The following is a 284,043-nucleotide window of genomic DNA, read 5'->3' on the forward strand; positions in this document are numbered from 1 at the left end:
ATGAGGTAATATGAACAGCACCTACAGATGTTTTTCATCTAAAAGCTGGTGCATTCACAAATTAGAAGTATAAATCTTATAACTTGGTAAGGACACCGTCTGAAAGATGTTTTCAAAAGTTAAAAAAAACCATCTTGAACGCATTTATAAATGTAAGATTTCTTAACAGAGTAATTGACAGAAGAATTGAAGTACACAGCTCTATATTAGTTTTTTACTCTAGCTGTCACAAATACTGTTTCTTCATTCCTCATAATTCCCAGTTTTTAAGGATAAATTTACATACATAATAATATAAATAAATTATTAGATTTATATCAGACCAGCTTTGATTGGAGTTTGTCCGCTGTTATGTAATCCATCAGATTAGGTTTCCGTGTCATGATGAATGAGATCTGAAGGTAAAAGTGATCCAACCCTATACCTGATAAAGTGGCCATTGACTGTACATTCACAGAGTGAATTTCTTTAGTTTTACTCTGAACCTGTTTGGTTTGATTGCATAATTCCCAGAACTTGTGTATTTGTAGTTAGCTGGCAATTGTTCTGTAAAGGCAAAACATCAAAAAACAAAAAGGACAGCATTTTAAATGTGTTCCCAAAAAATTTGTAATGTCTTTAAACAAAAGTAAAAACAAGAAGTCATTGAGAATTTTTCTTCTCAAGTATGAAACCGGTTGAGTCTGATTCTCTTTAAGAACATGAGGCATGTGTTCCTAGTAGCTAGGTGACTTTCTGTCCTTCAGGATATCAGTAAACAGCCAGTTGTCTTCCTGAGGCGGTGTTGGTATGGGGCGGAGCTCAGCGTTGTTAAGTGGGACAGTGAAGGACTGAGCAACTCCTTCAAATGGTGTAAACTGTAGGTTATTTTCACAGTTAACTTGCATACAGGTGCTCTCCTCCTGAGAACACTGGTACGCCTGAAGCTGTGTGGCATTGTAGTGGTAGCTGACTGAGGAGGGGATCTGCTTCTGGTTGATGTCTGTACTTTGACAGAGTTTAAAGGTGTTAAATTGTTCCTCTTCTGTGTATGCACTTTGTCTCAGGGTCACTGAGCTCCTGTGATTACCCTGGAAGTGGTCTGAGGTCACTCCCTGGTCTGCATATGCATATTCATACCTATACTCACCTTCACAGTGGAGATCATCCACCTCGCTAAAGTTATGTGACTGGTCTCCAAATATATCATCATTATCATCACCATGGCATGCACAAATGCTTTCAAAATATGCCTCTATGTCAGTGCAGTCCTCTAAGTCCTTATTGTCAATGGAAAATGGCTCCATTATGTCAGTCAGCTGACCCTCAGAGAAGTCGAAGTAGCTCTTCTGAGCCTGCGCGCAGCCCGCGAGGTCTGTTAACACTTGAATGGAGAAATCACAAGAGTCAAGAGACAATGGAGATAACTCTGGGGAGAAGGAGGGGGAGATGTCCACATTTTGGCCAAGCTGAATGAAGTCATTTGTAGTCGACTCTGTGTCTTCTTGGTGGTTGTCGGCTGGCTTCGACTGACTCTCGTTGTTAAAATAAAACAGCTCAGCCCCGTGGTACAAATCAGAACTTCTTGGGGAGCTAATAGGTTTAATTTCCACCGGTTTATGACCTCTGCTTCCCTTTTCCTGCCTCCTCTTGCTCTGTTTGTTCACTGTAGCTCTGCAGGTGGAGGAATTCGATTTGGAGTGATGTTTCCAAAGATGCCCTGATTCAGTCTGCTTCCTTTTTGTATTTACTTGACTTGAGGAAACACTGATAGACTTTGAGGCACCATCTACACCTGTTTGAAGGCTGTTTTTATCGGCATCCTGTGGACCACCACTTTGAGATGGATTACCTGACTGGTCAGGTGGATCTGGCGTGTGTGATGACAGAGAGGACACGCCTTTGTCCTCATCCTTAAAATAAAGAGCATATGCCAACCGTTGGTTTGCTGCTTCAATATCTGCAAATTTTCTGTTGATAAGAAGAAAAGTGAATGAAACAATGAATTTTTTAAATTCTTCTTTAAAGGGTTAAAATCCAAAATGCTGTCATTAATATTTCATATTTATAATTCAGGCTGAAGTAATTTTAAAAGACTGTGTCATGTAAAGTAGAAAGAAAATATTACTATATAATAGTTTTTGGGAAGGTGGCATTTTTTGTTGTTAGGACCTCAAGTATCGGCTTTTGTAAAAAAAAAAAAAATCTGACACTGTAGAAAAAATAGAAATGCATGAAAATGAATGTCGCTGCTAATCATTGGCCCATCTCAGGGCCTAATAAAAACAATGATCAAAGATACTAACCCCATGTTTGCCTACTGGTGGTGGTCAGAGGGCCCGGTGGCGCCAGTGTCCGGCAGCCTCGCCTCTGTCAGTGCAGCTGTGGCTACAATGTAGCTTGCCATCACCAGTGTGTGAATGTGTGTGTGAATGGGTGAATGACTGAATGTAGTGTAAAGCGCTTTGGGGTCCTTAGGGACTAAGTAAAGCGCTATACAAATACAGGCCATTTGCCATTTTACTAAAAATCAATGGAGTTATGTAAACATACTGGCCTTCAAAGGCTTAAAATCCCCAAACTATAATTAATATTCAATATTTACAGCTCAGGCTGAAGTATTTTTGAAAGAATAAGTGATTTAAAGTGGAAAAAAATATTATTACATAGTATTTTTACAGCAGTTTTTGGGAAGCTGCCATTTTTTGTTCTTAGGTTAAAAAGACTTTAAGGATCCTCTAAGGCACAGGTGTCAAACTTTAAGGCCGGTGTCTTGAAACTTTTCTATGTATCCCTGCTGCAACACACCTGGACAAAATTGTAGATCATTATCAAAACTCTATGGAACTTAACTGCATGCTCAGGTGGCAATTCAGCCATTTTATTCATGTTACAGCTGTAAATGACCTCATTAATATTTTGTCAATATGGAGAGCAGACTTTATCACAGTAGATAATAATGTGTATGTGTTAGTCCCCGTAGGGAAATTACTCCTCTGCATTTAACCCATTCACCCAGTGAAACAGTGGGCAGCCACCAGCGCCCGGGGAGCAGGGTGTAGGGATGGTACCTTGCTCAGGGGTACCTCAGGGTAGCTGTTCAGTGGAGTCGAACCCCCGACCTTCCGATCATGGGGCAACCACTCTACCTACTGAGCTATCCCTGCCCTTTTTTTCCCCCCTTTTTTTCCTTTTTAATAATAATGTAATTAATTAATTAATAATGTAATGTAATGTAATAATGTAAATGTCTTTCTGAAAGCGCTGTAACTAAGTTTAAGAATATAATCCACCCACTGTTATCATCTTCAATGCCCTGTGCCAACATAGAGCAGAGCAGCTACCTGAACGCTACTCCAACAGAGGTCGATTATCTTGTTAATAATTTTACCTCCTCACTACGTACGACTCTGGATACTGTAGCTCCTGTGAAAACTAAGGCCTCAAATCAGAAGTACCTGACTCCGTGGTATAATTCTCAAACACGTAGCCTAAAGCAGATGACTCGTAAGCTGGAGAGGAAATGGCGTGTCACAAATTTAGAAGATCATCATTTAGCCTGGAGAAATAGTTTGCTGCTTTATAAGAAAGCCCTCTGCAAAGCCAGAACATCTTACTATTCATCACTGATTGAAGAAAATAAGAACAACCCCAGGTTTCTCTTCAGCACTGTAGCCAGGCTGACAAAAAGTCAGAGCACTGTTGGGCCAGCATTAATTAGTAATGACTTCATGAACTTTATGTTCATTCATTAATTTTAATCATTAGAGAAAAATTTCCCATAATCATCTCACAGATGTAACATTATCTACAGCTGCTTTTAGTACCATTGATATTCATTTAGACTCTTTTTCCCCAATTGATTTTTTTGAGTTAACTTCAATAATTACTTCCTCCAAACCATCAACGTGTCTTTTAGACCCCATTCCTACAAAACTGCTCAAGGTCAGGTTTCAGAGCTCATCACAGCACAGAAACAGCTTTAGTGAAGGTTACAAATGATCTTCTTATGGCCTCTGACAGTGGACTCATCTCTGTGCTTGTCCTGCTAGACCTTAGTGCAGCGTTCGATACTGTCGACCATAATATTCTATTAGCGTGATTAGAGCACGCTGTAGGTATTACAGGTACTGCGCTGCAGTGGTTTGTATCATATCTATCTAATAGACTCCAATTTGTTCATGTAAATGGAGAGTCCTCTTCACACACTAAGGTCAACTATGGTGTTCCACAGGGTTCAGTGCTAGGACCAATTCTGTTTACGTCATACATGCTTCCCTTAGGCAGTATCATCAGAAGGCATAGCATACATTTTCACTGCTATGCAGATAACACCCAGCTCTATTTGTCCATGAAGCCAGATAACACGCAACAATTAGTTAAACTGCAGGAATGTCTTAAAGACATAAAGACCTGGATGGCCGCTAACTTTCTGCTTCTTAATTCAGATAAAACTGAGGTTATTTTACTCGGCTCTGAAAATCTTAGAAATATGGTATCTAACCAGATTCTTACTCTGGATGGCATTACCTTGGCCTCCAGTAACACTGTGAGAAACCTTGTAGTCATTTTTGTCCTTCAATGCACATATTAAACAAATATGTGACACTGCTTTCTTCCATTTGCGTAACATCTCTAAAATTAGAAATATCCTGTCTCAGAGTGACGCTGAAAAACTAGTTCATGCATTTATTACTTCCAGACTGGACTACGGTAATTCATTATTATCAGGAAGTCCTAAAAACTCCCTGAAAAGCCTTCAATTAGTCTGGACTAGAAAGGACTAGAAAGAGAGAGCATATTTCTCCTGTATTGGCTTCCCTTCATTGGCTTCCTGTTAAATCCAGAATTGAATTCAAAATCCTGCTCCTCACATACAAGGTCTTAAATAATCAGGCCCCATCTTATCTTAATGACCTTGTAGTACCATATCACCCCATTAGAGCACTTCGCACTCGCACTACAGGCTTACTTGTTGTTCCTAGAGTATTTAAAAGTAGAATGGGAGGGAAGCCTTCAGTTTTCAGGCCCTTCTTCTGTGGAACCAGCTTCCAGTTTGGATTTGGGAGACAGACACTATCTCTACTTTTAAGATTAGGCTTAAAACTTTCCTTATTGCTAAAGGATATAGTCTGGGCTGGACCAGGTGACCCTTAATCCTCCCTTAGTTATGCTGCAATAGACGTAGGCTGCCAGGGGATTCCCATGATGCATTGAGTTTTTCCCTTTCCAGTCACCTTTCTCACTCACTATGTGTTAATAGACCTCTCTGCATTTAATCATACCTGTTACTAATCTCTGTCTCTCTTCCACAGCATGTCTTTATCCTGTTTTCCTTCTCTCACCCCAACCGGTCGCAGCAGATGGCCGCCCCTCCCTGAGCCTGGTTCTGCCGGAGGTTTCTTCCTGTTAAAAGGGAGTTTTTCCTTCCCACGGTCGCCAAAGTGCTTGCTCATAGGGGGTCATATGATTGTTGGGTTTTTCTCTGTATCTATTATTGTAGGATCTACTGTACAATATAAAGCGCCTTGAGGCGACTGTTGTTGTAATTTGGCGCTATATAAATAAAACTGAATTGAATTGAACAATTGAATTGGTTGGTAACAAAGTTTGTCCTGTAAATATGCACTTTGTTATTTTACGGAGCATATAGCTGCTGACCGCTACTAAGGGTAAAGGCTAAGTTTTCACCCACTAGAGGGTGCTAACGTACCTCGTCATGTTTACGCAGCAATGCAACGATTTACAAGTTTCACTGTTGTATGGTATGTAAGGTAAAGATAATTAATTTGTGATTAATGAATAAGGCACAAGGTTAAAGGTAACACACTGTTTGATTTACGAATGGTCCTTTATTCTGTATGTTGTAGCTCATACACGGCTGTTTAATGAAAGGATTGTGAACCATCAGTTTGAGAGACCATCTTTTCAACCAGGGATGCTACAATAGCAGCTGATGAACGAATGAATATTGTGCAATAAAACTACTTTTAGAAGTACATTTTTCCAAAAAATTAAATTTATTTAAAATTAACTTGAGCAAGGTTAGGGCTTGCTACTCAGCATGCAGTCAAGTCTTGGTAATGACCTAATTTTATTCAGGTGTGTTGCATCTAACTGTTCAAATCAATCACACAATGAGCCAACTTAGAATTATCAGTTAACCCAGCCTGCTTGGACAACATGCAAGCTCCGCCCAGGAAGATTTGAATAAAATTTTGCTCAGTAATATACAAAGTATTATTCCTACAGTCACTTAAGTTGACATTTTGGACTGATGGCATTAAGTGGGGGGGGCACCAAAACTGACAGGATTCATTAACTGAGAGCCTTGTATGTGTCACCACATTTCATGGCCATCTGCCCAGTATAACCTTAGGCTACGTCCACAAATTTGAAAACTGTGTCTGAAAACGCTCTGCGTCCACACTATCGTTTTCAGTCGTTATCACAGAGTTGCGCGTCCACATTGAAACGGCCTAAAACACTTACGTTCCAGTACTGCGCATGTGTGAAACGCAAGACAATTCGACCTGCCTCATTTCTGTCTGCTGTTTATTTACTTTCCGGCTCTTTGAAACATAGCTGCAAAATGTTGAGGAAAAGCACGAGATTTTTAAATGGACTAACAATGAGGTGGAGTTGTTGCTGCAGTAACACAAAAGTACAAAGTTGCAAAAGCGATTGAGAATTAAAGAATTTGAAGAAAAGCTATCTGGAGCATATACAGACTGATATTAATCTTTAATAAGGCTGTCAAAATTGAGAGCAAACAAAACAACTGCTGTATAATGCCCTCCGCTATCTTACTTTAATTGGTCACATGACTAAAATGTGTCATCGTTTTTGAAAAGGCTCCGGGTTTGCTGTCACACTGCAACGCGAAAACTGCGTTTTCAAATGTATCTGCTTTGGAGAGCGTTTTCAAAACGCTGCGTTTTCCTAGACTGAAAACACCGTTTCAGTGTGGACGGAAGGCCAAAACGGAGAGAAAAAGATGTGTTTTCAAACAAAAACATATTAGTATGGACATGGCCTTACATGGGCAGCATGTTGGTCCAGCAGTCAGGATTGTTGCCTACTAATTCAAACCCGGGTTCAAAGGGTGGGGCCTTTCTATGTTCCCCCTGTCCATGTGCGGGTTTTCACCAAATTCCTCCCACAGTCCAAAGAAATGCAAGTTAGGTTAATTTGTGATCCTAAATTGAGTGTGAAGTGTTAGCTTCATGATAGACTGGCGACCTGTCCAGTTGTTCTTGCGCTGCGACAGCTGGAATAGGCTCTAGTCTCCCCAGGATGCCTGAACTAAGGGTGAAGCTGGATGGAGGGATGGATGGATGATACTCTTGAGTAACGTCATCAACAGCTCAGAATCGTGCAGGCCAACCTTTCTACCGTTTTAAACAAAATATTCTCTAATCTCAGGCCTCAATAAAATCCAGAAATATTTCCAGGATATTAAACTGAGAATGGTTTTTCACTGTTAGCATGTATGTGTAAGTTAAACTATGAATGTTATCCAGTTTGAAATGATAAAAATCCTTCAAATGTTTTCTTAAAAACATTTTTAGAAAGATGAAGTCAGCTTTTGCCGGTGATGTGAGAACCTTCCCTGTGAGCTTGTTTTTTGAAGTCACATATGTTAGATTTTTATCAAATTACTCTCCAAACTTTCAGTGTGTATTTTCAAAAAAACTACTCCTTTAAAAATGAAATGTTATCTACCCTCCATCTTTATTTTTATTTTTTATCATTTTAGGGGATTTAAGGAGTAATAAGTACACATTCATGTGAAAACCACACAACACACTGAATGCTACATAACAATGTTTTTTGTATTTTCCCCCCTCTCATCATCTGGGAGCTCACATTTTCTTACGCTCAGTTTCACTGGCAGGAAAAAGCTGTTCTACATTTTACTGCAAGTGTTTCACTGATGGTCAAACACACCTCTGAATCATGTTGTGCAGGAAGCGACGGTGGTTGACCTGCCGCTTGGATGGTCGATTCTTCTTGGGTTTCTGCAGGGTCCTCATCATGTGACCTGCTGCCGAAGTTACAAAGGTGTACAGGTCACGACCCCAGGGGACCCCTCGCTCCAACCCAGGCTCGAGACTCGCGGAGATGGCCGGTTGCATGCCTGAGAAACATACATTTATTTACTGCATAGGATGCCATTCAGTGGAGATTTAGGAGAGTCAGGAGTCACTGACTTAAAATGAATAAACGTCCATTTATATAACATAAATGCTCCAGCAGAGTCTTCTTGAGTTTAAAGGATAGAGAGCAGAACAGATCCTGATCAGAGGAGCTCAGACAGGTGCTGGTCATAAAGGTGTTGTATACCCGTAAGGCAGGCAGAGCTCTGAAAGTAATCAGAGTAATCTTGAACTGAATCCTGCATTTCCTGACAGACTAGAAATGATGATGGAAGGAGTAAATTTCTCTTGTACTTAAATAAAATATCATCTGCCTTCACAATATCTAAAAGTATTTATTCTGCACAGGAAAAAAAAATGCTCTTATTATTTCTCAAAATTAATATTACTGTTCTGAGGAACTGTGACATGATAAGGAGTAAATGGTCTGGTACTTGCACCTTTCTACTCAATTTTAGGATTTTTTTATTAATATTATATGACTTATCCATTATAGTCTTATTTACCCAACTAACACATACACAGACATTCATACAGCACTTTTAGCTCTGCCTTTGTGTTTTCTAACATTTACACTCAGCGTCTTGCGCATGGATACTTTGACATGTACACTGGAATAGCTGGGGATCGTTAAACCGACTTTCTGATTGGTAGACAACACACCCTACTGCCTGAGCCATGCCTTAAAAAGACAAAAGTCTAAAAGCCTGGCTGCCACAAATTTTATCCCCAACTATAACACAAAAAAAACAGACTAACTGCAATATATCTGTAAAGCAATAGCAGGGGAGTTAAAAGCTCAACACTTCGCTGTGAATTTATGTTTAGTACTAGTAAAGTACCCAAAAGTGTACGTAGTCAATTTCCACCAACTAGGAAATCACTATAAAGAAATGAAGCCCCAATTCTCTTAAAATGAACATATAGGAAGTGATCAGGATGAATGATTATTAAAAAAATAAAATGATTAAATTATGAGAAAAGACAAACTGCAGGTAAAAATCACCGATTAAGTAATAAGTGTTTATATAAACCTGTTTGTAAAGGCTGTAACTCATATTTATTATAACAACAAAATGTCAATAAAAACGCTGTTACAGCTAATGTGTTGTACTATGGAAACAGCAGATCTACATAACTTATAATTATATAAAAATAATATAAAAATAACTGCAAAAGCCTGCTTACCGTTTTGTCTCCAGGTTTCTGTGTATCTCTCTACAAACTGCACTGAAGGCTGAGGAGGCGTGCTGCAGTAATTCAGCTGTTAATGCATGTGTGTGCATGTATTGTGGACTGATCTGTGTGCACAAATTAAGCTGAGTGACATCAGCGGTCAATGCAAATGCACAGATTTCTTTTTTCTTCTTTTTTTCCCAGGCAGTCTGAAAGGAATCTGCTTTGACAAATTGATAACAGGAGAGGAAGTGAGACATGATGAGAGGGTCTGAAAAGAAAAGGGCAATTATCTGAGAAGTCAACCACTTGTAGAAGTGTGGGCACACGCCTCCATTGTGTGGCTCTCTGAAAGCAGCTTGTTAAATACTGCGAGACACTAACGCTTGAGTTCAGGGTTAACAAGCACTTAATTGACCAGTTTAAACTCTGGCCCTAATTATCACATTCTCAGTGGGAAGATCTAAGATGGTTGCTAGCTGCTTTTAATTGACCTTTACAATTCAAAAGGACACCTTCCAAGTTCAAAATTTTGCATATCTATGGCAGCAGGTGTGTGGCTAGGCTTTATTTTATTTTTTTTTTACACAGATGTGAAAATGCTTTTTAACTTTACAAAGTGATTTTAAGGTTAAGATTATTAACTTTTCTCTTCTTTGCAGCTCACCATTATTGTTGATTTTCTAGATGTGAGAGCAACATGCAAATCCAACACAACAAAAATTCAAATAAGGAGTAGGAATTTGACTGTCTACATTTGACCATATGTAGACAGTCAAGTTACTTTTTGGTATCTTTTACCTAAAGGTAACTTGGTAAAAAGTTTTCAACTTATTTCCCTTCCAGCCCAAAAAAAAACCTGCCACATTCATTCTCAGAAATGAATTTCTTTTTTAGAGTCAGAATTGGTGTAAAGAACATGAAAGCATGGCTCCATCAAGCCTTTTATCAACAGTTTAGGATGGTTGTGGTTGGTTTAAGGTGTGATGGACTTCTTCAGCACACTATAGGCCTGTTAGTACCAATTAAGCATCATTTAAGCACCACATCTTACTTGAGCATTGTTGCTGGCATGTCCATCTCTTTATAACCACAATGCGCCAATCTTCTGATAGACAACACACCATGTCACAAATTTCAAATCATCTCAAGCTGGGGTTTTTTTTTCATAAATAGTTCACTGTACTCCAATGGCCTCCACAGTCACCAGAATTCAATCCAGTTGCAGTTCCTCACCTTTGGAGTGAGGCAGAATGAGAGACCCACACTGGGAAATCAGATAAAATCTGCAGCAGCTGTGTGATGCTGTTGTGTCAATATGGACCAAAAGCTTTGAGTGTGAGGTTTGTTCCCAGCACCTTGTTGAATCTCTGACATAAAAAAAATGAAGCAGTTCTGATAGTAAAAGGGGTCCAACCTGCTTTTCCTGAGGTGTACCTAACAAATTGTCCAGTACTTTTACTTTATATTACTCAAGTGAAATATCCACCCAGCTTCTTAATCTGTACTGACAAGTTTGCAGATCTTTTGGCTTTTCACTAAATAAACCAAGAAAATGTGTTTAAGCATGTTAAACAAAACACATTTTAACTAATGACCTGCAGAGCTAAACGAGCAAAAACATTCAATATATACTAATACAGCACAAGTAAAAGCAAAAATCACCCAATGCTGGTGAGGTCCTGATATGCAGAGGCACAATTCAGGAGCAGTTAATGCAATGGCATCGTCTCCTTTATGCTTTCATTTGGCTGTTGGGACACGGAGTAACTACTCGGAAGATGTCAGTAATTTTGTGAGAATGTTCACAGTAAAAACAAAACACATAAGTGAGAGGTGTAAATTCATTCACTTACTTCAAAACAAGCCATAAAATCTTGAAAATTGCTTCTGATTTCAGCGCCTTTTCAAAGCCAAGCAGTTCACTCAGAGAAGGGAATCGCTGCTGCAGGAGTGGCATCTATTTATAGTGACACTACATGTGCTTCAGGCCCAAGGGTGCACAGCTCTGGTGTGGTTACAAGGAATAACGTGGTAAGTCATAGTGTGTTAGAGATTAGAGATTTTCTTACCAGGATTTGCTTACATAGTGACATTATAGGAAGAGTGCAATGAGTACATTCAACCGTCGTTATCAAATCTGCATGCACATAAATTCAGCTGTTTAAGCTTTACAGCATGAGTTTGTTAATGCGTGTTCAGTCAGTCTCACTCTTCACATGTGGTGTTTTCTCACAGTCCTCTCCAGGGGGATGATAAGGCTTTATCACACATGCCCTGCAACAGTAGCAGAACTTTGACCCTGTGAGATCTCGTCACATGTAGATTTGCCTCTGCTGATGATCGTCTTTGTCCAGAGAAATGTAGTTTGTGTCTTTTTGGCTTTGGGGAGACTCAGAAGAGTGTGAGAGGAGCAACGCTGAAAGGTAAGTCTGGATATTTTAGGGCATCACTAATCATAGCCTAGCCCTTATGCTGCTGAATTTCCTCACCCACTGTTTTTCAACCTTCAGTGAACGGCTTTCCTAACTTAGGAAAATGTTGAATGACTTCAGCTTTAATGCTCTCTCTTATCAGATTCCTCACTATGAAGTGGGTCTGGGCTGTGTTCAAAGCTCGCCCGTACATCAGTAACATCCTGGGATACACAGCCCTGTTCGCCTCTGCTGACCTCGTACAGCAGAGTGTGCTGGGTGAGAAACCAGCGGCAGGATCCACATCAGAGGATTTAGTAGGAGTCGACTGGCATCAGACGGCTCGAGTGGCGACCGTCGGTTTATGTTTCCACGCCAACTTCAACTATCACTGGCTTAGAGGGCTGGAGAAGATGCTGCCAGGAGGCGGAGTAAAGGCAGTAGCTGGGAAGGTGGTGGTGGATCAGCTGATTGCGGCTCCTCTCACCATCAGTGCCTTTTACATTGGTATGTGTGTCTAAAAGCTTATTTAGATTTTTCTGATATGGCCTAATATTCTAAATCTGAAGTGATGGACTGAGCCCCATATATGGTCCATTTTTAGATTCTAGTTTTGACTTTTAGAGCTATTTGTGAACCTCCAGCAGGAGCCTAAGGTCATGTGATCAACACCTGATGGCTGTGCATCATACAAGTTTGACATCTAAAGATGGCAGAGCTTTTGGAAGACTGGTCCCTAGACTCTGAGTTTGAGATCTGTAGATTTGCTGGTAGTTTTTAAAAAGCAGCTAAAAACTTATATTTTCTTTATGTCTTTATGTTTTTACCCCATTGGTTGTGACACAATTTGTAATATTTATCTTGAAAGGTACTATATAAAATTTTTTTTTTTTAAATAAGTTTTTTGTGTAAAGAAAATCCCCATAATCTAAGACAGAGTTCAACCAGTCAGGCTTCAGATAGACATCTACATTGTTTTACTGTTGTATTGGATGTTTTTCACAGTCAGTATGAATCTGCTGACCATGCAACTGCACCATACCACTCGGAATTAATGGCAGCTATATTCACTAGTCAACTTATTGCGTACAGGTCAGTAGTGAGTTGGGGTATCTATTGTCATAGTGTCAATTCAACAAGGTGCTGGAAACATTTCTCAGACATTTTGGTCCATATTGATACGATAACATCACACATGCTGCAAATTTTTTAGCTGCTCATCCATAATCAATCTCCCATTCCACTACATCCCAAAGGTGTTTTATTGGAAGTCTGAGATCTGGTGACTGAGGGCCATTTGAGTACAGTTAATTCACTGTCATGGCCAAGAAATCAGTTTGAGATGATATGAGATTTGTGATATGTGTTATCCAGGAAGCAGCCATCAGAAGATGAGTACACTGTGGTTATAAAAGAATGGACAACACTGAGGCAGGCTGTGGTGTTTAAATTATGCTCAGTTGGTACTAACAGGCCCAAAATGTGCCAAGAAAGAATCCTATTGTTACATCACCACTACCCTGAACCGTTTACACAATCCTTTCCAAGATTTCATGTTGCTTATGCCAAATTCTGACCCAACTAACCAAATGTCTTAGCAGAACTCGAGACTCATTAGACCCGGCACTGATTTTCTAATCTTGTATTGTCTAATTTTAGTGGCCCATGTGAACTGTAGCCTCAGCTTTCTGTTGTTAGCTGGCAGGAATGACACCTAGTGTGCTCTTCTACTGCTGCTGCTTCAGAGATACTTTAAGTCACAATGGCCTTCCTGGAGTTTGTCCATGCTTCCCAGACCACTGACATCAACAAGGCATTTTCACTCTGTGAACTGGATATTTTCCCTTTTCAAGACCATTTTCATCTTTTTTTTAAATTTAAGGCACATAGTCAGCAGGTGTTACTGTTAGCATGCTAACTGGACTCTTTGGTCTACTCTGGTTTTTCGTAACAGCCTTCATCTATGAAAAAACACCTATTAGATCACTGTATGTTAAATATAAACTTAATTCATCTAAAAAACCCTCCTAATTCTAAGAACACTAATATAACCGTACTGATGGCAGCACTGTTTTATTACTAAACATGACTACTTCTGCTCATTACTGTTGTATTATTACAAGCTTTGTCCTCAGTTATGGATTACATGTGGACAAATCTCAAATGTTCGCATACTCAGCTGATCTGCACAAACATTTTAGATTACATCAATAAATCTGAATTAATCAAACGGTTTACCTTATAGTTATTACCAAGTAACACAAATCTACCCATGAATAATTGGGTAAAAAAAGTGAGTTTTAAATGACCGATTGAAAAAAAAAAATCTGTCTACATTGTAGGTTTGAGTTTACTTGAACACAAAGATGACCCACTTGAAGACTGGAGGCAGAAATTTTGGACATCTTACAAGGTACGTATAAAGTCATCGTCTGTCTTTATTAAACTTCATGATGACGATATGTTCCCAGATCTCCTGTAATAATCTCTCTCTCTCTCCCGCTCTGTAGACTGGGGTAGTATTTTGGTCAACAATGCAGGTTTGCTCAACTCTTCTCTGCACACACAGACTGAGAGAACTACACTGATGACAGGCTTTCACAATCATGATATCCATTTTTCTTCTTTCCCTTCACCTCAGGCAGTGAACTTTGCATTCGTCCCCCCTGTGGCTCGGATGGTGTTTCTGGGTGGTGTCGGCCTGGTTTTCACAATCTTCCTGTGTCACCTCAGACAGCAGCGACACCATGAACAGGAAAGAACCTGAGACTCTCCCCGTCACATCAAAGGCTTTAGTAAACTAACTAAAAACACAATTCCAAAAAAGCTGGGACACTGTGAGTAAAATCTGAATGCAGTGATTTATATACATCAGAAACCCATAAACCCCAGCAGCTGGTCTGTTCCCGGATGTTTACAGGCTGCTGTTAAACAAAGACGGGATGCTACGTTGTAGTAAATGTGCACTTATCCCAACTTTTTTGAGATGTGTTTCTGCCATCAGATTCAAAATGAGCTAATATTTTTCTTTAAATGTCAAATGATACATTTTCTCAGTTTTTGACATGTTTCTATGTTCTATTGTGAATAAAATATAGGGTTAGGAGGATCTGGTGAAATCATTTGATTTAAACAGAATAAGAAAATACTGTAACCAAATGTGAGGAACAAAAATGGTATTAAATTCTTATTTTAACCTCCTAAGACCCGAACTCTTTCACGGCATGCATTTTTAATTTCTCTTTGATATTTGGGCTGATTGGCACCTGATGACTGTAAAAACAAAGAATTACCAGATTTTTTTTAAACCAAATTTTTGTTTCTGAGAAAAATGAGATCCACATATGAGCATATTTGTTTAAAATTTCAATAGAACAGTGGCAGTGTAATGTCCTCATAAGTAGATATCAGGCCCTTGTAGAGCAAAATGTAGTATTTTGGTCTAGACAACCCAAAATGTGATGTCCACAATTGTGGACGCCAGGTCCAAGGAGGTTAAAGCTGCTTTTTCAGAATTCATAACCTGTGAAAGTTTTTTTGAGCTAATTTTAAAGCAAATAAAGTTTCAAATAAATATTTTGATATTCTTTTATTAATGGTCCTCGGTCACAGTACCCCGCAGCTTAATTCTAGTGATGCATTTTACCTATAAGTAAATATATAAGCATAGGAACCAATTTTAAACAGTATCTTCAGGCTCTTTGCTACCAGTAGCCTGTCACAAAACACACTATTTGTCCTCATTTCTTTAGTTGAATCTGAAAAATACCAAAAATAACATAGTCTGACGGGCATAAAAAACAAAAATAGTATTTTTGCAGCAACAAGGTGATTTCCAAAGAGCTGTGACTCGAAAACTCTTGGAATGGTGTGCACCCTGTCCGTTGCTGAAGCCTCATCAGAAATGGTGTCAGCGGAGAGGTGGCTGTCAAGAAGTCATTCTTAAAGAAGGGAAAACACTTAAACCTATTTTACGTACCATTATGTTTTCTAAGGAAACAAAGACATTTTTTGTTTTGGTACAAATGATACAAACAAGTCCCCCCAAAATACATACAGAAATAAATATAGAAATAAATAAATACAGAAAACAAATAAAAGAACTTGAGTTTCTGTAAAGGAGTGATTTCACACATCACTTGCCCACCTGTAGAGCCGCCCTTGTATTATGTATACATTTCATTTTGTTTGTTTGTTTATAAATATTGAAACAGGTTTAAATCAGGTTGGTACAGTTGTAGTTGGGTTAGTTCTTAGTTGCGCTGCAGCATGTGACAATAATCAAAAGCTACACTTTAGCTATTAGCAATGGCTCAGGGTCACTGTAGCCATTAATCTTACCTGAATCCTTTGCAAAACATCTTTATAGATTTTGCATCATGGTGCTGATCCAGAGTACTTCCCTTATTATTTATTCCTTGTGCTATAACAATAAATCATTTTGCTGCTGTAAAATCAGCACTTTGTCATATTTGAAATATAAATCCATATTTTTTAAAGTGTTTTTTCATAATATCATAATTATAATAATTCATAATTATGTGGATATGCATATATTTCACAAAAAATATCTAATAAGTCCTCCAGAAAGGCAGGAAAAGCCCTTGAACTTACTTTAAAACTAAATATGCTCCCTAAACGGTGGACAGACTAAGATCCCTGACACCCTTACCCAGCCAGCTAGCAGCTATGACCAGCATTACTTGTGCAGTTAATAAAAGGACAGCTAATATTAGTCGCGCTGGTGCACACACAGCACGCCCATTTCAATTCGTCAGCTAAGCACCGCTCAGACGGCAATAAAATACGCGCGCTCTTCGTTCCTGGCTCGTAACCAGCGCGCTCTGCAGTCAAGGGCGATCATTGGTTAATGGTAGTCATGTGACTGATGCAAGCCAGATCCTTTTATTTAGCAAAACTGTGATTAATAGTTAAATATTATTGTTGAGGGGTGCAGGTAAGACCCCACACGCACACACACATAAAATAAATAAATAAAGATTTAAAAATTGCCTCAAGAAAAGGGCAGTTAGGGCACCAATCAGGAAAGGGGCAGGTGCTTTAAACTTCCTCCGTTTCATCCTCACTTCTCTGGTGCCTTTAGTTAGAAAAACCCGAGCAAACGCTCAGTCTTTAAAGAACTAGTTGTTGCAAAGCCGACAAGATGAGAAACAGGCACATTTCAGTCAATCACATATTTTCCTTTCTCTCCCTCTCTGTCCTCCTCTCTCAGTCTCTTATACAAACCTTAAATGTTGTAGTGAATAAAAAATAAATAAACCAATTGAATACAAGCTGCTGTTGTGATTTGCTGTCACCGGGATCTGGAGCTTTACTGTTACAAACACTGAAGACAAATTCAAGCAGAATATGAATAGAATTTTTAACAAACTAAAATAATTAAGTAGATTAGCTCCTTGGCCGGCAACTCCCGATATACCAGCAGAGTGGTTCAGAAAGCTTAAATCTCTAACGATTTAAGCTACAATAACTAACTTTTTTGTTTAAGATCATTAGAGAACACATAAAAAATAAGCAGAATCTTTGTAATTAACGCCAACGCATTATCAGAACAGTCTGAGCTTTCGCTGTATTTCTGTTAAAGGGTGATTTAAGTCTGCATCACTGATTTTTGTCATAAAATTGCCTCTTCGTTTTTTTTTCTACCTAGGAAAATATAAGAAAATACTAAAATACGATATTATTACTACTATTAATATAGCAGTAAAAGTATTTTTAGAGGTGCTCTCGTAACGCAACGTTATTTAAGGGCTATAGTTTTATTGCAGTGGGTGAGTTTAACTGACTGACACGCAGAAGAAAAAGTTATTTGGAGCCCAGATGGTGTGAAGGATGAGACCAAAAACAGAGAATTTGTTAAGGAAAACCAAAAATGTATTGAATATATTTTGGGAAAAGGGAAAGTGGAACGAAATTATAAATACAAAACTGTCGTTATTTATTTGTTTTTGAAGAGCAAAATAACTTGAGCCCTGTCAAAGGTCGTTGCCATGGACACGCGGTGGCAAACAGCTGAAAGCGTCGTTTAAACCTTCTTTGCTTGTCTCGTCAGTGTGTTTTCTTCCGTCAAAACCTAACAAGCTCTTCAACCGCAAACAGCAAAAGTATTCAACGTTAAATTTCGTGTCTAGAAAGGATTTCTTTTGTTTAAGGTAAAGAAAAAAGTTAGTTTTTTACAATGACCCAAAGGTTCAACTACCAAAGAAATCCGCTAAACATTGGCGCTCCTCGCTGGGGTGGTCCGCCTTACAATGAGATCAACGCCCTCCGAAGAGCAAACCAAGACCTCAGCGAGAGCGCATACATGCTGAGGAGACGTCTAAATGGTCTCTTGGAAGAAAGGCAACGCTACATCCACCGGGATTTTTTTGTAAAATATAAAAGCGAAGCAGAGCAGAAATACAAGGAACTTGAAGAACGTTACAAACAACTGAAAGCAGAAAAGAAAACAGCGGAGGAGCAGAAGCAAGAAATGGAAAATCCAAAAGATGCAAGTGTAAAAGTGAAGCCAGACAAAGAGGCCGAGAGTCAGAAAAGTGTGGAGGAAATGTTGGAAGACCAGCAGGAGTGTAAACACATGAAAGAGGAGCCTACAGATGAGGAGGAACAATTGGAGCAACTTAAGAAGAACTACGAAGTACTTCTGCAGAATTATACAAACTTGATGGAGTTGCATGGGCAGAGAAAATGTAGTGAGCAAGAGACAGACGCCACAAAAGACCAGAAAAATCAAGAGAAGCAAGAAGAAATGGAAGTCGAAGAGAAAGAGAAGCCAGAAAAGAAGGAAAGAGGTAAATGGAGATTGTTTAGGAAGTTTTTTGCTGAAAGGGGCATTGAAGAGGCTGCTGAACTTTAAGATAGACACGAGACCCTCTGACCTCCTTTCTCCTCCTTCCTCTGATAAGAATCTCACCTGCAGACCCCATACATCCTTCTCCGCACCCTCAACCTTCCTGCTTTCATCTCTTCACCTCCACTCCCCCAGCCCCTCTCCTCCACCTGCAGGGAGGTGTCCCGTGTTAATGTAATTAAAAGCATCAAATAGAATTCTGCTCAGCGTGTCTGTTTCTCTGTGTAAGTTACTTTGGTTGATTAACGTGAGTTTTTAGTTTGTCACATTAAAGAACAAAGTGGGAAAATACATTGTACAGATGGTTTAACTGTGTTTCTGTGTATAAAATGATCTCATCATATTAATAGCTGTTAATTTAATAAAAGTATATGTTCTACTTCACTTCCAACTTTACCAAAATATGAAATGCTAAAGTTTATTTTCCGCTATTGAATCAAAACAAAAGAAATTTTCACCGTCAACAAACTTGGCTTATCTCAAATTTGCAGCTTACTAACTCAAACATCTGGGAATGTGTTTGAGATCATAACCTGTTGACTTCTGGGTGTTGTTGTTTTTTTTTCTTTTTAAACATAGTATTTGAATGAATACTTAGTGTACACCACCACTTCCTTCAGGTGCTCCCTGGGCATACACTGTGCGATTTTTGGCCCATTTTGAGCCGATTTTTCAGTCGTGCGACCGTTTTGGGAAACGGCCGAGTTTCGCCTTAATCGTGTGTAGTGCATTGTGTTGTATACATGGGGTAAAGAGAAGCTATTAGCACCTCACAACCAGCTCACGATCATCAATCGTATGGTCGCAAGAAAATCAAACCTGTTTGAAATCCTGTCGGCCCTTGTGAGGGTGTCAACGCAGCCTCTCACACTGCGCACGCGCAAACAGAAAGCCGGAGTAGCACGGCAGTGCAGCGTGTGATCTTTGGCAAAACTTTGGCAAGCTCATCCGAGCCTTTTCGATGTGGCCTCACAAATTTGTCACGACCGCACCAACCGTAAAAAGAGTTGGATGGACATTGCTGCTCAATTGCAGCTGCCTGGTCAATGTTTTTTATTAGCAATTTAGCAAAGTTGATGGTGTGTGTGTCTGTGTGAGTGAAAGACAGAGAGGGAGAGCAAGACACAGATGTTATGGACGCATAGTGTGAGCACTCAGGTCGCATCAGAGCATCGAGCATAGTGTAAGACCATGCATCACGACCGACGAACTTCTAACCCCTACAATTCAATCGTACAGTTTGAGCAGGAGCTGAATAACGCGACTGAAAAAATTGCACAGTGTATGCCCAGCTTTATACAGCTCCCACTCCACCCTGCCTACCCTCTGTTCTTCACCTCTCTTGCGTGGTGTGCATTGCTCTGGGTGACTGACCTCAAGTAACTCCAATATTTTTACGACCTCTGCTCCTTGCATCGGGCCACATACAGCCCACTTTGATCTTAAGAGGGCCGAAACAGCAAAAAGCCCCTTTCTGTCTGTGCAAAGATGTTTAACTACACATTCAATCCCATTTAATATTAAAAAAAGTATAATGTTGACACTATTACTCAGTTTTTCTACACGATAATGAAATACAACTATTGTAAAGGCAAGAAATCTATGAGCACAATTAAATAAATGTGTAAAATTACAGAAGAAATTCTAGTAGCTCACACTGGATTGCTTTCTTTTTTCCCCATTGTAAATTAAAAAAAAATTGTAGTAGATAATGAAGAAAGGTTTTTTTTCTGTTATTATCAGTCATTGGGAAACTGTAAAACCAATGAAAATACCCCCCTTCACATAGACACTGTGGCTCCCTTAAAGATTAAACGCCTTAAACCGTCCCGTCAACCATGGCTGAATGACTGCACCCGTACTCTCAGACGTGAATGTCGCCAAGCTGAGAGGAGATGGAAGAAAGACAAACTTCAGATCTCCTTGGACATTCTTCATAATTGCCTGAAGAAATATCAGAAGGCTGTCAAAACCGCAAAAGCCTCTTTCCTATCGGAGATCATTGCGATTAATAGTCATAAGCCACAGGTTCTATTTAGCATTTTTAACTCGTTGATAAGTCCACTCTCCGTCATTCACACTGAGACCTCTCAAGCCCTATGTGAAAAATTCCTTAACTATTTTTTAGATAAAATCACAGCACTAAGATCCTCATATTTACCCATTGTAGACAAATCTTCAACTTCTGAACCCTCAACGGTCTTAGAACAGTTTGAACCTGTATCTTTTCTGACCCTTAAGGAAATAATAGGCCAATTGAAAAACTCTAACTCCCATCACGATGTGCTTCTCTCTCGCATTATCAAAAATGCCCTGAACACTATAGGACCCTGCATCTCACTTCTAATGAATTCATCACTCTTATCAGGCTGCGTCCCTGCTGTGTTCAAAAATGCAGTCATTCAACCTGTTATCAAGAAAAGTAATCTTGATCCTAATGTCCTCTCAAACTATAGGCCGGTTTCTAAACTTCCTTTTATGGCTAAAATCTTAGAGAAAATTGTTCTTAAGCAATTGCAATCCTTCTTAGAGGCAAATGGAATCAATGAAAAATTCCAGTCTGGTTTTAAACCTCACCACAATACCGAGACAGCCCTACTGATGGTGGTCAGAGGGCCCGGTGGCACCAGTGTCCGGCAGCCTCGCCTCTGTCAGTGCGCCCCAGGGCAGCTGTGGCTACAATGTAGCTTGCCATCACCAGTGTGTGAATGTGTGTGTGAATGGGTGAATGACTGAATGTAGTGTAAAGCGCTTTGGGGTCCTTAGGGACTAATTAAAGCGCTATACAAATACAGGCCATTTACTGAGAGTTTTTAATGACCTCCTCGTAACTGTTGATGCAGGGCGCCCTGTGGTTTTAGTTCTTTTAGACTTGTCCTCTGCCTTCGATACACTGTAAAATATAACTTGTTGTTTCAACTTAAAAATATGAGGTAAAGGGCTGCCTTAAAATTTTAAGTTAAGTCAAGAAATAGAGTTTGTTCTTATAACACAACCAATTGTTATCTTAATGAAAAATCACATGTTGTCTAAACTTTCATCTTAGTTTAGTTGACTGAGATTTATTAGTCAGTTCAACTCCTTTAATTGTCATCTTTACTTGGGAAAACCCTTTCAGCTAAATTAAAATAATCTATTGTTTAAACTCTTGTCCTAGTTCAGTTGACTTGGGTTTTTTAGTTAATTCAAATACTTTAGTAGTTCTTTTAACTTAGGAATCTATTTTAGCTTAACTAACATAATCTGTTAGCTAAGTTGATTTAAGTTTATTAATTAACTGAGCTCCTTAAGGTAGCTGAGTGAACTTGTAAATCAGTTTCATTTTAATTATCAGAGTTGATTGACTGGATGTAAAGAAAAATGTGTATTAAACATCTTAAGTTTTGTTTTGTTTTTTTTTGGCTTTCTAACATCCATTTCAGCAAAACTACCTGTTAGGTTTATCTTAGATCTCAGGTTTAAATATCTACATTCCTTTAAATTAATTTTCTGTTGTTTACAGAAAAAAAATAAAACCCCACAGATTCCATTAAAGTCTATCTGATCATTTCATACAGAAAGTTTGTTTTAAGAACATGACAAGACAATTACTCATGAGCACCCAACATTCACCATTTATTGTGCCATCTTAGTCATCTGAGAAACAGAAAAATCAGTGACGTAGCTCATCAGGCTCACAATCCATCAAAACTCAAAGGCTGCTCCCTGTGAAACAATAAATTTGAACTTGGTCTTGAGCCCAGTTTGGGTGAAGATGAAATTCTGACCAATACTCTAGGAGCAGTAGTGATTCTTGTGAAGTAACAACATAAAGTCTGCATTAATGTAATGTATCAACGGGACACTTGCTATTTTAGAAAAGTTATTCTTTACATTTACAAAATTTTTAAACTTCATTGTGCTCAGTCACACCTGTTAGCATAAAACTTGAAATATTAAAATAGTACAAAACCTTTGATAAGTGACAGTAAAGATCAGTTTATAACAACTAAGACATCAAACTCTTGTATTTGTCTTCGTTTACAATTGCAACAAATTCCACAGAACCAATATCTCTGAAAATGACTGCATGCTTCTGAAACATTTGATAATATGGATATTTCAGAAACATTAGTTTGAGTCTGCTCAATTGCAAAACAAAGGAAAAACTGACTTGCATGAGATAAGCATCTGCAAAGTCCAGCATTATATTGTTGTTCACATAAGTTTCTTAAACCATGAACAAATGAGTAATTGTCTAATCTGGAATGTAAAGTGTAGTCATTTAGTGACATACAAAAGTGAGAATGAGAACTTGCAAGAATAAAAAAACAAACAGTAAAATAAAAACTGTCCTTAACACTAAGGATCATACAATTACAGTTCTGCATGGCTTTCTGCAAGAGTCTGTTTCTTAGACCATGCACTAGTGAGATGCACTGCCTTCCACCAATGTTCATTAGGATGTTCTGAATGACTTCAAAGATGTCCTTAAGTTCCTTTGGATAGTGTATGTTGAGGGCAAAAAGAAGGCCCATCAGCATGGAAATGGCACTTGAGACATCCCTCAGATTAGACAGGATTACTGCTGCCTCAAGGACAACCAACACATCGATGATGTCTTCTTTCACCATCGCAATGCCAACTTTCATCCTCTTAGAAAACGTGTCTTCAATACCTGTCGGCTATAAAAGGGTTCAAAGACAAAAAAAAAAAAAAAATTACACAATTACAATTACACAATATCCCTTGTGCTTAACAATTCATGTCTTTCCAAAGAAGAGCCATACTGATGCTTTGGATGATGGTGATTGGCTTTGGGTAACACTTATTAGTTGTTAAAGTTTTTTCAGAATGAGATATGCACCCCCATGTTACAAATCCATTTCTTGCTTTAAACAAAGACCATGTTCATAAATAACTGAGCATGTCTTCAATTGCAGAATTCAAACAAAATTTTCAATTTAAATGGTAAATGGCCTGTATTTGTATAGTGCTTTACTAGTCCCCTAAGGACTCCAAAGTGCTTTACACATTCAGTCATTCACACACATGGGTGGATGACTGAATCGTGACTCAAGAGTTGACAGTTCGTCTTATAATTGGAAGGTTGCCGGTTCGAGCCCTGGCTCCGACAGTTTCAGTCGTTGTGTCCTTGGGCAAGACACTTCACCTGTTGCCTACTGGTGGTGGTCAGAAGGCCCGGTGGTGCCAGTGTCCGGCAGCCTCGCCTCTGTCAGTGCGCCCCAGGGTGGCTGTGGCTACAATGTAGCTTGCCATCACCAGTGTGTGAATTTAAATCTACTTATGCTAAATATTGGCTGTGCTCTAAACCAAATCTGGCTGAGAATACATGAAATGTGCAAACTGCAGCTACACTACAGGATCAGATTATGGCTCCATAGACAATGCTTCTTTAATCAGTTTATTGATTAAAGTTTATTTTTTCCCCCTATATTAACAGCATGAAAAAAGAGCATATAGACATGGCTGAACAGGTTGCATAATTGGCACTGAATATCAACATCCACCTTTACCCAGCTGCCCAATGACTCTCGGCCAGTAACCTTTAATTGCTTACCCAGTCTACACAGTCTCTTTTCCAGGGTCCAGGACATTTCACCAAAGTATTGCCCCCCACAGCTGTAGCAGCCACTGCAGCCCCTTAAATATCCTAATATCTCTGCCATTACAATATACAATGTGAGAAATCAAACGTAAAGCTGAAGTGAACAGTACAGCAGCGAAATGTCAAAGACCCTGGTGAAGACATGAATAAACACAAGACACTAATAATATCAATGCTAGCTTGCCAGTTAGTTTCTCTGAAACCCAGACCAAATCCAGTGTCAAAGATCTTGTAATAATACATTTGGTGAGGAAAAAGTACACATGTACTTTTTAATTTAAAATCCACTGTGGTGCTGTCATTATTAAATTTACTAAAAGAAACAATGCTAACCTTCACAGTCTTGAAAGTGTGTGAGGGATCTTCCTTTAGAAAATGAGGTCCTCTGTCCTCTTCCTTTGTGTAGGGCTCTGGTCAAAGAAGTCAAAAAGAAAACAAAAACACTTTTTAAACAGTGTTTATGAAGCATGTAGACAGCTCCAAATTCACAGCTTTTTGATGCATAATTCCATCAATATATGATTATCATTGGAGATTTTGAATCAGGCTTATCAGGACATTCAAGTAGAATATGATATCCAACCTACCACCAATATACATAGATTCTGTAAAAGTTACCACACTAAATGTCCAGTTGTGAAATATGATGACAGACTTTACTTATCAGCTTTCTTTCAATGAGTTCATCAGTTGAACTGGATAACCTAAAACTTAAACAAAGGATTAGATTTCGCAGTTGAACACTTACATCATCTCCGAAGCATCTTATGAGCCTAGTTAGCCTTTCTATGCCGCTCTTGATTTTGTACAGCTCCACGAACCTCTCCATAATGGTCAAGCACAGCAAAAAGGAACCCTTTCAGGTCAACAGATGTAAGACGGGCAAATTCTGCTTCAACCTGAGCAATAGAAGAAGAGGGGTGGAGAGTACAGGCAGAATTAAAAAAAGATTCTTTGAGACCCAAATTTAAGCAAACAGTCATCTGAGGCCCATTAGAGAAAACACAAACACACAAAAGCAAACAAACAAAAAGATGCACTTTACCTGCCGTTCAGCAAACAAGGAAGTTCAGAGAACAATAAGCTCTGTCTTGAAATCTTTTAAAGTAGAATGATTGTGAAAATGACTTATGTGATGTAAAACTTTAGTAAACGTGCGATTAAAAGAACACTGAGTAAAAGGACAAGTAACAGTTTCCTTATTCCTCAGATGTTTACCTTGATGAGCAATACTGTTTTAGTCCAACTGCCTCATTAAAGTTACACAACAGGCTTTTTACATTAAAGCCAGCAAGTCCATTACATACTCCCTTTTTAGATCTGAAATACTGTGCAGATTCTGTGTATATGTAGTGGACAGCAATTTACCCCAAAGAGCGCAAAGTTTGCAAGTCCACCTCATTTAAATGACAAAGTCAAATGTGATCATCTAGACCTGTGAAAATAAATTAATGACAAACTTGCAGTTATGGATGTTATTACAACCACAAGAACCTAAACAGTCTGCTCCATTGCTTTTGTTAATGAATCATTTGTTGGTAACACGTCTGAATATTTAGTTTATGCCACCTGCATGTGATCATCAATAGTGCCATATTACTTCTTAAGAAGTACCCTGACACTACAATCTTTATATCATTTGTTCTACAGAGCTATTAAATTACAATATAATCTGAGGTGTTTCCAGTATGACAAAATGCACAAATTGTAACTTACCATTTGACTCCACTGACAAAAATAAATCCCCAGCATCAAGTTTGGCTTCACAGACCTAAAATAAGTAAAATAAAAATATATGTTATAATTATATTGTTTTCGCCATTTATTCATGTTTGCTAATTTTCTGACATATAAACAATGTTAGTTTTGTTACAATACAGAGAATGCAGTTTAATTAAAAGGTAAATTATGCAAAAAAAAAAAAACTTCTGCAGTATACCATGCCAAAAATCAGTGTCTCTGATGCCAATTATTTTATCACTACAGCTCGTTTAGTATGGAAACTCACACAATCTAGTCATACTGATCACAAGAGTTCAAAAATAAGTCAAAATAGTGAACTGTTGTTAAGCATAAAGCATTTCAGGGTAACAAATAACTGCACAATATAATTAAAGCAAAAAATAAGCACACTGGAGGACTATCTGATAAAAACTAATATAATGCTGGTTTGTAGACCATATTTTGTCTCTGTCCTCAGTGCACTCTTGCAGCTTAGCATGCAGCAGTTAATAACACCTTAAGTGATTACATAGGGATAAACAGATGACAACAAGCATCCGAGTCCTGCCAAAAAGGTCTTTTTGAACCCAGCCAGTTATTGGAAATATTGCCAAAATGAATTAATTATTAATAAAGCTTATTTCATATTGTCTCTGTACTTGAAAGGAATTTACAAGTACAGAGACAATATGAAATAAGCTTTATTAATTAGCTGAGTTAGCTTGCTAATATCGCAACAGTGGTTGAGTGCACAACCTTAAAGCTAGCGGCACAATACTTGTGATTTGCTCAGCGCCACATTAAACCCATAAAAAAGGCCATATGTCAGTTTATTAGGTCAAGTTTGGTCATGACACACAAGCAGGACCTTGTCGGCTAAAGTTACATTAGCTAAAGCAAACATTTCGGTAAAAGAGAAAAACACACGTCATGCCATAAATTCAAAACATGTTCCAACTTTTGTAGCTCTCTTTCCTTATAGTTATAACCAATGTTACTCACCTTGAAAGCATATTCCAAAGAAGACGATTAGAAAACGTCCAAGTAAAGTGAGCATGTCGTTAACCGCCAATTCCCCATGATGCACCTCGGTAGCAGTCACGTGAGGCAGTTTTGAATCCTGCTGTGCTCAACTTACCCGCATTGTCAAGTTCACATAAGTTTCTGATTTAGCTGGACATGAGTTTTCAAGTTAGCTTTTTTTGGTGTAATTGGGACGTTTTTAACTTGTAATTCTATGTTATAACAACAACTTCAGTCATCTATCGTCAAACTGATATAGAATAATATGTTGAAATAACAAACAGCTAGAATTACATTTTACAGTGTACGGTTGATCACGACATCCTCCTTTCAAGGCTTGAACATGTAGTTGGTCTTAAAGGCAAAGTACTTTCATGGTTTAAATCATACTTAACTGAGAGGTCTTTCTCTGTCATTCTTCCCCCTCCGCACCCCTCCGCTGTGGTGTGCCCCAGGGGTCTGTGTTAAGTCCTACACTGTTTTCCTTGTATCTGCTACCCCTGGGACAAATTTTCAGAATTCATAATATTTCTTTCCATTGTTATGCGGATGATATCCAAATCTATTTCCCTATGGATTTGGATCTCCAGTCCCCGCTATTGCCGTTGCTCAACTGCCTGCGTGATGTTAGAGACTGGCTACTGCACAACTCCCTCACCCTTAATGAAAACAAAACTGAAATTATCATCTTTGACAGTCACATGCCCTTGAAACAGCTATCGGAGACCTTAGGATCATATGCCAGTCATCTATCGTTTACTGTCAGAAACCTTGGAGTAGTGCTGGATAGTTCCCTCAAATTAGATAAGCAAGTGGCTGCAGTGGTAAAAAACCAGCTTCTACCAACTGCGCCAAATTTCTAAGGCAATGCCCTACTTACGACACAATGACCTTGAAAAGCTCATTCATGCTCTCGTAACTTCGAGATTGGACTACTGTAATTCTCTTTATTTAGGCCTCCAACTTTCCCTCATCCAAGGCCTGCAATTAGTCCAGAATGCCGCAGCACGCCTTTTAAGCGTCACCAGAAGACACCAGAAGACATGACCATATCACACCCACCCTCGCCAACCTTCATTGGCTTCCTGTCAATCGTTTTTAAAATCCTTTTATACACTTTTAAAATTTTAAATAACCTGGCACCCAGTTACTTGATCGATCTCCTTGACCTATACATCCCCACGAGAGCACTCAGATCCTCTAATCAGGGGCTCTTAATGCAACCAATGTCTCGACGGAAGACTAGAGGGGATCGTGCTTTTGCTTTTGCCGCACCAAAACTCTGGAACAGCTTGCCGATTGATGTCCGTGCGTCGGAATCCATCCAATCCTTCAAATCACGGTTAAAAACCCATCTGTTTAAGCTTGCTTTCCAAACAACTTAGTTTTTAACTTTTCCCCGGTTCATGCTTGTTGTCACGTCACCATTCTATAACTGTATTTTCTTGCTGATAATTGTATTTCCTGCTCCTTTTACTGCTGTAACCCGCAGATGCGGCTCGTCTGTGAAGCACTTTGTTGTACTTGAGACTTTTAAATGTGCTATAGAATAAAATTGAAACTGAAACTGAAACTGAAAACGGCACTGCAAATGTCAAAACCCCCAGGCAGAGATCTGAGAGGAATAAAGAGGTCAGAGAGCAATAAAACATATTAAAATTCAAATATGATGTCGCTTTTTTTGCATTTTGGCGACACCCTGTGGCCTCAACTTCATTTGCAGAATGCATGGTGCAGCGATGTAGCATGGAAAACGCAAGACACATTACCGGGTATGAATGCCTGGTAAAAACGAAGGCTATTATAATTTTAATAATGAGGTCACGTAAAATTTTCCACTTAACTAACCAAAACAATTTCTTCATATGCTAAATATAAATCATGCTCCTGTTGCTAAACCATTTCTGATACAAAATGTAATCTAAACAATTCTTTTTTTTTTAAAGCTCTGTGATATAAAACTACTTTTTGGGTGAAATTCTGAGTTTATTTTCAAAATGCCCGAGAAAAAAATAATCCTTCTAGTATTTTACTCAATGTACTAATTTGCTTAAATACTTATAACTAAATTAAACCAAAAAGATGCGAATTAGCACCAGGTGAACTCGAGAAAAGCTCATTTTCTATTTCTACCACTGGAGGCGCCATCCTATATCATCCGAGCTGTTGGGACAGGAAACGCATGCTCTCTAACCAATCAGGCGCCTGAGATCTTAGCGCACAGCTTATCGCGAGACCTCGGGTCTTCCTTTTCCCTTTTCGCTCTGAGTCCAAGATGGTAGGTCCTGCTAACAGAATTTCTAAAACACGATAGTCAGACTATCCGCGGTCATCCTCTGAATTAAACCACCTGATGTTTTAGATGAAAACATTTACACGTTATAAACATACTGTATGTCCGAGTCGTGCTAAGATTTCGTGTGATTTGACTTTATAATTCACATTAGCCTATATTCTTGGGAGCCGACACCGGTGGTAGCTTTACGCCTTCAAGTTGAGAATAAGTCAGATTTACAATGGGTTAAATATGCCATATATTATCACAGGTCACTGTTTATTTTTGTCCCAACTTTAACGTATGTGTCGTAAGTTCAGAAGTTTCCTTATTTGACACTATGTGCATGTTTGCTGTGCCGTTCAGAGTTAGCGGTTAGCTGTAGAGTGTCAACGTGTGTATCGGCCGCTGTTATGTGGATGAGTATGAGCTATGTAGTGTGTAATATCCCTCTTAAATGTATGCTATTTTATTTTCGGTGTTATATTTTTTATTTTAAAGATAAACAGTTGAGGGTTAGATGTGTGAGGTGTTCTTGGTCAAGAGTATGTTGTTCTTACCTGATTAATATATGAATCTGCTTCTAATCACTTTTCCAGGGAGTCGACATCAGGCACAACAAGGACCGTAAGGTGCACAGGAAGGAGCCAAAGAGCCAGGATATCTATCTGAGGCTCCTGGTCAAGGTAAGATTAATTTCTAGGTGTGTGAAGTTTGAAATGGTAGCTTGTGCATTTTAACTATTGAACAGTCTAAAACCTGTATTCCTGACCTTCCTGGTGTTTTTCCTTTAACAGTTGTACAGGTTCTTGGCCCGCCGCTCCAATGCTCCCTTCAACAGGGTCGTCCTGAGGAGGCTGTTCATGAGCAGAACCAACAGGCCTCCCATTGCTGTCTCCCGCCTAGTAGGTCTTTCTTCCTCTCACTTTGATTTTCACACATATATCCTCCTGTTTGCTTTTACTATGGTGTCCAGGTTAATGGGTTAGTCTTCATCCCTGCCCTAATGTACCGAACTGTGCGGTGAACCTAAAATAAAGCTGGAAGAGGGCTATCAGGGCTTCTCTAAGGTTATGAATTTTGTACTGTACATGGGGGTAATGTAGTATTCCTTTCTTCTTATGAGAGATGCACTAATTGCAATTTACTGATTCAGATTTCCAATTTTTTGAGTGTATTTCCTTTCTAAGGACTACAATTGACAGCATATACTAACAAAATAAATTATTTAAGGAAGAAGTTACTCTTATAATAAAAGAGGCTGACTTTACAGTTTCGGCCGAGCTGCAGAAAGTTACAGAATATCTCGTTTGAACAAATGAAACAATGGATGGAAAGAGGTAGAAAAATTTAATGGAAAATGAGTTGCTGTATGCCTACTGTTACCTGACAGATTTGATCACATCAATCAAAGCAGGTTCAGCAGATTTGTGTAAGAAGACAAATGCTGGGTACTGGAATAATAATGTTGCTCATTGCCATAATTTTCCTCTTAACTGCTTTGACCCTTTGCTCATACTGAGGCTGCTGACTGGTAGCTGTCTCTGAGCTTTGGATTGCTTTAGTTCTAGATGCTTTTAGTTTATGAGTTTCTTTAAAATGTCTGTGTTTAGGTTTTTGGTTAGATTTGGTTTTCCTGGTATGAACGTTCCTGACATAAGTGGACAACTTGTTGTTTTCGCTCACAGTGAAACCCACACTCGCAGCATGTCCAGTATAGCTGTGAGTGTGTGAGTGCAACTTCTTTTCTGCAGCACCGTGCACGTGTTGCGCATTCATGAAATGGTAAGCCTCGTAGTCGGTCATGTAGGAGGCTGGTCACAGCCCAGAATGTTGGAAAGTTGGCTGATTATGCGCCCTGGATCGGCGCATCTCTGCTACTCTTTCCATTTAGTTTTTAATGCGTCTTTATAGATTCTGTAAAACAAATCACTGGATTTTTATTTTAGTGCTCCCTGTTATCAGTTCTATAATCACACATTGATTTGCCTCAATTTTTTCTTTTTTTCTTTTTTTTTTTTGTTTATTTTTTCCCCTAGATCCGTAAGATGAAGCTTCCCGGCCGTGAGAACAAAATCGCTGTCGTCGTGGGAACAGTCACTGATGATGTCAGGATTCAGGATATCCCCAAGCTCAAGGTAGGCCTTACATTTAAGAAAAAACAGTTCAACTTCACTCCCACCCCCACCAGAAAATACATTTACTAACTGCTTCTTCAACATTGTAAAGGTGGCTTAAAAAAAAAAATCTCAAATCAGACCTCACCTCTTGCTTGCTGTCCCACAGATTTGTGCTCTGAGGGTGACTGATGGTGCCCGCCGTAGGATCCTGAAGGCAGGAGGTCAGGTGATGACCTTCGACCAGCTGGCTTTGGCTTCTCCCAAAGGACAAGGCACGGTGCTGCTGTCAGGTAACTGAACATGTTGAGTTGGAGATCCTATTTTTGAAACGAGCTGTTTCCACTGGATACCCTAGAAACTGGCCAATAAGGAAGATGTACCAGATAACAGCTTAAATGTGCAGTTTGCTGAAGCTGTAGTGGTTGAGCTTCAGTGGCTATTTGGAGGCTAAGAACACACTGCAATGGATGAGGATTGTACATCAAACAACAATGTATTTTTCTGCTTTCAATGGCAGTCAATATCTTATTTCTGCACATGAGAACACTGTCTTAGCCTATCTTAACCACATAAGATTTGTTCACCTGACTTTTTTTGAGGGAATGTTCAGTCATTATTTTCATTAGAGATAACCAAGCATTAAATTTTACTCATTTAAATATCGGTACAACCAAAAAATTGGCAAATAACATCAATAATCACATGCAATAAGAACTGATGACTGGGTTGAAGTTCAGTATTTTTCCAGAGCAGATTGCTTGTTTCTGATTATTATTATTATTATTTTTTATTTTTTTTATTGTTTGAGAATGTTAAGTTTTTATTAGTTTCTGTGTTAGCTTTATACTTGATTATTAGGTGGATATTGTATGCCCAAGGTACAATATTTAGGATAATCATTAACAAGTTTTAAGTAGTAGAATTGAAACTGGTAGAATCACAGTCTTGAAGACATCCAAAGTGTCGTTAGGCAAACTGTGATTACACAGTTCACCAAACCAACGAATACTAAAACTAAGGACGTGTCCTCTTGTTATTTTATTACAGTTTTCTTGTGGTAAGGATCTATCAGTGTGATATTTGACGCTTGATTCAAACAGCTTTATCTCGTATTGGTGAATCAATTCATTTGTGATTAATTTGTCACACCTCAGCAGCAGTTCACTGTTTGGTGCAGGTGGAGATAGCATAGCATGTAGGAAGCAAACAGCAGTTGGGACGTCATATTCAGCATCAGCAGACACCTGAAGTCGGAGCATTATAACTTCGAAAAACTTGCATTGGTGCTTCCCTAATATTTACAAATCTAGTCCATACTAAAATGTGATTCTTGCACTTAAATGGTAAATGGCCTGCATTTGTATATCGCTTTACTAGTCCCTAAGGACCCCAAAGCGCTTTACACATTCAGTCATCCACCCATTCACACACTGGTGATGGCAAGCTACATTGTAGCCACAGCCACCCTGGGGCGCACTGACAGAGGCGAGGCTGCCGGACACTGGCGCCACCAGGCCCTCTGACCACCACCAGTAGGCAACTGGCAAGTGTCTTTCCCAAGGACACAACGACCGAGACTGTCGGATCCAGGGCTCGAACCGGCAACCTTCCGATTACAAGACGAACTGCCAACTCTTGAGCCACGATCGTGATTCTTGCACTTAATTTAATGTCTGACATAAGGAAAAGGAAACATGCAAATTATATATATTTTTTAAAAGAATACTTGAACTAAATCTGAGTTGGAGTGATGTTTGATTGGAACTGGGTCTGGGTCTCCCATCAGTTATGACTTGTGTGTGTGTACATATTTACATATGTGTGTATATGTATATTTTAACCTTTAATATCGTCTTTTCCTCCAGGACCCCGTAAAGCCAGAGAGGTTTACAGGCACTTTGGAAAGGCTCCTGGAACCCCTCACAGCCACACCAAGTAAGTGTACATCTGATGTGAAGTTGCTGTTGTAAAAAACTAAGCCTTTAACTAAAGCTGGTTATGTGCATGTACTCAGGACTGCGTTGAGAGAATCAGGGAGACCATTGTCCACACTTGCCTTAACTTGCCCTTTCTTGTCTGTAGCACACATAAGGAGATTCTAAGCCTCATAGTTCTCTAATCACTAATCAATGTTTAGTTTTAGTAGGAAGTGACATCTTCAGAATGTCTGGACACAGTTTTGTGTTTTGTGCTCTTGTGGTTAAGTTTTTGATGGTCATCATACTCACACAGCTGTGAGAAGCGCTTCCAATGCATGTTTGAAAACTGCTTAAGGGATTCTCAGTAGTCCACTGTTGCTTCATGCTTTAAATGCCCAGGAGTCCACAAAGGCCAGAATTAAAAGATTTCCTTATTCTGGCATGCTTTTTTAAAAAATAGGTTTACATTCAGACTTAGTAAATACACATCCAGCTGTATACCACTGTAGCTGTTTCTTGGGCTCGTCTCCTAGGACGAGATTGCAAAAGTGAATTAGAAATCTCCGCCCTATTAAAAGCATGATTGAAGTGGTAAGCACTTCAGTCATAATTAGTAAATTAATCTTACAGGTGGTAGACATGGTACATATCTCTTGATTTAATCAGTGTTTGATGTTTTTAAACACAATAGTTTTAAGGTTTGAGGAGTTCAGAGGTGCTGTTGGTTGTCAATGTAGAACAATGTCTTTCACACATGTTAATAATGATGTTATAAAAAGACTCTTGAGATAAATCAGAAGACACTTCTAAAGTACTTTATATGTTAATGAAACCTACCTTTAACAAATAAAGACACGTGAGGCTGATGTACGGTAATGATGCATTGATGGAAATGTGTTCCCAAACAAAATAGATTCCAGCACTTTGTCCCAAACAAATGAAGCTCTTAGGATGATGTATGATCCATCAACATAGCTGGATTGTGACTCACAGGATGATGTAAAGGCCCAGCTATGAAAGGCTTCATTCAAATACCTGTTTCAGTCTTTTCTCACTGGAAAAATAAGAGATTGATTTTTAGCACTGACATTGAGTTCAAGGGACAAATGGAACTTAATCTGATGTGTTAGATATGCTAAATTTAAACCCTTTTGTGTCTTTCTCCAGGCCCTACGTCCGCTCCAAGGGCAGGAAGTTCGAGAGAGCCCGTGGTCGCAGAGCCAGCTGCGGCTACAAGAACTAATGCGTTTTTGTTTTCACTCTGCTACCAATAAAAGGCTGGTTGTACAAAATGTCTTCTGTGTTTTTGTTTGAGTGCTTGCTCTCCGCAAAATACACCCTTCATTGTTAATATGGTGGAGCTCGTGTTAAAGCACTAGCCATCCTGGAGGACAAGAATGGCATGTGGCTAATAAACTGAGGTCCCCACGTAAATTTTACAGGACACGTCTTTTAATTGGCATTTATCAGCCGGCCTGATAACAAGTGAGTTGGCCAGGAAGTGCTGGTCTGTCAATGATTGGAGAATGTCGGTGGGTGGGTGTTCTGTTTTCCTTATCGTCATTGGATTTCCTCTCCGCCGCTCAGAGCTGCTGCTCCTGCGTCTCCACATACTTCCTGCACCGAGCCACGGCATTCAGAGGCTATCTGTCGAAAGAGGGGAGCCAAGATGAGGTAGTTGGGGATTTTTCTTTTCTTCTTTAAAAACCATTAAATGATATTAAACATGGGTTATACAGATATGCTTCTGGCGACATACAAAGCTCGAAAACAACTTTTCCTGTTGCTCATTTTGATAGGGTCTTAATAACTGCTAGCTAAAACCATGTATCCTATGCGCTAATTTAAGTATTTAATTAAACCCAGCGAAAAACAAAAGGGGCATTTTCTTTTCGATTTGTCCATAGTGTTCCTCACTAATCTTTAGTTGAGTTATATTTGAATATATTAGTCGGGTTGAACTGGGGCTACATGTCAGTTAGCAAGCCCCTAGTTAGCCCCTGTGCAGCGTGTCAGCCGTTTACATTAGCTAACGTTAGTGACGCTCAATTCACAACTATTGCTTAGCAGCTCTGTTTACCGTACACAAAGACCGGCTTCCTGCAGTTCATATTTCACCTTCTCATTTCTGGCACTACAAGCTAGAATTATCGGCTCTAGCTCGCCTGTGCTGTAACTGTCAAAATACAGCTAAACTTGAGCAGGCAGGTTAGCAGGCTAACAGCCTGTCAAATCCATGTAGCATTAAAAGTTTAACGACGAGACATAGCTGTTACTACCAGACAAGCTGCTTACAAATTTTTAATAACGCCTTTACTACAAGAGCGACCTCGAATTCAAAAGTGTAACCTTATCGAAAATTGGCCAAAAGTACTTTGAAGTCACTCAAAGACAACCTCATTGTGTGGGAGACCAAAATTAGCCGGTGCATAGTATTATTATTATTATTATTTTTGGGTGTCCCCGCCCTGCGATTCAAGGACAGGGTAAGGTGCAACAATGGGCATCGGTAGGGTCTTTTTCTGTGTGTGCGCTTTATCAGGACGGGACATCAGCCAAGTATTGATTTTGTCTACACCACATAATGTTTCCTGACTGCTATAAAAGTTGAAAGATGTGAACAGTTTATTAATTTAGGGTAAACCGAAGTCCCATGTGAGACTGCAGCAATTGTACTTTATGGGCTAAAGTCTAATGATCTGTCTCCTGCTGACTTGGTAATTTAACATTGCTGTAACCTCACTTGTAATGTAATTTGAAAATAATACATGTGTTTCGGTGTATTTTGATTATATATCCAGGGTTTTTCTAGGGTCAACATGAGTACTTTATGCAGACGTCTGTGCGTTTTCCTATTATATGGGGGCATGTTGTAAACCAAAGTTATGTTTAAGCTTGACTGAATGAAATCCCACTTTCAAAAATCATACCTCTGTTTGTTTTACTTTGGTAGAAGGTTAAAACCTTTTTGGAGGGAAATAAAAGATTTAACATACAGGGAAAATCCTGATATGGCTCTTTGATAATACCAGACCTCCTTGGTTGGTAAAATCTAATACGGTTATTTAAGTTAGGTTATTTAAACTGTGAAAGAGACACTGTGTCCCTAAATCCTGTTACGCAGAAGTTACCCTGAATTAGAAAAAAACCACATGAATTATCATGCAACCTTTCCTCCACAAAAAATAGTGTCTCAGCAAGCCAGTTGAGGATGTGTGACTCTTGAGTCATTACGTGGTTTAGCACAGACGCACCTCAGGTCAAAGGGCATAACGAATCTTATATTGCTTCACCCTGTACCCATAATCAGTTTTCTTATCGTCAATGTCCTCCTCTGTACTTGACTTAAGTATTGTTTTTGTGCAGTACAATCAAGCTAAAGTTTTATTCATTTCATGTAATTTACTGTTGTGCTTCTTAAATTTTGATTTCTTAAATATTTGCAAAATCATGTCATGGTTATCACCACAGCATTGTGGTGTGGTCATAGTGCTGAGGCTTGTACTAGCAAGCAAGATTCTGCTCTTACTGAGGTAACATCAGGTATAACACTGGATTTTCAGTGTTACAAAGGGTGATTCACTTTTTACCAGAATAGATGATCTATTCTGACCCATGGACCTAATGGTACTGCTATTTTGAGGGGGTGAAGTTTTTGTCTGAGAAATTTTGAAAATGAGAAACTATGGATTCTTAGTGCCATCCATCCATCTACCACTATCCTGGTTTGAATGGGCAGCAGTCTTACCAGAGTGACCCAGAGTGACACCCCCCATTACCTCACCTAGTACTTCCAGGAAGACCCCAAGGTATTCACAGGCTTTCTGAGAGATATAATCTCTCCAGCACCTCTTTGGTGTACCCCAGAGCCTCCTCACGATAGGACATGACCAAAACAGTTCACCTTGGAGGCACCCAGGGAGCATCCCAGTCAGATCCCTGAACAACAACAGGCTCCTTTTGATGTGTAGGAGGAATGACTCTACTTTGAGCCCTTCCAAAACGACCAGGCTTCTCACCCTATCTCTAATCTGCTGATTGTGTTGATGATGTCAATATTTCAGTTCACTACCCAGAGCTTGGGTCCGCAGGTGAGGGTAGGAATGTAGATCAACGGGTAAACCATCAGGTTCAGCTCTCTCTTCACCACAATAAACCGGTTCATCGTCCACATCATTGCTGGTGCTGTGCCAGTCAGTCTTTCAAACTCCCATCACTCATGAATCAGACCCAGAAATAGTTAAACTCCTTCACTTCGGCCAGCAACTCCCCTCTAACCTTGAGTGGGCAATCACCCGTTTTCTGACTGAGAACCTTGTGGTTTAGGCTCTGTTCACAGTGCAGGTCTTAATGCTCAATTCCGATGTTTTGATCAAATCTGATTTTTTTGTCTGCTTGTTCACACTACAAATAAAATGTGACAGCAAAAGCGCTCTAGTGTGAACCCTCAAAGTGGCCCGCATGCGCAAAAGAAGACGTCACACACAACGCGCTCTGTTTAGACCCAGACCAAACAGTATTGTTTAAATGATTACGTTTCCCAATTTTGCTTTAAGTTATAAAGTTATTTTGTTATTTACATATGGCCTAATAATTATCCTTATTGCTGTTTTAGAGGGGAGTGGTGCTTCAAAGGATAGTTGCAGATTTCTGTCAGAATCTGCAGATTATACAGTACAAATAAAATGTACACGTTTATCCAACGTTGTCTTCCCAACAGTTTCACTGGATGGCCAGGAAGCGTTCACAATGTCTTCTCGGGCGCTTCTCCCGCGCTGATAATTGGCGTCTGTCTTGTGTCAGTGACGTAAAAGATGAATTTAATGCGAAATGACCATTCAAACAGCAGTCGCTTTCTAAAACATCAGATATGTATTGGATTCAGTACTACATACGAAAGTGACCCAGGTCAGATTTGAAAATATCGGATTTGTGCTGTTCACACTGTCATACCATGATCGGATATGGGTCGCATAGGGTCAAAAAAGTCGGATTTGATGCGCTTTCGCCTGCAGTGTGAACGTAGCCTTAGATTCGCTAATTCTCATCCCACTTCACACTAAACTACCAACCACCTCGGTGCTGGAGGTCACTTCCTGGTGAGGCAAAAAAAAAAAAAATTACATGATTCCACAAAAAAGCAGAGAGATTATCCATAGCCTCCAAAACAGAAACCTTCCACAATCTTACTGCACTTAGAAATTCTGTCTGCAACAGTTGCGAATAGAACTGGTGACAAAGGGCAGCCCTGATAGAGTCCAACTTCCACCGGGAGTGGGTCTGACTCTTACTGCTGGCAATGTGAACTAAGCTTTCACTGGCTGAACAGGAACAGGCTTTTTTCTGTTTGCTGTCAGCAAGTTTAAAGTAGTTTTAGTGTTCTGTATGCCTTTAGTAGCATGATCTTAAAACAGGACATCTGTGCCTTGTTCTTACAAACTTTATACAAAGTTTGTGAATAGACAGGAAAACCATGTTTTTCCTTTATTTTTTACCTGTTCTCACACAGTTTAACCTCACTGGCACTGAATTTAAAATGTTTTACATACACGTATGTCAGATCCTACTGTGTCTTAATGACACAGTATTGTGCTTCTTTAATTTCCTCCACAACAAGTTTGCCTACTTGGGACAGTAAGTGAGTGAAGTAAGGTGCTGTACACTGCTTTTCCTCTCACACACACACACACGCTTTGTCTGTAGCAGCTGTGTTGCTTTCAGCCTGTATTAGGTCATTAAAAAATCTTTTGATTTTTCTGATATTAGGGTTCATCTCCTTCGTGAAATATGTTATTCTACTGGTGTAGCATGGACTTGTCCATATTTCTGTTTAGGTGTTAATACAATGTGTTGTTGCCAATACAATTCCCCTTCAAGAGAACACACTTGCAGGTAGTTTGGAAAACACTGGGTTAAGTTATTGAGCTGATCAGTGCATGTTAGAGTAACTGAAACCAGATAAGGAAAAAATATTCAGGGTATGCTGAACTTGCTTCTTAGTCAGGCCCCTGCTTTTGTTTCTTTTTCCTACTGTTGTTTTTTTCCACTAACTGCTGTTCTCCTTTGTCCTCAAACAGGAACAGAGATATTTGGGAGGGAACGTGAGGCTTGACTCAAGGACTTTAAGATGACATAAACTAAGGACCCAACTGGACCTGTCTCCTTGTTTGTCTTGTGTTTTGTTTCTGTTTTTGTTTTTGATTTCTGTTGTCATTTTTGTTTTTTCACCTGTCTTTGTGTTGCTCCTCCTCTTGGGGGGTAGTACTTGATTGAGTGACTCTTATCACACTACTGTCTGGGGAACTGGCTTAGTCACTCCTTTTGTCTGCCTCCTTTATGTCACTTAGAACAAGATAGCAATAGAAGTATCAAAGGTCTTGAAAAGTCTGCACTAATCTATCTTTGTGGCATTAATTACTTTTTGGGCAACCTTTAAAATGCAACTTACTTTACAAAAATTTTGTGCATTAATTTAATTTAATTTTTGTAACCTCCTTGTCTAAACAAGGTGTGTTTGTGTTTTGTCTTGATCATACTTAATGATCATTTTTAATGCAACTAAGAGTTTCATTTTTGTCCATTTGTGTAATTATTTAAGGCGAATTGTCATTGTTAAGTAGCTGCTCAGCTGCCTTGTATTGCTATCACAATAGGCAGCTTTTGCATTGTAATGTAAACTTATTTTTATACTTATGCAATCTTTGTGAAGAACACTTTTTTTTTGCTTAATTGACTGATTCTACATTTTATAAAAGTCCTGTTTGTTGTGACTATGTTGATGTATTTTCTGTCCACTTTCCAACTTGGAGCAAACTGTATAAGCTGACAGCTCCACAGATCAAGCCTTGATGGGAGGTTTCTAACTGTGACACAAAGACTGGTCTTAAGCAGTTCCCATCTTCACTGGATCAATAAAAAAAATACTCTAATTTGAAGAAGGATTAAACTGGGAAACGTTATTTGTATTCTTTTCAAATGAAGACATATATCTGAACTGGAATGACAGGAAGATCATTTTTTGTGACTTTTACCCCTTAAACTGAAGCACTGACAAAAAGAATGATTTTGAAGAGATTTTAGGGAGAAAGTTCTCGACAGACATAGTTTTTCGATTTTTGCTGCAAAACATGAACAGCTGGTAGATTGCCCAGCTCTTCAAGCATCTGAGTTCAGAAGCCCTTGATTTTTTTTAGACTGATTAACTTTGAGCAAAGAAAATGCGATCCCCAGAACCTTCCTCACCTTCTCCAGCAGAAGCTCTCCTTCATGGCCAGTTTGCCAGCTGGGGAACAAGCAGCAACAATAACAGTAGTCCCAACAGCCCCGGTGGTTCAGGAGGGCTGTCCCCAGCTGCTCCTCCAACTCCAGCTTCGGCATCCAACTACGCCCTGACCCTCACCCACACCCACATACATATACAACGCCTGTCCCCCCGGCCTGGAAAAGAAGCTCGTCTCCTGCTACCCTTATTAGAGTTGGTGGGGTGCAGCTGCCCCCGGTCCCCTGCTCCCCCTCTGCTGGTGCTGTACTGGTACCCACCAGGAAAACGAAGGAAAGGGGTGTCCCGGCGCAGGCAGGTGAGGGCCTATCTGGCAGAAAGCAGAGCTGAAGCTGAGAGGTGGTCGGCTGCTGTACAGTGTCTACTTAGAGGTGTGACCGTCACTGCTAACACAGGTGAGTGTGTGTTTTACCTGAGGTTTGTTTGTACAGCTTGGATCTTGTTTTTAAATGAACATAGAAAAGACTGTAGTAGTAGCTACACATTTTGTGTATATATATATATACTGTAGAGTGTGATTTTTTTGTTTGTTTGTTTTATTGCATGAATTTTATTATGTTGTCTTAAATGTAAGTATGTCATAATGATAAACTTTTATTATAAATGACCATGGGCAGTAGAAACAAAGCTTTTGAACGTTTTCCAGGAGTAATTCAGACAGTTTTTATTATATTTTATCACAATTTGATAGAAAAAAAAGCACATTAGTGAACAATAAGGCAAAAATTCATTAAGGCAAAATTCAGTTTTCCGATGTCTTATATACAGCTACATCTGCTCTATTATAATATATAAGACTAGGCTGAAATCGATTTGATAGTGGCAGCAACTGTAAACCACAGTTCACCCTGATCGTTGGTACTGTACACTGAGCTGATGGCCTAATTAAAAGAGTAACACTAATAGCTTACCACAGTGTTAATGGAGCTTTAGCCTTTGTATTTGTCTCCTTGATAAAGTCTTGAATTTCAGATGTTTATAGTAGAAAACCTACACAATGTAGCGTCAATCCACTTTGCTCCATGCCCTCTTTGTAAACTGTTACTAAGCCTAGTGTAATGTCACAGGGAACCAAGACTTTAATGTATTACATTTCCTCACTGAGGGCACAAATGGTAACAAGACTAGTTCAACATTTTGGGGCATTATATGAAAGACAAATGAGGATTAACACTAATGCACCCTAAGAGGCTGTGAGATTTAGCATCGAGAGCTTTTGGATTTTGTGTGTTTCACATAACAGCATCGTTTTCTTTATTTTTTTTATGGGGTTTTTTCAATCTAAAGCTATACGTCCTTCCTCTTATCTTTCCTGCACATGTGGTCCGTATCATTCAGTGTCTAATGCAGAGACAGAGGGCGGGGAGTCACCATCCTCAGTTATCTGACAGCTCAGCCTGAACTTTGTGTTTGTGTTTATTTTTTTTCTCTCCATTGTCTTTGTGGCACAGAGTTAATCGACATCTCCCATCTTCTGTTTTTCCTTTCCTCGTCTGTAGACTCACTCTTTAATCCTTAAGTCTCTTAAATCTCCTCGTCTTCTGAGATCTTTAGTGCATACCCTTCACTCGCAGTGATGCAGCTGTCATTCATTTTTAATTTCTGCTTGTGTAACATTCATAATCACATTTCTGAATCATTCAGTGGGCCAATTCTGAGAATGTTTATGCTGATGGGCATTATAGGTGTGGTCAGATGGGTTTTCCGCACAATGGCGTGAAGTGTGGTTTGTTGCATAATCAAGGATTATGTGACAGCACAGCCGCGTGATATCCTCTCATGCACCAGTGGTTTCATCTATAACATACTACAGTTTATATTGAATTTTATCCTTAGATATTTACTTTCCCCACAGGTTTTATAGAACAGGACTAGAGTAATTTCATTGCCTTCGTATGCCGCTGTTTAGTTTTGACCAACTATAATACCTATAATCTGAAGTCTAAATGTGCCCTTTATCATATATCTGACTTTAAATGATTGACAAACTCACTCTTGAAGGACAGTGTGATATGTATTCTGTCAGGAGAACTTTAGGAGGCTTCAAATGGATAAATGCATTCAAAGTCCAAGGTTGGGCAACACTGTAATACCAGCTTAGCTTATGTCCCAGTTGGCTGGCTTTGAAAATGTGCTGAACCACTTTCTTTGTCCTGGACCAGAGCTGTGCAGGTTATAATTAATCCATCCTGTTCTGTCTTTCTTGTGAAGAATTTTCAAGAAGTCTGCTACCTCGTCCCAGGCGACTACTGTTATTGGTCAATCCCTACAGTGGAAGAGGCCAGGCAATGCAGTGGTGTCAGACCCACATCCTGCCAATGATTAGAGAGTCCAACATCAGCTACAACCTTATACAGACAGGTAACACCCTGAGGTCTAAAACACCCCAATGAGTCAGAATGCATGCATTTATATTGCAGGCATTAACGTAATTACCCTCCCTCAGAACGCCAGAACCATGCCAGAGAGCTCATCAGAGAGATATCACTCCCAGAGTGGGATGGCATCATCATTGTTTCTGGGGATGGTCTGCTGCATGAGGTAAGGTGTTTTTGGCCTGAGAGGACAACCAGGGTGAAATTGTGGCACGTAAATGTATGTCTATGTCTAACACTGTGATTATTTAAATCTTCTGTCTTGTTTTCCTGCAGGTAATTAATGGGCTGATGGAGCGCTCAGACTGGGAACAAGCAATAAAAACACCTGTCGGGATTCTACCCTGCGGCTCTGGGAATGCACTGGCTGGCTCCATCAATCACCACGCAGGGTGAGCACATCATTTTAGGTTGAAGCTTTTCTTCCAGCTGCCTGTGCAGTGTGGAATTAGGTGGAACATTAAGTCTTCATATCTCCCTCAGTGTTTGCATAGTGGATGATTTAAAGTAATGCTGACAGTCTAGATTGTGTTTGCTGATAACGGGTGCAGTCAAGTTAATTCTTTAAACTTTATGACCTCTGAATCATATTACAGATTGCATATGCAGACTCTTTCACAGCAAAACTTAACCAGTTTAATATTTTTGACAGAGAGTAACAGAAACAAGCTGTGATACCCTGAAAGAATTATCTGTTTTCTGATATGTTTCTTGAGAAACTTAAAAAAGTGCACTTTCTGTAAACCCTCAGCCAGCTATCTCATCCTGTGAGATAGCTCACTGGTCAAAACAACTTTTAGCCAATGAAATGGCTCATTTTTAATCTACATTTTGATACCAGGTTCATTTTCTAGCCGTGAATCCTTCTGTCTAGAAATAATTTTCTATGATTTAAACCTCCTTGGATCTGCATCACAGAGGGTCTCAGAGTCAATGTATGCTCTCTTTGCTAGTGCTGAATTTTCTTATTATATTCATATATTCATATGATGGCATGTCTCTTTTGCTTTACTGAACTTCCGAGAACAATATCCAGTTGTCGTGACATTTATGTTCAATGTAACGTCCTTATCTGCTGGCTTGTACACAGAGGTTTAGATGATCCTGAGACCCTCTGAGGTAGTCAGATGATTTTAGTTTATTTTTCTGAAAACTGACCTTACAAAAAAGCTCATGGATACCCAGATTTATTCTGTTAAAATAAACGACATAAAAAACAACAATGTTTTTTTCCTAAACAAAAGAGCGTAGAATTATGTATATTTGTTTTGTTTAATCTAGTCTTTGAATAGCTGTTGTACAGATCTGTCTTTATTTTTGCTGAAAGGAGGGTCTTGTTGTCTTTTTTTTAAATTTCCTCAGGTATGACATGTGCCTTCGAGAGCCCCTCCTTTTGAACTGCTGCTTTTTGCTCTGTCGAGGCGGAGTCCGACCCATGGACCTGGTCTCTGTGACAACAAGCCCCGCCCCTTCCAACAACAACCGTGCTTCAGCACCCAGGAGACTGTTTTCCTTTCTTTCTGTTGCCTGGGGCTTTGTGTCCGATGTGGACATTGAGAGTGAGAGGTGGGTGTTTCAAGTTTTCAGAATCTTAATCTAATGTTGTTTTCTTCATAAAAGCCTGGCTTTTAATTTATTCTGGATTATGTGACGTCAGTTTCAAAATGTAGCTTCACTTGCAGTCTTGTCTTCTTCCAGGTATCGTGGTCTTGGCTCAGCTCGCTTCACCCTGGGCACATTAGTGCGCATAGCTTCTCTACGATCCTACAAGGGTCGTCTCTCCTTCCTACCACCCTCTGTTGTCACCACATCACCAGATGCCACACCTCCTCCACCAAGGAGACCGCTCTCCCGCAGTATCACAGAAGGCCTGGAGGGCTTCTGCCGCACGCCTATCCATCGCACCTGCTCTGATATGGGCATCAGTGAACAGAGGAGCTTGCGCAGGGGTGAGGGAGAGAGGGAAAAAGAAGAGAGGCAAAAGGAAAGGGAGAGAAGAAGGGAGAGGGCCAGGGGAGGAGGAACTGGTGTGGTGAGGGCAAGCAGTCTGGCAGAAGACAGAGAGAGGGAGGGACAGATGGAGATGGAAGCAGAGGAGGAGAGGTCAGGGACTTGTTCAGAGAGATCAGGGACAAGTTCAGAATCAAATGAAAGGGATGAATGCAGTATGGGAAGGGAAGAAAGGCTGGAGAGGATCAAGGATGAAAGGGAAGATGATGGAACAGCAGAGCAATACTCAGAGGAGATTGAGGAAGATGATAGAGGTAAGGACGGGGAAGGGAGCAGTGGTTCTGTAGAAGGAGAGGGAGTGTTGCATGCGAGAGAGCTGGGAGAGAGCTATGGGGTTGTCATGGGGCGAGAGGCAGATGAAGAGCCAGAGGATGGCGTCACCCACCAGGATTGCCTTCATGAGACCAGGCAGGCAGTGAGAAAGAATTCAGCCCCTTCGAGCCAGATAGCCGAAGCTCTCCGCAACCAGCCTCTCAGTCAGGAGGCTGATGCAGATTCAGGCACTTCAAATGGCGTCGATGATATTGATCTGAATGGAACTTACTACCAGAAAGATTCATACGCACTGGATGTCGCTCGTGAGCGAGCTTTGACGATCTCCTCTCCCTTTCGTCATTCTCCCTTCTCTTACAAGGCCAAAACCCTGGACAAAAACCAAAACGCCTCCCGGCCAAGGCCCCTCTCCCTCCTTCAGCACTCCCAGACAAATTCCCTCCCACCTAAACTCAGCTCTCTCTCCCTGTCTCTTTCTCCCACACCCCCCTCATCTCCTTCTTGTGCCTCCCCACACTCATCATCCTACCTCGCTCCTCGTCCTAACACCCCAAATTCCACATCACCCTCGCCCTCTTTACGCACGCCATCCTCTTCTTTTAACTTTGACATTGCTGAACCAGCAGGACCCTTCAAGAACCGTCCATCATTCTCGCTGCCTTTAAATCTACCAAGGGATGACTTGTTACCCCCTCTCGACCAGCCCCTTCCCACTCGAGACTGGATCACCATTGAAGGGGACTTTGTCCTGGTCCTGGCCCTTTATCAGACCCACCTTGGGGCTGATCTTTTTGCTGCACCCCAGGCCAGGTTTGACGATGGGCTGATCCATCTGACTTTTGTGCGAGCAGGGATTTCTAGAGCAACTCTACTGAGACTTTTCTTTGCCATGGAAAGAGGAACCCACCACTCTGTCAGCTCTCCATATGTGAGCCACGTTACCTGTAAAGCATTCAGGCTGCAGCCTCTGTCGGCACGAGGAACACTCACTGTGGACGGAGAGCTTGTGCCCTACGGCCCGCTTCAAGCGCAGGTCAGAAAGAAAAACAAGATTTAGCATAAATAATACTTGTTTAGTAAAACCACACTGATAAATTCCTAGGTCTTTTGATTTGTCTCAGTCTGAATTTAGTTTGTAATAACTACATGTTCTGTACTTTAAAAGCTTTTAATTAATCATCTGTGATTATTCATTCACATTGCCAACAGCAACTTACGTACTGTATGTTTCTACTCTCAACACTTAAGTACTGTGTGTTCTGTGCTGCTTTGTTTTGCTAACACTTGTGATTAGTAATATTCATTTTCCTGATCTCTTAATGTTTTATAGATCCATCCTTCCATGGCCCGTCTCATTGTTGGAGACTCTGGAGAGAGGATTACCAGATTCTAATCAGGGATTGGTTGATTTGATTGACATATCAGCACTCTACTGAATTATATAATCTCTGTTGCCATCCATAGTCTGAGAGGACAGGAGTAGCTGAGAGACTTCAAATAGCCTGAATTGCAGAAACTGCTTTTCTACGGATTAATGAAAGGGATAACCAACCAAGCCACGCATCATTGAAGCATCTCTGCAGGGATTAATAGTGAATTTCAAAATGGATGAAAAATGCACCTCATTACACAGCTGTTGGATTACGCACAGTGTACCCTGAGAAGCATGAAAACAGCACGGCCTGGGATGATGAGAGGGAAAAACAATTGAATGTTTATGGGTTTTTGTGCAGATAGTGCATGTGTTGGATGTATACATAACAGTATGCATGCAAAGAAGCACTACCTGTTTTATTTTTGTTTTTGCCTTACGCTGAGATGAAGAGAAATCAGATTAAATTCAAAGAATATTGTTTGTACACATGAAAAGCTATAAAAATGTATTGAGATTCTCTTGGGCCAAGAGCCAGTGAAATTATTGCCACGTCTCTATCATCAAACAGCCTCATCTTACATCAACATCCAGATGTTTTGAGTATAAAAACTTTAGTCCCTGAAAGGAATGCCTTATCTGATACTGTACAGTACAGCTGTACCTTTATCCTTTCCTTCTTATGTATGAAACTTTAATCTTCTTGATTTCCGTTCACCTATCAAAGTCCTTTGACTACATTTAAAAAACATAAAGTCTGAGCGCATGTGACTCGGCCACTTTTGTGCATCAGTGGAGAAAAAAGTGACTACAAGTAATCATTTTTCTCATGCAAGTAAATACACATAGAGCAGCAGGATCAAGCTTTTCAGGGTCACCACATTAGTAGAAGCAGTGGATCCGTTGAAGGGTATCCATTACCAACGTTTGCATAATCTGCCTTTTTTTCTTAACCAGTGGAGGCACAGTGATAGTGATGTTTAACAGATGTTGCATGCCTCAGTTAAGAAGTAAATTTCACATTTATTCTTCCCAAACACGCTGAAGATCACAACACTAGAACAGTTCAAACTAAAGGGTAACACTCTTCTGTCTGATGCAGTGTTTTGTTTCAGAAAGTAGATCCACTAGCATTAGCGTCACCTGACATGAATTAACTGTTGCACTTTGAAGACTCTTAGCTTTTGAGGATGTGACTGACCGTTAACAAAATCATGTTGAAACTCTAAAATCCTGCTGTAGAGTCAGCACTAATCCCCAGCGTTGTCAGATCAGGTGGTAAATCAGATAGAAGAACAGCTTGCACTTTGAGAAATTTGCCAGCAGCAGAGGCAGTTTGTTCAAGTAGACAACAGACTGATGTTTAAAACTGAAATATATATTTTGAGACTACAAGTATTTCCAAATATTGATGAGCTGAATCAAACTACAGAGGTTGAAGCCCTTTGAGGATTTTTTTTTTTTATTCAAACCTGCTGATACTTGGACGAAGAATAAATCATTAGCATGTGCAGTTCATCAATCAGGAAGTTTGTGTGCCAACTGCTTGGTTCATCATCAACTTACTGTATGTCTCGGTCATACCTGGACAAATCAATGCCTTTGTATAATAAGCCTGTAAATTCTGGCTGTTGATCATGAACTGTTTAAACCTGACTGCAGAAAATGGAGTAAAACTCTTTTGCTTACCAGGATGTTATTTTTTTGCTTTTGTTTTTATTTTGTATTCCTTTGAGCGCACAATGCAGCTATTCTACCACAGCTTCACTGTGCTTACACAGCTACAGAATGTGAGTACAACATTTTAGGTCTAGGCTTGTAATATTACCAAATAGATGAGTCTCTATACACTTTGAATGGAGTTTTTGCCAAAATGTTTACCCTTGATGTTTAAGAGACTAGTTATGACCATTTACTTTCCTAAACACTTTGTTGTCTATGGCCATAGCTGGGACCATGGTGTTAAAGACCAATTCCTATATGACCATGATGGGGTATTACCCTTCAGTTGCTAATGCCATAAAGATGTCTGTAGTGGACTGCCTGTAATGAAATTGTAATTACTACTAAAACAATGAAAATATATACATTGTACAGTTAATAGTTATATATGGTTTTCAATAAATGTAACTTCATAATTTTGTTTGGAGCAAATTAATGCCTTATTTTGTCTTTAGTCACTAAAATGCCACCACATTTTTATAATAGAATTAAACCGTTTGATGTGGAAAACAGGAAGCTTTTTTCACGTATCTAAATGGCTTTTTTATCTTTTACCCTTCCAGCAACGCATTCATAATAAAATTGATCTGTAACTGTCAATCCTTTTTTCCCTCTTAAAAGTGTTATATATACACTCACCAGCCACTTATTAGGTATGCCATGCTTGTACTGAGTTGGACCCCCCTTTACTTCAGGATTGATTAAATTCTTCATGGCACAGATGCAGCAAGGTGCAGGGAACATTTCTGAACGATTTTGGTTCATATTGAGTTAGAGAAGCAAAGCTGAGATGGCTTGGATATTAGTAGAGGAGAGACAGTGGATATATTGGACAAAGGATTTTGAATTTGGAGCTGCCAGGCAGGAGGAAAAGAGGAAGACTAGAGAGATTCATTAATGTAGTGAAGAAGGATGCAGAGGGTTGGAGTGACAGAGGAGGATGCTAAAGGTAGGTTGAGAAAGAAAGCAGCTGAAAGAAGCAGAAGACTTATTCTAGAAATAAATCGGTGAAATTATTTGTAGGTCAGCTTCCAACCAGTAGGGTTTGTTGTGCTTTAATGCCAATTTAATCCTTTAAAAATAGCTTTAAATGCGAGGCATCTTATTTTGAAAAACAGCTGACCGGAAGTGTACCGCTTTAAATGTCAGACACTACTTCCGGTGTCGCCACCTCCTTTGTCTCCGGCCCAAAATTTCGACACCAGTGGTTGTCTTTTTTTTTCTCCCGTTTAGTTTTGAGGATATATTTATATATATCCCTATTTTTTGACATTGAATGACATTCGATTCTGAACTATTTATGCCTAAAAGTAAAGCGCCAAAAATGGATGACCTGGACTACAGTAAGTAGCTATTCGCACAGGCTATCTATCGCTAGCCAACTGTGGCTAACAGTCTAGCTTTAGTTTATTAGCGCAGGTGAGAACTCAAGAACTCATTTAGCATTTAAATGGAAATAAAATACCACGGGAAAAGGGTGAGAATATTGTGTAGAGGTATGGGTGTACATGTTTACAATATTACAGTTTAAACTAGCTTAGGAAATGCATTATCTTTGCATGAGGCCATTTAAACATTGGTCGTTTCGGTGTGTGATAAAAGCTAACTTTTTAGCTAACCACGGTGGATTGATTTATAAAACCCTAACTAGCTTTTAGGCTACACAAAGGCTCGAAATAATGATGTACTTCGTTGAAAACACCAACTTCTTTAGGTAGTTAGTGTAGTGGATGCTGTTGTGTGGATCACGGCTTTGATCCAGGCTGTGGGCGTGGTGGTGGTGCACAGCAGCTGCTTGCTTTGCAGAGTAAACACTGCTGCTTTGACCTCTAGGTCAACGTTTTCTGCAGTAAACCCTGCTCAGATAAATGCTGTTATCCTAATAATATTATTTTTAATGGAGTTTACAGAGGTATTGATTTAGTCCGAGGCTGTAGCTTGTGGTACTGCTTTTATGTTTATGTCATATAGCAGGTGATTAAATTGATGTTTTCACTTTAATATAATGTCTAGTACAGTGATAAAATACAGTTAAGAAAACCTCAGACATTATCCCTCTAAAAGTCATAAATTTAAGTGACTTCATCTCTAAAATATGCATATATGCAACATACATGTACGTATGTTTAATAGCACTATCTGTTTCATTACCACTGACTTTATTTTGAATATCTACAGTGTTGTGAAAAAGTCACAAGAATCCCTTAATTTTTTTAAAGCCACTTAACCCTGATACATAAATCTTTCAAGCATAAAAGTCATCTAACATAAGGCATGAACTAGTGTTACCTACACATAACATAACAAATTACTCAGAAAATAGCCCATTTTAATTTAGCAAAAACACATTATTCTTTAATTTCTTTAGTTCAATTAGTTGATCCATCTACTGTTCACTCAAGCCTGGTCTGAGTGGAAGGATGGCTGTCAAGAAGCCATTCTTAAGGAAGGGAAATGGACAGAAAAGGCTGAGGCATAAGAATAGTTATTCTTCCAGTATAGGAAGAATATTTATAGCATACATATATACAAGAACTGGACTAAAAATAAATGACAACAGGTCTTATGGAGTAATGAATCCAAATTAGAAATTTTTGATTTAAATCATTAAGATGTACAGAGGTAGTCAGGAGAAAGGCACAACAGTGAGTGTCTACAGCTGTACATCTGTAAAACCAGATGGAGGCTTTGTTATGGTTTGTCACTGCATTTCAGCAGGTAGTGTTGGGGATCTTGTCAAAACTGATGAAATTGTGATTTTGATCCATCATACAATAATATCTGGAAAATTACCAGTACCATCTGGCAACAGCTTGATTGTTCGACATTACAATGATCCCGAACACACTTTCAGTGTAATAAGAGCATACCTGGATAGAAAACAAAACATAGCAGGACACTCAGTCATGGATTGGCCTCTCAAGAGTCCCAACCTCCTCATTAATGAAGCAGAGAATGTAACAAAAGACAGCCAACATCCAAGAAGAGCTGTGAGTGTCCTTCAAGAAGGCTAGAGAATTACTCCTGAAGACCACTTAAAGAAAGCTGCCTAACAGTTCAGGCTTGTTTGAAGAATAAAGGTGGTCGTAACAAATAACCACTTTCAAGCCCGTGAGAATTGTACAAACTCCCTTTGACGTGCATACTTTATTTCAATTTATGTTTTTACATGTTTCAGTAAATCACTGCATTTATTTCTCAATCTCCTAACAAAATGAAGGGTGACTCAAGGCTTTTTACACAGTACTTTATGTCTGAACTGGGTGCAAAAAGACTGCTTACCGGAAGGTTATCATGTTCAGTTTTATGTGAAACTGTTTTATGACTATCATGTCTTAACTTTATTTTCATTTTGGAGCCTGTAATTTGTTGTGCTGTTAAGTTGTAATCATTTTATGGAGGTTTATAAAATATTGAACACTGCCTATGAAAACAGCTTCAGCAAACACTGAAGATTATTGGCTTCATAAAATTTAATTTATTGCAGGAATGTTGTTATTTAGTTGGCCCTTATTGAAATAAGTTAGTTGTATAAACAGACTTGTAGTTTAACGTAACTGTGGCATTCGGAAACTAGACCTGCATTATTAGTAAGTCACTTTTTGTCCATGTTTTTGTCCAGCCATTGAAAGATTATGGTTTTGGCAAATGGTTTTAAACCTTGAAGACAACGACTGGGCACTCATGCTCACTATTGAGGTTTTCGGCTGTCACCAGGATTGGGAATTAAATATATATACAAATATCTATATATGTTATTTTTTAAATGTAAGATAGGCAGAACAGCAAAATGCACAGACTTCGGTTATGTCAAACAACACAGACTTATTGCCACGAGTATAAGCGAAGCAGTCATATTTCCTGGGAAGTTGTGCTTCAGTGGGAAATCTACACTGTAATCTATGGCGTAACCGTAAACCCCTCTGAACGCTTCATTATAACCCAACTTGCACCTCCCTAGAAATGTAACTACATGTCGAGTCAGCGCAGCCTGGAGTACTCGCTATTGGCCTGGTTTGCGCTGTGGATTTGTCATGTGCATGTCCACATACTTTTTTGCGGCAGTTTTTGATTTCATCAGTGAGAGAATAACCATCATCGCCTCAATATATGAAGAGTAATAATGGCATCAATATAAGGACTCAAAAATGTCAGCAAATTTCTTAATGGGCAAGAGAAGAGGTGAGATAAAATAGAGGGGTAGATATGATTGCCTCTGGGGGAAAAAATTGTCCACAACAATAAGCAGAGACCCAAAAAACTCCCAGCATTTTAATTGTTTCTATCAGCTGGCGCTGCATGTAAAACACTGGAACACGATCACATGGTAATTAATGCATAGGCACCACAGACAAGGATGCTGGCAATAATATCGACCACTTACGTAGGTCACTTTGTCGGCTTTGCAAAGATTCCCCGCAGAAGTCTAAGTCAGGCCGTATGTGCTAATGTAGTTTAAGTCCGTATATTATCCAGGTGTTAATATTTAACACATTTTATATGCAGTGGAAATAAATTATGCTTCTTCATAATGCAGAAGTCAAGTCTTGATTCCTGGTCTAGCTTTAGAGGCCAAAAAATGGCCAGAATAACAGGAAAATGCATGAACTTCTAAGTTTGTCTAAATTATAGGCAGTGCAGTGGTGCTTATGTTTGTAGTCGCCCCATTTGCATAATGGAAAACCCTGTTTGTATATCACAGTGTATTGCTATGAACAGAGTATAGATAGGAGTACTACTGAAAATAATTTAAAGTGACCACACCAAATGTACAAAAGTACATTCACTTTTTAGTGGCAGCCAAAATCTCAGAGGAGTCAGCTCATCACCCTGAAAATTGTGTAATTACATAGGTTGATGCCCCAATTAATATCCAAGACTATTTTTGTCATTTTTCTCTTTAATTAACCAAGCTTTTAACTAATCAGTGCTTTACCAGGGACAGGCTTGGAGCAGTTTCTCTGTCATAGTGTAAGAAGCATTTAGAGATTTAATTCTAATTTAATCTGCTTTATTTTTGGAGTCAGTCAGCGGAGCAGTGTTAATGCTGTCATACATCATATTTATGCCACTGTTGGAGACAGCGTTTGATTGAGATTGTTCGGGCACAGTTACCACCTTCTATATATGGAGCAGTAGCTGACTCATTCTTCTTCTTTTCCCTTACAGTCCCAGTAGACCTGAGCCCAGAGGAGCGTTCTGAGCTGGAGGACATCCGTAGGAGGAAGGGCGTCCTGCTGCAGGAGATCCAGAGGCTCAGAGAGGAGTTACGAGAGGCAATTTTAGAGGTAGAGGGACTGGAGACAAGCACAGAGGGCAGGTAATAAGAAAACCCACATCAGTTACTCTAAAAAACAAAACAAAGAGGAAGTGATATAAAATAATAATACAATAGAAAATGCTTTTGGAGTGATAAATCACTTCTGTTGTATATATGCTTAAATGAGAAATTTCATTTTCTGTGACGCATACTGTTAAAACTGTGGAAGCTTATATTAAACATGGCCTAAATTTCTGACTATGAGCAAAGCAGTTCCACTCACCTTCTGTCAAACCAGATGTTGGAGGAGCTAAAAGGTTGCACCATGTCCCAGTTTAACCCCTAACCCTAAACTGAATATGTGTCTTTTGTCCTGTCTCCCTACTCTCACCCACAACTGGTTGTAGCTGATCGCTGCTCCTTTCTAACCCTGGTTCTGCCAGAGGATTTTTCCTGTTAAAAGGGAGTTTTCCTTCCCCCTGTTGACAAGTGCTTGCTCACAGGGGTTGCTGGGACTGATGAGGTTTTCTCATTATAGAGTTTTTACCTTACCTTAAGTTAGCCTTAAACAGCTTAAGGATAATGTTGTTTTGGTTTGGACTCTATAAATAAAAACGAATTGAACTTAATTATGCTGTTGGAATATGTGATTATTGGCCTTTGAAAATGATTCTACCAATTCTTGGCAAATGAAGAAAGAAAAAAAGGCATTTTTACTTACACAAGTAAAAGATGTTAGTCTTTTTATAAAACAAAATATCTCAGATTCACGGGGTTAAGATAATTATGCATTGTTTTGAACTGTGACTCCTGCAAAGCTACTCATGTAGAATCCAAGAATAAAAACAGGGGGCTGAAAATATGTATGTGTCCGCTCTGCCTGGGGTAATATTCTTTAATAGTAATTCAGTTTTAGTGAATAAATTGAGTAATTGTTTCCCTTTTAATTTTCTACACATAGCTTTTCTAGGTGAATGTCAAGATTTTGCATTGGTGTAAACCTCATGTTCTTGGTGTATTGAAGAAGAATGTTAGTGTTTATAAGTTAAACAGTCTTGGTACTTGGTGATAGCTTTCATGGAGGTTTGTCAGGATCCATTTTTATCAGAAGCTTTGATTTGATCACAGAAGTAAATTATTGCCAACACATTTATCTTCTCTGCAGTAAAACTCTACAGAAAAGTAGGCATGTGGCAATGGGAAGGAAGAAATTCAACATGGATCCTAAAAAGGTAATACCTCAAATATTCAAACAGGTGCTGAATGTGTCTCCTCTAGATTCCTTGGATTGTGACTGACTCGTTCTTCTGTCTGCAGGGCATTGCATTTCTGGTGGAGAATGAGCTGCTCAGACACACTCCAGAGGACATTGCTCAGTTCTTATACAAAGGAGAGGGCCTCAACAAGACGGCTATAGGAGATTACCTCGGAGAAAGGTAATCTTGACATTTCTTCTGTCCCTTATCTCTTGTCTTTTTAATCAGCCATGTATAACTGACCTCTATGATTTGCAGAGATGACTTCAACATCAAAGTCCTGCAGGCTTTCGTTGACCTCCATGAGTTTACTGATCTCAACCTCGTCCAGGCCCTCAGGTAATCTCTGTCTACTGTGGATTTTTTTTTGTGTATTGTGGAAAAAAATGGCTTCAATTGTATCAGGCATCCTCTGGTGAGCAGCCTAGTCAACAATGGAAAATCCCACTCTCGCTCTTACCTGAGGATGCAGATGGAAAAAGGTTATGAAACAGAGCGGCAGCGACTGTTTAGCACACTTTTTTTTCTCTGATTTGACCTAAACCTTGACCTGTTTTCTGCAGACAGTTCCTGTGGAGTTTCCGTTTGCCTGGTGAAGCTCAGAAGATCGACAGAATGATGGAAGCCTTTGCTCAGAGATACTGCCACTGCAACCCCGGTGTCTTCCAGAGCACTGGTAAAATAAACACACAGTCGCACTGCATTTCAAGTAGAATAGGTGATACTGAAAGCTTGTCTTAAATCAATTGTTTAGTTACGGTGTGAGTGAACAATTGTTGTTTTTGAGTTCTTTGAATTCCTGTCAGTGCAGTCGAAACGGAAAGTAAAGTGAGGAGTGGCCTTCCAGAATATGTGCACTCATGCAAACAGTTTCTGTCTTACGAGAAATGACCTGATATGCCAGCCCACAGTCTTCACTGCTCGTTCAGGCTACTTCACGCCTGACAGTAGCGCTGAAGAGTCAGTAAAACATTAAAACCCAAATTAGCTGATGCCTGTTTAGGTATATTCAACCCCACTGAGTTCAAACCTAAACAAGCTATATTCATTTTTTGCAGTTACAAAGTGCTTTACATAAAATAATATAAGACAATAAAAATACAGAAAAATGTAACTTATGAAAAACTGAATAATACGTAAAACATGCTAAACTATTTACCGATGGAAACCCTTGGAGTAACCCTTTAAGCTTTTTCCTGAAATGAGTGCTTTCTGTCATATTTCTGCCCTGCTTAAAGAACAAAGTGACTGGGTTTGCATCAGAAGTAAATGAGGCTGGTCGCCACCTATGCAACCACCCTTGGAAAAACCCAGGAACTATTTAAAATGTTATCAAACCTCATCTTTATTGATATACACTTAGGTGTCAAAACTTGGTATTAAGGGGCTAATAGTTAAGAGCACTGGAGTAAGAAAAGACACTACCCTGTAGATAACCCCGTTTTTGTACCTTGAATGTAAACATATGTCTCTCCTGTTCACAGACACATGTTACGTGCTTTCTTTTGCCATAATTATGCTGAACACGAGCCTCCACAATCCCAACGTGAGAGACAAACCTGGAGTGGACCGCTTCATCTCGATGAACCGAGGGATCAATGAGGGGGGAGACCTACCAGAGGAGCTGCTCAGAGTACGATCAACCCAGCACTGCTTTTCTTTGTAGATGCAGAGAGGTGTTTATTCAGTGTTCTTGTGTTTCTGTTATTTGTTTCTTCAGAATCTCTATGAAAGCATTAAGAACGAGCCCTTCAAGATCCCGGAAGATGACGGCAATGACCTGACACACACCTTCTTCAACCCTGACAGAGAGGGCTGGCTTCTTAAGCTCGGTACGGTGTTTATGCTGTGATGAGGAGCACTGCTCTTCATCTCTGTCTCTGTGTGTGCGTGTGTGCTTTTAAAATGTCAGGAGAAGGGTCATTATAGTTAAAAACTAAAACTAGATGTAAATAAAATAAAAAATAAAACTGAGAAGAAAACAAAATGAAAACAATTTTGTGAACTTGCAAAAAACACTAAATTAAAAGAAAATATAGAGGAAATATCCTGAGTTATAGTATTTGCTAATTTTCCTGATGTGACTTTGGTGGGCATGTTTATTGAGACTTTAGATGTCTACAAGACTGTAAGTTAACTGCTTCTAAAAAGTTCTATTTTATTGTAATACCTGTACTTATGTTCCTAAATCTTACCTCTGGCATACAATATCCATGCTATAATACTTTAAAAAGACTAAAACTAACACTGAAACTAATAAAGACTAAACTGGAAACTCAACAGAATTAAAAACAAAAACTAAACAAAATAAAATGAAAACTAATTACAAAAAAATAAACTACAGTAACTCTGGTCAGGAGTGTGCATTGCCACAGATTTTAAAGTGATTAATGCTGTATGCTACTGTACTCTCTGCTAAGGCTTTGTGCTGTGATAAACCTTTCTCTTTGCCTCCAATAATCAGTTCAGTGTTGTGGCATAAAAAAAATTGCCATAGCATGATGGTGAAAGAGAAGACTCACTTTCTTGTGTTATGGCAGCCTTAAAATCTGATTGTTTTCTTTTGCATGGCGGGGCTTGTCATCTGTGTGTCACTAATATGATCTCCTTTTCTTCCTCCTCCTCTGTCTCTGTTTTGTCTTCTGTCTTCCTCCAAATCCTCCCTTTCCTTTTTTCCCTCTCCTTCTTCACTGCGATTTCCACCCTCTACTGCCGCTGCTTGTTTTCTCAGGAGGTATGTACTGACAGAGTTATTCAAAAAGTTGTAGACATCGATTAGACACGTAGATTTCTGTAGATTGTAGAAGTAATACACACAGAGCTAGTTTTCCTCTCTTGCCATTCATCATCATCATCAATGTTTTTGTGTTCCAGGGGGAAGGGTGAAAACCTGGAAACGTCGATGGTTCATTCTCACAGATAACTGCCTTTATTACTTTGAATATACCACAGTAAGTCTCTCTGTCTTCATTCAGTGTCTCAGTGGATGTAAACTCTGCAAACACATCTGGGTTTCCGGTGTTTATTTATAGTCTGGGTAGTACTGACCAGTCATGCTGGAACCATAGACAATATAAAAGATAAATCTATCCTCCATGACATCACTCATTGGTTTTTAAATTCTGATTCAGCCTCCAGCTGGACTTTTTTGACCTTACCATCTTGGTCTGTTTGGATCTAACTGTTTAATGGCTAACAAACGATTACCCAGCAATCCTCGGAAAAATCCTCCTGCCTTTGGGTGTTTTCACACCTTTACTGTTTAGTCCATTAAAATCGTTCACTGTGTTTTACTGTGTCTGAACCAAAACAGCTGCACCCTTTAGAGGAGGTAATCTTTGTCCATTTCTAAACAAGCTCATGATTTGTGCTCGATCTGATCCAACTGTGAGGTGTATGCAAGCTTGAGCTAAACACATTCCTCTAGCCAGGTATGCTTTGCATTCTGGAGCACCGTATGGTATTACAGACATGCAGAGTAAATGAAACTGCAACTAGAACTCAACACCTACTACTTGTTTACTTTTGTTGCTCCTACTCCAGTTACATTTGGTTTGTAGTGACACGTTTTGATTTGTTTTCTGTTTGAGGCTACGTCCACATCGTTTTCTCTCCGTTTCGGCCTCCCGTCCACACTGAGATGGCGTTTTCAAAACGCTCTCGAAAACGCATACATTTCAAAGCGGTGCTTTCGCGTCACAGTGTGGACAGCGAAAATGGAGACTTTCTAAAACGATGATGCATGTTAGTCATATGATGCAGTCATGTGACCAATTAAACTAAGATAGCGGAGGGCGTTATACAGCAGTTGTTTTGTTTGCTCTTAATTTTGACAGCCCTATTAAAGATTAATATCAGTCTGTATATGCTCCAGATAGCTTTTCTTCAAATTCTTTAACTCTCACTCGCATTTTGCAACTTTGTACTTCTGTGTTACTCGCAGCAACAACTCCACCTCATTGTTAGTCCATTTAAAAAACTCTGTGCTTTTTCTTAACATTTTGCCGCGACGTTTTGCAGAGCCGGCAGGTCGAATCTTCTTGCGTCTCACGCATGCGCAGTACTGGAACGTAAGTGTTTTCAGCCGTTTCAATGTGGACGCACAACTATGTGAAAACCACTGAAAACGCTAGAGTGGATGCGGAGCGTTTTCAGACAAAAATGCCGTTTTCAAATCTATCCGGGCTAGTGTGGACGTAGCCTGAGATGAAAGCAAACTCCTGGTAGATTAAAGTCGGAGGTTACAAATTCATCAGCTGATCCAGTTGAGAGTAAACAAACTAAAAGTGTGAAAACATCCTTAGAATGAACAAAATTTACAAAATGGACTTGAGGTTTTATTCATTATGACCCTAAATGAGTGACTAAGCCCATAAAGTCACTTGGAAGATTTTTACTGAAGTCACAGAGCAATGAAGTGCTTTACTAAGGTTTCTCATCATATGTCATGCACACATTGCTCATGTGCTGTCTGCGATATTAGACATGACGGTGGCTGGCAGTGATTCCCGGTGGTTGCTGGGTGAAATCCGTTGCGTTATTTGAACTCTTGCAATCATTTTTCCAGTGACTGCAATTGACTTCCAACAACCGATCGGAAAACAGTCAATATTTTTCCTCACGACCGGTGAGGGTCATGGATCCTTTTCTAGACCTGTGTGAGTTGTTTAAAATAAAATGAGTGGTAGATGTAACCGGTTGTCTTGACTTGGATTTCCATTCGCTACCCCAGAAACTCAAATAATAATAATCACTGTGAGAAGCTAACTTCTCAGACTAATGGCTTCGAGATTGCAGTGAATGTGACGCACCTGTTTTGGTGAGGCAAAAAGGATTTTGTGATCAGGCGAGGTAATTTTTGAAAACTGCAAGACTTAAAAATTTATTTGTGAGTGAAGGAAGAGCATGTTGCTTTGCTTGAAGCTTGCTGAGCCACAAAGTTAAAAAGTAGTACAGAAATAAAGATGTACAAATGCTAATCTAAGGAAAAAAAGACACATGGGTCAATTTAAAGGGTTTTTTGTCATATTGATTCAAATCATCATAAAACACAAAATAATACCCACAAATATTTATTAACTCATGGTTTTTTTTATTTACAGGATAAAGAGCCACGAGGTATCATTCCTTTGGAAAACCTTAGCATTCGAGAAGTAGAAGACCCAAGGAAACCTGTAAGTGGCTGTTTTTGCTAAACAGTGTGATGAACCAGTATTTCGCTTGAAACTTTCAAAACATTTTTCATCGCCTTTTTTTCTTCTAACAGAACTGCTTTGAGCTGTACATCCCCAACAACCGTGGTCAGCTGATTAAGGCGTGTAAGACGGAGGCTGATGGGCGAGTAGTGGAAGGAAACCACATGGTGTACCGCATCTCTGCTCCCACACCTGAGGAGAAGGACGAGTGGATCCACAGCATCAAGTATGTAAATGAAAAATGTCAAACAAAATGCGGTTAGTGATGGAACAGCAGGAAATTCTGACCAAAAACTTCATATTCTCCTGTTTGGGAGAAGTTATTTCCTTTTTAGTACTTTCTGTTGGGTAAAAGTTAAAAGGTAATATGTATCTTCTATCACTGTTTATTTTTCATCTCCTCAGATCTGCCGTTAGTGTGGATCCCTTCTACGAGATGCTTGCTGCCAGGAAGAAACGTATATCACTTAAGAAGAAAGAGGAGCAGCCATAGATCACGCCCTTCGCTCTCTCCCTGTCTTCCTCAGCTCCTTCATCCCTGCTCCTTACAACTCGTTCATAAGTTTTGATAACCCCTCCTTCCTTATCCCTAAAAGCCGTCTCTTCCTTTTATGAGGACTCTTCCTTGCTGCCCTATCTGCCAGACTTTTGAAAAGCCACATTCAGAGTGAGAAACTCACCCTGTGTGGCTGCCTCTTATCTTGGTTCTTACACTACTGCTGTTACACACTACAGGCGTGTGTTAGACCATATTCACACCAGTGCTGATCATCTCTAAAACAACTTTTTTGGCCTCTAAGCCACACTCATTATACTTGGTAATGAGGGACCTGAAAAAGCTAAGATTAGTTTGCACCTCACAGGAACTAAAAGGTTCCTTTATGCTGCTGGTTGTCTGTGTTACTAAACACCTGCGAACATTTGGGAAGTTTGATGTTTTCAGTGGAACTACTCACACAAAGTCTTGGAATCCGGCACTTTCTCATGTGCATTTGAGCTTTAGGGTTTAAATTCAGTAAGTAACAAATAATGACTCACTGCTTTGTGACTGGCTTGAACTTTCAGACAGTAAGGCCGGATTTAGACTTCTGCAGGGAATCTAGGTAGAGCCTAGTAAGCAGCTGACGTCGTTACCGGCATTTACGCTTCCGTAACATGTGGCTGTGTCCCAGTGTTTTATATGCTGCTGGGTCCCCACTCTTTGCTGCCATCAGTCTTTTTGTTTTTATTAGGGGTAAACATATTTGTCCTTATAGTTTTTCCACTTCTATGTACATTCCGTCATGCCCATGTCGATAGTTTCAGTAATTTCTTATTACTGAATCAACCCGATGTGTAGTTACATTTGTTGGGAGGTGCACGTCAGGTTACGCTGTAGGGTTACACATGGGTTTGCAGTAACGGCGTAGCTACAGCACAGATTTCCCACTGAAGCATAAATCCCCAGTATCACCACCAGTATCATTAAGCAGAGATCTTTTTAGTATAATAATGCTCGCGCGACTTGATTTAGGCCTTGATTTTCTGTCTTGGTCTCTGCTGATCTTGTCCATTTTTGTGAGTTGCATTTCATCACACAGACCTCCTAATAGCAGTGAGTTGTTCAGCACAAACACTCTAGGCTGGCTTGAGCCCCTACTGCATGCCTGTTGGAAAATAACTCTTATTTTATTTTATTTTTTTGGCACATGCAGTGGATTTTTGGGAGGTGATCTGAAGATGCAGGTGTGGATCCAAAACCAATGAAAGAAACATCTGTCAGAGATTCGTCTGCACTAGTGTGAATGTGGCCTTTTTAAGGTTAGAAGTCCTCTGAACCTAAACGAGACATTGCCTTTCTTGATTGTGCATACCCTAGACAAAATGTGAATTCACGACACAAACACTAATACGTCTAACGTTGAGTTAGTGGAGTGAGGATGGAAACGAGTGATTTCAGATGACTAACTTGTTCTCATTGCTTCCTGTAGTACTTGTAACAGTTTTACATTACTACTCGTCCACATTTGGGTACTGTAGACACGTCATTACTGTACATTAGCACAATATTTATATTTCCAGGTTGATCATGAAGTACGGTCGAGTTGAGACGAGCATAAGCAGACAGCTGCGAGGTTAAGCTCACGTAGACAATATATAAATGTTCTTTAGCATGTTTCTCTAACATGTTTGAGCAATAGCAGAGTAGAAAATCATAGTACCAGTTTGGAGGCTTGTTAACAAATCCTTTATACCACTGACACTGAGCAGTTAGCATCATGTTCTCGCAGATGTAACGTTATAGCATGCCACACATCATTTTCAGCACTACAAGACGAACATGTCTGACGTCAAACTGTTAGAGTCGGATCTGTCCGCTATAGTGAGTTTTAAGGAATCACAAAGGCAGCTCATTACAATGTACACTTTTTGTAAATAGATGTTAGCATATTTGTTTACAATGCGCATAGAAATTATTTAATTTATTCTTTTGTTTTGTTTTTTTGTATGAGCTACTGTTTTACTGCATGTCGATAAACTGAGGCATCGGTCGTAGGTCTGATGCGTCCCTGATCATGCTAGTGCACTGGTTTGAGAAGTGTTAGTGTTTCCTGTTGACTTGGAGAAGATTTAAAATGGAAGATTGTTAATGCAAAAGTTTATGACCCCATTCAGTTGTACCTTCTTTTGAGAGAATGAATTTTTGTAGTCTGATTTAACTGTAACCACACGCTACATTATTTTATTTATTGCTGAGTAAATCAGACCCAGTAAAGCACAAGCAGAGATTCGGTCTTAGGCTTCGGTTGTTACACGATCGAGTCCAGATGAAGTGTGAAGGAGCCGTTTACAAACCGAAGCTACCGAAGACTACAGCGATTTAAAATGAAGAGAAACGAGACGAGAAACACTTCGAAATATCACATAAAAACATTTATATATAAAGAATAAGACTTTTAGATTTGTTTCCCGTCGTCGATCTTAATCTAGTAGTTTAGTCAAACTCCAGTCCTCCAGATGTTTTGAAACTTTTACATGTATCCCTGTTGCAACACATCTGGAAAAAAATTAGTAGGTCATTAGCAAGACAATAACTTAACTGCATGTTGAGGTGGCAACCCCTAACCCTTCCTCAAGTAAATTTAAATAAATGTTAAGTGTTTGGGAAAAATGTACTTCTAAAAGTACTTTTATTGTACCATGTTCATTCACTCATGAGCTGCTGTAACATGAATCAAATGGCTGAACTGCCACCTTAGCATGCAGTCAACTTCTATAGAGTCTTGCTAATGATCTACTAATTTTATTCAGGTATGTTGCAGCAGGGATGCATGCAAAAGTTTCAGGACACCGGCCCTCGAGGACTGGAGTTTGACACCCGTGCTCTAAAGGAGTGTCTGCACAGGAAGCAATTCAGAGATTATAGAAAGTGAACGACATTCAGCGATTTCAAGGGTGTTTAAAAAAACAAACAACAAAAATAAAAACAAACAGGTGAAGCAAAGCAGATGGATCCAGAGGAAAAACCTTTCTTTCCTGAACTGAAGCTGCCAGTGAGAGCGCAGGATACCGGTGATTGACATAGAGGGTTACTCAGGATTGGGGCCACATTTCCAGTGATGTGAATGCTGTACCGGTCTGCTGTGGAGAGAGTGCTGATTGTAAAGGTGAAGGTGTCTCAGGATACGACTGATGGTGTTCTCCTCGATCAGCTGAAGGAGGTGACTGGGGAGAGGGAGGGATGTTTGGGTGTCTCTGCTACAACGTCTCCCACTGAAACTTGGACCTGAGATAAGTGATGGATTGATCGGTGGTTGGGTTACTCAGGCAACCAAATCCCAGAGTGACCCGAAATGTTCACTGGTCGGCTTCAAAGAGGTGCGACAAGCATATCGTTCCCTGTTTTTACTGCCAGGTTGAATGTCAGTCACCGCTATCCTGCAGCGTTGAAAGAGTCATCTGGGATCCGCCCACTTTGCATCATCAGCGTGTTTGGTTATTTTTTATTTTTCCCTGGCCATAGTCGGGTGAAGTCGTTGAATGTCACTAACTTTCTGTGGTTTATGATTGCCACGTCGCTGCGAATCGCTTCCTGCGTAGACGCAGCTTAATAGGCTGAAGTGTGAACTGTGTCGATACATCACCTCATCAGTTCCAGCTGTAGCAGCAGATGTTGATCATGTTGCTTTAAGCTGAACGGGGTCTTCCCTTTTATGATTCACCCTCCAGGGTGTCACTTTATCTTTCATGTTTGTGCTTGTTCATCACAGAGACTCTCTGTAGGCCTTCACTTTCTGGGTATTCTTGAAATGCAAAGTTGCCAAAAAAATAATATTTTCATTCATATTGCAAGAATGAACACTAAAGTGAACTGAATGAAGCTGGACCACTGTTTCTGATTCCTTTCACCCCGGAGCCGCCACCTTCAAAAAACGTGTTTATTTTGTATTTATTTATTTTTGTTTACTGTGAGGTGAAGATGGATAGATCATCTGTAAATGTAGCAAAAAGGAAAACCGTGATACATTGGTGCCAGTAAACTACTGTGTAACAATAAAAGGTAAATGGAGATGAGCGGTTGTTGTGGTTTTTCTGAGTTATTGATTGAGATTAAATTAAAAAAAAAAAAAGATAACTGTGCTAAATTTCATTTGAATTTTATTTATTTTTCTCTGATTTAACCTGGAAAAAGGACTACGCAACAATTTAATCTGAAATGATGACACACAACAAAGTAGCAAAACAAAAACATACATTTATACAAATATAAAATCATCACTGTTATTGCAAGTCAAACAGCGATAACGTGAGGTCTGCCCGACTTAGTGTTTCACATATCTTGGAAAAATAACAGTGATGGAGCGTGAACACTGATCAGAGCTACCAGAGTAGCATTTGGAGTCGCTGCATTAACAAATGAAAAATGAGACACTTAAACTGTCACACTTTTATTTAAACACTTTTTCAATGACAAACACAATGGGAAAATTCTAACATTGCTAAAAAACAAATTACTGTACAATAATAAATATACAATCAAGGCCAGATTCACAAATTCACAGTGCAGCCGACAGAAGTTACAAACTAGTTCAGTGAGAAATGGGATTTGCAATGAGAAGATATAAAAGTTTGGGTGAAACGGTATAATCAGTATTTTCAAAGAAGCCCTTTTATGGTACAAAACTGAGGCAAGAGTCCATGTATTAACTGTAAAACACTTCCTGTCTCACAGGATCTTCAGCATTTCTCTCAAAATCCAACATGGACCTATCTATGATACACAGATTCATAAAATTAGAAAAGATCAACACAAAGTTTAACCTGAAGTCTACATTTCTTTGGTGAAGTAGCTGTATGTTTCATGGAAACCTTTAAAAAGAGAATCCAGAGCAGGAAAAAAATTCTATGACTTTCATTCAAACTAACAACTTACAATTTGTCACCACAGCAGACCCCGTGTAAGGCCTGCAAAGTTTAGCACACACCCAACTTTATTTTGTCTTATTAACAATATGGCAATATGTCACATACAGCACTTGTCCGTTTAAATAAAATACTAACTCGTGGGTACAACAAATAATGGCCTACAGCCACAGAGTCCCTACACGTTACCTGTGAATAAAGATTTATCACCATGTTTCCTTTCATTGTTCATTTATTTATAGAAAATTCACTGATTGAGTTCAAAGGGAAGGCGTTGGCTCTGAGTGGTTATCTTAATCCTCCTTCAGTCCCCGTAGCTTCTCTTCATAAATGTTCTCAGACCATCAGGGTAACGACCTTCAGTGACAGGGGTCAAAGGGGTATCTGGCGACGCCTCCGTGAAGCTCCACCTCCGTGTCGGACCAGGCGATGATGTCACCTCTGAGGTGGCTGCCACATGAGGCCAGGCTGTAGATGTCGCTGGCGCTGAGTACGTGTGACCACATGTGCAGGTCCGACATCTCGCCCACGAATGACTGAGTGGCATCAAAGCGCCCTCCGAGAGTGTCCTGAATGGAGACGCACAACAACGATCAATACCTGATGATTATCATCTTCATCGATCAGAGACACGTGATGAACATCTGATGTTTCTCACTAACATATAGAAGATTATGTGAAATCTCCTGTGTATAATATAACAGAGTCACTGATGAGGTCAGATGTTTTTATGAAGGCAAGTCTGCAGTATATTGGAGCCTCAACATGAGCACACATACAGGCATTTAATACTGGGAAGAGTCCTAAATGGCTTGGATATTAACTCTGGACATAATATTTGCCTCTATCTCTGGAGTAAAGCTCGCGTTGACTTTACCTGCTCCTGTCCCAGGATGAAGACCCCTCCAGCTTTAATGGGGTGCCAAGCTGAGAGATTCGCCCCAGACCCCCGCTTCACCCCGTCCTGGTAGGCCTCCCACTGTCCGTCCCGTGTGGTCCAAGTCACACACACATGGTGCCACTTCCCATCACTCAGAGACAGGGGCAGAGTCGCTGCCTGTGGAGGGGATGTGGAAAACTAATGTAAACATGTTCTAAGGATATATGATTTCAATTCAGAAACACTTTGTTAACAGATAATAATAATTACTTTTAACTTCCTCCACACCAGGGTAAAAAAAATGAGCATGTCACTGCCCCCTTGTGGTTGGGTTTGGTCATAAGCGTGTTGTGTCAAGAGGAGAGTTCAGCAGACTGAGTGTGCCATTTTTACTTTTCATTAACATTTTAAATTCAGTTTAAAAAGTTTTCAATCTCCTCTGGTTTGTTTGTTTTTCTCTAATGCCCAGTGCATGCAGAGCCACTGCTGAAGACCGAAGAGCAAAATCCAGGCCTGAAAAATGAAGCCAGCAGTGAAGTGCCAAAAACTGCAGTTCTTCTGGTGGCCACTAGAGGCTGTCTTCAAAAGCAAGTCAAACTATCTTTTTATTGTGTGTGTGAGCCAGCTGTGCAGTGGGTGATTGTATAAAACTCCTGGAGTTTTAGAGCTATATATATATAGGTTCTTTGATTGACAGGTTTGCAAACCAGGCAGCTTTAGCAGGTTCCTGCTTCGTGTTTGCTAAATGGAGTCACTGAACTGAAAAATACTGTTGACTTCTGTGTGGTACAATATGTCCAGCTTGTTTATTTGTTGTTTTTTCAGTAAAACTCTGGTATTTCATTATCCCCGGATCCCCCAGTCTACATGTCGAGTTACCTCCAATGCATCCGTCCCAGTGTGAGTGAATGTTAGGTGAAGTGCTTAGGCTTAGAAAAAAGCACGAGTACCAATGGCTGAATAGGGCTTGTATTAAGAAATTACTTTGAGTACTCAAATTAAGTAAAAAAAGCACTACATGAGTACCTTATATGTATAAAGAAGTATAAATCAAGCATTGGTAGTTAATAAAAGTACATTTTTACAAATAACTTGACTTTGATCACCAAAGTTAATCTGATTTATTGGGTGACTTGTTCAGGTTTGATTGACAATGACTAAAAAACCCAGCAAAGATATCAGATCAGGCAGATTTTGATTCAAATGTTGATAAACTGACAATATTTTAGTTATGAATGCTTTCAGTTCATTTTGATTAGTCTTTTTAAATATTACATTTGAAATATTTTAATTTTTAAGTATGTATTAAGTATATTATTTAAAATTTTAGATTTTCATTATTTATAATATAATTCATTTATTAAATTTCATAATATTTTAGATTAACTGCTTTGATTTTTGGCATAGACTTTAACTATCCTAAGAGCGGCCTTGTTTATTGTAAATTGTTCAAGTTGATACACACATAAAAAAAAGAAGTTCTCTTAAACTGACAACGATCCAGACACAGAGGGGAGCTCGTGGTTCTTCTCACTCACCTTATCATCGATCAGCAGCTCTATGGGATTGTTCCCCCACTCGATGAGCACCAGCTCGTTGGCCTGTCCGGGTGCAGAGTAAGAAAAAGGTGTCCCCAGTCCGGGTCCCACTCCTGCCTTTATCCAAAGACACAAAGTCAGAGCGAAGATCTCCTGCAGCAGCGTCCTCTTCACCCGCCCGTACATGTAGTTGGTCCTCATAGGGAAGCTGATCTGGAACGCATCAGGACTTTTTGATTTCTTCCTGCTGGAACCTGCTTAAAGAAACATAACAACATTCACTCGCTGACCAAACAATCAGACCTGAGCGTGGTTTAAAAAGCAGTTTTGCTGAACAGCGTACCGGAGAGGTGCAGCTGATTGAGCATCGTTTCCAGCTTATTTGAGTGGAAACCAGTCCGCGGCCCTGGTGCTCTGTATCCCGTGTGTGGAAGGTAACTGTGATTGTCTGCTTCGTTGTCGTGGTGATCACCACCATCATCATCATCATCATGGTGGCCGTCATCATGGTCACCGTCTGCATCGTGATGGTCATCATTGTGGCCGTCATCATAGTGTTCCGTGTGGCTGCCATCGCTGTCAACGTGACCGTTTCGATGTCCATCGTCATGGCGGTCGTCTTTGTGGTCACCGGGGTGTCCGTCATCGTGGTGGTCATCGGCGTGATGCTCTCTGTCGTCTCCGTGGCTGCTGTCATCATCGTGGTGGTCCGGGCCACCGTGGCCGTCAGTGTGATGGTGCAGTTGCTGCTCTAGTGCGTTGATCTTCCTCTGCAGCAACTCCTTCAGAGAGCTGGAGTATGTGATGGATGTGTTCCTCTTCTGCAGAGAGAGGTGGAAACACGCAGGTGAAGTCGCATTATTAAGGCACAAGGTAACACCTCTGCTTTTTGTGTCTCGCTCAATCTTTATAAAAGACTGGTGTCTATTTATTTATTTCTTCTGCAGATATTTGTGTAATGTCAAACAAAGCAGTCAGTTGTGCTGCTGATCGGTCCCCCTCACTCTCATTGTGCTACTCTGTGTCTCTTTCCCTTCCTCTCAGGTAATCTGGGCTTTAGTTGTGGTGCATGCCCTGATCATGAGTCTGTCAAGAGAGATCACGATAATTAGTGCCAATCTTAGACCCCCTCACACTCGCAAATGCGCCACAGCTCCTGACTGTCTGTGATCACAACAGATGGAAAACACAGCACATAAGGGCAGGTACCCAAACAGACTTCAGAACACTCAAATATCCTCGAGGTGTTTAAATGTGCCCGGTCAATCCACTGCCTCTCTGACGTCCACCCCTGAGCTTGTTGCTGGTCCTTGGAGCCCACTGAAGGACATTAGAGTGACTCTCTTGAGTGTGAGTGGATTTATGCGATTAAGTTGCTCCTTTATCTAAAGTACTTAGTGGGTGTACCGCTTTAAGGCTTCCAGTGATGCAACAAATGTCCAAACAAAGGAAACCACATGTGGGAACGTCACAAGCCTCCCCCTACCTCATCAACTGAGTTATATCTACTTAAACGGCTTAGATACAGCCTTTCTTCCTTTCAACAGTTTAAAAAAGTTTTAAAAGTTCTCTATCTCTCATGCTCACCTGCAGGTTGTCCAGCCTCTCCTTCAGCGCCTGCAGCATCCTCTCCATCTGCTCTGGCGACGATGCGACGTCCCCTGGTGTCACATGTTTATCCTTCCCGTGGTTGTTGCCACTGTGCCCTCCGTCAAATCGTTGCCCTCCCACCGAGGGGTAGTGTGGCGAGTCTGGTATGAGGTTGCTGTTTCCATGGTGACCCTGCTGGTTGCTATAGTGCCCATTGTCAGCATATGAGTGATGGCTGGCCGCTCCAGCGTGATGCAAGTGTGAAGAGTCGTGGGGTGAAGCATCCCGTCCGAAGCCTTCGCACAGAGTGAGCTTGGCCGTGAGCTCCCGAATCGTCTCTCTTTGGTCCAGGATGATCTCCTTCTGCTGGACAAGGCTCTCCCTAAGGTGGAGGATGGTGGCTTTGGCCTCTTCGCTCGCACCCCACCAGCCAGCAGGAGGTGCACTTTGATGGCCTGGTCCGCTGGGCCCCGCTGCACCTACGCTTGGACCTGATGTAGGGAAGCAGGAAGGGTCTGCGTCCACGGGAATAGGGGTGCACACAAAGCGTGGGTGGGCTCCAAAGTCATAGTCAGACCCTGAACTGGCACATGCCGGCCAGAGGAGCAATGAAAGTAAAGAAAAGACAAAGGGAGCAAGGAACAGCTGCACAGATGGCGAGTTCCTCATCATCTCCATCCAGAGTTTGTACAGACAAAGAAGCTCGGCTTTGCTTCAAAATGTGTGATGCCACCTGAAGTAAAGGTTGTGCTGACTTCTTTGCTGATGTGAAGGAGGCATCAAGGAGCAAAATAAAAAATCTCCATCCCCAAAATATCAACTCAGCTGTGAGGAACTCAGTCACATGTGAGTTTGTTTTCTTGTGGATTGTGGTCTCTCTTCTCTTCTCCTCACTGAAGAATAGAAGAAACCTGCAAAACAAAACAAAGGATTTTAGTTAACGCTCTTTTAATAGAATCCATTGATTCTTTTATTGTAAAATGAAGCTAAAAGGTCCAGAAGAATCCTTATATATTAGTAATTGAGTTTTAGGACATCGTCAGATTTAGATAAAAGTGTCTCTTTTTAGCTTTTTGTTCTTCTTGTGTCAGCTTCCTTTAACAAACAAAGGGACAGTGAGTTTACACAAAGGTTCTTCAGTTCTCAGCAGGATGTGGTGAAGGTTAAACACCTCAGCCTGACATTTGTGCCCCCACTTAGCTTTAGTGTGTCTGGGCAGCAACCTTCATGGCAGAGGCATGTGCCAAAACTACCAGAACCTGTCCAAACAAGGATTAGTTCAAGCCAGAGTTACAGCGTGACCACGCTTAGACCTGACCCCTCCCACCAGTGCTAATACGGATGTTTTTAGATGAATTTGGATGGAGCTACAAAGGACCAGCGGTGAAGCAGGAGCACATTTTTAATATTAATCTAAATCTATGTGGCTGCATTTCTTATTTTCCTTCATGATCTGTATCATAAAGGGAAGCTGACCTCTCTGTAGCTCTAACGTGTCCTTCATTATACGGGGTCGGCATTTTGAAATGGCACACACGTGATGTGACAGCTAAACCTCTATGACCACCTGTTGCTCGCAGTGACCAGCCTCTCCAATGACTGTGCGCTGATGGTTCACTGTATTTTATCAATAATGAAACAAAGTGAGTGTGAGTGTGTGTCTGATGGAGTCTGAGGTGATTAAATCTTCATTTTTAAATGGTTTTAACGTGGGTGTTTTCCAGCCTATAACCTTTCCACCTAACATCTTCTGCCTCTGTTTTTCCTGCTGCGATTTATATGGCTTAGAGGAGGGACAGATGGACAGAACCGTGTCACACCCAATCGCCGCCGTTTAGAGGTTATTACCACCCACAGGTCCCTCAATTAACCTAATTGAAAACAGTTGTTGTGCTAACTTAACCCGAGATAAGTGAGCTTGCACACCGGGGTCGTGCACCAACCAGCAACATATGGTTAAGTTGGATATTTAAGTCGTGTGATTAATCTCCAAAACTGACAACTGCTGTTTGACCTGTGATTAAAGAACAGCTCATTCGGCAAAATGAGCAGGTCTCAGTTTATAAACACTTTTTTTTTGTAGAAGCACATTAAATTATAATTATCCCAGTGCATTAAAAGATCAATGTCAGCATCGACATCGCTGCCGTTGAGCTCTTATTTAATTTGTTAAGAGGTTTTAACCTGATACATAGAGTGCACACTTTGGCCACAAAATATGCAAAATATCCCCATTAAAAAGCAAGATTAAGCAATAATTATCCAAACAATTTTTTAAGTGCCAGTTACAGAGAAATTTAATGTCAATTTTGATGCTTAAATTAACTATTATATGCTGAACAACTCGGATTGTTGCCAAAAACCTCAATAATTTTAATTATTCTGGTTCTTTGTTTGTGAATTATTCAGTTAAATGCACAAAAAAATAAAGGAAATCTTATTGGTTCACTTAATAGCATGACATCACTGTTGTTTCTGATTGAACAATTATTCTTTTTCTTTTTCTCACAGCTCACGAAAAAGCATCTGAGACCTTCCCCAGCAGGTCCAACATTTGACTTATTACCCAGACAATACTGTGCAATACTCTAATAAACCAACATATTCATGCTTCTGACTGTTAAGTTTAGTGAAGCAGAGTTATAAGAAACTGAAAACAATAACAAATTAAAGGTGTGTACCCATCGTAGTGTTTTATCTTTTTAATCCAGATGATTCAAAGCCAGCACTCATTTTCACCTCTCTTGTATTAAATATAAATGCAGTTGCATCTATCACACTGCACTGAAATGCCTGACACATAAACAGCAAATATATATAATTCAAATATGTCCAATGGCACATACATGGCATTAGTTAAATGAACATTGGTGTTCTTACCTTAAAGCTTGTGCATCCACGCTGTGAGTTAGTTAGTTCCTTCCTCACACACTGATCAGATTGAGGGGATTTACTCCAGAGGAGTGCTCAAGTCTTTCTATCCCTCCTTTATTGTCTCTACCTCCCTTTCCTCTCCTCCTCTCCTCCCCTTCTTCCTCTTTGTTGTATTTTTTTCTTGGAAGGACACGCCTCTTTTCCTGTCAGTCTTTTTTGGCATCTTTCTTTCTCCGCCATTCTTATCTTTAACCTCTGACTGATGCACATGATGAGACTGTAAAAAAAATAAAGAAAATCACTGGTCTCACATACACATCATACAAAGAATTAAAAAACAAAACAAAAAAACCCCAACCAGTGTATAAATTCTACCCGCCAGTACACAAACATTGGCCTCACCTCCTCCAGCACACGTCACGCAGCTCACCTAGATCTCAGCATGGGAGTAATTGGCTTGATTAATTCCTCGTCTGACTAAGAGGCAGAGAGGCAGAGGCAGGACGACAGATGGCTGCTTTAAGGTCAAAGACACTCACACGCAGACAATGAAACCAGAGTGCTGATTACAGGACAGACACCTACAGTAAACTTACAGAAACAGGTTCAGACACAGAAGCATGTGTCGAGTTTGTGTTTAGTATCAAACACCAAAACAATATGTTTAGCAAAAATAAAACAACCATAAGAGCTGAGTTTTTATCTAAAATACTAGGGGGGAAATAACACTATCTATCTATCTATCTATCTATCTATCTATCTATCTATCTATCTATCTATCTATCTATCTATCTATCTATCTATCTATCTATCTATCTATCTATCTATCTATCTATCTATCTATCTATCTATCTATCTATCTATCTATCTATAGTTGATGATAGCTTCATGGAGAAACATTAAACCAAAACAAACCATACCCACATGTTCATCCAGTTTAGAATCCCCAACAAACCTGTTATTACAGACTTTATATTACATACACTCACTGGACATTTATTAGGTACACCCCATTCAAATGTTTCTGTTCATTTGAGTGTTGCGTTGACGCTGGGAGAAACATTTTGTCACTGATTCAACTTCTTTGGTCTCAGCTGACTGCAGTTTCGCCAACCTTATGAAAAGCTTGCTAATTTCAGTCATTATGCAAATGTACTGTTTATAAATTTGGAGAAACCTTAAAGCTTTAGTGAGTCTTAGAGATGGAGTAAGGAACTTGATTATTTCAGGAGGGCCTAGGAGTGAAGTGGGCCTCCACATTGACAGAAGGCGGTTAAAGAGGTTCAAGCATGTGACCAGGATGCCTCCTGGATGCACCTTGGAACACCTATGCGAGGTGGAAGACACATTGAGAAGAGGTTGTCTAGCTGCTGGCTTGGGAGCACCCTGGTGTCTCCCCAGACGAGCTGAAGGAGGTCACTGGGGCGAGGGAGGTCAGCACAGCAAAGCAGGGATGGATGGATGGATGTTTTTGAAGTATGCAGACTGTCTGTTTGCATGGAGCGTTCCTCCGTTTCATGGTCACTCCCCCCTCTCGTTCCTTATGTCTGGGTTAAAAACATCAAGATGGTGACAGCCAAGATGCTCAACTGAAAAATAAAGGCATTGGACCATGTGTCCTTGGGGAGTAGAAAGCTGTAGACTCTTGCTCACGCTTGCCTGGGAAAAAGGAGATAAGAGGGGACCATCTCTAGTGGAAAGTTACTGAGACACTGTTGTTTAGACTAGAATGAGAGAACTTCTGTAATAAAACTGTTAGGGGCACACCACCATTTTGAGATCCGTGGCAAAGGAGGATGCAGGATGCATCTCCCTTCTAGAAGTAATGTGAAAGAGAAATAAAGTGTTAAATGGTCTACTGAGCAGTGTTTTGTCTTCCATTGGATGCCTCTGAGGAATCAAAAGGACTCGGTGAAGTGTTGATATATATATTTAAAAAGTTTAGACATTCAGTCTCAAGTTATTCAGTATCACATTATTTTATCCAGAGACATCATACTTTACCAAACTTGTTTTAATCCTTCCTTAAATCATCTCAAAATTCTAAAATCCTTCTTCATTTTGATTTTACCTTTATCCTCATTTTGAATTTTAATGATGTCTCTTTCAAATGGCTTCATGGCATCAGTCTCCTTGTGGAAAAGTTTGTGTCTCAAGTGTTATGTTTGTGAAAGAATTTAATTGCCCTGAAAGTACAGTTTTATCCCTGAATATGTGATTACAAGCCCAGAACAATGAGCAGCTCGCCCGCCTGTCCTGGCGATGTGTTTTAATGAAGCTCTGTGTGACGGCGTGAGTTTAAATGGGAGCGCTGTGTGTGACTCATCTTTATTGTTTAATAGGTCAGTACGAGTCTGTCAATCTCCTTAGCGTGTGTGAATTAGGCTCCGAGGAAGTGAGCAAACACAAACAGCTTTAAGGCTCAGGTCCAAGGACACAAGACCACAAACGCTCCAGTGTTTTCCCTCGACCTCAGCCATGTGACCCAGAACAGCACAGAGCATGCTCCTCTGCTGTGAGTAAAGAACTGGAGGTTCCTCTGATGAGGGCAAGAGGTGATGTCTGGTTTTCTGAGCAGAGATGCTCTGAGGCAGCGCGCTACAGAGTAAAGATGTAGAGTGCTGTGAAAAAGTATTTGCCCTTCCTGATTTGTTTGTTTATTGTTTCTGTTTTGTTTTGTCATATTAGACAAGGCTAACCTGAGTAAATTTAAAATACATTTTTTGAATGATGATTTCATATATTTGGGGGGGATGGGGTTGTACATTACCAAAATGACTCTGGGAGGGCATCAACGACTCATCCAGGAGGTGACAAAATAACCCAGCATCTAAAGAACTGCCCTTTGCCTTTTTTCGCCTTAATAAATAACATCATCGTTTAAAAACTGGATAAAACTTGCATTGATTCGGTTTATCTTTAGTATTTAAAATTAGTAAGTGTGACACATATGCAAGAATTAAAAAAAGATTTATTCTTTTTTTTAAGTAGGAAGAGGACAGATACGGTGGTGCAACACACACACACACACACACACACACACACACACACACACACACACACACACACACACACACACACACACACACACAGCCGGGTTTGATTTTGATTGTATCTGTTTGATTGTGTGCCTGTTAGTTTCAGATGCAGCTAGAGCCGAGCTGTAGGTCTGGTCAGTGAAAACAGCAGAAATGATTTGTTGACTATTGAACATGCCGAATTATGGCTTCATTCAACACTGACTGAATTATATTGAACTTTTAAAAATCTACTAAACTAAACAGATGTATAAACGGGTGTTTTTGATTTCCTACCTGCCTGTTAAAGTCTGTTTTTCCATCGTAGTGAGTATACCTGCCTTGCACGCATGTAGAGGAAACATCGCCACCTCCCGGGGAAATCCTGCAACTGCAACTCAAGATGCTTTACATTAGACACCCGAATTTCCTTTATATTTAATTTCTTATATCAGTTAAAAACAAAACACGGTATGTGTTATGTTAAAGAGGTTTTAAGTGAACTTTAAAGAAAGTAAAGAAGTCTCACTGCTTCAGGTGACATTAACAGTGTTTTTCATACTAAACAGCCAAGAGCAGAATGTCTAGTTTACCTACACTCATCAACATGGTGCTGGTTGCCAGTTGGAGATGTAAGTGCTGTACTTTGCTTAAATGTTAACTGTTTAGCTCATTGATAGCTACATGTCAGGAGCTCATCTCAGTGGTCAACAGGAATTAAAGCAGCTTATGCATGAACGCATGCATGAACTGCTTCTGAAAATTTTTGTGAACTGGGCCTGGAAACTGAAGCCAAGGTGAAACACCTGCATTCCTTCTAATGGTCAGCAGGGTTCGACTTTTCTGGTAATAAAGAAAAGTCAGAATATAAAGAAATTTTGGAAAGAAATGACCTCAGTAAACACTTTCCCGGTGAGTGTATGGTCTCAGTCGTTAACTTCAGGAATTACTAAATAAGATGTTTATTTTGTAAATTAGGGACCTGATTAGAATTAGAAGAACAATAAATAGATCACTCCTTTTTGATTGGCAAGTGTCTGCTCCGTTAGCATGAAGTGTTGCTCGTTTCTTAGGGCTTAATTATACTCATGAACATGAAAAGCTGGAGCTCCGATGGCCAAAAAGTCATTCCTGAAGTTTGAAGTCTGCTTGAAGTCCGCTACCGTTGATGGTGCACTGTAATTTCTTTTAACCACAAATCACACTGACAGATACACATACAAAGTCAATTTTTTTATTCTCCCTGCTTGTTTTCAAAAGACAAGCAGCTTGTTGCATGAAGAAACGTTTTCAGTGGTTTCAGAAAAATGTGTATAAAATTTAAAGCATAATCAAAAAGTGATTAAAACTGGTGTGGATTAACATTCATTACACTCTGTTCGACACTTCCATATAAAAGGGAAATGGTTCAGTGCAAACTGATCTGGGGTGGGTATCATTTTTATCATTACACCAGCACAACTTTATAAAACATTCAAAGCTTAACTCAAGAAAAAACGTTCAAACAGTTAATAAAAGTTTATTTAATCAAAAGTGAAAGTACTTAAGTTAATTTCATACTTTTTGTACATCATTCATTGGCTGGCAAAACCATTAATCTGGCAGTATGAGAGTAGAGAGGTGGATAGAGAGTTTGTAACCATAAATGGAAACAAAAAGAAAAATCACATGGTATTATCATATGTGTGTTTCTTTTTTAAACATCACAATTATTGTTGTGCTGACACTTGTCAGTAAGTATAATGTTGTCTCAACAACTATCAGATAAACAGGAGTGCTACAATATTTTCATTTGATGTCAAAGTGTGGAACTAAAGCATGGTTTTCATATCTTTGTTGTTTAGGCAAATTTATCAGATGGTGAGTTTGGAGGTTTGGGAATCAAATTACACAATTTGATTCAATTTGTTGTGTGTTTCAAAAGCTGTTCCAGTATTGGCCACCTAAATTTTATATGCTGCTCAAAAGAATTAAGGGGATATTTGATCATAGGTATATAACACAAAGTTTGTCAGACTTCAGGGAATCAATCTGTCCAGTTAGGTTAGGTTAAGCCTAGAGTCCCTGTGCTATCTGTCGCATGTGCTCAGTATGAACCTGCTTTCTCTGTTTAGAGAGCACAGTGTGAGTTCCTGCCAGTTCTGGTGTTTTCTGGAAAATGCCAATCAAGCTTTGAGTGGGCTGTGAGCACAGGTCCCATCATGGAGTCTGTTTCTAACAGAAACCTGTGAAAGTATGTAGCTGGAGGTCACTTTGTAGGGCTCTGTTCCTCCACTCACTCCTGCTGCTGGTTTAACGCCCTTCTACGGCCCTGTCCAGCTCTCCTCAAGCAACATCTTCTTGTATCTCATCCTTATTCTTGAGACTGTGCAGAGGGACACGGGAAAACTTACGGATGCGCAATGCTGCAGGAGCTGGGACAGCTGTCCAACCTGAACAGTCTGCAGGTACTGTCTCACCCTACCAGCAGTGACACGGACACCAGCGACAGTTTTTGTTGTCTTGTTGTCGCTTCTCCAGTTCGACTGTTATCAGTTGGATTTGAACCGAAGCAGGTGAAACAGATTCACCATAGTTTCTGATTTTGTGTTCCCTTTGTTTATTTGAACAGCGTATTAATTTATCACAATTATGTCAGAAAATAAAATTTACACTAAGTATAATTAAATTAGAAGAATTTGTAAAAATGCATGAAAAGCATCACATTAAAAACACGTCAGATTTCTTTTAGCAGGCCCATTATTTTTAAAGTCCTTCTGTAAGTGCTGTACTTTAAGATTTTACTTCTCTGCAGAAGTCACTCACCTTAAACTCTCTTACACCATTTTTTAAACTCTGCTCTGCAGCACTTTCACTTCTTATATTAACCCTTAAGCTTTTGTTCAGTTTGTTGCAGTAAATGAAAGGCCTGCTGTGTGCATGCCGGGCCTCCTCCTCCTCTTCTCTTCCTCCCTCTGAGAATGGGGAGCAGGAATGTGTGATGGGCCGGGTGCATGCAGGCCGGTGATAGGGCCTGCCTGTGCTGCTCTGTCTTTGGCTCAAAAAGTTCAAGTCATTATTCTCCTCCTGCTGCTATTCAGCCGAGGTCCCGTTAGCTCATTGTTATTCTTCCCCAGTGAGAGAGTGAGACAGAGAGAGGCTGATACAGAATGGGAGGCTGACTCTGGTTTCCAACGGCAGGGAGCTGGGTGTACTGGTGTTGGCAGTGGTTTTCTGGACGGTTTTTGCGTGCGTGAAGGCATGTCTGTAATCGGCTCAGTAATGAGGAAAGGTACTGAACGGCACTGAATATCTGACCCCGATTCCTGGGAGTAAAGGGAGGCAGAGAGGGGAGAGTGGGAAACTGTGTGTGTGTGTGTGTGAGAGAGAGAGAGAGGCAAAAAGAGAGAGGGGCATGTGAAAAGGGGTGGAGGGGAGCTGAGATTTAGTGCTCTGCTGGATGAAACAACCCCCCACTAACTAACGGAGAGGGAAAGTAGCCTAATAGGAAGAAAAGAGGGGGTGTAAAACTGTTCATTAAACACTCAAAGACGCGGAGGAAGCCTTTATCGTTTCCAACAATGAGCCCAGAAAAGGTATGTAACTTTTTTTATTTAAGTAGCTAAATTATTTGTTACTGTTACACAGATGAAGCTGAGAGATCAACAGGTAGCTGTTACTGTTACTGGTACTGGCAACAAAGTGCTTTTGTTAAACTTTGGGAGGGGGGGAAACTCCACTGTGCAACCGATTTGTTCATATTTGTAGTTTAAACACAGTTTGCATAAATTTCTCTTTGCAATTATGGGAATCTGCCTGTGCTTTACTGATTCGAAAGGCTCCTGCCTTTGATGTGGCTGTTGAAATGAGAGGAGATGGTGTGGAAGAAAAAGGTTAATGTGGCACTGGAGTATGGAGCGCCGCTTAAGCTGCGGCATTAACTGCTGTTAAGAGAAATCTCGGGGCATAAATGCATGACTGTCTTCCAGCGTTTCACCCTAAAAACAAACAAAACTGAGTTCATTCCTGAAGTTTTGGTGATGACATGAGGTTTGCAACTATAAAATGTTATAAAATACCAATCAAAACTTCTTAATGCTCAATTTTGTCCTAAACCCACCAAATTTTAAAATAAGTTGTTTTTTTCCTTTTATTAATGACTTCAGAGAAACTGATGGTGATTAACTACACCACTTTATTTATTTATTTGCTGCTTTAAGTGTTTGCGTCCAAAGGAATTTAAAGAGGCTAAACCACATGAATGCACCTTCTGTATCAGTTCCCCAACCACCTGCAGACTTTTCCTGTTGCATCCTGAGACAAACAGCACTTTATTTGTTAGAACTAAAACTCACCATGCTACAACATGCACATGAAATGCTTCTGAAGAAGAATGTGCAAACTAAATTAGAAAAGGCAAAAAAAAAGAAAAGAATGCAAGTTCCCATCTCTCTGCCTTTCTCCTGCACAACAACACACTATCACCACCACCCCCCAACTAGCCTGAGAAATTACAGACTACACCCGGGTGGCCCTAATGAGCAAGAGCCTGGATATGTTTTCTTTGTGTCATACACTATTAGTTGATCTGGGTCAACGTTTTCTCTGTAATCACATCGTGATAACAAAGAGGGGCTGCATAGGAAAAAAGAAGTGGAGTGAGTCTTTTGCCACCAAATCCAGACTGGAAATCTTTTGACCCCCTTGAGAAATCCCCCCCTCCGTTAGTGCTCCTCTCTGCCGAGGAAACACTGTTGTCGCGTGTTTGTTCAGAGCTCTGACACCTGTGACTCAGACTGGAGGAGCCCATTGTTCTTATCTGAACTGCTGTAACTGTGCAAATCTAGGAGAAATATTTGGGCTGTAATGCTGTGAAGCGATAATGTAGAAACTGGCAGCTGGAGCACAGGCGGGATCCATGTGGAAATAACACCGCTTCCCTCAGACGAAACCCAAGATGATCCTCCATGCTTGTTGCCGTGGTGCAGTGGCCTTAAAAGTCTGCTTGCTCACTTAAATCACACACTTTTAGTCCAAATAGCACCAAACGCTTAAATACAAGACTTCCTTTTACTATGAAGTTTTGGGATTTTATCCTTCATGTTCTGGAGGTTCTCCAAATCTCGTATAACAACACTTATTGGCTTCAGTGAATTCACCATTTAATTTGATGGGTATCGGCTTATATCAGCCTTTTAGAATACAATCAGCCTATGGAAATAAGTTGACCTTTACTGATGTCAGTGGCTGAAGTTTATCTTTTGTGTCACATCAGTTTTGCACTGGCCAGATGCTCTAAATTAGTGTGATGAAGAACTTAAAGACTTAAAAAGTTACTGCTATATTCGTTGTCTGTTAAATGTGGGTACAGGCCAAACATTGGTACGGGTCCACCTCTGAGTGGTTTGCCTATAAAGTCGGGCTGCTCAGTTATGAAAAGCCTGAATATTCTAGTAAAAATGGCGAACACAATGTGGATGCGTTGTTGTTCATTTTCAAGCCTTTTTAAAAGTAAAAGTTCTTTAACTTTCTGTCTTTTAACTAAAACATCAGAATGAAGAATGTGAGCTTAACTAAACGTGACACAGGAATTCAAGATTTTATGGAGGCATTAAAATCTGTGTAAGGAAAAGGAGCTGACCTGGATTTACAAGTGAAACTTGAAAAATGTGATTAATTGCCCAGCTCTACAAAGCGAGAAATAACAGTAGTTGTCTTTACACATGCACTTCAGGCCTGAACTTTTATGGTCTTTAACCTGCCAGACTTTAACTGCAAAGGGGGTCTGAACAGCAGGAGTGCAGCGTCCTGCACCCTCACAGGCTGCTCATCCACCAAAAACCAAGCACGGTGTTTCCAGTAGTGTGAATGCATCTGAAGCTAACCACTGATTTCTATGTGAAAATGAGCTAGTGTGGAGTCTTTAAATTAACATTTTTCTCTAATAATCAGCCCCCAAACCCAAATATCTTCAGCTTAGTATCAATTAGGACAAAGAAGAGAAGTAAATACTGGTTTGGCATAATCAGACATTAAAAGTCTTTAACGTCTCCCCTTTGCAGGTAAAGGTAAAAGCTCCTGGTTTTGTTTGCGATTGTGATGAAATATAAGTGTATTTATCTTTATCTGCTTTTTTTTTTTTTTTTTAGGATATCGGGATCTTGTGTGAAGCTTAGAGACGTGAGCAGCGGGTCAAAATCACACCACGATCACACACGGCGAAAGCGGACACACAAGAGAAGAAAAAAATGTCTCGAACCGAAGAGGTCAACAAGATGACTGAAAATGTCTACAAGGTAAAAATCCGATGTCTGTCCGGCTCATCCTAATAGTGACTCCCCACACACTGTGTGATAATCGGAAATGTGGAAGCACTTTATGAATTTACATGCACTGTTGCCAACAGGGGATTCTGGACCATTTCAACCCCAGTCTGAAGAACTTTGTGACCATGGGGAAACACTATGAGAAAGCTCTGACAGGTTGGTGAGGACACAGTGACTCAGGTCCTGCTGAACTTTGATTTATCCTTGCAGCTCCATATGTAATCATTTTTTTCACTTCCTCAGGAGTGACCATAGCTGCCAAAGGATACTTCGATGCTCTTGTGAAACTCGGAGAGCTGGCGAGCGACAGCCAAGGCTCCAAGGAGCTCGGTGAGTGGGCGTAGAGTGGTAGAGAGGCATGGGTTTGAATTGAATTGGCTTTAGAGCTAATAGAATTCATAGAGTTAATGTGGCAGCTGGTGAGAAGTGGGAAATAGTCTGTGAGTCGACCACATGTGCTGGTCAGAGAGGAGATGAAGACAAGAGGGGATGAGGAAATGTAAAGAGAGAGAAAGGCAGAGAACAGAGGGACGGGGAGAGAGTAGAGCCATTGTTGGGAGATTAACAACACCACATGATCTCATTGTAATGCTGAAAGCAGCGGGGGAGGCAGGCAGGAGTGTCGGAGGGCGAGATGCCAGCCACCACATACTACAGCACTGTGTGACCGACGGAGGCACTCACAGCTGACCGCCACTGTGAATCAGAAGCAGCGACTTTCAGCACATTTCTCTGCTTTGTTGGGGTTGTTGTGCATATTTATACATGTTTATACTGTGAGGGGCTATTATAAGCGCATGGATACTGCTGCAGAGGTTAAAGGTGACACAAATAAATCCAGCAAAGTGTTTTTCTGTTTAAGTAACATGTTGCCTTCACTGCTGTGCTGCTCCTCACAGGAGACACCCTGTTTCAGATGGCCGAGGTCCACAGGCAGATTCAGGTGCAGCTGGAAGACGTGGTAAGAGGCCATCAGTATGCTCAAATAATGATGCCTTGACAGGCAAGTGTTTCATTTATAACAAGCTTTTAAAATTTCTGTGCTTGAAGTGAATCAAACATAAATAAGGGTCCAGAAAGTGAAAAAACAGCTTGTCTAAAATCTCATTCTTGGCAGGCTTTGCTTTAATAAATCTGCTGCCAGGTTTGTCCGTATGAACAGAATCATACCTGAGAAAGATCCTCTGAGAATCAGCTGATTTTTTTAATGTAAAAGAACTTTATTATACTTAATGAAGCCATGCAAGAGCCATATGTGATCCAGGCCCTGGTGTGAGCAGTAAGCTTATAAAGAGATAAAGCTAATATTGAGCTTGAGTTCAGCTAATTGGTGCAGCCCTCCACAACAGTCAAATTTTCTCATGTGGCCCCTGGGGAAAATTAATTGCCCACCCCTGGTCCAAGGTATCACATAAAATATGTGAACGACGGTTTTGTTTCTCCATGTCAAAGGTGTGAGCTATTGGAAAATATTAAACCATGACTATATTACAAAATGTGTACACAGACGAAAAAAAGACGAGCCTGGTATTAAAATGTAGGTAAATAAATGTGTTTTTTGACCAGTCACCTCACTCATATTTTATATGACCCATGAAACCTTTCTATAGTAAAAGATCTAAAAGAATTTTTTTTTTTAAAAAAAGCAGATGAAAACATCCAGGGCATGAGTGCTTGTTGCTATACACAGGGGTGTCAAACATAAGGTCCGGGGAACAAAGTCAGCCCGGCAAAGACTCCAACGGCTTTGGACAGCTTTGAAAAATCAGAAGGGTCAGACACAGATTTTAGACTTTTAATTGTATTTTGTTACAGTTTTTCATACTGATAAAGACCTCCCTCATGGACATTCATGCTACCCAGAAGAAAATAAGTAGTAAATAAACATTTAAATAACAGAAAAGTCAGCAGTTTAAAAAAAAAAAGTGCACATTTTCTAATTACACATTTTTTTTATTCTGCACATTTTGCTCTTAAAGAGTCATGCTGACCTTTTTTTGGTTACTACAGCAGCATTTCTTTATCATATAGAAATGGATCTTAGACTCGCTGTTGAAATCGTACTTCTTTTTCTTAGCTTAATATATTTCAGGGATTAAGTTTGTAATCAAACTTCTTTTACACTGACAGAAAGGGGAGTTGCACTGGTCTGGCCCACAATATCAAAGGAGTTTGGGATACCTGCTCTACAGGAAACTAGGATAAGTTAGATATAAAAGATTTAAAAACTCAATGTCTAAAACCAAGATTTTGGCTTTTGTCACGGGTGTTGGTGGTTTTTAAAAAGTGTCCCTTTCATGAACATATGGAGTTATAAGGGATGAAAAATGCAGGTAAAAATAAAATGAATAAAAAAATTAGAAACCCGTATACTTTGAGGGTCTGTAAATTAATGATGAAGATTAAACTTGTTCTGTGGCTTTATTAAATATATTAAAGTTGCTCTCTGATTCAGAGGGTGTCAGTCACGAGCTCTCCACTGCAGGATAATTTGACACACATTCTGATATATCAGTGAACTTTAAATGTTTGACAAGACTCATTTACTTATGTCACTAACAGTTAAAGCTGTTTCACTCCGAGCTGCTCGCCCAGTTGGAGCAGAAGCTGGAGCTGGACATCAAATACCTCACGGTAAGTCCACACACCAACTACAGTATACAGTATATTATATTAAAAGTGACTAACTTAGGTAATTAACTAAAGTGCATTTATTCTACTTTTAAGATATGTGGGATTTGATCTTTATTTGCCTTTGATTGACATAGAAAGTAAAGAAAGAAAACGTTACATGTTGCAACAAAGATGCCAGAAATCTTGATAAAATAAAGAAAATGAATGAATGGGTTTTGTTAAATCTCTACTTAAAAATAAAATGCAATTTTGATCAAATCCTTGACTTTCCTCTCAGGCCACCCTCAAAAAGTATCAGAGCGAGCGACGGTCTAAAACCGAGTCAATCGAGCGCTGTCAGTCCCAGCTGAAGAAACTCCGCAGGAAGAGCCAAGGCAGCCGTCACCCCAACAAATACGGTGACAGAGAGATGCAGGTAACAGAGGTTTAACATCTCATCGTCTTCAGTAATGTTAAAAAATGAGCACGAAAAACACTTTGGCCTCTTTCATTTCAGAAATCCTTCTTCTAAACATCTCAGGCAGCATTACAGCAGATTAAAAAGGAGAGCTGTGTGTGCATTTGTGTGACAACTAGGCCAGCGTGAATAAGATTAAAGAACAATCTGATTCAGCTGATTTGTCAGAAAAAAAAAAGTAGGGAAAGAAAATATCAGTGATATAAGAGGGTCAGCAGATTTGGAGAATTACGAAAATGAAAGACCAAAAATACATAAGAAGGAAAGGTCACTGAGCCAAGGAGGCTGTTTTATCACTTGGATTTTGTTATCACTGGGCAACAGACAGGATGTGATGTAAGGTACTCCTTCGGGCTCTTTGTTATTCCCATCTTTACACAGTGTATTAAAGGTCACGCTATCTTTGAGTGCCGTGTGAGCAACGATAAATGCAGGTGTGCGCGTGCATTAACGAATGTTCAGCTTTGCAGGTTTGAAATTTTGGGCTTTTCCTTCAGTTCGTGGAGCTGATGAGCCGTCGCCAAGGCGAGCTGGACACGCTGGTGGCCTCAGGTTACAAGTCCGCTCTCACCGAGGAGAGGAGACGCTACTGCTTCCTGGTGGACAGACAGTGCTGTGTCACCAAACTGCTCATTAACTACCACTCCAAGGTGATAAGCTCACACGTGTTAAGTTTGTGAATGTTTCCTTTCATCAAATCCAGTGAAAACTAACAATTTACTCCTGACAGCCGTGTGTGTGTTTGATCAGTGTGATAGAGCTTCTTTCTCACTGCTATACATCTTAACTGGTTCAAAGTCAGCAGATAATTTCTGTCATTGAAATAAACAACAAATCATGCTGCAAATATTAACCAGATCCAAGAACATGTACTAATGCTCAGTCTTGTTAACTGAGCATGCGTGTTGTTCCAGAAATTATTTAATAATGAAACTGTATATCTCGTTTCTGAAGAAGCTGAAAGGCAAGAGTTAATAAAGAGATTAGTTTGCAGTAAAAATAAATGCAGTAAGAAAATTAGTGTTATAAATGTCTTATCCTTTGTTTTTCTGCTGTTGAATGTAATCCAGGTGAGAGAGCTTCTATCCCAGAAACTGTCATCTTGGCAGCAGTCGTGCTCTCAGCCAACAAAGCTCCCGGAGCGTGCTCTGAACCTGCTGCGCCACACTGCGCCTCAAAGCCCAGGGGCTGCTGGGATAGCTGAGGTCCTTCGTCACACCAAGCTTGGCACCGCTCAGCCTGAGCAGGTCAGATCATGTTTTAGTACAAGTGTGTGTTAAATCCAAAGTCAAGCCCAACAACCTAGTTTATACAGACCTTACTGTGGCTAAAAATCATCCTCTGCCCTTATAATATTAGACATGTAAGGTTTTGTTGTGAGGATCTTCTTTGTTAGCTCACTACACTTAGGTCTGTAAGTTTCTGGACAATAGGAAAAAGCCTTTCACAACTTTAGCTAAGTCAGTAACACTCTCAAGGAGATGGGCCCATCATTGTCAGGGTCTGCAATCGAGATCCGCCTTCACAAATGGAAGTCCAGAGGGTTTATAACACGCTGCAAACCACTGGTTACACTCAGAAAAAGGAAGGCCAGATTACACTTTACCTGAAACCATCTGAAAGACTGTCTGGAATTCGTTGGGCACATGATATCAAGTTGAACTTGTACGAGAATGATGTGAAGAGAAAAATATGGAGAAGGAGAGAAACAGTTAACAAGTCATAGCAAACAACATTATCTGTAAAACATGGGGAAGGTAATGTCATGGTATGGGCATGTATGGTCACCAGTGTAACTGTGTCACTGGTGTTTGTGATGATGTGACTACTGATGATGGGACGATGGACTCATTCTGCTTCTGACCACCCAGAAGGTTTTTAGAGATGCCTCAGACATCATCAAACAGCAGCAGTATCAGCTACAGAGAAACTGTTATCAGCACCTCTGCATATGTAGAGGCTTCTGTCCTCATCCTCTTTTTCTCTGAACATTACAAAGAGCAGATTTAACTCCTCCTTTTGGACCCAGAAGACTCCAGTTTTTCACTTGTAACGGAAAAAGTTTCTCTGTGAATCTGTGGGGGTCTGCACGACAATCATGTGATCATTCCTCTCAACTTAACTCAAGGGATTCTGGTGCTAACATTTTTTAAGCTAATTTTGAAAAAGACAAATTAAAAGAAGTCACTGTGAGGGATTAAAACATCCTGCATGGTGCCGCATCGGGTTTTGTTTGTCATCACTTACAAACTAAATTGAAGAGCTTAGGATATTTGGCAGCTCACAGTTTAATAAGTCATTCAGGACATCAGAATTTTAACAATGGCCCGTATTGTCTGGTAGTTACTGTGATCTGCTCTTGATTTCAGAGGCTCTCTGTTCAAGAAGTCCCTCCTCTGTTAAACGGAGACTCTAGTCGCTCCCAGCAACAGCGCTCGCTCCCCTCCTCCACCCAGAGTGACACCTGTCCTCCTCAGGGCTCTACCCAGACATTCCTCTCTGCTCCCTCCACCGGAGGAGCTGCTGGAGGTTCATCGCAGGGAGCATCTCCTCAGCACAGCAGCACACCTGTCAGTGCTTCAGCCAGCCCGCTCCCTGACAGCAGCACCAGTGGCAGCGCCAGCCCGGCTCCATCTACTCCCACCACCACATCCAGTAGCTCAGCCCAGCAGACCTCGCTTCTCCTCGCCGCAAACACATCTAACCTGTCCCCGAGCCTCATCCCCTCCACCGTGATGTCGCTCAGCCAGATCTCCCCGGCCAGCAGCTCCTCGCAGGGCATGACCCTCCCCATCCCCCACAGTGCACCTCACAGCCCTCCTCTGCCCCACAGCGCTCCGCTCTCTAGGGCCATGACTCCAGTGCAGCTGCTGCACCAGCAGGTGGAACCAGGAGGGAGCAGCACTTTATCTCCGTCACATAATCCGTGGCTGCTGAAGACCTCAGAGATGAGCGCCACTGCAACACTTCCACTGCCGAGGAGACCTGTCAGTGAAATGAGGCTGGGAGGCTTTCAGGGTGAGATATGATCTGGCTCACCTGCTGTTTTTTTGGATGTCTTCTTCCCCGACACTCACTCCTCATTTCTTATTTTATTCCTCCACCTAGGCTCGAGTCTTCCCAGGATGATGCCTTTATCTGGACCTACACGTGTGGAAGCCATGTTTTCTCACACACCTGGAACATCAGATGGCAGTGGAGGAACCACAGTGGGAGGAGCATGCTTACTGCACTTCCTGCCTGGTGACAATATCACTCTGCTCATCTCTGAGCCCAGAGATGGGTGGCACTACGGTCAAAATGAACGAACGGGACGGTATTGTTTATCCATATTTTCATTCTGATTCATATTTTGAGGGGGCCTTAAAACATTTAATGTCACTATTGTGCTCAAAATAAAAAAAGACTGCATTAAATAAGGTCAGACAAGGATTTATAAACTGTCTCCAGCTGGTAGCTTGTGTTTCTGTAAATAAAACAAAGCAAGCACACCATGTTTACTTTGTTCATTTAGTCTCCCAATCAGAATTAGAGCTGCTCCATTTGGAAATGACCAAACCTTTCGGTGGTTGAAAAAAACTAAATGGGTTAATTAAGCAACCAATGACCACACAGGCTCTGCCAGCCCTAGTGCCCATCATTGCATGCAAGTGCTGGCACCATTGGATTCTTTGACGTTAAAAATTTATATTTAGCATTTAAAACAAAGAATCAATTTCATGTAGAACGAGAAATATAATGAAAAGAGTTTAACGGTAGCAATAAAATCAAAGAGGAAAGTGTTATAGGTTAGCTGGCTTGACAAAACCTAATTTACCAGATGTAGATAACAGGTGGTTTTCAGTCTTTTATCTTGAGTTAGGCCTTCTGCTTCAGGCTCTGAGTGTGCTCACATTCTCACAAAATGATCCCTATGAGCGCCCCCTACTCCAGTCGGTATCAGCTGATGATGATAAAATGGTGATATAATCTATAAAAAAACTAAAAAATATAAGAGTTTAATGCAACACTGTTGACAAGAAATTAATGTTGCAAAAAAATGTTAATCCTGGAATTTATTGCACAGTCGGTAAAATAAACATTTTAATTCAAGTTAATTATTTTACTGCAGAGTGCGGTCTCATTGCTGTTGTTCATTTCTAACATGAGTTAACACCTTAAAATGGATACGTTTATACTAATTAAAAGTTGAAAAAGAGGTTTTTGATCTCTGACAAACTAAAGCGATTTACATGTCTCCTTTATGTAATGGTAACTTATAATATATATAAACCTTTACTTAGCCAGGAAGATCCCATTGAGATTAAAGTGCAAATAATTTAAATGGGTGTCCTTACTTTGGGTTCTGTGTTCTAGTAGCTGCAATTCCAGCAGTATAAAGGATACTTGGCAGTAGATTAGAATAAAGTACAGCAACATTTCTGCATCACCAAATGAATGCATGCATGCTCCCATTTGCACTGCTATAACTTTACTGTAGAAATAAGTTACCATGGTGATTTTATCAGGTGAAATGAGAGCCCCTTTGAAGACACAGAAAACTCTCACTTTAGGCTCAACACAGCTCGCTTTGTAATTAACTTGAATAAAAAAGCAAATGAAAACAACGTTGCTTTTTTTCTTATAGAATACTTATACAATAATATTTTTACACATGCCTACATTGTAAATGTGACTAAAAGGACAGTCAATAAGCGAGCAAATGAACAGTCCTGTCTTCTGTGGCCTTTTCTACAACATCGCTCCCACTAACGTCGTGCTCCTTTCTCGATACTACATTAAAGAAAACTTCTCTCTGGTACCAAATTATACCCTTACTTTACTAAGTTTTCTTCACACAGTCTCTGACATTTCTTGCTTCTTTAAATTTCAACTTTATTGATTCAACTGGTGAAATGTTTTTTCACAGGAAAGGCTGGTTTCCTTTCTCTTACACTCAGCCACATCATACCAAGATGGATCTTCTCGAGAGGTAAGCGAACAAATAACAACTGCTGAAATCTGTTGGTCTGAAGGCTAACAGCTCTGACATTAGTGATGATGCTTCCATAGTTTTTTTGGGTGATTCACACTTGATGGAGTCATTTTCAGGCTGAATCCTTTATGACTTTCTCCACTTTCCCATCCATGTAGTCTCAGTCACTAAATACACATTTCATGCCATCATAATCATTCTGTCTGCCTTCAGTATCCCCACCAACCCTCTCTCATCTTTTTTCCAACAGCAACAAAGTTGTTGATAGATTCACACAAAAACCAACATTTGCCTACTCTCATTGTGTCTCCTTTATCTTTTTTCCACTGTGTATTTATTCCTCTCTGTCTGTGACCTTCCCTGTAGCTCACTCTTCTTATCTAGAGCTAACAGCACCAGTACCGGGCAACTTGACAAACTAGGATCTCCGGGTCTCCCAGCCCTCACCCCTGAGTCGGAGGAGGAACGCTCCCTTCCTCCCCAGAGGGTCAGCACCTTCCGCCCGCGCCCCTACAGCATGGCCGACAGCAACAAGGTCAGAAACACGAAACCTGTGGGAGGAGCTCAAGGGTTAGAGTGAGGGCGTCCTCACAGTTGACCCTGACTATTAAAGTAGCAGATACTTCTGCTTTCTAATAATTCAGTACAAATACCGACGTGCATCTCTACTGATTTACAGATCACCTCAGAGTTGGCCTCCCCACCTCCCTCACCGACCAGGTAACTTACAGGTGCTAATCAAGGGAAATTGAGCATTTTTACTTGTCATCGCCCATTCACTGAAAATACTACACAGTCTATAAACTACCTCTGAATAAATTCAGACTTGTGCACCTAATTCTGGTTGTTTATGTTTGGTTGGCACATCAAAATTTTTTCATATTGTGTTTGTTTTTGCACTTGCATCAGTGCAAGACTATGACGAGTCCAATCTGATGGTGGACACATAAATAAATAGTATCAGCTGCCCAAAATATAATAATAACCATAGCAGGCATGAACAAGTCAGAAGTGAGCACTAAGTCCTGCAGTGTCAATGTCTCCGTAGAGCTGCTATCACAGCATGTCTAACTTAGAAAAGTACAATCCTAAATTCTTCACATGCCCATGTAATCACCAGTTTAAGTTACATATTTATCGCTTCCTTCTTTCAGGCCCAATCCATTTGCACATGTCCGACTCCGAAAAACCGTCACCAACGATCGCTCAGCTCCCATCATCGAGTGAGCTTTTTGTTCCCACCGCAGCAGCAGCAGCAGTGTTCCTCTGTGGTTCATCAGTACATCGCACCTCAGGTTGAATCCTGGAAAGACGCACACTGGCTAATGTTAATGTTCTACTTTTAAATGTAATATTCTGTGTGTTTCATGTATAAACGCTGTTATAAATATGAGTACAGCCGACTGGATTTGTAGGTTGCTGGGGGAGAAGAGACAATTGTAACATGTGAGAAACTGCTTTAGTGAAGTGTTGGCTTTAATATAAAAACTAGATGTTTAGATGTTTAGCTTCATGTTTGTCACACTGTGTCCTGCTTGTCCTGAATAACTAACATGCTTTAGTTTGAATTATGTCAGATACAGTTGTTTCTTTTACTGTTTTAAAGAGTTTTTTTTCTCCCTTTTTGGTTATTTTTGTGCCATATTCAGAGATGTTTTCTGTGTTCAGCTGATTTAGGGACTGGATCCTAATAGCAGGTTGTGCACATTGACAATGATGAAGTGTTATGGGAAGAGGACAGGCTCCTTCTCTATTACAGTATTATATTTTTTAGAAAAGCTGCCAGATCTGGTGCATTTTCTTGGTGCTGGTGAAGGTGAGCATTTAAAAGTATTAAAAGTGTGTGTGTGTGTTTTTTTGTTTTGTTTTGTTTTTTCATTTTATTTTAACACAGTGATTGTCTAGATGAGCTACTTGACATTAATGAAACTGGCACAATGACTTATGTTTATGTCATGTTTTAGTTTCTGAACATGAGCGATGTTGTTTGAAGGCACAAGTCTGTCAGATACATCCTGTTGTGCCACTTAACACCATTCATTCTGCTGCTGTAAAGTTACATGTTACTATTTGTGAGTAGATGACTTAAAAAAATGCTTTCTGCTTGAAATTTGATTATCCAGAGTTGATCCATCTACTCCCTGAGTGAAATCATCAAAATTGTCCTCTTTTTAAATACAGAGCAACTCTGACAACACAAAGAAAACTCATAAACTTCACAGACACAAACTGTAAAAGTTGGTAGTTGAATGTTTGGATAGTGGTATCACCGAAAGAAGTGTTTTCTTTGAAAGTAGGATGTCATGGAGGGTTCAAAGTCTTAAGAATGAGAGATTTGCATGCTTAGTCTTTGGATTTGATGTCTTCTTGATTTCTTTTCAGTCCCAAAGCTATTCACCAGCTAGGCTGCTTAATTGTAGTTGTACGTCCATCAGTCAGACTAAGCAGAATCTTAAAGTGATGTATGGATGCTAAGACAGATGATGATTAGGTTTTTACTGAGAAACTGTATCTGTGAAAGTGATGAAGAAAGTATACAGGAAGTTGACCAACGTCTGAGCAAGTGTTCATGGTAATCTACAGACATCCAAAGTAATTTTTTTGTAGCTCTGTCCTCGTTGTTGCCTCTAACAAAGTGAAATCTGTGCAAACTGAAGCAGTTCGTGTTCCTGGTTTAACTGCCTCAAGTTACTTTGATGTTTTAGCACCTTTTAGATTCATAATATCACCTGAAAAGCTTGTAGAAAAAAACATCTATCAGCATATATTGTAATCACTTTGTGTAGCGTTGCTTCATTAATAAAGATGACAGCAAAATGCTTTTAATGCATGTAAATAGTGCCAAAAATTGTGTGAATTTATGATTTCTTTGTAAAAATTTCACTTTGGTAGAACATTTGGGCTTTGTGGTAATACAGAGCAAACATCTGGAAAGTGCACAGCCGCTGATAGAGAAATTCAGTCTTCAGCTCAGAGTGACTTACACAGAATGAGATACAATTGGTACAGAGTTTACGTGCCTGAGTGTGAGTTTAGATATACAATGTCACTAATTCAAGTTGAATTTAACCTTTAAAAAGCAAATTATTTAGTCACAAATACATTTAAAGTAAGGAGGAGAGTTCTGAAAGAATTGCATGTGAGATTAAACTCATTAAAAAATGTGAGTGTTACAACAATAATGTAAAATGAACAGATAATGTTATTTAAGTTTCAAACCTACACTCATTGCCATTTATGGTACACCTGTTCAGGTGCTTGTTAGTGCAAATATCTCATCAGCCAATCACATGTCAGCAACTAAGTACATTTAGGAATGCAGACATGATCAAAAGGACCTCCTGACGTTCAAACCAAACATCCGAATGGGGAAGAAAGATGATTTAAGGGACTTTGAACGTGGCATGACTGTTGGTACCACAGTGCTCTGTGCATTTCACAAACTGCTGATCTGTTGGGAACCATCTATGGGGTTTACAGAGGATGGTCTGAAAATATCCAGTGAGCATCAGTTCTCTGCGTGAAAATGGCCAGACTCCTTTAAGCTGATAGTCAGGCAACAATAACTCAAATAACCACTACAACTGAGGTATGTAGAAGAGCATCTCTGTATCCACAAGACATCAAACCTAGAAGCTACAGCAGCAGAAGACCACACTGGGTGCCACCATTGTGAGGAAAATAAGGTTACAGTATGCACAGGCCCACCAAAAGTTAGACAATATGGCATTTGAAGAATATTATCTGGCCATGATAGAAACTGTGAGGTTTTCTGAGGAATATTTCCAGCAACTTGTTGAAACTATGCTACAAAAGCTCTGAAAGAAAGCAAAGGGGGATCCAACCTGGTACAAGCACAGTGTACCTAATGAAGTGCATAGTAGTTCCCCTGCACTTTAAATCAAAGCTGAACAACATAGGCGAGAGCTGTCCTGTCACAACTCAAACACAAGTTCAGAACACTTCTGTTAAAATTGAAATGTTGTTCGACATTAGACACATTTATTTATACACTTTATCTGCAGAAAACAATGCATCTATTCAGACACTACTGAATATAACACTACTATGAAGATGAATATTTCAGAGGAACAGACTTTATCTGGACTACTAATGCTTACATGTGAAATCAAAGGTCTATGAAACAAGCTTTTGCATGATTTGTAAAACTGAGATTTCTGCAGAGAACACACAGCATGAAGTTATATTGTTATTTAGTATATTCAAACTTTATACAGGTGAGAAGAAATAGGAGATATTGAAAGATATTTTATAACCTACTTCCTCATGTTTTCACTAAAAAAAACCCACACAAAAAACGGGGTATCCACTATAAGTTTCTTGCTGTGCTGTTCTGCATATTGTTCTGACACCTTAATGAGGGGTGCGAGCAGAATTAAAGCTGGTATGAAAAGAATTTTTTATACCAGCCTTAATCTGATTACAGCTTCTTATTTTTAAACTAAGCCACCTCTGAAGGATCAGAACTGTGTTGAAGCTTAGTTTCAAAACAAAAATCTTAACCCTGAGTAACTTTTAATTGAGAAAAAAAAAACTGTTTCACATGTATGTATGTTTGAGAGGTAAAGGTGTAGATCAAACTTAAAGCAACTTAAACTGTGACTGATCAACTCTGCTTCGATTTCACAGCAAAATACTTTATAATGCTGTTAATGATTACAGGCTTGGTTATTAATTAATTCAACAGAACCAATTAGACACTGTTGCTATAGTTTGCACATCATTAACCTAAATGCACTAAAATAATACAGATGAAACAAAAGTAGAATTAAATAGAATCTTTATTGTTGGACACAGACATCGGAGGCAACTATTCAGACAGATATTAACATGAGAAAATCTGAAGTTATAGATTTTTGATCCAATCCAAGTTTCTTCCTTTTGGTTCACATGGATGAGCCGGAATGTCGGGCATGTTTCCATCATCTCGCACGGGAACTGTGAAGACAAAATAAGGTAGGAGTTTTAGGATGCTGAAACGTCAGCTTTCAATTACACTCGAACCTGCTGTGACATAAAGATCGCCAGTGTTTACCTGGGTAGTTGTATGGCACAGCTGCGTTCAACATTGCTGTATATTTTGTAAGTGGGCTGATGAACGGAAGAATGGCACCTGAGAAAAGACATTTGAACACATATGGCATTACACTCACAGTTCACTGTGCCTCTATAGGTCAATTGAGAATAATTGAATCATTGCACAAGGTGCACACTCATACAGAAACATAATAAACACAGATAGCAACTACTCTGACTGGCATGGCTTTAAGTGTCAATAAAAAGTTACTCATTTAAAATGTGCCAGGATCTTTATTGTTGGACACAGACATCAGAGCGAGTAATCTTGCACAATTATTCAAATAATGTAAAGTAAAAAGGCGTACTGGAGGCGAGGCAACAACTGGTAACCATATGCACTTCGAAGTTAACATCTACTTTTTATCTGACTTTGTCAAACTCATCCACATAGCTGCTATTTTGCTGATTTATGAAAATTCAGACCAAAAGATTTTGGAGCCCTCTGACCAAAAACCATTTGATGTTAACTTGTCCGGCATTTTGGACAAGTTTCATTAAGAAACTGTATACACACTCCTCCCTTATTGAATTGCTTTGTTTAGGTTCTTTAGCTTACTAATTTTCTCCAGTTTGAAACGAAATAATAATGCAGAAGAAGTGATTTTATTTTAGTTTTCACAACAAATTCCTCCATGACTGAAACATCCACATATCCACTACTGTGGAATCAGCAAACACGCTTCAAATCGGCTGCCAAATAGTTTCTTAAATACACTGCTGGAAAGTTAAGGACAATGACACTGTTATTTTCTAATTATAACATAATTTGACATTGGCCACAAAAATTCAGTAAATTCTGTATTGTGTTGTTAAATAATGTATTTATATCGAACTTTTCTACACCTACTTACCACACAAAGCACTTCAATCTACAAGTTACATGTTATCCAAATAGCACTGTATTCCATAAACTTTAAGCATATATCTGCCCCACATCCACGGCCAGTTTCAAACCACCAAAATGCATAAAAGTTTCAACTGTGAGAGGACGCTGGAACACAGCAAGGCTCGCTGGTGAAGTACACCATCGTGCCACCTCTATACAAGCAATGTAGGATCGCCCGATGCCACTCTCTCTCTCGTTTGCAGGTGGTTCAAAATGCAGCTGCTCGACTCTTAACTTGTACAAAGAAAAGACAGAATATCAGTCCTGTTTTAATCCATAGATTACCTCCACAATATATTACAGATCTTTTAACTCCAGGTCACTGAGGTCATCATCACAACAACTTCTCTCATAAAAATTAAAAGTGATTGGGTTTTTGCTGTGTTTGCCCCCTGGCTCTGGAATAGTCTGCTACCCCACATAAGAAGCTGTTCAACAATAAACTGTTTTAAATCAGCTCTAAAAGATCGAAGCTCTATCTACTTTAAATTGCTTATTTGGGTTATTGAGACCTGGATTACAAGTGACTGTGCCTTTAAAGCACTTTGGTCAACTTCTGTTGTTTTAACACGTGCAATATAAATAAAAGGACCTGACACACAAAGACTATAACGTGCTTATTTGTTTTCTTTATTCGGTCTTTCCATGCTGGACATATAAATCGTATACTCAGTTAAATTAAACTGAACACAAGACAGCTACGCTGACGTAAGTCCAAGACAGCGGATTATTGTGAGACGTATAGCTAGCAATCTTCTGATTAATATTTCATGTTGCCACACTGTCATTCATCGGCGTTGCAGAACTGCCATTGTATGTTATTTAAAGCTATGCTCCCTCTCTCTCTCTCTCGCTGCACCACTCTCGCACAGATTTCTAACAGGTTGGCTACTTACCAACCAGTCCAATTCCACAAGAAGCCATGATAACCGGCTCCTTGTTCCACGCATTCCTCAGGAAAGCTCCGATTCCTGCAGACAGAAACCCACGGGCAGGTTAAAAACCGCACCGAGTGACAGGCTACGTACGGTTAACCAATGCTAGCTAACGTTAGCAACACATCCAAGGTCACATTTTTGGTTTTATTTCGAACGAATGCATCAGAAATAAAGTACTTCTAAGATCCGGTTAGAGTAATTTTAAATATATAAGGTATTTATCTGTACCACCCGAGGGTCCAAGTAAACCGAATTTCACTGATTAGAAGTCAAAAAGATGACAAAATATACACATACCCGCCATATTGTCTGGTGTAGTTTCCACCGAGCGAGTTCTCATGGGAAATGTAGTGACTGCTAAAAATGACGTATAATTCCTGCGCCCGCCGCAGGAAAACAGAGAGAGGGAAACAGAGGATCCCTGGAAGCTTCAGGATTGATTTAAGTCAGCTATCATGCTATTAAACGGCCTTAGCTAAAGCTAAACAGAGAAAACGACACTGTACGCAGCTTGTGCTCAGGTTGATGATGACACTGGTCGAAGTGTCGCTTTAAACACACGTTAAAAACATCGTTTCGGGACTAACAAATGTAAGTATTATTAGACTAATGGATTGTTTTAGTACTAAACAATTATCAGGCGTGGTGACATCAGAAGTCTAAAACACTGGAAATTCTTGATTTGAACTTTTCCCCAGTGTTCAGCCGTTTTTACTCCACTGGGAACCCCGACCACTATATCAGGCTTTTACTGACTCACAAACAGCTGTTGAGTTACTATAATTACTATCCAGATCTCAGCATCGCGCAGTAAAATAGTAGATTTAAATTTTGTGTTATAAGTTTATATCGGCAAAGAGTGTGCAACTAAATCTTTAAGATAAGTGTAGCGGAGTAAATCCTGAGCACCTCTTTTGCTGCAAGTATTTCCGCTATAAAGTCAGAGGACAGCTGCTGTCCACGTGGGTCAATTTCAGCCACTTTGCTTCACAGACAAACTGAGTGGTTAAAACACCATTGCTGGCCCTAGGCAGTGAGGCCGTTGAATCCTATTTGCCCAGTGTATTTGCTTGTATTTCTTCTTGACTCATAACCGCTGCACAGGCTGTTTACATTAACAGAGAAACTTCTTTCCCTCCAGATGATGGAGGATTTCTCTGGCTTGGCTCTACCTCCTCTGTTCGGAGGTCACATCCTGGAAGCAGAACTGGAGCCTGGTGGTGTGGAGCTGGGACCGGGAGAGGTAATTTTATTGATCTTTATAAAGGTGCTTGTCATGTTAGCACACGTGGTAACACTTAGTAAGTTTGCCAATTAATACAAATTCACACCTCATTTAACCAGGTCTCCGATGTTGCCAGCAGATATGAATCAGTACACTGACGCAGAATTTATATAATATAATAGTAATGCTGGTCTTAAAAACCTTTAAATGAAGAAACACCAGTCATTATATTTGTTTAAACAAGACACTCATCCTTCACAGACATGTACTCCATTTTTTTCTGTCTTCCTTTTTGGTTCAGTAGTTTAGCTTTTTTATTTTTCTCTGTCTTTTCCCTTAGAAATGAGACTACATTAGTACTCAGAGAGCTGACCTTCTCCCTATGAACTTCGATCCTCTGTGACACAGATCTCATGCATGAAAATGTCACTGAATAGCTGCTACTTTACACATCATTGACCCCTCTCCTTTCCCATTAGAATTTTTAGAATATGGGGAGTTTGGCTCAAAGCACATGGTTACACTCCCATGTGCTACCCACATTTACATGTATTGGAGATTAATCTTTCTAATTCATTATACACTGCATAGCAGTTTTTATTTCCTAGCTGTTGCTGAATAATGTGGCTATAATAAGATGACTTTCTGCTTTACTTGGGTTTTGCTTTGAAACATTGAACAGGTAAAGGTGTTTTCTTGTGAGAACAAACAATGTGATGCCAGACACAAAACAGAATCCTGCTTTTTGTATTTCTTTAGGTGGAGCTGGGTCCAGGAGGCACCGAGCTGCTTGAGAGCACAACACAAGAAGATGAAGAAAAAAGAGCTCTTGACAAAAGGAAATATCTGGCTCTGAGCAGGAAATGTAAAGAAATTGAACAGGTGTGTGTTATGGTCAAAAAAATGATACGTGAATAATAAAAATTACCAGATCAACACCACTGAAACAAAGCTTCACACAGCAGTGCTGCAAACAGGCAGGTACACAGCCCTCCCCTCACTAGCTGCTAAACAACACTTTGAGGTGTCAGTAGAACTCCAGTTTCAACAACACTGAAGTATTAAAATGTTATGATAAACATTAACCTGGCTGGCACATTACTGTTATATTATTATCTAATAGCCACATTATCTATCTATCTATCTATCTGTTAAGTTATTATTAAGGTAGTGACTATGGCTAATAATAAAACTTTGTTAGGGCTAGGCAGCAAACCGTACCAGTCCTGCCCATAACATGTGATGTTAATGGAGGGTGTTCATTTAAAAGTAACACATTACTTTTATCTAAAAAGTGTTACATTGTGTTGTTAAGTGCCAGATTGAGTCAGAGGGAAGTGTATCAGCAGCTAGACCAAAACAGCTGACAGAAACATTATTGAATCTATTTGATCAGCAGTGAAAGTCATGAGAAGCACAGCAGTGACTCACACAACCTAAAATATTGTTTGTTTGGTTGTTTTTTTATATAATATAAAAAAAAACTGCTCTCATTGAGGTTATTGTTTTTTTTTAATTGTTTTCATCTTCAGAAATAATGCCTCTTTTTTTTTTATTATTTCTTCTTTTTTTTTACTAGTAATAGTAGTAGCTTCGAACATAGTATTGAGTATTCAGTGTTTTCCTGAGTATCTGTATCAAGTTTAAAATTCTAGTATCTAGTAAATGGTTTGTGCGACCTTACAGTGTACACCCCTGACTTCTGATTCAACTGTAATTATTTCAATAAGGTTTCTGAATATTCTCCTGCTGCTTTAATATTCTGATATATCAGTTCATCATTGATCCAACACATGCACTTTGTTCAGGTAAATCAGAAGATCCTGGGTCGCCTTCACCAAGTGCAAAGAATTACTCGACGTCTGAAGAAAGAAAGGAGGTATAAACTGTCATTATAATAACTGAAGATTTTGTATGTTTTCTGAGAAGTTGCTCACTTTATGGCTCATCTGTGGGTTGTGTTAACTCTCACAGATTCCTCATGAAGACCTTAGATGCTCACGGGGATGACTACAGAAACGCTCAGCTCACTATACTGCTTGAGGTAAGGATTACCAAACATGGGTGGATATCAAAGACAATATAAAAGATGGAAGTAGCTTCTGGGGATGAAAAGTGAAGCGAACGCATTAGTGCAGGGGTAGGGAACTCCAGGCCTCGAGAGCTGGTGTCCTGCACGTTTTAGATGTGTCCTTGATCCAACACAGCTGATTTAAATGGCTAAATTACCTCCTCAACATGTCTTGAAGTTTTCCACAGGCCTGGTAGTGAACTAATCATTTGATTCAGGTGTGTTGACCCAGGGTGAGATCTAAAACCTGCAGGACACTGGCTCCCGAGGCCTGGAGTTCCCTACCCCTGCATTAATGCCTTAAACCTTCTTTTTAATGGATACCAAAGGGCAACTTCTCTGGGTCCAAAAAGACTTACTGTATAGAAGTGTATGGGAAAATAACCTGTGGCTCCCTCATTCTGTGAAACCTTTCCTGATGTTGGTAGTTTCAGGCCAGGGCAGTAGGCAGGGTTTTCCTTCAGCTTTCTGTTTGTATTAATTCTTCTGCTTTTGCTTGCTAAACTTTGAAAGGTCCTACAGAGATAGTTATGAATACTATTTTGTTTTTCCCCTTCCCTTTGTTTCAGGATGAATCTGGAGCCCATTTGGAGCCGGCTGCTGCAACGGAGGATGAAAAACTCAACGGTGTTTCCGGTTCCACTCCATCTGCAGCATCACATCATGTGGCTGGGACAAAGAAAAAGAGGCATCGAATTCCTCGTCAAGAAAAGGATAAAGAGCCACAGGTGGGTAAAGCTCTTTCCTGATCTGATGCTGTCCGTGGACGTTTAACTGTGGGTATGTTAAAATGCTGGTAGTCCAAATCACGGACCTTCTTTTCTCAGATCGACCCGGAGATGTCGGCGTTGGCAGAGACACAGTTTGGAGAAATGTCCAGCCCGACCTCGCTGTCTCATTGATCAAACCGCTGTCCTGGATATCACGACGATGGTGACTAGAATAAGAACGCCCAGTTTCCAGGACTGTTTAAAACACTGCCTTACTTGAGTCGATCTTTGTAATGTTGTGGTTTCACTTGAATATTGTGAACAGATTGAGTTCATGTAACACGAGATGTTATTCACCTTATATATGTGTATATTTGTTTTGTATATACGAGGTTATGTTTTTATAGTTGACAGTTGATGGCAACATATTTATGACATATTAGATAAATACGACAGGGTATTACTATCATTACTTGAGTTATGATTTTATCTGAGTAAGCAGATGGACTCGTCGTCATATTAAACTTTTACACTGTGCTGTTTGGGTTTCCTTTTCTGTGATTTTTTTTTTTCCCCTCTTTTGTATTCACTCATCTGCCTTCACATGCTCATGGACTTAATGTGGCATCTCATTCTTTATCGATAGGGTTTGACATGATTTCACCCCACCTTGTGAAGCTATAACTGCTTCCGCTATTCTGGGAAGGCTTTCCACAAGGTTTAGGAGCGTGTTTATCCAAATTTTTGACCGTTTTTCCTGAAGCACATTTGCGAAGTCGGACACTGATGTTGGACGAGAAGGCCTGGCTCGCAGTCTCTGCTCTGATTCATCCCAAAGATGAATGCCATGAGGTCAGTCAGGCCAGTCAAGTTCTTCCACACCAAGCTTGCTCATCCATGTCTTTATGGACCTCGCTTTGTGCACTGGTGCACAGTCATGTTGGAATAGCAAGGGGCCATCCCTAAATTGTTCCCACAAAATTTAGATCATGAAACTGTCCAAAATGTCTTGGTATGCTGAATGTCTGTGAAGGTTCTCAGTCATCCAGGTCATCGTAGTCAAAGGAGTTTGCAAAGAAAAGCGTCTGGACTTCTTTAAGTTGCTTGAAGACGTTTCACCTCTCATCCAAGAAGCTTCTTCAGTTCTAAGGTCAAATGGCCGAGAGTCCCAGATTTAAACCAAGTGGGAGTATCCCCCCAAAGAGGGACAAAGGACCCCCTGGTGATCCTCTAATCACATGAGCCAAGGTGTGAAAGTGGGTGTGGGACCTAATCAGCCAGGGTTTTGGGTGTGCTCATTGTGAAACCTGGCCCCACCTTGTCATGTGAATTCCTGAGGTCAGATGGCCCAGGATGTGAGTGGGCGTTAAGGCGTCTGGGAAGGGATCTCAAAACTGGATTATAGATGGCAGACAGTTGATGTCGTAAACCACCGCCTCTGTTCAAAGATGGTCGCTCACAGTGGACATAGATGGCCTCTTTCACTCCTCTTTCAAACCATCTGTCCTCTCTGTCCAAAATGTGAACATTGGCATCCTCAAAAGAGTGTCCTTTATCCTTAAGATGCAGATGGACTGCTGAGTCTTGTCCTGTGGAGGTGGCTCTTCTATGTTGTGCCATGCGCTTGTGAAGTGGCTGTTTGGTCTCTCCAATGTAGAGGTCTGGGCATTCCTCGCTGCACTGTACAGCATACACCACGTTGTTAAGTCTGTGTTTTGGAGTTTTGTCTTTCGGGTGAACCAGTTTCTGTCTGAGTGTGTTGCTGGGTCTGAAGTACACTGGGATGTCGTGCTTGGAGAAAACTCTCCTGAGTTTCTCTGATACACCGGCTACATAGGGGATAACAACGTTGTTGCGTCTGTCTTTCTTATCCTTCCTCGCTGGTGTCTGATCTTCTTTTCTGTGCCTCTTAGCTGACTTTATGAACGCCCAGTTAGGATAACCGCATGTTTTGAGTGCTTCCTTTACGTGTGTGTGTTCCTTCTTTTTTCCCTCAGGCTTAGAGGGAACATGTTTTGCCCGGTGGTGTAGGGTCCTGATTACTCCAAGTTTGTGTTCCAGAGGGTGATGGGAGTCAAAGAGGAGGTACTGGTCCGTGTGTGTGGGCTTCCGGTAAACTTCGATGTTGAGGTTGCCATTCTCTTCAATGTGCACAGCACAGTCCAGGAAAGGCAAACAGTTATCCTTTGTGTCTTCCCTGGTGAACTTGATGTTTTTATCCACGGCGTTAATGTGCGCAGTGAAGGATTCCACTTCTTGTGTCTTGATTTTGACCCAGGTGTCATCTACATATCTGTACCAGTGGCTGGGTACTCTTCCTTTGAAAGAGCCAAGAGCCTTCCTTTCTACTTCCTCCATGTAAAGGTTGGCTACAATAGGTGACACGGGGGAGCCCATGGCACAGCCATGTTTTTGTCTGTAGAAGAAACAGTTTGTTTCTGTGTTAAAATAATAAAAAAAAATGCTAGAGCAGTCAATTTGACATTTATTCATCTTTTTAAATAGAATTGGAGGCTCCACAGGAGTGCTTGTCTCCATAGTCAAGTATAGAGGTCAAGTGCTATAAATTGAGGTCCATTTTTACTGTTAACCCCCCCCCCCCCCCCCCCCCAAAAAAAAAATATAGATATAGATATGAGAGTGAGAGAGATGTTAAATATGACATAAAAACCTACATTTAAAATAAACATTACACAATACACCTACCTACCCCTGCATTTGGCACACAGTGCTTTCCTTTAGATCTGTCTTAATTCTTTGTGGCATAGATTCAGCAAGGCACTAAGAACATTCTTCACAGATTCTGGTCTTTGTTGACAAGATAGCATTACACAGTTGCTGCAAATTTGTAGGCTGCACATCCATGATGCAAATCTCTGCGGAGGACATTTGAATACGGTGAACATTGTCATGTTCAAGAAACTAGTTTCAGATGATCTGAGCTATGTGACATGGTGCACTATCCTGCTGGAAGCAGCCATCAGAAGATGGGTACACTGTGGGTATAAAGGGATGGACGTGGTCAGCAACAATCCTCAGGTAGGCTGTGGCGTTTAAATGATGGCCCAAAATGTGCCACGAAAACATCTTCCACACCTTTACACCAGCAGCAGCCTGAACCATTGATAAAAGTTAGGGTGGATTTGTGTTTTCATGTTGTTTATGCCAAATTCTGATTCGATGATCCAAATATTGAAACATCAGACCGGATAGTGTTTTTCCAATTGTCTGTAATCCATTTTTGGTTAACCTGGTGTTCTGTTGCTGTAGTCCATCTGCTTCAATGTTTGACATTCTTTGTATTTATATATGCTCTTCTGCATACATCAGGGTGGCCTGATGTCAGTCTTTAAAAGGAACTGCACAACATTGTTATTCCTTGTCCCCGTCCCCTATCCTGAGACTAAGTCCAACACTGTGACTTGCTCTGCAGGACATGCACTTTTCTAAAGTCTGGCTTTTGCCCAATGCATGTGAATTGTAGTCAAAGAAAGACTAGCCTGTCTAATTCTATACTCATCAGTAAAAGATACCCAGACATCACAAGCATATCAGATTTTGGAGAATATGATTTTGGAGAAAACTGCCACAAAGAAAATGAAGTGGCACTATATTTTGAGAGATAGAAATGTTGTCTTTACTATTATTATTATTATTATTATTATTATTATTATTATTATTATTACTTTATACTAGTTATTTTTCTGTTTCATACAGGAGAAAATATGTTATGGAGTGACACAGTATGTGTGTGTCATAATTGGCTAAAAATTGTTAATATTTTTAGGTGTGGCTAAATAACGGTATCCAATCTATGGATTTGATTTTGTGACAAATAGCAACATGATATTTGTCACAAAACATTTAGCATATTTCTGTTTTATTTCAGCATATCTTTTAAGTTTTGGTTGTTTGTTTATATTAAATATTGTTCAATCCTTTACATTGCAACATTCTAACTAGTGTTAAGAAATTAAATTTAAAAAATACATTTTCAAATAACGAAACGAGGTATACAATTTCCACACAATGAAGTTATAAGTTGGTTAAAAAAAAAAAAAAAAAAACCACAATACAAAAAAAAACAATTTAAATGTAGAAATTTGCATTTTTGTGAACCTCAGGCGGAGCGGTGGTTTTGTGTCGATCATCGATCGTCACTTCACTGAGCCAATGGCTGGTTCTCGTTCCAGCGGATGTTTCGCAATGACAGGCGTGAGATATATCCAATCAGAGTTTATAGATTGGATTTAGGGCGGGATCCCAGCAAGGAGGTGGGATTTTAGCTACCGTCCATCTTCAGCTACATTACAGTGAGCGAGCTTGTCGAAAAGAAAACACAATTTGGAAGTAAAGAAGACTTTCTGGAATTAGTTTTGGCTCTATTTGAAAAAAGACAAACGAAATCCCATACCCTAGGTAAATGTCGTACACAAGTATAAATCTAGATTGTCGGCTTGACCCAGTTTCCCTTTTTCCTAAATCTGACTAGCTGGCTAGCTAAGCTGCTAACTAGCATTTTATGCATTAGCTAGCATGTTAGAGATTGGAACGGATTCTGTTATTATTGTGCCTTTCACAACGCAAAACCACAATATAAAGACTGTGCTGGACCCCAAATTAATAATGCATGAATATGAAGTTGTTCTGTCAGCATGCACCGAGGCAGTTCCAGGAAACGGGTCGGTTAGGAACCGAGCGAGGTGGAGAGGCTAAGCTACTGGCTAGTATTAACGTTAGCTGAGTAGCGTTAGCGTGCTAGGTGGCTAAATTTAGCTGACAACCATGTCACTTGTGTTGGAAATATTAGCAAGGTGCTATATGACAAAACTAGGATGGAGAAGTGGCCATAGAAAACTTTATTTTCATTGAGAGTGCTTAAATTCTGAAGCTGTGGTGTTATTTAGCTGCTAACGTCAGCCGGGTAGCTAGATGGAGTTAATGTCAGGTTCACTGTGGAAAGCGATGTAACGATTTCTCTTTTGGAGGGATTTTTGTTTGTATTGACACACGCTTCGATTTCTTCACCCAGATAACTTCGTGACAGACGGAATGTGGACATTGTCGTAGTCAGAGCCATGGCTGACAAGAGAAAACTTCAAGGTAAAAGAAACTGTCTTCAGTTATGTTGCACAATATGAATCACGCTGTAGGGTCTGCTGCTGTACAGGAAACTTATTTCCTCTTGCATGCTCTTACTGTTTTGAAAGAGTTTATAAGGTCTTTTGGGAATGCATTATATTTTTTGAATTTGTGCAGGTGAAATCGATAGATGTTTGAAAAAAGTAGCTGAAGGTGTAGAACAGTTTGAAGATATCTGGCAGAAGGTAATAGATTCTTCCATTCTGTATTTATTTGTCTATTTAGTAACTAATGAGGAAAAGACACAGTATCTAAATGATTTGTTTACATTTTAGCTCCACAATGCAGCCAATGCAAATCAGAAGGAAAAATATGAGGCTGACCTCAAGAAAGAGATTAAAAAACTTCAGGTAAGAAAGCTTAACAATGACCATGTAAGTATTCAAAATTAGCTGTGTGATTTTAAAATGCTCACCATCTGTGCTCTTTCAGCGATTGAGAGATCAAATAAAAACATGGGTGGCCTCGAACGAGATCAAGGACAAAAGGCAGCTAGTTGAGAACCGCAAACTTATAGAAACGGTATGGATCTTCACAAGTGTACTTTTTTAAAAACAAAGTGTTGCATTTATATTATGTATAACTAAAGTACATTGTTACATCAGACTTGAAGTAATTAACAGCTAATTGGATCTTTTTTTTTCTTTAGCAAATGGAGCGGTTCAAGGTGGTGGAACGTGAAACAAAAACAAAAGCCTACTCTAAAGAAGGCTTGGGGCTTGCTCAGAAAGTGGATCCAGCTCAGAGGGAAAAGGAGGAAACGGGACAGTGGCTAACAGTAAATACATTTATGTTTATCTATGCTTCTGTGCATGATTTTTTTTAACCATTTCTTTGGGAAAAAAAACTAACAACTTAACAATTGTATCAAATCAACCACAGATATTCCCAAAACATGGTTAAATTAATAAGATCTGAAAAAATTAACACTCTTTTTTTCTCATCTGCAGAATACAATAGACACTCTAAATATGCAGGTGGATCAGTTTGAAAGTGAAGTGGAATCTCTTTCAGTTCAAACAAGAAAGAAGAAGGGTGATAAAGAGGTGAGTCATCCCATGTCACTCTCTGAAAGGATGTCTGTTTCTAAACTGTCTGGTTAAATTTTAACTGTCTGTTAAATTTTTGGTTAATATATCCTAACATACACACACACACTTGTTTTTTGTGTCTTGTAGAAGCAAGATCGTATTGATGAGCTCAAGCGGTTGATTGAGAGACATCGATTCCACATTCGAATGTTGGAGACCATTTTACGAATGCTGGACAATGACTCCGTGCCAGTGGATGCAATCCAAAAGATCAAGGATGATGTTGAATATTACATTGACTCCTCTCAAGATCCAGACTTTGAGGAAAATGAGTTCCTGTACGATGACTTAGACCTGGAGGACATCCGTAAGTAGAGCACTGTCTAGTGTGCGAGTGTTCGGTTAAGTTTTGCTGCTCTTGCTTTACGATACCAGAAATTCTAGTCAGTTAAGAAATTATTCTCACTTCATTAATGTAAACCAGCAGCTACCTGTTGGTTCAAAGATGTTATGATGCCACCTGCCACTTACCTGGGGTGCAGCTCTGGTAGATTAGCCCCTCTCTCGCTGCACTGGTAAGTTTTGAACAAGTGTTGTACAAAGTAAGATAGATGAACCAGCACAGCTCCATTGTAATTGAATGTAGAAAGTGATTATATGTTAGCTGTGTCAGAGTAAACTGATACACTCTGACTCGAATGAAGTGATGAGAAAATGGACGTTAACCTGCTGGTAATACTTCTAGGGTTGGTCCCACTCAGCAAACTAATCTGCATGTGTGCATGTTGTACACAACACAAAGTGCCACACAGTTCAGTGGCATTTAAACCACGTTTTGATTAGTAAACAGTGTTACATAGCACAGCCATGGTTTCACCAAATCCATCAGTTCCTGCAGTGTTTTGAATGTTTTCATATTGTTTCCTTCCTTCTGGGCAACTAGTCTGTTCTTTCTTCTTGTTTCAATGACTTAGTAAAATAGTTGTTTACTACATCACTAGTATTATCGTTGATGTCATGACAATATCTGATGCTTAGCTTTATGTCCTACTCTTCTCTTGTAGCTGCAGCGTTAGTTGCAACTTCTCCATCGGGCCAGGGCAACGTGGAAGATGAGGTGTATCTCCACTCTAGTAGCACTCCCACTTCCACCACCTCTTCTTCACCCATCCCTCCATCCCCAGCCACTTGCACTGCTGTGAGTTTGTGTCTTTTTTTTATCATTAAAGTTTTGGTCCTGGTGTTAAAGGGATGTTGGATAGTTAAAGAAAATTCTGACACAATTGTGCATATATGTCTGTCTCTTTAAGTTTGCACTTGGTTAACCCACCCACAAACCCCATTGTATTATAATCCACTGGCTAGTATGTTGAATCTACATTTCAAAAGTGGATTGTCATATCAAAGTATCTCCTCCTATAGGAGAATTCAGAGGACGATAAGAAAAGGGGACGGTCGACAGACAGTGAAGTTAGTCAGGTGAGAGGTTCGCATCTGTGCTGTGTCAGTAGATGAACAGTTTAGTGCAGCGCTCTTCATCCTTGGTCCTGGTGAGCCACGGTGGCTGAAGGGTTTTGGCCTCTCAGGCACTAAAATGGAGTTTCTCTGTGGGACCATGGTTGGAGACTTCTGATTTAGTTTTTTCCATTTCCTTCATATATGGGCCTCCATAGATCACAGTAAACTTTGCTTCTTATGCATTTTAGATCTCTGTTCATGCCCTCGGGTCAGTTTTACTTGAGATGCCTTCCTCTGATGTTTATTTCCAGTCACCTGTGAAGAACGGCACCCCATCCTTGCTATCATCTTTCTCTTCTTCCACCACCTCTGGGTCCTCCTCATCCTCCTCCCTTGTGTCCATGGCGAGTGTTGTCGGAGGGATTCCTGCAGTGCCCACGAGCAGCAGTCTTATAGGAAGCTTCAGCAGTGCGGTGCAGCAACATCAGCATCAACCTGCACAACAGCAGCAGCAGAATTCTCAGCCACCAAACCAGTCGCAGCAGCAGCAGCAGCAGCCACCTCAGACGAAACCCTCAGTCCCTTCAAACAACACCCCCAGCCCACCCAGCAACCCACTTCTCCCAACGTCTGCTGCCCCCTCTCTTCCTACACCCAACACATCCACTTCATCAGCTCCCAATTCTCAGTCACAGTCCACATCTGGACCCACATCGGCATCCAGTTTGGGACTTGGGCTGGGCCTGGGATTGAGCAAAGTTGGCATGACTGGGACAAGCAGTGCCAATCAAATGCCAGGGCTAGGGATGGGTGGCCACCCCACTCCTTTAAACACAATGGCAGGGCTCATTTCGGGTTCAACACCTGCCCCTTATGCTCAGGCAGCAGCATCCGGAGGCTTGGGTTTGAGCAGCACCACTCAGTCAAGCATTTCAGCAGAGAACAGCACTTCCATACCCACCTCTGGCTCCAGTGGAGTCACCACCAACGGGGCAGGAACAGGGCTTGGTTTGCTGGGTTCCAGTCCAGCCCACAACTCTCTGAGTGGGAATATTTTGGGTCTGGTTCCTGGGCAAAGTGGGGCCCCTGGTACCTCTCAGGTTCCCCCAAGTTCTGTCAGCTCTACCCCAGGAGTAGTTGGCATGATGGGAGGCAACGGAGGAAACGTTGGTGTGGTTGGAGGAGTAGGAGTGAATTCTGCTCCTGCTAGACCACCAAGTGGACTGAAGCAAAATGGAAGCACAAGTAGGTGGAAGTTTTGCGGTCCTTGAGTTCATTGTGAGATTTCTATAAAAGTTTTTTTTTGCTCTAACGTGTCCTTCGCCTGCCTGCAGGTTACAGTGCTGTGGTGGCGGAGAGTTCCACAGAATCGGCTCTAAGCACACCGAACCAGTCACAAAGCAGCCAACCCTCATCTCTCAGTTCCTCAACCAGTCAGCCGTAAGTTATTTCTCCTGAAACTTGACACTTTTCTTCTTGTTCTTGTCATGCTGGTTCTTAACTTTCTTGCCATTGTTCCCACCCCACCTGCTGCAGGATGGACAATGGTCCCAGTTTAATCAGCTCCATCACCCTGCCTCCCAGTTCTCCGTCCCCCTCGTTCTCAGACAGCACACCGGGTGGAGGGAGTCTTCTCAACGGGCCCCACTCCTTTTCACAGGCCTCTGAGGGGCTAAAGGTGAGCCATACCAACGAGGTTAAGTTTGAGCGTGTAACATTGGCACCTTTAGCTTGGAGTATGTATGAACTTGCAGACTTGAATCAGCTAAAACAGGCTCCATTTGTGGAAGAAAAAACTTCAGAGGCTAAAATTAGTGACTGGGGTCATGCACACAATATATTTTATACAGGAATACCTTATTTAATGGCTCTACTTTTGTTTACCATAGATATATGATTTCCTTTGTCTGTGAGATATTTTAAACTGTGTTAATGTAAATAGTTATCAGGTCTGATAAGTTGTCTTTTCTTTTCTTTTTTAAACGAACCCAACTTATCTGTTAATCAAGTTGTTTTCATTGTCACTTTGAGCTTCAAGGGTTGTGCAGCAGTAAGCATTATAGCGGGTCAGTTATTCATGTTTACTCTGAAACATTTCAGTGATTAGAAGTGAAAAGTTACAGTAAAATATTGAAAAACAAAAAAAAAAATTTTTTTTTGGATCAAAAATGATCCACACACTGTTGAATCAGCCGTATCACACCAAGAATAATAGGCCATAGTGTTAGCAGGAGCATTACTAGGAGCACTTCCATCAACATTTTCTGATCAGGTCTGTCAGTTCAGTTCAACAGTGACCGGCCACTTTTTAAAGACTCTGTTTCTGGAAGTGAATTTCCAGAAAAATCTTATATGAAAAAATGTTTAATCCGTGAACCAATCCAATCAGCTACGAGGTGAAGCATTATCATGTAACGTTTTTAACACACAGTTGATTTCAAACAGATTTGTTGTTTGTATAGGAGCACACAGCAAGTCTGCTTTGGATGATTACAACATAGTGGCTCATAATCAAAATCAGAAATGGAGAATATGAATGATATGATTGATGTAGGAGCTCCTGAGGTCAGCAGATAACCAGCTAACTGAATTGTTTTTGAATTGAGACATTCCTGTCTGTGCTGGAATCCATAGTTTTTGTTGCTGAGTATAAAATTACTAAGTTATCCCTGAGTGCCCACAAACCTCTGCTTATCACATTTATAACAAACACACAAGCCTACACTTACTGAGCCTCCTGTTACTGCCAGAAAACACGCAGATCCTGACTTTTGTCTGTTTAGAGCCTTTCTGCTACAGGTAAATAACCCCTATAAGCCTGATATATGAATTGCCAGAAAATTCAATTCCAAGCATTTTTTAAAATGGAGAGTTTATTGAACAATCTGACAAATTTGTTTAAAAAATTAATTAGATTTTACATTTTTAAATTTGTTTCTTAAATTTGTTTAAAAATGTATTTTGCAATTTCTTTTTTTTTTTCAGGTGTAAAAAAAAAAAAAAAAAATCACACCGATGCTCTAAAGTCTCAAAAACTCACAAAAAACTGTGTGTATTAAATATGATAGACTAGGCGTTAAGGGGATGAATGCATACATTGAGACAGGCGCTCCTGTCTTTGAGCAGTGCAGCTGACAGAAAAACATCTTGTTCTTAAAAGTTTTATTAGTAGCTGATCTTTATTTAATATGTTGTTTGCTCTTCTAGTATTACTTTCTTCTAATGCTCCCATTCATCGCGCTTCCACTTTTAAGCTCCTGTAACTGTAGGCTGTTCCCAGTTTAATGTGACTTTGTTAGCCTCTGTGTGTTCACATTAATGGGGCCTTGTTCCCTCCTCAGGCACCTGAGCCTCTCAGCTCTCTGAAGGCGATGGCGGAGAGAGCAGCGCTGGGATCGGGCCTGGATGGCGAGATTTCCAACCTGCATATAACGGATAGAGGTCGAAACGGTCAGACCTTTTTTACCTTTTTTTCAGCTCTTTATGATGAATAAGCAGATCACGCTTTTATGCTGCTTCCTGTTTTTTTTTTAAAATAATAGTACAGTAAAACATTCTTACACACTGCTCATGGTAACGTAAAGAGTTAAGCCTAAAGTGTAAAAAAACGATGTATTTTTTTTACAAATTAATTTATTATTTGTCTTTTATGAAAATAACAAACATTAGCTTGTTGCTGCCAGCTGTTTTTGTGAGGCAGGAGGTTTTTATGTGTGACATATTTAAGACATTTCCCTTTGTTCTGGTAACATTTAGTTTTCCTTTTAATGCCAGATTGTTACTGCTTCGTGAACAGAATTATGAGTTTTGCTGCCAAAGTGTAGGAAGGAAAGTTCCTGTTTTGCTGCTTTCCAGCTCTGCATTTTTATGCTTCGATTCATAGAGGAGGCAGCCAGAAGTAGAAAAAAAAATCAGAGAGTTTAGAGCAGTCTGGAGCCTGAGTTATTGGCACATAGGGATTGCTTATCTTATAACACACACACACACACATTTTCGTTCATTTGTTATCCAGTTTAGCGTTTCGAGGGGTGGAGCTTATCCCCAGGGTCAACTGACCAACATTCATGCTCACACTCACAGTTATGGCCAATCAAAAATCACCAGCTATCATAACATGCAAGTCCGTAGACTGTGGGAGGAAGCCAGAGTGCCTGGAAAGAGAGTGTAGAAATGCAACAAGGTCCAAACTTCAGGTCAAGGCCTTTTTTGATTCAAGCTACAACCATGAGGCTAGATTATGTCTGTAATTGGTTTACTGTTGGCTGTTCTTACTCTTATAAAAACAGAGTTAGTACAACTAAAGGAATAACCTTTAAACTTTTACCTTTAGTTGCTCGCCCTGTCACTAAGAGTCACATCTAAGCATACCCCACACAGATGATGGGAAGTGAGGCGGTGCTATGGCAGCTTGTGTAATTGAAGATAGCCTTTGCTTTTTCTGCATCCTGCAGATATCTTCTCTGGTTCATCTGCAGCACCTGGCACACCTGCCGCACCTCAGCCGTCCGTGACAGAGGTCAACATCCCCCCATCGCTCGGTGTTTGTCCGCTGGGTCCAACCCCTCTCCCCAAAGACCAGCTCTACCAGCAGGCGATGCAGGAGTCGGCATGGACGCACATGCCCCACCCCTCTGACTCTGAGAGGATCAGGTGAGGCCATCAGATTTTCCTTTAGCGTCAGAGGGGGAAAAAAAAGATGCACTTTTTTTTCACAGTAATTTTGCAAATTTACTTTGATTATATGAAAAATTTGCATTGTATATGCATATTGCTCTGCTAGAAAAAACACGTAGGATAGCTTAAAACTTGTCATAAAACCTGAATTCTTTTTTTTTTAAGCAAATTTGTTCTTAATCACTAGTTTAATTAAATTAAGAAATAATATAGTCCCCATTAGTCTCCAGAATGGCAATAAATAAGTTTATGCTTTAGGGCAAGCATACCTTATGTTTAAGTCACTATCATATAAATGTGCAGTGTTCTGCAGTTTCAAAAAATACTGTGCAAAGGTTTTAGGCAGGTGAGAAAACATGCTGTAAATAAAGAATGCTTTCAAAAATGGAAGTGTTAGTCATTTATTTTCATCAATCAACAAAATGCAGTGAATGAACAAAAGAGAAATCAAATCAATATTTGGTGTGACCACCCTTTGACTTCAAAACAGAATCAATTCTTGTAGGTTTTTTTTGAAGGAATTTGGCTTGTAGGTTGTTCCAAACATCTTGGAGAACTTGATGTAGGCTTCCTCACATCCTTCTGTCTCTTCATGTAATCCCAGACACACTCGATAATGTTGAGATCAGGGCTCTGTGGGGGCCATACCATCACTTCCAGTACTTCTTGTTCTTCTTTACGCTGAAGATAGTTCTTAATGACTTTGGCTGTATGTTGGGGTCGTTGTCCTGCTGCAGAATACATTTGGGGCCAATAAACGATCATGTATATTTCTGAAAGCATTTTTTCATACCTGCCTAAAACTTTGGTACAGTACTGTATATCCGTGGTTGCAAAAATTTTGGGGAAAAGAGCCCTTTGCGTTGCTCTGTGGCTTAAAAGTAAACACTTTTCTGGTGACTTCATGGGCTCAGTTGCTAGTTTTTGGTTTTACTGAATAATATATGAAGTTCATTTTTTAAAGTTTTACTATTATTAGAGTCAGAAAGGAGAATTTATCAAGGGCATGCTCATTCGGTAATGAAGGGTCACACACCTGCTCGGCATGACCAGTTTTGGGGAGCAACTGGAGGCTTTGCAACGGAACCTCACTAACCAAAAAGATGAACCTGTTGTACTTTAAAGTGTTTGTGACATGTTGACACTAATAGAAAGATCTGAATATTCACGTGTGGTTTTGGGTAGTGTGGATGGAGAACTTTGTTAGAGCAGAAATGAGCACAGCTGAAGTGTGCTTTGATCAGTGGCATTCATTAAAGAGTTTTCTGTTTCTGTCTTAAAGGCAATACCTGATGAGGAATCCATGTCCCACCTTGCCCTTCCATCATCAGGTCCCACCTCATCACTCTGACTCCATAGAGTTCTACCAGAGACTGTCCACAGAAACTCTCTTCTTCATCTTCTATTACCTGGAGGTAAACACTCTCCATGTAAACTCACACGAATCGGTTTGATTGTTTGAGTTTGTAAACTTGGAGCTTTTTCCTATGATTTGGTTCCTTTTCGCACAAAAAAACTCAGAGACCTCAGCGTGAACCAAAATGCATCGCGACAAACCATGTGAAAACTTTTAGTCAGCTTATTGGTTAGATGTGGGACGGGAGCAGCATGATTTGCTATATAAGGTGGAAGATTTACAATAATTTTACAGCTATAGTTGGTTGCCCATACTGACCGTTTTTGTGATCTGGACATCTATGGTGCACTGCCGCATCGCACAAAAAGTCCACGTGGCTGATGACAAGGACAGAGTTGAATTAAACGGACTACACACCCTGAATGTCTTTTTTCTGTGATCTGTTAAAGTTTGTGAGCCTAATGGTTTTATTGACTTCTCTCTCAGGGTACCAAGGCTCAGTATCTGTCTGCCAAGGCCCTGAAGAAACAGTCCTGGAGGTTTCACACCAAGTACATGATGTGGTTCCAGAGGCACGAGGAGCCCAAGACCATCACCGATGAGTTTGAACAGGTGCGGGTTCATCTCCGCACACCGATTTATGGTCATTGTGGTGTTGATTTGTTAAGGTTTTTGTTTTTTTATGCTTACCACTCTGCTGTTCCCTTAGGGCACTTACATTTACTTTGACTACGAGAAATGGGGCCAGAGAAAGAAGGAGGGGTTCACCTTCGAGTACAGGTACCTGGAAGACCGAGACCTGCAGTGACGGACGGACGGAGGGACACAAAAGGACAGAAAAGACAAAATGTGCTGCTGTTGACATTCCGAGACTGAACTCCAAACTGTGGATAGAGATTGTGATGTGTAGTAGAAACCCTCTCCTGAGATTGGAGACTGGTGTCTGTATAGGCTGCATCTCAAATGTGAAGCCCTTGCTCCTCATGTAGTGCTTTGCTTTTGACCAAAGAAAATGCCCCGTGGGTCTGATCAAATGCATCGCGCTGCACAAGCTGGGAGGGTTCTCGTTGGAGATCTGCGTTTGTGCCTGTCTGTGTGCACACTCAGTATGTGGCATTAGGAAAGCCTACCCCATGCATGTTTCTCATGTTTAGTTGTCTTTTTTTTTCCCGTTTCAACACGATTCTCTGTACCACCTACCCGACATCAGCCTGGAAGCCTTTTGACTTGACACAAAACAGACTTTTGGATTTGATTAAGTAAACTGCCCATCTCGTATTTACTGTAATTTGGTGGTTTAGAATGGGGACGTACAGTGGACATTTAGTCATGGTGTGTAGGAATGGCTTCTTTTAAGATCCTACAATGCCTGTTAAATATGGTCACTATTGAAGATAGTGAGCGGTTATCAATAGTTTTATTGATATTGTCTTGGTCGATTTAAAACGCTGATTGAGAGTGACCACAGGGCCTCTCCCTGTGACAGGGAAAGAGTCCTTATTGGACATGGATTAAATTGCTATGCAATTGAACTGGTCTCTGACTCCCTCTCTTTACAAATAAAATGTTTTTAAGTTAACGTGTCAAGGAAAATGCATTATTATTGCGCCTTTATATTTGTGACAAATTAATAAACTTGTAAACAACTCTTAAAGATAGGATTTGAGACATTAACCTACTTGATGTTTAATTCTCCCTCAGTGTGAAAAGGCCATGTTGAGCAGAGGGAAATGTACCTACACCCAGGTCACCTCTTATTTCTACAGAAGTACACACAGCATTAGATAATAAATCTGGGTTTGGTTGGGTCAACTTCCCAGCTTTAGCCAAGGTTTTATTCTGTTGTTACTTTATCCCAGACTTCACCGAGTTCAGTTTACCACCTGATATTTCAGTGAAAGCCCTATACAGTGAATGTGCACTGACTAAACTGTTTACATGTAGAGTTGAAACAGAAATCCTAAAATTCAGGTGGTAAATTTAACTCGTGGGTTGAGTAGAAAGTGTCTCGTCTGCCGTGGTTGTTCCATTGTGTTAGCCCGAAGAACAGTAAGATTTAATCTGAGATGGGACGCATCCTACCTTTTCTTGGCAGTTTGAATGAGGGAGAGTGTTAAAACCGAATCAGTTTTCCATTTAAGCAACCATGAACAGTTCTGTACCACAGGTTATGTTGTGTGTGATTCATTTTCAGGCTTTTTTTTGTGGGAGGGAAAAGAGGGGGATGAGGATGTGGGAGGGGAAAAAAAACAAGGAAAATGCAGCAAAGTTCTGAGAGATTTGCCTTTTATAGATTCTATTTTTTGGGCTTTTAAGGTTTACAGAAAGGTCAGTGAAACTGCTAAAATGTGAATTTCAACACATATTTACAATTTTTCTCATCACAGTTCTGCATGGGAGATGTCATAAATGGGGTTATAACAGGATTGTAAAATTTCAATAAATACTTTTAAGAAATTATCCATCAGTGTGTGGCGTAAAGTCCTGTCCTACATGGAATATGGATCCACATATTTTCCATCACCTTTAATTTGTTTTGTTTTTTGGTGTCCCAAGAAATACCAGACGACATAAGGAAAATAATATTAAGATCTGCTGCGTTTAGCTTTACTTACAGTAAGCACACCTGACATGCACCTGCCCATCAAAGTAACTACACATTACTTGCAGATTTAAATAACTGTCATAGTGCTGTTTGGTAGCTACACAAAGCAAAAACCTAAATTAACCTGTAAAATGATGCAACCTTGTTGCATCTGCTTTCCCCACAAAGCAAAGCCTGTTCTGTTGCTGACAGTGTCCCTTTATGACACAGTGATGGGTACACTGTGGTCATGGCATGTTAACCTGCTTCCAGTAGGTTACGATGACATTTGACAAAGCTCAAATGATCTTCACAGTCACCTTTGAAATGTGGTGAAACATGAGATTTAGATCATTAGCTGATAACTACAGCACCTGTGTGATCGTTTCCATCACCTTGTTGAACCAGATCCATAAAAATGTAAACTAGTTCTGATGACAAAAGAGTCCAACCCAGTACTAGCAAGTTCCTAATAAAGTGACCGTGGGGATTTTATCTTATTCGTAGCAGTTTTACTTTCAGTAAAAATAAACTCTGTATTAACTCAAAATTCAACATAATTAGTTCAGTTTCACTCGAAATAGAAGATCAAAACAAACAGGTATAAATTCAAATGTCACAGAGGAGGCTCCTGTTTTTTGTTTTTAGAAAAAACATACCTACAAAGTGAACTCTATATTTTATTTAGATGGAAAAAAAAACCTTAAGTCAAAACAAGTTTCAAAAAATAAAAAAAAAATAACACGAGGTGAGCCATATTTTAAAATATACTTTCACAACTGTGCAACTGTCCATGTGCAGGGCGTCCGTATGTCTTCACATCTTAGCTTCCTTCTTGACTTTGAGGAACTCTGCCATGTTAGAGAAATATTTCTGGTTAGCTTCAGCCACCTTCTTCTCTGCAGCCTGCGGGTTCACGATCTCCAGCCCCTGCAGAAGGAAACAATAACAGATTTAAAAACAAACAAATTAAAAAACAAAACAAAAAAAAAAACAAAACCCCAAAGTCTCTGGCAGGTCTTTACTTAATGAGTCCGCTTCTTTTTACCTGGAGAGGTGTGAATGCTACGCTGGAGCTGGTTCCTGAAGAACGATCTCTGACTGTGGACTTTCCTCCATATGTCATGCTCTGCTTCTGCAACGTCCTCTGTGGACAAAAGCCAAAATGTTAGAGATGATGTAGATACAAACACCAGCAGGAGAGAAGACCGCATTTACCTGGAGGGATTTGGAGATCCTGGCTTTGGTGGCCTCGTTGACCTGAGCCTGCCTGACTCTGCCACTGCCGCTCTTCCCCAGCTGACCCAGACTGAAGCCCAGATCCTCCTGATACGCATCATCTTCAATCTGCAACACAACACAGGAAAAACTATTAACTGGAGCAGGATCACCTTGTAATATAATTAACCATCGAAATATCAATGAAGTCCATGCCTGCATTACAGAACACTCCCCAACAGGGGTTAATATAACAATGAACCAATTTAATTTGCTTTACTGTAAGAGTTTTCTCAAATTTATATCCATTATGAATCAAAGGACTTTCTTTATTAGCAAAATATTCAATATGTTTTAGATTTTTTCAAATGTGAAGTTCTTTTTATAGGACTGGATTTCATACTCGTTAGGAGCGTTTTTAAACAGTGGTTTAAGGTAACGAAGACACATTCATAACAGCCAAGTCTCCATCCACAGAGAGCAATAAGCAGCTCAGAAACTGCACATTTATTAACAGACCAGAGTAGAAACTGTTTGTACTGCAGTAAAATCATCTTGCTGAAGCTCCTTCAGAGTGTTGGGGGAAGTCTTGGTGAGTACAAAATAAAATAAAAATAGCTCGTCTTGTTGGGTGCTTGAAAAGAAAGGAACTGGACCTCCTTAAGTTTGTGAAGATGTTCTCATCCAAGAGACTTCTTCAGCTCTAAAACAGAACAGCTGACAGAGTCTCAGGTTTTTATGGTGGCTTCTATTTGAGTTGGAATTTTGGAGTCGGAATTGGAATTTTCAACTGGAACACCCCCTTCTCGTCGGACTTCCAACTCAGAAATTCAGAGCAGCCCCACCAGTCACAACTGCACAATCCAAGATGGTAGCAGTGAATGTAAACCGTCATAAAACATGTAACCTGTACATCCACTATTGTGTACATCGTGTCATCTGTTTGTGGTTTGGTTTCTCCTATGAAGTACAGCGACCTTCTTTTTAAGCACTCGGGACTACCATGACCTGGATAAATGAGAACCTACGCAAACACCTCATCCTGTTACACTGGCTCTGCTGCACAAAGCTGGTGCGAGCCAAAAGTGAAGCTGCTTTGAGTCGTCATTCATCCCAGGTCTGAAATTACTAAAAGCTTTCAGTTGCTTTCTTATTCATTAGGGATCGCCCATAGCAACAGTCTCCTCTTTTGCTTATTAGGCAAATGTGTAAACCACGACATTACTACTAACCAGAGGAAGATAAGAGATTCCTCCTGCATGTCTTCATATTTAGTACATGCCTATATTACTATATTATTATTTTTTGTGTTAACTATTTGTACTGTTTTCCTTCTGTCTTCATTAAAAGCATCTTCTTTGAATATAAGAAAAGAATGCTAAATGAATTATGGATCATAGTCAGACATCAATAATGAAACATGAAATATCACTGAATTAAAAACAAATCTTAAAAACAGGAGCGGAGAAAACACGTACTGACCTCTGCAAAGGTCATCCTGTTGGCATGTTTTCTGATCTCAGTCAGCCCGAGACGCTCTTTCATCTTTCGGTACCTGCAGGAAAAGAGCAGCGTAGCTTGGTTATGCCATTCACTGGATATTTATAGTCGTTGGTGGTAGTCTAAACTTGGCTATGAAAGTTGCGTAAGCTTTTTGCAGTCTTCCAGGATGCTGATCTGTGCCATGCCTTGTTCTGTTTCTGCTGAATTTTTAACTTTTTCAAATAAATGTTAGATCAGTTTAATCTCAGTAACCTTCTCCCTCTTAAAAGATTCTAATAATCATCAATTTCCATCTCCAGACTGCAGTCCTCTTTAGCAGTCTATTCTGGCAGGCCCGTTTCAGGTAGCTGACAGATTGTTTACCTCCTTCCTCCTCTCTTTTTCCTCTGTCCATCCAGCGGGGCTGGCAGTGGTTTGACTTGCTTCACGGGTGGAGGCTCCTGCCATTTATCAAACTTCCTTTCTATTTCCTCTTTTAGATCATAGCCAACCTGCAAACAGTGACAAATATTTTGAAGCCAAATGAAACAAAAATCAACTCGATTATTTCCTCAGTTGCAAATAATTTTGCATGTAAATATGAAAAATCCGACCAAATATACACCAACAGACAAGAAAAATCATAATCTCTGCATCTGCTGGTACATTTATTCTTGCTCTAATACACAAGGCATTTATAAAACCTAGGTGTTCCTTTAAGAGACTCACTTTGCCATCTGAACTCTCATGGAAACTATCCACTCTTGCGGCCAGAGTGCATTTTGAAGCCACCAGACGAGCTGCCTTCCTCCTGAGATCCTGAAGGAGGAAAGGATACTGTTAACCATCACGCTTAACAGAATGCATTCATGCAGTTTATGCTCATATATTCACTGACAGGTGGCAATGACTGCACAACATCGCAGTGATAGATGAAGCCGGTGTGAGGGAGCAGAGAGGTGCTGCTGAAGCCAGAGAGGGTTCTCCTCTGCGCTCCCAGCAGCATCAGGTTACAGGCTGGCATCTTTGACAGGTTAGTGAGGCCTCCGGCGATACCTGCAGCCACAGGAGAGACCGGACAGTCACCGAAACAATCCTCAGTGAAGATGATGTACATTTTTAAACACTCTGTACAGTCAGTAGATTTCTCTCACCCATGATCTTTGCTGCTGTTGATGCTCCAACAATGATGGACAGGTTTGGTGCAATGAACGACATTCTGGATTCTACATATTCATAAATCCTGTGTTTAGACTGGTTCAGCTCCAGGGCCATGTCGCACGCCTCCTCCAGCTGCTTCAGTTCATCTTCACTCAGCAACGACCTGAAGGCACAAGTGGCACAGTCGCCGTTCAGTTACAGTAATAACCAAAAATACATAACAACACAAACGCGTTCCTCCTTGAAGCTCTACTATCAATAACCCTTGTTTCTCTTGTCAACTTTGACAAGACTAGGTGTGCATCAGAAATCAATGAGGGTGATCTCTGCCTATACAGCTTACTCAGGCTACTCTTTGTATGATTGCTATAACACAGGTTATAGCAATGATACAAATTCATTATTCTTATAGCTTGAAACACTGAACTTTGCAGACCTAGTGAAATTCAAAAGAGCAGAAATTTAGTTCAGAGCAAAAAATAATCAACTACCAGGAAGTATTCAAAGTAACTTTTTTTTAAGACTGAAGGAAGTTTTAATTTTGCAACTGTTCAAATATAAATCACTTCAAAATGAGGTATAAAAGTTATGGCATTTATGAAACTCAAAGAAGAAGTCTGTGTTTAGTTTGTGTTTAAGACCTATTCCAATTTTACAATTAATATTCCAAAATTGGAAGTACTTGGTTTTTATCCAGTTGTAAAAATAAGATATGATAATAATTTTAATTTTATGTAGCACATATATTCTCTTATTAGAAATATGTATTCTTATTACTGAGGTTTATATCAATAGGGAAACTGGATAAATATAAACTGATAACTTATGGAGAAGGGGTAAGACTGGGCACTTCTTCTCGATATGTAATAGAGTGATACTGAGTGTATTTAGTTATTATTTAAAAATAATCTGTTAATGATTTTTATTTTAATAGAGAAAAAAATGAACGTCCTATTGATGCTTTGTAACTTAACTTAGTTTCCCCATCCCTTTCCTATGAGCTACTGTCACTGATTATTATAAAATAACTGCTTAACACTTTAGTTTTGAGATGCACTGATTACAATTTCCTTGGTCTATTCCAGTTTTCTTTAAGTGTGACCGGTCAACACTTCACGCTGTCTGGGGCCCATCTGTGTGGAGTTTGCATGTTCTCCATGTGTCTGTGTGGGTTCTCTTTAGGCTTCCTCCCACAGTCCAAAAACATGCATTCATGGTTGTGATTTTAAATTGACCATAGGTAGGAATATGAGTGTGAACATGACCATGAATGTGAACGGTTGCCCATCTGTGTGTTAGCCCTGTGACCTGTGCTGGGTGTACCCTGCCTCTCCCCATTAAGCTGGGATAGACTCCAGCCCCCCCCAGCATTAGCAGCCCCATAGTTTTTCATTTCCAGTAAGTGATTTAAGGTGATTCTAGCAGGAAGTGTTCACAGTGAACTACATGAAACTCTTCTGGTGAGACGGGGCCTTTAAATCTTATAAACTTACCCCTGTGTGGTTGAGGCTGTGACACTGACAACCATAATGGTGGCGTTGGTAAGGATTTGCTGCAGCGTTTCATTGTTTTTGCATTTCTCCAGATTGTTTCCCAGCTCCTAGATACAAACCACAAAAAAAGAAGAAAAATTAGGGGACAAAACATCATGTTCAAACAAACTACAGGAAACAATGTTTTTAACAGGTTTGCTTGAAGTTAAACAGAGAAATTTGAAAATTTTAACTGCAACATAATTTTCAATCTGTGCAGTTTCAAACTCTTTAATCTTGTCAGTTTTGTTAAAAATAGAAATCCTAAATCTAACTAAAAAACAGAAACAGTCAACTGGAGGGGGGGGGTCCAAAGATGAATACATAGTTCAGCTCACTTTGACAGTACGGATGTAATCCAAAGAATCCGGCACCAGAGACTCCAGCTCTGGAAACCTCTTTGAGTATTTGTCCCTGGTAAACTTGTGGATGATATCTGGAAACAAATCAGAAACACAGAGGACATCTCAGGTTATAAGGAAGCGAACTAAATCTTAAAACATAGCATTATGGATCACCAGAGAGAAGAAGCCAACTCACTGAGCTCGTTGTCGATCTCCACTGTGAGGTTATTAGCTGCGACTATCAGTCTGTATTCTGGGTCAGCCTCGACTGGGCCTGAGACTAAAAGGAAACACAAAAAAAATAATAACAACTCCATGACGACTCTGGGTTACCATAAAGGTCAAATTAAATGTGTTTACAGAGTAAAACAGAGAAATGAATGGAAACTGATAGTGAGAAGAGCCTTAAATAATAATAACAATACTCACCCTCTGAGTTCTTACGCTGCTTCCCAATATATTCAGAAATTTTGTCCATTATCTCTGAAAACTGTAAAACACACAAGAGTCACTCTGGGAAGAACAGAGCATACATTTTACTGCTAATCTCAACATGTGTAAAGCTCTTGTATGTTACAACTCACCTGTTTGCTATTGCGAAGCTTTGCAATAGATGCAACGCTCTCAGCTTTACTGTAGTCCACCTCCATCTCCTCTGGGATGTCTTCCAGCCCTCCTTCTGCACTTCCCTGGTTCGGCTCTCCATCGCTGTCCCTCTCTTCTTCTGGGTACAGCCCATCCTCTCCCTCATCTCCGGCCTCCTCCAGATCAGCCAGGAGCTCATCTGCCAGAGACATCTGCAATCGATGGGAAAACTGTGAGGACAGGCAAAGTCATCTAGGATCAGTTTGCCACAGGGTACATGAGGTTGTCACTGAGTTTGGTGGGGTATATGTTCTTTATTTGCTGCTGTTGATGTAACTCTGAATTTATTTATTTTTTATTAATGATCTGGTTACATAACTTGAGGATCCCATTTTGACTGTTTTCTAAGGGCTTATAAAGCAATCACTGCAGACGCACAACCAGCAACCAGAACAATATTCGTATTCTTAAATTCCTATAAAAAAGCACGTCTCTAATATCCCCTTCCTTAATAATATTATTTGAGCACTAGATACTTAATACTAGTTTTACTAGTAAGCTTTAAGTCTGCTTCCATCTTTGGGTTATCGCTGGCTGTGTTTGGAGTTAACATTGTTAGCTAGCTAGCATTAGCGAACGTTGGTCCGACGTTACTGAGCGATTTCTCAGTAACTTTGACATACCTCAGAGTTTCAGAGTCCTACTGGTTTAAGAAAAAAATAAAGACGTCCAATGCAGGTTTCAGTCGCTTTGAATAGAAATAAAAAATGACTTGTCCCTCTGTTTTCTTGACTGTTTGCAATCCGGTTGTGCGGCGCAGATGTACCGCTGGTCGCAGATTAAATACGTACATTCGCAAAGCTTTCTGGGAAACTGTGTCAGTACACTTCACAATCACAGAGGGTGTTTTTTTGTTTTGCTTTTTGCCACAGGTTTGATTATCTATCTATCTATCTGTGAAATATATACAATACATACATAAACTCGGTGTACAGTACAGTGAAAATATGGATTAAGATCTGTTTGAATGCTAATATGATGGTCTAAGTTGATCTGAATGTATATGTGTAATTAGCAAATATAGGTACTGTTGAATACTAATGATGAGTTATATTTATTTATTACAATATGCTTTTGGGTGTAACTGCAAATGTAAAATGAACCACTTAAAGTTGTTTTTTTTTTCATGTTTTTCATAAGTATAATTTTAATTAACGTATCCTCACACACACCTCCACCTCTGCTTTTACACCCTAGGGATAATTTAGTGGAAGCTAGGAAAAAAATCTTGGCATATTGAGTTAGCCTCACAACAACACTAACCTTAATTTGGAGTTACTAAGTCAACATTTCAAGATACCTAACTCAAAATGTTGATTTAAGGACATCAAAAATATACATAAATAAAATAATAATAATGATAATCAGTATCAGAAAAAAACTTCCATGTTTCCTAGCTTCACCTTTGCTGAGAGGTGACATTTTTATATTGTATCTACCTAGATCATGGAGTTGGGGTCATGGCCTGTGCTGGCTGACAGGTTTTCCCAGCACAGACAGCTGGAGCAATCCATCTAATTTTCATTAACTGTATCTGTGATGTCAGTGCCTTCTGAAGCATTGTTAATTGATTTATAATATATAACTTGCTCTTACGGCCCATACGTGTCTGAGTAAAATTTCTAGTATTTCAATAGTTTGTAACTTAGCCCTCATTGACAGGCATGTATCTTGATATGAGTGCAACTTTTCTTGGTCACGAATGAAGTAAAAGCAACAATCGAGCTTATTTATATGACGCAGTTCAAATAAGAGGTTCACATTTCATAGTTTTTATTTCCCCCTTGTTTATACATTGCCCCCTGAAAACCATTCTTTAAACAATACAAGTTTAAACCAACATTTAAACAGACTAAACAAATTGACTAGTTGGATCTCGACTGCATGATGGACTGTTATTAGTAGAAAATGGAATAAATTAACAGATACACAAACAAATGGGAGTTATTTACTAATGAAAGGCTTCAATTTTCATGCTAAGCTACATTAACTGTCATTAATTAAGATAAAAGAATGACGAGACAGCTAAAAATTCATAGACATCGGAAAATAATGAAACATTACAGGACGTTGTTCCATACATATTGGCATATATTAACAAGTAAAATTATACAAAATACTTTTTTTTGTTTAGCAATTAAGACGTTTGGGAAAATATTTTGATTTATTTGTTATGAAGATCTTGGAGAAGTTATAGACCTAGATGCATTTCTGTCCCAAACAAATTATAGCTAAGTTCATATATGCAATTGCACCAAAGCAAATAAATACATAACTTAATAGATTAAATAAATAATTAAGATATTGCATGGAAACTGACTTTACATAAATAAGTAAAATAACATAGAAATAAATATAGAAATTAAAGCTTTTCAGAAATAAAAGTAAAAATAAACTGCTTGTTTCATTTTTCGTGCAGTCTAAGAATACATCTAAAAGTAAACAGCTCTAAAATGATACTGTATACACTTGTATTATGATGTTTGTACAAATGCTGAGGAGTATTGTCAAATACAGGAGTCAAGCAATTTCTGTTTCAAACTGCTGCCTACAAGAACAACTGACTGACTGCAATGAAAAATGTCCTTAATAAAGAGAGGACCGGGATCCAAGCGTTTACATAGACAGATGAATGACTAAAGAAAGTGCATTTCCCGCACTCCGAGGGCAAAACAAAACAAAGCAGAAAAAGAGAAGGTAAGCTGGTACACAGCAAGACTCCCACTGCATAGCTGTCGAATCTGTTTCAGATTTTACAAAGCTTCCGGCTCCTCTTCGCCTAGCATATGCTGCCTTTTCCAAAGATTTCTGCAGCCAAAGGCTATGAATAAACTCTGTAAACAGTGGCAGGCCGGAGCTCAGCAACCCCCAGTCGTACAAAATCCCGTCACTAGTAAAACCTGGAATGTTTCCAGCTTTTAGAATCGAAGTCTCTTCTTTCAGTTCCCTCTTCAATAAAAAAATATCCTCTGGGCGAATGGCTGGTTGTTGGGTTAATTCACGGGCCAGTCCGAGAGGGTTGAGCTCTAAAGTGTTTCCAGGATGATGTGCAACATCACACCAGGTGTGGGTCGTCAGCCGGGCTGACAGTGAAGCGCGATGAAGTCACTGAATTTACCCCGACAGGCGACCTTGGTTTGACTGATAAATCCTCTTTCCTTTTTGATTCTTTGCTTTTTGGCCCTAAAAGAGACAAAAAACAACATTAGCATCACGACTGTGCTGGTATTAAAACCAGAACAAGTGCACCAGGCGTAAGTACCGAAGACCAAAGGGACAGGATGTTCCCAGGCAATAAGCATGTGTTTGACTGTAAGAGAAAGTTAAAGGAAAGGCTTTTTATTGGAATTAAACCAAAACATTCACCCGGTTCATAATCAATCACAACTGAAACAATTACGTTTTCTGATCGTTTGTTGGCTGCATTGCACAAACAAATCAGAATCCACTAAGAAGTCAAAGAAGCTTGCAAACTGTCAAACTTGGAGGACTAGAACTACCTAATTCTGCTATAAAAAGCAATGAAAATATATAAATGGATTAGTGTGTCATAGCACTGAGCATATTATATCAGCATGATGGTTAATAGGCAGGCCCGGCCCTTCCAACAGGACCACTCCCTCCATCATTACAACTAATAAGATCATCATTATCATCATCATCTAACAGGATACAAGCGATATGAAGCATGTGTGACAAAGCGATGTTTCAAGCTACCACTTCGTTTATTCTCAAGAGGTGGTGCTGGTCGTCTACCAATCAAGGATCAATCCCTGGCTCCTCTTGTGCCATGTGTCAAAGCATCCTTGGACAAGACACTGAACCCTGAGTTGCCCCCAGTGCATTGATGTGAGTGTGTTAACGTATAAGGTATAAACAGGTTGTTTGAATGAGACTTGCTTTGAGTGCTCAAACTTGAGTAGAAGGTGCCAGAAGTACCAATCCATTTACCACCAAGTTCTTTCTTTGACGTTTTGTGCATCAACATTGAGAATCTGATATTATCAATATCATTTAGTACATCAGGGCGAGCATTACCTGCTTGAAGGTTATGCTGAGAAAAAGTACCTGTAAAATTACCAGTGTGACCTTGAGGAGAAGAATGATGATCCATCTGTGACTGGCACACATGTTTACTCACTTATAAGATGCACAAGAAAAAAACAGTACCAAGCACAGGGGAGAAAATCAGCTGATAATCTATATCTTAATAGATATAGATTATCAGTCAACAACCACACTGAGGCGACACAGTCTTAGTTTAAAATAACTCAAAAGTAACACGGACCTCTTTCAAAACTTTGAAGTCTTGAAAGGCTTGAAAGATCATTAAGGAATCTAATTTTGCCTTTTCTGTATGTGACACAGCTCGAAAGGAAACTCTGAGCCCCAACTTTCATTAGTCTGTGAAAAAGGGTGTTGAGTGCATGAGATGGAGAGTGGAAAGTAGCGAGAGCAGCTGAAAATTTGCAGGGAAACATGACTCGGGCATTGCATTGTTGAGTGCGGGATTAACATCCCTGCTCAGTTCAACATGTCACAGCATCCCGGGGCATAATTATAGAAGATTAACTCTGGCTCCATATTTGCAGAGGAGAGGGCTGAACTGAGGTTTTCCATTTTAGCTGGGAATGTGCTAGTGGCTGTCACATTTTGTTACATCATTAGGCAGCTCAAGGAGGAGACTGAATCCCTGTGTAAGAAGCAGCAGACATTGATGCATGTAGAGTCTAACAAGCCAGCAGTTATGGTAACAGCTGTGTGGCGCAGCGCTGCACTGAAAGCTAACATCAGCATCAGTTATTATTAGTTTTGTATTTTCTCGTTAGCTTTTATTTTATGTCGTTTAGAGTTTTTGTTTTTATTTGCCAGAGTGAGTTTGCTTGTTTAAGTTTAGTTTTTATTAGTTCCAGCATTAGTTTTAGTCTTTCTTCTTCTTATTATTATTATTATTGTATTTATACCAAATTCCAGAGGCAAGATTTAGGAAAGTCAGTACAGATAATACATTATTTTTTGAAAGCAGCTTACCAACGGTCTTGTAAGCATCCAAAATCTTAATAAACACGTCCAAATAAGCCTCACCAGGCAGTGTGTAATAACAAACTTTGCCAAATTGATAAATGGCAAAATTAAGACTATTTCCTCTATAATTTTTTTAAATTTAGTTAGTTTTCCAAGTTCACAAAATTGTTTGAGTTAATTGTTTTTTTTTTTCATATCTAGTTCCAGTTTTTATCTTTAGGTTTAGTTAGCTATAATAAACTTGACCAGCATAAGCAACAAACACCCTACAGAACAGCTGAGGCTTTTTATAATTGTTCAGTCATCAATTAATTAATTAATTAAAAGAAATAAACATTTTCTGTGAACACAAATGTCAGTATGAACAGAGGCTCACATTTAAACTAACATTCAAAAAACTATTACTTCTTCCAGTGTTCCAGTACACTTTCCTAGGATAAGTGGTCATATTAGACCTGGGTGTGTTTGGGAGGTGATTGATTCACCTCTGAAGAAACTGACAAGCTCATATTATAAGTTGGCTCTGTGTTGAACATATTTTATGTTTTTTACTGATTGGCTAGATGCTGCCAGTTAGCTAGATCAGAAAGCACTGCTTAGTGCTGCTGACACTAAGGAAAACAGCAGTTGCAAACTGCAGCGCAACCAAAATGATTGTCAGTATGTGCAGTCCATCCAAACTCTGCTTTTATATCTTTGAGCAACAATAGCATGCACATTTTGTTAAATTATGTGGGAAAACTTAATGTAAGGAAAACATTGTCATTATAGCATTTGGGATCAGTGGCTGGTCAAAAAAGCTATAACATAAAAAATGACTTATTTTTTGATACTTGATTTTGATATTAGAATCATCTTCTAGCCATGAATGTCCTATAACCCCTTTTGCTGTCATGTAAATCCCCAATAAACTTCAGATTTATTTAAGTACCATTTGCTCTGAATAATATCTCTGGATGTACACATGAGCTCCGATTAGGCTTCAAGTGTTGCTCCTCTGCTCTAATCGTCTTCTCACAATTAGACCTGAGACATGTTGACCTACAGGACAACACTGTTACTGACACAACTTAAAATTGACCTTCTTTCTTCTGCATCTCGTCATGACTGAAAGAAAATGGTTAACTTACCGTGCAAATCCAACTTGGTGCTTTTGATGGACACCGCAGTTGGAGTTGTGGGAGTTGAATTGCTCAACTCATTAGTTGGAGTTTCCTGTTGGGATGAAAGAAATAGTCAGGTTTACTCCAAAAGAACCCGTCATAAAAAAAAGTGAAAGAATAAAGGAGACGTACCTGATCAAAAAGATAGATTGTGACATCATCAAAAAAGGACACATTTCTTCCTCTGTCCTTCTCTCTGTCCATTGGCTCCTTGGGTGATTTCAGCAGACTGCGGAGCCCGACACGTTTGTCCACGTCCGTTTCTGTGACTACAATCACCCTCCGGGAGCTTTCGTCCTCCTGCTCATCCTCCTCCTCCTCATCGGGGTCGCTCCCAGACGAAAGACCTCTTCGTCTTCCAATCCGGTTTCCGATAGCCCCGTCTCCAAATCCTCCTTTTCCAGTAGGGGTGAGGGGAAGACTCAGAGCGAGAGGTGGGAGGGTGAGCGAGAGGCGAGCTAGCTTTGCTATGAAAGCAAGAGCAGAAAAGAAACGTTAGAAGCAAACCTAATCACAAATTTGAGTACAAAAGCAATGAAGTAAATATCTGCCAAAGTTAGCACAAATATTCTATTTGAAGGAGAGAAAATTAAATTCTGTAAAATAAGACTGGCGTATCACATCTCGATTTATTTAATCTGTTAACCTATTAGTCAGAAAATGCCCAAAACTTTTATCTTTCTCTTTCTTTTTGACTTGGGAGAAGATTTGGATCTTTGGGGTTAAAAGAAGTGGAAGCCCAAATCAAAGGAGAAGAAAACAAATAAAAAGGCTTAGAGAGGTGTACTTAGCTAAGACAGTCAAAACGCTAAATGTTTATCAGCGATATCCCAGTATAATCAGGGATAATTATGAGTACTTGTAAAACGTGGAAGAAGCTGATACCTTTCATTGCTTGGTTTGCAGTAAGCTGAGGTAATGGGACCTCAGGTTGTTCGATCACAGTGAGCGGCTCAGCTTTAGGTTCATCAGACTTGATGGGGGGCTCAATGGCAGGAACAGCTTCCTGCTCCTCTTGACTGAAGGAAGGAAGGAAGGAAGGAAGGAAAACAACAGTTCATCTTGTCACTTCCATCTAATTGAATTAGATCTTGCTTTTGAATTTATTTGAACTGAAAACAGTAAAAATACAAAATAAATAATTCAAAATCTGTGTGAATATATTTTATTGGATCTACTTCCTCCAGAAATACAGGATGCATCAAAAAGAATAATCTGTTCTGCAACCTCCATACCTCTCTTCCTCTCTTTGTTCTTTCACAGTGACCAGATCACCGCTGCTCCCTGTGACTTCCTCCCCCCATGTCCGGAGCATGACGGTGTCTTTAACAGTCGTCCCCCAAAGCACATTTGTCTTCACATTTTCACTGAGTGAGAACTGCAGCCTCTCCTCACACACCTGAAGCAACAAAGCAAAGCAGTAAAGAGCACGAGCAAACTCAAGGAGCACCGCTCACATGCACAGCAAGCCACAAGAAATCATGCTGACCTGCATCATGAGGCCGTTCTTGGTTGTCATCTTGTTCAGAGACCGCTGGTCCTTGACATCAGAAATTTGACCCGGTGATCTCTGTCCGTCGCTCCTCTCGTCCTGAGGTGGAAGACTGTTCTGGGAATCCAGGATCGTCGGTTGTACAGATTCCAATTTCTCAGAGTCTTCAGACATCTCGTCCTCCTTTAAATCCAGCCTGCTACCCTCGGGTATAGAGGAGTCGCATGTCTCGCTGACTGTATGACCGTCACCACTGCTAACTTTGTGATCAGGTGCTTTCTTTAACGACTCCAGAAGCTCCAGGTTGCCCAAGAAAAGGTCCCCCAGAGTTTCCTCTTCATCGCCAGATATATAGCATAGTTGTTCCAGTTTTTCAAAGTCCTCCAGAGGTTCCTCATCCAAGTCCTTCCACTCAGAAATCAACAGCTGTGGGAGGTTGTTCAGGGGACCATGAGGTGCAGAAGGCATTATGGGGGATGATTTCTGGAGCAGGTTATTATGACCATCCTTGCTTTCTATGCTGGACGTCAAGTTGCTCTCATCGCTCAGTGTTATATGCACAGAGGGGAGGCTGAGATTGGCAGAGATCCCTTTACTTTGAGTTGTAGCAGGTGGCGATTCTTGCAGAGGTGTCTCTGAAACATCTGTGTTGTGTGCTGGGGAAATAAGCTGCTCTGTCTCAGTACTGGTAATAAAGTCTTCTAGATTAATGTGACTAATAAAGTCCTCTCCCTCTATGACGGATGGCGGTGGACTAGGAAAAGAGTCGTCTAAACTCTCCAGTTTATCATCTTGCATATCAAGGTCTATGCTCGGTGGAGGACTCGGAAAATCTACTGAGCTGAAATTGTCGACCTCTTGTGGATATGACTGATCTATCTCCTCCTTTGCATCAAGGTCACTGGTATTAGCTGGCAAGGGCACATCTTTGTAATCCTCTTCCACTTTTATAGTGTTTATTCCATCTTCTATGTATTGCCTGGCAAAACACGGTCTCGTTTCTGCTTCCGAATTGAAGCCCGATTTAAAATTTTCCAGTTGTGAAAACGTCACATGAGGAGCTTCGGCGATGCAGATAGTTATATCTGAGCTTTTGGTTTCCAAAATGTGGCTGAAACAGTTTTCTAAATTGGCGCCTGCCTCTCTGTCAGCGTGCACAGTCGACGTTGCCTCCTCCACTCTGTTACAGAGTTGATTCTGGGGCCATCTGTTAAAATCTTGATTTTGTGCTGTCTCTGTGGAGTCTAGCTGACCCTCCCTGTCCCTGGCTGCCTCTGTGCATGATGCATTCTGCCTCTGTCCTTCCTCCAAGGTCTCTTCCTCTGGTATTTCTATATTCTCTACTTCCACATGCAAAATGTCACTTTTTATGTCTTTCTTAATGCTGTCAATTTCCCCCAGGTTCTCAATGTTTTCCTCTTGCTGTATGTCTGCTACTTTCTCTGTCTGTTGGCTTTCTCTGTCTTTTGTGTCCCACATTTCCTTAATGCAAAGATTGCCGCTTAGCCCTTGGGTTTCATTGTTCCAGGTTTCCTCACAGCCCTCCAAGACAGCAGGGTGAGGTTCACTTCCTGCCAGTTCATCATTTTCTTCGGTCTCCCAATATTCCTGACCTACAACAAGCCTCTCGCCCACCTCCCACGCCTTATTCCCGAACCCGGAGAAAAATTCAGATCTCAAGTCGACTCCCTGACACCTCTTCTCCGGGGAGGCCCACTGGTCATTCTCATCTGGCCACAAGCGCAAGTCCCTTAGTTGTGAAAAGCGGTAGCAGTCAAACTCGTCCCTAAGCGCCCCAGATCCTGGTCTGTCTTCATCCTCCTCCAGAGCACTCCATAACTCTTTAGCTGTCGCATTTAGACCCTCGCAGGAGTTGTTATCCACATCGTTAGCAGAGTCCATGCCACTTGCTGCTCCCCTGAGGGGTGGCTTCTCCTTCACAGCGATACTCAGCTCTGCAGCAGCCTTCTGTTCCTCTGTCTCTGCTGTGACCTCGCTCTCCTCCTCGCCATCTGAGTAGCGAAGGTTTCTCAAGCCCAGCTCATTGTGGTCCACACAGGGCCTCTCTCCATATTTCTCAGGGTCTTCAGCAGCCTGCTCACCCCAAAGACACGTCGGACCGCTTGCTTTTGCATCAGCAGCCTTCCCATTGTCATTTGGCAGGTTTTCATCTCCAAGTATAACGCTGTTTGTTTGAACATCACAAAGTTTAGGTAATCTGGACTCGATGGTGCTGTCAACTTGGGATGGTGCTGCAGAGTCCACAGCTTCATTCCCAGACTTGGGAGAACTGAGCTGACTGAGATCTTTATCTGTCTCTGTAACATTTTTATAATCTTTGTTGTTCAGTCCAAACATGCAACTCTTTGAGTGGCTGCCAGATTCATACTCGATCAAGCTATTTGTCTCAGTGGGACTCTTGGAATATAGATTTAAGTCACTCTCTTCAGAGTCCTGGTATTTGCAGTCTGCTATCTGAGAAATTATGCCATCTGTGTAATGGCTGTCTATCATGTACCCACTGCTGTGTGAAAGCCCTTTAAGTGGCTCATCATCTAATTTTGAAAACAACTTATCAATTAAGTCCACGCAGTCCTTGTTCTGTGGATCATCGCACAGCAGGGCTGACTTTTTGCTCTCGTTATGGAAAATGCCAGAATCGTCTCTCTGAGCAGATCCCAGCGCTTTGTTTAGAATATCTTTGTCATTTCCTAAATTAGGGATCGGGTAATTTTCAGGATACAGTACACCCTTCTCTTCACAACTCTCAATAGTCCTCCCTTCTCCAGTTTCCATTGTCCTATCTGACATGTGGGTACTATTTCTTAATGGACTCTTTTCTCCAGTCTCACCCTCCTCTTCGGTTTTCTCCTCTATCCCTGTCAGTATTCCCCGATCACCTCCTCTCCCGCTGCCAGGCCTGGAGGCAACAAGTCCATCGCTGCTGCTCCTCCTGTTCATCCCGTCACCCTCCCAGTCGCTGTCTGAGAAATATGCAGAGTCTCGATGTGGTGTTTCATTTCCCAGAGCCCGCCATCCGCCGCTTCCCACTCCTCCTCCACCACCTCCCGTCCATGAGTCACTAGGCGTGAGGCAGTCAGCTGAGCTGGAAGTCAAAGGTGACAGGACTGAGTCGGTGGGGGTGACGAGTGAAAAATCGGAGGAAGGGTCCCAGTCCGGCGTGGTAGGAGTGGCTGCGGGAGTGGGCACCTTCTGGGCAGTGTGACGCTCATCTTTGTGCTGAAGTGAATTTTCCGTTTTCGCTTCTGCAAAACTTTCATTAACAAGAGAATCCAAGTTTTTAGAGTTCTCCAAATCAGCTGTTTTCTCAGGATCATGAGATATGCTATGAGTCTTTCCGTCTGTTTGATCCCCCCTCAAAGGACTGTGCGTCTGTAGGTCATCTTCTGTTATCTCGCCATTGCTTATAACAGCTTCATTTGTAGTGAGTGATTGGCTCTCACGCAGGTTCACAGTGTTGACTTCCTGAACGTTCTCTGTGGATTCAGAGGGAAAGTGCTCTGGCAGATCTGTTTGCTCTCCTCTGGCAGGTAAGGCAGGGCCGTCCGAACACTCCTCCTCTTCTCTCTGAGACACGGGTGTTTGGTTATGTAGTAAACCATTTTTAGGCATGATTTCAGAAAACACAAACTCACCGGACTGGCAGTGGTCAGCATTATTTACTTGGCTGTCCGGTTTGTTTGATCCAATGTGAAGAATGGGGATGTCAGGTTTCAAGGAAACTTTGATCTCACTCTTCTTAGCACGCTTGGTCACTTGGGCATAGATGGCTTCAGTCTGTGTATCATCTTTGCCCTTGTTGGCTGCTCGTATGGAGCTTTCTGACTGGAATCTGATGGTCTGAGCTGAGTTTGGGTCAATGCAGATGGACTCATATTCAGGGGACACTGGAGTAGGGGAGTAAGATGAATCTGCTTCCTTCCTATGTGCAGCTGCATTTTGTCTCGATATGATTTCGGTCAGAAAGGTTTCTGCTGATTGGATCTCTTTCAGGAACTCCTCTCTGGTGATTTCAGTTCTCCGCGGCTCCTTCTCAGTAAAATGTATTTCAGAATCGTGCTTTTCCGTTGTGATCTCAGACAGGAGAGAGCGGGATCTCCGTATGCCTTTGGAGTAGGCTTCCTCTGCCTCAGTGTATGAGGGGAGGCCTGGAGCGCAGACATAGGGCCTCAGTCTGGATCCTGCAGGATAGAGGTATTTTACTGGATCATTTTCTGGTAGGCCTTCTATGTCCGCCTCCATATTTCCTGTGTCAATCTCTGTGAGAAAAAGATCCCTCTGGAATGACTCTTTAGTGACAGCATCGTCCTCCTCAGCTTCTGCACTGCTGACATTTTTCTCTGGTCCCCATGACTGTCCTGCTGATCCCAGCTCTGTGATCAGCGACTGGGAGCGGCGCATGCCTCTGTTGGGCAGCAGAAAGTTCCCCCATCTCTCTCCTTCTCTTTTCTCCTCCTTCTCCGCTGCATATGAGCCCTCTGACCTGGACTCACTCAACTCTGTCACACTAGATATCTCCGTCAGAAACAGATGCATGGGAGATTTCTTGGCTGCAGCGACACGTTCTGCCTGCTGCTCAGCATCTTCCTTCCAAATTGCAGGCAGGATGGTATCAAGGCGTGACTGAGTCCTCTTCATTCCCCTGGAGAAGAGCTCTGTAGTGGTGGGGTCTGCATCTTCAGATAGACTAGAATGAGTGACAGTCGTCCCACAGCCAGGTCTCTCGGGGGACATGAAAGGAGAGTCATCCTCATCTGAGTAAGTCGGACTCGATGAAGACTGTCTGTCAATTTGGGGTTTTGTGAGCTGAGGGCGGGGTAAGTTTCGATAAATAGGGCGCAAAGGGTTTTCTCGACGTACGGGAGAGTCAAAGTCTTTTGCACGCGAGTGGGAAGTTTCCTTATAAGTGTGGAGCACACTCTCTCTATCGGACAAATCACAGGTTAGCGGGTCTCTGTTGGATCTCTGCATCTGGGGCTTATTATACCTCGAGTGAATGTCCCCTGTGTTGTAGATGGGGCAATTCCTTTGTGGTTTGGAGTGGGGAGGAAGAGGAGGAGGACACATTTGAGGAGGTTGAGGGTAAATTGGATGGCTCGATGGGGGAAGCGAGGGCGATAGGGACGGGGAGGGGGGAAGAGTCTGTCGGGCTCGATGAAGCCCGAGGTGATCAAAGGTAGATGGTGGGCAGGTGCTTATGTGATGGGGGTCTGTCTCAATTTTTCCGCTGATAGTGTAGTGGGGCAGTCCTCTATATCCGAGCGGAGGGGCGGGAAGAGGGCGCGAGTGAAGAGGATTGACTGATGACATGGACATAGAACGAGGCTTGGGAGGGAGGATGGGAGCTTGAGAGCTTGTGGATTTTCTATCCGCTTCACTGCTCTTTTTCTTCTCCACTTCATCATCATCGCCTAAATCAACTATGGAAAAGTCAGTCACTCTGCTCGAAGTGTCTCTGAATTCAGCCACGCCTGTGTTGGGCAACTGGACTTGAACCTCGCTCGATCGGACGGTCTGGAGGCCCTTTCCGCACTTGTCAGATGAACAATAAGGGACTCGCTCTTTGCCCAGCATCCCGCTGCGGATCTCCATGAGCTCCATGTCTCCAGGGCAATCTGAACGGAAAGAGGAATGTACCTTCCCTTTGAGAGACGGCGACTTGTCTTGGGGAGTGTGCTCCTCTAGTCTGATATAGTACTCGCTGGCGAGGGATGGGCTACGGGCGCTTATCACTGGGACGACAGTAGGAGTGTCCAAAGACTGCCTATGGTTATTGTTCACAGTAGGGATTGGCTGAGGAGGAGGAAGAGGTTTGTAGCCTCGTCTGGCATGAGCCTTCTCCCAGAAATACTCAAAGTTCAAGCCTTTGCTAGTTTCGGTGACTGTCAGGATGTCATCCAGTTCAGAGGTGGATGGGGTAATACAGTTCCCCACAGGGTCCAGTAGAGGGTAGGAGTTGTCTCTGTCTTCCCTGGCGTAATCCCTCTCCCTTTGGCGCTCGTTTGCTGCAGTCTGAAAGGCAGGTGGACGGAGTAAGTCCCAGCGTCTTTCAAATGACTCCTCACTCTCCCCTCTCCTTCCTCTTCCCTCCTCATACTCCTCGTCCTCTTCATCCTCTTCCCCAACACTCCCCCTCGCTATTCCTCGCTCAGCAGCCAAGAGGGAGGAGAGAAGGAGGAATATCTCAGCCACTGAAGGGCGCTGCGACGGAGGTAGCCAGCAGGACTGCATGATCTCATACCTGCAGACAAGGGAGAAAAACAAGAGGATCTAAGTTTGGAGAGACACAGTTTGTGCTCGGATCAATGCAGTCTAATTAGTGGATAAGTACTGACCAGTAGTCTGCATGGGAGAGCTTCAGTCTAGGCTGGGCAAGCGTGATCTGTCGCTCCCTAATGACAAAGGTCAGCACCTCTTCATCACTCAGGTGTCTGTGGGGCTGAGAGCCAAACTCAAACAGCTCCCATATCACCACCCCCAAAGACCTGAGAGGAAAAAATGAGTTGAAGAAGTGAAAAGGGGTGAATCTTCAAAAAAATCTCTGAGGTTTGTTGTTATATAACACTTTTACTCCAACACCTTCATTGCTGTGGGTGTTGGAGTAAAAGCATTTACTCCAACACCCACAGAGGTTTGACTTTCTGAGGAGAATAAAAACTGTTATGTGAGTTGTTTTGTTCCATTTTTTTAAGGAAAACTATGTTTTTTCAGAAAGAATAAAGAAGAATAAATACTCTTAGGTATTTTTGCTCTACTCGTGTGTTTTGTTAGGAGGTTGTTTTCTTGTTGGTTCGTTTAAAAAAAGCACATGAAAGGGAAGGTTGTAATATTAGAGCTTAAAGGATTTGCTCTCATTTCTTCAGCACTCCTTCTGGCATCACCGGGCTTGGTTACAGCTTTAAGACTGCTGACAAACTGAGCAGGACTCTACTCCAGCAAATGTGAGATCATACTGCTCTTTAGTTTGGTGTTCCCACAAATCATAACACAAACAGCAGTTTTATGTAGGAACTATTTTCTTTTATGGATCCACAACAAGCTGCATTTGTATCATATTGTAATATAACTGAGACTGTAGAAAGAGCATTTCAGATTATGTTCACATAGCCGACTGTCCACGCACTCAATCCTCATTTAATCTCTGCACAGCTGTTAGGAGAAATTAGATTTTCTTTGTTGTCCATCCAGAGAGCATCATTTACTTAAATTGCTTTTAATCTGTGCTGTCGGGATTTAACCTGAGCAACGCTGATTAAAGGAATGAATGGTGGTAGGAAAAGATTTAAGAGTAGCTTAAAATTGGACCCCAGATAAAAAAAACCTTTGTGTTTTCATCAATATTTTATCACCAGCCTTATCGGCTTAACTCGTTAATTCAGATCTGTTGCCAGCGGTGTTAACACAGAGCAGCTTTAAAACATACCACACATTGCTGGTCTTGGTTTGGTCCGTAACAATGAGAGATCCTCTGTACTCCTCCAGCAGCTCAGGAGCAATCCAGCGCAGAGGGATCCATAGTTTGTCTGGAGTTAGGTAATAGTCCTCCTTCATAAAGACACGCCACAGAAATTATTATGGATTTGACTGAACTGACTTTGGATTTCATTTTTCAGAGGAAAAAAAATCCTAACCTTATAATGGTTATGTGAGAGGCCATAGTCCCCTATCCTGACAGTGAGGTCTGAGGTCAGAAGGCAGTTTCTTAAAGCCAGATCACTGCAGGGAGAAAACAAGCAGCTACCCTCAGCAGAGATCCTCACGTTTGGAGGTGTGGCAACAGTGGAAGTGAAAGCGACAACTGACCTGTGGATGTAGTTGTTTTCGTGAAGATGGAGCAGACCCGAGGTGATCTCAAAAGCCATTCTCTGAAGGGTTAAGAGGTCCCGGGTCAGCAGGTCTGGAGTCATCCCATCTGACTTACGCTGGGCTCGCAGATACCGCTTCAAGTCACCCTACGTTGTACATCACAACAAAAATATAAACAGTGGATCGAAAATGATGGCTGAGTGAAGTGCATACAGAGTGTTCTTCCTTCTCCTGAAACAGAGATAAAACCTGCAGGACCATCATATAGGCAAAGAAGATATATTTTACTTCTGCAGCAAATAACCCCCCCCCCCCGCTTTTTTTTTTTAGGTGTTTTACATCACAGCGCCTCAAAAGCAGCAGGGGAATTAGTAATGAGCTGGCAGCCTTTGTGTTAGTCATTTATGCTCCTGGAAGAGTAAGGAAATAAAATGAGGACAACATAAAGGGATGAAAAATATCTGCAAGGAAAGGACAATAGGAGACTTTATCAAAGAGGGTAACTGCAGTCAGTGAGGACACCAGTGCTGTTTGGCTCCTCTCACTGTGTTGCTGTAATTGATCTGCTTGTATCTTTGTTTGGCCTGGAAGTCCGCTCATATGGTTTTCTTAATCAGCTGCTGATTAAACCGCCTGAGAGAAGGAAAACAAACTGATTGTATCGACGCAAAACAGATTTTAGTGACAGCGGAGCATCGATAACTGTAAAAAACAATTTTGCCTCAAATTATATGAAATTAAAATAAGATGTAAAGATCTTATCGATGCAGCTCGACTGTGATTTCTCATGTGTTTCTCACTGACATCACCGATATACCATAACCAATTTGTGCACAAATTATCTAAAAAACCCCAAGCATAGCACAACAAAAACATTGCACGCTATACTAAATTAAAAATATGCACCTCTCATTTGTGTGATTCCTATTATTAGTTCATCCGCCTCCTTTTATGTTCAGTTACTTACCAGCTGACAGAACTCCATAACCAGGAGGAAGGGGATGCTCTCACTGCACTGCCCCAAACACTGAAGGATGTTGGGATGTTTAAGGCTCCTGAACGGAAACATAAGAGGGACACAGGAACAGACAGAAGATAGATAAATGTTTACACGCTGCCTTTAAATGCTTAACAGTGAGACTTAAAGTGAGCAAACCTTAGCTAGATGATCCTGAACACTGGAATTCAGTTCCATCTCAGACCACACAGGCTAATCAGGGCTGTCACCATTATCTACTTACATTTCTTTAAGTGACTAAAAATCTTCACATTAATCATACGAATAGTTTTATTAGTAAAATAAATCTTTTGTTCTTTTCATCACATGAATTATAAATGATTCACATCACAAATGCAAACAATGCAGAGCTAGCAGATAAGCCTTAGTGAATCTGAGTATATATGCTATAGCTGTAAGTGCACCCTTAAAAACTCAGTAGTAACACACCGATCACAGCACAAACCGATCTACAGAGCCAGACACGCACATACAAACCAATGAATCCTCAATCATTCAAGCCAAAATATCACAAAACTGCACAAACACACTGAAACCGACATAAAGTCACGTAACAAAAGACATGACTTTCACCTAAACACACCCCATGATTCAGCAGGCTGTAGAACCACCTTTAGCAGCATCGACTTGAAGCAGTTTAACTTTCTGTATGACTTTATCCATCTCTCACATTGTTGTTGAGGAATTATGACCCACACTTCTTTGCAACACTGCTTCAGCTCACTGAGTTGCATTTCAGATTTGACTTTGATTGCAACACTGACTCTTTTCTTTCTCAGATTTGCTCCTGTGCTTGGCATCAATGCACAATTTGGGCCAAGCTTTAGCTGACAGATGGCCTCACATTTGACTCTACAGTGCTTTAGTATACAGAGTTCATAGTTGACTCAATGTGTGCAAGGTGCCCAAATTATTACCAATCCACCACCGTGTTTGACAGTTGGTATGAAGTGTTTGTGCTGATATGCTGCGTTTAGTTTTCTTGAAATGTGGCACTGTACATTATTCCAAGTATCTTTACTTTGGTCTTGACTACCCAAAGGACATCTTTCCAGAGATCTTGTGGTTTTTCAGATGCAATTTGCAACTTTATAGAGAGAAGATGCTTTCTTCTGGCAATCCTTCCAAACAAGCCACAGTTTTTAAGCCTTTTTCTAATTGTACTGGCATGACCTTTAACTTCAACTGTCATGAAAATGCTAACTGAGGCCTATAGAGACTGAGATGTAACCTTGTCAGACCAAGGTCTAACCAAGGTCAGACCTTTCAGAATGTAGCATTGCGTTAACACACAACTGAATGCTCTAAACCAGCGGTCCCCAACCCCCGGGCCTCGGACCGGTACCGGTCCGTGAGTCGTTTGGTACCGGGCCGCGAGAGTTGAGGCTCAGGTGTGAAATGTATGGTTTTCAGGGTTTTTATCGGTTTTCAGCGTTGTTTTGTTATCGTTTTTATTGTTAACTCGGTTTTCCTGGGTCTTTTCACGTGTGTTATGAATAAATCTTCTTTTTATCGGTACCGGTACTAGTTTTATTTTGTTGTATCTATCCGCGACACCTTAAAGGCCGGTCCATGAAAATATTGTCGGGCATAAACCGGTCCGTGGCGCAAAAAAGGTTGGGGACCGCTGCTCTAAACCAGCAAACCACCAAAACCTTTGATTTTATACAGTTCCTCACACTTGCTGATGATCAGTTAGTCAAGCAGTACCTGGCTGCTTCTTAAGTCGAATGGAAACAGTAGTGTTACACTTAAGTTTTCACAGGAGTCTGTGCAGTCCTGGCAAGTATAAGAGAGTCACACCTGATTCGATATCCTACATTTATTATTTCTCCATACCTGCCTCTTGTGGCTCCAGTGGTTACTGTTATGCAAATTTTACAGAATCTCACTCTAAGACTGCAATATGGCTACCAAAATTTAAGCAGTTTCTCCCACCTGTATGGCTCAGACTCAGCCAAGAACTTCCTCTGCTCCAGAGGGCTGGCACTGACACGCAGCTCCTTCACCACAGCCTGCGAGGAGCTGCAGTCACACAGCACTTCAGCCAGAATCACCTAGAAGAGATCGATGGACAATAACATGGAAAATTCCCACAGGAAGAGATGGGTACTAAAAGAACTACTTTGAGTTAGCATCTGTAATCTGTTTGTTAGACAGAATTAAAGCAGGGGATGCTGTATTAAAGACAATCAATGATTTGGGATGGTTATATTTCAGATTTCCTTACCTTTCCAAACCAGCCATTTCCTATCTCCTGGAGATAGTTTAAAGCGTGCCTTTTGAAGCACTGAGATTTGGGATCTACAAAAAAAACAGAAATAAAAAAAGATTAGGGTCACACAGACGTCAGCAGTTGATGTTCTTTCAGATGTACAATTTATTAACAGAACAAAAACACTCAGATTCTGCCCTGTAGCAACACATAAATATGACATATCCACCCCAAACATGTTTTAAACATATACGAAATCATATAAAAATGTATCTAGCTGGAAAATTCAGAGTCATGGACAAAATTTTAACTCACTGAGAAATCTACTCTCGCTGTATTTTTCCCTGGCTTTCCATGTTGTGTTTTCCTGCTGTGCATGTGCAATCTGAACTGCGATGATCAATGAACATAATCTTCTGCCACTTTGATAATCAGTTGACTGCTTAAGCTGTTATTCCAGGTCAAAACTTCTCTCATTCCAGCTTCTCAAATGTAAGGATTTGTTCCTTCTCATTTTACAGCAAAATGAATAATTTCATGTTTTGGAGTGTTGATAAAGCAAAATCACAAATTTCGCAACATCACCTTAAGAAACTATAACAGATTTTTGTTCTTTTTATAGAAACTTAATCAATAATGAAAACAATCATCAGCTCATGCCATCGTGCAGAGAGAGTTCAATGTTTCCACAATAAACTTGATTATTGTTCATGCTCATACATTCAGTTTTTTAACCTAAATTAAGCAGAGAGAAATATTTCTCTACTTTTTGAAAACTTTCATCATCAGAATCTGTACCATCAGAGTTCAAACATACAACTCAAGAAAGCTTGCTAAAGGAAGTCAGAGTCTCTCATTATAATGTTGAGTTTGCATGGTCTCCCTGTGCCTGCGAGGGTTTTCTCCAGCTACTCTGGCATCCTTCCACAGTCTACAGTTAGGTTAATTGATGATTTTTTTAAAAGTCCAAAGGTGTGAGTGTAAGGTAGATAAAGCTCTTACGTGCATAGAATAGAAGTGTGTGCACTATAAGTGTGGCCTGCAGTGTAAAGTGCTGTGAACAGTCAGTGAGACCACTAAATAGCAAAACTCATGACACTTTACTGTATAGTTTGAATACGTTTGCAGGTTATATTGCAGTGCTATATAAATAAAACTGAATTGAACCAAATACATAAACTCCACACATCCCTGCCTGCGTCCTGATTACAGCCCTGATGCAAAATTGTCACAAATCATAGTTTCCACTTCACTGAGGTTCAGTAGGGAGTCCAATCCTTCTGGTTGCGCACTCAGTTTGAGACCTTTAGTGGATCCGCATCAGTGATTCAGGCAACAGATCCTGAGGGAGTTTAGTGCAGGATTTCATCTTTATTTTGAGAGGTAGGAAGCTCAATAAGAGTTTGAGCAAAGTGAGAGGCACTTTAGGTTTTTACCTGCTCCATCCTGCAGGGAGGGGCAGCTGGGGCGGTCTCTGACTGGCAAGGTGTAGACCTCAGGGAGGGAGGGACATGACGACAGGCTGTCTTCCTGGATGGGACTGGAGCCTCCAGAGCACTCCTCCCCGTCTGCGTTATCAAACTCCTGGTTGAACCACAGCAGCACATAAAAGAAAATCACTAAGCTGTAATAGCTATGAATATAAAAGAAAACGTATTATTCCACTTAATAATAAAGCTGAGTTTAGCAGTAACTACAAAGGACAGACAATGAAAAATCATTCATTCTGAACAAATTGTACTCTGTCTGCCAGATGAACAAAAACACTAAGTCAAAATTAGACCGAGAGATGATTATTGACCCCTTCTGCTTCATTAAGTTGGAGTTACTGACTGTTCACACTTCCAAAACAAATACTTGTGCAGTTTACCAAGTCAGACACATATAAAAGCATGCAGACGTGCACAAAACACATTAAAAAACAAACAAAAGAAGCAAAAGAAAGCAGAGAGAGGTGAATAGATCTCTTACATGTTGAAGACTTACATTGAACCCCACTCCTCCTCTCTTACAGCACAGGCAGGTGAGGAGCAGCAGAACAAAAGAGACAAGCCCCGAGCAAGAGATGAGGATGACGACGTAGGGTGGAGGAGAGAGGGATGCAGCCCTGGACTGAGAAACTGAGAGGACGACAGGAAGAAAAATACAACGGAGGACAGGTTTAATGTAGAAATTCAGGGGATTTGTGCTTCTACAAGGGGAGCAATGATAGGTCTGAGTCAGTGAAAAAAGAAAAAAAAGAGAGACTTCACTGAAGCAGAAAGGTGTGAAATCTTGTTACATAGGTGTTGTGTTTAGCAGAAAAACCATTGGAGCGTTTTCTTAGAAGCAGGCCTGAGACACAGTGGAGAACCCCAATGGACGGTTTGCATCAGGGAGTTGGGGAGAAATAAGCAGGAAAACAAACTAAGTTGAAGATTAAAGAACACATTGTCTGAGTCAGTAAAAAGAAAATAGAGACTGGAATTAAAGTTTGGGAGAGTATACCATTCCAGTAAGGAGAAAAGCTTGGGGGGAAGGGGGGAAATATCAGAAATGGCATTCCACTCAGGAAACACAGTTAAGAAGCAGGGGAGGTGGGTGGCTGGAGTTGTCATTTAGGTAAAAAAAAGGAGCGCTAACTCGGGAAGGGATCAGAAATTGGAGAAGAATTACTCAAATCAGGAAGGTTTACTACTCAGGTGAGAGAGGGAGGGGTCGGGACATTTGATTTTTGTACCTCAATGTAGTCGAGTGTGGGAAGTGAACCATCTGTAGAAAAGAAAAGGGGCAGGGCAGCGTGGTTAAATACCCTTCAGGTATTGTTTATAGGTTTCATTTCACTTCTGCAGCCAAAACATTTTATTACCATTGACAGATGACCAAAAAAGAGGAACAATGACACCTTGAAACAGTCACGAGGTGTCAAACTCACGCTTAAACTGTACATGAAATGTAACCATTAATAATAAAATTACATCTTTTCTGTGTAAATAAGGCAGTCAAAAGCAGATATACAACGTCAAATAACTATGATCATAAGAAAAAATTAAGAGATATAATACAAAATATAATAGGGGAAAGGAGGCACATATAAACCTTGATACTGTAACTATAACTGGCAGATAAATTGCTGTTTTTTAAATATGTGCAGTCTGAAGATATCACAGTGTGATTGTCTGTGTCCCTCATAAAAATCCCAAAGTACATTCCTCAACATGGTCATGATATTGTAAACACTGCATGCATAAATGTTAAAGTACATTTAATAATTGAACAGCTTGATAAATATTGTAAGAACAGGATCAACACTCGACAAAAAAAACTAAAGATTTTTTTAAAAAATCTAGGAAATGAAATAATATTTTGTTTCTGTGACTTCTACACAGCACCTAATGTAGACTTTTATCAACTTTTATTTTTTATTATTTTATTTTTTTTGTGCTCAACATAAAGTTGCAACATAGTGCAGAAGCAGCCAGAGAAAAGGTAAGTGAAGATGTGCTCAGCATATAAAACCAGCTCTGTACTGAAGTGAAAGCTGCTGTGGCCCAATCTGTGGCTAATAAAAGAAAACTGTCACTCTGGATTGCACCAAACTGATAATCCAAGAAAAGAGAAAGATAGCTAATTATTGGTCATATAAACCTCAAATCACATCTGCAGAGCAGTGGAGCATTGTAAAGTCTGAATGACCCTCTCGCCCCCCCCCCCTAAAAACATGCACCAGCAGCACAAGTAGTGGCACAAATCCTGATGCACAATTCCTGAGCAGTGCTATTCTTTCATCTTTCCCTAGACAGATGTCCAGACAGACACTGCATATAAATAGGAACCCAGCACAGGGCCTTTTCCACCAACCTCTGTGCCAACAGCTTCTATCAAAACAATACACCACAATACAATGACTGCACACATTACACAAACACAACAGTCTGCCAGCTCTCAGGGAACAAGGCATATTCAAATTTACGGCAAAAAAAATAAAGATGCCAGCAGTGGTTATTGGGCTAAATAGTCTCAAGAGCCAAGTGGAGGCTATTTTTAGACTAAATATCCAGCACTGACCGACGATTTTAGCCCTGCTGTGCATACAGTACATGTTGTTTAAAAAGGCATCGATGTGCGGCCCGAAATATTTTCATCATTGCATGCAAATACGGTACCCAACCCATCACCCAGTCGGCCTCGCTCCTGTTGTGATTAGGTCAGCCAGCACTAATAATTCGCATTATGTCTCAGCCTAACTGGCTGATAATGCAATATTCACCTCAGTGTGCAGAGGCCTTTTCATAAATGACTATACCCCCCCCCCCCCAAATCCTCTCCTCCTTTCTCCAGCATCCCTGACAGCTTTTCAAACCTCCTCCTTCTCCGAATCCGCTCACCTTCCCTCTGCGGTGCTCCGAGGGCTCTCTCCGGGCTGAAGTACGACATGATCCCCGCCAACGCTACCATCACCCAGCAGTGTGGCCGCATCGTCGCCGCGTCCGCAGCAACAACAACAACAGCATCCGAGCGCCTCTGCCGACTGTCAGCGTCGGTGTCCTCCTCTCTCCCGTCCCCCCGCCACGGTCTGTGCCGTCTCCGGGCTCACGCTGTCTCCGTCTCCCCCTCCTCCTCTCCGCTTTTCTCCTAATAATAAAGAGCGTCTCCTTGCCTTCCTTGTTGTGCTCTCCCCCCTCCCCCTCCTCTTCCCCTCCGCTCTAATCCGCAATTAAACACGGTGTGTGAGATGCTCTATTGTGCATCCTCAGGCCGCCTCTCGCTGCGCATCCATTTCTGCTCTGCCTCGGTCACAAGCACCACTGAAAACAACCATCCTCTATTTCTGACGTTATATTTATATATTTCCTACCCCTCTACCTCCTCCTCCTCCCTCCATCTCACGGTGTTGGAGGGTGTCTGTGTTTTTCTCCTCCGCCAGCCTACGTCAGCCTCGCACGGCGCGCATTGTCATGGTCCGGCTTGATCATTCACCACAGCCTCATAGTATCAAAACACACCCGTGATAATGCGCCCACGGGAGCAAACGAGGCGGCTTATATCGATCTCGGATTGGATTTTTAAAATCCACATAATATCACTTAAGGATTCATATCATGACCTTTGGGTGTGATGTGATTTGTGCTCTGGCATCCTATAAAATAACCTCAGAAATAAAGCCATAAATTCACCTTTTAGAGGTTATTACAGCCAATCTAGGCCTAATAAACTTATCAAAAAGAGCCAGCGCATATGCCACCACAAACTAGTTATATCACCTATAAAAGTAGTTTTGTATTGCAGGGTGGGTACATTTCCACAGCATATGCCTGTAAAATCTCAAATCCTTTGTTCTGGTCACCGTCACACACACAAAAGGTCATTTTTTCACAGCCGTGTTCTCCTATTAGGAAAAGCACGAGTGTTACTATGAACGTTAGCGATGGCTCTGCTCTATTCGAGCATCCTGTAAACTGTGAGTGTGAGTCAGCACAGCGGCATGACCCCGAAACTGAAGCAGTCGTCATTAATTTCAACATTTCTACCTGTGCTTTTTCTTTTTCTGTGAGTGATGCATGATATACATTAAACACATACACAGCATAGAGAAACGGTCAGTTCGCTTCAAAGACGAGTAGAGAGAGAGCTTTTTCCTGGAAATAATACTTTTATTGTTGCCATCGACATTTACAGTGTTTCTTTAAACCAGCAGTGTCACAGAATACTGAAAATATTAATTATGATTTTTGTTTATATTTGATAATCATACATTATAAGGGACTTGGATCGGTGAAGAGAAGAGTTGTCGAAGATACGAGCAGTGGAGATGATCTTCCTCTGAAGCGCTTCTTTAGAGTCAGGGTGAGGAGCTCTGTCATTCTGGAAGTACTCTGAGCACAGCCGCTACTCCTCCACATCTAAAGGAGCCTGCTGAGGTGGATCGGTCATCTGAATATGATGCCTCCTAGGTTAAATGTTTTGGCCATGTCTTACCATGAGCAAACCTTGGGTTAGACCCAGAGTATGCTGGAGAAATTAAATCTTTATATCCCTCTTTCTCTGGCTTGGGAATGTCTCGGTCTCTCCCTCAGAAGACCTGCAGGAGGTGGATGCATGCATGTATGGAACTGGCCTAAAACTAGTAACTCAAACCATCGCCGAAGACGATTTAATGTAAATGTTATTAGATTAACAGCCTCTTTAGATTTTTACTGTATATGTCCTGCTAACAGCTGTTCACACAGTGTTGTCTTTGCTGGCGTGCTGAGCATCAAGCCCCCTGTGATGGGCCATCTGCCCTGCTGATGCGTTCATGGGTAAAACTCTGCAGATAAATTTGACCTCTGCCCCTCATGCGAGGAACAAATAATAAATAAAAATAAACGATCACAACGCTGAAGGCTCAGACTTTCTGTTTGTATCATAGTGAGTTCACAGTGACACTGTCCTGTGAACGTCTTTAGCTTTATTTGGAGTCTGTAAACAGCAAAGAGAGCTCAGGATTTTAAAATCTCATCTCTCCAGCTCTCCCGGTCCCGCCTTTGTCGCTTTCGGGCTAGTTCTGGGAAGTATGCGCTGTTGTAAGGCCTCTCCCTCTCGCTCACTTCCCTCCCAGGCTCCTTTCCTTTGCCACTCCTCTGCTCCAGAAGTGCCTGGGCTCTCCTCCTTTCCTCAGCCTCCCTCTGTAAACGCTCAGCACGTAACCTTTCTATCGAGCTGGAAGAGACCAGACAGACATTTTGTTACCGACCTGCTTTGATATTCACCACAAGATCGCTTTAATTTGACTTGAGCCTCAGTAAAATACTAAGGGGGGATAAAACGTCCAGACAATCAATACTGGTATTCTTACCTCTCTCCGCTGCTCCTCTTTTCCCCTTTGTCTCTTTTTTCCTTTTTCTTGCTCTTGTGCTCCTTTCTGTCTTTCTCTCCGAGAGCTTTCTTCATATCTTTCAAAGGATCCAAACTATCCTTCAGTCTACGATCCTTCTTCTCTCTCTCCTCTTCACTTATCCCTTTTCTCTTTTCTTTTTCTTTGCTCTCCTCTTTGTCTTTGCTGCTTTTCAGATACCACGGCGTGACCTCAGACCCCGGCTGGGGTCCCAATGACACCAGTAAGCCAATGGCTCTTTCCTGCTTCTCCTAGAAAAAAACCCACAAAAACAACAACAGGAAACAAATATTTTGTGTTATTTTTTTTTAGACAATACCCAACAGATAGGAGAATGTAAATATCTGAGTAGCCAGATGGGACATTAACCTGTCTTTAACCTTCCACGAGCTCCATAGTACTTGTTCCTAAGTGCAAATAGCAGAGCTAACTGTCTGAGGCATCATGTGTGTCACATGCTGTGTGCTATTTGAGCAGCTCCCTCACATAAAACCAGCAGTGGGAAGATGTCAAAAGCAAACTATTTCTTGTTGAGTGATAAAGGAAAACAGTGGAAAAAAATGCGACCTGATACACCCGACCTATTCCAAGCTAAAGTCGAAAAGGTGTAGAAGAGCAGATAAATTGCTTTTTGATTTGTCTCTATCTTAGCTTCATATTGTTAAAACAGGAAGTTGTTGATGGGGTAGGAAAGTTTGAAAGGTATGAAACTGGTAAAAGTTTTTGTATTTTGTAGGTTTGGCCTGTGGGTGTGGGAAAATTAGTTTCTGGTGCTACATAAAAAAAACAAAAAACAAAAACAAACAAAAAAAAACAATAACAAGTTTCACTTACATGTATGAAATTCTGTAGCCTGACTTAAACCCGCAATATTTAGAAAAAAAAAGCCTCTTGGAGACATGCTCTAAACCCAACAGGAAGTCCACTGTTTTAAATGTAAAATGCTTTTTTTCAGGCAGTACACTTTATCAAACTCCTCTTAGAGAACCTTAATCTAAAGACCTTGGCAATGCCAAACTAAGAAGTATTTGAGTTTGTGTTGTCTGGTGCGTCCATGTCAGCTCAGCAAATTTTGATTAGTTGCCACAAAAAGCTCTTATAACTCAAATGTACACTGTCCACTCTGTCCTGAGCTTGACGTCCTGGAAGCGAGTCTGGAGACATCTACACACAGTCAGCGTGACAGCTAGTGGCAACAGGAAATCAGCATTAGTTGATAAATGGTGGCTGATAATATCCCTTTTGAAATCCAAACACACAATACAGCAACGTGACATACAATTAGTAGGTGTTCTTGAAAGAAAGAAAGTGCTTATACAAAGTGTTTGGAAGTAGTGCATATACACATATGTATATACATGAAAGGTTACCAAGGAAACCAGAAACGTTTTCAAGAGCGTTTTCAAAACGCTGCGTTTTCCATACGCTGCGTTTTCCATCAGCGAAAACGCTGTCTCAGTGTGGACAGGAGGCCGAAACGGAGAGAAAACAATGCGTTTTCAAACGACAACGCATTAGTGTGGACGTAGCCTGAGTGTAGCGTATCTCATTATGCACCGAGGTGTTTCCCACCACACCACTTCAAAAATTCAACTTCCTGTTGAGTTCTGAATTTACTGAAGCAAATAATTTAAATGAACTAAAACACAACAACTGTTATGGATATTCTCTGCCATTAAAACAGGACACACAATAAACTAATATACTTCAGCAAATCATTAAATAAATGTAAATGGTACTAAAGTGCCTCTGCTTTGCCATCAGCAGCATTTTGGCATTTTCTGACCTGTGATTGGAAAGCCTTGATCACATCCACGAGCTTTAACTTGTATTTATATTGTCTGTCTGAATTAATTTCCCCCCGTCTCATGCTCCATCTATTTACGCTGCGTGCATATATACAGGCACTGGGCTGCAGAATAGATTCAGCAGGTATAACGACAACAAGACAAAAATTTAAACTGATTGCATTGCTTTTTAAAGTCTGGTGATAACAAACCATTCAAATGACATTGAGAAAACTACACCCACTAATGATGAGATAAGATAAGAATCATTTTTTCTCTGGCAACATTTCAAAAACATATTTAGCATTTAGCATTTTTGTGACTGAGCTGAAAAGCAAGATTTTGCAGATCCACTCCTAACTACTAAAGGTTTTTAATGGAAAAAATAAAAATGTAAATGGTATTCAGCACTGGACCTGCAACCACAGACCATGCAGGACACTGAACCCAGATGTGGTACCAAACTAGCAAAATCTTTGCTATCATTCAGCTGCTACGCCAGAGCAAAAGAAAAGCGTGAAAGAGAAGACTGACAGAAGCAGCAGCACGGACACCTTTTCTTCTTTCTTTTCCCTGAGATACTCCTCATTCCCCTTCTTCTCCGAGGACTCCTCCAGGGGGAAAAGATTGAGATGCTCCAGAGCTCCACTTCCTCCACCCTGTTCCTCATCACCGTCATCTCTGCTTCCTCCTGTTGACTGAAGAGCAGCTCGGGCTTTCCTTCTCAGATACTCTGTACGTGCCTGTAAACAATAACCAACAATTAAAGGACATTCATGGGCACGGTAAAGCTTATTATACCTTCATAAGAAAAAACTAAGCTCAAATCATAAATACTTAAGTTTTCTACTGGTGCCAATTTAGAGGCGTACAGTACATTTACAGCAATCTGAATAGTAACACATAGGAAATGTTAGCATTGATTTCCAGGTGTTTTTTTTTTTTTTAAATATTAACAAAAGACAGCATACAACAGTAAATGTGTTGTTTTTTACAATTGTAAAGGATAGACGTGCACTGAAAAAACACTGAGTAATTCAAAGATCTGAAATTTTGTAGAATTATACCATCAGAACTGCAATTTGAACAGCTCTTGCACATTAGTAATGCAGTATTTCACACAAATAAACCTGATCAGTGATTAAATATTTACACAGTGTCAAGTACACAGTGTGACTTTCAAGGATGATTGCAACCAAAAACACCATTTACATTCATTTTAGTGCCACATGTGAGCTTTATGCTTTATGTATTGGTGAGGAATTTTATAGATGTACTAGATTGGGGCTGTATGATATCACAATACAACACACTCACGAATTTTTACTCTGCAATATTGATAAACACTATCTCGAGGTTTATTCTGTGGGCATCTTTCCATGGTATTTTTGAAGCCCTGTAATAAACGTTCTCATCAAGAAGGTTAGAAATTGTAATGTTTATCAAACCAATCTTAAGTTGCTTTGAATACAGCTTTGGTTTGAAGTGATTTTGTTCTGGATTCTAGTGAGAGATCTATTAGGGATGCAGTGATTGCAAAACTCTGGACCAATACTGATGTTTAAAATAACAACTTGTTTGTTTTTTAATTAGTATATTACATATTTTTACCTTTAACTATCCACCCTTTTTTGGCAGGGGAAATAAAGAAAAGATCACTACACCGTTTGAACATTTAGTCAGCACAAAAGTTAGCTGACACATCAGAGAGACAATGCTAATCAGCAGTCAACAAGGACAGTATCTGATGCTCATACACTCTACCTATCATAATGCATAAGTGGTTGCTAATATTTAGTCTGCTTTCACTTTGTTGTTTCATAAAAACAGAGTGTTTCCTGTCTCAGTGTGGGCCTTTTAAGGGGTTCTGGACATCTGGGTTACGTTACGTATCAAAGGTCTATATGTTTTCCAATACATTTTGTCTATTTGATCAACAAAAATTTATTTTAAGCTTTAGTAAGTTAAATAAAATGGTTAAAAATATTTTTTAGTGACAGTGGATGCCAAAAAAAACCCCTCACTGATGGGCTCAAGGCTTCTTTAAATACAGTAAAACCCTAATAATCTCTGCAATGCAACACATAAGTGTAGCAGAGAACAATCTGTTCTCGCATGATAACATTTTATTCCGTCTCTGCACGGCCCACTACATTGTACACCCTGTGATACTGAGCTACTTCAATGTCATCTCACGTTTCCTGTCCTTTACTTTACTTTAATGTACAGTACTGACATAAATTTTTTTGGGTAACTTTTCTGTAATACATTTGATTTCAAAAAAATTTCTGCCTTTTTAATATATTTATTTTTTATATTTGCATCCCATTATAAAAAGCTTTATTCTAGATATTTATTTATTGTGCAAAATGTAAATTAAAAAGAGAATGCATTAATTTGCATTTTGCAATTTTTATTCACAACTGAAAACATAACCAATGTTTTAAGTGATTTTGTTGGCAGCAACAGATCTCAAAAAGTTGGGACAGTGGTAACAAAAGGCTGGAAAAGTAAGCTTAACTAAAAGGAAACAGCTAGAGGAATATTTTGCAACTAAGTTAACTGCCAACCGCTCAGTAACATGACTGGGTATGCAAAAACTGTGTCTACAAGTTGTGTACCAATTTCAGCATAAAGCTCCTCAATGTAAAGTTACAAAGACTTTGAATATCAATACTAGATGCCTGTGATTTTTGGCAACACAGGCAACAGTGCAGTAAAAATAGGCAGGATTCTGTCATGGAGTCACTGCATGGGTTCAGGAACACTTCCAGAAATTACTGTTACACTTCGAAGTAGCCATATGTGAACATGATACAAAAACGCTGCCTTTTCTGGGCCAAAGCCTATTCGAAATGGACTGAGGTACTGTAGAAAACTGTTTCTCAAGGTACAACATGTGCATTAGTGCCTATGGAACTGGCAGCTTGCAAATCTGGAAAGGTACCATCAGTGCTTCAAGGTATATTTAGGTTTACTTAATTTAAAAATCCTCACTGTTTTCAGCAACACTTTACACAGTATTCTAACTTTTTTGTAACTAGGGTTGGACTAAGAGCATCTCAGGTAGGCTCTACTGAAAAAGGACATTTACTGTACACTTTTATTATAAATGAGTACGTTTTTTTTTTAAGTTGTTCAAGTTAGTAACCTTGCTTCTGATCATATCTGGTTTAAATTTGAGGTATCCTGCTCAGACTACATGGGAAACAGAGCAGAAAGTAGGTACAGTAACAGCACGCCACCGTCATCCATCCGGAGTCACCTCTTGCTCCGCGCGCTCCACGCGACGCTTGGCCTCGCGCTCCTCCTCTGCTGCCTGGGCCTCGTCCCTCCGCACTCGAGCGACGTTGTCTTTGTTGCGGACATGCCAGCTCTTCTTCGGAAGGATGTTCATTGTTCCCTTGGCGACTGTTACTACTGTAGGTTAGCAGTCGGCTAGCAGCGGCAAAAGTGGAAGGAAAACGTGAATAAGTTCCCTAAAATAAAGCCGCTAGTTGTGGAAGGAAGTGCGTCAATGCCCCAAAGCGGAAAATAGAATAAAAATATATAAATATACAAAAACAAACTTTATATTTGCAGCTTTGACCTCCCAAGAGGCAGAGCTAACGAGCTAATGTTAGCCGATGTTTGCTACTTTCCACATCTACTTTACCTTAAGGACTCAGCACCACGCAGAGATATCACATTTCCGCCAATTTAGCAATATTTTTTTTAACATTTTACTCTCTAAAACAGGGTCCAGGCACTGTCACCAACTTGCTGAGTGAAGAATTTCTCTTGTTGGACAGGTAGCAGGAGCTCACAGGAACAGGCAGACCCAAACAGGAAGTAAACAGTAGCTCCATGTTGACGCAATAACACAATGGCGACAGCAGAGGGGGCTGTTATGTTTCTCATTTTATTTTATTATGTAAAGAAAAGAATATCTGCTTTGAAGGACAGACAGAAAAGGCACTAATCTATTTACATAGTGGAAATATTATACTCTAATAACGATCAAGTTTTAATTCTCCTTCTTTATGTATTCCTTTAAAAAAAATCACAACTTTTAATACAGTTATCTTCGTGCAGACATGTGTGGTAAAACCTAGCCTGGATTAAATTATAAACATAAAAACAAGTCTTATTATGTTATTTTCAAGACGGTAAATCCTTGCCCATATGTTGTGTTCAATCTTGTACTCCTGCATGATGTGTCGGTATATGAGCTTGCCGACTCAGGCTCTCAATCTGCTTGATCAGGAACTGTTTGTCACGGCTAGGGATGGGTATCGAAAACCGGTTCTTGTTGAGAACTGGTTCCCACTGTTTCAATTCCTTGGAATTGTTTGCCATTATTGCAAACGATTCCCTTATCGATACCAGTCGCTCCGAATGATGTCACCGCGTTGCGCAGCGCCATTTACCTGGCAGGAAACATGGCGGCTTAAACGCTCAAAAGTTTGGTTATACTTTACGAGAACGGATGACAACAGGGCAACTTGCAATACTTGCAAAGTAGATATTTCATTTAAGGGAGGAAACACTACGAATATGCAAAAGCATTTGCTCACAAAACACGCGATAACCTTAAATGAATGTCGTGTTTTTAATTCCGCCCCGGACTCGTGAATCTCAACCCAGCAGCAGCGGTAACGTTTGCACGTCCTCTCCCGTTAATGCGACAGGTAAATAATCAACTAACAGTGCATATTATGTTAGCGCGATCTGCCTTATTACAAAACCTGCCATTACTGTGCGCTGCATTTAGGTGACCATGATGAGAGAGACATCTGGCTGGCTCAGATGCTGGCATTTCTCGCTGCAGTCTACCGGTAGCGTCTCCTTTCAGGCCAGGATAGACGAATGTCACCGAGCAGTGACTAAGTTTGTGGTAAAAGGCTTGCACCCATTTGCCACAGCACATGCCCCCGATTTTCGGTAAGTGAATGTGTTTAATTGTAGGCAGGGACATTACTGGATATTCTTGTGTAATTGCTACAGAATAATTTATGTTATACTTTGTTATTGCTACAGAAGAATATTTATTTTATTATTTTACATTTACAATTTTTTTTCCCGGGGACCCTGTGACACCCCATTGAAGAACCATAGGCTGTGGATCTCTTAAGATCTCACTGTTGGGTTTGTAAGGCCATGTTACTCTCTGACAAAGTTGTACTTTTGTATTTTCTTACTCAGTTCTATATAGCATTTGTATTCTATTTTATTCTATTGTATATATTATTCTATTTTTATTCTATTGTATATAGTATTTTATTTTATTTTATTGCATTCCTGTGTTTTCTAATTTCTGCTACATAACTTTGCACTTTTGCTGTAACAAAACAAATTTCCCACCTGTGGGACTAATAAAGGTCATCTTATCTTATTCCTAAATTTCTATCTTGTTCAAAGAGAAGATATAAAACAAAGTTCTAAGCTAATCGACCTTAGTGTTCTCCTTTTTTAAAAAGAATCGATAAGAGAATCGATAAAGAATTGAATCATTAAACAGAATCGAAAATGGAATCGGAATCGTGAAAATCTTATTAATACCCATCCCTAGAGTAGGACGCATTGTAGGGTAGCAAACATCGTTGGAAAACACGTTTTCAACACTGCAGGTTACCTGGGTGTAATGTTTTTCAGCTAAAAAGAAACATGGTCTGACTCCACAGTAAATAGAGAAGGGAGACATTGGCTGTATCCCTATGTATCCATATGAACAGGATAAAAATATGAAAACTATACAGAAATACAAAACTATACCGGATTATGAACTATGCAAGTTATAAACAGTTGTAAACAGAATGATTGTCTATACTGCATTTACAGTAATTCAATTCAATTCAGTGTTATTTATATAGCGCCAAATCACAACAAAAGTCGCCTCAAGGCGCTTTATATTGTACAGTAGATTCTACAATAATAGATACAGAGAAAAACCCAACAATCATATGACCCCCTATGAGCAAGCACTTTGGCGACAGTGGGAAGGAAAAACTCCCTTTTAACAGAAAGAAACCTCCGGCAGAACCAGGCTCAATCTGCACTTTATTTTACTATAAAATAAAGTGCAGATTGTGGATAAGCCAACTGATTAATTAATACAAGCAAATAGCATCAAATAATTCTTTAATATTTCATCATTTTGAATGAGGAAATCCACATTTTGTAAATAATTTCCCCCCTGTTCATGTCAGGCCAACCCACCTGGTGTTCTGGCCCTTCTTGATGAAGAGTGCTGGTTCCCTCGGGCCACAGATCGCTCATTTGTGGAGAAGCTGTCTGCTGAGCAAGGCAGCCATCCAAAATTCTTCAAATCAAAGCAGCCACGTGGGGAAGCTGACTTCTCCATTATTCACTACGCTGGAAAGGTATCCCTTGACTTTTGTTTTTCTTTAATCTATCCTTTCAAATTTAGGCAGCCCACATTTTGACTTTCAGTGATGATCTGTCTCAGCTTTGATTTCTATCATGTGACCTCTCCTTCCACAGGTGGACTACAAGGTAAATGATTGGTTAGTGAAGAACATGGATCCCCTGAACGACAATGTGGCGTCTCTTCTCCACCAGTCGTCTGATCATTTTGTCTCAGAGCTTTGGAAAGAGGGTGAGACTTTCTGTTTCACACACTTTCTAAATGCTGCCTTTTGTCAGGGTCTTTGGTCGGAGTGACCCAGGACCCTGTGCAGTTATGAATTATATTGTGATATGTATATGTGATTCTATGCTACTGTTTGGTGTTCCACATATTGTAGGTGTAGGCAGGGTGTGTGTTTGTATATATGTTTGGCTGCAGGATGGATGTCAAGCACCTGCAGTCCTGACGGGTGTGGTCCTGCTGGAGGACTGGCCACGCCTGAAGCCCCTGCCACACACACCTGCTGCTGATCAGGCTCGTCGGGGGAGCTATTTAAGAGACCAATGAAGCTCCCACCGACGCGAGATCATTACGTGTGACTCCACGTTAGTCTTCCGGTTGAGCTTTGTTAGTGTGTGTATGCCCGCGGTTGTATGTGTCCTGACGGCTGCTTCTATTGTGTCCCCAGGAGAGGTGTGGAGTGCCAGACAGCAGCCAGCATGGGGAGTGCTGAGACACGGGAGCGGAGAGCACGAAGACACGGACTTGTCAGGGAAGACACGACACGGGAGTCAAGGGAGAGCACGGGGATTTATTGTTATTTTCCATTCACTGTAAATAAATGCACTGCTGCCTGGGTCCCCCTTTCCTCACTTCCCCCACGGTTGGCCATCGTCAACTGTGACACCTTTACAGATTTTGTATTGAAAACTTCAGCATTTTTTGCAACTGTGCCAGTTATAAATATTTAAGCTATTCTGGTGCAAAAATGTATTAACGTTACTACATTTCTCTCCTCTCTTACATGCTGTTTCTTTCTCACTTTCTTCTGTTCTGTCTCCTTCTTGTCTTCTCCTCTTTTGCCTGCTCTTTTCCCTTTTTGGGCTCCTTCTTTCCTTTCCTATGATCTTGCTCCCTGTGGTCTCCTGATGCTTCCCGATCAGACATTCAAAATCTTCCTCGTGTGTACTTCTTTGACTCCTACGCCACACTGCAGACTAATGGCACAGACAGTAGGTTTTTGTACCTCCTTACAATCCTCCCTCAAACTTAGGGTGAACAAGGCAGGCAGGAACTGTTTTAAGGTAGTTTACTGCAACAAGTTTACAAGCAAGGAAAATTGGAGACCAGATACCAAGGGCGTAGATTTGGCATGGGCGGAAGGGACATGTCCCCACCAATATCCAGCGATTATTAAATTGTCCCCACCAATAATTTGATCTCTTCCAGTAAAGAAAAACAAACCCGATAGAAAGAAAAAAACAATCTGTCAAAACGTCTCATTCACCCAGCGGTGCAGAAAGAGTTAAATTACGTTCTCTACTGGAGTCCGACCTCATGTGACAAATATGGCCAATGTGATTGGCTGTGCCTTTCGGGGAGCTCTGTTTAGTTTTAGCAGCGGCAAGCCTGCGCTGCCAGGACCTGCAAGGAGGAGAAGAGGATGGCAGCACAAAGGAAGAACCTGGATATAAGAAAGTATTTTTCAAAGAAACCTGTAAGTAACTTAAAGTGAAGTTCACTCATAAAATGTGTCCGTCATAATAACGTTACAGGCTATGCTAGGCTTTGGCCCACATCAGTCTAAAATTGTATGTAACCATGAATAACGTGTTTTGGAAACTAACTGCACCACAGGCAGCACTATTAGTTATCTCAGTCTCAGAGTAGCATTTCTAATTTTGATTGAAACTGTCAGAGAAAACGGCAGCCTCGAGCAAGCCAGGATATTAGTTTACAGAGGCTGTTAAAATTATATGTCTAACGTTAAAATGTTGGTGACACAATAATTTCATCCTAATGGCACTGACATATTCATGGGGTTGATTTTTGAGATAAAATATCATGAGGTAGTCATGATTGTGCAAATATTCCACCTTGTAGTGCAGTTTGCACAAATTGTTTTAAAAGTGCACTCACCCTACAAACATTACTGACGAGTCAAGATCTGCACAAAGTGACAGAAACACTGAAGCAGCTACACATTTTATTCTTATTGTCATGTATGTCCTATTTGTCAGGTGACAGAAGAACCAACACAAAGCTCAGAGAGCAATGGTGATGCAAGATCACAGGTGAAATTGGATGATGACTTGGTGGTTCATTACTGTATTTGAAGCACATATGTGACTGCATGTATTTGGAACGTCTCACTGTTATTTATCAGGTGACAGAGGCAGCTCTGCCATGTTGTAGCTCGGACAGAGGTGAAGAGGGAAGGTCACAGGTGACTGACTGATGTTTTGGTGCTATAGATTAACTAGTATTTATTATCATGACAGTTGTTAGGCTGCTGATGTAAATTGATTCATTAGTGTACATTTGACAAAGAATCTGAATTTACATGTCTCACTTTTTATATGGCACGAATCAATCACAAGCATAACATAACAAATAAAAGTAAAACATTTAGAACAAAAAAGAAATCGCCATTTTGAATTGTTTTAAAAAACATTGTGAAAATCAGTTTTTTAATCTACCATTTAAAAATGTTTTTGAAATAAGATTTTAAAAAAAATGAAAATGAGTTTTTTGATTTTTTTTTTTTAAATTTGAAAATCATTTTTTTAAATGTGGAATTTGATAATGTTTTTATGCCAAAATGCCAAATTGATTTTAGCTACAGTTAACATTGCCAACCAATAGTAGTTTGTCATTTTCTGGATGATCCAGTAAAGTATAAAGTTATAGTTACCCATGGTAACAGTTTGGCTTCACGATGATCGAGCGACCAGAAACCGCGATTCCCAGCATCGCTCAGCGGAACCTAGAGGGCTACATGGGCTTTGCCAACCTCCCAAACCAAGTATACTGGAAGTCTGTCAAGAGAGGGTTTGAGTTCACATTAATGGTTGTAGGTGAGTCTCGGGAAATCAACTTTCATCAACTCCCTGTTCCTGACTGACCTCTACTCTAAGGACTGCCCTGGCCCTGATTAAAAAGACTGGTCAAGTGGAATAGAGTATAGTTTTAATAAAGGAGGGAGGAGTCCAACTAACCCTAACCATCGTGGACACACCAGGGTTAGGCGAAGCAGTTGACAACAGAAGTGCTGGCAGCCTGTCATTAATTACATTGACAGCAAATGCAAAAGCAAATTCCTGAACGCTGAGTCGAGGGTCCACCGCAGGTCCTTACCTGACAACAGAGTCCACTGCTGTCTATATTTTATAGCGCCATCTGGACACGGCCTAAAATCTCTTGATACAGAATTTATGAAAAGACTACATGACAAGGTCAATGTCATACCTCTCATCGCTAAGGCTGACACATTCACCCCAGAAGAGTGCCATCTTTTTAAAAAACAGATTATGAAGGAAATACAGAAACACAAAATTAAAATCTACGAATTTCCTGATGTAGATGAGGATGAAAACGATAAGCTGGCCTGGAAGATCAAGGAAAAAATGCCGCTGGCAGTGGTCGGCAGCAATGTCGTTATCGAAGTGAATGGCAAGAAGGTCAGAGGTCGTCAGTACCCATGGGGTGTGGCAGAAGTCGAGAATGGGGAACACTGCGACTTCACTGTGCTGCGCAACATGCTGATCAGGACCCATATGCAGGATCTGAAGGATCCTGCACGGTCTCACCGCAAAATGGGAAAAACTAAACTGGTAATGCTAGCATAGCTTTCAAGCTAACATGCTTGACTGCCTGATTTCGTTACCCTCTCGGACGTTTGTCGGTTTATGCCTCGTGAGTGTCCATTGAAGCCTGGGTGGTAACAGTTTGGCTTCACGATGATCGAGCGACCACAAACCGTGGTTCCCAGCATCGCTCAGCGGAACCTAGAGGGCTACGTGGGCTTTGCCAGCCTCCCAAACCAAGTATACTGGAAGTCAAGAGAGGGTTTGAGTTCACATTAATGGTTGTAGGTAGGTGAGTCTGGTCTCGGGAAATCGACTCTCATCAACTCCCTGTTCCTGACTGACCTCTACTCTAAGGATAGGTTTGCCAACCGTCCCTTAAAAAACGGAATCGTCCCGTATTTACAAACAAAAGTACACGTCCCGTATTGAGCTAATAAGGGACGCACTTTGTCCCGTAATACAGTGAGAATCAAAAGTCTATAACTTTTAATGGAATTAACGCTTTGTTTGAAAACATAATTCCCAGCCCCTCTCCTGCTTTGTGACCAATGAGCTGACAGCACACTTATGACAATTCGAGTATAACCATTCAGATTACCACTTATCTCATTGGTCGAGGAAAGGTCGCTTACGGAGAAAATACCGGAAGACAACAGATGACCACAACAACAAGCGTGGCCAACAGGGAAACAAACGCCGACACTGCGGTGCAAGTCTCGGACGACAGTACACCTAAAGCTGGGCTTACACCGTGCGATTTTTTCAGTCGCGTTATTCAGCTCCTGCTCAAACTGCACGATTGACTCGCAGGGGTTAGAAGTTGGTAGGTCACGATGCAGGGTCTCACACTATACCGCCCGATGCAGTGTGAGCGGCTGCGGTGACACCCTCACGACGGGAGCTGGTCGTGAGGTGTTAATCGCTTCTCGTTACCCCACGTATACTACACGATGCATGATGAAGGCCAAAATCGGGCCGATCACCAAATCGGTCGCACGACTCAAAAATCGGCTCAAAATGGGCCAAAAATCGCACAGTGTAAGCCCAGCATTAGACCAGCAATGTTGGTTCCCCTCAGAGAAAGAAAAAAAAGGTTGCAAAAGTACAGGGAGGAATGGGAAAAGGAAAACACCTGGCTGGAAAAGTGCAGGACAACACCTATAAAGCGCACTGCACTTTGTGCCGGCGCACCTTTTCCATAGGCATGCTTCTAATGGTGGGCACATGAAGAACATGGGGGGCGTGAAAGCTCAGGGAACCCTTAACCAATTTTTTGTCCACCAGGCCACGGCAGAAGCAGATATGGTATGTAAACACTGGTTTGTTTTTTTTAAACCTTCTGGTTAAGGTTAATATGGGCATGTGCAGTGAATATCAGCGCTATGTGGCCAGAAGTGTGATAATATAATTTATTTTGTGTAATAAACAACTGCAAGGATAGATGATTACAACAAATAGATGACTAATACATAAAAGTAATACATAGATGAATAATGATGATGAGTTATGATGCGTAATCATGGGAACAAGTGGGTTTACAAACAGGAGCAGCTGATTAGCATTAGAAAATCTGAAATAATGCCTCAACTGAAGCCAATTGTACTAAATGCACTATATGTGCACTGTTACAAGAATGTTTTTCGTTCTATTGTTTTCTATTAAGTTATATAATTTTAAGTTAAGCAGGACAGAGTTCTTTTAAAGAAAGATTTACTTATATTCTCAAAAGTTAAGCATGACAGGCTTCTGTTTAAGAAAGAGACCTGTTTTATTGTGTTAATGTTGTCATTTTGAGCTAAAAATAAATGGCTAAATGATCATTTGTTTCCCATATGGTCATATCAGAAAGAATATGCATCTACTTAAATCAAATTCAAGTCAAATGGTTAAAAAAATAATTTCACACACACAAAAAAGAGCTACAAAATTCACCACACTGGGAAGGGTGAAGACAACTGGGGTGCCCGGCCCTGGCCACGAGGTGTCCCTTATTTATTTTTCAGGGAGTTGGCAACCCTATCTAAGGACTACCCTGGCCTCTCCCCTCCCCTCCGTTTTTTTTTAGCTTTTAAGTAAAAATAAAACTATGTAGAGTTGGTTTACATTCCCAAGCTCGTTCACTTGTTAGCAATTACTATTATTAAGTTAAAGGACTTTATCTCGCCAGACACACAAAACAAGCAAAACACACATTTTTAAAATTAGCAAATGCATCTGAGCAATTTAGAAATTACAAATTAAAACTAAGCTATTAAAACTTGCCTCCTGTACTTTGAATAGTTTTATTAGCAAATACATGTTTCTCCTATTCCATATGCATCTTTTAATACTTCTTGTTTTCTTGTTAGTCACCCAAAAAAGACATTTTGAGGTCTGTATAGGAATTTCTTTTATTCATGTATTATTGTTTAACAAGTGAATTAATAGGTTAATGTGTCGGTGTAAAAACGGTAAAACAGTGGGGTAAAAACAATGAAAATGGAAAAAACAGAGTAAACAAAGGAGAAAAAAAAGAGTGTAGAAATGTGCGTCAGAGGAATCGTGTCCAACTAGTATAAAGTTTACCTTAAATAGTACTTACAGACTTATGTTCACTGTTTAATCTGTTTACTGTCACCTGGATTTGCTGCTGCCATGCTTTGCGTTAGTTCTCCATTTGGTGTGTTGATAGCAATTTTGAATATTCTTACACGGTAAAAAAAAGTTTTTAATGTAGAGTTTGAAAATGTTTTTGTAATTAGATTTTTTTTAAAAGCATTTTGAAAATGAGTTTCATTTTTTATTTGAAAAAGCACAAAGCAGATTAAAAAAAAAAGAAAAAAAGGTTAAAAATCTCATTTTTGGGGATTTTTACGTTTGGATGAAAGGCCCAAACCGACAGAAAAAGACAGCAAAAAAACAAAACAAAAAAAATACCTGTGTACATCTGTACGTAGCGTAAAGGAGTTAGTAGACTATTTTATTGTATTGCGTCCTGTAATTTATAGCAGTTTACTTTTATTTCTTTAATTGTTTACAAAAGATTTGTGGTGTGAAATTAACTGCAATGGAGTCTGAAAACAAAATTAGCTTTGGTCACCACAATGGTAATGTTTTTCTAAAATTAGGTTTTTAAAAAACATTTTGGAGATCATTTTTTTAATGTGGAATTCAAAAATCCTTTTTTTTTTTTTTTTTTTGAAAATAAGTTTTTTTTAAAAAACATTTTAAATACATTTTTTAATGTGAAATTCAAAAATGTAGATTAATAACAACAGTATTTTGTCTCTATCCACCAAATTCAAAAATGTTTTTTTTAAATGAGGTTTTTAAAAAACATTTTGATAATTAGGCTTATAACTCTCTTTTTTTTTTTTTTGCCTGTCCTGTTTGGTTCTTTTGCCATTAGAATTATTGTCTAATGGCGAAGAAAGATGCCCAACGGATTTACTTTACCAAATGGACCATCCCAACCTTGCCGTAATGGTCTATTTGATTCACCTTTTGTTGTTTATTTTATTTTTTATTTTCACTTGCTAGATACGGGACAGACTTGAATGAGGAAAAGAAAAGGGAGAAAGAAAGAGGGGGAATATATATATAGGCTTATAACTCTCAGTGAAAGTGTGGTGATAAGTGATGAAAAATTAAAGTGTGACATCTGCTATTAAAAATTTACCCCTGTCAGATGGTTCAAATATTCGTAGAGTTGAAGGACATCATCAACAACGTCCACTACAAGAACTACCGCAGTAAGAAAATTGCTGCGGTCACGTGTAACGGAGTGGACACCTCCAAGACCAAGGGCCAGCTCACCAAGAGTCCCCTGGCTCAGATGGAGGAGGAGCGCAGGAAGCATGTGATGAAAATGAAGAAGATGGAGGCAGAAATGGAACAGGTGTTTGAGATGAAAGTCAAGGAGAAGAAGCAGAAACTGAAGGACTCAGAGGCTGAGCTGGAGCGACGCCATGAGCAGATGAAAAAGAACCTGGAGGCGCAGTTCAAAGAGCTGGAGAAGAGGCGAGTGTTCGAGGAGGAGAAGGCCAGCTGGGAGGCTCAGCAGAGAATCCTCGAGCAGCAGAAGCCGGACGCCTCCAAGACGATGGAAAAGAACAAGAAGAAAGGAAAGGAGCTGAGGCATGGTCTCACCGCAAACTGGGAAAAACTAAACTGGTAATGCTAGCATAGCTTTCAAGCTAACATGCTTGACTGCCTGATTTCGTTACCCTCTCGGACGTTTGTCGGTTTATGCCTCAGTGAGTGTCCGTTGAAGGCTGGGTGGTAACAGTTTGGCTTCACGATGATCGAACGACCACAAACCGCGGTTCCCAGCATTGCTCAGCGGAACCTAGAGGGCTACATGGGCTTTGCCAGCCTCCCAAACCAAGTATGCAGAAAGTCAAGAGAGGGCTTGAGTTCACATTAATGGTTGTAGGTAGGTGGCTTCAGACAAGTTTGAAATGCTGGTGGATGACCTGAAGAAAACTGATGTTATTGTCTATAGCAGAAGATGGGTTCCCACACAGAACTGATAATGCACAGTTGTGCATATATGTCCGTTTTTTGGATGGCAAATTGCTCGGCTTACTACTGTTAGAGGGACACACAGCTGACGAAATAATGTTTGACAAGATTTCAGCTTTTTTTGAGGCAGAAATGGAACAGGTGTTTGAGATGAAAGTCAAGGAGAAGAAGCAGAAACTGAAGGACTCAGAGGCTGAGCTGGAGTGAGTCTGTATACTTGTGACGGATGGGGCTCCATCCACGGCAGGAAAAGTGAGTGTGGTCAGCAAAATATTTATTTTAATTTGAAAGGGAATTATCAAAATGTTTTTTGTTATTATTTGAAATGTGTAAAAAAAAAAAAAAGTTTGGTTATAGCTCCCCTTTTTTTAAATGGACCTTTTGGTGTGCATCTGTGAGCAGTCACCAGATTTACAGAGAAAAAAAGAATAAAACATTACTTGTTTTTCAATACAGTCTTGTGGGTTTGAAATTGATCATGATCTGCTGATCACTGGCTGCAAAAAAATATCTGGGCCAGATAAATTCCTCGGTTTGAAAATCTGGCCCAACTAACTTTTTAGTTGAATAGCCATGGTGTAGACTCACAACTTAGGAATGAACAAAGTGCATACAGAAAGCATGAATTGAAATTTTTTTTAAAGTAAATTAAGTATTCAAAAACAAATATCGGGATTTGGGTTGTGACAGCGGCTGTGTTGAATGTGGAAGCCACGTCCGAAGTTCCCATGACTCTGTCTTTCTAAATGGACGGACAGTAACTACGTGTGTATATGTGTGTAAAAACAGCAGATAGTCAGATTAATAACAACGGTATTTTGTCTCCACCATTGTCGAAGTAATCTCATGTAAACAATAGTGTGGCGCACAGCGTCACGTCAAAAATGGCGCACACCTTTGGCGTTGCATGACTAAATCTCAGTTTTCCTTGTCCACACGTAAACAACAGTTTTCGAAAATCTCCACCCTGGCAGGAGTTTTTAAAAATCACAGGTTTCAGTGATCGAAAACGCTGTTTACGTGTGGACGACAGGTGGTTATAAATTCAGTTCTTTTGCATTCTTTTGGCGGCAGAAAAAGACTGGACTCAGAGAGGTCAAAGCTCAAAAAATTATCTTTATTTTACATTTCCAGAAATGGAGACCCGAACACACGAAGACAAAAGCTCAGGTCTGAATGCAGTAGCAGCCAGCATGGTTATATTTCTGCAGCACGTCAAACACACACACTCAGTTAGTTCCTCTTTCTTTTTGACGCGGCTGTTTCGGCTCCCAACCGACTCTTCGGGTTGTTTTGTTGCTTTAATTAATTTATTATTAACAACAATATAAAATTATGCACAAAAGGAATTACTAAATCGAGAGCTGGCTGGCCTGAGAATGCCTTGGTGTTCCCCCGGATAAGCTGGAGGAGGTGGCTGGGGAGAGGGAGGTCTGGGCTTCTCTGCTTAGGCTGCGTGTTTTACGTGTTTTGGAGTTTGTATGTGCTTCGGGGTTTGTACGTGCTATGGAGTTTTTACATGTTTCGGAGATTTTACGTGTTTTGGAGTTTTTATGTGCTTAACTTCCTAGGACCTGGCATCCACATATGTGGACATCCCATTTTGGGTTATTTAAACCAAAATACTCAATTTTGCTCTACAAGGGCCTGATATCCACTTACAAGGACATTATACTGCTACTGTTCTATCGAAATTTTAAATGAATATCCTCATATGCGGCTCTCATTTTTCTTAGAAACAAAAAATCAGGTAAAAAAAAAAAAAAGAGTCTGGTAATTCTTTATTTTATCATTCATCAGGTCCCAATCAGCCCAAATATCAAAGAGAAATAATAATAGCTTCGGAGTTTTTACATGTTTTAGAGTTTTTACGTGTTTTGGAGTTTTTACGTGTTTTGGAGTTTGTATGTGCTTCGGGGTTTGTACATGCTTCGGGGTTTGTACGTGCTATGGGGTTTTTACGTGTTTTGGAGTTTTTATGTGCTTAAGGGTTTGTACGTGCTTCGGAGTTTGTACGTGCTATGGAGTTTTTACGTGTTTTGTACGTGCTTTGTCTCTAGCGGCCACCGTAAATATACTTTTATTTATTCACTCCACATAAAATGTAATAAATAAATCATATAATACAAAAACCAACTATTTACATTTTAACTTTTAACTATTTAAATTTTCAGCTTTTTCCTTTTAACCCTCTGGGGTCCAGGGTATAATTGGCCATTTTTGACTACTGTTCATTTAACCTCTATATTTCACCTTTAAAAACTGTTTGTCATGGCTTGTTTGGTATCATTATTTTCAGCACAACCTCAAATATCTGAAATTTGAGTTATTTTTTCATTTTGGCATATTATATTAGCACAATTGATCTAAATCCAGACAAAAAATTCAAAATCTGAGTAGAAAAAAGTTGTATTTTTCACTGTAAAACCCACAAACATATTTAACGAATCATTTTCATAACTCGAAATGCAAATAGAAATTGTACATTTCTAAAAATTATGCACAAGTTTTGCAAACAACAAAGTTATATGGTACTATTTACCTAAAAATGATCAAGTTTTAATTCTCCTTCTTTATGTATTCCTTTAAAAAAAATCACAACTTTTAATACAGTTATCTTCGTGCAGACGTGTGTGGTAAAACCTAGCCTGGATTAAATTATAAACATAAAAACAAGTCTTATTATGTTATTTTCAAGACGGTAAATCCTTGCCCATATGTCGTGTTCAATCTTGTACTCCTTCATGATGTGTCGGTATATGAGCTTGCCGACTCAGGCTCTCAATCTGCTTGATCAGGAACTGTTTGTCACGGCTAGGGATGGGTATCGAAAACCGGTTCTTGTTGAGAACTGGTTCCCACTGTTTCAATTCCTTGGAATTGTTTGCCATTATTGCAAACGATTCCCTTATCGATACCAGTCGCCCCGAATGACGTCACCGCGTTGCGCAGCGTCATTTACCTGGCAGGAAACATGGCGGCTTAAACGCTCAAAAGTTTGGTTATACTTTACGAGAACGGATGACAACAGGGCAACTTGCAATACTTGCAAAGTAGATATTTCATTTAAGGGAGGAAACACTACGAATATGCAAAAGCATTTGCTCACAAAACACGCGATAACCTTAAATGAATGTCGTGTTTTTAATTCCGCCCCGGACTCGTGAATCTCAACCCAGCAGCAGCGGTAACGTTTGCACGTCTTCTCCCGTTAATGCGACAGGTAAATAATCAACTAACAGTGCATATTATGTTAGCGCGATCTGCCTTATTACAAAACCTGCCATTACTGTGCGCTGCATTTAGGTGACCATGATGAGAGAGACATCTGGCTGGCTCAGATGCTGGCATTTCTCGCTGCAGTCTACCGGTAGCGTCTCCTTTCAGGCCAGGATAGGCGAATGTCACCGAGCAGTGACTAAGTTTGTGGTAAAAGGCTTGCACCCATTTGCCACAGCACATGCCCCCGATTTTCGGTAAGTGAATGTGTTTAATTGTAGGCAGGGACATTACTGGATATTCTTGTGTAATTGCTACAGAATAATTTATGTTATACTTTGTTATTGCTACAGAAGAATATTTATTTTATTATTTTACATTTACAATTTTTTTTCCCGGGGACCCTGTGACACCCCATTGAAGAACCATAGGCTGTGGATCTCTTAAGATCTCACTGTTGGGTTTGTAAGGCCATGTTACTCTCTGACAAAGTTGTACTTTTGTATTTTCTTACTCAGTTCTATATAGCATTTGTATTCTATTTTATTCTATTGTATATATTATTCTATTTTTATTCTATTGTATATAGTATTTTATTTTATTTTATTGCATTCCTGTGTTTTCTAATTTCTGCTACATAACTTTGCACTTTTGCTGTAACAAAACAAACTTCCCACCTGTGGGACTAATAAAGGTCATCTTATCTTATTCCTAAATTTCTATCTTGTTCAAAGAGAAGATATAAAACAAAGTTCTAAGCTAATCGACCTTAGTGTTCTCCTTTTTTAAAAAGAATCGATAAGAGAATCGATAAAGAATTGAATCGTTAAACAGAATCGAAAATGGAATCGGAATCGTGAAAATCTTATTAATACCCATCCCTAGAGTAGGACGGATTGTAGGGTAGCAAACATCGTCGGAAAACACGTTTTCAACACTGCAGGTTACCTGGGTGTAATGTTTTTCAGCTAAAAAGAAACATGGTCTGACTCCTACCTAACTATATAAAGAGTAACTGAAGGTTAAATGCAGCTAATATGTCCTGTTTTAAGCCAGGCACTCACACCTCAGCTCCGCTGCGTCTCAGCCACCATCGCTCTGGAGAAAGGACGCTAGAGCCAGAGTAGGGGAGAGGCGAGCTGGAACAAACCATTTGGGGGGGGGGGGGGGGTATCTGCACTTTTGTTGTTAAAATGTTCCGTCTCAATTAAGTACTGTATGCTTTTTATATTTTTAGTAGTGTGTCATGCAAACAGCAAATATTGTCCAAAAAAGTAAGAAATCTTTGGGGGTGCTTTGATTCATTTTGGGCTAAAATCACCCCTGGTCAAATTAATCAGGAAATGAAGTCAGATGAGCCATCATAGAAGAAAGAATCCCAGCAGTGAAAGGAGTTAGGAGACCTGGGAGACTGAGGAGGGAGTGAGGACGTCCTTTACGCCGCTGCTCTCCACAGTAAATAGAGAAGGGAGACATTGGCTGTATCCCTATGTATCCATATGAACAGGATAAAAATATGAAAACTATACAGAAATACAAAACTATACCGGATTATGAACTATGCAAGTTATAACAGTTGTAAACAGAATGATTGTCTATACTGCATTTACAGTAATTCAATTCAATTCAGTGTTATTTATATAGCGCCAAATCACAACAAAAGTCGCCTCAAGGCGCTTTATATTGTACAGTAGATTCTACAATAATAGATACAGAGAAAAACCCAACAATCATATGACCCCCTATGAGCAAGCACTTTGGCGACAGTGGGAAGGAAAAACTCCCTTTTAACAGAAAGAAACCTCCGGCAGAACCAGGCTCAATCTGCACTTTATTTTACTATAAAATAAAGTGCAGATTGTGGATAAGCCAACTGATTAATTAATACAAGCAAATAGCATCAAATAATTCTTTAATATTTCATCATTTTGAATGAGGAAATCCACATTTTGTAAATAATTTCCCCCCTGTTCATGTCAGGCCAACCCACCTGGTGTTCTGGCCCTTCTTGATGAAGAGTGCTGGTTCCCTCGGGCCACAGATCGCTCATTTGTGGAGAAGCTGTCTGCTGAGCAAGGCAGCCATCCAAAATTCTTCAAATCAAAGCAGCCACGTGGGGAAGCTGACTTCTCCATTATTCACTACGCTGGAAAGGTATCCCTTGACTTTTGTTTTTCTTTAATCTATCCTTTCAAATTTAGGCAGCCCACATTTTGACTTTCAGTGATGATCTGTCTCAGCTTTGATTTCTACCATGTGACCTCTCCTTCCACAGGTGGACTACAAGGTAAATGATTGGTTAGTGAAGAACATGGATCCCCTGAACGACAATGTGGCGTCTCTTCTCCACCAGTCGTCTGATCATTTTGTCTCAGAGCTTTGGAAAGAGGGTGAGACTTTCTGTTTCACACACTTTCTAAATGCTGCCTTTTGTCAGGGTCTTTGGTCGGAGTGACCCAGGACCCTGTGCAGTTATGAATTATATTGTGATATGTATATGTGATTCTATGCTACTGTTTGGTGTTCCACATATTGTAGGTATAGGCAGGGTGTGTGTTTGTATATATGTTTGGCTGCAGGATGGATGTCAAGCACCTGCAGTCCTGACGGGTGTGGTCCTGCTGGAGGACTGGCCACGCCTGAAGCCCCTGCCACACACACCTGCTGCTGATCAGGCTCGTCGGGGGAGCTATTTAAGAGACCAATGAAGCTCCCACCGACGCGAGATCATTACGTGTGACTCCACGTTAGTCTTCCGGTTGAGCTTTGTTAGTGTGTGTATGCCCGCGGTTGTATGTGTCCTGACGGCTGCTTCTATTGTGTCCCCAGGAGAGGTGTGGAGTGCCAGACAGCAGCCAGCATGGGGAGTGCTGAGACACGGGAGCGGAGAGCACGAAGACACGGACTTGTCAGGGAAGACACGACACGGGAGTCAAGGGAGAGCACGGGGATTTATTGTTATTTTCCATTCACTGTAAATAAATGCACTGCTGCCTGGGTCCCCCTTTCCTCACTTCCCCCACGGTTGGCCATCGTCAACTGTGACACCTTTACAGATTTTGTATTGAAAACTTCAGCATTTTTTGCAACTGTGCCAGTTATAAATATTTAAGCTATTCTGGTGCAAAAATGTATTAACGTTACTACATTTCTCTCCTCTCTTACATGCTGTTTCTTTCTCACTTTCTTCTGTTCTGTCTCCTTCTTGTCTTCTCCTCTTTTGCCTGCTCTTTTCCCTTTTTGGGCTCCTTCTTTCCTTTCCTATGATCTTGCTCCCTGTGGTCTCCTGATGCTTCCCGATCAGACATTCAAAATCTTCCTCGTGTGTACTTCTTTGACTCCTACGCCACACTGCAGACTAATGGCACAGACAGTAGGTTTTTGTACCTCCTTACAATCCTCCCTCAAACTTAGGGTGAACAAGGCAGGCAGGAACTGTTTTAAGGTAGTTTACTGCAACAAGTTTACAAGCAAGGAAAATTGGAGACCAGATACCAAGGGCGTAGATTTGGCATGGGCGGAAGGGACATGTCCCCACCAATATCCAGCGATTATTAAATTGTCCCCACCAATAATTTGATCTCTTCCAGTAAAGAAAAACAAACCCGATAGAAAGAAAAAAACAATCTGTCAAAACGTCTCATTCACCCAGCGGTGCAGAAAGAGTTAAATTACGTTCTCTACTGGAGTCCGACCTCATGTGACAAATATGGCCAATGTGATTGGCTGTGCCTTTCGGGGAGCTCTGTTTAGTTTTAGCAGCGGCAAGCCTGCGCTGCCAGGACCTGCAAGGAGGAGAAGAGGATGGCAGCACAAAGGAAGAACCTGGATATAAGAAAGTATTTTTCAAAGAAACCTGTAAGTAACTTAAAGTGAAGTTCACTCATAAAATGTGTCCGTCATAATAACGTTACAGGCTATGCTAGGCTTTGGCCCACATCAGTCTAAAATTGTATGTAACCATGAATAACGTGTTTTGGAAACTAACTGCACAACAGGCAGCACTATTAGTTATCTCACTCTCCCAGAGCATCATTTCTAATTTTGATTGAAACTGTCAGAGAAAATGGCAGCCTCGAGCAAGCCAGGATATTAGTTTACAGAGGCTGTTAAAATTATATGTCTAACGTTAAAATGTTGGTGACACAATAATTTCATCCTAATGGCACTGACATATTCATGGGGTTGAGTTTTGAGATAAAATATCATGAGGTAGTCATGATTGTGCAAATATTCCACCTTGTAGTGCAGTTTGCACAAATTGTTTTAAAAGTGCACTCACCCTACAAACATTACTGACGAGTCAAGATCTGCACAGAGTGACAGAAACACTGAAACAGCTGCCCATTTTATTCTTATTGTCATGTATGTCCTATTTGTCAGGTGACAGAAGAACCAACACAAAGCTCAGAGAGCAATGGTGATGCAAGATCACAGGTGAATTAACTAGTATTTATTATCATGACAGTTGTTAGGCTGCTGATGTAAATTGATTCATTAGTGTACATTTGACAAAGAATCTGAATTTACATGTCTCACTTTTTATATGGTACGAATCAATCACAAGCATAACATAACAAATAAAAGTAAAACATTTAGAACAAAAAAGAAATCGCCATTTTGAATTGTTTTAAAAAACATTGTGAAAATCAGTTTTTTAATCTACCATTTAAAAATGTTTTTGAAATAAGATTTAAAAAAAAAATGAAAATTAGTTTTTTGATTATTTTTTTTTTAAATTTGAAAATCATTTTTTTAAATGTGGAATTTGATAATGTTTTTATGCCAAAATGCCAAATTGATTTTAGCTACAGTTAACATTGCCAACCAATAGTAGTTTGTCATTTTCTGGATGATCCAGTAAAGTATAAAGTTATAGTTACCCATGGTAACAGTTTGGCTTCACGATGATCGAGCGACCAGAAACCGCGATTCCCAGCATCGCTCAGCGGAACCTAGAGGGCTACATGGGCTTTGCCAACCTCCCAAACCAAGTATACTGGAAGTCTGTCAAGAGAGGGTTTGAGTTCACATTAATGGTTGTAGGTGAGTCTCGGGAAATCAACTTTCATCAACTCCCTGTTCCTGACTGACCTCTACTCTAAGGACTGCCCTGGCCCTGATTAAAAAGACTGGTCAAGTGGAATAGAGTATAGTTTTAATAAAGGAGGGAGGAGTCCAACTAACCCTAACCATCGTGGACACACCAGGGTTAGGCGAAGCAGTTGACAACAGAAGTGCTGGCAGCCTGTCATTAATTACATTGACAGCAAATGCAAAAGCAAATTCCTGAACGCTGAGTCGAGGGTCCACCGCAGGTCCTTACCTGACAACAGAGTCCACTGCTGTCTATATTTTATAGCGCCATCTGGACACGGCCTAAAATCTCTTGATACAGAATTTATGAAAAGACTACATGACAAGGTCAATGTCATACCTCTCATCGCTAAGGCTGACACATTCACCCCAGAAGAGTGCCATCTTTTTAAAAAACAGATTATGAAGGAAATACAGAAACACAAAATTAAAATCTACAAATTTCCTGATGTAGATGAGGATGAAAACGATAAGCTGGTCTGGAAGATCAAGGAAAAAATGCCGCTGGCAGTGGTCGGCAGCAATGTCGTTATCGAAGTGAACGGCAAGAAGGTCAGAGGTCGTCAGTACCCATGGGGTGTGGCAGAAGTCGAGAATGGGGAACACTGCGACTTCACTGTGCTGCGCAACATGCTGATCAGGACCCATATGCAGGATCAGATGGTTCAAATATTCGTAGAGTTGAAGGACATTATCAACAACGTCCACTACAAGAACTACCGCAGTAAGAAAATTGCTGCGGTCACGTGTAACGGAGTGGACACCACCAAGAGTCCCCTGGCTCAGATGGAGGAGGAGCGCAGGAAGCATGTGATGAAAATGAAGAAGATGGAGGCAGAAATGGAACAGGTGTTTGAGATGAAAGTCAAGGAGAAGAAGCAGAAACTGAAGGACTCAGAGGCTGAGCTGGAGCGAGTCTGTATACTTGTGACGGATGGGGCTCCATCCACGGCAGGAAAAGTGAGTGTGGTCAGCAAAATATTTATTTTAATTTGAAAGGGAATTATCAAAATGTTTTTTGTTATTATTTGAAATGTGTAAAAAAAAAAAAAGTTTGGTTATAGCTCCCCTTTTTTTAAATGGACCTTTTGGTGTGCATCTGTGAGCAGTCACCAGATTTACAGAGAAAAAAAGAATAAAACATTACTTGTTTTTCAATACAGTCTTGTGGGTTTGAAATTGATCATGATCTGCTGATCACTGGCTGCAAAAAAATATCTGGGCCAGATAAATTCCTCGGTTTGAAAATCTGGCCCAACTAACTTTTTAGTTGAATAGCCATGGTGTAGACTCACAACTTAGGAATGAACAAAGTGCATACAGAAAGCATGAATTGAAATTTTTTTTAAAGTAAATTAAGTATTCAAAAACAAATATCGGGATTTGGGTTGTGACAGCGGCTGTGTTGAATGTGGAAGCCACGTCCGAAGTTCCCATGACTCTGTCTTTCTAAATGGACGGACAGTAACTACGTGTGTATATGTGTGTAAAAACAGTAGATAGTCAGATTAATAACAACGGTATTTTGTCTCCACCATTGTCGAAGTAATCTCATGTAAACAATAGTGTGGCGCACAGCGTCACGTCAAAAATGGCGCACACCTTTGGCGTTGCATGACTAAATCTCAGTTTTCCTTGTCCACACGTAAACAACAGTTTTCGAAAATCTCCACCCTGGCAGGAGTTTTTAAAAATCACAGGTTTCAGTGATCGAAAACGCTGTTTACGTGTGGACGACAGGTGGTTATAAATTCAGTTCTTTTGCATTCTTTTGGCGGCAGAAAAAGACTGGACTCAGAGAGGTCAAAGCTCAAAAAATTATCTTTATTTTACATTTCCGGAAATGGAGACCCGAACACACGAAGACAAAAGCTCAGGTCTGAATGCAGTAGCAGCCCAGCATGGTTATATTTCTGCAGCACGTCAAACACACACACTCAGTTAGTTCCTCTTTCTTTTTGACGCGGCTGTTTCGGCTCCCAACCGACTCTTCGGGTTGTTTTGTTGCTTTAATTAATTTATTATTAACAACAATATAAAATTATGCACAAAAGGAATTACTAAATCGAGAGCTGGCTGGCCTGAGAATGCCTTGGTGTTCCCCCGGATAAGCTGGAGGAGGTGGCTGGGGAGAGGGAGGTCTGGGCTTCTCTGCTTAGGCTGCGTGTTTTACGTGTTTTGGAGTTTGTATGTGCTTCGGGGTTTGTACGTGCTATGGAGTTTTTACATGTTTCGGAGATTTTACGTGTTTTGGAGTTTTTATGTGCTTAACTTCCTAGGACCTGGCATCCACATATGTGGACATCCCATTTTGGGTTATTTAAACCAAAATACTCAATTTTGCTCTACAAGGGCCTGATATCCACTTACAAGGACATTATACTGCTACTGTTCTATCGAAATTTTAAATGAATATCCTCATATGCGGCTCTCATTTTTCTTAGAAACAAAAAATCAGGTAAAAAAAAAAAAAAAGTCTGGTAATTCTTTATTTTATCATTCATCAGGTCCCAATCAGCCCAAATATCAAAGAGAAATAATAATAGCTTCAGAGTTTTTACATGTTTTAGAGTTTTTACGTGTTTTGGAGTTTTTACGTGTTTTGGAGTTTGTATGTGCTTCGGGGTTTGTACATGCTTCGGGGTTTGTACGTGCTATGGGGTTTTTACGTGTTTTGGAGTTTTTATGTGCTTAAGGGTTTGTACGTGCTTCGGAGTTTGTACGTGCTATGGAGTTTTTACGTGTTTTGTACGTGCTTTGTCTCTAGCGGCCACCGTAAATATACTTTTATTTATTCACTCCACATAAAATGTAATAAATAAATCATATAATACAAAAACCAACTATTTACATTTTAACTTTTAACTATTTAAATTTTCAGCTTTTTCCTTTTAACCCTCTGGGGTCCAGGGTATAATTGGCCATTTTTGACTACTGTTCATTTAACCTCTATATTTCACCTTTAAAAACTGTTTATCATGGCTTGTTTGGTATCATTATTTTCAGCACAACCTCAAATATCTGAAATTTGAGTTATTTTTTCATTTTGGCATACTATATTAGCACAATTGATCTAAATCCAGACAAAAAATTCAAAATCTGAGTAGAAAAAAGTTGTATTTTTCACTGTAAAACCCACAAACATATTTAACGAATCATTTTCATAACTCGAAATGCAAATAGAAATTGTACATTTCTAAAAATTATGCACAAGTTTTGCAAACAACAAAGTTACATTGTACTATTTACCTAAAAATGCAGCCAAGGACTCAGGCGTTTTTTTATATAACCATTTAAATCTATTTACAGAACAATCAGGTGTTCTGCATCAAATAAGAAGGGACACAAATTATTTCTGCCAGTCCAAAAAAATAGTTTGTGTTCAATATAAGACAGAGGAGAACAGCACAGGCCTAAACCCTGCAGGTCTGACAGCAGGAGGTGTATCAGTCCAGTTTTCCATGTGGGAACATTGTTGTTGCGTGTATTCAGAATCTGAGAGAGCAATCAGACAAAGAGTCAGAATCTCCGTTTTGCAGCTTTTCTTTTAGCACGCGTGGGAAGCACTCTGTACCAAATACAGGAGTGAACTTCAACAAAATACAGTCAGCGTAGGGCTGGGCGATATGGCCTAAAATCGATATATAATCGCGATATAATTTGAAGCACGTGCGGTAACGATATATAGCGCGATATATTCTTTTCTTCTGTATAACGTATTTTACACAGTATAAGGCACACTTAAAATCCTTTAATTTTCTCAAAAATCGAGAGTGTGCCCAGATAGTAAGGAAACATTGAAACAATGTTTAGCCAATATCAGGCGATGTCATAGAATCAACGTTGAGATCTGACGTTGACCTAACGTCACTCTTGCACCCTTTTTTAATATTGAAACAACGTCAGGTTTTGATATTGAATCAATGTTGAAAGCTGACATTGATTCGACGCCATATTTTCTAACACTGTTGACACTGAAACAATGTCAGATTCTGATATTGAAACACTATTGAACTATGATGTTGATTTTCCACCTCTTTTGCACAGTTGCTTTTTATTGAAAAAAACAAACAAAAAATGTCAATAGACATGTATCATTTGCAAAATACTTTATTAAAAGACAAAGTTTCCTATTTACATTTCTATGTTTCACGTCACTTTTTATTTACTCCGGGATGGGGATGGATGATGTGCGTCCTGCGCCACCCGTACGATCTGGAGCATATCTGAGCCATTTCTGAACTGCTTGAGCAAAGACCAACTCAGACATAGAGTTTGCCCCTACCTGCTGCGCCAGGACAAAAATAGACACACACAAAAAAAAACAAAGACAAAAAAAGGGAATTAGAGCACATGAATAAGCTCTTGTTAATTGTCTTCAGCAGGGAGAAAGTATGTAAACTCCTAGGCTGATAAACATGAAAGTCACCAGGCGGAAATCAGCAAACTGCCGCATTTGATTCCCAAAGAGCTATAAGCTGAAAATGTGATATGTCTTAGCATGGTGTGCCGTGTATCCTTTAAAAAAAAAGAAAACATGGGGTCCGGCTGTACAAACTACAACCCGAGGATAAAACAAGCCAAAGACCAAAGACCATCTCCAGATTAACTGGACATGAAAGTCTTGTTATTAAGAAAGACAAAGTAATATAGCAAAAACCGGACATAGGAAATGTGAAACGCACCCAGCACATCAATTGATCCCTTTATTGTTCACTTTAGGCTCATAAAACTACAATAAATGGTAAAACTTACCAAATATGCCTCTGCACAGCGCTGTCTCTTTAAATGGCCTTTTTTGCTTTGTCTGGTCCTTGGTTTTTTTTCCCTGCCCAGTTGAGTACAGAGGCCAGCTCCTTTGTAATGGCATAAGCCATTACACGGCAGACTCGCACCTCCAGTGTGGTCCAGCAGCACCAATCAACACAAAGCGTCTCACCTATAGACACATTTTAAGAGATGGAATTAGCGTGTCTCATGTCTTAAATGTGTATGCAAGTGCTTGTGTGTTTACTTCATGCAATTGATGATAGAAACATGTCATTTAGTTTTCCCTAAAGCCTGAAACTTGCCTTGTAATAGTAGCCTCACAGAGTCTCTGGAATCTACAGAAAAAAAATCACAACAAGATGACATTCAAGAGTATAAATTGGTGTTTTGAAGATAAGAGTACAATGACATTGTGATGCAGCTTTAAAACTATTTTAAAAGCATACCATCTATAGGGAAGACATCAGACTCTGCATGCTGGCGAGATCGCAAAGCTGTGTCGGTTTGTGTGTTGTGCCAGAGCGGCGAAAGGTGCCGGAAGCTGGGTGGGGCATTATGATGGTTGCTATCAGTGGGCTGGGGGGCAGACTGCGGAGTGGTGAGGGCTGTTTAGAAAAAGATCATTTTTTAAGTATTTAAGAATACAGACAACTTGTCAAAAAGTTTCCTTGTGTCAGACACAGATATGTACACAGACACTAGACATTATTTTATTACCTGGTATTTTCACTCGAGGGGCCTGGGGAAACCGTTTTTTTGTAGGCTGCTCATCCTCTGAGTCAGTATATGTGTACAGGGGATTTGGTCTAAAGAAAAGAAATTACAAACGGTCTTAAGTAATTGTAAATGTGCTTTTGGCATATTTTTTTCCTAAAGTTACAGTTTGATTTCTAACAACACACACAGGAAACAGAGACGTGCAAGAAGGTACAGTATACAAGGAATTTTTGAAGTGCACAAGTGTACACGGCTTTGCAAACTTTCACTTTTTGGACTATATTATGTGGTGATATTGCAGTATGCAAGCACCACAGATATGTATAAAAGACAAGATCATAAATTCTTAACAATCAAAGATATGTTTGTGACTAAAAAAGTTTTACTTGTGCTTTCTTTTAAGACTGGTCTGGATTTCTTCTTCGGACTGAAGGTCAGACGTATCACAGTGTTCACGTAGAGATCTCTGAAGACTGCGTTCTGCTTCGTGAAATGTGCCTGGAAATACAAACACAATGTACGGCCAGACATACATTACGTGTGGACAAAAGGTGCAAATGCATAGAAAAATCAGCGTTTTCAAAAATACGCTGGTACGTGTGGACGTAGTCTTATTCATTATTCAAGGCACAAACGGAAAGTCATGTACGCGTGCAACGTAAAGTTAGGTGAGCGTGCAACGTACAGTCACGTGGGCATGCCGCGCGAGCATTCGAACTGAGTCTAAAGTTTTCGTGTGCGAATTGAAGCGGGTGCTCTCCAATCATCAAAAGTAACAAAGTCATTGAACACGTTTATACAGTTAACTTTACGTTTACCAATCATATATCACAGATTTACAATTTTTTGTAGTACTATGCTAAAAAGCAACTACAGAGCGAAAGTCTGGGTCAATGGTCGCCGAGGCAACGGCAAGGCTAACAAAGGAACCCTCGAAGCGTTAGGCTAGCTTTGTAAGGGAATATAACGGAAAAGTATGAAACGAAAATGTTTTCTTTGTTGATAGACTTTGTTCGCAGTGCAATTTATTTGTTGCCGGACTGTAAGATGAAAGTAGACACAGTTTCGGGCTCCCACACTTTGTCCGAAACTGTGCATTAACAAGTTTTTTTTTTTTTGTTTTTTTTTTAACTGTTATTCAAATGCGACCGTGGAAATAACGAATAGAAGAAAATTCATTCATTCTTACCTTATACTAATCGTGGTGCAGGCCAGTGCAGCATGAACTGATGCCTTCTCCGGTCAATTCCGCTGAGAGTAAATCTAATGTCCCGCTCTACTGTACAAGACAATGGTTACCTGGAGGGATGTACCACTGTCACAGGGGTGCTGCGGAATAGTCCAAGTGATCGCTGCTTTAATTTCCTGTATACATAAATTGCATGTCGACACGATTTTTTAAAGCTGGTGAACTAGACCAAAGTCATTGATAACAAAAGAACAATAAATCTACTTTCTCCGGTACTTTATACCCAATCAGTTGCAATGCAATTTAACGCTCAACTACAAATCGATGCTTTTTGATGGTGACCGGCGCCGAATGATGGTCAACTATAAATAGACGTTTTCTCGACGTTGTTGTTGTCACCTGGTCGACTACAAATAGATCAAATATCAATGACAAAAAAACAACGGTGAATCAACATCATTACAACGTCCCTATAGTGAGACCGTCGGTTTACCACAGTATTTCAATGTTGTTAAAACATTGGCATTTCAACCCCGACCATAACGACGGATCGGATGAAAAATCAACATCTATTCAATGTCGTCTTGCTATCTGGGTGCCTTGTGTATGGATTCTGGTTGTGCTTACTCCTTACTTGACCTGGTGTTATCGTGTGGTTTATCTGTTTTTAATTTGGAAATTGGGGATTCCGTGTTTTCTGATCACAAACCTGTTTTACTTGACATTTCTCTTGTGCATGAGTTTAAAGCTCGCGCTCCACCCAGGCGCTGTCGAATCTTTAATTCTTCCACTGCTGCGCTCTTCTCCTCAACTTTTATAGAAAAAAATGCTTTTATTGACCCTGAAATTAGTTTAGGACTTAGTCCGGATGAGCTGCTTTTGCAGTTCCAAGAAACCTGTACTGAGACCCTAAACATTATGGCCCCATTAAAAACCAGGCGCCCTAAACGTATTCCCCAGCCCTGGTTAAATGAAGCCACCCGAGCGGTCAGACGTCAATGCAGGAGAGCAGAGCGAAAGTGGAAGAAGGACAAATTGCAGGTTTCTTTTGAAATGTTAAAGGACTGTTGGAAATGCTATCAAAATACAGTGAAAAATGAGAAAAATAGCCATTTTTCTCAGGTGATTGCATCAAATTGTCATAATCCCCGCGCACTTTATAAGACCATAAGTTCTATTTTAAATGTGCCCCAGTCTGCCACCCTGGAAGGCTCTGCTAACAGATGTAGTCAGTTTCTTTCTTTTTTTGTAAACAAGGTTGAATCCATCAGGTCAGCAATAGTACCTCCTACATATGACCCATCCATGTTTAGTCCCTGTTCAGCTGCCTTATACCAGTTTGAACCCGTCTCAATTACACTTCTTAACGAGATGGTTAGACAAATTAAACCCTCTGGTTCTCCCGTGGATGTGATCCCTGCATGGCTCTTTAAATAGGTTTTCCCTTCAATTGGAACCTCAGTCCTTGCTATTATAAATAGCAGTATTACTTCCAGTGTGGTTCCTGATGGTTTTAAACATGCAATTGTTAGCCCTTTATTAAAAAAACCTGACCTTGACCCTTTAGTTTGCTCAAATTTTAGACCTATTTCAAGGCTTCCATTCCTTTCAAAGTTATTGGAAAAAATAGTTTTTACCCAATTGAATGCATTTTTAGATGCTAATGGCATCATGGAACTTTTTCAGCCTGGTTTTAAACATCTACACTCAACTGAAACGGCACTTTTACGTGTTTTTAACGATATCTTTTTAGCTACTGATTGTGGAAGTTCCATGATCCTTGTGCTTTTAGATCTTACTGCAGCGTTTGACACTGTTGACCACAATATTCTTATCTCTCGTTTGGAACACCTTGTTGGCATCAAAGGTGCAGCACTGGATTGGCTTCGCTCATATTTGAGCTGCAGAACGTTTTGTGTTAAAGTTGAAAATTTTGAGTCCACCTCAGCCCCCCTTTCTTGTGGGGTGCCCCAGGGCTCAATCCTTGGCCCTCTTCTTTTTTCATTATACCTGCTCCCTTTGGGGTCTATTTATAGAAAACATGGAATATCCTTTCACTGTTACGCAGACGACTGCCAAATTTATTTGCCTTTAGCACCAAATGGCCCAGGCTCCATCCAAATCCTTTTAAACTGCCTCGAAGATGTCGAAGCTTGGATGGCTCTGAACTTTTTGAGTTTCAATGAGAGTAAAACGGAGGTGATTGTATTTAGACCTAATAATATTTCATGCAACCCGCTCGTAAATTGTGGTTGGCTAGGGTCTTATATCAAGCAGCACGTGACAAACCTGGGAGTCATTATGGACTCAGATTTTAAATTGAACAAACATATTAATTCGGTGTTGCAAAAAAGCTTTTTCCAGCTGAGGCAAATAGCAAAGCTGAAGCCAATTTTGTCAAGACGTGACATGGAGAAGGTAATACATGCCTTTATTTCAACACGGCTTGACTATTGCAATGCACTTTATGTTGGAGTCAGCCAAGGGTCTCTTGCTCGTCTTCAGCTTGTTCAAAATGCTGCTGCCCGCCTCTTAACTGGTACCCACAGGAATGAACGTGTAACACCTATCCTGTCTTCTCTTCACTGGCTTCCTGTTTATCACAGAATTAATTTCAAAGTTCTAACACTGGTTTATAAATGCCTTAATGGTCTCGCTCCCCCATACCTTTCCGAGTTACTTCACCCTTATATTCCTTCACGGACCCTCAGATCAGCTGACCAGCTGCTGTTGGTTGTCCCAAAATCAAGGCTCAAATGCAGAGGAGAGCGAGCCTTTTCAATTATGGCCCCAAAACTTTGGAATACGCTGCCTTTAAATATTAGACGGGCATCTTCGTTTCCTGTTTTGAAAACGCTTTTGAAAACACACCTTTTTTCAGACTGGCGTGAGTTGATATTTGTATATGTGTTGTGTTTATATTGATAGTTTGTGTTTTATTATGTTTTATGTAAGTGTCAGTGGTTTTATCTTGTGTTTTACACTTTGTTTTTGTACAGCACTTTGGGCAAACCTTTTGTTTTTAAATGTGCTATATAAATAAATTGGATTTGGATTTGGATTACTGACCTCAAACCGATTTGGGCGTGCAGAAATCTGTTAAAAATGTTTTAGTACAACTTTAGTAAGCCGCACTGCTTGATGGATTGTCAGAGCATTACGACTGCCATAGTGAGGAGCTTCGCGGAGTAATCCGGGTCCAAAACTCCGTCCGCTTCAGGTCCCAAAGTCAAACGAATACTGAGAGTTAAAAACGGTCTAAATTCTTTCATCTTTAATAAAATCATCAGCGTTGCTGCTTTACCAGGTGTAACAATTAAGTTTAACATCCAGGCATCCATGAAAACAGAATTTATTAAATTTAACGGAGTTACAAGTTTACAGGAAGTTAGCTCGCTAGTTTCCACCTAAACATGACATACCATGTTCTGACTGAGAGATTTTTGAAACTAATTAAAACGTACAGCTCTGCTACCACTTCCAACATAAATGAAGACAGAAAACTAAACAGCAGTGGCGTTTGCAGGGTTACTGAAGTTGGACTACCTGGTATATAATGTTGTGCTACGTGATTGCTAGCGACACAGTTATGTTAGCATAACATTAGCACAGTGAAGCTGAAGGATGAACGCCAACTTTTTTTCCACTTGATAAAAGTTAACGTGAGTACGGTGTATATTTTAGGACATCGTCAGGTCTCAGGAAAAAAGTTGTCAGGTATCAGACTCAGATGAAAAAATGTCAGGTCTCAGACGAAAAAATGTCAGGTAACAGACTCAGACGAAAAAATGTCAGGTATCAGACTCAGACGAAAAAATGTCAGGTCTCAGATGAAAAAATGTCAGGTCTCAGACTCAGACGAGAGAAACTTGCGTATCTCTGTTTGGGAATAGCAGATAGAGCGTAGGCTCTGAGAGGAGGGCCAGCGTTTACGCTTCGAAAACACGACCGAGTGTTTTAACCTGACAGCCTGAGGTGTTCTTCAGTAAACTGGACTACCTGACAGAAGGACCCGAGGCCCCGCTGCACTTTTTCGGTAAGTTAAACGTGTTTGTAAGCTAATCCGTAACTACCATCCTTAGCTAGGTCCTGAGTCCTAGCTAGCTAAAATGAGCACTCGGCTGTCAGGGTTCGTTTAGCTAATCTGTGCAGGTGAATGAATTTACTAAAGAAATCAAGAGAAACGCCCCGGGCTACTCAGTCACTAATTACTGTTACTGTACTTTTATTACAAGCATTGTACTGTAAAAGCAACAGGCTGCACCCTGCTTCAGCTCCTGTGCAGAGCTGAATATTAAATATGTGCAAACAACAGCATGTTTTCAGTCTCTTGCCACATCTGTAAAGACAGTAACATCTTTTTTAAAAGCTTGTACTTCAGTAACTCCTCATTAATCAGGAACTATGGATTGAAGTAATGTAGTGTACTGTAATACTGAAAAAATGTAAGAGAAGAACTTCAGATCCTGAGTGTGTGAGGACAGAAGAATCAGCTTTATTTCAATTTTGAGGGATAAAATTTATATCTGAGTTTGATGGTTCTGTTCTCTTTGTGATTACAGGAGCTGCCCTCAGATTCAGACCTCAGCCCCATCGAGTGACAGCAGACAGATCATCCAACATGCAAATATATATATCAGCATTAACAGGACCTCAGTTTGTATCTCAGACCTGCACAGCTTCCGTTTTAAACACTTGATGTACTCAGCTGCATGAAGAGCATATGAGATTTTGTCTAACACAATTAAATAAAACCTGATGAAGGTCAAAGGTCGTCACTTGTATGTTGAACTACAAACTTGTCATCTGGAATTCTTTCACAGTTTTTTGCAGATAGTGTGTTATTTACCATAAAGTGATTCAGAGTTATGCATACCAGAGTAACCAGAGAGGATCATATATTTTTAAATATATAACTTTCTACAGGACTGAATATAATGTCTTTATGTAAAAGTCTGGAGCCTCTGGGGAGCATCCGAGTATTTATAACATTACACAAAGCAAAGGTCTCATCACAGTGTTGATGAAATGCTGGGTTTATCCATCTCCTGGGGCGGGCCTACGGAGGAGTGCTGAAGATTTCCCTGTGAGGGAGCTGGTGGTGAAGATCATGAGTCCTGCTTGATCAATGCGATGAGCTTCAGTGTTCCTGGTGTTTCTTAAATGATGCCTTTTTGAGTGGGTCAACAGAACTTCTGGCACAGGACAGCTGTGATGAAAGAAAGGGAAGAAGTTTCTCCAAACCTCTGGACCCTGGAAACCCAGCTTGGTCCTGATGGTCTCCCTCACTAGTTTCTCTCCAGGGTGACTGTAGATGTTGATATAATATTGACTATTATTAAATGAAAAGAACAAATTACACTACTGAAACCTGCTGCTGTTTTTAAAGTTTCCATGTTACCAGGCTGTAGAGGGCTCTGAAGATTTAAACAGTTTTAGATCCATTACACTCACAGTCTTATGTTAAAATCTCAAAGGACAGCATTATATTTTTGATATTAACAGTAACTCTGGGCTTCTGTAGAGTGTGCAGATGATCTCATTGCTGTCTAAAAATGGATTAAAAAAAACATAAGAAGTGCTGAATCCTTCAATAACACAGACTATTAGAGTAGCAGGTATGTAGCATCGCTAACTAGCTAGCAACAAGCCTCCAACACAGTGCGTATGCTAGCGGCTAATCTAGCTAACGAATTAACAACAGAGTGATTTTAGAACTATAAGATGATAAGCTGTGCGTCTTTTTTTATAACAGTGACATGGTTGTATTTACCTTAATTAAACAAGTCGGCAGTCGTGGTAAACCAGCAAAAAAAGCTCGAGCAGCCGGGCTACGTAAAAAGTGTAGGGGGGCGTGTTTGCGGTCACGTCCAGCGGGTGTGTGGGCGGGAGCGTTACACAGTCGCTCCACCTCAAGTCACTACTCTAAATTTGCAAGATGGCAGCCTCCATCTTAGTCTGAGACCTGACATTTTTTCGTCTGAGTCTAATACCTGACATTTTTTCGTCTGAGTCTGATACCTGACAACTTTTTTCCTGAGACCTGACATTTTTTCGTCTGAGTCTGAGACCTGACATTTTTTCGTCTGAGTCTGATACCTGACAACTTTTTTCCTGAGACCTGACATTTTTTCGTCTGAGTCTGAGACCTGACATTTTTTCGTCTGAGTCTGATACCTGACATTTTTTCGTCTGAGTCTGATACCTGACAACTTTTTTCCTGAGACCTGACATTTTTTCGTCTGAGTCTGATACCTGACATTTTTTCGTCTGATACCTGACAACTTTTTTCCTGAGACCTGACATTTTTTCGTCTGAGTCTGACACCTGACATTTTTTCATCTGAGTCCTGACATTTTTTCGTCTGAGACTGACACCTGACAACTTTTTTTCCTGAGACCTGACGATGTCCTAAAATGTACACCGTACGTGAGGGATTCTGGTGGTTAGGGACAAATGCAATCGCATAGCAGGATGCTATACACGGGCCAAACTTCAGTCAGGAGAACAACTGAGATTATTCATCCACAATACAAGGTTAGTCATTAATATACTGCAACAACATGGGAATAGAACAGCTGCGAGAGAATTCAACATTAATGAATCAATGTTAAGGAAGTGGATGAAGCGCAGTTTTTGGCTTTCCCCATATTTCAAAAGTGCTTCATCTCTTTTCTATGACTGTCGCCCAGCATAATTTGCAGATGATAATGGTTGTAGCCGCTGCGATGCTTTCGACCAAAACAGGCGCAACTTGATGACATCATCAACATGCGCTATCACGATAGAGCGGTATAGTCAAAATCTCTATCGCTGGCCAAATTTATATAGTTTCTATCGTATATTGTTTATATCGCCCACCCCTAAGTCAGCGCACAGTTTATATAGTCAGGGTTATCGCCCCTTCTCGCGTCAAAGCAGTTTATTCAACATGCACTTACTGGAAAGAATAGATCATTTCTCAGAACTTATACTCACATTCCACCACGTACGTTACTTGATGTTCTTTTCGGCCTTCCAGGCGCTATCTGTCTCAAGGTCTAACTGCTCCCTATCTACCCGAGCATGCTTCTCACGCTGTGTGTGTGAGTGTCATTCCTCTTTTAGTTTCTTTGTTATTGTGCAGGCTCTTTTGCAGTTGTCAGCAAACTCTGTTCTAACTCAACTTCTATTTCTAGTTTATCTTATCTTATTCTGTGTCTAAAGAAAATGTGTAGAAAACTTGTATGTGTCAGCGTGTAGCCAATCTCTTATTCTGTCCCTTTTCTCCAATCGATCACCTGGACAGTCGCGCCAGCTGAAGCTTGTGACCTTCCCACCCTGGACTAGAATACATTCTTTAATTTGCAGCCTTATGTGTGCAATAAATCAGAGTAAAAACTTAGGAATGAAATCATGTATTATGTGTACAATAAAACAAGAGTAAAAACCTGTGAATGAAATCATGTTATTCTTCCACAGCGTTTACACTGGAATCTGCCTTCCCATACGGTAAAAAAATATATTTTGAAATATATTTTGAAATGTATTTCAAAATATACAAAAAATGGCCAAAAAATATATGCGCTAAAATACATTTTAAAATATATATATTTATATATTCTGGGGGTGTTTTCTTTTTCTTTTTTCACTCGCAAGCGGAGAGTGTTTGCTAGTGCTGTCTGTCGAAAACGCCGTCTTTACCATTCCTTCCACTGTAAACACCACTGTTTTGTTCTGACAAAAACATCGCGTGTATATTTTATCATAACTCTGGTTTTACGTGGCCTATCGACACAATTCTAAAACTAGTATATAGTTTGAAGTCCACACTTCCGACCCAACTTGAAATGAAGACTCTGAATGTGAGTGAAGTTGGCCCCCCCACCTTCTTCAAATCCAACAAAAGTGGTATCAAACGTTTGTGCTGCAAAATTTTTCGTTTGTGCTGCTATCATTTTAAAAATATTAATAAAATAATGTCCTGATGCATGCTTAATCATCCAGGTAAGTAAATCCCAAAAGGTTGATTCTGTTTATTTGGACATTTTCAGTGGGAGAAATGTATGGCGCGTACTTGACACAAGTGCAGCAGGAAGCTCAGGTTTATTCCTCTGCACTGGTCCCATCATGGACAGCTTTCTTTTGCAGGCCAAGGGGTCATATACAGTAAACAAGTTGTTACAGGTGATTGTTTTCTCTTGGAAACCTTCTGCAATGTTAGGGACAACTTGCGTGCCCTGACTGCAGGCCAGACGGTTTGCCATCGTACACTAGTATGTTCCATGTACAGCTGTACCTGGCATCATCACATACTGCCCATGTTTTTATCTCATAGTTCCCCGGTTTACTTGGGATGTTCTGTTGGAATGGACAGAGTCCTCTGAAGGGGACTTGGTGCTCATACAAAGTCATATCAGTACCAGGATCTTACATCACAGCAGGAGAAACACCCACTTGTTCCATACACCTCAAATGGGAGCACGTTTGCGTCATGAACGACGATCAACTATTGTGTCTTTATCAAGAAATTATATCCTTTTTGCGCTTCTATGATTAATCTTGTGTCAACTTTAAAACTTCTCTACCAGACTCAGGATGTCATAAACTGGCCGTAGCGACTCTACTGGATGCACGGCAGTAAGAATCAACATACCCACATATGCCTACAGCTGCATTCGATCCATTTTTCTTCCTCTCTCGTTGTCCCTCCTTGTTTGTCATTGAGTTGGCTGTAGAGCAGGTCATCTGCTAATTGGATGGTTGTTGGTTCAATCTCTGTGTGCTCTAGTCTGGAGTTCTTACCAAGGTGTCCTTGGGCAAGTTACTGAACCCCAACTTGGGCTCTGATGCATCCATCGGCATGTGAACGTTAAAAAGCATAATACAAGCAGCATACATGGTGTATAATGCTTTCAGTACTCGAGTAGAAAAGCAATCGAAGGAGTATGGGACCTGGCATATGTGCTTGGACCGTGGTAGATTGTCTTTCTCTGTGACACATGAGAGAGTCATGCATCGTCTGTCACTGGGAAGGATAGAAGACCAGATCAATGTTTCCTCACACCTCTTTCTTGCTTGATTCTTTGTCTTCATCATAATTGAAATGGAAGATGTGTAGTCCTCTGACACATCTTCTATTTCAGTTTCACATTCTGAAAATTCAAGAAGCCCAGTCACTTTCTTTCCAAGCTCCTCAGACTACCATGTCCTGGATGCCTGAAAACCTGACGTGTGAGGGCTGTGTGCAGGCAGGAGTGGTAGTAGGAGGACCCAAAGTGCAGACAGTCTTAGACAAAAGGTGAACTTAAACTCAGATTTAATGCTAGATGGCAAACAGAGAACTAGCAAAACTGGAATTACAAATAACAAACTGAAGACAACAATAACCTGAACTGGTAAACGGACAGAACACACAGCAAGATGAGAGTAGATCACGACACAGACACAGAGAAACACAGGGCTTAAATACACAGAGGGAGCAATCAGGGAATGGGTAACAGGAGGGAAACACAGCTGGGGAAAATCAGGCCTAACGAGACAAGGGGAAGCAAAACCAGATACATTAACATCAGACATGGACCTTCAAAGTAAAACAGGAAACATAACACAGACTGAACTTACAGACACAGACTCACAGGCAGGCACTACAGAGGGAACAGAGACGTGGGACCAGGGAAGACACAGACACTGACTGGACACGGGGATATAGCAGACAGGGGAGACAGCAACTAAGGATTACACAGAGACATAAACCATAAGACAGAACTCTAAGAAAGAAACCAAAGACTAGAAATGATAAATAATATAATAAACTCAAAACGCTGGGTCAACGACCCAGGCATCCTAACAGAACCTACTTGAACATAGTTCAGATTCTTCATCACGTTCCTTCACTTCATAGCCTTCTTCCACTTCTGCAGGTGGGTGATGTGCTTTTTCAGAGACAGGGTAGCATGTGATCTAAATATTGACAATATTTTCTTTATCTTCTAACCCTGGATCTTCCTGAACATTGATTCTTCCTCCTCATTATAGTAGAGGACAATATATGCATTGTTCTACTGGTCATTGCTTTGCACAACATGGTAAAAAAAAAGTATGCTCACAAATCTCTAGTGCAATGGAGGCTTGTGAGCATACTTTCTGTGTATGTATTATTGTAGGGTCTACCTTACAATACGAAGCACCTTGATGCGACTGTTGTTTTGATTTGGCGCTGTATAAAGCAGAGGTGGGACCAAGTCATTGTTTTGCAAGTCTCAAGTAAGTCTCAAGTCTTTATCCTCAAGTCACAAGTCAAGTCTCAAGTAAAGTCAAGCAAGTCAGAGTCAAGTCGTAAGTCAAGACAGAACTTTCAAGTCAAGTCCCAAGTCCGAAACTTTGAATTTCAAGTCCTTTCAAGTCTTTTTTTTAAAAACAATGTTGCAGTTATATGTTAGATGTAAATAATAGACCATGTGTTCTTTTTTAAATCTGTATTTATCTCATCACCTGATGGAACAAGTAACTTACAAAATATGCACAAACTAATTCTGAAATTGCACCTTTTTAATGTACAGCTCAGTTAAACTTTGCTGCAAGAATAGTCTTCCTCTAAATTACAAATTCACAGAATAAACATTCAGTGAAAAATGCAAAAGCAGAACTTCCTGTTGAAACAAAAAGTGCTGAGATTTCCTTATGTACAAAACAATGAACCATCGCAGTAAACTTAGTGTAGTGTGATTAGCTTGTCCTCTCTCTCTCATCTAGTCTCTGTGTGAACAGGTGTGAACATGTGTGTTTGTATGTGTCCATGTGTGAGTGACAGAGGAAAAAAAACCATTATGTATATATATATATATATAAACATTAGGGGTGCAACGATACACAAAATTCACGGTTCGGTTCGGTTCGGTTCGATACTTTGGTGTCACGGTTCGATATTTTTTCGATACAAAAAAATGTTCATGCTTTTTTAAGTTGTCATTTATTAAAATTATAAATGTATATTTTAACTCAAAAGTACAGTTTTTAAATTTAATGTTGCTGAAATAACAAAGTAATAAAAAAATAAATCTATCTGATTGAGAAATCACTCATCTTTGGAAAAGAGACTTTATTACAGAGAAATGGCTCTTTCCAAAATAAAAGCTCTACTATAGGCTTCTTGTGGGCTATATTCTCAGCAACATATTAAACATATCAGGTCCCCATAAGGAGAATCATGTGCTAACGGCTGTCTAAATGACTCGGGTAAAGTTTGTAGCATGCGTGCTTGTTGTTTTTGTCTGCTTCCACTTGTCTTTGCACTAGGATGATGTCGGAGTAAATGTGCAGTCATATTCATTGTGTTCCCACTAGTGCTGTCAGCGTTAATCTGAAATGACGTTAACGCCACAACACGGCAAATCTCCCTTAACGAGCTAAGATCGCCCCGTGCGTGGGGCTGGACGGCGTCAACACGTTAACGAGCTAACTGCTAACGCAGTAGTTCCCACCCATGTAATTGAGCATTGCGTGGCACATCCGATATACTGTTTTACTTTTGTCCATGAGGCGCTTACCTTCAGGGTCATACTTCACATCAAGACCAAAATAGTTCCAAAGGCCAGATCTGAATGCGGGCAGTGGAGGTTCAATTTGCCATGTTGCAATGAGCTAGCTTCTGTCTTGCTAGCTTGCGCTGCGCTCAGTGGATCTGCGCTCGACAGTGCAGCCTAGGCGCAGTAGACGAACGCAGATCCACTGAGCTCTCAACACAGACAGCATCGTCAGAAGAAAAGTTGATAAAATAAATTAAAAATGTTGTATTGTTCGATACATATGCGTACCGAACCGAAAGCACTGTATCGAACGGTTCAATATTGATACAAGTATTGTTGCACCCCTAATAAATATATATATATAAATGAACAATGAACAAGAATGTGCACTTTAAGTTATTTCAGTTAACTATTCTGCATTGCATTTGCAAAAGACCAAATTGGCCAAAAGTCTGTCAGTCATTTGTGCACGATGAGGCCGTAGAATGATGCCACCATAGCCACAGGAGCACTACATGCAGGTACTGCTAAAACTCTGGTGGCCACATGAAACAGAGAAAGAAGAGTCTGCATGTTCATTGCCCAGAAGAAGAGGGCGTTCTGTCCATCAGCAATATCCAGGTAGTGACTTAGCTGTAGAGCTGGACTCTTCCCCACATCCTTCTTCTGCCTCTTACAGTAAGCAGCAAAGAGTCCTCCATCTTCACAGGCCTCTTGGTGTTCCTCACGAGGAGTCACAGGTTGCTCTGACTTTGCAGGATCTGCCGCATCTTGCAGGATCAGATCTGGCAAAACAAATTAACAACAGCAAAAGAGCCTTTATTACAATTTTAGACAAAAAATACAGAAAAAAATATACACTATATTCAATCTTTACCTTTAAGTTTTTGTGTCACCTCTGTCTTTATGTCACAACTGCCCAACACCCCCGGTGCCGTGGCGCAGGCGTCTCAGATGGCCAGCAGTCCCCGGTGGCATCTCCTCTCTCCACGCTGGTCCTCGGGGATTCCATCGTCAGGAACGTGCGGATGAGGGGGGCGCTCACGCTGTCGTTCCCGGGAGCCACCGTTGTCAACATAGTGGACAGAATTCCCAACATCCTGGCGTCCCACCCACAGGCCAACCGGCTCATCATCCACATCGGCACCAATGACATTCCCAAACAGCAATCTGAGCTGCTGAAGCTGGACTTCCTCCAACTCTTCAGCCTCCTTGGTCAGTTGCAGGTGAGTGCTTTTATCTCCGGGCCCACCCCCACCTGCGGCAGAGGGATAGGCCGTTTCAGCCGGCTGCTCAGCCTTAACACCTGGCTTTCCTCCGCCTGTGTCTCCCACGGTGTGGGTTTTATTAACAATTTTGATGCCTTCTGGGAGAGGAGACATCTTTTTGGGGCAGACGGACTCCACCTCAACGCCTGTGGACGCCGTTTGCTGTCCGCCAATTTGGTATTTGGCGTACAGCACTCCCACACACGGCCCTGTCATTACCCCAAACCGACACTACCCGCTGATCTGTCCTCCACTGACTGATGTCCCCCTGGTCCCAGCTCCTACATTTGTTCCACTTTTAACAGTAATACACAAAACTCTGGACTCGGACCTCTCTCTCCCACAGTCAACACAATACCCGTCATAATCACAAACAGAGAGCAACACAATTATCATAAATCCAGCAACTCCAAAAACATTAATAACCTCCGGCCTCTTCAAAAATCTCAGCATTCATTGAACTCTACTGTCAAAAATCCACCAGTCTCAATCAGTATGGCACTTTTAAATGTCCGCTCTCTGTTGAATAAGTCTTTTATTATTAATGATTTAATTTTAGATAATAAACTTGATTGTTTATTTTTAACTGAAACATGGCTGGGTTCGGATGCACCAGTTGTTCTCACTGAGGCCTCCCCACCAAATTTTAATTTCTCTTTTTCCTTTAGAAGTGGTAAGAGAGGTGGTGGGACTGCATCTTTAACCAACAACACACTCACCACCAAACAAATTCTATTTGATCATTTTACCACTTTCGAATTCCACGCTATTGTTTTTAGCAGCCCTCCAGTTTTATCTGTCACAATTTATAGACCACCTAAAGACAGTGCTGCTTTTATCAAGGAATTCTCAGAATTTTTAACAAACATACATTCAAAGTATAACATGATAATTCTAACCGGTGATTTTAATCTGCACATAGATAATCCTTCTGACCCTGCACCAAAAGAATTCTTAAACATTCTTCACTGTATGGATTTTACCCAGCACGTCACGCAGCCGACTCACAACAGAGGACACACTCTGGACCTGGTCATCACCCATGGGCTGTCCACCAGTGTGTCCTCTGTTGACTTGGCTGTCTCTGACCACTACTGTGTGTTTTTTAACATCACCGGTTTTATTCAGCGGGAGACCTCGGTGCGAACTGTGAGGAGGCGCTATCTAACCTCTGAAGTGGCTGCAAATTTTACCAGGGTTTTAGACGAATGCCCCCCTGTGATTCTACCTGCACCCTGTGATTTTATTTTTAATCATTTTAACCTCAAACTGAAGAAAAGCCTTGACTCCGTTGCTCCACTCACCACCAAAAAGATTAACGTAAAACGTGTATCACCCTGGAGAAACGAAGAAGTCAAAACACTCAAAAGAAATTGCAGGGCAGCAGAAAGGAGATGGAGGAAAAATAAAAATGCAATCAACCATCAAATACTTTGCGAGCAACTTAAAATTGACAATAATAGACTAAGGAATTCAAGAAATTCATACTTCGCCAAAATAATCAGTAATAACAAAAATAATCCCAAGGTCCTCTTCTCCACCATAGATCATTTATTTAACCCTGATTTTAACAGCTCCCAAAGAACCCCCACAGACTCACTCTGTGAGCAGTTTGCAGACCACTTCAGGGGAAAAATCAGCTCCATCAGATGTGATATTTTATCTTCTCATGATATGATTTTAAACACATCTGAGGGCTCGATTGTACCTGAGGAGACACTGGACAGCTTTGTCCTGGTTAATGCTGAGAACCTTAAGAAAGTTTTCTCCACAGTGAGACCCACCACATGTCTATTAGATCCAATCCCCTCTCCACTTTTTAAAACACTTTATGGATTTTTTGAAGCGGAGCTTTTATACATGATGAATTGCTCTCTTCAGTTGGGTGTCTTCCCTTCTGCCTTTAAAACGGCGGTGGTGAGGCCCCTTCTGAAGAAGAGCAATTTGGATTGCAATGATTTTAATAACTACAGACCTGTATCCAACTTACCATTTTTAAGTAAAATTTTAGAAAAACTTGTTTTTACTCGGATTAATGATTTTCTGAATCATAAACAGATCCTAGAGATATTTCAGTCTGGATTTCGGGTGAACCACAGGACAGAGACCGCTCTCCTAAAGGTTTTAAATGATATTAGATGTAACTGGGACTCCCAAAAGCTCTGTCCTGGTGCTACTGGATCTAAGCGCAGCCTTTGATACAGTAGACCACGCTATACTTTTAAACAGACTGAAACACATGGTGGGCCTCTCTGGTGCTGTACACAACTGGTTCACTTCCTATCTCTCAGACAGGACTTTTATGGTGTGTATGGATACATGCTCCTCTAAGATCCATAAAATGACATGTGGTGTGCCTCAATGGTCGGATTTAGGCCCTGTACTTTTTAATTTGTATATGCTCCCTCTTGGCGGCGTCATCAGGAGGCATGGAGTGAACTTCCACAGTTACGCTGATGATACTCAGCTGTACATCTCCGTGTCTCCTGATGACACCAGACCAATGGATGCCCTTTTTAACTGTATTCTAGATATAAAATATTGGATGGCAAAAAACTTTTTACAGCTTAACCAGGACAAAACTGAAGTTTTAATCATCGGTCCTGAGGCTCAGAGAGAGAAACCTCTTGTCTAAATTACAGGCATTTTCACTATGCCCTTCACTACAAGTGAAAAACCTGGGTGTTATTCTTGACTCTGAGCTTGTTTTTATCCCACATATTAAACACGTAACCAAAATTGGATTTTATCATCTAAAAAATATAGCCAGAGTCCGCCCTATTCTCTCTCGGGCCAACACGGAGATGCTGATGCATGCTTTTATTACCAGTCGCATTGATTATTGTAATGCCCTGCTCTCTGGTCTCCCCAAAAAGAATATTTCACCTTTGCAACTTAACGAGAGTGTGGGGAATGAGTGGGAGGGTGGGGTGGGGTGGGGTGGGCTGCTTTTAACCATGTAAAGCACTTTGTGCTACAGTTTGTTTTTTTTTTGTATGAAAAGTGCTTTATAAATAAAGACCATTCAGGAAACGGACTTGAGGCTTCAGTTTCTCAAGGTGGTGATTGAGGGACAGCACGGATGGAACAACAGCACTGATCGTGACTATTTTCTCACCTTGTGTCAAATCTGTTGCTTCTCCAAAAGGCTTCAGGATGTCCACCATCTCCTTCAACAGGTTCCACTCTCGTGTTGTGAATAATAACTCCTTGTGCCCAGCCATTTCAAGAACAGCACAGAGTTTTAGATGTTCACAAAACTGCCTTTACTTGTCTCATTGTTGAGTTCCATCTTGTGATTACAGCAGCAGGGATCCCTTTCTGTCCACCAAATTCAGCTTCAAACACATCTTTGAATGTTGTGCTTGTGTGCAGTAGAGAGGTGAGCTTAGTGTAGTGAAGTAGATTCTGGGTTAGGATGTTACATGATGTCCATAAACGCACCACTGACATCCACACCTTCCCAGAAGACAATTACCCGGCTATAAGAAACAGCTGCGCTTCACTACTGACAGAAGGCATTTGGCAGTCTTGGCAATCCAGTGTGGCTGCGAGCATTAGGCAGTCGAGCACTGCATATCTCTTAAGGAAAGCTATTCAGAATTGCCCTTTAGAGAGTGGTAAGTGCGACCTTTGTGTTCATCATACCGTGGCATAGTAGGGTGGACTTTGACTACTGTTTCCCTCCTTTGTTGCAGGTGTGTATTATACTGCTGCTGTCTTGCCAGATGCCGTTTTGTTTGTTACGCACTACTTTTAACGAACAGTGATTTGGGATGTGTTGGTTTTATGTGGATCTTTTACTGAATTGTTTTATCTTTTCTTTTATTGCTTTAGTGGAGGTGCGGCTGCTTGTTCAGAGGCTAGGCACGTGAGGTGGAATCCCCTCCCCGATGCATGTGAGTGTACACACCGGGCATAGGTTGATTGCACCATTTAGAGTTTAGTGTGAGTGAGGTTGCAGTGAAATCACATGGGTGAGTAATTGGTGGCACCCTTGGGCACTCCTCCCTGTAGGTTGCCTCCTCAAGTGGCCAGTCTCCACCATTTTGTCTAGTTGCTTCCTTTTAACATGTTGTGCTTGTTTTAGGGTAGCATTGTGGTAGGGAGTATGTCGTTTTAATCATCATTTGTTAATAAAGTGTTTTCATTAATTATTTTACTGTCTCACCCCTGCTACCCTAGGTGCCTTTTTGATCTTATAGTTATGTTTTAGTAGTTTCTCTTAAACTTTTGAACTGTAAACTTCCTTTGTCTCACCTCTGCCATTAAATAACGAGTCTGTGGGCTTTGGTAGCCAGTGCAATCCTTTAATTGGCTAGAGAAATCTTTCCTGGGGGTGTAACGCCCTCCCCCAGGTGGCGTTGTCACTATTTTTGTAACCGTCCCTGGTTATTTCTCATTCGCGACACCACATTAGATAACTTTGAAAGTGAAGGAGATGCCACTCTGGTCTCTGACAAACCATCTCTCACCACCAGCTGAAGTGTGTGCGCAAAACACTGCAGGCGCTGTGTCTTTGCCATAGCAGCACCTACTGTTTCCTGATCTTCCAAGGTTAAGTCGTGCCAGAGCTCTGGGTCGTCAAGATGATCACCATCATCATCATGTTCCTCACCTTGCTCAGTGGGGAAGCACACAGTGAATGCTTTCCGCATATTGGCAGCATTGTCACTAATAATATAGTCTAGTTTATCTTTGATGTTGTATTCGTCACATATAGCTTCAAATTTCTCACAGATTCTTTCACCAGTGTGTAATCCTTTGAAGCGGTCAAAGGCCAGCAGTTTGGATTTTAGCTGCATCCTCTCTGTCTCTTTCTGTATCCAGTGCACAGTGATACCAAGGAAACCCCTCATCCTTCGGTCTGACCAAATGTCCACAGTGACTGAAACATGATCAGTCTCGCTCAACTGAGTTTTTAACATTGAACGTTTCTCAGCAGTGAAGTTCTCTGTTTTTGATATAATTGTTCTGCGACATACCGGGCTGTATTTTCTGTCAACTACCGTCAGAAAGTGCCGAATATTCTTGTTTTCCATAATAGAAAGGGGCAGGTTGCAACCAATAATCAAGTCACTTAATAATGCATTCGTGATAGCTTTCTGCTGTGGATGAGTCATGCTGTACTGTCCGGCCCAAGTGTCCATAAACTGTGATATGGAAGGCTGTTGAAGTTCATTTGTGATCCTCTTTTTCATCTGGTATTCTTCAAATCTGATAGAGGTAAGCATATTAGACTCATGTCAGAAATTCCATTACAGCCATTCATGAATTGCATTTGACTTTAAGTTGATCTTAATAATCCTAAATAAATATTAACACTTAAACCCTCATAGTTTTCAGACAATAAAAAGACAATAAAAAATATAAAAATTATTTATTAAAACACTTTTCTCAAAACTCTGCATACAGTTCTAATAAGCAATGTTTAGCATCCCTGATAAGAATAACTGACCTTTGCAAATAAACAACAGCTAATAACATAAGATCAAAGTATTTTATTTGATGTATTGACATAAATGACAGAAGAAAAAGGCCATGTATAGCAGGACTACTCAATTACACACTAAGGTGGGCCAGATTTTCTAACCAAAAAAAAAATTTCGCTGGCTCAGACATGCAAAAGTTAAACACGACCATACACTAATTGCAGATTAAACACAGTGATTTTGAATTGTGATGTGATGGTAAAATAAATATTTGTCAGTCTAAACTGGGTTAAATCTACGGGGTTAATGATGAGGAGGAGACGGAGAGTAACTCTCTTCCCTGAGTACAGCTACAGAACCAGAAATAGCATGACAAACATATCATACCTGTTAAAGCTATAATGGAATTTCTTTTACTTATGTACTAATCACATTATTTTATTGTATAATGCCTTGGTGCCACTGGATTTTAACATGTCTGACACCCGTACTGTAAGAGGGAAGTTGGGGGGGAGCAGACCACTCCACAGGAAGAGTCTTTTGTCTCTTCAAGGACTCTGGGAGGTAGCAAGGGAGTGTGAACCTTAAGGTGTGAAACAGCTGTGTACTGCCTTTTGTTCCTGGAGAAGGTATTTAAACTGAGAGCCATGCTAGGCTCAGTGAGAACTCTGCTGACCGTCTGTCCCGCGGACATGCAGGCTCTCCACAAGCTTGGTTGTCCGTTGTCTTTGTGTGTCCGGATTAAAGAATGTTAGCTACCGCTCACCGCTCATCTGCAGGCTTTATTTAAGTGGAAAACTTCCACAACAGAATGGCGCTGCGAGCAGGGTTGTCCGTGTGGTCGCTGAACAACGGTTCCGTGGACGGGCTGATCACCCCTGAGGGAAAAGGTACCTTTGTCCTACCGGCTGTTGAAGCAAAGGAAATGGAGGAGTCACGGAGCCGCGTGTTTCAGCGACCACCGAGACCATCGACTTTGAGGGGACTCCTGCAGATGGGTGAGTGATAGCTAACTTGTAACAAGTCACGAGAGTTTTGTGTATGGCTGAGGAGGTGAGTGTGTTGCAGCCTTCGGGGAGCCCAAGAAGGTGAAAGTGTTACGACCTTCCAGGGCAAGAGCTCCGAGGGAGTCTTCGTGTAGAATCACGGGGAGTCTTCGTGTAGAATCACGGGGAGTCTTCGTGTAGAATCACGGGGAGTCTTCGTGTAGAATCACGGGGAGTCTTCGTGTAGAATCACGGGGTGACATCTCTAGCATCTTCTAAAAGATCCTAACTTCTTCAAAGGAGACTGGGGGTGGCAGTGTTCGTTTCTTGGTCCGTAGAAGGCAAGGAACCTCACGGGGGACGCCTCGTGCAGTAATAGAGAATCTAGATTCCAGGGGCAGTCAGCGGAGCCGGATTAGCGGCTCGAGAGGCGACTGCGGCAAGCGCTCCACCGGGCGGCCAGGGACAAAACTCAATGTGTGACTGTATGTTAAGAACTGAGTAAATGTGTGGTGTGTAAGATTGCAGAGAGTGTGTGTGTGTGTGTGTGTGTGTGTGTGTGTGTGTGTGTAAAAAAAAAAAAAAAAAAAAAAAAAAAAAAGAGAAAAATGGGGTTCAAAATGTTGAAAATGGGGAACAAAACAAGGACAAAAGGGGAAAAAAAAAAAAAGAGAGGAGTGTAGGAATTTGTGTAAAAGTTGTTTCTAACTAGCGGGAGAAGGTGGTACTGCAGGCCACCAACTCCCCTAGGGTGGAATTGTTGATGAAAATAAGTAATAAAATAGGAAGAGGGTTTGGTGGTTTTCAATGTAGAACAACAATGTAGAACAACTACAATCTCTCTGGGTTTTTAAGAAAGGGGCTTCAGAACCAGAGAGGGGAGACATGTTGTTTTAAGCAATGAGAAGAATGATCAAAATGTCTCAGTGTGTCACTTGCAGGTGAAGAGCAGACCCGGATCAATTTTCCACATTCAGCAGTCGGGAAAAATTATAGGTCAACACCATTAGAAACACTCAAGCCAAGTTCTGGCTGAATTGTTTTACAGCTTAACTTCCATGTCTTTGTCACCCTGAGAACACAAGCTCCAAGAATCTCTCCCTGAAGACAAGAAATGCAGTTCCAGAACAACGAGATGGATATCAAGAGCTCACAGCAGTGTCCTGAGCAGTGAAGAAAAGGTCCAGCAGCAGCAGCAGCAAACAGCTGTGCAAGACAGCGGCAGCAAGGAGAAAAAAATGGCATCATCATGACTGGATGGATGGATGTGCATTTCCAACGAGCTGCAACTTCACCATGTGTGAATGGACTTTTGAAAAGACTGTCTGAGTTGGACATTTGCCACTTTTGGAGCAAAATGGCAAGATGAGACAGTGGAGAACACAGGACAAAGCTGAAAGACAACTGACTCTCACTGGACTGCTGCAAGGGGGAGAGATGAGATGAGACCACAGTGGAAGGAGCAGGGGAGAACATGGCTGTTTTAGTGTGGGAAATGAAACTTGGGTTTAGGAAACTAGGAAGAAAAAACGACTGCCTTGCGTGGAGAATTGAAAAGTGTCTGGAGCACTGCAAAGAGGAGGGGTACACAAAAATTACACAAACAGAAAAATGCATTAATCCTACTAACACAAACACACACGCAATGAAGCTCATGAAGACCAAATAGCATTTTAAGCATGCATTGCTGTTACCATCATCTTGTCTGGTTCACTTAGTGGGTTAAGAAGTGATACATAGACTAGTGAACTAGTATTATTTTGGGGAAGGATGATTGAATCATTGCAGGGGTGAACAGAATGCTGCAGGGGGGTCAGATGAGTGGGGACTAATAGATTATTGAGTTTCTTGTTTCTGATGTGTGGAGGAGGTCTTATCATGACACACATCTGGTTACATGGGGGAAAACAAAACTCATTATCTAATAGAATATTGTGTGAGGTGTGCGATTGGTGGATGAAAGTTTTGGGGATTTACTTGGCTGATGCATTTTCTTTGCATTTTCTTTTGGTACCACTTTTAACCTACCAATTAGTTTTGTTTTGATCTATCATTCTAAGAGAGTATGCTTAGACAACTTCTAAAAAGAGGCCTTCATATTTTTTGATTTTTAACAGTGCACTGAGATTTTTGTTTGGCAATTTTCTTTTTTTCAAGCAGGCCTGCAAGATCGGAATCGAAAGCGCTACACAACATGTTGAACAATCGCAAGTGAGTTTCTCCAAAAATTAAAATGGGCTCAGGAGAAAGTCACTTATTTGGGACAATCAGAAAACAAGTCCCTGCCAAAAAGGATTCAGCGAGGTAATCCAGTCTAAATTCTTTTTTCTTTTTTTTGAAATGACGTCATTGCTGGCAGTAGAAACTTATTGCGTCACGAGAGCTTCTACTGTCAGCAAATAAAAAATGGGGACTGACAAAAGCTTTGACTGACTTGACACCAGTATGCAAGATTGCACCTCCACCTTGACCTGACAAAAGGGTGTATGTATGTATGTTTCTTTTTACAGGAGCAGAAAGATGACAGCAACAGGCTGCATGACCTTTGGGGCATGCAGACTTAACCTTTAATTGCCACTTCCTGTGTCTTTGTGAATTTATCAGCGGTGTGTTATTCATGACCTTGTATTGTTTACAGTGCAGAGGTCACTGTGAGAAAGTGTGCATACAGATGCACTGCGCTAACACCTACATCACTTTTTCCACAGCAGAGGGCTAATCATATGATCTAATCACATGATTTACAGCAGGACACACCACTGGCTAATGTTTTCGTACGACAGGGCCTGGAGTGAAACTACTCCAGGGGAGAATCTCTGGGAATTTTTAAGAGACAATGCACAACTTCATTGTGCATGTCTAATTGTGCTAAGCTGACATAGGGCAAAAGAGGGTTTTCCGGGGAAGTTTTCATTTTTAAATTGCAGAGACCGTGACATGAGCGATATGGAAGAAGAGACTGAAGTGCAGATGCAGACCATGACCAGGAGAGAATGCTTCAAGAGTACCAGTGAGAAGCAGGGACCATCTGCAGGACAGCTGACAAACGACAGTGGGCTGCACCACTGGGCTTCCAAAGGATTGTCACGAGGAGATTGGAACAGAAATCGAGGGATGAAGAGAGCGTGCCAAGCTCCAAAAGTGACAGCGCAGAGGGAGATCAGCGTTGGAATTATGACTCTGTAAATGGCACAGACTCCAGGAGCCATGACTGGGACTGAGAATGACCACCTAATGCTGTTTCACTTTGCCATGCAAAGTACTTTGACACTATGGAGAAGACCTTTCCTCTGTATCATTGTTGTAGCCATTTGCATGTGAGAGCTTAGATTGTGGGGATGATTAAAGATGAACAAAGGGTGGTGGGAGAACAGTGAAGTGAGGATACACAGCGTGAAACTCCTTTAAGTGTAAAATAATGTTGATGTGATATACAGAAAGTCAGGAAAGAAATTCTGGTTTTAATGTGATTCTTGATTTAAGAATCAAAGGGTGGGATTGTAATGGAATTTCTTTTACTTATGTACTAATCACATTATTTTATTGTATAATGCCTTGGTGCCACTGGATTTTAACATGTCTGACACCCGTACTGTAAGAGGGAAGTTGGGGGGAGCAGACCACTCCACAGGAAGAGTCTTTTGTCTCTTCAAGGACTCTGGGAGGTAGCAAGGGAGTGTGAACCTTAAGGTGTGAAACAGCTGTGTACTGCCTTTTGTTCCTGGAGAAGGTATTTAAACTGAGAGCCATGCTAGGCTCAGTGAGAACTCTGCTGACCGTCTGTCCCGCGGACATGCAGGCTCTCCACAAGCTTGGTTGTCCGTTGTCTTTGTGTGTCCGGATTAAAGAATGTTAGCTACCGCTCATCTGCAGGCTTTATTTAAGTGGAAAACTTCCACAACAAAGCCAAACAGTATCATCAACGTAGCCCGGAGAACATTTGCTAATAAGATGAAGTTAGCTAAGTCAGCTATCTCATCGTATCAAAAAAAAAGCACCACCTACCGTTCTTTATGCAACTTCAAATGTCGGACAAAGTTGGAAGTTGTTCCATCTCCGTCTGTGATTCTCTTCTTGCATGTTTTGCATATTGCATTTCGTTTTTTGTTGACTACTTCGTAGTTTATGTACCTGAAAGAAATTACTCTTGGGAGCATTTTTGGCTTGAGCGTTTTTGTTTTTTTAAAATCTGGTTAATTTGATTGGCTGTGCTACAGCTCATGCTCACATACATACCGAGTGTGGTAAGAATGAATGAATGAATAAAGTGAATTAATGGTCCGCACTTTTTATATGATATGTATGTTAAATTTTAGATTTGGGTAAAATATCAAGTCTTTTCAAGTAAACAGGTTCAAGTCCAATTCAAGTCCCAAGTCACTGGTGTAAAAGTCCAAGTCAAGTCACAAGTCTTACAACCTTTTTTCAAGTCAAGTCTAAAGTCATAAAATTAATGACTCGAGTCTGACTCGAGTCCAAGTCATGTGACTCGAGTCCACACCTCTGGTATAAAGATCAAAGATGTTTGAAAGCAGTATGGTGTGAAAATATGGCCCTTTGCAACACTTTGTACTTTGGGGTCATTTTTGTCCACAAGGACCACAGGTGTTATAAAATCCAATAAAAACCGCATAAATAAATCAAATTACTTAAAACTTATTCCAATCATGCATAGCATAGTAATGAATAACTTCTGTTATTTTCAGACCATTTGATGAATAAAAAACACATTTTTGATAGCAAAAGATTTCTTTAGAGGACAAAAATGACCCAAGGACAACACAAGGGTTAATCTGGTACATCGCATCACTGCAGTCTTACGTATTTTCCCCACACCTGAATTAAAAAATACAGATATTTACAAATAACAGCTTCAGCTGATGCAGACTGACTCAATCTGATTCTAGATGTTCAGCACCCAGAGACACAGAGGGGGACTGTTTAAATTTTAGTGTTAACCTGAGTCACTGATCATTTGCAGTATTACAGAGTCTGGCAGTCTTTGCATGATGCACACGTTACTGTAAGTTTCTAGCTGACTCTCAGGTGTGACAGGTGTGCCAGCAGGAAAGAGTAATAACCTGCATCCTAAGGTTTGTCATGCAGGATTAAAGGAGCCAGGCTTTGTTCACACAGCTAGGGTTGCAAGTATCATACAGTTTAAACGAAGCACTGAAATGTGCACATATTTATTATAGATGCATTGAAGCTAATCGAGATATTTACTGTCAATCTGTGGCTGCGATTAATCACTTTACTGGGAACTTTATTAACTAGTAACTTCGTTAGTCATGACAGAAGCTAATATTTCTGTCCTAACATCATTTAAACAGTAACAACTTTACTACAACATAAGCTAACGTTTACACCGTAACTTTAAGCTAGCACCATAAAGTTCTGTTCTCAGCTGACACGAGTGGCACCCAGTGTGATCTTCCACTGCTGTAGTCCATCTGCTTTGAAGTTCAATGTGTTGTGTGTTTAGCGATGCCCTTGTGCATACCTTGTTTGTAACAATAGTTATTTGACTTACTGTTGACTTCCTATCAGCTCAAAGGAATTGTCCATTTTCACACAGAGAACTGATGCTCGCTTGAGCGTGCTAGGGAGATTGTCAAATGTCTTCTTTATGGGGGAAAGAATTAAAAATTTATGGGTTTTTGTTTTGTTTTTTTTTTCATTTATGATTGAGGAATTGGGAATGGTAATGGTAAATGGCCTGTATTTGTATAGCACTTTACTTAGTCCCTATGAACCCCAAAGCGCTTTACACTACATTCAGCCATCCACCCACACATTCACACACAGGTGATGGCAAGCTACATTGTAGCACACTGACAGAGGCGAGACTGCCAGACACTGGTGCCACCGGGCCCTCTGACCACCACCAGTAGGCAACGGGTGAAGTGTCTTGCTCAAGGACACAACAACCGAGACTGTCGGAGCCGGGGCTCGAACCGGCAACCTTCCAATAACAAGACAAAGTGCCAACTCTTGAGCCACGATCGCCAGATGGAAATGTTTAGTAAGGAGCGTCCAAGATTGGATTCTGGGGCAATAGAAAAAGATCATGTGGTCCGAGTGCAGATTTACACTGCTGAGTGATGAAAGCATCAGGGTGAGGTGGATGAAGTGTTGCACATATTATGCCTATTATGTACTGTGCAACCCCATGATGGGAGTGTTGTGATCTGGGGTTGCTTCAGTAGGCCAGATCTAGGTTCAGCAACGTTAAGTGTTGTTGAACCTGTTGGTTCACACTGTATGGTCTTGAGGTTATGCGAATTACAAATTAATTTTATGTTGTGCTGTTTTTTATTTACCGTTGGAGAAATGTTTCTATTGTCACACGTCGATGACTGCAAAAAGTCCTCCTGCTCACCGCTTGTCTCCAAAGAATTAATTTTATTTCTTAGTCTGTTTTGTGGTTTGTTTGTTTTTTGCGCCAGCTGTAACGCTCCCTGATTTGTAACAGTGTTGAAAGCGCAATACATCTCAGCATTTCCTCTGTGAAGATTTAGTTTGTTATAAAATTCATATTAAAGCCTCTGCAAAGCATTGGGACGCGGTGCTTCCTCTAAGTAAATGTTTGTTAACAACATCCTGTTATTAAAAACCTTTTGTTGCTTTTGTTGTACACAGCAGCGTGTTGTATTTCATTTCCTGGCATCCCTGCCCGCTGTTAAAATGCATTCATTTCCTCCAATTTACTGTAAAGTCAAAGACATTTATGATTTTAGCACTTCAAAAAGACAAAATATCTGACATCCTTGTTTTCAGTGTGCTTTTCCCTTCTGGCTGGGTAGAATAGAATAGCCTTTATTGTCATTGTACAGGGTACAACGAAATTGGAGTGCCACTCCCTTGGTGCAAAATGCAGTAATAAATATAAATGTAAAATATAAAAAGTACAATAAAACAATCGTAAGTACTCAAACAATAGTAAGTACGATATATACAGGATAGCAGCATTAATATAATGACAGTATGAATAGCAGCATAATATAGTGACAGTGACAGTATGGTATAGATAAGCAGGTTCAATTGTTTTTGTGCTTGTTTACTACGGTGATAGGTCTGGGAAAGAAGCTATCCCTGAATCTGTTTGTCCTGGTTTTATGTGACCTGTACCGTCGGCCTGACGGTAATAGTTCAAACAGTTGATTACTGGGGTGAGAGTATTCCTTGATGATATTGCCAGCTCTGCTGAGGTACCGAGAGTTTGCAATGACCTCCAGGCTGGGCAGAGAGCAGCCAGTGATCTTCTGGGCTGTGTTGATGACCCTCTGCAGTACTTTCCTGTCTGCAGCTGAGCACCCTGCATACCATGTTGTTATGCCGTACGTTAGGATGCTCTCTATGGTGGCTCTGTAGAATGTCACCAGCAGCCTCTCCTCCAGGTTGTTCCTCCTGAGCACTCTCAGAAAGTGGAGACGCTGCTGGGCCTTTTTTACCACCGCCGTGGTATAAAGAGCTAACTCATTAGGTTGAAGCCAATAAGGAAGTGCATGTGCAGTCATTTACAAAGGGAGTAAAGTCCATGAAAGGGGACAACAAGAAAGCAGCTCGTGGCTACACAGATTATCCTCACAAGGAAGTGCTTCACTTATTTGTTTGAGTCTGGATTTGTTGCCGGTCAACTATTAGATGTGATCGTAGAGGAAAACTGTTAACATTCATCAGAGAGATGGCCGATGAAATACAGAGACAAAACTCTCATATTTACAATTACATTGGAGGTGATCAGATTTAACTTTTAGCAGTATATGATCAATAACTTAAGTCATCTAAATAACATGAGTCTTGTAATGGAGCTGGGATAATTTGGATCTGCAAAACACACACAACATAATTTCCAAATAGATTTCTGGAAGAAAAATCATTCAACGCATAGCTTCATTTAAGCCCAATTAATTTCATTAGCCAGTTGTTATAGACAGCTGGTATTTCATGTTCTTCATTCTTTGACTATTTTAAAGCCACATGAGAAACGGATCTTATTTAGACGTTAAATAGTTTCCACTGCAGCTGCATTGCATCTCCTTGTCTCTTTCTGTGTATTTTATTTATTTAAAAATATCATAAATTCTTGGGGCAACATCATGACCTTTATGTTCAGAGGAAGCTTTTTGTTTACTGTGTTTTATTTTTTTCAAATTCAGATAAATGCAAGGTGTATGAAGTTAACCAGACGATGAAGTTCTATCAATACCCACTCGACTTCCTTTCGGGAACTGAGAGACTTGCAGAATGTATATAGACCTGCACTTTAGACTTTAATAGAAGTGTCATTCCAGTTATCATTCTGCAAAAAGATGACACTGAGAACACATTCAAGGTATAGCTGGAGTAAATAATGTGTTTTTATGTGTGGTGGTTTAAAAATAGAAAGTCACCGGTGTTACTGACATTATGTTGGCATGAGCATGAAAGTAAGGCAGCACACGCCGAACCACTACACTGAAACTAAAGCAGCTAGTTTGAATGAGCTGTGACTCATTTTAGGCTTTACACCTGTGCTTTTCTGCTGCACTTTGTCAAAGTGTTTTAAGTGAATGACACTGGTTCATTTGTGCTTTTAGGCTTCACATTGCAGCTGAAGCCTACAATATAGGCCTAAATAATAAATCTAGGCCTATATTGTAGACAAAGTGAAGAAATTGCACAATTCTCCTGCTTTTATTCTCAGCTGGCAAAATTGAATTGCATTTTGAGCTTGATATTCTTCTCTCCTTTACAGGGTTTTATGGAGTATTTGTACCTGTTTTATGGCTACTACAACATCACAGAGATGCCAAACAGGAACTTCTCCTATAACATCTCTCTTGCCTACATCCTCACTGCTGTCTTCTACTTTGCCTTTTGTCTCATCTGCATCGTAACATGGTCAGTTCCACAACCGAAATGACCAGGTTTTGGATTAGAGGGCAAAATTGGGTTTACTTTACTGAATTTATGGGGTCTGGAGACACTATAATTTGTGTTAAACAGATGCATTATGTAAATAAAGGCTGTGTGTTTGCATGTTTAGCTTAGAGTCCTGAGTTCAGTCAGCCTGACTTCTGTCTGTATCCTTTTCACTGGCTGTTCACACACAGGATGGGGACTGCAGCTTGAGTTGCTGTGGCAACGGGAAGCAGCATGATTGTGTTCACCGGATGGGACTATGGTTGCCTGGGAGACAGAGCTACCAAACTGAAGCAAAAAAACATCCTCTACCAGCTGCAGGTCAGAAGGGATCTATCCTACTTAACAGGATGAAGTGCTGGAAAAGAGAACTGTGACCCACACGTGGCAGCTTTGTTTCACTGTTTCGTATGCACGATGTGCCTTCAGGTGACCCCTCATTTCTCTTCTCTCCCTTGGCCAGGTGGATCTGGAGAAGGAGAGTCGAAAGAGACACGAGGCTGATCTGTCAACATCAAAAAAAGTGATTTTATACTCTCTGCGTGTTTTAATGACTGTTCTTTCACTTGGGTTCATTGGAGGAGCTTTCTACGGCATCTGTGAGGCCACAAAGTTCAGCCAGGTAAACGATGTAAAAATAATGATGCCAACATGATCTTGAAGCTCTGGGTGACCATCTCCCATTTCTGCTAAACAGAAAAGGACTTTTAAGGAAGAGGAAGAAATCGTTCAATTGATTATTCAGTATCTCCCATCCATGGTCATCACTGCCGGAAACTTTGTGGTGCCTCTGCTGTGTGACAAGCTCGCCTTAGTAGAGCAATACTCCCGCAGCACTACTATCATATTGGCTCTCTTAAGGTTTGTGAGAAAGGGCTTATGTCACATAGATTGCATTTAATTTGTTTGTGTTCGTAATGCTTGAAAAAAAAATCTGATCAGTCACTCCAAGCCCATATCTGAAATTATCATGAATACACAATGAGATATGACAAACTCCAGCAAATGTGGAAATTTTTATTGTAAATAAGAGAGTAAATGCAGAATTATAACACTATAACAACTATTGATAATGATGCTGCTGAATCTAATTTAAACATTGACCACAATATTAAATGCGATAAATAATTTTACTCACTTTAATCATAGTACTATAACTAGGCCCATAATTATCAAGACTGCCTACCTTGCCAGGTTCATCCTTAACGACTGGCTCTAACAGAGCAGACAACAATGGGTCTAGTCACAAGCCATGGATCAAACAAACAGCAAATTGGTAAATGCCTGATAATAAATATAATCTAACCCAGATGTTTTATTATCTGGCCACGATAGTTATACACAAGCTGCTATAATGCTTTTGCCATAATTCTCCAATATAGTGTGCAATACGAAGGAAATTACGCTGGAATCACCACCTTACCTGTTCTACAAATTTCTATTTCAACTCAGGTTACTTTGTGTGGCATGTCCTTCAGTTTTTTTAAAAAAAACTAGCTCACCCTGGCTCCCACATAGAGAACAACTTACATCAGCTAAAAACCTTGTTCATACAGCCCTCAAGGTAAAATAAACACAAAAAACACCTTCCCTGCTTTAAACTTGGTCATTAGTTTTATGTAACAAATTTTTAAATATGGTAGTGTATCCTTATCTGTGTTGAGTTATCAAGTAAGATAGTGTGAAATTAATATTAGATGAATGAAAATTAGCCATTTCTCTTCCACCCCCAGGCACTGTCTCTGTTTGGTGAGTCTGGGCGTTCTCCTCTACACTCTGTCTAGTTGGATCACCTGCGACGTTGACGAGTTTGAAGGAAGCTGTACACTGTGCAAGTACAACTACAATGAATTCCAAGTAATTGTATTACTTGATGTGATACATGCTGTACTGATCTTCATTTTTAGAGCATAACAGCACGGAGAGAGTCCTATAAGACAGACCTTCTGTTGTTTGTGTATAAGTTCCCTGTCTGGATCAAGACTTTTCTGGGTAAATTAAGCACGACCCCTTGAAGCCTTCGACATGCAAAAGAAAAACTGACAGAATAATTTAATTGGAAACTCATTTACACTCTGTTTGTATTTTAAAAAGTCATAAATAATAATGATAAAGCATGTCAGGTGTTGGGTCTAAACTCAGACCCCGCTGATCTAGGGACTTATTCCCGTGAAGGAAAAACAAGGCAACAGCGGTCGATCGATTTACTTGCGCAAGGGAGGCCTCGTCGGTATCTCAGGAACGCACTTCGAATCCTACCACAAAATGGTAGACTCCGGCCTCCGCTCACTGCCTTTTATTGGAAGGTACTTTTTATAGCATAAAGATATGAGTCGTATTAATGCGAATGCATGCTGGATATATGAATACTGGTCAATCAGTCTTGTGTTCAGCTATGTAGTGTTTTTGTGTGTGTGTGGTAGGCTTGTGGTGGATAACTGTTCCTGTAAGCCTGTTCAGTGGGTGGAGCGGCAGGAGTTTGTGGTTCCCTCCAATGTGCTCGGGCTGGTTTATGGTCAGACCGTGGTCTGGGTAGGAGCTCTCTTTTGCCCTCTGCTGCCCGCCATCAACACCTTGAAGTTTGTCATCCTGTTTTACTGCAAGAAGGTAAAGCTCTAGCTTTAACACCGCCAACACGTCACACGTTGCTTGGTGATTGTGTCCCTAATCCAGTATTAAATTGCAACTTTCTCCCCGCAGATAACACTCTTCGAAGACTGTCGGCCAGCGCTGAGGACGTTTCGTTCCACCACCTCCACCTTCTTTTTTCTGTTGGTGCTGCTGTTTGGATGAGGCTTGGCAACAGTTGTCATGATTTACAGTCTCTCTGAGTGAGTGTTTCATACTTCCCTGTAACAGTTGCAACACAACTGCTTTTTCTGCAGCACTGTAAGAAAACTCGCTGGATGCTGTCACTGCTATAAACTTTGCATGAAAACATTTTTCATGTTATTTAACATTGCTGAGGACAAGTGTGTCCCTCTTCCTCAAACAGGATCCATCCCTCTTACGGTTGCGGTCCTTTCCATTCATCCAGTACCATGTGGTCGACTGTTCCAGACTCGTTCTACAATCTCTCTGAAGTCACAAAGGAGTTTCTCTTCTTCGTCGGCTCCCAGGCATTCTCCATCCCTCTTTTTGCATTATCAATGTGCGCGAACTCTCAGTATGCTATTTGTGTAATGATGACCTGCAGATTAAATAGTCCTTACTGTGCATTTCATGGAGTAATATTATGTCTCTCTTCTCCCTGGCAGTGTGGTGATGTGCTATGTCGTAGCTTTAGCAACTGTCTATGGGAGAAGCATTGCACTGCTAAAAGCTCAGCTTAAACTGGTAAACTGCTTTATTATTATTATTGTTGTTGTTGTTGTTAGATAAAGTCATGTATTTAAGGAAAAAGCCAAAGAAGGAAAGTAAATACATCCTCTTTCAATTGTTCAGGACATAGTAACAAAAAAATCATCTGGTCCTTATCAGACTCTAACATGATGTATTACACCATGTGATTACTTAACAAAAATTATGCCCAAATGCAGAAGCGCTGTGTGACAAACTAGGTACACTTCCTGATTCAGTAGCTGGTAGAACTACCGTGTTCTGTATGACTTTATTAGTCTCTCACATTGTTGTGAAGGAATTTTGGCCCACTACAGCTTTTCAGTATGTTTAAGGTCAGGACTTTGACTGGACCGTTGCAGCGACCTTGGCTCTTTTCTTTGTCAACCATTCAGTTGTAGATTTGCTGCTGTTCTTGGGATCACTGTCCTGCTGTATGACCCAATTTCAGCCAAGCTTTAGCTGTCAGACAGATGGTCTCATAGTTGAATCTGAGTACTTTAGACTTAAGCTGTGTTGCCATGATTTACAGAGAAGAGGCTTTCTCCTGGCAACCTTTCCAAACAAGCCAGTCTTTTTCAAACTGTACTATCAGTTTTCTACAACTGCTTCTCCATCATGTTTCAGTATTTGTTACAAAATGAAACAGTCTAATACATTTATATGGATACACCGTAATAAAATGGGAATGGTTGGTGATATTAAAGTCAACAATAAGAAATCACTTTTAGTGTTCACCTTGACACAAAGTGTCCCACTGATATTTCAATCTTTTCCAGGTGGAAGTTAAAAAAACACTTTGTATTGTTCTTGGTTGTTTTTTGTAGTTTTACACATGTATGCTATCCCCCTGACAATAGCGATCACATCACCTCTTATATCTCCAAACATTATAAGTGAAGGACACAGAGATCCACTTCTTTATAGTCCCAAAATTAAATGGGGACCTTTTATATATGTCATTAGTCTTCATTTTGAAACAGTAAGTTAAATGGTTTCCTGATTCTCACATGGACTTATGGGTTTTTGGTTTACAGGAGAGCCGTGACAAACAGTTCCTGATCAAGCAGATTGAGAGCCTGAGTCGGCAAGCTCACATACTGACACATCATGCAGGAGTACAAGACTGAACACGACATATGGGCAAGGATTTACTGTCTTATAAAACAACATAATAAGAATTTTTTTATGATGTTTGTAATTTAATGCAGGTTGCGTTTTACCACACACGTCTACACGAAGATAATTGCATTAAAAGTTGTGATTTTTTTAAAAGGAATACATAAAGAAGGAGAATTAAAACTTGATCATTATTAGAGTATAATATTTCCACTATGTAAATAGATTAGTGCCTTTTCTGTCTGTCCTTCAAAGCAGATATTCTTTTCTTTACAGAATAAAATAAAATCAGAAACATAACAGCCCCCTCTGCTGTCGCCATTGTGTTATTGCTTCAACATGGAGCTACTGTTTACTTCCTGTTTGGGTCTGCCTGTTACATATGCATGTGACCTTTTTCACTTTCACAAGTGTCACCAACTTTTCCCCTCTTCTTCTTCAGGACCCTGGAGAAAAACAAAAAGAAAGGCAAGATCTTTTAAGGACAGTCGGCAGGACCACCCCAACTCAAGAAAGTTTTGTTTGCCAATGTTGCCAGTCAGGACACCAGTGTGTGGCTCTGATATTACCCCACCTCCTCCCGATCTTCCTCTATCCTCCCCTCTTCTCCTCTCCCTCTTCTTCTGTCCCTGCTCTGTCTGCCAGCACAGCCGTGCTCCTGCTCCCAGCTGCTAGAGGGTGCATGTAAGGCCAGAACAGCCTCTGCAGAGCCCCCTGGCTGCCTAAGAACTAGTCATCATTATCTTCTTCATCATCCTCAAGGAATGTTTATTTCCCATATTATTTTAATTATTATTGTTGATGTTATTATTATTTTATTGTTACAAGTAAATACTGTTCTCCACCCCCAAATCTGCTGCTTTCTTTCTTCCCAAGGTTGCTTTTAAATGACTGGGGTGTGTAGATTTATCATTTACCTGCGGCCACGCCAGTGTTTATCTTTTGCTTTAATTTTGTGCTGATTAAATCGTTAGAGAGTGATATGAAATGCTGAATATGGAATATGTACCAATAATCTTTATAAATGGCGGCCAAATTTCCCCAACCTTTAAACATCTGTGTTGGCCCGCAGTTTCACAATCGGTTCATCCCTACAAATACCCACAAGTTAAGTCTGTACAATCAGTTTCTGTTGAAATACTTGTTTACAGGAAAAGTTAAAGTATATGAACATTTAACCTGACCTTCAAATGTGTATCAAAGTAAGTGTTGGAGCTATTTGTTCTTTATTTTTATTATTTTGAAATTAGTTAAAGTTTGTTGTTAGCTTACTTATATTTTGGGGTTTATTTACAAGTTTATTTGTAGGTTAATATTTTGTTTCAATGTTTTGTTTGTTTGATGTTACCTTGTTAAATTAGTTAGTGAGAGCTGTAGGGCCATTTTGTTTCTATAAATAAAGAGACTGGTATAGGACCAGCATGCACTGGGGTGGGCCTATGGTTTTTTTACCAGAGCAGGAGAAGCAGGAGGAAGTAACAAAAAATGGATCTTGTTATTGCTTGCCAAACTGGATAAATAACCCATAAAAACGCAACTTTCAAGTTTGGACAGTGGACTTCTTTTGCCTGCGTACGAAATATTATCTCAGTGCAGTAGTGGCTTGTGGACTTTTAATTGTGGGATGTTTGGTCTGTCAAACAAAAGCAATTGCCACTACAGTAAGAAAAGGACAAGGCATTAACGAATCCTTTCTGTTTTGGTTTTGAGTGTACCTGTTAAACCTGTAACCCTCGTCCCATCAGCGCAGCAGGCTAGAACACCAGTTTTGTGAAGGAAACATAAACATAAAAGAATGCTTTTTTTTATTATTATTATTATAGCCCCTCAATTAAAACACGTGCTCTGGTAATTTTGAATTATTAAATGATTTCTATAATGACAATATAGGAGACTGTTTTACCACTAGGTGTCGCTCTGTGCACTTTAAGTGTTAGGGCGATTTTCAATGGCACTAAATGTGATATTTTATACATTAAATAATATGTACAGACTATAAAAGTTGAATGGAGACAAATCACACGGATGGAAATGTAGTTTTTCTCTCCGATCTTCAGCCTTGAATCGACGCCGGGTCACAGAGCTCCTGCGGGGATGAAACCAATAGTTGACCAGGCAGATGTAAGCTGATGTGAGTGTAGATTTATGAAAGTGTTGCGGGAAATATACCTTAATCCCAAGAGCTTCTCTTCCCCATCAGACCCACAAAGGTTTGAAATTTTTGCCCTAGAAAGAAAAACAGCATTTCACCATTTTTTTTACCTCTGAAATAATACTGAACTGAATTGCAATGCCTGCCGTCCGTGTTTTTCCTGTTTGTGAAGAATTAAATGGATGAGTGAACTCTCTCTGGGTAGATGAGCAGTTTAAAACATAAATCTGCATAAATTTGTTCAAAATGCCGTCATATCATCCCAATGTTCCCTCTAATTTTTCATGTGTCTGCGCGAACACACAAACTCCCTAAGCGGTCCCTTGGACCACTGTGAGCGACATCAGATGTGTGCACTGTGGTCACGCCAGCATCGAATCCATCCAAGTTACATGGTTTATTAAAATAATCAAATTACAGCATTTACATTTATGTTAGACTACTTTTAAACTGCTTTAGCCCACTTACAATGAAAATGTAAAAAAAAGAATCTAGCCATTGGCCTGTGTAGTATGTTAACACTATTGGAAGTAAAAATAACTTGAACTCCAATTTCGAAAACACAACTTTATGACTTTGTGTTTTTTATGAGTATGAGTCTGTGGTCTGGGAGAGAGTCCTGTAACTCTCTGTCTGCAAAATATAGTATATAATGACCAATGCTGGGCAATTAATTATATAGTTACTTCTTCAAAAAAGTAACTCAGTTTGGCAAACAAAAGTTTTTTGCAGCTATTTTTTTTTAAATGCAGCCAAGGCGTTTTTAAATAAACATTTCAAACTATTTACAGAACAATCAGCTGTTCTGCATCAAATTTGATGCCACACAAATTATTTGTGCCACTCCAAAAAATTAATTCTGTCCACTATGAGATAAAGGAGCACAACAGCCAGATACCTGCAGGCCTGATGCATCACTTCTGTAACACCTGTAACATTCAGCAGTCGCCTCATTGTTCTGACACACACAACAAAACTATTAACTACACTACACACTAACACAAGATTTGCGCTAAACGTCTCAAATCTCTCACATCTCAAAGCACCGCCGTCACTCCTAAAACTTCCCCCCGTTTCTTAACAACTAGATGCCACGTTGCCATATCATTTTTTCATTGGTCGACATGGTACTTTTTTGAACGAATAGGAAAGGGAGAGGGGGGTGGGGGTTTGTCTTTGCTCACAGGTGGAGAGCGCTTTCGAGCGTTTTCCTTATAAAACGTCGTTTTTACCGTTTCTTCCTGCAGTAAATATAAACAACGCTAGTATTCAGGAAGAAAACCAAACATTGCATATATTTTTATCATAACTCTGGTTTTATGTGGCCTATCAACACAATTTAAAAACTGGTATAAAGTCCACACTTTTTCCGTCAATTGTTCTGTCTGTCCTGCTCACATCTCCAATGGTTGTACACGTTGTCATTAATGTGGCTTCACTCCACATCAGCCATGCTGCTTTGCTAGCTAAAACACCGGTGTCGGCACATAAGGACGCTGTCATAGCCTGTCAGCGACGTTGATTAGCTGCGTATATACGAATGTGAATCGCATTATTGGCTGGACTATGGGATAAGGTGGCATCGTTCTAATCCCATACGGGAGCAGCCAGCCACTTACTGACTAACACTGCAAAACAGAATTGTTAAAGTTTTAATTTCAATTCAGGTTAGATTTTTTTTTGTGCGCAACGCAGATTTGCTGTGCGCAGTGACCGTGCCAGCAGTGCGCAATTGCGCATGTGCGCAGCTTAGAGGGAACATCGTCCTACCAGACTCCTTTCTCCCCATAAATTCAAGATGTTGGCGAGATCCTATTTTACGTACCATTATGTTTTCTAAGAAAACAAAGACATTTTGTTGTTTTGGTACAAATTATACAAACAAGTCCCCCCAAAATACATAAATAAAAGAACTTGAGTTTCTGTAAAGGAGTGATTTCACACATCACTTGCCCACCTGTAGAGCCGCCCTTGTATTATGTATACATTTCATTTTGTTTGTTTGTTTATAAATATTGAAACAGGTTTAAATCAGGTTGGAACAGTTGTAGTTGGGTTGCAGCATGTGACAATAATCAAAAGCTACACTTTAGCTATTAGCAATGGCTCAGGGTCACTGTAGCCATTAATTTTACCTGAATCCTTTGCAAAAAATCTTTATAGATTTTACATCATTGTCCAGAGTACTTCCCTTATTATTTATTCCTAGTGCTATAACAATAAAGTAATTAAAATAAAAAAATAAAGTAAAAAATATAAAATAATGTACTTATGGGGATTCAATTTGTTTGACTATCCAGTCTATGCAGGCAGAAAGTTTGTTAAATGTTTAAACTCTAGAGAGACAATCATTTTGCTGCTGTAAAATCAGCACTTTGTCATATTTGAAATATAAATCCATATTTTTAAAGGGTTTTTTCATAATATCATAATTATAATAATTCATAATTATGTGGATATGCATATATTTCACAAAAAATATCTAATAAGTCCTCCAGAAAGGCAGGAAAAGCCCTTGAACTTACTTTAAAACTAAATATGTTCCCTAAACAAGGGACAGACTAAGATCCCTGACACCCTTACCCAGCCAGCTAGTAGCTATGACCAGCATTACTTGTGCAGTTAATAAAAGGACAGCTAATATTAGTGGCGCTGGTGCACACACAGCACACCCATTTGTTTCAATTCGTCAGCTAAGCACCGCTCAGACGGCAAAAAAAAATACGCGCGCTCTTCGTTCCTGGCTCGTAACCAGCGCGCTCTGCAGTCAAGGGCGATCATTGGTTAATGGTAGTCATGTGACTGATGCAAGCCAGATCCTTTTATTTAGCTAAACTGTGATTCATAGTTAAATAATATTGTTGAGGGGTGCAGGTAAGACCCCACACGCACACACACATAAATTAAATAAATAAAGATTAAAAAATTGCCTCAAGAAAAGGGCAGTTAGGGCACCAATCAGGAAAGGGGCAGGTGCTTTAAACTTCCTCTCTTTCATCCTCACTTCTCTGGTGCCTTTAGTTAGAAAAACCCAAAAAAGCAAACGCTCAGTCGTTAAAGAACTAGTTGTTACAAAGCTGACAAGATGAGAAATAGGCACATTTCAGTCAATCACATATTTTCCTTTCTCTCCCTCTCTGTCCTCCTCTCTCAGTCTCTTATACAAACCTTAAATGTTGTAGTGAATAAAAAAAAAAAACAATTGAATACAGGCTGCTGTTGTGATTTGCTGTCACCGGGATCTGGAGCTTTACTGTTACAAACACTGAAGACAAATTCAAGCAGAATATGAATAGAATTTTTAACAAACTAAAATAATTAAGTAGATCAGCTCCTTGGCCGGCAACTCCCGAGCAGAGTGGTTCAGAAAGTTAAAATGAACCGCTTAAATCTCTAACGATTTAAGCTACAATAACTAACTTTAAAAAAAAAAGATCATTAGAGAACACATAAAAAATAAGCAGAATCTTTGTAATTAAACCCAACGCATTATCAGAACAGTCTGAGCTTTCGCTGTATTTCTGTTAAAGGGTGATTTAAGTCTGCATCACTGATTTTTGTCATAAAATTGCCTCTTCGTTTTTTTTTCTACCTAGGAAAATATAAGAAAATACTAAAAACGATATTATTACTACTATTAATATAGCAGTAAAAGTATTTTTAGAGGTGCTCTCGTAACGCAACGTTATTTAAGGGCTATAGTTTTATTGCAGTGGGTGAGTTTAACTGACTGACACGCAGAAGAAAAAGTTATTTGGAGCCCAGATGGTGTGAAGGATGAGACCAAAAACAGAGAATTTGTTAAGGAAAACCAAAAAATGTATTGAATATATTTGGGGAAAAGGGAAAGTGGAACAAAATTATAAATACAAAACTGTCGTTATTTATTTGTTTTTGAAGAGCAAAATAACTTGAGCCCTGTCAGAGGTCGTTGCCATGGACACGCGGTGGCAAACAGCTGAAAGCGTCGTTTAAACCTTCTTTGCTTGTCTCGTCAGTGTGTTTTCTTCCGTCAAAACCTAACAAGCTCTTCAACCGCAAACAGCAAAAGTATTCAACGTTAAATTTCGTGTCTAGAAAGGATTTCTTTTGTTTAAGGTAAAGAAAAAAGTTAGTTTTTTACAATGACCCAAAGGTTCAACTACCAAAGAAATCCGCTAAACATTGGCGCTTCTCGCCAGCGTGAGGATGTCGTCAACGCCCTCCGAAGAATAAACCAAGACTTCAGAGACGCATACATGCTGATGAGACGTCTGCATGGTCTCTGGGAAGAAATTCAACGCATCCAATGGGATCTTATTGTAAAATCTAAAAGCGAAGCAGAGCAGAAATACAAGGAACTTGAAGAACGTTACAAACAACTGGAAGCAGAAAAGAAAACAGCGGAGGAGCAGAAGCAAGAAATGGAAAATCCAAAAGATGCAAGTGTAAAAGTGAAGCCAGACAAAGAGGCCGAGAGTCAGAAAAGTGTGGAGGAAATGTTGGAAGACCAGCAGGAGTGTAAACACATGAAAGAGGAGCCTAAAGATGAGGAGGAACAATTGGAGCAACTTAAGAAGAACTACGAAGTACTTCTGCAGAATTATGCAAACTTGATGGAGTTGCATGGGCAGAGAAAATGTAGTGAGCAAGAGACAGACGCCACAAAAGACCAGAAAAATCAAGAGAAGCAAGAAGAAATGGAAGTCGAAGAGAAAGAGAAGCCAGAAAAGAAGGAAAGAGGTAAAATGGAGATTGTTTAGGAAGTTTTTTTGCTGAAAGGAAGCAAAGAGGCCTTGTTGAAGAGGCTGCTGAACTTTAAGACACGAGACCCTTTGACCTCCTTTCTGCACCTTCCTCTGATAAGAACCTCACCTGCAGACCCCATACATCCTTCTCCGCACCCTCAACCTTCCTCCTTTCATCTCTTCACCTCCACTCCCCCAGCCCCTCTCCTCCACCTGCAGGGAGGTGTCCCGTGTTAATGTAATTAAAAGCATCAAAAAGAATTCTGCTCAGCGTGTCTGTTTCTCTGTGTAAGTTACTTTGGTTGATTAACGTGAGTTTTTAGTTTGTCACATTAAAGAACAAAGTGGGAAAATACATTGTACAGATACACAAACGGTTTGGTTTAACTGTGTTTCTGTGTATAAAATGATCTCATCATATTAATGGCTGTTAATTTAATAAAATTATATGTTCTACTTCACTTCCAACTTTACCAAAATATGAAATACTAAAGTTTATTTTCCGCTATTGAATCAAAACAAAGGAAATTTTCACCGTCAATAAATTTGGCTTATCTCAAATTTGCAGCTTACTAACTCAAACATCTGGGAATGTGTTTGAGATCATAACCTGTTGACTTCTGGGTGTTGTTGTTTTTTTCTTTTTAAACATAGTATTTGAATGAATACTTAGTGTACACCACCACTTCCTTCAGGTGCTCCCTGGGCATACACTGTGCTATTTCTGGCCCATTTTGAGCCGATTTTTCAGTCGTGCGACCGTTTTGGGAAACGGCCGAGTTTCGCCTTAATCGTGTGTCGTGCATTGTGTTGTATATGTAGCCCTGTCTGCAATTATTCGGGCTTGCAGTATAAAGAAAAGTTAAGTTTACGGTTATAAAAAATGGTTAAAATATAAATAGTTGATAAAAGGTTTAAAATCATATGCTTGGGTACCAATGTATTTCATTTACAGTTAAGAGTCCAATAAATAAAAGGGTTTCATGATTTAAAGTTCATTTACTGTGCAGAAGCAATATGTTGGGGTGTAACCTAAGTTTGTTTACCCATCTAATGTCAGTTACCTTAATGTTGTATTGTCATTGGTTGTTGTGCTGACAAGCCAGTCAATGTCACTCTTCTCTGTTATGGGGGCGGGACGAGTGGTAAAGGTTTGTGTGAATCTGTGGAGCCACTTTGGCTCAGTGAGATGAGTAACTGCCTTAAGGCTGGGAGACCCAGGTTCGAACCATCGACTGTAGAAAACATTGGTTCGAACCCAGCTTGCGACACAGAAGCTAAGTCCGAAGAGAGAGATGTCGTAAGGCAAACGTGGTGTGGATTTTGCATCTAAGTGTATCATTGAGGTCGACTACCCGTGGTCCTGATATTACTTAATTGTGATCTGCAAGTGGTAAATGAGAGTGTGTGCCTTGACATTTGTACTGTAACTATTCGTTATAGTGGTAAAATGGCGTGATCACAGGAGATTTATTCATGAATGTTCAGCCAACAAATCTGCAGCATGCGTGATGCTGTCATGTCAACATGGAGCAAAATCTCTGAGGAATGTTTCCAGCACCCTGTTAAATCTATGCTTCAAAGAATTAAAGCAGTTCTGGAGGCAAAAGGGGGTCCGATCTAATACTAGGAAGGTGTACCTAATAAATTGTACACTGTATATGTACTAGCATTTTCCACCTATAATACAGCGCTGCCACAAACAATATTTTCCATAATCTGTAAATTAGATGTGGAAATCAGAGCATAATCTTTAATATGATAAAATCACAATATGTTGCCTACAATAACAGTGATGTCACAATATATTTATGCTGTGATACTCATGTATATCATGTGGTAACACAATCATCTATGACACATAACAATATTTTAATAGGAAGAAAATCTCAGCGGGTAAAATATTGGAATTATATATGAATTCACTCAGCCATGGTGTTTGTGTGTTTTATCACTATAACTTAATTTCAGTAACCTGTCAGAGTTAATTAGCTGTCTGATTTGTTCCCCGCCCCCGCTCCCCGTGACTTTCTTCTTTGCTGCAAATTCTGTGTTACCAGAAGGAGTCATGAGCTAGTGACTGTAGTAAGTTAAATTTACTGGGGAGTCAGTTTCAGAGTGCCTACATCTTTTAATTTAAATATTGACATAATATTGATGTAGATGTCAACACATGCATCGCAAGAGAAGGAACAATCATTTTACTGTGTCCATGGAATGTTTTTCCAAGCAATTAATCAATAATCAGTGATTGGATAATCAATTAGTCACTGGTTGAGGATTATTTTATGCCGATCAGTTAGTCATTTCAGTAGAGACATTATTAAGTATCTAATTTGGTTAAAAGGGCAAAAACAAAGTCCACACGTCAATGTTAAATTAATCGTTTTAAAAGTAACCTCTCTAAGGTTTTCCATGGGAGTCTCGTTAGGTACAGGATTATGGTTCATATTGTTTGCGGGGTCCTGACAGGCATGATGTAATTTACAGGCATGTTCCCACAATCAGAGTTAACAAGGCGAGTTCTCCAAGTCAGGAGTAAATCGCCTTCACTGCTACGACAACTGTAAATAATCCCTGCGTGTTTGTTGCCAGTGATTATGAAGCAATACATCTGTCAGTGTAAGTGACAAAGTCAGACAGAAGAGTGTGTGGAGCCGAGCGATGACTCATGCATGCTTAATATTCATCAGTCTAGTGGTAGCATCACACCATGAGGTTCTGTTACTAAATTGGTGCTCCATAGCAATCGACCGCAGAGCTTGAGTGTACTTTGTCTAAAAAAAGAGACACTGTGTGTGTAAATGAGCGAGACAGAGACAGCGTGAGGATGCAAGAATAAGCAAGTCATTGATAACGCGTTGGCTACAGGGCTTAGCAGAAACGAGAGAGAGAGATGACACGAATCATCTCCCGATGATTGGATCGGCTCTTCTGTCATACTTTAATCACTTTCAGCATCCAAATGACATGAGTGATCGCCTGCTTTTTTTTCCGAGACGGCTACATCACGGAGTCCTCCAGCATGACATTCAAATTGATGAGGCCTCCCAAGGTTACTGATCGTTTGCCTCCCTCTGTTCTTCTTCTTCACTTTCTTCCTCCTTTTCTCAAATCACTTCTGCTTTTTTTATTAGTATGAAGCACAGGTGCTTTATCTTGCCAAAGCAAAGGATGAAACTGTCTTGAGGGAAACATTCATATCTACTACAGCCTGACTTATATTACCAGGAGGACTGCACTTGTTATTGTCCTGGCTCACGGATGTGAATAAGCACAGATTATTTAAAAACCAAAAACACACACTTTCTGCTCTCAAACATGTACAAACACCTGTTTGAACACATTTGTAGCTTTATGAAAGTTTTTAAAATCTTACAGAAATCTTAGTAGAAATGTGAATTTTAAAAGGTCGGGGTGGTTATCAGGTAGGAGAGAGCTGGCCAGTTGCATTTTGAGAAGTGCCCTTCAGTTCGAAAATTGGAGAACTGAATATTACAAGTTGGGCCCTGCTTTTCACAGAGAAGCCTCTCCTGCTTTCACTGAAGTTTTATCAGAATGGTGGCAAATTTCTTGCAGTAACATCTCCCGTAGGCACTTGCATCTGACCCTCCAACTTTGGGACCACCAATGTTGTATAACTGTGCCAGTAGCAGCTTTTAACCACTAGCAGCAGTCTTCTTTTTTAATCTGGTGGAAATGCGTTTAACAAGTTCTAGAAAATCCAATGGCACCAAGTCGTTGGGAAAGCTTTAAGAACGTGATACCCATCTTGCCCTCAGGTGCTTCAACTTTGACCAATCTTGTTTTGATGTGTCTCTTTGAACTTATGGAAATGTAAAATTGAATCAGAGTTGTGCCCCTTTGAATCTAATTTTTCAGGATTATGTGTTTAGGATGGGAATGTAAAAATGCACGGATGCTTGGCTCTGCCTTTTGCAATGTGGAGGAACACAAGAGGAAGACACGGCGCCCTGATTCAGCCAAACAACATTATTTTTAAATGAATATGCAGGAAACGTAACATTATCCACATCAATTGCAGGATACAGTCCTCTGTTTTTTTCGACAGTAGGAATTTTGACTCACCACAGTAGAAGAAGCATGCTCTAGGCTCTCTTATCTTCCTGTACACAAATCACATATAACATTATGACCACCTGCATAATATTGTGTTGGTCCCCTTTTTGCAGCCAGAGAAGCCCAGACCCATCCTCCCACTAGAGTCCATGCCTTGATGGGTGAAGGTGTGGTATCTGGCACTAAGGCCAGTCAACACCTCAATCTCAGTGTGCTCCTTAAATCATTGCTGAACAATTTTTGCTTTGTGGCAGGGGGCAGTGTCCTGCTGGAAGAAACCACAGGCCATCAAGGAATATAATTTCCATTAAAAGGTTCAATTAAATTTTATTTATATAACCCCAAATCACAACAGCAGTCATCTCAAGGAGCTTTATATCGTAAGGTAAAGGTCCTACAATAAAACAGAGACAGCCTCAATCAAATAGCCCCCTCTGAGAAAACACTTAGTGGCAGTGGGAAAGGAACAAACTTCAGAAAGAACCAGGTTCAGGGAGGGGCAGCCATCTGCCGCAACAAGTTAGGTGGGAGGGGAGGAAGACCAGACAAAAGACACACTAAGAGAGCCAGAGATTAATAACTAATGATTAAATGCAGACCATAGTATACATGGTCTCCAGCAATGCTTAGGAAGGTGGCAAGTGTCAAAGTAAGATCCACACGGACCTAAGGTTTCCTAGCACAACACTGCCTCTGCTGGACTTGTTCCCATAGTACTTCCTGATGCCATACCATCTCAAGATGGCAGCCTCGTCGCGAGCTCCCCCAAGCAACAGCTGTTTTTTGTGTTTAATTTTACTTTTTCTTTATTTTTTCACGAGTAGCACATGTCTCCTTGTGTACGACCGACAAACCTTACTGGACATAAAAGATGGACTTTCTCATCACTTTCCGGAGTTCAAGTTTTGCAACACGGACCCTCCGTTTGCAGACTCCCCATTCATCTCACCTAAGACACCTTTGTTCTGGGCCCGTGGAGGCCGCAAACGCCGACGCAGAGGGAGAAGATCTGGCGTTCTGGTTCGACTGAGACGGCGCACTAACAGACCACCGTTACCCAGTTTATTACTGGCGAATGTGCAGTCTCTGGAGAACAAGCTGTGCGAGCTTCGGGCACGGATCTCATTCCAGCGAGAGATGCGGGACTGCTGCGTGATCTGCCTCACAGAAACCTGGCTATCGGACAAGGTACCGGACTCCGCAGTACAACTACCGGGGTTCTCTGTGCACCGCGCGGACAGGTCACAGGATCTTACTGGGAAAAGCAGAGGCGGTGGTGTATGTTTCATGATCAACAACAGCTGGTGTGATTATGCGAACGTGCACCCGGTCAAATCCTTCTGCTCACCGGACCTGGAGTACCTGATGATTAAGTGCCGGCCATTCTGGCTACCGAGGGAATTCACAGCAGTGATTATTACGGCTGTTTACATTCCCCCACAAGCCGACACTGACCGAGCACTCAGGGAACTGTACAGCGCGATCAGCAGTGAGGAAACCGCACACCCAGAGGCGGCGTTTATCACGACCGGGGACTTTAATAAGGGTAACCTGAAGAAAGTCTCACCAAAACTACACCAACACATCCATTTCAACACTCGTGGAGACCGGCTTCTTGACCACTGCTACACCTCTTTCCGGGATGCATACAAAGCCCTCCCCCGCGCCCCATTCGGCCAATCAGATCACCGCTCCATCCTGCTCCTGCCCGCCTACAGGCAGAAGCTGAAACAGGAAGCGCCAACCCTGAGGGCGGTGCACCGTTGGTCGGACCAATCGGAGTCTACGCTGCGGGACTGTTTTGATCACGCGGACTGGGAAATGTTTCACGTGGCTGCTAAAGACATTGATGAGTACACAGACTCAGTCTGCGGATTTATCAGAAAATGCGTGGAAGATGTCGTCCCATCCAGAACAGTTAAATCCTTCCCAAATCAAAAACCCTGGATTAACGGAGATGTACGCACGGCGCTGGCGGCACGGAGCACCGCTTTTGCCTCCGCGAACACATCGGACTACAAACACGCACATTACCAACTCCAGAAGACGATCAAAGCAGCCAAACGTGAGTACAGGGACAGGGTGGAGCAACATTTTGACAACCCTCGGAGTATGTGGCAGGGACTAAACACAATCACAGACTTTTGAGGGAAAACCAGCACACCGCAGACCACGGCCTCTCTGTGTGAGGATCTAAACGTATTCTACGCTAGATTCGACACAGCGAACACCATGAGACCGGACAGTGTGCGCACCGCGGATGACGTCAGTGCGCACACTGTGTCTGAGGAGGATGTGCGGAAGTGCTTCAGGAGGGTGAACGCGCGCAAAGCTACTGGTCCGGACGGGATTCCCGGCCGCGTCCTCAAGTCATGCGCGGCTCAGCTGGCTGGAGTGTTTACACACATCTTCAACCTTTCCCTCTCTCTGTCTGTAGTCCCAGCCTGCTTCAAAATGGCCACCATCGTCCCTGTACCCAAATCCTCCACCATCTCCTCATTGAACGACTGGCGACCCGTAGCCCTGACCCCCATCGTGAGCAAATGCTTCGAGAAGCTGGTCAGGGACTTCATCTGCTCTGCACTACCCGACTCACTGGACCCTCTACAGTTCGCATACCGCCACAACAGGTCCACTGATGATGCCATAGCCCTGACACTCCATGCTGCCCTGTCACACCTGGAGAAGAGAGACACGTATGTGAGAATGCTGTTTGTAGATTACAGCTCAGCATTCAACACCATCGTTCCCTCGAAGCTGGACAGGAAACTGCAGGATCTAGGACTGAGCAGCTCCCTCTGCAGCTGGATCCTTAACTTCCTGTCTGACAGACGCCAAGTGGTCAGACTGGGCAGCACCACCTCATCCCCCATCACACTGAACACTGGTGCTCCACAGGGGTGTGTACTGAGCCCTCTCCTGTACTCACTCTACACCTACGACTGCACGGCCACTAGAAACTCCAACATCATTGTGAAGTTTGCGGACGACACTACAGTGGTGGGTCTTATTACCAACGGTGATGAGACGGCCTATAGGGAGGAGGTCAGCGCCCTGACCCACTGGTGTCAAGACAACCATCTCACCCTCAACGTCGCAAAGACAAAGGAGTTGATAGTGGGCTTCCGGAGGTGCAGAGGAGTACACACCCCCATCACCATCAACGCCGCTGTGGAGAGAGTGAGCAGCTTCCGCTTCCTTGGTGTACATCTGGCTGAGGATCTTACGTGGTCAGTACACATAAACAGAACAGTGAAGAAGGCGCAGCAGCGCCTCTTCTTTCTCAGGAGACTGAAAAGATTCGGCATGAGCCCCCGCATCCTCAGGACCTTCTATCGCTGTGCCATTGAGAGCATCCTCACTGGATGCATCACCACCTGGTACAGCAACAGCACCGCTCACAACCGCAAAGCTCTCCAGAGAGTAGTGCGGTGTGCTGAACGGATAATTGGAGGTGAGCTTCCCTCCCTCCAAGACATCTACAGGAAGCGGTGCCTGAGGAAAGCGGGGAGGATCATCAAGGACTCCAGTCACCCCAGCCATAAACTGTTCAGACTACTACCATCAGGAAGGAGGTTCTGCAGCATCCGGTCCCGTACCAGCAGACTGAGAGACAGCTTTTTCCATCAGGCCATCAGACTGCTGAACACTTCATAGACACCTCACCCTCACCACTGGAACTTCAACATTATGCACTCCATACTGTATATAAATACCACTGTTTTGCACATACCAACCTCTGTATATTTTATATATCTTATTTTATTGTTTACTTTATTTCATTTGTAAAACATGTATATACATACTATATACACGCTCAAACACACACACGTAGAAAAACATATTTAGTATACACATTCAGTAATGTATATACCTTTACATATTGTACATATATTTATTACTTTTTAGATTAGCCATTTTTATATTTTGCTTGTTTTACGTTATTGTATTTTGCACAACTCTGTTGCTTGTGAAGCTCGCACACAAGAATTTCACTCACATGTACTGTACCAGTGTACCTGCACATGTGATGTGACAATAAAAGTGATTTGATTTGATTTGATATTAAAGCACATGCACCATGTAAAAGAAGACGTCATTCATCAGAAGAGGCCTCCTTCTTCCATTGCTCTGTGTTCCAGTTCTGATGCTGTCATGCCCATTGTTGGCTCTTTCAGTGGTGGACCGGAGTCAGCATGGACACCCTGACCCTGGTCTGTGGCTATTCAGCCCTATACCCAACAAATTCTGACATCTTTCTATCAGTCAGCATCAACTTTTCAGCTCGTCTGTTGGATCCAACCATGCCGCTCAGCGTTTACGCCCCTGCATCAGTAAAACTTGGTTCACCACTGCTCCTTCCTTGGACCACTGCATACCAGGAACACCCCATCCATTTTTGTCTCACTGTTCGGCCCTCATCAAACTCACTCAAATCCTTACACTTACCCATTTTTCCTGCTTCTAACACATCAATTTTGAGGACAAAATATACACTTGCTCTCTGATATATCCCACCCACTAACAGGTGCCATGATGAAGAGATAATCAGTGTCATTCACTTCACCTGCCGGTGGTCAAAATGTTATGTGTGATTGGTATACTTCACCACACTGTCATTTCACAAAGAGCTTATAAGCAGGTTCACTCTTGACAAGTGACAAAGTGACACATGCAGATTTCAGTCCCAGTGAATACTAATCCTGTTCAGTTTTGAGTATTCTGTTAATGCTCATCATTTGAGCTGCTCACAGGTGACAAAACCGTGGTGTCTCTGTTTGTAAAATCATGTTAATATAGATTTCAGTAATACTGACTTATTCTAAACATACATATAGATGAAGCTTATATTGGTCCCAGTAAAGAAAAAAGAGTAATTTCGCTTTAATTAATATTTAATATTTCTGTTTTTGGTTTGCGAGATGCTGCTAAACCTCTTTTACCACAACATGAAAGTCTTTTTCCTGTTTTTGCAAGGTATTTTTAGCATTTGCACTGTATGATTTATGTCATTTTATCATCTTTTTACTAAAATCTTGCCAATAATTAAAGTGTAATATTTGGGTCATGAGCATGTGAGTCAGCATATTCAACTGGTTAAGATACTGCCAAAGTGTGCAAAGCTGTCTTCCATCCAAACAGCAGCTTGAGATTTTTTTGCCTTTATTTTAAATTCTATTTGTGGTATTTGGCAAACCTTTTAAAACAACAAGACAATATAAGAAAACAAGAAACAAAGATGGAGAGACCAGAGGTAAATAAAGAGTAACTGTCCATCGTTATCTTTTTAGATTCTACTGGGACCTTTTGATGTTACTGTTGATGATGGGAAACCTAATCATCCTGCCAGTGGGCATCACGTTCTTTTGAGACGAGAACACTCCTTCATGGATCATCTTTAATGTGGTCTCGGACACTCTCTTCATGGTCGATTTGGTCCTTAACTTCAGGACCGGCATCGTCAAGGAAGACAACACTGAGATATTACTCGACCCGAGGTTAGAAGGAGCATTTATGTGTGTGTGTGTGTGTGTGTATTGTCTGGAATATCAGTGCAGCAGGCCCAATGCCATAAATTTAAATTTGCTCTTCTGGCCATCTGCTGGGTTTGTGTTCAAACAAATTAATGTGTGAGATGTGAAAAGGTGATGTGAGGCCAGTGGCAGAGCTTTGTTCAAATCCCACTGTGTTCCTGTTGAATATTTATGAGGAAGGTTTCATGCCAAGCAAATGTTCATCATCATCATCATCATCGTTTATTTGTATAGCACTTTAAGAACACACCAGGCAGACCAAAGTGCTGAACAACACAGATCAAAACAACTACCAAATTAAAAATACCATAAAATTATTACATACAATAAAATAAATAAGAAGGTGTCAGTTTCCTACAGAGTTAAAAGCCAGGGAATAAAAATAGGTTTTCAATCTGGACTTAAAGACCTGCACTGATGACGCTTGTCTAATTTGGAGGGGAAGGTTATTCCAGAGCATCGGAGCCGCAATTGAAAACGCTCGGTCTCCTCTGCATTTCAGCCGCGACTTAGGGACCGGCAGCAACAGCTGCTCAGCTGAACGGAGCAAGCGAGGAGGAACATGTGGCTTCAGCAAATCAGATAAGTAGACAGGAGCCAGACCATTTAAAGATTTAAAAACCAATAAAAGGACTTTAAAACGAACCCTAAATTCAATGGGAACCCAATGCAAGGAAGCCAGAACCGGAGTGATGTGATCGTTGAATCGTGAATGTTGAACTCTCTTCCACGAGACTAGACTGCCTAATGAGGAATGACACTGGTCTTCCATCTCACTCTAACGTCAGGGCGATTCGCCAGAAATACCTGAAGAGCTGGTTCCTCGTGGACTTTGTGTCATCCATCCTGGTGGATTACATCTTCCTAATGGTGGACAGTCTGGACTCAGAGGTCTACAGGACGGCCAGGGCGCTGCGGATAGTCCGCTTCACCAAAATCCTGAGCCTGCTTCGGCTCCTGCGCCTGTCCAGGCTCATCCGCTACATCCACCAGTGGGAGGAGGTGAGAAGCACAAACTCAGATATTTGTGGAAAAGATTTAATATTTAAGGCATGACTCATCAGAAGCCCCTTTTGTATGAAACAACATGCTTGGAGGGCAGAGGCACCCTCGTTTTGGATGTGTTGCTGATCAAGAGGCTTTTAGGGATAAAAATCTAAATCTAAATCCCCATTTGCTCTCTTTAACCGCACTTATTTTTACATCCTCTTCTTTCTCAGATCTTCCATATCACCTATGACCTTGCCAGTGCTATGGTAAGGATAGTAAATCTAATTGGCATGATGCTGCTGCTGTGCCACTGGGACGGCTGTCTCCAGTTTTTGGTCCCCATGCTGCAGGACTTCCCTCCTGACTGCTGGGTTTCTAAGAACGTGATGGTGGTGAGTCTCTGTGTTATTTTTAATATGTTTCAGTGAACGATTTTATTGTCAGGCCAACAGACGCAGGACGTGACGTTCAGGCCGAGCTGAATGAATCACACAAAACCCTATCTGGATTGTTTGAACAGCGTGCGCAATATTTGTTTGAGATTGAAGCAAACCGCTGCTTCTGAAAAGACTCAGTGTTTATCAGATTTGCCATGCTTTGCCCCTTATCTGTGTTAACTGGCTCATGCAGCAACATGTCCAGTTGGAATAAGATTGACTGTAATTAAAAACCTCCCAGAGATCAGGTGTAGGTGTGAATGAGCTCAATCAGTGGAAGGCCTGGGGACCTGCTGGAGATTTTGCATGAAAGCATACAGACTCAGATATTCAGCTGACTCATGTCTTGCAGTTGCCTGTGTGATGGTTGCTAAGCAGACTGATGCTGGGATTTTCCCCAGAGAAGGTCCCCTTGTCCAATGGACCATTAACGTCTTAGTATAATTGGACTCATACACAAACACACACACACACGCAAACATAGAGGCACGCGTGCACACGCACGCACACGTCCTCCAACCACACACACCCATATTTTGCTCCATTGCTGTTTATTTCACACCTCAAACATTTAGTAAACAATTAAGCAAATACAAGTAAACTGCAATAAATTACAGGTAGTAATAAAATACACTACTAACTCTTTTACGCTATGTCCACACCTACAGGGGTATTTTTGAAAACGCAGCTGTTTCTATGCATTTGGACCTTTCGTCCACACGTAAACGGCGTTTCGAATCACCGAAAACTGAGATTTTTTAAAACTCCTTTTTTGCGTTTACGTGTGGACGAGGAATACAGAGTTCGTCACGCAACGTCAAAGGTATGTGCCTTTTTTCACGTCACGCTGTGCGCTAGTTATTGTTCACATGAGATGAATTGCAGAATAGCAGATAGAGACAAAATACTGTTTCTGTTAATCTGACTATCTGCAGTTTTTACAGGCTTACAGATACACACACAGTTACTGTCCCTCCGTTTAGAAAGGCAGAGGCGTCGCGGTGTGATTATTTTACGTGTAGTTGTTTTTTCCCTGTGTAATAATATTCAACATTGCTATCAATACATTTTTCAAAAAATGCCTCTCTGTGCAAAATGGGTTTAAAAACATAAACAGCTGTGGGATACTGTTTGTCCGTGATTTGAACCGGGGAAACAAATCGTGGCAGGATCAGCCTGATATTATTTGTATCCCACTGTAACTTTACTGTATACAGAGCTAACATCTCCAAAATGTCAGGAGTAGTTAGTTATTACAACAAGTGTTTGTGAACTAAAAATCAAGAATGTAGGATACTGTTTGTCCGTGATTTGAACAGCCCAGCGCGTGCTCCCGATGCAGGGAAAACCAATTATGCAGGGGAGACCTACCTTGGCACTTGTGCAGGTGAAGCCAAAGGGAAGATATGCTTCACCATATTTTCTAGTCTTTGGCTTAGAATGAAGTTGGTTTGGAAACATATTCAGCTATGCTTCATCTCCTGCTTTGCGTTTCCGTGGACGCCCGTGCTAGCAGTGTCCAAGGGTTTTTTGTTTTTTTTCCCCCCTTTTTCATACCGCGCCCCCCCTGCAATGGCTCTGCGCACCCCCTAGGGGGCGGGCCCCACACTTTGGGAAGGTCTTGTTTGACTGATGGCCCTTAATATAAAGACTTCGGACTTTACGTTTCCCAATTTTTGCTTAAAGTTATTTTGTTATTCACATAATAATGTAAATAACCTAATAATTATCCTTATTGCTGTTTTAGAGAGGAGCGGCGCTTCAAAGAATAGTTGCAGATTTCTGTCAGAATCTGCAGATTATACAGTACAAATAAAATGTTCACGTTTCTCCAACGTTGTCTTCCCAACAGTTTCACTAACATCTACACTGGATGGCCAGGAAGCGTTCGCGATGTCTTCTCGGGTGCTTCTCCGGCGCTGATAATTGGCGTCTATCTTGTGTCAGTGACGTAAAAGACGGATTTAATGCGACATGACCGTTCAAACAGCAGTCGCTTTCTAAAACATCGGATAGGTATCGGATTAAGTACCACATACGAAAGTGACCCAGATCGGATTTGAAAATATCGGATTTGTGCCGTTCACACTGTCATACCATGATCGGATATGGGTCGCATAGGGTCAAAAAAATCGGATTTGATGCGCTTTCGCCTGCAGTGTGAACGTAGCCAAAGACCGCTAAGGCCAGAAGTGGGAGGCTTGTAGGCTTGTGAAATGGGACGGCCTTCCTTCATTGCGCTGCCTAGGTTGCCTAGCAACCATGATCCTAACAGCTGAAAACGTTTCATACAGCTTTGTTTGACAGAAATGAAGGAGAACATATTTTGTTCATTTGTCTCTACATGAGCTCTGTGTGATTTAATAAGTATCTGAGGCTGAGACCACGGGACTGTAAAACATGATTGTTGGGCTTCATTTCTGTACTGAACAGTTATTTTAAGATTAGTTAGTAAATAACAATTAGCTGATGTTGTTCATGAGACTAAAGTCATCTCACTTTGGTAATGTAAATATAATATGGCCAATATTAAAGTTAGTATTATATTAATCATGATTAGTTATTACAGCAGTGAACTTGAACTCTGTGTCAAATACTGAGCTTCAGTAAAGATTCAAGTTGCAGTTATTTATATTTCCTATCACCTTAAATCTTCACTCAAAGACAAGTATCTTTGACAGTGTATATATAGATGTATTATATATAAAAGACAAATATTGTTCCTTCAGTACGTTGACATTACTAAATTTGGCTCAATGCTTAAGAAAATGTACAGGAAAAGTACAGGAAACAGTCTGTCTATTCTCTCCATCTGTCAGCTGCTGCTGGCTCTTCCTCCTCCTCTTCCTCACACACTGCTGAGTCTGTCCTGGTGGATCATCAGGGGTGCAAAGCCTCACAGATGATGTGCAGCAGTGGGTCCCTCAGTCTGTCCTCACTCTGGACACTTGCAGTCGTCACACATGGAAATCAAATGTGTGATAAGCTGCAGGATTCAAACACAAGTGTAACTTATAAATACATGTTCATACTTTTATTACACAATCAGAGAGAAAGAAACAGAGAGAGAGTGCAGGACAGACAGACAGGTGACAGTCTCAGGTGTATACACTGCTACAAAACAGCACAAGAGAAGGAGGATTTAGTGTTTGTGTTATTACGAGTGCTAAACAAGAAGAGTTCCCAGATGGTACAGTGGACACATGTGTGACTCCTGTGATTAAAGCATCTTTCTTTCAGCTTAACGAGTGAACCGTCAGCTCGTTCAAACACACGTTAAAGTCCGTTTGGCTCGACACCACCGAACAGAGGCAGCAATAGAACATAGCTACAGGGCTCTAGAGTGCGACCAATTTGGTCGCAAATGCGACCAAATTTTTCAGTGGTGCGACTAAAAAAAATATTTGGTCGCACCGGTGCGACCAACTGTTCAGGTAACAAAAAAAAATAAAATCTCTGCAACTCTCTGTGTGGTCAACAACAGACACACATTATGTCCCTATTGTGGACTAAACCAATCAGAGATAGTCAGGGGCGGGACCTCTCTGATCGGCTGTGGTCAAGTTGAAAGTGCAGTTGGAAGAGGGAGGTGAGTAGCTTGAATAAAGCGATATCGATTCATTAAATCCTGAATTGACTTTTAAATATAACTGTGTTTTGCGAGAAACGCCAGATTCTCAGGTTAAAGCTCACAAAACTATTTCAACAACCACCAAACAGCAAATGAGAGCAGCTACACGGACTCCACACAAAGACGTAAACACAGACCCGACGCATCAGAATCAGCTTTCTCTTTCTCGGCTTTCTCACCCGATGGCACGTAGATGGACACGCTGTCGCAGCTCACCTATTCTGATGCGTCGGGTCCGCGCTGTGTTTACGTCTTTTTGCGCTGATTCTGAGCTGCAGGTTTTGTCTCTCTCCAACCAAAATTCACCGAGCCAGCAGCAAAAGAAGCAGCAAATTGCGCTTCACATTTGATCAATGTCATCATGAATTCGCTCTGAGTTTTGCTGTTTTGCTTCCATCACGATAAAAATCACACTTCATGCACAGCTCTCTCTCTGTACTTCAAGAACAGTTTCCCGTCTCAAATCTCTGTTTTCTGCATTATTCATTCGCTTATTACCCACCAGTCTACCGTTGTTTACAGCGCTGTCTTTTTCTTTTTTCACTTAAATGACCTCAGACAAGAAAGCCTAATTTCTGCTGTTCAATACTGAAGAAATTTAAACTTTGTAAAATTGTGCAAAATTACAGAATATTGCAGAATATTTTTAAGGTTATCTGCTATAAAAAGCCAGGCCAGGAAAATCTCCTTCATGTTTTTCTGTGTTTTATTCTCAGTTACTTTCACACAAAGGCATCTGCTGTGATGTTCACAATTCCGATGAAGTCTCACATGTATCAGTACTAATAAATGATCAGAATTATAATATTTCTGACTGTCTGAGGTTAAACTGAATCGAATGGATTATAGAAATCAGTGATGATACGCAGCCCTAGTGATCAGCCTAGGCCCGACAGAAGTGGATGTAGCTGTGGGTAATAAGAAAAGATGAAAAGAACTATTGATAACTTTTTTGTTAAGTTAAGGCCTGATCCGTCTGAAATTCATAGCCAGTGCTCTGACACGGTGCCATCAATCTTTGAATGCTGAAAAAGCACAGTGTATCCAGAAAACACATTTTATGCTGCAATAAATGCACTGCCCAAGTGTCCCCTCTCCCCACTGCCTTTCAGCAGCATGCAACAGCAAACAGGTCGTCAGGCCAAGATGATGATTAAGTTTAACATTTTCTACAATACTGACAAAGCACTTTAAGCACAAGATTGTTAGTTAATAATTTAGAAATGAATATTGTCTGTATGGACTGCAACTTCCCCCCAAAGAAAGTGCACATGTAAAATTGCGGTGTTAAGCGATGCGGTTGAAAAATTTGAGTGCGCCTAACTTTTGTGCCGGTGCGCCTAAATTTTTAAAGTTAGGCGCACCAGTGCGCCCATGTCAAAAAGTTAGTCTAGAGCCCTGTAGCTAACATTAACAGTGCAGTGAATCCTGCTTGTGCCGTGATATTCAGGACTGCAAACCGAGCAGCATCACTGACTTTCAGCTTGTTGTGTTTGTGGATATATGACTGACTTTAATTATCCATAAAATCATCACATTCTCTGTAAGATTAAGGTCGACTACTGAACGTGTCACGGTCCTGGGTCGGTGACCCAGTGTTTTGAGTTTCTTGTGTCTCTGAGTTTTTGTATTATGATCTTAGTTCCCTTTGTTCCCCCAGTTTATTCTTTAGTCTAGTGTCTTAGTTTGGCTTTCTAGTATTCTCTTTAGTTCTCTGAGTATTTAGTAGCTGCCCTCTGTGTCTCTTTGTTGTTGTTCTCTGTGTTTCTTAGTTGCTCTGTCTCCCCTAGTCTAGTTTGCATCTGTGCTACTTCCTGTTTTACTTTGAAGGTCCATGTCTCATGTGAGTGTATCCTACTTTGCTCCCTCGTCTCGTCAGTTCTGATTTCTCCCAGCTGTGCTCCCCTTCTGTGTCTCTTTCCCCTCGTTATTTTCCAGTGTATTTAAGCCCTGTGTTTCCCTGTGTCAGTGTCGCGATCTCCCTCATGCTGTGTGTATGAGCTGTAGCTCCCTGTGTGTTTTGTTAGAGTCTTCCCAGTTTAGGTTTTGTAGAGTTTTGTGTTCAGCAATAAAAGCTGCCATTTTAAGTTCAGTCCTATCGCCGATGAGTTTGCGTTTGGGTCCAATTCCTGCCTGCACACAGCCGAAAACATGACAGAACGGCGTATATTTTAAAGTAAAGGCTTTAAAACCAAGTAAACGCTGAAAGTGCAAACATCACTAATGTCACATAACTTTGCCGACATGTGGCCAACAGTAATGTTTTAATGTTCTTCATTATTAAACATTTGCACATAAATAAGTGACATAATATTCAGTACTTACTTTTGAAAGTTTACTCTTTGGCCGCTCCGCTTCCACCGTTTTTTTCCGCAAAATTATCCACACCCACTGCCGCGCTATGAAGTCTGGGATATGTTGGGCCATGAAGTCTACACCGCCACATCCTTAAAATTCAGGGAAATGAAGGATGCATTTGAGGGCCGCAATTAGAGCAGCCTTCGAATTGGGACAGCCTTCGTCGCGTCGCTGTGACGTAATCGGCCTTAAAATGCGGCCTTTAAGGCTGCAGACCCTGAATTGGGATACAGCCGTAGAAACAGCCGAACAACCAGGAAGCCTTCAAATGAGCTTTTAAAGATCGTCCTAATTGAACTAATGCATAAGCTTCATTTTCTATCTCATCAGAACATATCTGGGGGCGACCATGGCTCAAGAGTTGGGAGTTCGCCTTGTAATCGGAAGGTTGCTGGTTCGAGCCCCGGCTTGGACAGTCTCGGTCGTTGTGTCCTTGGGCAAGACACTTCACCCGTTGCCTACTGGTGGTGGTCAGAGGGCCCGGTGGCGCCAGTGTCCGGCAGCCTCGCCTCTGTCAGTGCACCCCAGGGTGGCTGTGGCTACAACGTAGCTTGCCATCACCAGTGTGTGAATGTGTGTGTGAATGGGTGGATGACTGGATATGTAAAGCGCTTTGGGGTCCTTAGGGACTAGAAGGGCGCTATATAAATACAGGCCATTTACCATAAATACAGGCCATCTGTGTTACACATATTTTTGTGTTGTGTATGTGATTGTTGACATCCAAAACTCATAAAAAGTAAAAAAGAAACAAAAAAACTTAAAACTATATTTTGAAAAATTATATTTAAAACAGGAGTGAACCCTCCCTGGAAACTAACTGAAACCTGTTTTAACATAAAAACAAACACATAACCTAATGAACAACATGGGATTTTTATTTCTGATATGTATGATACAGGAACATAATGTAGAAACACAGTCCCAAGGGCTATAACACTATATAATAATCATTTACAAATAAACAGTATACCACTGTTGCCAAAGTGCTTGCTCATAGAGCGGTATATGATTGTTGGGTTTTTTCTCTGTATGTTTTATTGTAGGGTCTACCTTACAATATAAAGCACCTTGCTGTGATTTGGCGCTTTTATAAATAAAATAAAATTGAATTGAATTAAAAAGTTAAAACAAATAGACGGGATAGTATTTCTACAACTGAGATTTCCTAGAGCTGCACTCCTTTTAACAGTCCACTGATATAACTGTGTATTCATTGTTGTTAACTACATAACTTTACATGTAATAGGAATTCCTGACAGATACTTTTCATGCCCTCCCCGCCTTTCATGTTAAGATAAGATAAGATGACCTTTATTAGTCCCACAGGTGGGGAAATTTGTTTCGTTACATCAAAAGTGTTATGTAGTAGAAATTAGAAGACACTGGAATAGAACAAAATAAAATACTATATACAATAGAATAAAATAGAATACAAATGCTATATAGAACTGAGTAAGAAAATACAATAGTACAACTTTGTCAGAAAAAAAAGAATTGCACTTATAGCAGTCTTATTGCACATGTGAGGTTTTTAGTGTTTGATCAGCTCAAGGGCGTAGATTTGGCATGGACGGAAGGGACATGTCCCCACCAATATCCAGCGATTATTGAATTGTCCCCACCAGTAATTTGATCTCTTCGAGTAAAGAAAAACAAACCCGATAGTAAGAAAAAAACGATCTGTCAACGTCTCATTCACCCAGCGGTGCAGAAAGAGTTACGCTCTCTACTGGAGTCCTACGTCATGTGACAAATATGGCCAATGTGATTGGCTGTGCCTTTCAGGGAGCTCTGTTTAGTTTTAGCAGCGGCAAGCGTGCGCTGCGAGGACCTGCAAGGAGGAGAGGAGGATGGCAGCAAAAAGAAGGAACCTGGATACAAGAAAGTATTTTTCAAAGAATCCTGTAAGTAACTTAAAGTGAAGTTCACTCATAAAATGTGTCCGTCATAATAACGTTACAGGCTATGCTAGGCTTTGGCCCACATCAGTCTAAAATTGTATGTAACCATGAATAACGTGTTTTGGAAACTAACTGCACAACAGGCAGCACTATTAGTTATCTCAGTCTCAGAGTAGCATTTCTAATTTTGATTGAAAGTGTCAGAGAAAACGGCAGCCTCGAGCAAGCCAGGATATTAGTTTACAGAGGCTGTTAAAATTATATGTCTAACGTTAAAATGTTGGTGACACAATAATTTCATCGTAATGGCACTGACATATTCATAGGGTTAATTTTTGAGACAAAATATCATGAGGTAGTCATGATTTTGCAAATATTCCACCTTGTAGAGTAGTTTGCACAAATTGTTTTAAAAATGAGTCAAGATCTGCACAAATTGACAGAAACACTGAAGCAGCTACACATTTTATTCTTATTGTCATGTATGTCCTATTTGTCAGGTGACAGAAGATCCAACACAAAGCTCAGAGAGCAATGGTGACACAAGATCACAGGTGAAATTGGATGATGACTTGGTGGTTCATTACTGTATTTGAAGCACATGTGTGACTGCATGTATTTGGAATGTCTCACTGTTATTTATCAGGTGACAGAGGCAGCTCTGCCATGTTGTAGCTCGGACAGAGGTGAAGAGGGAAGGTCACAGGTGACTGACTGATGTTTTGGTGCTATAGATTAACGAGAGGAGAAGGCATGTGTTTGGCTCCTTCACATAGTGGACATTGAGTTGTTGTGTGGGACACCAGTAGTCCATGTCTGTTGCTGTAACAGTAGTTCATGTTTAGAATAAAACATCCCAGCTCACTGATTTGATAGGGACAATAGTGTGCCTAAAATGTTGCATAATTTTGCTGAGAGATCTTTTACTTTGTGATATTCTTAGATGAGTAGTTTTATGGAAAAAAACCACCAGGTCATTCAGTGTTCCCTTAGTGCTAATGTATCAGAGATGTTGGTGTACTATAACTGAACTAATGTTGTTAAGTCCTTAAAGTCATATTCTTTTATTGTCATGAAATACATTTTTTAATGTGAAATTCAAAAATGTAGATTAATAACAACAGTATTTTGTCTCTATCCACCAAATTCAAAAATGTTTTTTTTAAATGAGGTTTTTAAAAAACATTTTGATAATTAGGCTTATAACCCTCAGTGAAAGTGTGGTGATAAGTGACGAAAAATTAAAGTGTGACATCTGCTATTAAAAATGTACCCCTGTCAGACAGTTCAAATATTCGTAGAGTTGAAGGACATCATCAACAACGTCCACTACAAGAACTACCGCAGTAAGAAAATTGCTGCTGTCACGTGTAACGGAGTGGACACCTCCAAGACCAAGGGCCAGCTCACCAAGAGTCCCCTGGCTCAGATGGAGGAGGAGCGCAGGAAGCATGTGATGAAAATGAAGAAGATGGAGGCAGAAATGGAACAGGTGTTTGAGATGAAAGTCAAGGAGAAGAAGCAGAAACTGAAGGACTCAGAGGCTGAGCTGGAGCGACGCCATGAGCAGATGAAAAAGAACCTGGAGGCGCAGTTCAAAGAGCTGGAGAAGAGGCGAGTGTTCGAGGAGGAGAAGGCCAGCTGGGAGGCTCAGCAGAGAATCCTCGAGCAGCAGAAGCCGGACGCCTCCAAGACGATGGAAAAGAACAAGAAGAAAGGAAAGGAGCTGAGGCATGGTCTCACCGCAAACTGGGAAAAACTAAACTGGTAATGCTAGCATAGCTTTCAAGCTAACATGCTTGACTGCATGATTTCGTTACCCTCTCGGACGTTTGTCGGTTTATGCCTCAGTGAGTGTCCGTTGAAGGCTGGGTGGTAACAGTTTGGCTTCACGATGATCGAACGACCACAAACCGCGGTTCCCAGCATTGCTCAGCGGAACCTAGAGGGCTACATGGGCTTTGCCAGCCTCCCAAACCAAGTATGCAGAAAGTCAAGAGAGGGCTTGAGTTCACATTAATGGTTGTAGGTAGGTGGCTTCAGACAAGTTTGAAATGCTGGTGGATGACCTGAAGAAAACTGATGTTAATGTCTATAGCAGAAGATGGGTTCCCACACAGAACTGATACCACACAGAACTGATAATACACAGTTGTGCATATATGTCCGTTTTTTGGATGGCAAACTGCTCGGCTTACTACTGTTAGAGGGACACACAGCTGACGAAATAATGTTTGACAAGATTTCAGCTTTTTTTTGAGGAAAATGGTCTGGAAATGAAGCGTGTCTGTATACTTGTGACGGATGGGGCTCCATCCACGGCAGGAAAAGTGAGTGTGGTCAGCAAAATGTTTATTTTAATTTGAAAGGGAATTATCAAAATGTTTTTTGTTATTATTTGAAATGTGTAAAAAAAAAAAAAAAAAAGTTTGGTTATAGCTCCCCTTTTTTTAAATGGACCTTTTGGTGTGCATCTGTGAGCAGTCACCAGATTTACAGAGGAAAAAAGAATAAAACATTACTTGTTTTTCAATACAGTCTTGTGGGTTTGAAATTGATCATGATCTGCTGATCACTGGCTGCAAAAAAATATCTGGGCCAGATAAATTCCTCGGTTTGAAAATCTGGCCCAACTAACTTTTTAGTTGAATAGCCATGGTGTAGACTCACAACTTAGGAATGAACAAAGTGCATACAGAAAACATGAATTGAAATTTTTTTTAAAGTAAATTAAGTATTCAAAAACAAATATCGGGATTTGGGTTGTGACAGCGGCTGTGTTGAATGTGGAAGCCACGTCCGAAGTTCCCATGACTCTGTCTTTCTAAATGGACAGGACAGTAACTACGTGTGTATATGTGTGTAAAAACAGCAGATAGTCAGATTAATAACAACGGTATTTTGTCTCCACCATTGTCGAAGTAATCTCATGTAAACAATAGTGTGGCGCACAGCGTCACGTCAAAAATGGCGCACACCTTTGGCGTTGCATGACTAAATCTCAGTTTTCCTTGTCCACACGTAAACAACAGTTTTCGAAAATCTCCACCCTGGCAGGAGTTTTTAAAAATCACAGGTTTCAGTGATCGAAAACGCTGTTTACGTGTGGACGACAGGTGGTTATAAATTCAGTTCTTTTGCATTCTTTTGGCGGCAGAAAAAGACTGGACTCAGAGAGGTCAAAGCTCAAAAAATTATCTTTATTTTACATTTCCGGAAATGGAGACCCGAACACACGAAGACAAAAGCTCTGGTCTGAATGCAGTAGCAGCCAGCATGGTTATATTTCTGCAGCACGTCAAACACACACACTCAGTTAGTTCCTCTTTCTTTTTGACGCGGCTCTTTCGGCTCCCAACCGACTCTTCAGGTTGTTTTGTTGCTTTAATTAATTTATTATTAACAACAATATAAAATTATGCACAAAAGGAATTACTAAATCGAGAGCTGGCTGGCCTGAGAATGCCTTGGTGTTCCCCCGGATAAGCTGGAGGAGGTGGCTGGGGAGAGGGAGGTCTGGGCTTCTCTTCTTAGGCTGCGTGTTTTACGTGTTTTGGAGTTTGTATGTGCTTCGGGGTTTGTACGTGCTATGGAGTTTTTACATGTTTCGGAGATTTTACGTATTTTGGAGTTTTTATGTGCTTAACTTCCTAGGACCTGGCATCCACATATGTGGACATCCCATTTTGGGTTATTTAAACCAAAATACTCAATTTTGCTCTACAAGGGCCTGATATCCACTTACAAGGACATTATACTGCTACTGTTCTATCGAAATTTTAAATGAATATCCTCATATGCGGCTCTCATTTTTCTTAGAAACAAAAATCAGGTTAAAAAAAAAAAGTCTGGTAATTCTTTATTTTATCATTCATCAGGTCCCAATCAGCCCAAATATCAAAGAGAAATAATAATAGCTTCGGAGTTTTTACATGTTTTAGAGTTTTTACGTGTTTTGGAGTTTGTACGTGTTTTGGAGTTTTTACGTGTTTTGGAGTTTGTATGTGCTTCGGGGTTTGTATGTGCTTCGGAGTTTGTACGTGCTATGGAGTTTTTACGTGTTTTGTACGTGCTTTGTCTCTAGCGGCCACCGTAAATATCCTTTTATTTATTCACTCCACATAAAATATAATAAATAAATCATATAATACAAAAACCAACTATTTACATTTTAACTTTTAACTATTTAAATTTTCAGCTTTTTCCTTTTAACCCTCTGGGGTCCAGGGTATAATTGGCCATTTTTGACTACTGTTCATTTAACCTTTATATTTCACCTTTAAAAACTGTTTATCATGGCTTGTTTGGTATCATTATTTTCAGCACAACCTCAAATATCTGAAATTTGAGTTATTTTTTCATTTTGGCATACTATATTAGCACAATTGATCTAAATCCAGACAAAAAATTCAAAATCTGAGTAGAAAAAAGTTGTATTTTTCACTGTAAAACCCACAAACATATTTAACAAATCATTTTCATAACTCGAAATGCAAATAGAAATTGTACATTTCTAAAAAATTATGCACAAGTTTTGCAAACAACAAAGTTATATGGTACTATTTACCTAAAAATGCAGCCAAGAACTCAGGCGTTTTTTTATATAACCATTTAAATCTATTTACAGAACAATCAGGTGTTCTGCATCAAATAAGAAGGGACACAAATTATTTCTGCCAGTCCAAAAAAATAGTTTGTGTTCAATATAAGACAGAGGAGAACAGCACAGGCCTAAACCCTGCAGGTCTAACAGCAGGAGGTGTATCAGTCCAGTTTTCCATGTGGGAACATTGTTGTTGCGTGTATTCAGAATCTGAGAGAGCAATCAGACAAAGAGTCAGAATCTCCGTTTTGCAGCTTTTCTTTTAGCACGCGCGGGAAGCACTCTGTACCAAATACAGGAGTGAACTTCAACAAAATACAGTCAGCGTAGGGCTGGGCGATATGGCCTAAAATCGATATATAATCGCGATATAATTTGAAGCACGTGCGGTAACGATATATAGCACGATATATTCTTTTCTTCTGTATAACGTATTTTACACACTATAAGGCACACTTAAAATCCTTTAATTTTCTCAAAAATCGAGAGTGTGCCCAGATAGTAAGGAAACATTGAAACAATGTTTAGCCAATATCAGGCGATGTCATAGAATCAACGTTGAGATCTGACGTTGACCTAACGTCACTCTTGCACCCTTTTTTAATATTGAAACAACGTCAGGTTTTGATATTGAATCAATGTTGAAAGCTGACATTGATTCGACGCCATATTTTCTAACACTGTTGACATTGAAACAATGTCAGATTCTGATATTGAAACACTATTGAACTATGATGTTGATTTTCCACCTCTTTTGCACAGTTGCTTTTTATTGAAAAAAACAAACAAAAAATGTCAATAGACATGTATCATTTGCAAAATACTTTATTAAAAGACAAAGTTTCCTATTTACATTTCTATGTTTCACGTCACTTTTTATTTACTCCGGGATGGGGATGGATGATGTGCGTCCTGCGCCACCCGTACGATCTGGAGCATATCTGAGCCATTTCTGAACTGCTTGAGCAAAGACCAACTCAGACATAGAGTTTGCCCCTACCTGCTGCGCCAGGCCATCTAGGACAAAAATAGACACACACAAAAAAAAAAACAAAGACAAAAAAAGGGAATTAGAGCACATGAATAAGCTCTTGTTAACTGTCTTCAGCAGGGAGAAAGTATGTAAACTCCTAGGCTGATAAACATGAAAGTCACCAGGCGGAAATCAGCAAACTGCCGCATCTGATTCCCAAAGAGCTATAAGCTGAAAATGTGATATGTCTTAGCATGGTGTGCCGTGTATCCTTTAAAAAAAAGAAAACATGGGGTCCTCGGGCTGTACAAACTACAACCCGAGGATAAAACAAGCCAAAGACCAAAGACCATCTCCAGATTAACTGGACATGAAAGTCTTGTTATTAAGAAAGACAAAGTAATATAGCAAAAACCGGACATAGGAAATGTGAAACGCACCCAGCACATCAATTGATCCCTTTATTGTTCACTTTAGGCTCATAAAACTACAATAAATGGTAAAACTTACCAAATATGCATCTGCACAGCCCTGTCTCTTTAAATGGCCTTTTTTGCTTTGTCTGGTCCTTGGTTTTTTTTCCCTGCCCAGTTGAGTACAGAGGCCAGCTCCTTTGTAATGGCATAAGCCATTACACGGCAGACTCGCACCTCCAGTGTGGTCCAGCAGCACCAATCAACACAAAGTGTCTCACCTATAGACACATTTTAAGAGATGGAATTAGCGTGTCTCATGTCTTAAATGTGTATGCAAGTGCTTGTGTGTTTACTTCATGCAATTGATGATAGAAACATGTCATTTAGTTTTCCCTAAAGCCTGATTTTCAAGTCGTACAAAGAATAAACCAAAGTATTTGCAGTACAATGTATTTCTATTCCCTTTTGTTGGATATTCATTTGTTAGTTCTTGTAACTGCTAAAAGTGTTTACTAGTTTTTGCCTGTCACATATATTTGTTATACCATGTAAACTGTGAAATTCCAAGATTTTCGAACTTGCCTTGTAATAGTGGCCTCACAGAGTCTCTGGAATCTACAGAAAAAAAATCACAACAAGATGACATTCAAGAGTATAAATTGGTGTTTTGAAGATAAGAGTACAATGACATTGTGATGCAGCTTTAAAACTATTTTAAAAGCATACCATCTATAGGGAAGACATCAGACTCTGCATGCTGGCGAGATCGCAAAGCTGTGTCGGTTTGTGTGTTGTGCCGGAGTGGCGAAAGGTGCCGGAAGCTGGGTGGGGCATTATGATGGTTGCTATCAGTGGGCTGGGGGGCAGACTGCGGAGTGGTGAGGGCTGTTTAGAAAAAGATCATTTTTTAAGTATTTAAGAATACAGACAACTTGTCAAAAAGTTTCCTTGTGTCAGACACAGATATGTACACAGACACTAGACATTATTTTATTACCTGGTATTTTCACTCAAGGGGCCTGGGGAAACCGTTTTTTTGTAGGCTGCTCATCCTCTGAGTCAGTATATGTGTACAGGGGATTTGGTCTAAAGAAAAGAAATTACAAACGGTCTTAAGTAATTGTAAATGTGCTTTTGGCATATTTTTTTCCTAAAGTTACAGTTTGATTTCTAACAACACACACAGGAAACAGAGACGTGCAAGAAGGTACAGTATACAAGGAATTTTTGAAGTGCACAAGTGTACACGGCTTTGCAAACTTTCACTTTTTGGACTATATTATGTGGTGATATTGCAGTATGCAAGCACCACAGATATGTATAAAAGACAAGATCATAAATTCTTAACAATCAAAGATATGTTTGTGACTAAAAAAGTTTTACTTGTGCTTTCTTTTAAGACTGGTCTGGATTTCTTCTTCGGACTGAAGGTCAGACGTATCACAGTGTTCACGTAGAGATCTCTGAAGACTGCGTTCTGCTTCGTGAAATGTGCCTGGAAATACAAACACAATGTACGGCCAGACATACATTACGTGTGGACAAAAGGTGCAAATGCATAGAAAAATCAGCGTTTTCAAAAATACGCTGGTACGTGTGGACGTAGCCTTATTCATTATTCAAGGCACAAACGGAAAGTCATGTACGCGTGCAACGTAAAGTTAGGTGAGCGTGCAACGTACAGTCACGTGGGCATGCCGCGCGAGCATTCGAACTGAGTCTAAAGTTTTCGTGTGCGAATTGAAGCGGGTGCTCTCCAATCATCAAAAGTAACAAAGTCATTGAACACGTTTATACAGTTAACTTTACGTTTACCAATCATATATCACAGATTTACAATTTTTTGTAGTACTATGCTAAAAAGCAACTACAGAGCAAAAGTCTGGGTCAATGGTCGCCGAGGCGATGGCAAGGCTAACAAAGGAACCCTCGAAGCGTTAGGCTAGCTTTGTAAGGGAATATAACGGAAAAGTATGAAACGAAAATGTTTTCTTTGTTGATAGACTTTGTTCGCAGTGCAATTTATTTGTTGCCGGACTGTAAGATGAAAGTAGACACAATTTCGAGCTCCCACATTTTGTCCGAAACTGTACATTAACAAGTTGTTTTTTTTTAGTTTTTTTTTACTGTTATTCAAATGCGACCGTGGAAATAACGAATAGAAGAAAATTCATTCATTCTTACCTTATACTAATCGTGGTGCAGGCCAGTGTAGCATGAACTGATGCCTTCTCCGGTCAATTCCGCTGAGAGTAAATCAAATGTCCCGCTCTACTGTACAAGACAATGGTTACCTGGAGGGATGTACCACTGTCACAGAGGTGCTGCGGAATAGTCCAAGTGATCGCTGCTTTAATTTCCTGTATACATAAATTGCATGTCGACACGATTTTTTAAAGCTGGTGAACTAGACCAAAGTCATTGATAACAAAAGAACAATAAATCTACTTTCTCCGGTACTTTATACCCGGTCAGTTGCAATGCAATTTAACGCTCAACTACAAATCGATGCTTTTTGATGGTGACCGGCGCCGAATGATGGTCAACTATAAATAGACGTACATACAAACTCCAAAACACGTTGTTGTTGTCACCTGGTCGACTACAAATAGATCAAATATCAATGACAAAAAAACAACGGTGAATCAACATCATTACAACGTCCCTATAGTGAGACCGTCGGTTTACCACAGTATTTCAGTGTTGTTAAAACATTGGCATTTCAACCCCGACCATAACGACGGATCGGATGAAAAATCAACATCTATTCAATGTCGTCTTGCTATCTGGGTGCCTTGTGTATGGATTCTGGTTGTGCTTACTGACCTCAAACCGATTTGGGCGTGCAGAAATCTGTTAAAAATGTTTTAGTACAACTTTAGTAAGCCGCACTGCTTGATGGATTGTCAGAGCATTACGACTGCCGTAGTGAGGAGCTTCGCGGAGTAATCCGGGTCCAAAACTCCGTCCGCTTCAGGTCCCAAAGTCAAACGAATACTAAGAGTTAAAAACGGTCTAAATTCTTTCATCTTTAATAAAATCAGCAGCGTTGCTGCTTTACCAGGTGTAACAATTAAGTTTAACATCCAGGCATCCATGAAAACAGAATTTATTAAATTTAACGGAGTTACAAGTTTACAGGAAGTTAGCTCGCTAGTTTCCACCTAAACATGACATACCATGTTCTGACTGAGAGATTTTTGAAACTAATTAAAACGTACAGCTCTGCTACCACTTCCAACATAAATGAAGACAGAAAACTAAACAGCAGTGGCGTTTGCAGGGTTACTGAAGTTGGACTACCTAGTATATAATGTTGTGCTACGTGATTGCTAGCGACACAGTTATGTTAGCATAACATTAGCACAGTGAAGCTGAAGGATGAACGCCAACTTTTTTTCCACTTGATAAAAGTTAACGTGAGTACGGTGTATATTTTAGGACATCGTCAGGTCTCAGGAAAAAAGTTGTCAGGTATCAGACTCAGACGAAAAAATGTCAGGTCTCAGACTCAGACGAAAAAATGTCAGGTATCAGACTCAGACGAAAAAAATGTCAGGTATCAGACTCAGACGAAAAAATGTCAGGTCTCAGACGAAAAAATGTCAGGTCTCAGACGAAAAAATGTCAGGTCTCAGACGAGAGAAACTTGCGTATCTCTGTTCGGGAATAGCAGATAGAGCGTAGGCTCTGAGAGGAGGGCCAGCGTTTACGCTTCGAAAACACGACCGAGTGTTTTAACCTGACAGCCTGAGGTGTTCTTCAGTAAACTGGACTACCTGACAGAAGGACCCGAGGCCCCGCTGCACTTTTTCGGTAAGTTAAACGTGTTTGTAAGCTAATCCGTAACTACCGTCCTTAGCTAGGTCCTGAGTCCTAGCTAGCTAAAATGAGCACTCGGCTGTCAGGGTTCGTTTAGCTAATCTGTGCAGGTGAATGAATTTACTAAAGAAATCAAGAGAAACGCCCCGGGCTACTCAGTCACTAATTACTGTTACTGTACTTTTATTACAAGCATTGTACTGTAAAAGCAACAGGCTGCACCCTGCTTCAGCTCCTGTGCAGAGCTGAATATTAAATATGTGCAAACAACAGCATGTTTTCAGTCTCTTGCCACATCTGTAAAGACAGTAACATCTTTTTTAAAAGCTTGTACTTCAGTAACTCCTCATTAATCAGGAACTATGGATTGAAGTAATGTAGTGTACTGTAATACTGAAAAAATGTAAGGGAAGAACTTCAGATCCTGAGTGTGTGAGGACAGAAGAATCAGCTTTATTTCAATTTTGAGGGATAAAATTTATATCTGAGTTTGATGGTTCTGTTCTCTTTGTGATTACAGGAGCTGCCCTCAGATTCAGACCTCAGCCCCATCGAGTGACAGCAGACAGATCATCCAACATGCAAATATATATATCAGCATTAACAGGACCTCAGTTTTTATCTCAGACCTGCACAGCTTCCGTTTTAAACGCTTGATGTACTCAGCTGCATGAAGAGCATATGAGATTTTGTCTAACACAATTAAATAAAACCTGATGAAGGTTAAAGGTCGTCACTTGTATGTTGAACTACAAACTTGTCATCTGGAATTCTTTCACAGTTTTTTGCAGATAGTGTGTTATTTACCATAAAGTGATTCAGAGTTATGCATACCAGAGTAACCAGAGAGGATCATATATTTTTAAATATATAACTTTCTACAGGACTGAATATAATGTCTTTATGTAAAAGTCTGGAGCCTCTGGGGAGCATCCGAGTATTTATAACATTACACAAAGCAAAGGTCTCATTACAGTGTTGATGAAATGCTGGGTTAATCCATCTCCTGGGGCGGGCCTACGGAGGAGTGCTGAAGATTTCCCGGTGAGGGAGCTGGTGGTGAAGATCATGAGTCCTGCTTGATCAATGCGATGAGCTTCAGTGTTCCTGGTGTTTCTTAAATGATGCCTTTTTGAGTGGGTCAACAGAACTTCTGGCACAGGACAGCTGTGATGAAAGAAAGGGAAGAAGTTTCTCCAAACCTCTGGACCCTGGAAACCCAGCTTGGTCCTGATGGTCTCCCTCACTAGTTTCTCTCCAGGGTGACTGTAGATGTTGATATAATATTGACTATTATTAAATGAAAAGAACAAATTACACTACTGAAACCTGCTGCTGTTTTTAAAGTTTCCATGTTACCAGGCTGTAGAGGGCTCTGAAGATTTAAACAGTTTTAGATCCATTACACTCACAGTCTTATGTTAAAATCTCAAAGGACAGCATTATATTTTTGATATTAACAGTAACTCTGGGCTTCTGTAGAGTGTGCAGATGATCTCATTGCTGTCTAAAAATGGATAAAAAAAAACATAAGTGCTGAATCCTTCAATAACACAGACTATTAGAGTAGCAGGTATGTAGCATCGCTAACTAGCTAGCAACAAGCCTCCAACACAGTGCGTATGCTAGCGGCTAATCTAGCTAACGAATTAACAACAGAGTGATTTTAGAACTATAAGATGATAAGCTGTGCGTCTTTTTTTATAACAGTGACATGGTTGTATTTACCTTAATTAAACGAGTCGGCAGTCGTGGTAAACCAGCAAAAAAAGCTCGAGCAGCCGGGCTACGTAAAAAGTGTAGGGGGGCGTGTTTGCGGTCACGTCCAGCGGGTGTGTGGGCAGGAGCGTTACACAGTCGCTCCACCTCAAGTCACTACTCTAAATTTGCAAGATGGCAGCCTCCATCTTAGTCTGAGACCTGACATTTTTTCGTCTGAGTCTGATACCTGACATTTTTTCGTCTGAGTCTGATACCTGACAACTTTTTTCCTGAGACCTGACATTTTTTCGTCTGAGTCTGAGACCTGACATTTTTTCGTCTGAGTCTGAGACCTGATAATTTTTCGTCTGAGACTGACACCTGACAACTTTTTTTCCTGAGACCTGACGATGTCCTAAAATGTACACCGTACGTGAGGGATTCTGGTGGTTAGGGACAAATGCAATCGCATAGCAGGATGCTATACACGGGCCAAACTTCAGTCAGGAGAACAACTGAGATTATTCATCCACAATACAAGATTAGTCATTAATATACTGCAACAACATGGGAATAGAACAGCTGCGAGAGAATTCAACATTAATGAATCAATGTTAAGGAAGTGGATGAAGCGCAGTTTTTGGCTTTCCCCATATTTCAAAAGTGCTTCATCTCTTTTCTATGACTGTCGCCCGGCATAATTTGCAGATGATAATGGTTGTAGCCGCTGCGATGCTTTCGACCAAAACAGGCGCAGCTTGATGACATCATCAACATGCGCTATCACGATAGAGCGGTATAGTCAAAATCTCTATCGTTGGCCAAATTTATATAGTTTCTATCGTATATTGTTTATATCGCCCACCCCTAAGTCAGCGCACAGTTTATATAGTCAGGGTTATCGCCCCTTCTCGCGTCAAAGCAGTTTATTCAACATGCACTTACTGGAAAGAATAGATCATTTCTCAGAACTTATACTCACATTCCACCACGTACGTTACTTGATGTTCTTTTCGGCCTTCCAGGCGCTATCTGTCTCAATGTCTAACTGCTCCCTATCTACCCGAGCATGCTTCTCACGCTGTGTGTGTGAGTGTCATTCCTCTTTTAGTTTCTTTGTTATTGTGCAGGCTCTTTTGCAGTTGTCAGCAAACTCTATTCTAACTCAACTTCTATTTCTAGTTTATCTTATCTTATTCTGTGTCTAAAGAAAATGTGTAGAAAACTTGTATGTGTCAGCGTGTAGCCAATCTCTTATTCTGTCCCTTTTCTCCAATCGATCACCTGGACAGTCGCGCCAGCTGAAGCTTGTGACCTTCCCACCCTGGACTAGAATACATTCTTTAATTTGCAGCCTTATGTGTGCAATAAATCAGAGTAAAAACTTGGGAATGAAATCATGTATTATGTGTACAATAAAACAAGAGTAAAAACCTGTGAATGAAATCATGTTATTCTTCCACAGCGTTTACACTGGAATCTGCCTTCCCATACGGTAAAAAAATATATTTTGAAATATATTTTGAAATGTATTTCAAAATATACAAAAAATGGCCAAAAAATATATGCGCTAAAATACATTTTAAAATATATATATTTATATATTTTGGGGGTGTTTTCTTTTTCTTTTTTCACTCGCAAGCGGAGAGTGTTTGCTAGCGCTGTCTGTGGAAAACGCCGTCTTTACCATTCCTTCCACTGTAAACACCACTGTTTTGTTCTGAAAAAAACATCGCGTGTATATTTTATCATAACTCTGGTTTTACGTGGCCTATCGACACAATTCAAAAACTAGTATATAGTTTGAAGTCCACACTTCCGACCCAACTTGAAATGAAGACTGAATGTGAGTGAAGTTGGCCCCCCCACCTTCTTCAAATCCAACAAAAGTGGTATCAAACGTTTGTGCTGCAAATTTTTTTGTTTGTGCTGCTATCATTTTAAAGATATTAATAAAAATTTCTAGAGGTCAACCAGGCCCCCCACATTAATTAAATCAAACAAAACTGGTGTCAATCAACTGTGCTACATTTGCGCTGGTTTGTGCTACTAAAATTGTCATTTGTGCTGCTTCTGTTTTAAAGATATTAATGAAAATGTAAAGGTCAACCAGCCCCCCCACATTACCCAAATCAAACAAAATTGATGTCAAACTTTTGTGCTAAGTTTGTGCTGGTTTGTGCTGCAAAAATTTTCGTTTGTGCTGCTATCATTTTAAAGATATTAATAAAAATTTCTAGAGGTCATCAGAGGTCCACCAGCCCCCCCATATTAATGGAATCAAACAAAATTGGTGTCAATCAATTGTGTTATGTTTGTGCTGCTAAAATTGTCATTTGTGCTGCTTCTGTTTTAAAGATATTAATGAAATATAAAGGTCAAAAGGTCAACCAGCCACCCCACATTACCCAAATCAAATAAATTTGATGTCAAATGTTTGTGCTACTTTTTTGCTGGTTTGTGCTGCAAAAGTTTTCGTTTGTGCTGCTATCATTTAAAAAATATTAATAAAATAATGTCCTGATGCGTGCTTAATCATCCAGGTAAGTAAATCCCAAAAGGTTGATTCTGTTTATCTGGACATTTTCAGTGGGAGAAATGTATGGCGCGTACTTGACACAAGTGCAGCAGGAAGCTCAGGTTTATTCCTCTGCACTGGTCCCATCATGGACAGCTTTCTTTTGCAGGCCAAGGGGTCATATACAGTAAACAAGTTGTTACAGGTGATTGTTTTCTTTTGGAAACCTTCTGCAATGTTAGGGACAACTTGTGTGCCCTGACTGCAGGCCAGACGGTTTGCCATCGTACACTAGTATGTTCCATGTACAGCTGTACCTGGCATCATCACATACTGCCCATGTTTTTATCTCATAGTTCCCCGGTTTACTTGGGATGTTCTGTTGGAATGGACAGAGTCCTCTGAAGGGGACTTGGTGCTCATACAAAGTCATCTCAGTACCAGGATCTTACATCACAGCAGGAGAAACACCCACTTGTTCCATACACCTCAAATGGGAGCACGTTTGTGTCATGAACGACGATCAACTATTGTGTCTTTATCAAGAAATTATATCCTTTTTGCGCTTCTATGATTAATCTTGTGTCAACTTTAAAACTTCTCTACCAGACTCAGGATGTCATAAACTGGCCGTAGCGACTCTACTGGATGCACGGCAGTAAGAATCAACATACCCACATATGCCTACAGCTGCATTCGATCCATTTTTCTTCCTCTCTCGTTGTCCCTCCTTGTTTGTCATTGAGTTGGCTGTAGAGCAGGTCATCTGCTAATTGGATGGTTGTTGGTTCAATCTCTGTGTGCTCTAGTCTGGAGTTCTTACCAAGGTGTCCTTGGGCAAGTTACTGAACCCCAACTTGGTCTCTGATGCATCCATTGGCATGTGAAAGTTAAAAAGCAGAATACAAACAGCATACATGGTGTATAATGCTTTCAGTACTCGAGTAGAAAAGCAATCGAAGGAGTATGGGACCTGGCATATGTGCTTGGACCGTGGTAGATTGTCTTTCTCTGTGACGCATGAGAGAGTCATGCATCGTCTGTCACTGGGAAGGATAGAAGACCAGATCAATGTTTCCTCACACCTCTTTCTTGCTTGATTCTTTGTCTTCATCATAATTGAAATGGAAGATGTGTAGTCCTCTGACACATCTTCTATTTCAGTTTCACATTCTGAAAATTCAAGAAGCCCAGTCACTTTCTTTCCAAGCTCCTCAGACTACCATGTCCTGGATGCCTGAAAACCTGACGTGTGAGGGCTGTGTGCAGGCAGGAGTGGTAGTAGGAGGACCCAAAGTGCAGACAGTCTTAGACAAAAGGTGAACTTAAACTCAGATTTAATGCTAGATGGCAAACAGAGATCTAGCAAAACTGGAATTACAAATAACAAACTGAAGACAACAATAACCTGAACTGGTAAACGGACAGAACACACAGCAAGATGAGAGTAGATCACGACACAGACACAGAGAAACACAGGGCTTAAATACACAGAGGGAGCAATCAGGGAATGGGTAACAGGAGGGAAACACAGCTGGGGAAAATCAGGCCTAAGGAGACAAGGGGAAGCAAAACCAGATACATTAACATCAGACATGGACCTTCAAAGTAAAACAGGAAACATAACACAGACTGAACTTACAGACACAGACTCACAGGCAGGCACTACAGAGGGAACAGAGACGTGGGACCAGGGCAGACACAGACACTGACTGGACACGGGGATATAGCAGACAGGGGAGACAGCAACTAAGGATTACACAGAGACATAAACCATAAGACAGAACTCTAAGAAAGAAACCAAAGACTAGAAATGATAAATAATATAATAAACTCAAAACGCTGGGTCAACGACCCAGGCATCCTAACAGAACCTACTTGAACATAGTTCAGATTCTTCATCACGTTCCTTCACTTCATAGCCTTCTTCCACTTCTGCAGGTGGGTGATGTGCTTTTTCAGAGACAGGGTAGCATGTGATCTAAATATTGACAATATTTTCTTTGTCTTCTAACCCTGGATCTTCCTGAACATTGATTCTTCCTCCTCATTATAGTAGAGGACAATATATGCATTGTTCTACTGGTCATTGCTTTGCACAACATGGTAAAAAAAAGTATGCTCACAAATCTCTAGTGCAATGGAGGCTTGTGAGCATACTTTCTGTGTATGTATTATTGTAGGGTCTACCTTACAATACGAAGCACCTTGATGCGACTGTTGTTTTGATTTGGCGCTGTATAAAGCAGAGGTGGGACCAAGTCATTGTTTTTTTTAAAAACAATGTTGCAGTTATATGTTAGATGTAAATAATAGACCATGTGTTCTTTTTTAAATCTGTATTTATCTCATCACCTGATGGAACAAGTAACTTACAAAATATGCACAAACTAATTCTGAAATTGCACCTTTTTAATGTACAGCTCAGTTAAACTTTGCTGCAAGAATAGTCTTCCTCTAAATTACAAATTCACAGAATAAACATTCAGTGAAAAATGCAAAAGCAGAACTTCCTGTTGAAACAAAAAGTGCTGAGATTTCCTTATGTACAAAACAATGAACCATCGCAGTAAACTTAGTGTAGTGTGATTAGCTTGTCCTCTCTCTCTCATCTAGTCTCTGTGTGAACAGGTGTGAACATGTGTGTTTGTATGTGTCCATGTGTGAGTGACAGAGGAAAAAAACCCATTATGTATATATATATATATATAAACATTAGGGGTGCAACGATACACAAAATTCACGGTTCGGTTCGGTTCGATACTTTGGTGTCACGGTTCGATATTTTTTCGATACAAAAAAATGTTCATGCTTTTTTAAGTTGTCATTTATTAAAATTATAAATGTATATTTTAACTCAAAAGTACAGTTTTTAAATTTAATGTTGCTGAAACAACAAAGTAATAAAAAAATAAATCTATCTGATTGAGAAATCACTCATCTTTGGAAAAGAGACTTTATTACAGAGAAATGGCTCTTTCCAAAATAAAAGCTCTACTATAGGCTTCTTGTGGGCTATATTCTCAGCAACATATTAAACATATCAGGTCCCCATAAGGAGAATCATGTGCTAACGGCTGTCTAAATGACTCGGGTAAAGTTTGTAGCATGCGTGCTTGTTGTTTTTGTCTGCTTCCACTTGTCTTTGCACTAGGATGATGTCGGAGTAAATGTGCAGTCATATTCATTGTGTTCCCACTAGTGCTGTCAGCGTTAATCTGAAATGACGTTAACGCCACAACACGGCAAATCTCCCTTAACGAGCTACCGCGGATCGCCCCGTGCGTGGGGCTGGACGGCGTCAACACGTTAACGAGCTAACTGCTAACGCAGTAGTTCCCACCCATGTAATTGAGCATTGCGTGGCACATCCGATATACTGTTTTACTTTTGTCCATGAGGCGCTTACCTTCAGGGTCATACTTCACATCAAGACCAAAATAGTTCCAAAGGCCAGATCTGAATGCGGGCGGTGGAGGTTCAATTTGCCATGTTGCAATGAGCTAGCTTCTGTCTTGCTAGCTTGCGCTGCGCTCAGTGGATCTGCGCTCGACAGTGCAGCCTAGGCGCAGTAGACGAACGCAGATCCACTGAGCTCTCAACACAGACAGCATCGTCAGAAGAAAAGTTGATAAAATAAATTAAAAATGTTGTATTGTTCGATACATATGCGTACCGAACCGAAAGCACTGTATCGAACGGTTCAATATTGATACAAGTATTGTTGCACCCCTAATAAATATATATATATAAATGAACAATGAACAAGAATGTGCACTTTAAGTTATTTCAGTTAACTATTCTGCATTGCATTTGCAAAAGACCAAATTGGCCAAAAGTCTGTCAGTCATTTGTGCACGATGAGGCCGTAGAATGATGCCACCATAGCCACAGGAGCACTACATGCAGGTACTGCTAAAACTCTGGTGGCCACATGAAACAGAGAAAGAAGAGTCTGCATGTTCATTGCCCAGAACAAGAGGGCGTTCTGTCCATCAGCAATATCCAGGTAGTGACTTAGCTGTAGAGCTGGACCCTTCCCCACATCCTTCTTCTGCCTCTTACAGTAAGCAGCAAAGAGTCCTCCATCTTCACAGGCCTCTTGGTGTTCCTCACGAGGAGTCACAGGTTGCTCTGACTTTGCAGGATCTGCCGCATCTTGCAGGATCAGATCTGGCAAAACAAATTAACAACAGCAAAAGAGCCTTTATTACAATTTTAGACAAAAAATACAGAAAAAAATATACACTATATTCAATCTTTACCTTTAAGTTTTTGTGTCACCTCTGTCTTTATGTCACAACTGCCCAACACCCCCGGTGCCGTGGCGCAGGCGTCTCAGATGGCCAGCAGTCCCCGGTGGCATCTCCTCTCTCCACGCTGGTCCTCGGGGATTCCATCGTCAGGAACGTGCGGATGAGGGGGGCGCTCACGCTGTCGTTCCCGGGAGCCACCGTTGTCAACATAGTGGACAGAATTCCCAACATCCTGGCGTCCCACCCACAGGCCAACCGGCTCATCATCCACATCGGCACCAATGACATTCCCAAACAGCAATCTGAGCTGCTGAAGCTGGACTTCCTCCAACTCTTCAGCCTCCTTGGTCAGTTGCAGGTGAGTGCTTTTATCTCCGGGCCCACCCCCACCTGCGGCAGAGGGATAGGCCGTTTCAGCCGGCTGCTCAGCCTTAACACCTGGCTTTCCTCCGCCTGTGTCTCCCACGGTGTGGGTTTTATTAACAATTTTGATGCCTTCTCGGAGAGGAGACATCTTTTTGGGGCAGACGGACTCCACCTCAACGCCTGGGGACGCCGTTTGCTGTCCGCCAATTTGGTATTTGGCGTACAGCACTCCCGCACACGGCCCTGTCATTACCCCAAACCGACACTACCCGCTGATCTGTCCTCCACTGACTGATGTCCCCCTGGTCCCAGCTCCTACATTTGTTCCACTTTTAACAGTAATACACAAAACTCTGGACTCGGACCTCTCTCTCCCACAGTCAACACAATACCCGTCATAATCACAAACAGAGAGCAACACAATTATCATAAATCCAGCAACTCCAAAAACATTAATAACCTCCGGCCTCTTCAAAAATCTCAGCATTCATTGAACTCTACTGTCAAAAATCCACCAGTCTCAATCAGTATGGCACTTTTAAATGTCCGCTCTCTGTTGAATAAGTCTTTTATTATTAATGATTTAATTTTAGATAATAAACTTGATTGTTTATTTTTAACTGAAACATGGCTGGGTTCGGATGCACCAGTTGTTCTCACTGAGGCCTCCCCACCAAATTTTAATTTCTCTTTTTCCTTTAGAAGTGGTAAGAGAGGTGGTGGGACCGCATCTTTAACCAACAACACACTCACCACCAAACAAATTCTATTTGATCATTTTACCACTTTCGAATTCCACGCTATTGTTTTTAGCAGCCCTCCAGTTTTATCTGTCACAATTTATAGACCACCTAGAGACAGTGCTGCTTTTATCAAGGAATTCTCAGAATTTTTAACAAACATACATTCAAAGTATAACATGATAATTCTAACCGGTGATTTTAATCTGCACATAGATAATCCTTCTGACCCTGCACCAAAAGAATTCTTAAACATTCTTCACTGTATGGATTTTACCCAGCACGTCACGCAGCCGACTCACAACAGAGGACACACTCTGGACCTGGTCATCACCCATGGGCTGTCCACCAGTGTGTCCTCTGTTGTTGACTTGGCTGTCTCTGACCACTACTGTGTGTTTTTTAACATCACCGGTTTTATTCAGCGGGAGACCTCGGTGCGAACTGTGAGGAGGCGCTATCTAACCTCTGAAGTGGTGTTCCACCCACAACAGAGAAAATGCTGGATCCAAAGCAGCTGCTTTAAGGTACACTGGATCTGAAAAGGGGGCAGTGATCCCATCTTCTGCTCTAGCCATTCGCACACTGATAAAGATTCCAAGAAATCTTTTGTTCAAAGATGCTTGGAGGCTCCTGACCAGACCATTCAGGAAACGGACTTGAGGCTTCAGTTTCTCAAGGTGGTGATTGAGGGACAGCACGGATGGAACAACAGCACTGATCGTGACTATTTTCTCACCTTGTGTCAAATCTGTTGCTTCTCCAAAAGGCTTCAGGATGTCCACCATCTCCTTCAACAGGTTCCACTCTCGTGTTGTGAATAATAACTCCTTGTGCCCAGCCATTTCAAGAACAGCACAGAGTTTTAGATGTTCACATTGGAGAACTGCCTTTACTTGTCTCATTGTTGAATTCCATCTTGTGATTACAGCAGCAGGGATCCCTTTCTGTTCACCAAATTCAGCTTCAAACACATCTTTGAATGTTGTGCTTGTGTGCAGTAGAGAGGTGAGCTTAGATAACTTTGAAAGTGAAGGAGATGCCACTTTGGTCTCTGACAAACCATCTCTCACCACCAGCTGAAGTGTGTGCGCAAAACACTGCAGGCGCTGTGTCTTTGCCATAGCAGCACCTACTGTTTCCTGATCTTCCAAGGTTAAGTCGTGCCAGAGCTCTGGGTCGTCAAGATGATCACCATCATCATCATGTTCCTCACCTTGCTCAGTGGGGAAGCACACAGTGAATGCTTTCCGCATATTGGCAGCATTGCCACTAATAATATAGTCTAGTTTATCTTTGATGTTGTATTCGTCACATATAGCTTCAAATTTCTCACAGATTCTTTCACCAGTGTGTAATCCTTTGAAGCGGTCAAAGGCCAGCAGTTTGGATTTTAGCTGCATCCTCTCTGTCTCTTTCTGTATCCAGTGCACAGTGATACCAAGGAAACCCCTCATCCTTCGGTCTGACCAAATGTCCACAGTGACTGAAACATGATCAGTCTCGCGCAACTGAGTTTTTAACATTGAACGTTTCTCAGCAGTGAGGTTCTCTGTTTTTGATATAATTGTTCTGCGACATACCGGGCTGTATTTTCTGTCAACTACTGTCAGAAAGTGCCGAAAATTCTTGTTTTCCACAATAGAAAGGGCCAGGTTGCAACCAATAATCAAGTCACTTAATAATGCATTCGTGATAGCTTTCTGCTGTGGATGAGTCATGCTGTACTGTGTCCATAAACTGTGATATGGAAGGCTGTTGAAGTTCATTTGTGATCCCCTTTTTCATCTGGTATTCTTCAAATCTGATAGAGGTAAGCATATTAGACTCATGTCAGAAATTCCATTACAGCCATTCATGAATTGCATTTGACTTTAAGTTGATCCTAATAATCCTAAATAAATATTAACACTTAAACCCTCATAGTTTTCAGACAATAAAAAGACAATAAAAAATATAAATAAAAAAAATATAAAAATTATTTATTAAAACACTTTTCTCAAAACTCTGCATACAGTTCTAATAAGCAATGTTTAGCATCCCTGATAAGAATAACTGACCTTTGCAAATAAACAACAGCTAATAACATAAGATCAAAGTATTTTATTTGATGTATCGACATAAATGACAGAAGAAAAAGGCCATGTATAGCAGGACTACTCAATTACACACTAAGGTGGGCCAGATTTTCTAACCAAAAAAAAAGTTAAACACGACCATACACTAATTGCAGATTAAACACAGTGATTTTGAATTGTGATGTGATGGTAAAATAAATATTTGTCAGTCTAAACTGGGTTAAATCTACGGGGTTAATGATGAGGAGGAGACGGAGAGAAACTCTCTTCCCTGAGTACAGCTACAGAACCAGAAATAGCATGACAAACATATCATACCTGTTAAAGCCAAACAGTATCATCAACGTAGCCCGGAGAACATTTGCTAATAAGATGAAGTTAGCTAAGTCAGCTATCTCATCGTATCAAAAAAAAAAGCACCACCTACCGTTCTTTATGCAACTTCAAATGTCGGACAAAGTTGGAAGTTGTTCCATCTCCGTCTGTGATTCTCTTCTTGCATGTTTTGCATATTGCGTTTCGTTTTTTGTTGACTACTTCGTAGTTTATGTACCTGAAAGAAATTACTCTTGGGAGCATTTTTGGCTTGAGCGTTTTTGTTTTTTTAAAATCTGGTTAATTTGATTGGCTGTGCTACAGCTCATGCTCACATACATACCGAGTGTGGTAAGAATGAATGAATGAATAAAGTGAATTAATGGTCCGCACTTTTTATATGATATGTATGTTAAATTTTAGATTTGGGTAAAATATCAAGTCTTTTCAAGTAAACAGGTTCAAGTCCAATTCAAGTCCCAAGTCACTGGTGTAAAAGTCCAAGTCAAGTCACAAGTCTTACAACCTTTTTTCAAGTCAAGTCTAAAGTCATAAAATTAATGACTCGAGTCTGACTCGAGTCCAAGTCATGTGACTCGAGTCCACACCTCTGGTATAAAGATCAAAGATGTTTGAAAGCAGTATGGTGTGAAAATATGGCCCTTTGCAACACTTTGTACTTTGGGGTCATTTTTGTCCACGAGGACCACAGGTGTTATAAAATCCAATAAAAACCGCATAAATAAATCAAATTACTTAAAACTTATTCCAATCATGCATAGCATAGTAATGAATAACTTCTGTTATTTTCAGACCATTTGATGAATAAAAAACACATTTTTGATAGCAAAAGATTTCTTTAGAGGACAAAAATGACCCAAGGACAACACAAGGGTTAATCTGGTACATCGCATCACTGCAGTCTTACGTATTTTCCCCACACCTGAATTAAAAAATACAGATATTTACAAATAACAGCTTCAGCTGATGCAGACTGACTCAATCTGATTCTAGATGTTCAGCACCCAGAGACACAGAGGGGGACTGTTTAAATTTTAGTGTTAACCTGAGTCACTGATCATTTGCAGTATTACAGAGTCTGGCAGTCTTTGCATGATGCACACGTTACTGTAAGTTTCTAGCTGACTCTCAGGTGTGACAGGTGTGCCAGCAGGAAAGAGTAATAACCTGCATCCTAAGGTTTGTCATGCAGGATTAAAGGAGCCAGGCTTTGTTCACACAGCTAGGGTTGCAAGTATCATACAGTTTAAACGAAGCACTGAAATGTGCACATATTTATTATAGATGCATTGAAGCTAATCGAGATATTTACTGTCAATCTGTGGCTGCGATTAATCACTTTACTGGGAACTTTATTAACTAGTAACTTCGTTAGTCATGACAGAAGCTAATATTTCTGTCCTAACATCATTTAAACAGTAACAACTTTACTACAACATAAGCTAACGTTTACACCGTAACTTTAAGCTAGCACCATAAAGTTCTGTTCTCAGCTGACACGAGTGGCACCCAGTGTGATCTTCCACTGCTGTAGCCCATCTGCTTTGAAGTTCAATGTGTTGTGTGTTTAGCGATGCCCTTGTGCATACCTTGTTTGTAACAATAGTTATTTGACTTACTGTTGACTTCCTATCAGCTCAAAGGAATTGTCCATTTTCACACAGAGAACTGATGCTCGCTTGAGCGTGCTAGGGAGATTGTCAAATGTCTTCTTTATGGGGGAAAGAATTAAAAATTTATGGGTTTTTGTTTTGTTTTTTTTTTCATTTATGATTGAGGAATTGGGAATGGTAATGGTAAATGGCCTGTATTTGTATAGCGCTTTACTTAGTCCCTATGAACCCCAAAGCGCTTTACACTACATTCAGTCATCCACCCACACATTCACACACAGGTGATGGCAAGCTACATTGTAGCACACTGACAGAGGCGAGACTGCCAGACACTGGTGCCACCGGGCCCTCTGACCACCACCAGTAGGCAACGGGTGAAGTGTCTTGCTCAAGGACACAACAACCGAGACTGTCGGAGCCGGGGCTCGAACCGGCAACCTTCCAATAACAAGACAAAGTGCCAACTCTTGAGCCACGATCGCCAGATGGAAATGTTTAGTAAGGAGCGTCCAAGATTGGATTCTGGGGCAATAGAAAAAGATCATGTGGTCCGAGTGCAGATTTACACTGCTGAGTGATGAAAGCATCAGGGTGAGGTGGATGAAGTGTTGCACATATTATGCCTATTATGTACTGTGCAACCCCATGATGGGAGTGTTGTGATCTGGGGTTGCTTCAGTAGGCCAGATCTAGGTTCAGCAACGTTAAGTGTTGTTGAACCTGTTGGTTCACACTGTATGGTCTTGAGGTTATGCGAATTACAAATTAATTTTATGTTGTGCTGTTTTTTATTTACCGTTGGAGAAATGTTTCTATTGTCACACGTCGATGACTGCAAAAAGTCCTCCTGCTCACCGCTTGTCTCCAAAGAATTAATTTTATTTCTTAGTCTGTTTTGTGGTTTGTTTGTTTTTTGCGCCAGCTGTAACGCTCCCTGATTTGTAACAGTGTTGAAAGCGCAATACATCTCAGCATTTCCTCTGTGAAGATTTAGTTTGTTATAAAATTCATATTAAAGCCTCTGCAAAGCATTGGGACGCGGTGCTTCCTCTAAGTAAATGTTTGTTAACGACATCCTGTTATTAAAAACCTTTTGTTGCTTTTGTTGTACACAGCAGCGTGTTGTATTTCATTTCCTGGCATCCCTGCCCGCTGTTAAAATGCATTCATTTCCTCCAATTTCCTGTAAAGTCAAAGACATTTATGATTTTAGCACTTCAAAAAGACAAAATATCTGACATCCTTGTTTTCAGTGTGCTTTTCCCTTCTGGCTGGGTAGAATAGAATAGCCTTTATTGTCATTGTACAGGGTACAACGAAATTGGAGTGCCACTCCCTTGGTGCAAAATGCAGTAATAAATATAAATGTAAAATATAAAAAGTACAATAAAACAATCGTAAGTACTCAAACAATAGTAAGTACGATATATACAGGATAGCAGCATTAATATAATGACAGTATGAATAGCAGCATAATATAGTGACAGTGACAGTATGGTATAGATAAGCAGGTTCAATTGTTTTTGTGCTTGTTTACTACGGTGATAGCTCTGGGAAAGAAGCTATCCCTGAATCTGTTTGTCCTGGTTTTATGTGACCTGTACCGTCGGCCTGACGGTAATAGTTCAAACAGTTGATTACTGGGGTGAGAGTATTCCTTGATGATATTGCCAGCTCTGCTGAGGTACCGAGAGTTTGCAATGACCTCCAGGCTGGGCAGAGAGCAGCCAGTGATCTTCTGGGCTGTGTTGATGACCCTCTGCAGTACTTTCCTGTCTGCAGCTGAGCACCCTGCATACCATGTTGTTATGCCGTACGTTAGGATGCTCTCTATGGTGGCTCTGTAGAATGTCACCAGCAGCCTCTCCTCCAGGTTGTTCCTCCTGAGCACTCTCAGAAAGTGGAGACGCTGCTGGGCCTTTTTTACCACCGCCGTGGTATAAAGAGCTAACTCATTAGGTTGAAGCCAATAAGGAAGTGCATGTGCAGTCATTTACAAAGGGAGTAAAGTCCATGAAAGGGGACAACAAGAAAGCAGCTCGTGGATACACAGATTATCCTCACAAGGAAGTGCTTCACTTATTTGTTTGAGTCTGGATTTGTTGCCGGTCAACTATTAGATGTGATCGTAGAGGAAAACTGTTAACATTCATCAGAGAGATGGCCGATGAAATACAGAGACAAAACTCTCATATTTACAATTACATTGGAGGTGATCAGATTTAACTTTTAGCAGTATATGATCAATAACTTAAGTCATCTAAATAACATGAGTCTTGTAATGGAGCTGGGATAATTTGGATCTGCAAAACACACACAACATAATTTCCAAATAGATTTCTGGAAGAAAAATCATTCAACGCATAGCTTCATTTAAGCCCAATTAATTTCATTAGCCAGTTGTTATAGACAGCTGGTATTTCATGTTCTTCATTCTTTGACTATTTTAAAGCCACATGAGAAACGGATCTTATTTAGACGTTAAATAGTTTCCACTGCAGCTGCATTGCATCTCCTTGTCTCTTTCTGTGTATTTTATTTATTTAAAAATATCATAAATTCTTGGGGCAACATCATGACCTTTATGTTCAGAGGAAGCTTTTTGTTTACTGTGTTTTATTTTTTTCAAATTCAGATAAATGCAAGGTGTATGAAGTTAACCAGACGATGAAGTTCTATCAATACCCACTCGACTTCCTTTCGGGAACTGTGAGACGTTGAGAGACTTGCAGAATGTATATAGACCTGCACTTTAGACTTTAATAGAAGTGTCATTCCAGTTATCATTCTGCAAAAAGATGACACTGAGAACACATTCAAGGTACAGCTGGAGTAAATAATGTGTTTTTATGTGTGGTGGTTTAAAAATAGAAAGTCACCGGTGTTACTGACATTATGTTGGCATGAGCATGAAAGTAAGGCAGCACACGCCGAACCACTACACTGAAACTAAAGCAGCTAGTTTGAATGAGCTGTGACTCATTTTAGGCTTTACACCTGTGCTTTTTGTACTGCACTTTGTCAAAGTGTTTTAAGTGAATGACACTGGTTCATTTGTGCTTTTAGGCTTCACATTGGAGCTGAAGCCTACAATATAGGCCTAAATAATAAATCTAGGCCTATATTGTAGACAAAGTGAAGAAATTGCACAATTCTCCTGCTTTTATTCTCAGCTGGCAAAATTGAATTGCATTTTGAGCTTGATATTCTTCTCTCCTTTACAGGGTTTTATGGAGTATTTGTACCTGTTTTATGGCTACTACAACATCACAGAGATGCCAAACAGGAACTTCTCCTATAACATCTCTCTTGCCTACATCCTCACTGCTGTCTTCTACTTTGCCTTTTGTCTCATCTGCATCGTAACATGGTCAGTTCCACAACCGAAATGACCAGGTTTTGGATTAGAGGGCAAAATTGGGTTTACTTTACTGAATTTATGGGGTCTGGAGACACTATAATTTGTGTTAAACAGATGCATTATGTAAATAAAGGCTGTGTGTTTGCATGTTTAGCTTAGAGTCCTGAGTTCAGTCAGCCTGACTTCTGTCTGTATCCTTTTCACTGGCTGTTCACACACAGGATGGGGACTGCAGCTTGAGTTGCTGTGGCAACGGGAAGCAGCATGATTGTGTTCACCGGATGGGACTATGGTTGCCTGGGAGACAGAGCTACCAAACTGAAGCAAAAAAACATCCTCTACCAGCTGCAGGTCAGAAGGGATCTATCCTACTTAACAGGATGAAGTGCTGGAAAAGAGAACTGTGACCCACACGTGGCAGCTTTGTTTCACTGTTTCGTATGCACGATGTGCCTTCAGGTGACCCCTCATTTCTCTTCTCTCCCTTGGCCAGGTGGATCTGGAGAAGGAGAGTCGAAAGAGACACGAGGCTGATCTGTCAACATCAAAAAAAGTGATTTTATACTCTCTGCGTGTTTTAATGACTGTTCTTTCACTTGGGTTCATTGGAGGAGCTTTCTACGGCATCTGTGAGGCCACAAAGTTCAGCCAGGTAAACGATGTAAAAATAATGATGCCAACATGATCTTGAAGCTCTGGGTGACCATCTCCCATTTCTGCTAAACAGAAAAGGACTTTTAAGGAAGAGGAAGAAATCGTTCAATTGATTATTCTGTATCTCCCATCCATGGTCATCACTGCCGGAAACTTTGTGGTGCCTCTGCTGTGTGACAAGCTCGCCTTAGTAGAGCAATACTCCCGCAGCACTACTATCATATTGGCTCTCTTAAGGTTTGTGAGAAAGGGCTTATGTCACATAGACTGCATTTAATTTGTTTGTGTTCGTAATGCTTGAAAAAAAATCTGATCAGTCACTCCAAGCCCATATCTGAAATTATCATGAATACACAATGAGATATGACAAACTCCAGCAAATGTGGAAATTTTTATTGTAAATAAGAGAGTAAATGCAGAATTATAACACTATAACAACTATTGATAATGATGCTGCTGAATCTAATTTAAACATTGACCACAATATTAAATGCGATAAATAATTTTACTCACTTTAATCATAGTACTATAACTAGGCCCATAATTATCAAGACTGCCTACCTTGCCAGGTTCATCCTTAACGACTGGCTCTAACAGAGCAGACAACAATGGGTCTAGTCACAAGCCATGGATCAAACAAACAGCAAATTGGTAAATGCCTGATAATAAATATAATCTAACCCAGATGTTTTATTATCTGGCCACGATAGCTATACACAAGCTGCTATAATGCTTTTGCCATAATTCTCCAATATAGTGTGCAATACGAAGGAAATTACGCTGGAATCACCACCTTACCTGTTCTACAAATTTCTATTTCAACTCAGGTTACTTTGTGTGGCATGTCCTTCAGTTTTTTAAAAAAAAACTAGCTCACCCTGGCTCCCACATAGAGAACAACTTACATCAGCTAAAAACCTTGTTCATACAGCCCTCAAGGTAAAATAAACACAAAAAAACAGCTTAAAACCTTCCCTGCTTTAAACTTGGTCATTAGTTTTATGTAACAAATTTTTAAATATGGTAGTGTATCCTTATCTGTGTTGAGTTATCAAGTAAGATAGTGTGAAATTAATATTAGATGAATGAAAATTAGCCATTTCTCTTCCACCCCCAGGCACTGTCTCTGTTTGGTGAGTCTGGGTGTTCTCCTCTACACTCTGTCTAGTTGGATCACCTGCGACGTTGACGAGTTTGAAGGAAGCTGTACACTGTGCGAGTACAACTACAATGAATTCCAAGTAATTGTATTACTTGATGTGATACATGCTGTACTGATCTTCATTTTTAGAGCATAACAGCACGGAGAGAGTCCTATAAGACAGACCTTCTGTTGTTTGTGTATAAGTTCCCTGTCTGGATCAAGACTTTTCTGGGTAAATTAAGCACGACCCCTTGAAGCCTTCGACATGCAAAAGAAAAACTGACAGAATAATTTAATTGGAAACTCATTTACACTCTGTTTGTATTTTAAAAAGTCATAAATAATAATGATAAAGCATGTCAGGTGTTGGGTCTAAACTCAGACCCCGCTGATCTAGGGACTTATTCCCGTGAAGGAAAAACAAGGCAACAGCGGTCGATCGATTTACTTGCGCAAGGGAGGCCTCGTCGGTATCTCAGGAACGCACTTCGAATCCTACCACAAAATGGTAGACTCCGGCCTCCGCTCACTGCCTTTTATTGGAAGGTACTTTTTATAGCATAAAGATATGAGTCGTATTAATGCGAATGCATGCTGGATATATGAATACTGGTCAATCAGTCTTGTGTTCAGCTATGTAGTGTTTTTGTGTGTGTGTGGTAGGCTTGTGGTGGATAACTGTTCCTGTAAGCCTGTTCAGTGGGTGGAGCGGCAGGAGTTTGTGGTTCCCTCCAATGTGCTCGGGCTGGTTTATGGTCAGACCGTGGTCTGGGTAGGAGCTCTCTTTTGCCCTCTGCTGCCCGCCATCAACACCTTGAAGTTTGTCATCCTGTTTTACTGCAAGAAGGTAAAGCTCTAGCTTTAACACCGCCAACACGTCACACGTTGCTTGGTGATTGTGTCCCTAATCCAGTATTAAATTGCAACTTTCTCCCCGCAGATAACACTCTTCGAAGACTGTCGGCCAGCGCTGAGGACGTTTCGTTCCACCACCTCCACCTTCTTTTTCCTGTTGGTGCTGCTGTTTGGATGAGGCTTGGCAACAGTTGTCATGATTTACAGTCTCTATGAGTGAGTGTTTCATACTTCCCTGTAACAGTTGCAACACAACTGCTTTTTCTGCAGCACTGTAAGAAAACTCGCTGGATGCTGTCACTGCTATAAACTTTGCATGAAAACATTTTTCATGTTATTTAACATTGCTGAGGACAAGTGTGTCCCTCTTCCTCAAACAGGATCCATCCCTCTTACGGTTGCGGTCCTTTCCATTCATCCAGTACCATGTGGTCGACTGTTCCCGATTCTCTCCACAATCTCTCTGAAGTCACAAAGGAGTTTCTCTTCTTCGTCGGCTCCCAGGCATTCTCCATCCCTCTTTTTGCATTATCAATGTGCGCGAACTCTCAGTATGCTATTTGTGTAATGATGACCTGCAGATTAAATAGTCCTTACTGTGCATTTCATGGAGTAATATTATGTCTCTCTTCTCCCTGGCAGTGTGGTGATGTGCTATGTCGTAGCTTTAGCAACTGTCTATGGGAGAAGCATTGCACTGCTAAAAGCTCAGCTTAAACTGGTAAACTGCTTCATTATTATTATTGTTGTTGTTGTTGTTAGATAAAGTCAGGTATTTAAGGAAAAAGCCAAAGAAGGAAAGTAAATACATCCTCTTTCAATTGTTCAGGACATAGTAACAAAAAAATCATCTGGTCCTTATCAGACTCTAACATGATGTTTTACACCATGTGATTACTTAACAAAAATTATGCCCAAATGCAGAAGCGCTGTGTGACAAACTAGGTACACTTCCTGATTCAGTAGCTGGTAGAACTACCGTGTTCTGTATGACTTTATTAGTCTCTCACATTGTTGTGAAGGAATTTTGGCCCACTACAGCTTTTCAGTATGTTTAAGGTCAGGACTTTGACTGGACCATTGCAGCGACCTTGGCTCTTTTCTTTGTCAACCATTCAGTTGTAGATTTGCTGCTGTTCTTGGGATCACTGTCCTGCTGTATGACCCAATTTCAGCCAAGCTTTAGCTGTCAGACAGATGGTCTCATAGTTGAATCTGAGTACTTTAGACTTAAGCTGTGTTGCCATGATTTACAGAGAAGAGGCTTTCTCCTGGCAACCTTTCCAAACAAGCCAGTCTTTTTCAAACTGTACTATCAGTTTTCTACAACTGCTTCTCCATCATGTTTCAGTATTTGTTACAAAATGAAACAGTCTAATACATTTATATGGATACACCGTAATAAAATGGGAATGGTTGGTGATATTAAAGCCAACAATAAGAAATCACTTTTAGTGTTCACCTTGACACGAAGTGTCCCACTGATATTTCAATCTTTTCCAGGTGGAAGTTAAAAAAACACTTTGTATTGTTCTTGGTTGTTTTTTGTAGTTTTACACATGTATGCTATCCCCCTGACAATAGCGATCACATCACCTCTTATATCTCCAAACATTATAAGTGAAGGACACAGAGATCCACTTCTTTACAGTCCCAAAATTAAATGGGGACCTTTTATATATGTCATTAGTCTTCATTTTGAAACAGTAAGTTAAATGGTTTCCTGATTCTCACATGGACTTATGGGTTTTTGGTTTACAGGAGAGCCGTGACAAACAGTTCCTGATCAAGCAGATTGAGAGCCTGAGTCGGCAAGCTCACATACTGACACATCATGCAGGAGTACAAGACTGAACACGACATATGGGCAAGGATTTACTGTCTTATAAAACAACATAATAAGACTTTTTTTATGATGTTTGTAATTTAATGCAGGTTGCGTTTTACCACACACGTCTGCACGAAGATAATTGTATTAAAAGTTGTGATTTTTTTAAAAGGAATACATAAAGAAGGAGAATTAAAACTTGATCATTATTAGAGTATAACATTTCCACTATGTAAATAGATTAGTGCCTTTTCTGTCTGTCCTTCAAAGCAGATATTCTTTTCTTTACAGAATAAAATAAAATCAGAAACATAACAGCCCCCTCTGCTGTCGCCATTGTGTTATTGCTTCAACATGGAGCTACTGTTTACTTCCTGTTTGGGTCTGCCTGTTACATATGCATGTGACCTTTTTCACTTTCACAAGTGTCACCAACTTTTCCCCTCTTCTTCTTCAGGACCCTGGAGAAAAACAAAAAGAAAGGCAAGATCTTTTAAGGACAGTCGGCAGGACCACCCCAACTCAAGAAAGTTTTGTTTGCCAATGTTGCCAGTCAGGACACCAGTGTGTGGCTCTGATATTACCCCACCTCCTCCCGATCTTCCTCTATCCTCCCCTCTTCAGGACCCTGGAGAAAAACAAAAAGAAAGGCAAGATCTTTTAAGGACAGTCGGCAGGACCACCCCAACTCAAGAAAGTTTTGTTTGCCAATGTTGCCAGTCAGGACACCAGTGTGTGGCTCGGCTATTACCCCACCTCCTCCCGATCTTCCTCTATCCTCCCCTCTTCTCCTCTCCCTCTTCTTCTGTCCCTGCTCTGTCTGCCAGCACAGCCGTGCTCCTGCTCCCAGCTGCTAGAGGGTGCATGTAAGGCCAGAACAGCCTCTGCAGAGCCCCCTGGCTGCCTAAGAACTAGTCATCATTATCTTCTTCATCATCCTCAAGGAATGTTTATTTCCCATATTATTTTAATTATTATTGTTGATGTTATTATTATTTTATTGTTACAAGTAAATACTGTTCTCCACCCCCAAATCTGCTGCTTTCTTTCTTCCCAAGGTTGATTTTAAATGACTGGGGTGTGTAGATTTATCATTTACCTGCGGCCACGCCAGTGTTTATCTTTTGCTTTAATTTTGTGCTGATTAAATCGTTAGAGAGTGATATGAAATGCTGAATATGGAATATGTACCAATAATCTTTATAAATGGCGGCCAAATTTCCCCAACCTTTAAACATCTGTGTTGGCCCGCAGTTTCACAATCGGTTCATCCCTACAAATACCCACAAGTTAAGTCTGTACAATCAGTTTCTGTTGAAATACTTGTTTACAGGAAAAGTTAAAGTATATGAACATTTAACCTGACCTTCAAATGTGTATCAAAGTAAGTGTTGGAGCTATTTGTTCTTTATTTTTATTATTTTGAAATTAGTTAAAGTTTGTTGTTAGCTTACTTATATTTTGGGGTTTATTTACAAGTTTATTTGTAGGTTAATATTTTGTTTCAATGTTTTGTTTGTTTGATGTTACCTTGTTAAATTAGTTAGTGAGAGCTGTAGGGCCATTTTGTTTCTATAAATAAAGAGACTGGTATAGGACCAGCATGCACTGGGGTGGGCCTATGGTTTTTTTTACCAGAGCAGGAGAAGCAGGAGGAAGTAACAAAAAATGGATCTTGTTATTGCTTGCCAAACTGGATAAATAACCCATAAAAACGCAACTTTCAAGTTTGGACAGTGGACTTCTTTTGCCTGCGTACGAAATATTATCTCAGTGCAGTAGTGGCTTGTGGACTTTTAATTGTGGGATGTTTGGTCTGTCAAACAAAAGCAATTGCCACTACAGTAAGAAAAGGACAAGGCATTAACGAATCCTTTCTGTTTTGGTTTTGAGTGTACCTGTTAAACCTGTAACCCTCGTCCCATCAGCGCAGCAGGCTAGAACACCAGTTTTGTGAAGGAAACATAAACATAAAAGAATGCTTTTTTTTATTTTTATTATTATAGCCCCTCAATTAAAACACGTGCTCTGGTAATTTTGAATTATTAAATGATTTCTATAATGACAATATAGGAGACTGTTTTACCACTAGGTGTCGCTCTGTGCACTTTAAGTGTTAGGGCGATTTTCAATGGCACTAAATGTGATATTTTATACATTAAATAATATGTACAGACTATAAAAGTTGAATGGAGACAAATCACACGGATGGAAATGTAGTTTTTCTCTCCGATCTTCAGCCTTGAATCGACGCCGGGTCACAGAGCTCCTGCGGGGATGAAACCAACAGTTGACCAGGCAGATGTAAGCTGATGTGAGTGTAGATTTATGAAAGTGTTAATCCCAAGAGCTTCTCTTCCCCATCAGACCCACAAAGGTTTGAAATTTTTGCCCTAGAAAGAAAAACAGCATTTCACCATTTTTTTTACCTCTGAAATAATACTGAACTGAATTGCAATGCCTGCCGTCCGTGTTTTTCCTGTTTGTGAAGAATTAAATGGATGAGTGAACTCTCTCTGGGTAGATGAGCAGTTTAAAACATAAATCTGCATAAATTTGTTCAAAATGCCGTCATATCATCCCAATGTTCCCACTAATTTTTCATGTGTCTGCGCGAACACACAAACTCCCTAAGCGGTCCCTTGGACCACTGTGAGCGACATCAGATGTGTGCACTGTGGTCACGCCAGCATCGAATCCATCCAAGTTACATGGTTTATTAAAATAATCAAATTACAGCATTTACATTTATGTTAGACTACTTTTAAACTGCTTTAGCCCACTTACAATGAAAATGTAAAAAAAAGAATCTAGCCATTGGCCTGTGTAGTATGTTAACACTATTGGAAGTAAAAATAACTTGAACTCCAATTTCGAAAACACAACTTTATGACTTTGTGTTTTTTATGAGTATGAGTCTGTGGTCTGGGAGAGAGTCCTGTAACTCTCTGTCTGCAAAATATAGTATATAATGACCAATGCTGGGCAATTAATTATATAGTTACTTCTTCAAAAAAGTAACTCAGTTTGGCAAACAAAAGTTTTTTGCAGCTATTTTTTTTTAAATGCAGCCAAGGCGTTTTTAAATAAACATTTCAAACTATTTACAGAACAATCAGCTGTTCTGCATCAAATTTGATGCCACACAAATTATTTGTGCCACTCCAAAAAATTAATTCTGTCCACTATAAGATAAAGGAGCACAACAGCCAGATACCTGCAGGCCTGATGCATCACTTCTGTAACACCTGTAACATTCAGCAGTCGCCTCATTGTTCTGACACACACAACAAACCTATTAACTACACTACACACTAACTACACAAGATTTGCGCTAAACGTCTCAAATCTCTCACATCTCAAAACACGCCGTCACTCCTAAAACTTCCCCCCGTTTCTTAACAACTAGATGCCACGTTGCCATATCATTTTTTTCATTGGTCGACATGGTACTTTTTTGAACGAATAGGAAAGGCAGAGGGGGGTGGGGGTTTGTCTTTGCTCACAGGTGGAGAGTGCTTTCGAGCGTTTTCCTTATAAAACGTCGTTTTTACCGTTTCTTCCCACAGTAAATATAAACAACGATAGTATTCAGGAAGAAAACCAAACATTGCATATATTTTTATCATAACTCTGGTTTTATGTGGCCTATCAACACAATTTAAAAACTGGTATAAAGTCCACACTTTTTCCGTCAATTGTTCTGTCTGTCCTGCTCACATCTCCAATGGTTGTACACGTTGTCATTAATGTGGCTTCACTCCACATCAGCCATGCTGCTTTGCTAGCTAAAACACCGGTGTCGGCACATAAGGACGCTGTCATAGCCTGTCAGCGACGTTGATTAGCTGCGTATATACGAATGTGAATCGCATTATTGGCTGGACTATGGGATAAGGTGGCATCGTTCTAATCCCATACGGGAGTAGCCAGCCACTTACTGACTAACACTGCAAAACAGAATTGTTAAAGTTTTAATTTCAATTCAGGTTAGATTTTTTTTTGTGCGCAACGCAGATTTGCTGTGCGCAGTGACCGTGCCAGCAGTGCGCAATTGCGCATGTGCGCAGCTTAGAGGGAACATCGTCCTACCAGACTCCTTTCTCCCCATAAATTCAAGATGTTGGCGAGATCCTATTTTACGTACCATTATGTTTTCTAAGAAAACAAAGACATTTTGTTGTTTTGGTACAAATTATACAAACAAGTCCCCCCAAAATACATAAATAAAAGAACTTGAGTTTCTGTAAAGGAGTGATTTCACACATCACTTGCCCACCTGTAGAGCCGCCCTTGTATTATGTATACATTTCATTTTGTTTGTTTGTTTATAAATATTGAAACAGGTTTAAATCAGGTTGGAACAGTTGTAGTTGGGTTAGTTCTTAGTTGCGCTGCAGCATGTGACAATAATCAAAAGCTACACTTTAGCTATTAGCAATGGCTCAGGGTCACTGTAGCCATTAATTTTACCTGAATCCTTTGCAAAAAATCTTTATAGATTTTACATCATTGTCCAGAGTACTTCCCTTATTATTTATTCCTAGTGCTATAACAATAAAGTAATTAAAATAAAAAAATAAAGTAAAAAATATAAAATAATGTACTTATGGGGATTCAATTTGTTTGACTATCCAGTCTATGCAGGCAGAAAGTTTGTTAAATGTTTAAACTCTAGAGAGACAATCATTTTGCTGCTGTAAAATCAGCACTTTGCCATATTTGAAATATAAATCCATATTTTTAAAGGGTTTTTTCATAATATCATAATTATAATAATTCATAATTATGTGGATATGCATATATTTCACAAAAAATATCTAATAAGTCCTCCAGAAAGGCAGGAAAAGCCCTTGAACTTACTTTAAAACTAAATATGTTCCCTAAACAAGGGACAGACTAAGATCCCTGACACCCTTACCCAGCCAGCTAGTAGCTATGACCAGCATTACTTGTGCAGTTAATAAAAGGACAGCTAATATTAGTGGCGCTGGTGCACACACAGCACACCCATTTGTTTCAATTCGTCAGCTAAGCACCGCTCAGACGGCAAAAAAAAAATACGCGCGCTCTTCGTTCCTGGCTCGTAACCAGCGCGCTCTGCAGTCAAGGGCGATCATTGGTTAATGGTAGTCATGTGACTGATGCAAGCCAGATCCTTTTATTTAGCTAAACTGTGATTAATAGTTAAATAATATTGTTGAGGGGTGCAGGTAAGACCCCACACGCACACACACATAAATTAAATAAATAAAGATTAAAAAATTGCCTCAAGAAAAGGGCAGTTAGGGCACCAATCAGGAAAGGGGCAGGTGCTTTAAACTTCCTCTCTTTCATCCTCACTTCTCTGGTGCCTTTAGTTAGAAAAACCCAAAAAAGCAAACGCTCAGTCGTTAAAGAACTAGTTGTTACAAAGCTGACAAGATGAGAAATAGGCACATTTCAGTCAATCACATATTTTCCTTTCTCTCCCTCTCTGTCCTCCTCTCTCAGTCTCTTATACAAACCTTAAATGTTGTAGTGAATAAAAAAAAAAACAATTGAATACAGGCTGCTGTTGTGATTTGCTGTCACCGGGATCTGGAGCTTTACTGTTACAAACACTGAAGACAAATTCAAGCAGAATATGAATAGAATTTTTAACAAACTAAAATAATTAAGTAGATCAGCTCCTTGGCCGGCAACTCCCGAGCAGAGTGGTTCAGAAAGTTAAAATGAACCGCTTAAATCTCTAACGATTTAAGCTACAATAACTAACTTTAAAAAAAAAGATCATTAGAGAACACATAAAAAATAAGCAGAATCTTTGTAATTAAACCCAACGCATTATCAGAACAGTCTGAGCTTTCGCTGTATTTCTGTTAAAGGGTGATTTAAGTCTGCATCACTGATTTTTGTCATAAAATTGCCTCTTCGTTTTTTTTTCTACCTAGGAAAATATAAGAAAATACTAAAAACGATATTATTACTACTATTAATATAGCAGTAAAAGTATTTTTAGAGGTGCTCTCGTAACGCAACGTTATTTAAGGGCTATAGTTTTATTGCAGTGGGTGAGTTTAACTGACTGACACGCAGAAGAAAAAGTTATTTGGAGCCCAGATGGTGTGAAGGATGAGACCAAAAACAGAGAATTTGTTAAGGAAAACCAAAAAATGTATTGAATATATTTGGGGAAAAGGGAAAGTGGAACAAAATTATAAATACAAAACTGTCGTTATTTATTTGTTTTTGAAGAGCAAAATAACTTGAGCCCTGTCAGAGGTCGTTGCCATGGACACGCGGTGGCAAACAGCTGAAAGCGTCGTTTAAACCTTCTTTGCTTGTCTCGTCAGTGTGTTTTCTTCCGTCAAAACCTAACAAGCTCTTCAACCGCAAACAGCAAAAGTATTCAACGTTAAATTTCGTGTCTAGAAAGGATTTCTTTTGTTTAAGGTAAAGAAAAAAGTTAGTTTTTTACAATGACCCAAAGGTTCAACAACCAAAGAAATCCGCTAAACATTGGCGCTTCTCGCCAGCGTGAGGATGTCGTCAACGCCCTCCGAAGAATAAACCAAGACTTCAGAGACGCATACATGCTGATGAGACGTCTACATGGTCTCTGGGAAGAAATTCAACGCATCCAATGGGATCTTATTGTAAAATCTAAAAGCGAAGCAGAGCAGAAAAACAAGGAACTTGAAGAACGTTACAAACAACTGGAAGCAGAAAAGAAAACAGCGGAGGAGCAGAAGCAAGAAATGGAAAATCCAAAAGATGCAAGTGTAAAAGTGAAGCCAGACAAAGAGGCCGAGAGTCAGAAAAGTGTGGAGGAAATGTTGGAAGACCAGCAGGAGTGTAAACACATGAAAGAGGAGCCTAAAGATGAGGAGGAACAATTGCAGCAACTTAAGAAGAACTACGAAGTACTTCTGCAGAATTATGCAAACTTGATGGAGTTGCATGGGCAGAGAAAATGTAGTGAGCAAGAGACAGACGCCACAAAAGACCAGAAAAATCAAGAGAAGCAAGAAGAAATGGAAGTCGAAGAGAAAGAGAAGCCAGAAAAGAAGGAAAGAGGTAAAATGGAGATTGTTTAGGAAGTTTTTTTGCTGAAAGGAAGCAAAGAGGCCTTGTTGAAGAGGCTGCTGAACTTTAAGACACGAGACCCTTTGACCTCCTTTCCGCACCTTCCTCTGATAAGAACCTCACCTGCAGACCCCATACATCCTTCTCCGCACCCTCAACCTTCCTCCTTTCATCTCTTCACCTCCACTCCCCCAGCCCCTCTCCTCCACCTGCAGGGAGGTGTCCCGTGTTAATGTAATTAAAAGCATCAAAAAGAATTCTGCTCAGCGTGTCTGTTTCTCTGTGTAAGTTACTTTGGTCGATTAACGTGAGTTTTTAGTTTGTCACATTAAAGAACAAAGTGGGAAAATACATTGTACAGATACACAAACGGTTTGGTTTAACTGTGTTTCTGTGTATAAAATGATCTCATCATATTAATGGCTGTTAATTTAATAAAATTATATGTTCTACTTCACTTCCAACTTTACCAAAATATGAAATACTAAAGTTTATTTTCCGCTATTGAATCAAAACAAAGGAAATTTTCACCGTCAATAAATTTGGCTTATCTCAAATTTGCAGCTTACTAACTCAAACATCTGGGAATGTGTTTGAGATCATAACCTGTTGACTTCTGGGTGTTGTTGTTTTTTTCTTTTTAAACATAGTATTTGAATGAATACTTAGTGTACACCACCACTTCCTTCAGGTGCTCCCTGGGCATACACTGTGCTATTTCTGGCCCATTTTGAGCCGATTTTTCAGTCGTGCGACCGTTTTGGGAAACGGCCGAGTTTCGCCTTAATCGTGTGTCGTGCATTGTGTTGTATATGTAGCCCTGTCTGCAATTATTCGGGCTTGCAGTATAAAGAAAAGTTAAGTTTACGGTTATAAAAAATGGTTAAAATATAAATAGTTGATAAAAGGTTTAAAATCATATGCTTGGGTACCAATGTATTTCATTTACAGTTAAGAGTCCAATAAATAAAAGGGTTTCATGATTTAAAGTTCATTTACTGTGCAGAAGCAATATGTTGGGGTGTAACCTAAGTTTGTTTACCCATCTAATGTCAGTTACCTTAATGTTGTATTGTCATTGGTTGTTGTGCTGACAAGCCAGTCAATGTCACTCTTCTCTGTTATGGGGGCGGGACGAGTGGTAAAGGTTTGTGTGAATCTGTGGAGCCACTTTGGCTCAGTGAGATGAGTAACTGCCTTAAGGCTGGGAGACCCAGGTTCGAACCATCGACTGTAGAAAACATTGGTTCGAACCCAGCTTGCGACACAGAAGCTAAGTCCGAAGAGAGAGATGTCGTTAGGCAAACGTGGTGTGGATTTTGCATCTAAGTGTATCATTGAGGTCGACTACCCGTGGTCCTGATATTACTTAATTGTGATCTGCAAGTGGTAAATGAGAGTGTGTGCCTTGACATTTGTACTGTAACTATTCGTTATAGTGGTAAAATGGCGTGATCACAGGAGATTTATTCATGAATGTTCAGCCAACAAATCTGCAGCATGCGTGATGCTGTCATGTCAACATGGAGCAAAATCTCTGAGGAATGTTTCCAGCACCCTGTTAAATCTATGCTTCAAAGAATTAAAGCAGTTCTGGAGGCAAAAGGGGGTCCGATCTAATACTAGGAAGGTGTACCTAATAAATTGTACACTGTATATGTACTAGCATTTTCCACCTATAATACAGCGCTGCCACAAACAATATTTTCCATAATCTGTAAATTAGATGTGGAAATCAGAGCATAATCTTTAATATGATAAAATCACAATATGTTGCCTACAATAACAGTGATGTCACAATATATTTATGCTGTGATACTCATGTATATCATGTGGTAACACAATCATCTATGACACATAACAATATTTTAATAGGAAGAAAATCTCAGCGGGTAAAATATTGGAATTATATATGAATTCACTCAGCCATGGTGTTTGTGTGTTTTATCACTATAACTTAATTTCAGTAACCTGTCAGAGTTAATTAGCTGTCTGATTTGTTCCCCGCCCCCGCGCCCCGTGACTTTCTTCTTTGCTGCAAATTCTGTGTTACCAGAAGGAGTCATGAGCTAGTGACTGTAGTAAGTTAAATTTACTGGGGAGTCAGTTTCAGAGTGCCTACATCTTTTAATTTAAATATTGACATAATATTGATGTAGATGTCAACACATGCATCGCAAGAGGAGGAACAATCATTTTACTGTGTCCATGGAATGTTTTTCCAAGCAATTAATCAATAATCAGTGGTTGGATAATCAATTAGTCACTGGTTGAGGATTATTTTATGCCGATCAGTTAGTCATTTCAGTAGAGACATTATTAAGTATCTAATTTGGTTAAAAGGGCAAAAACAAAGTCCACACGTCAATGTTAAATTAATCGTTTTAAAAGTAACCTCTCTAAGGTTTTCCATGGGAGCCTCGTTAGGTACAGGATTATGGTTCATATTGTTTGCGGGGTCCTGACAGGCATGATGTAATTTACAGGCATGTTCCCACAGTCAGAGTTAACAAGGCGAGTTCTCCAAGTCAGGAGTAAATCGCCTTCACTGCTACGACAACTGCAAGAGCGACCATGTTGCTGTAAATAATCCCTGCGTGTTTGTTGCCAGTGATTATGAAGCAATACATCTGTCAGTGTAAGTGACAAAGTCAGACAGAAGAGTGTGTGGAGCCGAGCGATGACTCATGCATGCTTAATATTCATCAGTCTAGTGGTAGCATCACACCATGAGGTTCTGTTACTAAATTGGTGCTCCATAGCAATCGACCGCAGAGCTTGAGTGTACTTTGTCTAAAAAAAGAGACACTGTGTGTGTAAATGAGCGAGACAGAGACAGCGTGAGGATGCAAGAATAAGCAAGTCATTGATAACGCGTTGGCTACAGGGCTTAGCAGAAACGAGAGAGAGAGATGACACGAATCATCTCCCGATGATTGGATCGGCTCTTCTGTCATACTTTAATCACTTTCAGCATCCAAATGACATGAGTGATCGCCTGCTTTTTTTTCCGAGACGGCTACATCACGGAGTCCTCCAGCATGACATTCAAATTGATGAGGCCTCCCAAGGTTACTGATCGTTTGCCTCCCTCTGTTCTTCACTGTCTTCCTCCTTTTCTCAAATCACTTCTGCTTTTTTTATTAGTATGAAGCACAGGTGCTTTATCTTGCCAAAGCAAAGGATGAAGCTGTCTTGAGGGAAACATTCATATCTACTACAGCCTGACTTATATTACCAGGAGGACTGCACTTGTTATTGTCCTGGCTCACGGATGTGAATAAGCACAGATTATTTAAAAACCAAAAACACACACTTTCTGCTCTCAAACATGTACAAACACCTGTTTGAACACATTTGTAGCTTTATGAAAGTTTTTAAAATCTTACAGAAATCTTAGTAGAAATGTGAATTTTAAAAGGTCGGGGTGGTTATCAGGTAGGAGAGAGCTGGCCAGTTGCATTTTAAGAAGTGCCCTTCAGTTCGAAAATTGGAGAACTGAATATTACAAGTTGGGCCCTGCTTTTCACAGAGAAGCCTCTCCTGCTTTCACTGAAGTTTTATCAGAATGGTGGCAAATTTCTTGCAGTAACATCTCCCGTAGGCACTTGCATCTGCCCCTCCAACTTTGGGACCACCAATGTTGTATAACTGTGCCAGTAGCAGCTTTTAACCACTAGCAGCAGTCTTCTTTTTTTAATCTGGTGGAAATGCGTTTAACAAGTTCTAGAAAATCCAATGGCACCAAGTCGTTGGGAAAGCTTTAAGAACGTGATACCCATCTTGCCCTCAGGTGCTTCAACTTTGACCAATCTTGTTTTGATGTGTCTCTTTGAACTTATGGAAATGTAAAATTGAATCAGAGTTGTGCCCCTTTGAATCTAATTTTTCAGGATTATGTGTTTAGGATGGGAATGTAAAAATGCACGGATGCTTGGCTCTGCCTTTTGCAATGTGGAGGAACACAAGAGGAAGACACGGCGCCCTGATTCAGCCAAACAACATTATTTTTAAATGAATATGCAGGAAACGTAACATTATCCACATCAATTGCAGGATACAGTCCTCTGTTTTTTTCGACAGTAGGAATTTTGACTCACCACAGTAGAAGAAGCATGCTCTAGGCTCTCTTATCTTCCTGTACACAAATCACATATAACATTATGACCACCTGCATAATATTGTGTTGGTCCCCTTTTTGCAGCCAGAGAAGCCCAGACCCATCCTCCCACTAGAGTCCATGCCTTGATGGGTGAAGGTGTGGTATCTGGCACTAAGGCCAGTCAACACCTCAATCTCAGTGTGCTCCTTAAATCATTGCTGAACAATTTTTGCTTTGTGGCAGGGGGCAGTGTCCTGCTGGAAGAAACCACAGGCCATCAAGGAATATAATTTCCATTAAAAGGTTCAATTAAATTTTATTTATATAACCCCAAATCACAACAGCAGTCATCTCAAGGAGCTTTATATCGTAAGGTAAAGGTCCTACAATAAAACAGAGACAGCCTCAATCAAATAGCCCCCTCTGAGAAAACACTTAGTGGCAGTGGGAAAGGAGCAAACTTCAGAAAGAACCAGGTTCAGGGAGGGGCAGCCATCTGCCGCAACAAGTTAGGTGGGAGGGGAGGAAGACCAGACAAAAGACACACTAAGAGAGCCAGAGATTAATAACTAATGATTAAATGCAGACCATAGTATACATGGTCTCCAGCAATGCTTAGGAAGGTGGCAAGTGTCAAAGTAAGATCCACACGGACCTAAGGTTTCCTAGCAGAACACTGCCTCTGCTGGACTTGTTCCCATAGTACTTCCTGATGCCATACCATCTCAAGATGGCGCCGAGTATGGCAGCCTCGTCGCGAGCTCCCCCAAGCAACAGCTGTTTTTTGTGTTTAATTTTACTTTTTCTTTATTTTTTCACGAGTAGCACATGTCTCCTTGTGTACGACCGACAAACCTTACTGGACATAAAAGATGGACTTTCTCATCACTTTCCGGAGTTCAAGTTTTGCAACACGGACCCTCCGTTTGCAGACCCCCCATTCATCTCACCTAAGACACCTTTGTTCTGGGCCCGTGGAGGCCGCAAACGCCGACGCAGAGGGAGAAGATCTGGCGTTCTGGTTCGACTGAGACGGCGCACTAACAGACCACCGTTACCCAGTTTATTACTGGCGAATGTGCAGTCTCTGGAGAACAAGCTGTGCGAGCTTCGGGCACGGATCTCATTCCAGCGAGAGATGCGGGACTGCTGCGTGATCTGCCTCACAGAAACCTGGCTATCGGACAAGGTACCGGACTCCGCAGTACAACTACCGGGGTTCTCTGTGCACCGCGCGGACAGGTCACAGGATCTTACTGGGAAAAGCAGAGGCGGTGGTGTATGTTTCATGATCAACAACAGCTGGTGTGATTATGCGAACGTGCACCCGGTCAAATCCTTCTGCTCACCGGACCTGGAGTACCTGATGATTAAGTGCCGGCCATTCTGGCTACCGAGGGAATTCACAGCAGTGATTATTACGGCTGTTTACATTCCCCCACAAGCCGACACTGACCGAGCACTCAGGGAACTGTACAGCGCGATCAGCAGTGAGGAAACCGCACACCCAGAGGCGGCGTTTATCACGACCGGGGACTTTAATAAGGGTAACCTGAAGAAAGTCTCACCAAAACTACACCAACACATCCATTTCAACACTCGTGGAGACCGGCTTCTTGACCACTGCTACACCTCTTTCCGGGATGCATACAAAGCCCTCCCCCGCGCCCCATTCGGCCAATCAGATCACCGCTCCATCCTGCTCCTGCCCGCCTACAGGCAGAAGCTGAAACAGGAAGCGCCAACCCTGAGGGCGGTGCACCGTTGGTCGGACCAATCGGAGTCTACGCTGCGGGACTGTTTTGATCACGCGGACTGGGAAATGTTTCACGTGGCTGCTAAAGACATTGATGAGTACACAGACTCAGTCTGCGGATTTATCAGAAAATGCGTGGAAGATGTCGTCCCATCCAGAACAGTTAAATCCTTCCCAAATCAAAAACCCTGGATTAACGGAGATGTACGCACGGCGCTGGCGGCACGGAGCACCGCTTTTGCCTCCGCGAACACATCGGACTACAAACACGCACATTACCAACTCCGGAAGACGATCAAAGCAGCCAAACGTGAGTACAGGGACAAGGTGGAGCAACATTTTGACAACCCTCGGAGTATGTGGCAGGGACTAAACACAATCACAGACTTTAGAGGGAAAACCAGCACACCGCAGACCACGGCCTCTCTGTGTGAGGATCTAAACGTATTCTACGCTAGATTCGACACAGCGAACACCATGAGACCGGACAGTGTGCGCACCGCGGATGACGTCAGTGCGCACACTGTGTCTGAGGAGGATGTGCGGAAGTGCTTCAGGAGGGTGAACGCGCGCAAAGCTACTGGTCCGGACGGGATTCCCGGCCGCGTCCTCAAGTCATGCGCGGCTCAGCTGGCTGGAGTGTTTACACACATCTTCAACCTTTCCCTCTCTCTGTCTGTAGTCCCAGCCTGCTTCAAAATGGCCACCATCGTCCCTGTACCCAAATCCTCCACCATCTCCTCATTGAACGACTGGCGACCCGTAGCCCTGACCCCCATCGTGAGCAAATGCTTCGAGAAGCTGGTCAGGGACTTCATCTGCTCTGCACTACCCGACTCACTGGACCCTCTACAGTTCGCATACCGCCACAACAGGTCCACTGATGATGCCATAGCCCTGACACTCCATGCTGCCCTGTCACACCTGGAGAAGAGAGACACGTATGTGAGAATGCTGTTTGTAGATTACAGCTCAGCATTCAACACCATCGTTCCCTCGAAGCTGGACAGGAAACTGCAGGATCTAGGACTGAGCAGCTCCCTCTGCAGCTGGATCCTTAACTTCCTGTCTGACAGACGCCAAGTGGTCAGACTGGGCAGCACCACCTCATCCCCCATCACACTGAACACTGGTGCTCCACAGGGGTGTGTACTGAGCCCTCTCCTGTACTCACTCTACACCTACGACTGCACGGCCACTAGAAACT

The 284,043-nt window shown here is 40.6% G+C and overlaps 13 protein-coding genes, 4 long non-coding RNA genes and 3 pseudogenes across 19 annotated transcripts; 13 read left to right on the forward strand and 7 right to left on the reverse strand.

Moving 5' to 3' along the window:
* Positions 1-11,901: 11,901 nt before the first annotated feature.
* Positions 11,902-14,495, forward strand: si:ch211-120k19.1 (uncharacterized protein LOC563199 homolog). Its single transcript, XM_063484854.1, has 4 exons — positions 11,902-12,235; positions 14,071-14,141; positions 14,239-14,268; positions 14,370-14,495. The coding sequence occupies exons 1-4, from the start codon at positions 11,902-11,904 to the stop codon at positions 14,493-14,495; spliced, it is 561 nt and encodes a 186-aa protein (XP_063340924.1).
* An 8,710-nt stretch (positions 14,496-23,205) lies between these two features.
* On the reverse strand, positions 23,206-25,093 carry LOC134636487 (uncharacterized). Its single transcript, XR_010095014.1, has 3 exons — positions 24,956-25,093; positions 24,541-24,617; positions 23,206-23,263 (listed from the first exon to the last, which is right to left on the reverse strand). It is a non-coding gene; the product is annotated as an uncharacterized LOC134636487 (long non-coding RNA).
* A 4,104-nt stretch (positions 25,094-29,197) lies between these two features.
* On the forward strand, positions 29,198-34,558 carry rpl18 (ribosomal protein L18). The gene is made up of 7 exons (XM_063488038.1): positions 29,198-29,230; positions 29,827-29,913; positions 30,025-30,132; positions 31,267-31,365; positions 31,514-31,637; positions 33,213-33,282; positions 34,434-34,558. Exons 1-7 carry the CDS (start codon positions 29,228-29,230, stop codon positions 34,507-34,509), a joined length of 567 nt encoding a protein of 188 aa, XP_063344108.1. The 5' UTR covers positions 29,198-29,227; the 3' UTR covers positions 34,510-34,558.
* A 274-nt stretch (positions 34,559-34,832) lies between these two features.
* Positions 34,833-48,842, forward strand: sphk2 (sphingosine kinase 2). Its single transcript, XM_063487955.1, has 8 exons — positions 34,833-34,940; positions 39,344-40,940; positions 42,757-42,906; positions 42,992-43,086; positions 43,197-43,312; positions 44,283-44,486; positions 44,619-46,236; positions 46,534-48,842. Exons 2-8 carry the CDS (start codon positions 40,484-40,486, stop codon positions 46,594-46,596), a joined length of 2,703 nt encoding a protein of 900 aa, XP_063344025.1. The 5' UTR covers positions 34,833-34,940; positions 39,344-40,483; the 3' UTR covers positions 46,597-48,842.
* Positions 48,843-49,466: 624 nt separating this feature from the next.
* cyth2 (cytohesin 2) lies at positions 49,467-64,559 on the forward strand. Its single transcript, XM_063487956.1, has 12 exons — positions 49,467-49,640; positions 53,467-53,617; positions 54,723-54,789; positions 54,875-54,993; positions 55,072-55,152; positions 55,377-55,489; positions 56,298-56,446; positions 56,534-56,645; positions 57,688-57,764; positions 59,916-59,987; positions 60,080-60,234; positions 60,414-64,559. Exons 1-12 carry the CDS (start codon positions 49,574-49,576, stop codon positions 60,499-60,501), a joined length of 1,251 nt encoding a protein of 416 aa, XP_063344026.1. The 5' UTR covers positions 49,467-49,573; the 3' UTR covers positions 60,502-64,559.
* Positions 64,560-64,920: 361 nt separating this feature from the next.
* Positions 64,921-72,431, reverse strand: si:dkey-283b15.2 (neuronal pentraxin-1). The gene is made up of 6 exons (XM_063487175.1): positions 72,300-72,431; positions 69,417-70,330; positions 68,173-68,650; positions 67,830-68,083; positions 66,289-66,468; positions 64,921-65,980 (listed from the first exon to the last, which is right to left on the reverse strand). Exons 2-6 carry the CDS (start codon positions 70,095-70,097, stop codon positions 65,771-65,773), a joined length of 1,803 nt encoding a protein of 600 aa, XP_063343245.1. The 5' UTR covers positions 70,098-70,330; positions 72,300-72,431; the 3' UTR covers positions 64,921-65,770.
* Positions 72,432-78,413: 5,982 nt separating this feature from the next.
* On the forward strand, positions 78,414-92,531 carry zgc:158689 (uncharacterized protein LOC791177 homolog). Its single transcript, XM_063486328.1, has 15 exons — positions 78,414-78,885; positions 81,439-81,585; positions 81,696-81,771; positions 81,859-81,945; positions 82,515-82,576; positions 84,178-84,249; positions 84,527-84,664; positions 85,204-85,356; positions 85,777-85,953; positions 87,076-87,724; positions 87,815-88,022; positions 89,616-89,678; positions 90,048-90,216; positions 90,361-90,401; positions 90,836-92,531. The coding sequence occupies exons 2-15, from the start codon at positions 81,538-81,540 to the stop codon at positions 90,906-90,908; spliced, it is 2,016 nt and encodes a 671-aa protein (XP_063342398.1). The 5' UTR covers positions 78,414-78,885; positions 81,439-81,537; the 3' UTR covers positions 90,909-92,531.
* A 1,934-nt stretch (positions 92,532-94,465) lies between these two features.
* Positions 94,466-96,962, reverse strand: ndufa3 (NADH:ubiquinone oxidoreductase subunit A3). The gene is made up of 4 exons (XM_063488277.1): positions 96,903-96,962; positions 96,564-96,638; positions 94,738-94,815; positions 94,466-94,640 (listed from the first exon to the last, which is right to left on the reverse strand). The coding sequence occupies exons 1-4, from the start codon at positions 96,943-96,945 to the stop codon at positions 94,549-94,551; spliced, it is 288 nt and encodes a 95-aa protein (XP_063344347.1). The 5' UTR covers positions 96,946-96,962; the 3' UTR covers positions 94,466-94,548.
* Positions 96,963-97,005: 43 nt separating this feature from the next.
* Positions 97,006-101,147, forward strand: tfpt (TCF3 (E2A) fusion partner). Its single transcript, XM_063488276.1, has 7 exons — positions 97,006-97,196; positions 97,747-97,848; positions 98,590-98,712; positions 99,639-99,709; positions 99,805-99,874; positions 100,471-100,629; positions 100,729-101,147. The coding sequence occupies exons 2-7, from the start codon at positions 97,747-97,749 to the stop codon at positions 100,801-100,803; spliced, it is 600 nt and encodes a 199-aa protein (XP_063344346.1). The 5' UTR covers positions 97,006-97,196; the 3' UTR covers positions 100,804-101,147.
* A 3,750-nt stretch (positions 101,148-104,897) lies between these two features.
* cnot3a (CCR4-NOT transcription complex, subunit 3a) lies at positions 104,898-115,852 on the forward strand. The gene is made up of 18 exons (XM_063485287.1): positions 104,898-105,030; positions 105,644-105,714; positions 105,871-105,938; positions 106,029-106,103; positions 106,186-106,275; positions 106,403-106,531; positions 106,704-106,799; positions 106,932-107,151; positions 107,849-107,982; positions 108,207-108,263; positions 108,554-109,487; positions 109,577-109,682; positions 109,779-109,920; positions 111,584-111,692; positions 112,694-112,892; positions 114,199-114,331; positions 114,760-114,885; positions 114,983-115,852. The coding sequence occupies exons 2-18, from the start codon at positions 105,690-105,692 to the stop codon at positions 115,079-115,081; spliced, it is 2,742 nt and encodes a 913-aa protein (XP_063341357.1). The 5' UTR covers positions 104,898-105,030; positions 105,644-105,689; the 3' UTR covers positions 115,082-115,852.
* Positions 115,853-117,519: 1,667 nt separating this feature from the next.
* prpf31 (PRP31 pre-mRNA processing factor 31 homolog (yeast)) lies at positions 117,520-124,011 on the reverse strand. Its single transcript, XM_063485288.1, has 14 exons — positions 123,863-124,011; positions 123,179-123,391; positions 123,024-123,084; positions 122,791-122,874; positions 122,589-122,686; positions 122,212-122,318; positions 120,712-120,881; positions 120,456-120,613; positions 120,287-120,376; positions 119,942-120,069; positions 119,558-119,630; positions 118,076-118,204; positions 117,906-118,004; positions 117,520-117,787 (listed from the first exon to the last, which is right to left on the reverse strand). Exons 2-14 carry the CDS (start codon positions 123,389-123,391, stop codon positions 117,674-117,676), a joined length of 1,524 nt encoding a protein of 507 aa, XP_063341358.1. The 5' UTR covers positions 123,863-124,011; the 3' UTR covers positions 117,520-117,673.
* A 1,011-nt stretch (positions 124,012-125,022) lies between these two features.
* Positions 125,023-146,592, reverse strand: lmtk3 (lemur tyrosine kinase 3). Of its 2 annotated transcripts, none has more exons than XM_063485244.1 (16): positions 146,347-146,592; positions 143,966-144,099; positions 143,416-143,563; positions 141,995-142,068; positions 141,703-141,821; positions 139,714-139,801; positions 138,744-138,892; positions 138,572-138,656; positions 138,364-138,485; positions 137,276-137,425; positions 130,917-137,181; positions 130,663-130,826; positions 130,313-130,446; positions 129,560-129,894; positions 129,395-129,479; positions 125,023-126,422 (listed from the first exon to the last, which is right to left on the reverse strand). In XM_063485244.1, the coding sequence occupies exons 1-16, from the start codon at positions 146,435-146,437 to the stop codon at positions 126,295-126,297; spliced, it is 8,271 nt and encodes a 2,756-aa protein (XP_063341314.1). In that variant the 5' UTR covers positions 146,438-146,592; the 3' UTR covers positions 125,023-126,294. The 2 variants fall into 2 exon arrangements, with proteins under 2 accessions (XP_063341314.1, XP_063341313.1); XM_063485243.1 differs by having other exon boundaries at positions 143,951-144,099.
* Positions 146,593-147,602: 1,010 nt separating this feature from the next.
* Positions 147,603-154,459, reverse strand: leng1 (leukocyte receptor cluster (LRC) member 1). 2 transcript variants are annotated; one of them, XM_063488040.1, is made up of 5 exons: positions 154,278-154,459; positions 153,888-154,060; positions 151,177-151,365; positions 148,797-149,086; positions 147,603-148,660 (listed from the first exon to the last, which is right to left on the reverse strand). In XM_063488040.1, the coding sequence occupies exons 2-5, from the start codon at positions 154,017-154,019 to the stop codon at positions 148,441-148,443; spliced, it is 831 nt and encodes a 276-aa protein (XP_063344110.1). In that variant the 5' UTR covers positions 154,020-154,060; positions 154,278-154,459; the 3' UTR covers positions 147,603-148,440. The 2 variants fall into 2 exon arrangements, with proteins under 2 accessions (XP_063344110.1, XP_063344109.1); XM_063488039.1 differs by having other exon boundaries at positions 153,888-154,459.
* Positions 154,460-155,477: 1,018 nt separating this feature from the next.
* LOC134637090 (uncharacterized) lies at positions 155,478-159,389 on the forward strand. Its single transcript, XR_010095066.1, has 5 exons — positions 155,478-155,545; positions 156,811-156,984; positions 157,106-157,220; positions 157,660-158,688; positions 159,212-159,389. It is a non-coding gene; the product is annotated as an uncharacterized LOC134637090 (long non-coding RNA).
* A 520-nt stretch (positions 159,390-159,909) lies between these two features.
* On the forward strand, positions 159,910-164,936 carry LOC134635474 (septin-7-like; annotated as a pseudogene).
* A 3,703-nt stretch (positions 164,937-168,639) lies between these two features.
* Positions 168,640-172,509, forward strand: LOC134637589 (uncharacterized). The gene is made up of 4 exons (XR_010095139.2): positions 168,640-168,759; positions 170,483-170,656; positions 170,778-170,892; positions 171,332-172,509. It is a non-coding gene; the product is annotated as an uncharacterized LOC134637589 (long non-coding RNA).
* Positions 172,510-173,409: 900 nt separating this feature from the next.
* On the forward strand, positions 173,410-174,595 carry LOC134635475 (septin-7-like; annotated as a pseudogene).
* A 4,297-nt stretch (positions 174,596-178,892) lies between these two features.
* LOC134637590 (uncharacterized) lies at positions 178,893-179,500 on the reverse strand. The gene is made up of 3 exons (XR_010095140.1): positions 179,473-179,500; positions 179,087-179,175; positions 178,893-178,974 (listed from the first exon to the last, which is right to left on the reverse strand). It is a non-coding gene; the product is annotated as an uncharacterized LOC134637590 (long non-coding RNA).
* Positions 179,501-192,810: 13,310 nt separating this feature from the next.
* LOC134637588 (transmembrane channel-like protein 4) lies at positions 192,811-214,604 on the forward strand (annotated as a pseudogene).
* A 14,602-nt stretch (positions 214,605-229,206) lies between these two features.
* On the forward strand, positions 229,207-272,326 carry LOC134637585 (potassium/sodium hyperpolarization-activated cyclic nucleotide-gated channel 1-like). Its single transcript, XM_065471788.1, has 12 exons — positions 229,207-229,290; positions 230,115-230,328; positions 230,547-230,708; positions 265,293-265,438; positions 265,651-265,780; positions 265,923-266,320; positions 267,201-268,074; positions 268,168-268,298; positions 268,463-268,618; positions 268,725-268,803; positions 269,844-269,949; positions 270,368-272,326. The coding sequence occupies exons 1-5, from the start codon at positions 229,217-229,219 to the stop codon at positions 265,667-265,669; spliced, it is 615 nt and encodes a 204-aa protein (XP_065327860.1). The 5' UTR covers positions 229,207-229,216; the 3' UTR covers positions 265,670-265,780; positions 265,923-266,320; positions 267,201-268,074; positions 268,168-268,298; positions 268,463-268,618; positions 268,725-268,803; positions 269,844-269,949; positions 270,368-272,326.
* Positions 272,327-284,043: the final 11,717 nt, after the last annotated feature.

The sequence above is a fragment of the Pelmatolapia mariae genome, linkage group LG10_11 (genome assembly GCF_036321145.2).
Source record: "Pelmatolapia mariae isolate MD_Pm_ZW linkage group LG10_11, Pm_UMD_F_2, whole genome shotgun sequence".
Classification (NCBI taxonomy): domain Eukaryota; kingdom Metazoa; phylum Chordata; class Actinopteri; order Cichliformes; family Cichlidae; genus Pelmatolapia; species Pelmatolapia mariae.

What these genes read in the sequence shown, in the direction of transcription:
- si:dkey-283b15.2 (XM_063487175.1), bottom strand. Translation starts at nt 70,097, where the DNA reads ATGGAGATGATGAGGAACTCGCCATCTGTGCAGCTGTTCCTTGCTCCC. An exon ending in CAATCAGCTGCACCTCTCCG is followed by an intron (nt 68,084 to 68,172) that starts GTACGCTGTTCA and finishes TTCTTTAAGCAG; the next exon opens with GTTCCAGCAGGAAGAAATCA. An exon ending in TCATCCTGGGACAGGAGCAG is followed by an intron (nt 65,981 to 66,288) that starts GTAAAGTCAACG and finishes GTCTCCATTCAG; the next exon opens with GACACTCTCGGAGGGCGCTT.
- prpf31 (XM_063485288.1), bottom strand. Translation starts at nt 123,391, where the DNA reads ATGTCTCTGGCAGATGAGCTCCTGGCTGATCTGGAGGAGGCCGGAGAT. An exon ending in AGCTTCGCAATAGCAAACAG is followed by an intron (nt 123,085 to 123,178) that starts GTGAGTTGTAAC and finishes TGTGTTTTACAG; the next exon opens with TTTTCAGAGATAATGGACAA. An exon ending in GGATCTCCAAATCCCTCCAG is followed by an intron (nt 118,005 to 118,075) that starts GTAAATGCGGTC and finishes TTTTGTCCACAG; the next exon opens with AGGACGTTGCAGAAGCAGAG.
- cnot3a (XM_063485287.1), top strand. Translation starts at nt 105,690, where the DNA reads ATGGCTGACAAGAGAAAACTTCAAG. An exon ending in TTGAAGATATCTGGCAGAAG is followed by an intron (nt 105,939 to 106,028) that starts GTAATAGATTCT and finishes TTTACATTTTAG; the next exon opens with CTCCACAATGCAGCCAATGC. An exon ending in AGGCCTCTGAGGGGCTAAAG is followed by an intron (nt 109,921 to 111,583) that starts GTGAGCCATACC and finishes TTCCCTCCTCAG; the next exon opens with GCACCTGAGCCTCTCAGCTC.
- zgc:158689 (XM_063486328.1), top strand. Translation starts at nt 81,538, where the DNA reads ATGTCTCGAACCGAAGAGGTCAACAAGATGACTGAAAATGTCTACAAG. An exon ending in TGACTGAAAATGTCTACAAG is followed by an intron (nt 81,586 to 81,695) that starts GTAAAAATCCGA and finishes TGTTGCCAACAG; the next exon opens with GGGATTCTGGACCATTTCAA. An exon ending in AGGTGCAGCTGGAAGACGTG is followed by an intron (nt 82,577 to 84,177) that starts GTAAGAGGCCAT and finishes TGTCACTAACAG; the next exon opens with TTAAAGCTGTTTCACTCCGA.
- si:ch211-120k19.1 (XM_063484854.1), top strand. Translation starts at nt 11,902, where the DNA reads ATGAAGTGGGTCTGGGCTGTGTTCAAAGCTCGCCCGTACATCAGTAAC. An exon ending in CATCAGTGCCTTTTACATTG is followed by an intron (nt 12,236 to 14,070) that starts GTATGTGTGTCT and finishes TCTACATTGTAG; the next exon opens with GTTTGAGTTTACTTGAACAC. An exon ending in AATTTTGGACATCTTACAAG is followed by an intron (nt 14,142 to 14,238) that starts GTACGTATAAAG and finishes CCCGCTCTGTAG; the next exon opens with ACTGGGGTAGTATTTTGGTC.
- ndufa3 (XM_063488277.1), bottom strand. Translation starts at nt 96,945, where the DNA reads ATGAGAACTCGCTCGGTGGAAACTACACCAGACAATATGGCGG. An exon ending in TACACCAGACAATATGGCGG is followed by an intron (nt 96,639 to 96,902) that starts GTATGTGTATAT and finishes TTCTGTCTGCAG; the next exon opens with GAATCGGAGCTTTCCTGAGG. An exon ending in TTGTGGAATTGGACTGGTTG is followed by an intron (nt 94,816 to 96,563) that starts GTAAGTAGCCAA and finishes GTCTTTTCTCAG; the next exon opens with GTGCCATTCTTCCGTTCATC.
- rpl18 (XM_063488038.1), top strand. An exon ending in CCATTGCTGTCTCCCGCCTA is followed by an intron (nt 30,133 to 31,266) that starts GTAGGTCTTTCT and finishes TTTTTCCCCTAG; the next exon opens with ATCCGTAAGATGAAGCTTCC. An exon ending in AGGCACGGTGCTGCTGTCAG is followed by an intron (nt 31,638 to 33,212) that starts GTAACTGAACAT and finishes CTTTTCCTCCAG; the next exon opens with GACCCCGTAAAGCCAGAGAG.
- LOC134637585 (XM_065471788.1), top strand. Translation starts at nt 229,217, where the DNA reads ATGGTCGATTTGGTCCTTAACTTCAGGACCGGCATCGTCAAGGAAGAC. An exon ending in GAGATATTACTCGACCCGAG is followed by an intron (nt 229,291 to 230,114) that starts GTTAGAAGGAGC and finishes CTCTAACGTCAG; the next exon opens with GGCGATTCGCCAGAAATACC. An exon ending in TTTCTAAGAACGTGATGGTG is followed by an intron (nt 230,709 to 265,292) that starts GTGAGTCTCTGT and finishes TCTCCTTTACAG; the next exon opens with GGTTTTATGGAGTATTTGTA.
- tfpt (XM_063488276.1), top strand. Translation starts at nt 97,747, where the DNA reads ATGATGGAGGATTTCTCTGGCTTGGCTCTACCTCCTCTGTTCGGAGGT. An exon ending in TGGAGCTGGGACCGGGAGAG is followed by an intron (nt 97,849 to 98,589) that starts GTAATTTTATTG and finishes GTATTTCTTTAG; the next exon opens with GTGGAGCTGGGTCCAGGAGG. An exon ending in AGCTCACTATACTGCTTGAG is followed by an intron (nt 99,875 to 100,470) that starts GTAAGGATTACC and finishes CCTTTGTTTCAG; the next exon opens with GATGAATCTGGAGCCCATTT.
- sphk2 (XM_063487955.1), top strand. Translation starts at nt 40,484, where the DNA reads ATGCGATCCCCAGAACCTTCCTCACCTTCTCCAGCAGAAGCTCTCCTT. An exon ending in GGGATGGTCTGCTGCATGAG is followed by an intron (nt 43,087 to 43,196) that starts GTAAGGTGTTTT and finishes GTTTTCCTGCAG; the next exon opens with GTAATTAATGGGCTGATGGA. An exon ending in TCCATCAATCACCACGCAGG is followed by an intron (nt 43,313 to 44,282) that starts GTGAGCACATCA and finishes AAATTTCCTCAG; the next exon opens with GTATGACATGTGCCTTCGAG.
- leng1 (XM_063488040.1), bottom strand. Translation starts at nt 154,019, where the DNA reads ATGAACATCCTTCCGAAGAAGAGCTGGCATGTCCGCAACAAAGACAAC. An exon ending in TGGAGCGCGCGGAGCAAGAG is followed by an intron (nt 151,366 to 153,887) that starts GTGACTCCGGAT and finishes TATTGTTTACAG; the next exon opens with GCACGTACAGAGTATCTGAG. An exon ending in GGGAAAAGAAAGAAGAAAAG is followed by an intron (nt 149,087 to 151,176) that starts GTGTCCGTGCTG and finishes GTTTTTTTCTAG; the next exon opens with GAGAAGCAGGAAAGAGCCAT.
- lmtk3 (XM_063485243.1), bottom strand. Translation starts at nt 146,437, where the DNA reads ATGCGGCCACACTGCTGGGTGATGGTAGCGTTGGCGGGGATCATGTCG. An exon ending in CTCCCTGCAGGATGGAGCAG is followed by an intron (nt 142,069 to 143,415) that starts GTAAAAACCTAA and finishes TTTTTTTTGTAG; the next exon opens with ATCCCAAATCTCAGTGCTTC. An exon ending in GAAATGGCTGGTTTGGAAAG is followed by an intron (nt 141,822 to 141,994) that starts GTAAGGAAATCT and finishes GATCTCTTCTAG; the next exon opens with GTGATTCTGGCTGAAGTGCT.
- cyth2 (XM_063487956.1), top strand. Translation starts at nt 49,574, where the DNA reads ATGACATTCGATTCTGAACTATTTATGCCTAAAAGTAAAGCGCCAAAA. An exon ending in GGGCTGGCTTCTTAAGCTCG is followed by an intron (nt 56,646 to 57,687) that starts GTACGGTGTTTA and finishes TTTGTGTTCCAG; the next exon opens with GGGGAAGGGTGAAAACCTGG. An exon ending in GAGTGGATCCACAGCATCAA is followed by an intron (nt 60,235 to 60,413) that starts GTATGTAAATGA and finishes TCATCTCCTCAG; the next exon opens with ATCTGCCGTTAGTGTGGATC.